Source organism: Amyelois transitella, chromosome 6 (assembly GCF_032362555.1).
Source record: "Amyelois transitella isolate CPQ chromosome 6, ilAmyTran1.1, whole genome shotgun sequence".
In the NCBI taxonomy this organism is placed as follows: domain Eukaryota; kingdom Metazoa; phylum Arthropoda; class Insecta; order Lepidoptera; family Pyralidae; genus Amyelois; species Amyelois transitella.
The window spans coordinates 4577251-4817935 of NC_083509.1; the positions used below are offsets into that span (position 1 = coordinate 4577251).

At 35.9% G+C, this 240685-nt stretch overlaps 18 protein-coding genes across 23 annotated transcripts; 8 read left to right on the plus strand and 10 right to left on the minus strand.

Moving 5' to 3' along the window:
* Positions 1-32518: 32518 nt before the first annotated feature.
* On the minus strand, positions 32519-35891 carry LOC106131162 (splicing factor YJU2). The gene is made up of 5 exons (XM_013330161.2): positions 35724-35891; positions 35421-35633; positions 34596-34770; positions 33985-34162; positions 32519-32964 (listed from the first exon to the last, which is right to left on the minus strand). The coding sequence occupies exons 1-5, from the start codon at positions 35745-35747 to the stop codon at positions 32604-32606; spliced, it is 951 nt and encodes a 316-aa protein (XP_013185615.1). The 5' UTR covers positions 35748-35891; the 3' UTR covers positions 32519-32603.
* A 516-nt stretch (positions 35892-36407) lies between these two features.
* LOC106131046 (filamin-A-interacting protein 1) lies at positions 36408-47428 on the minus strand. Its single transcript, XM_013330034.2, has 19 exons — positions 47422-47428; positions 46711-46817; positions 46296-46400; positions 45377-45457; positions 44955-45005; positions 44792-44858; positions 44601-44704; positions 43851-44028; positions 43275-43420; positions 43039-43169; positions 42527-42677; positions 40270-40452; positions 39906-40021; positions 38678-38925; positions 38199-38323; positions 37977-38098; positions 37777-37888; positions 37315-37554; positions 36408-37205 (listed from the first exon to the last, which is right to left on the minus strand). The coding sequence occupies exons 1-19, from the start codon at positions 47426-47428 to the stop codon at positions 36408-36410; spliced, it is 3072 nt and encodes a 1023-aa protein (XP_013185488.2).
* An 862-nt stretch (positions 47429-48290) lies between these two features.
* On the plus strand, positions 48291-57446 carry LOC106131047 (cingulin). 2 transcript variants are annotated; one of them, XM_060944663.1, is made up of 21 exons: positions 48291-48418; positions 51071-51207; positions 51461-51514; positions 51644-51694; positions 51783-51900; positions 51981-52010; positions 52862-53223; positions 53410-53632; positions 53895-54025; positions 54178-54308; positions 54412-54565; positions 54660-54842; positions 54914-55029; positions 55110-55345; positions 55422-55558; positions 55704-55822; positions 55908-56019; positions 56093-56224; positions 56352-56459; positions 56805-57013; positions 57343-57446. In XM_060944663.1, exons 1-21 carry the CDS (start codon positions 48382-48384, stop codon positions 57359-57361), a joined length of 2799 nt encoding a protein of 932 aa, XP_060800646.1. In that variant the 5' UTR covers positions 48291-48381; the 3' UTR covers positions 57362-57446. The 2 variants fall into 2 exon arrangements, with proteins under 2 accessions (XP_060800646.1, XP_060800647.1); XM_060944664.1 differs by lacking the exon at positions 51461-51514.
* Positions 57447-59017: 1571 nt separating this feature from the next.
* Positions 59018-70177, minus strand: LOC106131163 (myosin heavy chain, clone 203). 3 transcript variants are annotated; one of them, XM_060944896.1, is made up of 18 exons: positions 70037-70177; positions 66263-66354; positions 65808-65864; positions 65385-65487; positions 65043-65143; positions 64524-64704; positions 64021-64148; positions 63759-63868; positions 63392-63542; positions 62848-63063; positions 62347-62462; positions 62163-62271; positions 61711-61861; positions 61493-61632; positions 61292-61410; positions 60942-61059; positions 59976-60185; positions 59018-59669 (listed from the first exon to the last, which is right to left on the minus strand). In XM_060944896.1, the coding sequence occupies exons 3-18, from the start codon at positions 65808-65810 to the stop codon at positions 59418-59420; spliced, it is 2208 nt and encodes a 735-aa protein (XP_060800879.1). In that variant the 5' UTR covers positions 65811-65864; positions 66263-66354; positions 70037-70177; the 3' UTR covers positions 59018-59417. The 3 variants fall into 3 exon arrangements, with proteins under 3 accessions (XP_060800879.1, XP_060800880.1, XP_013185617.2); XM_060944897.1 differs by lacking the exon at positions 70037-70177 and adding an exon at positions 68284-68384; XM_013330163.2 differs by lacking the exon at positions 70037-70177 and adding an exon at positions 67686-67724 and having other exon boundaries at positions 62881-63063.
* LOC106131277 (proton-coupled zinc antiporter SLC30A1) lies at positions 70174-85256 on the plus strand. Of its 2 annotated transcripts, none has more exons than XM_013330314.2 (8): positions 70174-70420; positions 76686-76889; positions 77789-78041; positions 79108-79218; positions 79844-79966; positions 80176-80351; positions 80920-81019; positions 83208-85256. In XM_013330314.2, exons 2-8 carry the CDS (start codon positions 76701-76703, stop codon positions 83333-83335), a joined length of 1080 nt encoding a protein of 359 aa, XP_013185768.1. In that variant the 5' UTR covers positions 70174-70420; positions 76686-76700; the 3' UTR covers positions 83336-85256. The 2 variants fall into 2 exon arrangements, with proteins under 2 accessions (XP_013185768.1, XP_060800881.1); XM_060944898.1 differs by lacking the exon at positions 70174-70420 and adding an exon at positions 74565-74665.
* Positions 85257-85317: 61 nt separating this feature from the next.
* Positions 85318-95494, minus strand: LOC106131048 (spondin-1). Its single transcript, XM_060944724.1, has 15 exons — positions 95353-95494; positions 94000-94229; positions 93456-93647; positions 92916-93122; positions 91937-92203; positions 91410-91585; positions 90860-91063; positions 90198-90410; positions 89948-89996; positions 89365-89550; positions 88578-88722; positions 87872-88066; positions 87076-87183; positions 86477-86571; positions 85318-85724 (listed from the first exon to the last, which is right to left on the minus strand). Exons 1-15 carry the CDS (start codon positions 95492-95494, stop codon positions 85590-85592), a joined length of 2544 nt encoding a protein of 847 aa, XP_060800707.1. The 3' UTR covers positions 85318-85589.
* Positions 95495-97198: 1704 nt separating this feature from the next.
* Positions 97199-102087, minus strand: LOC106131338 (synembryn-A). Its single transcript, XM_013330418.2, has 8 exons — positions 101901-102087; positions 101656-101795; positions 100993-101467; positions 100618-100823; positions 100365-100503; positions 99836-100079; positions 99232-99446; positions 97199-98482 (listed from the first exon to the last, which is right to left on the minus strand). The coding sequence occupies exons 1-8, from the start codon at positions 101982-101984 to the stop codon at positions 98327-98329; spliced, it is 1659 nt and encodes a 552-aa protein (XP_013185872.2). The 5' UTR covers positions 101985-102087; the 3' UTR covers positions 97199-98326.
* A 176-nt stretch (positions 102088-102263) lies between these two features.
* On the plus strand, positions 102264-110196 carry LOC106131339 (NADH dehydrogenase [ubiquinone] 1 alpha subcomplex subunit 9, mitochondrial). The gene is made up of 7 exons (XM_013330420.2): positions 102264-102422; positions 102570-102763; positions 102866-103089; positions 105101-105304; positions 105661-105822; positions 108903-109092; positions 109912-110196. The coding sequence occupies exons 1-7, from the start codon at positions 102377-102379 to the stop codon at positions 110089-110091; spliced, it is 1200 nt and encodes a 399-aa protein (XP_013185874.1). The 5' UTR covers positions 102264-102376; the 3' UTR covers positions 110092-110196.
* A 444-nt stretch (positions 110197-110640) lies between these two features.
* On the minus strand, positions 110641-112266 carry LOC106131147 (small ribosomal subunit protein eS10). Its single transcript, XM_013330144.2, has 4 exons — positions 112150-112266; positions 111760-111975; positions 111221-111467; positions 110641-110706 (listed from the first exon to the last, which is right to left on the minus strand). The coding sequence occupies exons 2-4, from the start codon at positions 111957-111959 to the stop codon at positions 110665-110667; spliced, it is 489 nt and encodes a 162-aa protein (XP_013185598.1). The 5' UTR covers positions 111960-111975; positions 112150-112266; the 3' UTR covers positions 110641-110664.
* A 3208-nt stretch (positions 112267-115474) lies between these two features.
* LOC106131167 (splicing factor 3A subunit 2) lies at positions 115475-117318 on the plus strand. The gene is made up of 3 exons (XM_013330168.2): positions 115475-115774; positions 116310-116573; positions 116910-117318. Exons 1-3 carry the CDS (start codon positions 115621-115623, stop codon positions 117275-117277), a joined length of 786 nt encoding a protein of 261 aa, XP_013185622.1. The 5' UTR covers positions 115475-115620; the 3' UTR covers positions 117278-117318.
* Positions 117319-117981: 663 nt separating this feature from the next.
* On the plus strand, positions 117982-123269 carry LOC106131148 (interaptin). Its single transcript, XM_013330145.2, has 6 exons — positions 117982-118571; positions 119089-119261; positions 119982-120124; positions 120321-121746; positions 121929-122075; positions 122840-123269. The coding sequence occupies exons 1-6, from the start codon at positions 118538-118540 to the stop codon at positions 123065-123067; spliced, it is 2151 nt and encodes a 716-aa protein (XP_013185599.2). The 5' UTR covers positions 117982-118537; the 3' UTR covers positions 123068-123269.
* Positions 123270-123972: 703 nt separating this feature from the next.
* On the minus strand, positions 123973-128924 carry LOC106131121 (neurotactin). The gene is made up of 7 exons (XM_013330111.2): positions 128501-128924; positions 128147-128425; positions 127754-127892; positions 127452-127624; positions 127260-127332; positions 126696-126846; positions 123973-126451 (listed from the first exon to the last, which is right to left on the minus strand). The coding sequence occupies exons 2-7, from the start codon at positions 128420-128422 to the stop codon at positions 125014-125016; spliced, it is 2250 nt and encodes a 749-aa protein (XP_013185565.2). The 5' UTR covers positions 128423-128425; positions 128501-128924; the 3' UTR covers positions 123973-125013.
* Positions 128925-129764: 840 nt separating this feature from the next.
* LOC106131113 (heat shock protein 75 kDa, mitochondrial) lies at positions 129765-136925 on the minus strand. Its single transcript, XM_013330103.2, has 13 exons — positions 136602-136925; positions 134855-135006; positions 134020-134181; positions 133250-133485; positions 132835-132944; positions 132662-132735; positions 132302-132578; positions 132077-132146; positions 131648-131795; positions 131257-131384; positions 130770-130957; positions 130386-130617; positions 129765-130002 (listed from the first exon to the last, which is right to left on the minus strand). The coding sequence occupies exons 1-13, from the start codon at positions 136714-136716 to the stop codon at positions 129828-129830; spliced, it is 2067 nt and encodes a 688-aa protein (XP_013185557.2). The 5' UTR covers positions 136717-136925; the 3' UTR covers positions 129765-129827.
* A 6467-nt stretch (positions 136926-143392) lies between these two features.
* LOC106131251 (neurogenic protein mastermind) lies at positions 143393-170387 on the plus strand. Of its 2 annotated transcripts, XM_060944594.1 has the most exons (10): positions 143393-143669; positions 143916-144091; positions 151312-151519; positions 157279-158028; positions 163217-163346; positions 165895-166029; positions 166325-166642; positions 166814-166916; positions 167838-167913; positions 168501-170387. In XM_060944594.1, exons 2-10 carry the CDS (start codon positions 144027-144029, stop codon positions 168798-168800), a joined length of 2085 nt encoding a protein of 694 aa, XP_060800577.1. In that variant the 5' UTR covers positions 143393-143669; positions 143916-144026; the 3' UTR covers positions 168801-170387. The 2 variants fall into 2 exon arrangements, with proteins under 2 accessions (XP_060800577.1, XP_013185727.2); XM_013330273.2 differs by having other exon boundaries at positions 143393-144091.
* LOC106131253 (tetraspanin-33) lies at positions 170019-174877 on the minus strand. The gene is made up of 5 exons (XM_060944595.1): positions 174815-174877; positions 174166-174384; positions 173129-173311; positions 171553-171747; positions 170019-171234 (listed from the first exon to the last, which is right to left on the minus strand). Exons 1-5 carry the CDS (start codon positions 174875-174877, stop codon positions 170914-170916), a joined length of 981 nt encoding a protein of 326 aa, XP_060800578.1. The 3' UTR covers positions 170019-170913.
* Positions 174878-175241: 364 nt separating this feature from the next.
* LOC106131252 (elongator complex protein 4) lies at positions 175242-178781 on the minus strand. Its single transcript, XM_013330274.2, has 7 exons — positions 178489-178781; positions 178323-178358; positions 178055-178170; positions 177562-177808; positions 176823-177097; positions 176310-176544; positions 175242-175370 (listed from the first exon to the last, which is right to left on the minus strand). The coding sequence occupies exons 1-7, from the start codon at positions 178595-178597 to the stop codon at positions 175279-175281; spliced, it is 1110 nt and encodes a 369-aa protein (XP_013185728.1). The 5' UTR covers positions 178598-178781; the 3' UTR covers positions 175242-175278.
* Positions 178782-180216: 1435 nt separating this feature from the next.
* Positions 180217-184215, plus strand: LOC106131125 (eukaryotic translation initiation factor 3 subunit M). The gene is made up of 7 exons (XM_013330116.2): positions 180217-180429; positions 180534-180713; positions 181085-181179; positions 181643-181858; positions 182777-183042; positions 183343-183486; positions 183765-184215. The coding sequence occupies exons 1-7, from the start codon at positions 180385-180387 to the stop codon at positions 183977-183979; spliced, it is 1161 nt and encodes a 386-aa protein (XP_013185570.1). The 5' UTR covers positions 180217-180384; the 3' UTR covers positions 183980-184215.
* A 430-nt stretch (positions 184216-184645) lies between these two features.
* LOC106131049 (SUN domain-containing protein 2) lies at positions 184646-188964 on the plus strand. The gene is made up of 4 exons (XM_013330038.2): positions 184646-185576; positions 187290-187445; positions 188092-188378; positions 188668-188964. Exons 1-4 carry the CDS (start codon positions 185358-185360, stop codon positions 188954-188956), a joined length of 951 nt encoding a protein of 316 aa, XP_013185492.2. The 5' UTR covers positions 184646-185357; the 3' UTR covers positions 188957-188964.
* The last annotated feature ends 51721 nt before the right edge of the window (positions 188965-240685 follow it).

Consider the following 240685-nt stretch of genomic DNA (forward strand, 5'->3'; position numbering starts at 1 on the left):
GTAGGGCCGCTGTTATAGTCATGGCCGAATTAAAGTAGCGACAGATGATAATGACAGAAGCGAGCGTTGACCTGCAAAATGTTTACTGTCCTTGATCGGCGATGCGGGCGGCGGCCGGTGACGTCAGCGCAGAGGAGCCGATGGGTTTCAGCGGAGGCCCCAGTTTATAATACTTCTTCTCTGAGTATCTGTGTTTTAAAATTTAAAAAAGCAATGATATAAGAGTCTTCTTAAAAGCCAAATCTCCTTTCTTATCAATTTAAGAAGTCTTGTGTAAACATATGAACCATAATCTTCAGATAACATTCTTCTGCATGAGCTTCGTGAAAGATTGCCAACCAAATTACGTCATGATTTGTTTTGCACTATTCGCACGCTGAATCGCATCCATTCAGCTTATGCGTGTGTAGAAACTACCTGTAGGTACAATGCGGAGTAAAACTTTAATTGTCCTTATTCCAAAAGTCCGTTACATTCAAACTTTTTGTCAATAATCACCGAATACTGAGTTCGTTCTCGCAAACATTAGGAAGTTTGTAAATCAGGATCAGATTAGTAAATCAACATTGACGAAAAAGCTGTTATACCACAGCTACTTGATTATCAATACCTCCTTCTGCTCGATTAACATGAAGAATTGAAGATATTTCACAGCCTTTCTATTTTTAATATAGAGAGGCTCACAGAGTAAACGTCCTGCTCTGGCTAACCCAGCCAGTACTGGTATCTGGGAACAGCTAGGCAGCCCCGCGTCAGCTCACACTTTTTGCGAGTCCTTTGCGAAGGTCGGTTGGATCTCTGATCCACAAGTCTAGCCATACGACCGCTATGAATGAATAGTCGCTCAACAGGTCTGGGCATACTAAATAACTTCAGATTAATTTGACAACAAACATTTAAGTTGGCAAAAACCGGAATGTTGCCGGCACCCGCCCCGTGGGAAATGCGAACGGCCGAATCGTTTGTCTCCATCGATCCATGTACGATCGGTACCTGCTGCCCATTATGGTTTCTTGTATTTTACGCTTTTTGTAGCGTGATGAGTGTGTGCGGCCAATTGCTTTGTAATTATTTGGCACGGCATCGTTTTTGGACACGCGATCCCGTCAATATTAAAGGCCAATAAGCCATCGTCAAAAACGTCGTCGAAGTTTAGATGCGAGTAGGTACCTACTGAAAAGCTGTACCTACCTACGTAGGGCAGCTTTAGCTTCGATTGACAATCTAAGGTAATAAAAACTTGAACTGAAAACTTGCTAAAACATTCTAACATGCTACATTCACCTATCTCACCGGTGTCACTTGAAACATGTATTATCTTTGGGAATTATTAGCCCAAATTACACTTAAAACTGCATTAAAATCTGGGCGACTTATGTCACTTTACCTTTTACTATGTAATCTGGGGGCACGGCAGTCGATCTTTTTGTTAAAAATGTAAGATATTTTTAATATTGGCATGATAATAACTTATGTAATAACTTAAGACAGAAGGTCCTTTAAGTAGAGACTTACTATAGTTGATAAATGAGTTACTTACCTAAAGGACTTACTTACCTTAATATAAAACGTATCTTTTATCGCGTCTTAAAAATATTTCAATACTATCAGCTATCTTATAATTATTTCATAACACCTTTTTTCATATGTATCATACCTATGTATAACACTGGCAGACTTACGATTTGTGATTAATGGTCATAGAGCAGAGTTTCATCAATAAGCCACGAATGAATAATATATTCCGGGCCAAGAATATTTGTCTTCATCGAATCAGAATATTTTTATCGTTACTTGATGATCTTTAGCGATTACTCCAAATGGTGATTATCTTTAAATGTGAACTTCGGATTAGGTACCTATCCCATTTAGGTTATTCAATTCATATCCATCCACTATGAATCTACATTTAGCTTAAAAAGTTATCGGACAATTTATTGTCTGTAGTCTGTACACAAACTTTTGTGTCACATATCATTTTTTACGTGTGGATATTTTCATTAGCAACTGAAATTATTAAATATACAAAAACAAATAGTTAAATACAGTTCACTAAAGAATGTCTCATTTCTTAAGATTTCACAGGAGTGATGTGCTTCTAAAAATTCCACGATCCTCCGGGAAAAGCTATAAAATGTGTCGATAAAAACAGAAGCGCTCAATATGGACGTGGCTTCATCTCATGCATGTATAATATGAGTGAGATCAATTAACTTCCAATTTTTTCCCATTAAAGGTGTTTAATCTTTCGGCATATTTATTTCATGGTTTTTAATTGAGTAATTTTTAACTTAATTTGGTCTCAGAATAAAAATTTTTTTGTAATTAGATTCGATTTAATTATTGTAATTAAATACAATACAAATATTTTTAATGCCCATTGCTTAGTTCCTACATGTTACAAACACACTTAGAAATACAAGTCATGAATTTGTTTAAATTATAAATGCCCAACATAATTTTTTTCAAGCAACTTTTTGTTACTTATTGCAGCTTATAAGAGTAGAATTACTTAAAAGTGTTAAAAGTTAAGACAAGGCAACTTTGAATATTTCAGCAGTTAATAAAAAGTGTTTTTATTGTTTCTAGGTCCACATTAACATCCTATTCTTATAAATCAGTCTTTGTACTAACATAATATAGATAAGTATTCTTAGAACAAACAGAAAGAATTAATGTGGCTTCTTGAAATAATGCTACTTTATTATATATACGAAGTACCGGAAACGAAGCCATAAATTTTTGAGGTGTGGTAATGGTGTTGGCCTTGTGTTATTGGCTTGAAACCAATTTTTGAAATTACAAGGTCAAATGAAGTAAGTACCATAGCTTAAGAGGGAAAGTATTCAGTTAAATAAAGTATATATCAGCAAAAATTATCTCAGCCTTTCATATTTAAATCAATAGAATATTTGATTTCGTAAAAAGCAAGAATAAAACTGGGCTGATATAATATAAAGGATTTATATACATTTATTTATCCTTATCATTCATTAAATTCATAGATGCAAGTAAATTATGTAACAGTCATATGGACGATTATTGGGAAAAGATTTTAATTAACTACATATTTTAAATATGTATCAATAATATTTACGCTCTTTTAACGATATTGTCTCCATGTTACGATCCAAAACAAACGAAACATTGTGAACTGTAAATTTTATTACCTTCAAGTTTATAGGTATACAAAGCCTATGTTTTTAAATTTCCTCTCGACAAAACTATGTTTGGAGTTTTTGATCATAAGCATAAAATTTAACAAAAATCTGCTACAGCTTTTGCAAAAATGATGTTAGTTGAATTCATATTTAGACTGCTTAAAATATGGATTTCAGCATACAAGTCGGACAAGCTGTTCGTCCATTTGAGATTTGAAAACTTCCGTCTACTAAAATCCGGGACCACTCTATGATATGATATACATTGACATAGTATTCAAAGGGGCCGGCTATGCCATGTGAACTGAGTATACTATGTGGTCGGCCTTGCTAACGATTGATGAGTATGAAATAGAAAAACAAGTCATAAAAATAGGTTTGACTTATAAATAAAAGGAACTAGTGAACCAGCCACCTCGGCATAAAAAAACAAACATGAAAAGGTATAGTAATGTAAATTTTGGAAAAGTTTTTATTCTTTGGGACTCGTAATTAGGCTAGGTAGTCAAAATGTGCAATTTTTTTTCAATGTAAGAAAATCCCAACTTATAGGTTACTATTCCGTCTCTGGCGCACGTCAATTGCAAGAATGAATAAATATCATCAAATCAGCAATCATACGAAAGACAATCTCAAAAACTTGCGATGTGATGCTGTTTCTTGTAGAAAAGGTATTATCAAAATGATACTCAATTGGGCTGTTCATTGATGCGGCGTCGGCTGCAGACAGAGTCACAGCCGGATGACTAGACTGTAGTTGTTATAACGAGCGGCCCCATCTCATCTCGTCCCGTGAGAAAAAATTAACACTTCATAATGATTGGTTCAATTCTGACGTAAAATTTACTACCCATACCTTTTTGGAGTCACGACCGAAATAGAATTATTGAACGATTGTGATGCAATCTCTCATTGTTGCGTACTTACCTCATCTTAGCATAGCCTGTAGCTTTTATATTTAAAGCTAAGTTCGGAGTCGGCAAAAACATTACCGAAAATTGTTAGAGAATATATATGTAATTTAGGTCCTTACATGTGAAATTGGCGTATTCTTGTACTGGCCACTTTAATCAAAAATTTCTCCCCTTTAATTGGGAATTCCAAATTCAAATTCATACAGCTATTTACACATGTATTTGTATTACATTAACTGTCATTAATTTGTTTTTTTTCTTCTGATATTTCTGTTTGGGTCACTCAGTTTACAAAATGGAAAACAAAAAGTGATATGTTACCAGTGGTAAAAGCCAGACTTAACATAGTTAAATTCAGTTTTGGAGTTTATGAATGAGATATAAAATATTTTAAAACATGAATGACGAAACGACAACGACGTTGTTAAAAGTCTGATAAACAAAGGTCAATATTAAGTCAAATGAAACAAAACCACAAATTTTTCCGAAACCGGGAATGAGCACACGTGGTTTTTAGGCAGCAGGAAGTACAAATTGGGCAAGATGACAGGCCAGCATTCGAAAACAGATTTTTACAAGTCGCGCACTAGCCTCCACTTCCAACCAACATAAGTAATATCCTTCTTGACATACTGGCCTCAGCACTAGGCCAGCGGTTTGGCCATTGTGTAAAGAAATCTAAAAAACCAATGTTTGAGCAGATGATCAGTATTATTTTTGCCCCCCAAGCGTGACCGTGAACCCAAAGGATATCTGTGGTTAGGTATCTGAGGCCAGTTTCGGCAGATGGTCGCCAAAACGCCGTTGATAACTAAGTACACACACATAAATATAATCTTGCCGACCTCCATAGAGGCGGTTTTCCATGGTACATTGAGTTATGGTATGAATAACATAAAAACTCATATACGTACTTGATCTTTTTGACTTAGTGTACTCATTTTATGCATCCACTTTTGATTTCTAACATCTCTACTAATCTGTTTTTTTTTTTTTGTAAAAATATTACTACTCTCACAAACTATTGGTTGCTAGCTGATTTGGATGGACATTTGGCTCAGTGACCGACAGAAACATATTCATATGAATAACATATTAAATGAATGAGATTCATTTAAAACCTTTGAAACCTTTAAATGAACAAACTATACTAAAAAATCGAAATAATTACGAAACAATATAACAAAACCAGAAACAATTAGCTAAACAACATAGCTGGCAGGTTGTATTCAAATTAAAAATGCTAAGAATGCTGCAAAAACGAAACGAGTCGTTAATTACGTCCGACTATTTTCTCTGCAACGGTTATTTCTGGAGAAATATTAACGCCTTATTTCAGATTAGGCGCCTCGCCGCCGTAAACCAGTTCTGACGGCGAACAATAAAAACCTTTATTTCGGGATGCCTTATCAGGCCTCTAGTCTGCGGCGCTCTCCCTGGCGTACCCCAGCGGCGAGACGATCCCGTCTAGGTTTAAATTTTCTATTCGGGTAATCGGAATTACAAAAGCTAACCTAACCTACCTGTCTGTATATAAGCGATTCAAGTAGCGCACATCTCCATCTAATCAACTAGACAATGTCTTCACTGTTGCTATTTGCTAATTTGCTGGCTAAGTTGTTACCAATGACCAAATGGTCTAAGAAGTTTAGCCTAGCGTACCTAAAAAGTAAATTTCTTTTTTTTTATTCTTCTGTTGTGGATTTCAGAAAGAATTATCCGCTTAAAATTTTTATTTAAAACCTGTATGATATATACAAAGTACCTACTTGGTCAGCACAGGACGCTCTTCCTGTCAATAAACTGTTATTAGAACCCATAAAATAACACCTTCACTTATCAAAATTTTATTCTATAACATCTAACCATTATAATGTAATATTAATAACCACATAACTTCCAATTGTGTCCTTTTCTTGGAATGTAGACATCGATTATTTTTTATTGGTACCTACCGAAGATTGGTACAATTGTTTTTAAAGGTTTAAAATAGTTTTTCAATTAAAAGTAGGAATATGTAAGAATCTTTCATAGTGTATGACTAATCTATACGTTGATTGCTGTTTGATATTATTTCTATAAAATATTAATTCTAATTTACCCAATAGTCTATATAATACCATAACCAATTAACTAACTTTCTAGCTGTGGCTTTTAATTTTTATTTTAAGAACAAGCTTATATTCAACTGGTCCCATTTTTAGTGATTTAGAAAGTTTTTCAATTATTTACAAATAACAAGGTTCGCGATTGTGACGTAATTTATTGTGCATATTTTCTGCGTTATTCTATGGTATAGCTACTGATTAATTCAAGAAATCAGAAGGACATATAATAATATGGATCATAAATAGTAAGAAGTTGATGAGTAGAAGAACAGTGATAAAACACCACAAGATTTTATCAAAACACCATGATCATGTCCAATGTGTTTAGGCCTGCACGAGCCCTATAAAGGTGTCATTTGGCGGTCGTCGCGCGGGGCGGGCGTGGCAATGACTCGCGGGCCTTGAAGACTGCCCGCAGACAGAATTCGCGGGCCCCTGATCGTGCTCGCAATACTCCATGACGAAAATAAGGTCACGTCATCCTGTTGCTTATGAAAGATAACTTATACGAAGCCACATAATTCGAACGATGTACCTACTGATGCAATGTCAAGACAATGTCTGGTGTTCCGTCTTTATTTGAGAGGACAAGAAAGAGAAAAGAAAATTGGTAAAGGTAAAACATTCAAGAAAATCAATTTGATTAGTAAAGTATTTGTTGTGACTCCGATAGTGCCCCCATCGAGCATGAGGGCATTATCTCTGCGCGACATTCCAAACTATATTCGAAACCCACTCATAATTTGCAAATTAATAGGCCATATATTTACTTGAATTACCATTTTTTAGTAATTGAAGCTGTGCAACTACAATGCGAATGCGTCACTTAACAATGAGCTGCAAACGAGATACGCTATATTTAGGATCGTTTTCTTCTCGATAGGGCAGTGGAAGTATGCAAAAAATAGTAATAAAGGTAATTCGTTCAAGGCAATTAAACAACTATTAATCGATGATTCTCCTTAAACATTCTGCGTATATGTGGCACCCTTGGAGGTAATTTTTCTCATGGCTGTGCTATTGGATGTATTTGGAAGTAAGTAGATAATTATCACAATGTTATTCGGTATGAAACAATATAAAATTTAATGTTATAATTGTGACTATTTTCCCAGCAACAACTCTTCCTTGAAGTGGACAATTGCAGGACTTATCAATTTCCTTTAAAAAATAAGTAGGGTAACTAAATTGGTCAAAGACTATTGTAAATGTAATGGATTCGTTTGCCCGGTAGACCCTGCAGCTCTCCTTGTTTCCAAATATGCCCCTAATTAGCGGCAGGAATAAATAAAATACAGAAGATTGCAAAATACGGTCTTTACTTCCACTGACAAACGAGAACACCAAAAAACACTACTCAAAAAAAGACATTAAAATAAAGCAATACCTATTTCGAAACAACCTTCTTGGTCATCCCCAACAGTAAATTCAAACCACCAGATTCTTCAGATTTCTGAATAAACCGCAATAATAGTACATTACCACCTCTTGCGAAACTACTTTTGTTTATCAAAATAAAATGGTAGCCAATTCATTTGTTTTTAATATTATGCAGTTGTCCAAGGTGAAGTGTAGGTTATGTTCGACAACAGCACTAAAATTCAGTTTCTATTATCAGTTAAATAATGTCTCACACTTTAGATCCAGAGAAAAAAAATTGGCAAAGTTTATTTTTAGGAATCCGTCGCAAAATTCCGTCCTCCCTAAGGCGTAAATTTTAAAATATAGAAAATGTATGAAATATTCACTTATTACATAATTCATTCACAGTATATAGAATTCAATGGTAGGTTAGTAGAAATGAAAATTTGTTTGAAATAAGTACAGTTTAATAATCATAATCTCGATCATGGTACGGAACCCTTCGTGTGCGAGTTCGACTCGCATTTAGTTGGTTTTTTTATTGGCAATGACGGCTGGCTCCTTGTGAAGTTAATGCGTCGGAAAAACCATGCGACATACTTACATTTTGTAGTAATTTTATCAGAGCGATGAAGATGCGACATAGGATGCTGCGAATATATTGAAGAGTTTATTGACCCAAAATGCGGAGACGAATTAGACGAGCACTATTTCCTGTGGGGTAGGGGATCTGCGGCCGGCGCCGGCGCAAGCGGTCGGTTCGCACGCCCCCGCAATAAGTTTTAATTGAGTCCAGCCGTCCGGCTGCCGGTCAGGTCAGAATACGATGACCATGGCTATGAAGAAGGTCACCGTTGCCTTTCTCATATACTTTTCATACCGACTAAAAGCGATTATAGCGATAAAGTCACTGCTGCTTCTCTACCATTTTTTTTTGGACAGATGACGTTACTCAACTAAGAGTTTATCTGACTGCGATGATGATACATATTAGCTATTTATTTGACGTGGTATTTGTTATTATTAGCGCGGGTTCATATATCAATCAGAGAGAATCCTTGAAACTTTCAGAATTAGTATTCGATTCAGTTGTAACCCAATATTCTTAAATGCGAAAATTAGAACTGTATCAATAATATTAGGTCCTTAGATATTAAATTGGCGTTTGGTATAGGAGGAACACAAAGTTGATAGATATTTTTAATATATTATATTTATTTATTAAAAGTAAGAACCAATATTATCTGTGCACTTTTGCTATCACATAGATAGTTAATTGATCCATTTACTAAAAAAAACAAATATATATCGGAGTTGAACTTTTCTATTCGAACAAGTTAACCAAATTTCGAAAAAAATTTGGATAACTTCTTCTAAAAATGTAATCTTTTGAAGCAGTAATATCTGGGGAGTACGGTGGATGTCTTAGACATTCCTATTGAAGCTTCTCTAATTTGGTAGCCGTCTGTTGTGCTTCGTGAAGCAGCAGTGGCGTGGAGCGATAGACCAGCCTGGGTTTTTTAGCAGCTAGCTTTGCCATCATAGTTTGAATTTGCTGACAATAGACGTCTGCCGTAATCGTCAGGCCAAACTATAATGAACGACACCGGCACTAGTCCACCAAACGCTTAAGAGTAACTTTTTTTGGGTCAATTTTCGCTTGGGACAAGATTCGGCAGGGTGCATCCATTGCTATTACCGTTTTCAATTATCGTAGAGAACCCACTTTTCATCACAGGAAACACATTTGGAATTCATAATCAAAGAGGAGAAATTTGCGATTAAAGTGGCCAGTACAACGTTACACCAATTTCATATCAAAGGACATGTTTCTTTGCATCATCTTAAATTTTGTTCATTTTCTAAGGCCATTTCATAGAGTTGAGCAAACTTAAATGAAAATAATTATTATCGACGACACTTGAGTTAGCACCACCATCTAAATACCGGTGATTTGCTTTACGTCAGCGACTAACGATCCAGTCGAATGACTTTATACGTTTTCATAATTGAACTATTTCAATTAGGCAAAGCCAATCAATTAATCTGTGTTATTTCGACTTTTAAAGTGAATGATGATCACAGGTATCATATACCACCTTCGATATTATAACGTTACGTATGGAGATACTTAATAGTAAAAAATAAATTAATGGCTACTTTTACGTAAGTACGTCCTGGTGACAATTTTACCTATCCACTTAAACCAGAATAGAGTATTCATTTACAATATTAAATGAACATTGTTATTGTTGTTTTAATACTACAAGGACTTCTTTGCGTCGGATGAGCCTATTCGGATTCCTTTGCTCTATGCCTAAATATACATATACTGAAAATAAGTGAATTAGCAACAGGGAGCTTTATCAGGGCATTGACTCTATTATAGGAGACACATGGCCACCAAAGCACACACACAATTTACTTAAAATATTTACGAGTACCTACATAATAATATTACAACAGCTAGAAAGAGAAGTAACAATGTTCTCTTTCAATATAAAACACTGGCAACTGTTTTCTAGGGGTTCCAATCCCAATTACATCCTCGCCTCTCGGGAGAGGAGTCCGTTGGGCGCCTTTTGACTATGATCCTCCTCTACAGTTGGGTTTTAAGCTCGTGGGCCATTGATACTTTTCATGCTGGGAAAACATTTTATTTTCATCATAAAGAAAACTGAATATAAATAAATAAATATATACAGGACAAATTACACAGATTGAGTTAGCCTCGAAGTAAGATCGAGACTTGTGTTACGAGATACTAACTCAACGATACTATATTTTCTAATAAATTCTTAGATAGATAAACATCCAAGACCCAGACCAATCAGAGAAAGTTCCTTTCTCATCATGCCCTGATCGTGATTCGAACCCGGGACCTCCGATATCACAGACAAGCGAATCACCGCTACGCCACAGAGGCTGTCAAGTCAGTCAATATGAATTCTAATGTTGTGGTAGAGTCATTAGGCTTATGACACATCCAAACCTCTTTCTCTCTAAGATCTGCTTTCCTTTACTGGACAGAGATAATTTAAGTCCGAACTGAAATAATCACTTAAAATTAGGTTAGAGTGTAGGATATTATATTGGATAAATGCTAGCCGTCGTTATGTTGTGCGAGTCTGTCGGCCGTCCGACCGGGCCTCAAGTCGTGACAGCCGTTTGTTAAACTAATGGCCAGCAAAAAGAAAACGCTCGTCTATTCTCACATTAACTTTGTCCAAGTGTGCGACTGTTGACTCGAGCAATTTGCACGCGCGAATAGAATTTGTCTTAAGTACTTCTATTGTAACAGTTTTTATTTCCGTCTGGATACAGCATCGTCACTGGCCGAATGGTTTTTCAATACCGTCCATTCGTTTTATTTAGTCTCGCGTAATGCTCGGTCTAGCAAGTGTTATTATTTCAAGATTAGATACGTCTGTTCAAGGACTTTGGTCAGGTTAAAGAGGTGATTGCTCCACGATGAAGTAATTAGCGGGGTCGGCGCCATATGCTCCATCGTGGGGGTCTGCGGATCTGCACATGTAGTCCACGCGACACGTCGCTTCGACAAAAAGCAGGCGTTGTCGACTTGACGACCCGGCGCAGGCGCGGGCGTGAGAACGTCGACACGTGGCCTGCTCTGCCAGACGACAGCTCATTCATGCATTTGATTCATATAAACTACACATAGGAACAACAATAAAGTTGAGGTATTCGAAGGGTTCCGTAGTCAATGAGGAACTCAAATAGTTTTGTCCGTCTGAAGCCTGGCTTAGAGATTTGTAACTATAAAAAATCTGTTATAATTAAGAATGAAAATCTTTAATAATATTTTAAGCATACAAAAATAATACTTTTTTTCAAATTTAGGAATAGCTTTGATCTTCTTTGGCAAGTAAGTAGAGAGGCCAAACGAAACATGTGTTGCTATTTCAGATAAAAATATTGATATAATTAATATATAATTAAGCTTATTAATTTTGTCCTTAGAAAATTTTGCCAAGTTTTTAAAGGAGACTACGGTTATAATAGGAACCATAAACTTCTTTTGTATTTTCATTGTTTAAATATTATATAACGACAAAGTATTGTAAATAAAGTAAAAAATCAATTTAACATTCTGAAACAAATGAAAATATGGGTAACATTGTTTTATGTTCTGTGGACTGTTCATGTATAGTTTTAGTTTGTGTGGAGAATGCAATCTTTTGCGGGGAATCGGCATCGGCAGCGGCGCCCGCTATAAATCAAAACGATAGAGGTCGGCCCGGACGATGCATTATTTTTTTAAATTGCGTGCACAATATTATGTGTTTAGGGGAATATGATAATTGCGGTGAGAGGCGCCGTAAGCCGACACCGACTATGGGATAACAGAGCTGGCCGCACGCCGCTTGCTTCGCCTCATCACGCCTCGTTACATTTTGTTCAGTTTGCCTCGTCCAATCACGGCCCGTCGGATTGATGATCTGAAATCGCAGGCCACACCGCAAGCCATTTCTTGTTACAGTGTAAAATAAAAGCAGGTCGTACTTACCCATCTATAGGCGCATGTGTACTCAACAATTATGGGACATAGGTCAAAATATAAAAAAAAATCTATACTTGTGGTGAAATTTTTACTAAAGAATTCTGTTCCTATCTTATCTAATTATGACTACGAATGTTTCAAAGTTTGGCTTTATAATTCCTTAAAGCCTTACCGACTTCAATTAGTTGAGAATGTATGGAATAATGATAACAATGCTATTGTGGCAACTATGAATTATGCCCCAATATTAGAAATTAACATAATATTTTTTGTCACCTTCTTTGGAGGTGGCCGCCGACAGGTACACGCTGAGGATGCAGAATTCCTTGAATGGGTATTCTATTTATAACGATGTTGCTCAAAAACGTATCTATTACCGAAAAGAAGAAGATTCAAAGTTGTTTGGGGATGGTTAATCTTTCCTGGAAGATGCATTTTAATTCTGATAGCGGAAAATGAACGTTCCATAAGAGCCATCAAAGAACAAAGTGCAGTGTGGTATAGAGGAGGTGCGAAGGTCGGCTTAGCTACTATCAATCAGCAAGGCGCCATTGAGGGTTGGCCGGGGCTCGTGAGAAACCGTAAACACTTACCCGCTTTATCAGATAGAGTTTTTTTTCGCTCAGCAGCGGGTCCAGTCAATTAATGGATTGCGCCGTTACCTAGTTTATTTTTAAGACGATGCTGCTTAGCATTAGAAGCGACTAATTTATTTGGATGGGTTTGACAGGTAAGGTATTAGGACGATGCAGATCGCCACACAAAGGTATGCGCCGAATCTTATCATTGGATTGTATTATAAATGGATGCCGCGCCGCGGCTTATGGGGGGTTGTTATTGCTCGTAAGTTGTCCATTTAAATGAGTCAATATAAATTCCAAATATTAATTGTATCTGAACAAACTTAAGTAAAAGTAGATTGACCTGTTAGGTATTTGTAGAGCTGTGATTGTGAGGTTCTAAGCGTTTTGAATTGAAGACAAATATTTGTTAGGGGTTGTGGTTTGGGCGGTCTGTCGACGCACATGTGCGCATAAAAAATGTGTGTAGTGTGCGCAGACGCAGTGTTGACAATGCACATAGCTGCGGTAGAGCGGGCGGCGGCGCGGGACATATCGCTACATGTTTCAATAAACTTTCCTACCTGTTGTAAAACGAGATAAATACACTTAAATTCCTCGTTGTAAAATTTACTTTATTGTCTAACCACGCTATCATTTAAATCCCACCTTAAATACAATTTCATTAAATCTATACTAAGCTACGAGCAATTTTGGTCTTTATTATTAGGTTAGTCAATGCTAGAATAGCATGAAGGACAAACAACCGCAACCCTCAGAGCAACGTGCAATGCGCGGGAGTATGCGGACGCAGCTCGTGAGAAGTGTCTTATCTGAAGGAAGCCGCCTCCTATTTTAATAAATATTTAATTTAGTCGGAAAGCGCGTGAGAGACGCCCTATTCCAGGGTATTAAGCCACAATCGTAATGACGTGTAAATCTCACTGATTAGATACCAGTCCTGGGAACTGACAACAATATTAAATAATGTCCCGTATTTTGCTGGTGCTCTAAATTCCTTCGACACCCGTATCTCTGTGGGACGCATGTAGTTTCACTGTGATTCCATTAGAATATGAAAGTACAGCAAATGTGTAAATGGTTAACAGATTTGTGTATTAACACCCTCCGCGGTGAGCGACTCTGTTATTAGTTAGATGGTATTGGTGGCGGCAGACAAACACACCCTAATTCTGTTTACCTAATGAGATGTGTCGACTGCACGCGATCCATTCTCACGACCCAAACGCGAGAAAAAAAGAGATTCCCAAAATTTTAACGCAATAGATACATTGTCTCTACATAAACAGCGGTTAAATTTCATCGAAACAAAAAACAAAGCTCACATTGTATGGAAATAGACTAAAGGGTCAACAGGACTGACAGGCAATTTTTGTAGTGAATTATTTTTTTATAATATGTGGGTGTGGTAAAGTGATACTATTGAGAGGCCATAATATTCTTACAGAGTTCCGGGGCCTTTTTCTGCAGAGCTTCAGAAGAATTTATTTAAAATGTATTAATAATATATTCAAACAATTATGGCTATGCATACGATTTGTCAATATGTATTGCAGTAATAGACCCAACGGCCATAAAATGATGGAAAAGTCGCCTCCATAGCAGTACTGCCACCGTAGTAGGATGAGGCGGCGCAGGCGGCTGTATACTTTGCGCCTCCTTTAAAAATTGATCGGCAGTTTTACTTCAATCTTATAACAAGTGCAAGCAAGTAAATTGTTGTACCGTTTTAATAAAGCAGAAAAGGAAAACTGACGCTCTCTTCGCATGTACAAAAAAGTTTTAATAAAGGCTTTTGTGCGAATCAATTTAATGGATGATCTTATTACCCCTTACGAGTTGTCCACAAAATAATGCCATCTGCTGTTTCTGAGCGGAATTGCGATGACTCAATGTTTGGCACAAATTAGTCGGGCCTTCGAGGATTGACCCTACAAGTTGGATGGCTACAAATTCATCAGACAGGCCCGTTTTATTTTACACATAATATGTAGTACTTACAGGCAAAATGTATAAGTTGTAAAGTTATAAGTATTTGCCTTTTTGACAATATGACATTTTCCTGACAATATGCGCGTTTTCTCTTACTTTTAGCAATTTTTTTTCATATTGTGATCAATTGGAAACGTCTTAGCAAAAGGTCAGTCGCAAAAACTATAAATAAATTTTAGAGGTTAATAAATATTCAATTTCAGTTGTACATTACATAACCAAATAAAAAAAAAAGTTTTTTAATAATATTGCAATATTAAAATATTTTATATATTCCATGCAAAAAGAAATTGTTTTGGTTATGTCGCACATAACAAACAATGTTGTAAGTATTACATGCTCAAAAGAAAAGGACTATGTGACAAAAAAAGACGCGCGGTATCCTTGACTTGTGTTGTATTAATATTTATCAGAGGCAAACGGCGATCGATTCCTTGTAGAATGTATTCTATTAACTTGATACTAGGGTTTAATTTTAGTCAGTATGGTGAATAGTGAAATTGATCGCATACTGTACGATGGATACAAATTCGCTTAGCATTGTCGCGTCGTGCGTAATGCCGCAGACTGGTAATTAGCACTAGGCTCCCAAGACATTCCACAAATAGAATTGCTCTCTTTATGTTTCTCACTAATAAAGTGCCGTGTGGTTGATAGTAATAACGTGTCTACGCGAGGCGTATTATCAGCGCTCCCTAGAATACGGGTTGAAAAATACAGAACTAAAGGAACACTAAGGAGATGTTGTATGGAGTCAACATAGACTGTTAGAGAGAGCAATCGCGAGATCGCCGCACGTCCCCAATAATTCGGCTCGTATAACCAGAAGGTAGGTAGAGGTGTGGTTTTTGGCACTTAAGAATAGGACACTTCATCTCTTTTCCATGGATGTCAAAAAATACGTGTATTTCAGCTTTTCAAAAAACATTTGTATTTCCCCTTTTTCTGTGCAGATTTCAAAACTCAATAATGGGAAAGGCTAAATTAACTAGCACTAAGCTTTCAATGTTTTGTCTAGAATTGTGGCTCTAGTGACGTGATATACGTATTTCAGTACTCGCGACTAAGGGCAATGTTCCGAAGCCGATACTAACCGGATGTATAACAAAGTGGCACAGTCGTAACTCTTCATTGTGTGGACGTCATTTCATACTCATCAACTAGTTACGAAAAAAATATCCATTCAACAAAAAGACTATTGTTGCTGAAATTCACTTTGAAAAGGGGTATTCTTTGCATAGATAGACATTGATCTTATTGAATAAAAACTATTAGTTTTTTTAATTTACTATGAACAAAACACATATAAAATGTATAAATATATCGAGGTAGACACAACCAAAAAATTGGATTTTGATGTTTGGTATCTAAGCAGCCGTAAATATTTCAAAAACCATTTAGGTTATCGCTGTAATATCTAATGACGATACTTATCGTTTGGCAATGATACTTATACAAAGTAGTCTATATTGATCTTAAGAAATAAATAAAGAGCTGATATTAATAAAATTGGGACAGGTAGCAAATAACGGTTATCAAACTTGACGAAAAGAAATCAGTAGGACGAACGTTGTATGGGATAACTGTCACCGCGGATGTGTCAGTTTAACACTGACTTTGTGACATTGTTCCCAGATCAAACATCCTCAGTGTGGCGATAACGCTGCATCTATTTATTTACTTGCACAGTCTCATAATAACGGAACAACAAAGATCAATAAATAAATCCATTCCTTGTAATTCTCACAGTTCGGGCCGAGGCCGGCGCGGCGACTGCGCTGAACCTCATTCCATTCAGCACACCTCTCGCTTACACATACCCACCACCCCATAAAGTCGTCCCTGTCTTTGACTTTGAATAGAACCGCCCTCGGTACAAGATTCTGAGAATTGAGCTCGTGGCATTTTTTAGAACGCATAATAATTTGATCGGGAAATATTTATGGAAGGGGTGGCCGGACGCGGACTAGTCGGACGAGTCAATTATCAGTGGAGTGGCACTCTCTCCGCTGAAACAGCGCTATGGGTGGCTGGCTCACCGGCCGCCAACCACAATTTATGGCGTCGGTGCACCGACCGAGGAATTTCACATGATTTCGATCTTTTTACACCATAATATTATCGTTTCTTCAAATTCTTTACCCTAATCAGCGTCACTACGGTAATTTTTTTTGGTAACTATCCTATTACATTTTTTCACTTAATTATTTGTTTCCTTAACGTAAAGGTAATTAAATCACGAACCAAGTTACGTGTAAGTCGATATTTTATTACATTAATCAAATATAACTCGAATTTCTATTGGTGCAGGTGAAGCGGAAATGAAAGTCGCAAGCACTGGCGTCGTAGCACCGGTGCTACGAAGTCCTACGTCCCTCGTAGCCGTCGTAGTTGTAGCCCTACGAGAGTTATTGTTATTCATTGTTGGATATATTTAATTATGTAATATTCAATCAACTAAGTTTAACATACATATATTTTCCATGTTTAATTTTGAACCTAAATAATCGGAATAATATAGGACTAATTATAATCTGATTTTTATGGGAAAAACCTTCCTTATTCTAAAGAATATTATTAGAAATATATCAAAAGAACGTTATCAAAGATTTAAAACTCTAAAGAAGTCGCGTGTACGAGTACAACCAAATGAAAGAAGATTACGGCCTCATGCTTCGACCAAGTTTAAGGAGCGCCGCAAATTGCTTGAAAATAAACCTCGAATAACATATTTACCAATTATTCAGAAGTAAAGTGGTGTTTAATAAGTATTGCAGCTTGCCCACCATACAATGTTGCTGATGAAGAAAAGAAAATACATGATAATACGAATTAAAAGAGGATGTAAAAATTATACTCGTTTGAATATTTGTTTTTGTGATAACTAGTTAATACTCGTGGTAATGCTGTTGCGTGGATACCAGAGGCGAATATTTTAACTATAAAACCAAGACATTAATACATATAATGAGACAGTAAAATCGAGTTGAATTTGGTTTATATTAACGTATTTAATTTAGACAAAGTTAAAATATCTACTTTGTTTTATCAATATCTATTCTATTCTAATAAAGACAAAAACACATTGTCTCTATTGAATTTTTAAAAATAACATATGTTGTGGGCCTATAATTAAATTACATAAAATGTAAATAGATGCCGCCGTATTATTTTAAAAGTAAATTGAAATTTTTCCAAAGTGCAATTCAAATAATTAAAAAAATAAGTTGGTTGTTAATGTGGTTTCATTGGTTTGGTTTCTATTATTTGGTTTGGTTATATCGGTCGTATGTTGTGTTGAATTGAAAGCTGTTTGAATTGATTGGTTGATATGGCTTTGGTCTGTTATAATTGATTCAACAGGTTACGCGAAAGTGATAAACAGTTAGTGTTTCATAACCTGACAAAAATAATATTAGATACTAAAAAATCAATGAAATATATATAAATGACCGTGATGCATTGATTGTGCGATGTCGATGCATTATCGAAATAGTTGGTTTTTTTAATAGTTATTACAGACATGGTTATTAATCGACATCAAAACATATGGTAAATTGAAGACATTTTATCACCGGAGGAAGATTACCGCAAATTGTTGAACTGCAAAATGCCTTGCCTGACCGTTAAGTATTGCTCAATTATATGTTTGGTGCCTACACAGTATAAGGATCATTTATTCGCAAAGTTTTGTTTTTGCCATGGCGTAAAATTATAGTTTGGTAGCAATGAAACTACAAAAGTGCTACTCGATCATTCGCTTCCTGCGTAATTAAGGGAAAGGCTTATATAAAATCGGGATGCTTCTCTAAGGCGATGGGCTGTCACTATCTCTGAGTCTTTATTTCATCACTTACCCATATCTACATAATCATAGCCTTCGAGTCTTGTGCCTTTTGGCTTTGGTCTCCGAATGGGGGTGAGGAATCGACGTTATCTATATCTGTGTAAAACATTTGTAGTTCTTGTGGATAAAAATGCATAAAACTAGGTTCCTTGTAGATAACTGAGCAGTAAAAATGTTTTATTGTAAACACAGATTTTATGATGGGTCCCAGTAACCGGAAGAAAAATTGAGAAGATTAACGATGAAACAGGATTCGGTGAGTCAGGTTTTTACAAGAAGCGTCTCCTATCTGACCTTCGGTCTCTGCAGGCAACTTTAGCCGCACTGGATCATGATTACACATTCGATTGCCTGAATGTACTGGTTTCCCTTCCCGTAAGAGTATCGGTTAGCATTCAAACTAAAGTAACTATATAATTCGGAAAAAGAGTCATTTATGACATGGCCGAAGCGCTATTTAAACCTGTGCCTCAATATTTTTAAATCGTGCATCTTGTCGATTTGGCGAACATACTTAATCGATTAGCTGAGAGACTTGACATGATGTGATCGAGTAATTAATCGTGACCCATACATTGCAATAATTTCATCTTATTATTGTGATGGCAATTCAGTACGGAGGCGGGACTGAGGCGATTTCCGGTGCATGTGCAAGACAATGCTGCTGAATGGACCCATTAATAGCACAAGTGAATGAGTGCGTAAAGACACATGTGCCGAACTCGAATCCGCTACCCCACGATTGGCGGCTGGCCATATGGCGACCCATACATTGTCTTATGCAAAAGGACGGGGCGGCTTTTCGTTCATTCATTAATTTGTGCAGGACTTCGAGGAATCCCCTTTTTATAAACCGAAACGTTTCTTCGAAACGAAATATTTTTATTTCCCCGGACGGAAGTACGAACCGCAAGGGCCACAAGTTCAAAGATATGAAAGAAAACATACAAGTTGAGTCCTGTATTACAGTTGCTAAAAACAATATCGGATTTTAAACCAGTTGAATTGTATGAGGTCTGCAAAACACAGAGATGATGTCATGATTGATTAATACAACTGTGCTGTTAGGCGATATTTCAAAATAATTTCGATTTCAGTTACGTCCCCGTTTTAGCTGGTAGACTTCGAAACACGCGGTTTGGTTTTATAAAGAACGTGTTAGTGACTAAAGTTATTGGGATTATAGACATCTATAGTTGTTCTCTATTTTAGTTACAAATGACGTAAATGAGTGGCTATGTCTTAAATTGTTTTACGTATTTCAAAACATTATATGCTTATATCTCGATAAAAAGTATAACAAATTATTACTGCCAAATTACCACAACTAGCATGTTGACGTTATTAAGTGATATAATACAATACAAATTTAACTCTATTGCCCAAAAAAATACATATGTAGTAGAAACATACATTATATGTTGAGCAAAGGCTACAAGTGATAACTTGTATCCCATTTTGTTTGATAATAGATCTATATCTATAGCACATTAAGAAAACCCTTCACATAGACACATATCATACCTTTATGTCTTACACGGAAGAAAGAGCCAATGGTCACAAGACTTTAAAACCCTTCAGAATATATTGTGTAATCGTTTCAAGTATACAGTGGAAGCACTGAGTAGCGACATTGGCAATACGTGAAATTAAGTGTTATTCCTGGATTACCGACAATTTGGATGGAAAGTATCGCTTCCTGTACGTTTCTTTCTTTGTTTAGAGCAAAATAAACGGTCTGTGAAAAGTACCTGCGGCACAATAGTCTGGTACCTCGACAATTGTTGCTCGCCGTGACCCGTTATACGCTTGTGTTGCAGCGACGCATTGGCGCCAGGTACCTATCTACCTTTTGTATTTTTCCTATTAATCGTGCTAGGTAAAATGGACAGCAATTGTCCTTACATGCTGGGAGGCACTTTGTTCAGTCTCGCAAACAAGCGATTTACTCGGTGGCGCTTCCCGGGAGTTCCCCGGTACCTGTTATATGGAACTAAAATCATTGAATTAGTTACGTAATTCATTTTTTTTTTTTTGTCACAAAATATCTGTTTACATATAGTTTACGAAGAAACGTTTAATGTTTTCTCAAAGCTGATTTGTACGATAACACTTCTATTACTGTTTGTTTGCCGTTTTGTAGTGAGTTTATCACGATATCAGCGGCCGGATATGAACCGTCTCGCCGCCTTCCCGACTGTTATCGACGAAAACTCAATAAAGTCTATTCATATGAACGATTTCTATGTAAGCTGGTCCATTTAATTTTGCCAAAAGTTAGGCACAGTGACGTATTGCTAATGGAGCACCGCCCGCATGGGGTTGCAGTGAGATGGCTTAATTGAGGGCATAAATAAACTGGCTGTAATGAGAGATGGTGATACTTTTACGCCGTCAAATAGTGGTCACGTGTCGGGAATTCGCCACAATTGCCTCGTCATGCGAAATTAGGGGTACCCTAATCAGCTCAATGGGATACTATATGATGTGATTATGATGTTACATTTAATATGTGACTGTTTTTAAATTATTCCAATTATGATCAATTTAAATGTACTATAAGTATATAAGCGAAAAGATTTTTATTTTACCTTTTTAACAAAACTTGTAAGTAAACAAATACAGATGCGTCGCGACTCACAAATAAACTCCCTTCCGTGAAGGTCCGCATAAACTAAAAAAGTCATGCGCAATTCAAATTTATATATCGTGAGAACAGACGCAACATATTGACAGTGATTAAATGAAAACACGTCGGCAGACACCTACAAAAGCGCGGTGTAAGTCTATATATATTGTGAAAAAAATAATTCGATCACGCTGAGTGTAACCAAACTGAGGGAATCGGGTATAGGCAGTTCACATCACCTAGTTCCCGGGACAATCCGTTGCATTTCCCATGCAGTCGCTATCGTTCTCGTCATAGTGGTGTCAGTCCAGAGGTCAGCGAGTCGTGATAAACCATCGGTGTCAATCTCAGAGCGGGCTTGTGCCATTACTGTGCCATCGCACAGTGAGGGCGCTGACGTAATTATACACCAGTTAAACAGCAAACAAGTACCGCAAAAATTGTAGAAAAACTGTATACTAACGTTATTGTCACAAGAAAATCGAAAACACCTTTTAATTCATATCCTACTGAAATTACAAAAACCAATTGATCAATCCAATCGAGGTTAATATTCCGTTCGAGTTTTAATTCTGGTCACATCAACATGTCTGTCGATGTCTTTGATATATTGTCAAAAATATATCAAAGACATCGAGATATTGCCCATAAGAAATTTAAAGAAAATACACTTATTTCGTAATACACAAAGAAACATATTGAGACACGATATAAAAGCATTTCATAACTTTTTATATACTTGTTGTCAGGCAGGTCAATAGATAATTGAAAGAGATTTCATAGATTACTTCATTCACAGTTGTTAAAATAGATATCGGTCACCAAGACGCCATTTATAAACCTATGGGTTATCAATAAATGTGAACTACTATTAACCTACTTTACATAAAGGGTTAATTGCTTGAATAAAAATAATTTTAAGTTAGTACTTGATAGTGATTTTTGCGAGTTCGTTATTTAGTGTCAAAGAAAAAATATCGAGGAAACTTTCCTTGGACTAGTAACTTTGAACTGTGGAAATGAATTTTCATTAATTGCTTTTAATCGACTTCAAAAAAAGGAGGAAATTCTCAATTCGACCGTTCTTTTTTATATAAGTAAGTATGTTACCGCATATCCAGGGAACACTTCAAAAATCGTCGGAATTAGCTCTACAGTTCAGTTAATTTTTAAATAATGGTCCTTATGGCAAGACCTCTTCTGACAAAGAGAAGGGATGACCACGCATTAATCTATATAAGTGACTACGAATGGTAAAACTAGTACAGTCAGTAAACTGACTTAAAATATAGCTAATAGAGACAGAGAACAGATGTTCAGCACTAATCACGTAAATGTACCTACTCACACCAAAACAGAAGAAATAAAAAAAAATTGTGCAGAAAAAATAAAAACAAACTTCAAAAGCTAAAAAAAAAATTAAATATTAAATTTCAATTCGTCGTACCTAGGCGATTCGTGGATTGGTACCTAATAACGTACCTACGTAAATTTTTGGAGTCGGTGCTGAGTAGATTAATTGATTAATTAAGGACCCAATGTCTTTTAAGCGAAAGGCAGATTCTTTAAATAGTCATAGATGTATGTAACATAGTAAATAAAAACACTGCTTGCAAAGGCTCCAGACTAAGTTGGTGTCTTTATGTGGTCACATATAAGTACGCCTAAATAAGGAATCCATAGCTTGCGGTCAACGTTATTTTACGTGATTCGGTTTAAATTGCCCCATTGTGCTAAATAAAGTGCAATATTGCGAATACTAAAGGCCACAAAAACAAATGATGAGCAATTAGAAATATAACAGCCTTCAATGAAAACAAAGAGGTAGGGACCAGGAATCGGGCTTTCTTATGTGCGTGCAACACACGATATCTAAGGTGTAGAAACGACATACCGTGTGTGTACTTACCTGTGTTGATTAAATCCAAGTTTACTTTTTCTTGCAGGTTTTAATTCATACATATACATTAGTACAATGTAATTTATTTATTATTTTTTCTCAGAATCAATACCAATACACAGTCCGGTATTTGCACTCTACAAAAACGCTTTTCATAAAATGCTTTGCAATTTGGTCAGATGCATAGAAGAATTACTTCATTAATCTCTCTCCTGCTCCGTCATTTGATTATTTTGTTCAACGTGTGGAAAGTCCTGTCCAGTCACAGGAAATAGTACGGTTATGTGGAACTCGAATGCACTAAAACTACACGATGCCAACCTCCATTTGTGCATTTCTCCTTTTTTACCCAACATAACATCGTCGATGTCGGCTACCATAGAATTATAAACATACAAGCTTTGATTATCATTATAAACATATAATCAAAGCTTGCCGACACTTGTCAGTTTTGATATTTTTAGATACAGATTTAATTTAATCTGTATCTGAAAATCATAGATAAAATAATATCCAAAAATCGACATGCCTGTATAAAAAAATGAATGTGGATGAACCGAAACAAGTAGCAAGGATCGTGGCAAGTGGAAATCTGTGTAGTTTTTGCCTAATCCTCCAGAAAAAGAAATGATTTTATGAATGTACCGTTGCCACGAGAAACAAAATATATGTACAAAAGGCGCATTTGTTGATCTCCATTATTTGTAACAGCGCCGGCGCAGCCAAGCCAGGCGAGACACGTAACAAAATAAAACGTTGAATGCAACATTCCCGAGCCGGCTCATATAATACCTATATTTGTGTTATAAATTTTACGCGCCACGACCAGACAAGTGTTTGCGTAGTCAGAGGAATTTTGTCAGCACGTTTGACTTATCTACTCATAATGTTAGATATGCATTCTTCCAGACAGTCCATTCTAACAGCGTTGTAATTTCAAAAATTTGTGTATGTTCAGGACATTTGCAATATTCATGTTGCATGAATTTCGTTATTTAATGTATATTTATTAAAATAAGATAATAATATAGAAGATGCTTACATGGAATTTATTACTAATGAAATGAATGTCAAAACTGCAGGTGGTCCAATGGTAGGGATCGTCCGTGTAAATCGAATATCATCGGGATAAGCGATCTGGAATTTTAGAACTTCCAACATTACAGCGCTCATTCGTGAAAGTAATTAATATTTGTCCTTTAAAAGAACATGTAGGTGGTCATCATGTTTACCTATTCTGGTAAAGTATTCTGTTACATATTATCCTCAAGGAATTATTATCTGATCTCTGTCTCTTCCTTATCAATAGAACGACGAAGGATATTGAAGTATCAACCTATAGTAAACATACGCAGGACAATTGAGCGTGGGAGCATACGCGGTGGCATTCACTAATGGACGTCCCAAATCATCTTATTACGATTGTATTATTGTTGACGGCCTTTTTGCATTCCACACAATGACACTAACCGCGTTGCATAATGGTGTGCGAGACAGTTTCGATGTAACACAATACATTATTGCACATTTTCAGATGTCGAACTTGTTTATATTTTTATCGGGCGCAATACTATCAAATTACACTTGAACTATTTCTGAAAAGTAAGTATTATTTTAAAACAATTTTTGTGTATTTTGCTTATTTTGTTTGAAGTAGTAAACTAACAAATTCTACTTAGAAGAAAAATATTGTGATATTTATGATTATGTATGTATTTGTTTTTATAATGCTGTCATATCAAAAAACAAACAACCTTTTTTACATATAAACTTAGGACTAGTACTCAGTCAAACGCTAGGTTTCAGCAAACTGCGATACTCTGAGTGGAGGTGGTATCGCAGAGGCGTCGACATGGCGCCCAAGAAGAACTCCAACCGAGGGCGCAACGGGTCTGCTGCAGGAATGTGAGTTCGCCAAGTATCACACGCCCAAGATGAGTTTGATATTTTTTAAGGGCGCGATTCTTGGAAGTATCTGTCGAGCGGTCGGAGGCTGGCGCTCAAGACCATTGTGGCGCGCGGCTAGTTTTGATCTTATTGTTAATGGGACGCCAAGTTTTTTTTCAACGGTGCTCGGAAAAAAGGCATCATCGGACCCCAGCGGAAACGTTACGGACCCTTCTGAAGTAAAATGGATATACGTTCTACGAAAGAGGTGTTATTTTAATCGTAGGTCGCCTTTGTTGTTCAGGAATGTAGATGGCCTGTCATAATTTTAATGGCCAGTTTCTCAGGCGTTCTTGAACCTGATGGTGCACACGTCCTGAATATTCAACGGGTTTCATCGTGGGAGCACAAAGGAGACCACTTTGAAATTATTTCGCAAACGCAAAGCCAACTATGTAAGTTTTCAAGTTTCAAATAAATTGTTGCAGAAAACTGATCATAAGCAATTTATTCCATTACTCTAATCAGGCGAGGTAATGGTGAATACAATTCTGAGATATTGACAATTTTGCACCACATCTAAAGACAGAATACTATTTTATTAACAAAAAGGGGCTTCATTAGTTACCACTTCAAAAGATGAAGAAGATTTACTTCTATATTACTTATCGTTACAACTTCGTTTCGCATTTCATTTAATATTTCCATATTAGCGCTTAGAAAACTTCTTACGGAGATCATCTTATAAAACAGATACTTATACAAGAAAATGTATTAATTTAACTCATGCTATCAAAAGCTTCTTTGAAATCAACAAATAAGGCTCCATTATAGTAATAACTCAATAACGCTGCATTCTTTATTATAATACACTATACAGCTTGAATCTCTCAACCCGAAACTGCAGGTATTATGAGGGTACATTGTATGTTTACCTATAATAAATAAATTGCTGCTCGAGCTCCCATTATTTCTTTCATTAACAACGTAATACCGACGTGAGACAGCCCGATAATGAATAAACCACACACGAAGATCTTATAGAGAGTAATGGGTTGATAACTCATTAATAACCTCAGTTCAATGCAAAAATCCACGCACATTTTGAATTATGTCAAAATTATGAAGTGTGCACTTTGATACAAAAACAAAGAAAGATACGACTCGAATATGATAATGTTATAAAGTTGATATCACTTTAATCACAAAGAAGCCGCAAATTGTGAGGTCTAAAAGCTTTTTTACCAGCGAGTCCCTCAGGGCCTCCTCTCCTCGCTCTCTGCAGAGCATAATGAGAGGTTGTTAAAATTATGAATGGAACATCTTCTGAGGCAGCTGTGTGTGCGTTAAAGTAAGTGTATTGACGTGTAAAACAGTTGCACACATAGTTCTCGTGATTACACACCGGCACGCAGCGCACAGCGGCTGGCGGCGGCGTGTTTTGGTGAATGGTGCATGTGTGCTCTCGGGACCGTTGGTGCACTTGTTCGCTGATAAATTTTCTGTTATTTTTTTTTTTTCATTTTGAAGTGATTTCAAACTTCATCTCATATAATTATCTACTTAACGTGATTTAGAGATTTAAACCATTTTAATTTGACACAGTTAGATTTCTACAGCATCCGTTTTATACGTAAGGCCGTACAATGAACTAGCTTGAATAAACAATTATTTTGCCCTAAATCCTGCACTTCCTCTATGGAGAAAATGTGAAAGCTATAATAACGTTATCTAACATTGTTTTTTATTATGTAGTCCTTAAATTTGGTGGTGGTACTGAGATTGTGCACATTTGTAATCAATGAGAAGAATAATAATGATTTATAAGCGCGCTGTCCACTATTTATGAGTGTATGAATTCACTCAATAATAGTAAATAAAGAATCTAAATCGCACTGCAGGGCAGGAATTGGAAAGGCTAACCTTATACTACTACAACTGATGATTACTCACAGCAACGCAACAATGACAAAAGTTAAATTTATGTCATCATCGTTTAGTTACATAAGTATTTTATAGGTGATTTATAAATTTTAATGAACGGAGTCCGGCGGTTTCCTCTTAAACCAAGAATTAAGAAAGATTAGAGGATTACACGAGATACCATTCCGGGCAAACAAAGGTCCGCGCACACGTCTGTGGACGCGTCCAAGGACACGGAGCTTGTGTGAGTATGATGAAAAAAATTAAAGGTCCAATTACTAGTGAGCCGTCTTCCATTATTAACAACTTTATTTATGGTGAGATGAATAACTTGCGGCTTTTAATCAATCATGTGAGTGGAGCGACGTCCGGTGGCCGCGACAATTGCCCAATGAGTGTAGATCTTTCTGCTAGGAACAACATTGCCCGAGTCTTGGTCACCACAAAATAACTATACTCGTATTTTAGTGGCCACATAACATAGTTGGGCGATTGGAACGTGGTTTCTGATAGGTATAACAATATAAATATGTTAAACGATATTTATGCACACGCCATACCGCTCCAAAATTCATCTCTCCTCTCATGGGTCTACTGGAAGAGATTTCTTTTGAAATAAGCAGCACCTTTGTATTAGAATTGCTGTAATAAATGCTCCTCTATATAATTTTGTGTACATAGATAAATAAAATCAGTTTTAGTGTAAAGCTATAATAATGCCATTTTGAAGTAGGATATAGGTATATCTGTATTGAGGGTGGCAACTTATTTTAATTGAACCATGGATCCTGATGTAATTATTAGTAAATCAGCATTATTAGGTAAGTAGTCTGGGATTCAATATGATTAGGTGATTCAGGGAAAACTGAAAACACAAATCTCTCTCGAATATATTTCTTTTTAAAAAAGAAAGAAAAATAGCTAGATTCTGTTTTTCATTGATAACAGTGCAAGCTTATCGTGATAAGTAAGTGATTGCTTTATTGTTCACTTAAGGTAACGTACTACAAATATAAAACAGTAGTACAATACAAAGGCGGGCTTATCCCTAAGTAGGATCTCTTCCAGCCAACTCTTGGTCTTGATTTTAAAGGAGAAATTATAGAAAGAAAATGCGTCAGTGAAGAAGATCCTTCAAAAAGTTCTCTGGTATACTTAGAACTGAGACCTTGGCAAAACAAGCAGTTACGGGACATGTTTCTTAATTCCTTCATCCATTAAACTACTCTTCAACCACCTGTTGTCGATGGGCCAGAATCTACAGGATACCGAGAATTCCCAAATTAACAAAGCAAGCGTACATTCACAGGCCATTAAGCGAGCGACTATCTGCTTTCACATGGAGCTGGCGAAATCCGCCCCATTTCGGGCTCGAGTGGGCAAAGGCGGCCGACCACCGCCGCTGCACGCACTCGCCCAAAAAACACCCCGAGACGTAACATAATATTTCCCAAGCAGCCTTTTATTTATTGGCCGGGCAGCAGCGGCGCCGCGACATCTCTACTTCCCAGAAGCGAGACGACTCGCCAGCTCGAAGCCGTTACATGTTTGAAAAAACAATATTTATGTTGATGAAAAAATCGGGATGCGATCCGTATTTATCTGAACACGGTGAGCTATGCGCTTTTTGTTTAGACCCGATTTGCAGGAATCCGCAGGTACCACCAATCACGTTTAAAAATATTAATTTGTTAATTTAGCAGGGCGTGGCGCGCGCTGTTTAGCGCGGCTCACCATATCAAATTAAAGGGATTGTAGATAGGCAGCAAGAATAGGCAGACTAGAATAGAAGACAGGGTAGGCAGAGAATACAAAAAGTACAGACACTAAATAAAAAAGAATACGAAGAAAACTTCGGGTACCTACCTACTTTTCGATGTAATGGCCATACGAATTTGTAAATTTTAAGAGGACTGAAATAAATTATGCTTCGTTAAAATACCTATAATTCTACACTCAATATTTTATGCCTGTCCTTATTATACCACAAATTACATCCGCAGCCTCGTAAGTACGTTATGTAACAATGGTCCTGCTGGGAAGCCCTATTCACCACAATTACTATTCTTGAAGAGTCTGTCCCAGCCTTTTGGTAAAAAGTAAAATATAACAAAGGACTACTAGAAAACGATGTTACACACTTTCGCCATTCATTGAGCTTAAACAAAAGCTATTTGAGATTTCTTAGGCAAGTAAAGCGTCAGCTGACTGAATCAGTGTCATCACAAAAATGTTTCGCTTTTTATTAATTATATAAAACATGAGTAAAAATATACATAAAAACATACATATAAAAAGTAATAGCTTTGACAAAATATCGGTTTTATTTTAAATTAAAAACGATCATAATATCATGAAAGTGTGGAAAGCTGCCATTAATCTGCCTAATAAATAAATAAATAATTTGTCGAAATACGGCATACGTTATGAAAATTACAGCATGATTTCCAAATGTGCCGTGTGGTTCCCGGCACCAATACAAAAAAGAATAGGACCACTCCATCCCTTTCCCATGGATGTCGTAAAATGCGACTAAGGGATAGGCTTACAAACTTGGGATTCTTTTTTAGGCGATGGGCTAGCAACCTATCACTAGTTGAATCTCAATTCTATCGTTAAGCCAAATAGCTGAACGTGGTCATTCAGTATTTTCAAGACTTTTGGCTCTGTCTACCCCGCAAGGGATATAGACGTGACCATATGTATGTATTTCCAAATCATTTTGTTTGTACCCTGGTGAACATTTGTAAGAAACACGAACAGCTGATTTACTGCGTATAAGTATCTAATCAAGCATAATGCTGACGAATTAATTTATTAAATAAAAATCGCCGCTGGAGCTGATCTCCACTCTTTTAATGGATTTTCATTTAATGGATTTTTCCAATCAATTGAATTCAGTTCCATAAAAAGAGCAGGTAGGCGCTTGACAAGATATATAGGCTGCTCTAGAAGAGTTTAAAAAAGGTAACTTTTTAAACTAAGGTGTAGTAAGGTGAATTAAAATATAATTTTAGAATAAATGTTAGATTTGTAAAAAATGAAAGAAGTACATATTAAGGAACAAAACTGATTAAGTACAATATTATTCTTGATATCCCATTAGTAAACTAACACCGCAGATTTCACTCCTTAACTAAACTGTAATCTACATAAAAAATTATGGAATCCCATTTGGGCTCCAAAGGAGTAAAAATAATTTTAATTTATTAAGATTATTAGACACTAGCTGTTATCCGCAATTCCGTTTGCGTGTTATTGGAAATACGAAGGTTAAGGTTATAAAATTTACTCAAATAAATTTTTTAAAATGAAATTTGGCATAAGGTCCATAGGGTATAATTTGTATTAACAAAATATACTTCATATCCCTAAATTCTCATGGCAACGGAGCCCCAGAGCACATACAGTTGACAGCAAATATTTAATAATCCGTACTTATATTTTATAGAGAAATAAGATTCGTATTTTTGTTTGTAACGAATAAACTCAATCAATATAATGTTGGCCAGGCATAAGATCTATTCAACAAAATAAAGTTTCATTCAAATCCGTTCGGTAGTTTCGGAGATTAGCGTGTACAAACAAAAAAACAAACAGACAGACTTTTTCTAAAATTCATGCTCGGGTACTATTCTTCATTGTAATAAATCATTTTATTGCAAAATATACTTACTCAATGTAGACATAATTTTTTTCCGGTTTCATTATATTTATTGATTGATTTTATTAAGTATGTAATACCTACTTAATTTGCTTACGTTGTGATGAAGCTTTATTTTGCTATCAGGAAATTTACAAACGAAGCTACAGACCTTAAATTCTGAATAAAAACTAGTACAATCCACCTGTATAAAAATAGATAAGCGATGGTAACAAGAAAGCGCCGCGTAGGCCCGCTGCGTGAATGCACTTGACACCATAATAAATGGAAGTGGTCGCACGACAAAGGCTGGATCGGCGCGGAACCGTGGAATTTCGGCGCTTCCACCGCGTCCGTTAAGCCGATTGTCGCAAGTCTCACGGCCTATTATGTTTTTGTTACCAATACTGAAAACGCATCAACTATTTATAAAACGAAAAAGGTACTCTGTTGTTATCGACATCAACCTTTAGCTTTCAATAAATGTAGATCTCGATACACCTGTGGAATTTTGAGCGCAATGCTGTAATCTATTGATTACATTGATCTATTGATTTCGTGTAACTTGTAGAAAAAGTAATTTATCAGGTTTTTGAACTGATTAAGCAGTATATTCTACTTACTAAATATGGTTAGGGTAAGTTTTGCTATCCTGTGGTTTCCAGAGATCAGTTATTTTTAGTTTGGAAACCAGGATTATAATTGAACAAAACTTGTTATTATTAACAATGTTATATGAATAATAAATAATAAAGATTTTATTATTATTTACGCGCATAACCATTTCGGATGAAGTCAATCTATCTACATGATTCTGTCATGGTGAACTTTTGGAAATCTATTCCTGGAAATAGGTATTTTCCCTCGTCATCACTCTTGGTGCTCATACACCTAACTCATCCAATCTCGACCTGCGTTCCATACCGATACCATCAACCCAGCAGCGCTGCGTTAATCTGCTGCTGCCTACTACCCCTGCTCTTCGTTCTAGGATTTGACCAACGACTCTCAAGAATTCTCATATTACGCCCTGCTTTTTCTTTCCTACGACTATGTCAATGTCTCAAGTTTAATTTTGCTTCGAATGCAATCATTTTCAAGCTGGCGTTGCTATAGCAACCTCCGATAATTTATAGGTTATGTTTACGCTTGCGAATGTTACTTTTCCCTGACAGTTGACAGATAAAGTTGCACTACAGTTGATGATTTGAAGCTAGCAGCAGAAGATTACGATTCGTATCTAACTTCTCCTCGTAACAGAGATGACGTCACAGCTCTGTTATCGGATTTTATTAATTTTCTCTTAATTATTTAGAAGAACAAAATCATTTGATATTTTTAGAATCTAGATATATAAAATAAAAAAAAAATGAAATGTCAAATTTTAAATACGCTTAAATACTGTTTTACATAATATTGCATCAATTTCATTTCAAAACCACAATTTGCCAATTTCACCTTGCCTATATATCAATGACTTTTTTCGAAGTAATGTATTTACATTAGTTTGAATACTAACGGATGTTCTTTAACCGATTATCGTGAGTAAACCTGTATATTAAATACCTGTATAGTAAATTCAGGCAACTGGATATGTAACCATGATTGGTCCAATACAGGTTAGGTTCTCCTGCAAAAGTTGCGGAGGTCAGATGGGAGTCGCTTTGTGTAAAAATCTGACTAACCCAATCCAGGGTCCATGGTCAAAGGCATATCCCAGGCTCCTCACCAGAGTGGTGATGGGATGGATCGGATGCAACTGGGACTAAATCGAGGACAAAGAAGAACAACGGCCGGGTTATAATATACAGGTATTATAATATTATAGTGGTAGTATTATTAAATCAATTCAGGATTTCCGGACGATATAATCGCCCCACAGAAGTTTTACATCACTATACCAGCAGCGAAAAGCGCAGTCAGCAAAAGATACTATGTCGAAATATTCATATGAACTGTTAAATAGCATAATGTACTCCTAAATAGCATTGAAAATATGTTTAAGGCATTTCCATTGAAAATAAATTAATCAGAGACATTAAATACTCATTAAGTTTCTAGAATAAAAATATAAAATACCTAACTTTATTATTTTACTTATTTTAAACTTAATTAACAAAATAAATACCACTCACTATGAATCACTGTCACTTCCAGAATAGTCTGCCAACAATGATAGTCCAGAAGGCTTTGGAATTTCTATACTGGGCTTTACATTCTCTGTTGTGGACGCATCTGATTTTGAGGTAGCTGCAATTTTCCCTATTTCAGGTGGTGACTCTTTCTTCTTACTTCTGACCAAATTAGCCATTGCAGATTTCTTTGATAAAACTCCAATACTTTTGTTCCATGCTTCTACCTTCTTTATTCCACTACTCTTTGGCACTACTTCTATTTTCGACGATTTCGCTGGTGGCTCATCTTTATCAACAACTTCTTCTATTATTTCTTCAGCAACCACTTTGTTTGTTGATGGTTTGTTAAATTTTACTGACCTGTAAAAGGATAAATTTAAAAATAATTAACTTCAAAATTAAGACTTGCAATCAGCAAAGAGAAAATATTTGTATTTTTGTAACGAATATACTCAAAAGCTACTGGACTTATTTTCACGAAATTTGGCGCATATATAGAATAAGACCTTCGGAAGTGACATAGGCATTTTTCATAGAATTTTACGGAAATGAAGCCGCCCGCCCGAAAGCAAGTTCTATACGCAAAATTTCAAGAATATTGCTTCAGTAGATAACGCGTGACGAGACAACAAACAAACAAACTTTTGCATTTATTATATTAGTTGGGATCCACAAAACAAATAAAAAAGTAGAATAACCATATCGGAAAATAAAAAATATCTGTGCTGCGCGGCGTGGTAGGTACCCCGCAAGCCATGCCTCTCTTCCTTGCAGCGTCGTAATTGCAGCGTCATCACGCGCCGCGGCGCGACAATTTTATATCGGTGTTATTTTTAAATTGTTATATCTTCTAAGATGTTCATTGAAATTAAGTGATGAAAATTTTTTTTAGATTATTTCAAGAGGAATAATTCTTTCATACATATATTTTTGGTATTGTGAACCGTATTTGCAGCGCACGCAACGGAAGCCCTCAAGGATGAATGACTTTCCCCGTTTTTTTCACATTTTCTTTTATTTATACTAATATTATAAAGCTGCAGAGTTTCGAATTGAAAAAATCTTTTTGCGTTGAATAGACCATTTATCGAGAAAGGCTTTAGGCCGTGTAACATCACGCTGCAAATATAAGGAGCAAAGAAATAATGGAATATGTGAAAAAAACGGCGAAAATTATTCATCCATGAGGACTTCAATGATGCCCAAAATAACTATTCCACGCGGACGAAGTCGCGGGTACAGCTAGTTAAATATAAACTTTTGGCTAATTCTAAACTGGATGGTTCAGAAATTAGAGAACTAAAAAACATAAACAGATCCATGTCTATGTTTATTATAAATAAAATCATTGTGAAGTGTAAACAGCTAAGGAATTGTTACTTGATGAACTCATCATCTTCTTTCTCCTCCCGTGCTCTCCTTTCATCGGCCGTCTCAGGTTGGTACTGTTTAAGCATTCCCTCGTAGTCAACAGCGCGTTGGCGACGGTTCAACTCCTTTAATTCTTCTAGACTTTCTAAGAGCTCTATCTCTTGTCGTGACTGCTCTGTTCTGTATTCTGGAAATATAGTTCATAAGATTGATTAGGTTTGTTTGTAGCTCTTACTATATTTATTTATTGTGATATTTCTTATCACTCATTGAAGAGGGTATTGGAATAGTATTGTAACATTTTTTCAATTAGTCATTTTTAGCTTCTTAGGAAAATATAGACTACTATATAGACTGTTATTGATGGAAATAGAATGTGCAAATTTAATTCTTAAAAAAAAATATTTATTTCTCTTTAGGAAATAAGGTAAGGAACTGCTTTTTTTTACTGTTTAGTAATTCAGTAGCTATTCGCTTTTTTTTTTTTGGAGTTTTGACTGGCAAGCCATTGCTCCATTTACCAAGTATAATGATTAATCTTCCACAGACTATCAAAATTTTGATTTGATTCTTACATGTCAGATTGATGAAAGCATATAAAAAATGGGCAATGTGTATACCTAACAACTTCATAGGGTTGTTAGCCTCTTCTTCCTTCTGTTCCTCTTCCTCCCGCTTCGCCTGCTCCTCAGCCAACTTAAGTGCCATAAAATTTCGTGTAGCCCCTGCCTCTATTTCATAGTCTGTGTTCTTGGGATCTGTCTTAAATGATATCTCCTGCAGACATCTTGTACACTAAAATAATTATCAACAATACTGATAAATTGTAATTTGGAATATGATAACAAACACTGTATATTTTTGTATGCCACAATCAATCATAACCAAAATTGTGTAACAAGATGATGATGATATAAGGTTCATCAGAATTATACATACATACAAATAATCATAGCTGTATGGCTTAAAGATGGAATTGAGATTCAAATAGTGACAGGTTGTAAGACTATCACCTACAAGAACCTCAATTTTATTTATATAATATATACAATTTATAAGAATAATATTTGTGTAAATTTAACAGATCAGCCTACAAGCAGTATAATTTGTATTATATTATTTTATCAAATTATTCAACATTCTAAACTAGATGTGGCCCACTACTTCATATCCCGTAAGTGTGTCTAAGCCAAATACATCAGCAAAAACCTCATCGAAATCAGATTCATTTTTAATTAAAGAGAGAACAAACATACTCTCTTTAAATTGAACTCACGTTCTCAAAATCATATATTTGGCTTGTTTTGGTCATACACAGATTGGTAAAGGATATTTTTACATGGTTATGTGGTCTTAAAGACGTATAGGTATCTTGTAATTTTCGCTACCAAGAATTCAAACTAAGTAATTTCTAGCTTATTTTTAATTCAATAAAAACTAATTACCTTTATATAAAACCTATAAATTCTTATACCAAGATAGTCTTCATTTTCCACATCTTCCTTCCTAGCATTAAATTTCTTCCCTTTGTATATATATTCGCCACAAGTAGCACAACGCATGTTGAAAGGAGCCATAAGACGTACTGTATATTGGCGATTTTTCGCCAGTTTCATGCGAGGGATTTTGGACGGATCGAAGTCCGGTGGATAGTATTTCTGGAATGCGAAACAATGATATTAAAATAATTAAAATGCTGAAGTACATTTTTGTAATTTGACAAACATGTTTAAGGTTATGATACTTACGTTTAACACTTTTCTCTCCGACATTGTGGATTATATTAACAGTTAAATAATTATAATAACAAATAAATATTAGAACAATACAATAATTTCTGGTAATATTAACTGGTTAATTCGATTTTTCAACTGTGTTCTTTTGGGTAGGTATTTTGCTTTGTTAGTTGGTCGTCTCATGACTTTGACATACATGACTTTTTTTTTCAATATCTTGTGGACAGGCAATGGGATCTGCGCGTACAGCCATTATCTGCCGTTTAATTTTCGAATTGATCAACAAATTTGATATTTTTCGCACACCGTGATGCGTAATAGCTGTGGGTGCTTTGTGCTGTGCAGAATAGGAACCTAAGTATTGTGTAGACTAAACTACACTTCAGATAAATATTTCACAAAGTTACTTAACTTCTTCAAACATTTATCTGAAGTTAAAGCTGTTCTAGTAGTAGTAATAGCTAGTTGACTAGTTCACAATAATCTTTGTGATTTTTATTAGTTAAGGAAATACGAATTTCACGACATATTTAGTTTCGGTATTGATGTCCATTACGAATAAAAATATACACACAATACACCTATGAGTCAAAACTAGAATATAAGGCAGCTTTTTTATTATATTTTTCATAACAACTAGGCAACTGACACAAACGACACTCGAAACATGAACTTTTCGAACAAAAGCGAGACAATTCAAAGTCTATGTCCAGCTAATTTGAACATTTTATATTTCTTGTCTTCTTGGAGTTTATCATGGGAAAATAATCCTAAGTTTCTAGATAAAATATTTACTTTAGGAGATATTTCTGGCATAGCACCCTTGAAAGGTTTAAAATCCTTATCTACAGGCGACTTTCCATAAACTTTCACACCAATTTCTTTTTGTGTTTCTATACTGGTGATGGCTTTTTTACGATCAAGGTTGTCGCCAACGTATTCATCTGCATTTGAGGCTAAATGTGGGGCGTGTTTACCAAAATGTCGAATAACTGTGTTTGTAGGTACAGATATATTTTCTGTATAAAGTGGAGGTTCTCCATCAACTCTTTCGTATGTGTTTCGATTTTTACGGTCAATGCAATTATTTATGTTTCGCATATATTCCCTGTCTTGTAAATTTGAATGTGTTTCTATAGGCATGCCGAGTTCATTCTCAAGAATTTTTATTAAATTATCTAAGTTGTCTGAGGGGGCATCTATGTCCTGCTGACGTTTTTTGCTGATATAAAATGATTCATATTCTTGAATTTTACTTTCCAATACAGCAATTTTTTCCTGATCTTTTCTTTTTTGTGCATTGACTTTTTGTGACTGATCTTCTAAAGATAAAATAATAGTTTCCAGTTGTGATATTTGAACATTAGCTTTGTGTCTTTGGTCTTCTAGAGTAACTATTATTTTTTCGAATTCTGTTATTTGTTGTTTTCTTGTTTCTAATGAAGTTATAAGCTTGTCTATTTCTGTATTCTTTTTTACAAGTTGTTGCTTGAGCTACAAATACAAATAAATTAAATAATATTTATTAAGCGCATTAGGTTCGCTCCGAATCTTTATAGCAAATTTTGTAAAAAAAAATTAAGAAGTACTTAGTAGAACTTACTTCAGAATCGGCGTGAGTTCTTAATTCAAGATTATTTCGTAACATATTAATGATTTTCGCCTGTTCATCATCTTGACCCGACAGCATCTTTATTATATCATTCTTCTTCTCCAATAGCAAATCTTTTTGCGCAAGGTTTTCCGTTTGGCGTTCCAATTCCAAATCTTTATTTTGCAAAAGTTGTACCAATTCCTCTTTTTGGCGACTTGCTTCTAGCAATTTTTCCTTTTGTTGATTGACCTGTATGTAGTAGGTGATTTATTAAATTTGAGCAGCTATAATACTTACAAATATACTATCACGTCTTTATTCCTGACGGGGTAGACAAATTCAACAGTCTCGAAATTACTAAAAGGATTCAAATAGTGGCAGGTTGCTATCTAAAACACAGCTACCTAACATTCGTTTTTTAAAATTAGCATCAGATCAAAATATAAAAAATTAAGGGCCAACAAATATTACCATTTCACATAAATCACTAATATTTTCAAAATCGCCAAAATCTTCTTGTAAACGACTAAGCTGATTTCTTAAAGCTGCAAGTTGTTCTTCATACGAATTCAGTTTATACTGCCTAATAATGAAAAAAGGGTCATTAATAAATTTAAGAAACAATAAACTGATCTATCTTCTACAACTTGATAAAGCACTTATTAACTTACTTGTCACTTATCTGTTGTTCCAATTGTATTTTATTTTGTTGTAATTCCTTAATACATTCTTCTTTGGAGATTAAATCACTTTTCAAACTCTCTTGCAAAAGTTGTGATTCGTTATTCATTTGCTAAAAAATATTAAAAAGACCATAGTTACTTTGTTGCACGCAAAAAAATAGTATTATCTAGCGAGTTAAATATGTCTTGCGTCAATAAATGCAGAAATACCTCTAATTCCTTTATCCTTTCGTTATATGTCTCAAGCTTGTTATGGTAATCTTCAATTTCATGTTTCGCAATATGGAGAGCGACTTGTGTAGATTCTAATTCTTCCTGCCAGTTATGAGCATTACCTAAAACATGTAAAGTTTTATTATAAGTTACAAATTTAATACAAAATAATATGGTGTGGTTCCAGAACTTTAGAATAGGACCACTCTTACTCACTCTCTTAACTAACTACGGCGCTTAGGGAATAGCCTCATTGATCTGGAACATCTTTTACCAGGATTCACTTTGGGTTTGGTTTCCCTGAAAAGGTCTAAGAGAGAAAAGAACACAGAACCTGAATTTGGAGCAAATTCAAAACGCAACCTAGGCTCCCTTACAGAGATGTGAGGATGTAACCGGAATTTACGCAAGGAGTAAGAAGAAGTCATATAAAACCGAGATCTGGTTAAACTTATAATTATGTCATTGATACTTACTTGACATTTCTTCATTATCTTGTATCTTTTTCTGTAAGTCTTTGCATTTCAATTCAGATTCAAGCAGCTGAGCACATAATGATGATATCTTGTCTTCTAACTTTTTCTTTTCATTAATCTCCAGCTGGTATCTTTCATTCGTCTCAATCAATTTAATCACATTGGTATTCATTTCACTTTTCAAATTTTCTAGCGATTCATTATAATAAGCGGACAATTCTTCAATACGCTTTTCTAATTGTTCTTTTCTAAAATACAATTATTATCAAGTAATGTAAATATTGAACGTATAATTATTTTAGGCTTCTATGATTACCTATAATAATTTAGAAAGGTTAACGATTAACCTCGTGCTGCTTCAGAGAGATGAGGACGAATGCCAGGGGGAAATATTATTATATAATTTAGAGGTACATAATTAAATCCATCATTAACCCATACATATGCATTATGACAAAGGAACAGTCGATGGCCTCACTAACCAAATTTGTCGAATACATTTACACCAATTTAAAAGATCTCAATGGGGACATCGTACCACAATAATATAATATAATAATAAATAATGATAATATATATATACACATAAAATAATATATATTAAAAAAAATCATATCTATAAATATACAAACTCATATATAAATATCATAAACCATTTGCGTCATCACATCACAAAAATATTGGCAACCTGGCTTGTAGATGCATCAAATAGCACACAAACCAGCAAGCTAAAGAAAAATCCATTTTACTCAAAGGAAAAAACAAACCCAACGTGAAACAAATAAAATAAATAAAAAAAAAAACCATATATATGAACATTTCAGTCTTTTTAAGAATGTACCTGTCTACCTCGTACCTAATGGATAAAGACGTGATTCTATCTTCTTCGTCTTCCGGCTATACTTCCGGTAGTATCCTCTGGAGTGGAGCCCAGGGTTAGCTCTTCACCATAGATTCTGCATTGGATGCGTCAGGTTTTTACACGAAGAGACTCCCATCTCACCTCCGTTATCTTTGCAGAGGTTATCTTTTTACCTAACTCGTATTCTCTACTCTCTGAACGTGCAGGTTTCTTCACGATATTTTCCCTCACCGTTAGAGCATCGGTTAGTAATTAAACTAATGTACATAACTCCTTACTGATTCGACCACCGACGCTCTTAAAGATGTGATTCTATGTATGTATTTAATTAAAAGCAAATAAAGATATAATGATAAATGCACTTACTCCGCCTGAAGCTTTCCACGAGCGTCTGCTATATCCTCTAAATGGGCAGTGTTCTCTTTAATCGATTCTGTCAATTTGCTTAATTCTTTATCAAAATCAGCTTGTACCTTTTGGTTCTGTAGTTAATTGGAATATTTTATGTTTAACTGTTTTTGGAAAGTATTTCTAAAGATTTTAAATACAGATTTTACTCTGAATAAATGTGATGTTAATCACAGCAAGACTGTTGAATGAAAACAATAATATTCCAAAATATTCACAAAGGTGGCGAAAGTTGAAATCACTTTAAGACATTTTTGAATCTTTGAAAATGGGGTTATTCACTTATTGTTTTTGAGTAATTACCTACATATAAATTATGTACCTGCTCGTGCAAGTGCTGTACTTTCCTCTCGAGTGTTCTATTTTGCGCCCGGGATTGCTCTAACGTGGCCTCTAGTTGGGACGCCCTTTCTATGTTAATCTTCACCTGGCCCTCCGCTCTTAACAATCTTTCTCTCATCACCATCTTCTTACATTTTTCCTCTTTCAATTCCTTCTCTAACTCCTAATAATAAAAAATAAAAAGTTTGTTTCCGAGAACTTTGATACCGAAAATCATGCTTTTATTGTCTGTGAAGATTTCTTATAAAATTTGGAATGGAGAGCTATTAATTATAATATACTATAACAGAAACATGGCATTTTCGGGGGCAACAGCCTGCCTCTAGCTTTAGCTATTTGCCTAGTAACCAACTTATCTGTGCAGAATTTTTAGTAGATATGTACCTAGTGATTACGCCAGGTTCATATACGCTGCTCTTAAAATAACTAAATTATTTATTCCATAGATTCTGAATGAGAAATAAGTACGGTCGCGTTCATAATTGCAGTCATAGTTCGCAAAACTTTATAGCTTGCACCGCTGCTATCACTCACACATTCATACAAATAACACAATAAACAACAAGCGGTGAACCGTTGGGTAACGCGCCATCAAGAAGAGGGTAGTGTAAAAAGTCGACCGCGCAGCGACCGTCGTCCGCTAATCAACACAGCGACACGCCACACAGCGGAGATCCATGGTGGAACAGTACGAAAATAATGGTTTCATACCGACCAGAATATTTGCGGAACAATTCGACACATCAGTGGTTACTGCTCGTCGAGTTTGCATCGTGAGGGCTACACCACAGACAGCCAGCAAGAAAGCCGTATTTATCCGAAATAAATAAGCAAAGACGTTTAGAATTTGCTCGGCAGTATTTGGATTTTGACTGGAAAAAAGCGATATTTACGGACGAAAAGTTCGTTTATGTCATCACAACACGGTAGGCTTCATTTATGGCGAAGAAATGCAACTCGGTATGAAGAAAAAATATTGTGCCAAATATGGAGTCTGGACACATATCTGTAAATATGTGGGGCTGGATGAGTGCTGCTGGACCTGGGGAACAGGTGTGGAAAGCAAGACGCGCTACAGCTGCTCATTATGTGCAAGTGCTGCAAGAAACCATGTTACCAACTGTGCGGTGTATTTATCCGATTGATGATATGCCAACAATATCATTTGTGCAAGACAATTGCCCTGTGCATCGAGTCCATATAGTGCGTGAAAGGTTCTGCCAATTTATATTAAAAGTACTAATTACTTGGATAGTATTTTAAGGACAGCTTCAATATCTTTTCTTTATGAAAACGAATAATTAAGCTGTAACCTTAATAACAGGAGATAAGTGGATAATACAATTAGTGTAATATATCAAATATGTATAGCTTTATATAATCATCAATATCTATATGTAATTAAACTATAGGTAGGTAAACTGTTTCAATAAAATTTACTAATTTTAATTATTGAATGTTTTATTTTGCTCCCTCTTCTTTAATATTTCTTGCTGATTTCCGTGTTTGAAGACACGGGTATTGTAATTCTTAGATATCAGTTAGTTAGTTAGTCAGTCAGTTACTTAGTTCAAATGGCATCTTGAAACATTAAAAATTGTCAGTAAAAAAACAAAAAATAATCCTTGAATAACTTCGGAATCCAAGTAACGCTAGTAACTAGTAACAAGCGAGTGTGAGCAAGCGAGATTATCAAATATATCTTAGATCTCACTTGCTCACACGAAGTAATAAAATTGCTACCCAATAACTTTCAAAGGAACCACTACCTATGTAAGGGTCGTGTGCAGACAAACTTTCAACCTTATTGAAATGACATAAGTCTTGCAGTCGCAGGCTTCCCTCTATAGGCAAATCTTATGCAAATAATGAGAGACGACGATATCTCGATCGACAATTATCGGGGCCAGTTCGGCCATCGTTGATTACCATCTCTTTCTGTTTTGTTATGTTATATGTCATAGAATAATAAACTGTTTTCCTTAGTAATCATTAGTATTAAAGACCGTATTCATTTGAAGGAATATTTATTCTTTTTAAATATGCATGTGTGTGTGTATCTAGTGGAACCACAGTGCACGCTATTTTAACCCGTAAGAATTTTAAAACTATGACTGCAGATATGAACGCGATCGTACCTACATATAGTTGAGACAAAAATATCGCCATCATTTTCGTTAGGGTTATCTTAGGTTAGACTACTAAAAATGATCTTAATATTTATGTCCACGACTTACTTCGACTCTATATTTATTGTGCTGAGACTTGAGATGATCGGCAGTTTGTAATTGTTTCCTCAGTTCCTCGTTCTTCGCATTCATCTCCGACAGTGCACAGATCCATTCCTCTGCCCGAAGTTGCAAAGCTATTGTCTCATTCATGCTTTTCCTGGTATGTAAAAAAAACTTTTTGTTTGTGAAAGTTAAGTATGTAGGTGCGAATATTGATGGTATAGGTACGTTTTGCCCGCAGCATCATTCTCGCTCACTTTGGCTCGCTAATATTGTCATTTATCGCAATTCCTACGAGAACAATGATTTTCTCGGAATGAGAGGTCACAAATAAAAAAAATAATTTCCCATCTAGATAAGATTCGTACTGCTTGCCTAAATACATATATGATTTGGTTTAATGTTTATTATAATGTTTAATTACTTCTTGTATTTATGAAAATTATGAGTATCTAATGAATACGAATAATAACTAGAACTACTGGTTACGGTAAGTATTTTTCATAAATAATTTATACCTTATGATATCCACAATTTCATTGAGTTCATTATAGAACTCAGTTTTTATTTGATTTAAGTTGCAAGAAAGCATCTCATTTTCTGCATTAAACTCGTTCAATTTCTTTGAAAGTTTGCTCATACTTATACACTGAAAATAATTAAAAATTGTCACCCAAGTCAATGCAGATGTAAAAGTAACTATAATGTTAAGGTGAGTAACGTTACGTTGAAATATTGTTAAAAATAAACTCACCTTTTCTTGTCTTCTGAGAGTCTCGAACCAATCAATAATTTCTTTTCTCTTTGTCAAAGTCTGTTCACAATTTGTCACTAGTTTAGAGGGCAAATTGTATAATTTATTTACATTTAGTAGTGGGGTTTGAGCTAATCGTTGTACGTCTGAAAATATTTAGTAAGATAAAAGTAGAAGAAATTATTTAGTAGAAATAATTATATTTAAATATCATAATATAATTTTCGCGATCAATTTAGTGCTATTAAGCACTAAATTGATCGCGAAAATGATACGTTTTTGATTTTTTAAATCTTTCTGTGACGTAGTCGTACACTGTTGCGCGATTAAATAATATACAGTCATATTCGTCAACTCGTTTATCTTTATTTTTAAAATTTTAAAATAACACCTAGCTGAATCCTCAGTGGTTGAAGAACATAAACACTATGATAGCGTATTCCTGATTACATTTTCTGCTCCGATATTTCACCTAATTTAGATCCCCCAAAGATAATCTATAGTGATTGAACTTGAAAAATCCATTCCAAATAATAGGATTTTAGGAGGGCATTTGAATTGGCTTAATTCACTTGCCTTGCTCTTGGACCTGTCCATCAGAATTAGCACATAGCTGCAGCAGCTGTCCCGGAGACAAATTGGACACGTTCATGATTCGCAGGTCGTCAGCTGGAGGCAGTATTGCTTTTTGACCAAACACTGACATCTTTTGGTGGATGTCTCTCAGACATGCGTACACTTCCAAAAGATATCTCTGTTTATGAAAAAAATATACTTATAATAGGTATTCGGTTCAGTCTATATTAAACCAGCTTACCCGTAGCTTCGCCCGCGCGACCACCTACAAAAAATCGCAAATCACGCGTATTTTTTTTCTTGGGATGAAAAATACCCTATGTCCTTCTCATAATTACCTTTATATACTTACGCAAAATTTCAAGAATATCGGTTCCGCTGATTGTTTCAATAGTTAACGCGGGAAGGGACAACAAACATTACTTTCACATTAATATTAATGTAATATTAAATAGTTGAGATTGTCTGTTCAAATTTCATTTATTTTTTAACGGGAACTCAACTCGAATAGAAACCTAATCCATGGACTAAAATAATTTAAATGATGACTTTCGTATTAGCGACGTAGTAGGTTGTCCTATGTTGAGTTGTAGTTATACGATTTAACACTTATTATTCTAAATTTAGATCTATTACTTTGCGTATGAATCAATAACAATCTAGTCTCACTAGATTAATTAGATTGTTATTTATTCATTTGATTCACTTAAAATCTAATCTGATTTAAAGTGAATTTTTGTAAAGATTTACCTGTCGTCCCACTAGTTCAGATTTTAACTTCTCAAAATGAATAAGTTTTTCTTCCCATTTTATTTTTAATTGCATGGCCCTGTCGCTGGGAGATGTTATTGATTCTGAAAATATTTTCATTCTTGGTAACAAATAATAATTTTAAGAAACAAACAATATCAATTACAAGCTTATGAATAATATTCAAATACCTAAGTCATCCCCATAACCGAATTCACTTTGACGTACTTCTAACTCTTCACATTTTTTTATTGTTTCCTGAAAATCGCATTCTTTAAGTGTCTTCATAAAATAACGAATATATAGATAGTACTGTTATACAGAAATGGGTGATGCTATTATTAATTTATATACCTGGTCTGGAAGGTCATGGGCGTTCTTATTACTTGTCCTTCCATGTGCCTTCTGTAAATATAAATTATTATTACATACATACACGTCACATTATTACATACATACAATCACGTCTATATCCCTCGCGGGGTAGACAGAGCCAACAGTCTTGAAAAGACTGAATGGCCACGTTCAGCTGTTTGGCTTTATGATAGAATTGACATTCAAATAGTGACAGGTTGTTAGCCTGTCGCCTAAAAGAAGAACCCCAAGTTTATAAGCCTATCCCTTAGTCGCCTTTTACGACATCCACGGGAACGAGATGGAGTGGTCTAATTATTTTTTTCTTGGTGCCGGGAACCAAAGCAATTAATAAATTATTATTTATGAATCATAATATCAATATTGAAAATACGTTTTAATAAAAGTAAAATAAATCGAACCGCAGCAACGGGAACTGTAATAATTTGTCTGGTCTTGTTTATAACAGTCTCGTTTACTCTTTTTGGTATAGTTGACGGTCTCTGAAAGTAACATATTAAAAATGAAACAAAAAAAGCAAAAAAATATGAGCGTTCCCCCGACAAGAAGTCTACGACGATACGAGATTTCTAAAAAATATTACTTAATACATACTACGGTAGCAAGATTGAGTTTCTTTTATTATTTCTTACTTTTTTAAGGGAACTTTTTGGTCAGTGGTTTTCTTATTTATATTTAATTTAATTTTTATTTCATTCTTTTTATAGATATATATTATTCTGTATGTTCTTGAAGCGACTCCTGATATATTTATAGATATTTATAAATATTCATGCAATAAAACCACAGGATTGCTTGGACACGAATGCCATGTAGGTATTTTCAAGATGCGCGCGCATGGGACGCCGCACCACAGATAAACAAGAAAGAGTTTGTATAACATTTCATACTTCTTTGAACATATATATCACTCTCGTCTGATCTCTCGTCAAACTTTGCCTGGGAACCTAACTCATGTTGGATCATGATGACAAATCCAGCGCGTCAATATGCAGGTTTCCTCACGATGTTTTCCCTCACCATAAGGGCATTGGTTATCACTCAAACAGAAAAGAGTCATTAGCCGAGGTGGGATTTGAAGCTGTGGGGGCAAATCAAAAAACACGCATTGCGTGTGTGCGCTTACATTTTAGCTGTGGCATCTTATAACCATTCGATCACCGACGCTCCTAGGAAAACCTTGATAACATACTTTAATGAAATTGGCCCAATTTCGATGAAATATTAGATCAAGAGATCAGAATTATCACTGGTCGTGGCAGGTGAAATGTTGCCGGTTTCTAAGTAGGTATGTATGTTTGTAGTATAATAATTGCTTACTTGTAACCTATCCTTTTCGAACCGCATTGTACGATGTGTAACGGCGAGAGGTTGCCTGCTGACAGTATCATCTTTTGCTCTATTGGCGGACTTCGGGCGTGGAAGCTAAAATAAAAAGCTATATAAATGTTTCATTCTGAAGTTAAATGAAAAAAACTGAAAACAATTCAAAGGAAAATATTGAGATAGCATTTCAGATTTTATTGTGGGCGAAATGCTTTATTTATTCAGCCTAAAGTGTCTGCATTTTACACACCTTTGCATTTAAGGGCTAACTTTTATCGAACGTAAATTACCTAGGTATCCAGTCTTTCCTTACTTTTATATGGTAGTAATTTTGAAGTCCTAATTTTCCGCAATAATTTAAGTATCTCTGCGTTGATTTATGAGTACGAGTATGAATTTAGAAACATACCGTATCATTGTTCTGAGTTTTTGTTCTGATGAGCGCTGTTTTTGTCCTATTCGGTGGAAGCCTTTGTGGTATGCGACATTTGACACCGCCTCTAGACTCTACACTATCTAAACAATATAAAATTATGTTATAATGTAAAGCTACCCACTTTGGGGTATTTAAAACTAGCTTTTGCGCGGGACTTCTCTATCGTGGGAAATTTCAGAAAAAAAGAGAGGCATTTTACTTCCGATCTTTGCTAAATTTCGTGAAAACCAGTCCAGTAGTTTTTAAGTTTATTTGTTAAGTTCTAAACATACAAAAATACATTTTTTTTCTCTTTGATTAGTGATTAGGACAGAGCTACTATTGCAATGTTAAGGTTTGAGCCTAAAGTACACGTGTACACAATTATCACAGATATAAAATAAGATCAGTATAGGTAAGTACCTAATTGAATTTTAAGAATTCGTATATTTTAAAAATTATAAATTCTATATTTTTTTTTAAATCATCATTATCCTTTTGATGTGAACCTATGTTAATGAGCCTGTATTAGCGTCTGTTGTGATAAGAGTCTTAAGAGTGTGGGGGTCAGTCGGGACACGGGAATCGCTTAACATTAACATAACAACGAAAACCGTATTTGACAAAAAATATCCAATATAATTAGGTTTTATTTGTCTTATATCACTTCAAGATAACGTACAATTTGAGCAATGCTGATGTTACCTTGCATCCTTCTTTTCTCCTGGTTCTTTTTGCGACTTTAGTTAGCAGAACTTATAATTTGTCTATTTGCAAATTTAGACTGCATTAATCGTTAAAATCCATACCGATATATAGGCGATGCGATAATTTTACAATTTACTTCATTTAAAGTTCCTAAAAGTGAAAAGAAGATGCCTTATAAATATTCTGTGACACAAATGTGACGCCATATATGAAAAATATTTACTTAATTACTTTTTAGTTAGTTGAAGACCAGTATTTTTATTCTATATCTACCTTTTTTTTTACTTTTCAATGAAATTTTCGAATAATATAATACGACTATGCCCGCACTTGGTCCGCGTGGAATAGTTATTTTGGGTATCATTGAAGCCTCTCGGATGAATAATTTTCCCCGTGTTTTTCACATTTTCCATTATTTCTTCGCTCCTTATAATTGCAGCGTGATGTTATATAGCCTAACTAAAGCCTTCCTCGATAAATGGTCTATTCAACACAATAATTTTTCAATTTGAACCAGTAGTTTCTGAGATTAGCGCGTTCAAACAAACAAACCCTTCAGCTTTACGAGTATAATATTAGTATCCTACTGAATAACCTGTGAAAAGGTATCGGTGTTGTTAGAATCATTTGATTTTATAATCTTATTTTGGAATGTTATAAAACTAGGTATTAAAATTTTATTTTACATAGGTATATTTTCTAAAACAAACAAATTGCATAAAAAGCCAAAAGCCACCCAAAGAATGGAATCAATGAGGTGGTATGTTTGTTTTATATTTTCATAATCCCTGTCGTTGTTGACATGGTTAAATTTTATTAATTTCAAATTAGGAATCTTGGATAAGTCAGACATGTCACTCAAATAATTTTACGGGAATATAATATCAAAATTGATTACGTTATCGGCTTAACATTTTTAGAAAACTGTAATAACTTTTCCGGCAAAAGATTTGAATAATGACGAGTACTGCCAAAACACTAAAGGAAAAGCCTAGTAAGTTATATTTTGGTAAAGGAACACTACATGTATCCCAGCATGATTTAAAAATAAATAGGTAGATAACTTGGCTACAACGAGTCTATTTATTTGCACCAGGAATACTTACAGCTTTATTCTGCAAGTTCTTCCTTTGAATCGCAAATGACTACGTTATTTCTGTAAATTCGTATTGATCAAAAGGAAGCCACGGCAATCATGCGATCGTTAACCGCATTCAGATCCTATTCAGCAAGATACTAAACAATTTAGAAAATTAGGTGGGACATCATTCGTTCAGCACCACAGTCACACTTGTTGGTTTTAGAAAAGCCCCAAGTAACTTAGATTCTCATAGTAATGAAACCACACAAAACCCTTTCCTATTTACTTCGATAATGCCTGTAGATTTTTTTGTGTCAATATAAATATCTATCTATACTTATAATAAATCTGTAGAGAGGTCAATTCTGTACATGGAATATTTTTTCCAGGGGGTGATTAGTGATCGATACTGATGCCAAAAATGCAATCAGTAAAATTTTTGTCTGTCTGTCTGTCTGTATGTTCTTTATAGAAACAAAAACTACTTGACAGATTTTAACGAAACTTGGTACAGTTATACTTCATACTCCTGAGCAGGTTATAGTATACTTTTCATTACGCTATAATAAATAGGAGCAGAGCAGTGAAAGGAAATGTTGGGAAAACGGGAGAAGTTACTTGATTTTTTAAGCTTCCGTCGCGTGTGCAGCTTAGTGGTTAAAGATACAGCAAAACCATGTACAACGGAAATATTCTACATAAAATTATTAAAAAAATATCCCAAGACAGCATAAGTCTATCTTTTATGGTTGACTCACAATAACACGTGTAATTCCTAATAGTAAAAAATTCAAAAAAAAATCCTAAAAGTAGTAATTAATAATAGCAGTTCGGAGATTTCTGATTATATTTCTTTACTCTGATGTTTATAATACCAATAACACTCACACTCATTCGTAATTCTTATAAATTAATATTACTTTTCAATAAAAAAAGAATCATCGAAATCTGTATAGAAACACCAAACTTACACGTGAAATAAAATACCCTAACAAGCCATCGCGCGTAACTACTGAATCATGATATAAGGATTATTTTTGCGTAACGGTTGCCGCCCTCGACGCGGCTAGCGGCGGCAGGGTATAAAAGGGGCAGGAGGCGAGCGCAAGCTTCATGACCAAGGCAGCCAGGGGGAGACTTCACACAGTTCTCTCCTCCAGCCTCGCCCTGAGGACGAAGCTCGGGATCTACCAAACGTACGTCTGACCCCGCCTCACGTACACGGCCCCGGCGTGGTACGCATTCTGCTCTGAGACCAACAGGAGAAGACTCAGAAGCCCAAGAGAACCAAAGTCTCAGAGCAGTCGTCGGAGCCCCTCGCTACGTGAGGAACACGACGATTCTCAGGGACCTGAAGTGGGAGATCCTAGATATTCGAGAGGGCGGATGCGTCATCACACAGCCACCTGCGTGGCATCGCGCCGCTCTACGCCCGCACTCCGGGTCGTCGGGTGAAACCCTCCCCTCGCTGCCTTGCGGCAGATGTCGTCGACCAGTGACGACGCCGCCGCCGATGGGAACTCCCAGTAAATGAAGACGTGAAAACCCAGGCCGTCACGGCCGCCCCATCGACCTGCCTACAGTCGTAGGCAGCGACGATGATGCCATTAAAGAGGGCCAAAAGCCCTGACCAATCTACTCCGACTCCCTAAGGGAGTATGGGAAGACCCGACGACGGCAAGATAGTATTGCACAGGCGTTTCAACTTTATTTTCATTTCTTTTTCTTTTGTAAGTTGTAGGTACATATTTCTGGTTATAATTCTATTAGAATATTTTTTTTTAGTTTAAATAGGCACTTAGATTTATCTATACTAATATTATAAAACTGAAGAGTTTGTTTGAATGTGCTAATCTTAAGAACTACTGGTTCGATTTGAAAGATTATTTTTGTGTTGAATAGACCATTTATCGAGGAAGGCTTTAGGCTATATAACGTCTAGCTGCAACTATTAGGAGCGAAGAAATAATGGAAAATGTGAAAAAAATCGGGGCTTCCTTAAGGGCTTCAATGATGCCCAAAATAACTATTCCACGCGGACGAAGTCGCAGGCACAGCTAGTATTTATTAAGTTTGACTCCACTTAAAGTTCTCCGTAAGACCCAATGATTGACTGGTAGATAATGCTGCTATGTATTTTGTACAACAAAGTTTAAGTGAATGAATATATATATATAAATGATTTATGATGATTTATTATATATATATATATATATATATATATATATATATATATATATATATATATATATATATATATATATATATATATATATATTATTATATAATAAATCATCATAAATCATTTATATATATATATAATATAATAAATCATAAGCTCAGCCCTGTTTTTCTAAACTGCCATGGAAGAAGTGAAAATCTCATGTTCAATTAAGCTTATACCAGATTAAGAAATTTGCATGGAGATCTATTCCTCCACTGGCCCATGGCTAAACCAGATATGCGAGTTGAATAACTGGAGGGTTGGTTTAGCCATGAGTGAGAGATAATATGATGTATCAATACATACCTTGTATGATGCTTAATGTAATTGCCTCACTCTAGGTATCGGAGCCCCTCGCCTGCAACCTCGGCCCACCGCAGCGTCGGCCGCGCGCGCTGCTCGCAATGCCACCAACCGCAACCTCACACAACAACCCTCCCAGAGGCAATCTCCGGCTAGAAATACTACCTACCCTAAGGTCTGTTGATCCTAATCTATGTACATAAACAAATTGTTTGAAGCCAAAAGTCAACCAAATGGAAATAATTTTTAAAGCATCTGATATCAAAATTCTTGATATTGGAAATATTAAGAGAACATTAATAAGATGTTTACTTTTACGAATTCATAAAGCCAATAAAAAAATCAAATTGTGACAATAATACATTGACCAGAACAAAAAAATAAGTTTGTTATATATACGAGTATTAATAGTCGGGTTTTCTCAACAGACTAAAATTCCTACTCAGCGCCCTTTGAAATCTGATTCAAAGACTGATGTAAAGGTAACTCATATATTTTTTGTCTTATGACTTATTCTATATACTTACAGTAGGTATAAAGGTATATACAGTAGATAATGATAATGTTACAAACTCTTCTTCAGGTATACAATTATTTTTTATTAATTTCAGATAAATCCGAGTGCAGAAAGTGTGGTTGCTCCTACTTCAGATGTCTTTTCTGTAATTAAAATCCAATCATTTATTTGGCGATACTACCTTATTGCTATTCTTCAATAGCAAACGAATAATCTATTATCTGTAATTTTAGAATTCACCATCGTTTCAAGACAATACGTATCAAAATGGCCCTGAAACTATAACTGAAAATTCAAGCGATATTGACTGTAAAAATATAAATTTGCAGAATTACGACCCTGCTACATTAGGTAAATCACACAATAAGGCAATACTATAATTAGGTACTAGGTGAATTTTTTCCTCACGTTTTTATTTCTTGTTTTTACAGAGTACTCCCATCATGAAAAAGAGACATTCGGTAAGTAAATTTTAGCTTCAGGCATCTGGTTAGGAATTAAAGGCATCAAATATATCTACACTAATATTATAAAGAGGAAAACTTTGTTTGTAATGAATAGGCTGAAAAACTACTGGACCGATTTTAAAAATTCTTTCACCATTCGAAAGCTACATTATCCACAAGTAACATAGACTATATTTTATTTTGGAAAAAAATAGAGTTCCGTAATATATTTGGATTTTTCGGACACAAACTGAAAAAAATCAACCAAAAAGTTACTTATTTTGCGTACGCTGCCTAAACTACAAAAGATAGAACCATAAAATGTTTTAATTAATTGTAGATCTTATAAATATCTACAAAAAAGTCCGCGACACACTATACCTATCTATGTCGAGTGAGGCACAACAACCACATTTTTATTTAAAAATCTTGAATTTTTTTTGGTCTACATTTAAACGCGTTTTTTTTCTCATGCTATTAATCCTTATCAAAATAAATAATTTCATCAATAAGTACAGTTTATGTAGATAATATTTGGTCTTTGAATGATTAAAATTGGGCGTTTGGTTTTGAAGTTGTGGTGAAATTAAAATATTACGATTTCTGCTGCACGGCCCGGGACTGCAGGCAGAAGTGACACTTTTGCCGGGAGTAAGACTTAGTTAGCCGCTTTGCGGGCGGTCCTTTAGTTAGTTCTAATAGAGATATATTTAGTATCGGCTGTGCATCCGTGCGAAGCTGGGGCGGGTCGCTAGTTTAATAATAAATAGATTAGATACGTAATTTGGGGAGTCTTAGAATTACCTATGTTTATATCACCGTTGAGAATAGCGTCTAGCTTTGCTAACTTTCTTGTACTATTTTAGGGCCTAGCACGATAAGTCGTCCGCAAACTCCAGTGAAATCTTCTAGCAGACCACAAACTCCAAAGAGCCGGCCCCAAACGCCACGGCCTTTCAGTCGCCCCACTACGCCGAAACCACAAGCTGGAAGTCGCCCCACCACACCCGCACCACGAACCAATAGCCGCCCTACTACCCCGCGTCTGAATGCTCCGAGTAACACCAAAACACCCTCAACCACCCTAGCTTCTAATACAAGGGGTTTAACAACATTTACGAATAACCAGACAGCACTTGTAGCAAAAGAGGATGATGATATAAAATCGCTATACAATACCAAGCAGAGGCAATTTCATCGCATGAAAAAGGAATTGGACCTTAAGCAGGTAAGTAATGTACATTTTGTGAAATTTTCCGATGTGCCGAGCAACCGAATTATATTGCTAACTAACGTCTATGAAAGACTTAAGATTGCAATACAATATCTGTCTTAAAGCCACACAAGTTAACAGAGCTATTAAAAACAATCATAATAAAGCGAAATGCTACAGTAATTCAATTGTAATTTTCAGCAAGCAGTACTAGAATTATTTGAATGTCTTCGTGGTTTGCGAGAGCGCATGTCGCGCGAGGGTATTGTGTCCGGTGGCGGCGAGAGTTGTCAGCATCAGGAGCTGGTTGTGTTCAACGTGGCTGACTGGGCAGCCGACGAAGTTGCGCAACTGTGTCGCGACGCTACTGCCTCTTCCATGACCGACGGTGCTCTCGAAATGATCAACACTATTGCACCTATAGGTAAATGAGAAAAGAAGCATTTAAGAAATAATTGGCAGGTTAATTTGTTGTTCTGGTTGTGTTGTTGCTTCATTGCATTAACCAAATTGCTTTTGGTGATAAAACAACAAATACGTAGATAACTTATTAAGAAACTACTGCTATTGAATTGATATGGGATTACACCTTCCTAATCCAAAATTGATATTTTCTTTAAGTACTCGTTTTGTTTTCATTTTCATTTTACTACTTTACAAGCCGTGTTTTAAAATTCATTTTTCAGATGAAACCTCTCTAGAAGATTTGGAGGTTAAAGTGTCTAAGGTGCCTGCTCAATTAGCTGATCTATGTCTTCAGTCATTTACAGCACGTCAAGAACTAATTGACTGGGTTAAAGAACTCATCGACCGAAATGTAAGCAAATTCATCGTAACTTCATTTATGAAATAATTTGATCTGTGATAGAGTTAATGTCTGCTTTTAAATACTTACTAAGACTTAAAATTCAAAGTGATTCAATCGAAAATATTTATCAAAATTATTTTAACTCTATTGAAACCCAACAGGATATCGGAAGTAGCGAGGGTATTGAACGAATTGCTCAGTATAATGCTCAGGGGCTTGAGCTATGCGAGGCACTACGCGAATATAAGGGCAGAGCAGACATTGCTTTGGACACACTCACACAACTTTCTAAGTACATACTTCATTATTTTCAGTATTCTATTATTTCAATTTGTAATGTTTCCTTATTTTTGCTTATCTCTCTATCATCTTATTCTCAAATTTATTTTTAATAGGCGGGCAAGTAGAGAGCGGAATATGTTGATTGCAATAGGTGAGTCCCTGGTTCGCGAGATTGCACGTTTGCGTCAAGATCTAGAATCTCGTGCAATTATTGTCAGTGAAATGCGTGAAATTAGAGCTGAAACTGATACTGCCAAATCTTTAGAGGTAAGTTGCGATGAATTTTGTATTTCTTTTTAGTACTTAATACCTATTTCTTTTTTTGTCAGTACTTTCTACATCGCAATTTTAATGTCATCAGGAAGTACGTCGCGAGTTGGATGAAGAACGAGCTGCGAAGCAAGTAATGAAAGAAAAGCTTGCAAACTCCGAGTCACAACTCCGTCAACTTCGCATTCGTGTCACCAAAATGGACCGCCAATTACGTGAATCGGAGGCCAGCATCTCTAGCCTTACCGGGACTGTTAAAACTTTGGAAGATCAGGTAAGGAATAATTTTTTTTATTAAATTTACTATGAAATATGATTTTAATTTAAAACGAAACTTTATTTTAGAGTCGGCAACGTGAGGTTCAACTTGAGGCTCGTGCAAGAAAACTTAAAGAATCGCTGAAGACAGGTGAACTAGCTAGTAGTCAAATAGCGCATCAACGAGATTCACTTCAAACAGAGTGCGTATATTTTTTATTTTAAGAAATGTTTTTTTTTTATAATATCGTAGAACACTAATCAATTCAGTTTTATTTTTCAGGATAGCGGAACTTAAAGAACAAATTGAAAATATGACGGCTCAACACAAATCGGCTGTACAAGAATTAAAGGAACAACTCAAAGCTATGAAACAAGCTTTAGAGGAACAGAAAAGCTTAACGCAAGCTGAAGTAGAGCAAAAAGAAGCTATTCATAGAGCTCTTGAAGAAAAAGATAGTGCTATAGAAGAATTAAAAGCTAAAATAACTGAACTAGAGGAAAAAATACCTCATCCAGGCACGAGTGTAGATGGTTTATATCTGTTTTATTCCTAATTGTTAGAACTGACACTCACATTATTTGAATGTTTTAGATTTACCAACTGAAAGAGAAATGGACTTATGGGCGGAACTTCAAGCTACCAAAGACACGTTGAGAATCGCAGAAGAGGAAGTGGCTGCTTGTAAACGCGAAAAAGTAAAATTTTTGGAAACTCTTACGAAAATAACGGTAATGTCATTCTTATTTTTATATAAGTATTTTTAGATCTCTCATTTTTGTACTTTTTTTTTCCTTTCAGTCTCACATACCTGATGTATTTTTTACTTCGTCGGAAAGGTAATAGTAACTGACACTAGTAAACCCTGTTTCGCAGGAGTCCGAGAACAAAGTTGGCATGCAACAAAAATTGGCTGCTGAGTTATTGAGTAAAGAAGAAATAATAGCTAAGATGCAGATTCAGACACGGGAACTGACAAAAAATATAAAACTGAAGTAATTATAGCTGATGCTTATTTAATTATAATTCTATTGCTATTGATTATGGATAACACTAAAGAAATAAAACTATTTTTTGTAGTGAACAAAAGGTCATTCAATATGAACAATATGTTCATGATCTACAGGCACACAATAAATCAATGGTGAAAACTCAGGATGGTAATGCAAGCTACCAAGAATTACAACAAGAGGTATATTCACTAAAATTATAGTTTTATTTTTGGTAAAAAGAATCTTTGTAACTGAAAGCAAAACTTTTATTAGATAATGAAGCTGAGAATGGGTCTTCTAGAAGCGGTTCATCAAAAAGAGGAATTAAATGAAATGCTAATGCAAAAGGAACAACAACTAGAAGAACAAGACAAGACATCACGTGCCCAGGCAAGATTTATAAAGGTTACTTTATCCTTCATAGTATCCGATGTACTGACATTCTTTATAGTTCTTATTTTTACTTGTCCAAATTCCATTTAACTATTGCTGATAAAAGTGAACCACGACTTTAACTTGAAGGATTGTACAGGTCCGTGAAGAGCTCATCAATATGCTGAAGAATAAGGAAACTGAACAGAGTCGAGAGTTGACTGCACTCCAACAAGACCTTGAACATCGAATGAAAATTGTAGATGAAGTGAGATAGGACCCTTTTTTTTGTTCTATTATTTATTTTTTATAAATTAACAAGTACATTTATCGCTCTCAAAATGAACGAAAGACACACTGAGATGAAAATCTTATCGACATTGTATTTCTAGTTGTAATCACCGGTGTTTATCTCAGACAGCGCAGACCATACCGTGGAACGATTTCACAAGTTTGTCGGTTGGCATTTAGATGAACAAGTTTCCTGATTTTTAACAACTATAAAATCCACGAGAAATGATGGATGATCTAAATGATCTAAAAAGAAAACTTTTTCTATTTATTATAAAAAGCAGGTAAGTACTTCATGAAATTAATGAGTGAACTTTTCTAGGTCAATAAACAAATAGCCGCGAAAGCCGACGAGATACAAGAGCTGTTCACCACATTGGAGAACAAGCAGCAGCAGATTCACCGATTGGAAAAGATCGTACTGGCATTGGAGGAGCAACAGCGACGTGCGCAGGCGCAACGGACGAGGCACGAGGAGAAAATTGCCGCACTCGAACACGAACTCGCAGCGGGTGGGAATCGACGAGAACGGTAAAAAGTTTAAGAACAAAAAGAATATTTATTTGAAAGAATGCATGACAACATACAAATTACTCGTACCTAATTATTTGTTCAAAGTTCTACAAGTATGATGTCTGTCAAAATATTATATAGTAGGACACTTATGAGAACTCCTTAGTAATTATTGGAATAAAAGCACGAAAACCACGAGAGAGCCCCGAATTCTTTTCACAGCAACTAAGGCTGTTACTGTCTTTCAGACTCCAAGCTTTGCTTGTGACCTGTGACAAAAAGCAAAGTCTATTTCTAAAGATTTATCATTCTCAATAAATTGACTCAATATTTATCTTTTGTTGCAGGAAATTTCTATTCTTCTGAAAGAAATTAGCTACGAACAATAAATTTTAAATTTGCCAGTGTAGTCTGTGTATGTAAGTGCTGTTTCTTATAACTTTTTGTGTTGGTTTTGATAAAAAGTATATACCTACACAAAAATGTACTGTACTTTCCTTTTTTCATTAATCCTATCTGGAGTGAGTGAGCTTTCTTACATCTTGGGTAGATATGATTTCCAACCCATTGCAAAATAGGGTTAGGGAAAAGTAGGATCGACCAAAAACATCAGAAGAGAGTATGAACGTATAACAGAGGCTTAAAAAATTAAAAAATATTAAAATGTAGGTACTGAGAACGCTACTGGGAAAATCGCCAGGGTGGACAATTGTGACAACTAGTTATAATTGTCCATCCTGTAGTAATAAAGTAATAATGATAAATATATAAATTTGGGAATCTCCTTTTCCTAACAGCTGAACGTGGCCTGTCAGTCTTTCAAGATTACTGGCTCTGTCTACCCCGCAAGGGGTAATATAGATGTGATTATATGAATGAATGAACAATTTTTTATTAGTATTTTCTTAAATTCTTAAAAATTTTAAATTCTTAAATATTTATATATAAAATAGAAATATTATATACTAGCTGTTGCCCACGACTTCGTCCGCGTAAATTTCGAGTTGAATCTAAAAATAAAATAATTTTAATACAAAAAAAATATCTTGTTTTTGTTTGGGCTCGAACTTGGACCGCCAAAGACGCACCAACCACTGGACCATTGAGGCCGCTGCGGTGGTGTCGAAATTAAAGTAAACAAATAAACCAAAAATCTTTTTACGTGAGAATCACGCATGTTATATGCGGCAAAATCAGGATATTATCAAACTGATTTTCACTTATATTTATTTATGTTATAGTTATAATGCTGTCGTACAATGATAAATAACTTTGAATTTTAAATTTCCTTACTTATTTGCAGGCAACCTCATGCATTGAGTTCATTGAAATGACGATAACTTTTTTTTTAGTGAACCGATTTTGGTGAAACAAACTTTAAATGTTTTTCTGAGTTAAAAAAAGCAATTGGTGAAAGTTTGAAGTAAATCGGTTCAGTACTTTCGGAAATAAGCGTGATCATATCAGACAGAAAGACAGAGACAAAAAATTAAAAAAAAAAATTTGCTTTCTATTATTCATTCTAAGTGTATCCTCTATCCATTTCAGTCAAAAATAATAAATGTACAGACAAAATATTTTTACTGTATAATTACTGCTTTTTGCATGAGAATGAAGGTGAGTGGGTGTATATCCAGCGTTTTTAAGCTGGTGTGTAAAGATTCAGGTATGATTTCTGTAGAAGATATCACGATAGGGACTATTTTTACTGTATCTACACGCCACTGACTTTTAAGTTCTATAGCAAGGTCTGTATATTTTTTCTGTTTGAGTAGATGAGAGATTGTGTGTGTTTGGGATTGCTACATCCATTAAATATACTTTATAAAGTGTAATGTCCGGTATATTATAATGTCTGTTAGTATGGTCCTGTTTCCAATACCTACAGCTACAGCACTCAGGGGAATCCAGAATTACTTGAGGTTTGTATTTATGGTAAGCAATTTGTGTAATCAGGGATAATGATTGATGAATGGCTGCAACCTTATTAATATTAAAACGTGATCATTAAAACGATAGAAGGAGAAAAATAAACATGGACTTATTTTCACATTTTTAACCTACAAAATTTAACAAAACTTAATCAGTGTAAAGAAGTAATTGTTTAGCCGCTTATTAACATTACACGATTTTGTCTTATTACCGATGATTAGCTGAAAAAAACGATTTTAAAAATTAACTGTTTTAAAAATAAACTATCAAAACGCTCGCCATTTGATAGCAGAGACTTTTCGACCGACCATGAATAAGTACTCGTTTCTTGTGTCTTTAGTGTATTAGTGACTGAACGAAAAGTTGAAAAACATTTAAGTATGTAAACCATGTTACGTTAACAGGCGGCTAAAGGGGCATCTTGTTCGTAAATGCAGCTTCGTAGAAATTGTAAACAATTTAAGTTCTTCGTATTTGATTTGAATATTTTTTAGAAAGGCCAACTCAAATTTTTCTTCGATGAGCAATGCTCTGCTGATGATGTGTGGTGCGTTCTCAAGACCTCCCTCTCTAAGATTGCTCTGCGGCGTTCCAGTTGCGTGCGCACGCGGTCTTCTCTTTCTAGCTGGAGACTCTGTGCGAGCACAGCGCTCTCTAGGCGGAGCACCCGGGTTCGCTCGGCCTGCAGAGCTGTCCAAGTCTCCGCAGCGTTTGCACACATTGATGACAACGATCGAGACACCTGCATAAGAAAATAACCAGTTTAAGAAAATATCAGTAACATTTAGAAATACCTAATCACATTTTCTAAAAATCGATTAGCGCATCTTGGATCTAATCTAGCTAAAGCTCCGAACTCTGAATGATTACTATACGATAAAACTGAACATAGAATCCCAACATGCGAGAATATTTTTTGTCAACCCTATTCTGTAAAAAATAAATAAATACCAAATTATGTACAAAAATTAATATATATATATATTAAAGTATATCAATTTATATAAATATGTATGTCGGTCACTAGGTCGATGGCAATAAAGCCTACCTCTGCATGACAACTGCCATCTAACGACGATGGTTCGGAGGCGTTTCCCTCGACCAGCGAGCTGAGGTCCCGCCTAGCCTTTAGGATTCTGGCGAACAGCGAGGCAGCCCGCTCGTGTCTCTCCAACATCAGCGCTCTTGAAGCTGCCGCCGTCACTAGTGCGTTACGCTCGCGCGATAGAGAGTCCACTTGCATGTGTAAGTCCAATAGCTGTCACACAAAAACTATTATTGACACTAGTGTACACCCGCAGCTCCGCCCGCGTTATCTCCCCCTAGAATACACAATCCAAATTCCAAGTCTCTAAACCCAGCGGTTTAGGCGGTGCGTGCGGTAATTTATCTGAATAGTCTTCAAACAGTCTATAATATAGTATAATATAGTAGATGATGAAGATGTACAAAATTAGATTAATTTAATTTAAGTTATTTTAAACTATAACGTTTACTACTTACATTTAAAATTTGTAACATTTGGGCAATTCGATGGACTGCGAAAATTAAACCAATCCACAAATCAGAAAGATTAATTGAACAATCATGCAAGTCGGCGCTTGCCTGCGACAACGTCTGACCGCTAGACAAACAAGGTACCAAACAAAAAAGGTTGTACCTATGTTCCGCTAATATCAAATGCAAATCGTTAAAAAATATATGTCATAGGAATAACAATTTTAAAGTACCTATCAGTGATTTAAATTTTGCTACTAAAATGTTAGTAACCTATACACGAAAATTTTAATTAATTTAAAACTATTATATTATTAACACTTAAGATTTTAATTTAGCAACATTTTCTACGAAAAAATAATAAGCAGTTAAAAAAAGCTTATTTTAAAAAAATTACTAAAAGATTATGTCTGTTATTTTTTTATGCCGCTAAGCCCACCTCTATCTGTTGTTGTCCTTTATATTAAGAAACAACATTTCCCAACTAAACAAACAATAAATAATATTTATGTCTTACTTCTGTCTGCAATTCTTGGAAGGGAATTTCTTTTGAATAACAATTATAATTTCTTAAGCGTTTGACCTCGAGCCGAAGAGATGTCAGTTGTTTTTCATAATGAGATGCATTTTGTTGCCTGAAATGAAAATATTAAAATAAATTAAATTAACGAAATGGTTCAATGATTTTTAAAGTTAAAGGGATTTTATGACTGCCATTCCGAATTACGACAGTCATCTATTCAGAAAGAGTCCTTTTTTTTCAATTTAATTCTCCTTTTATATATAATAGTTTAGTTTAACTCAAAAATTTTCGTTTATTTTCCTTTTCTAACTCAAATCAGTAATCATTTAACTGAAAAAACTTACATTACTTGTTCATTTTCCTTCAGCTGTTGAATTATATTCTGTAATTTAGAAATTTTCTTTTCTCGCTCTAAAAGCTCCGCAGCCATTTTATCCTGAAGTGAGTCGTCCACTTCCCCTTGCTAAAATAATAAGCAGTTTTAAAAAAAAGTAGGAAGTAACAATCTTAAGAAGACTTATATAAGTTTTAGAATTTATACATACCGCAATTTTATTTAACGAATTGAAAAAGTTATCTTTGTCAGCTCTACATTGCTTAAGCTCATCTTCAGTGCGCGCTAAAGCTTGTCTAGTATATTGGAGTTCAGTCCAAATTTCTGTTTCTCTATCAGTGGGCTCCGACTCTTTAAAATAATTGTAGAACAGTTAATTGTTTTCTGAAAGACTAAAATAAAAAACAATGACTTCTAATATATATTTACCTATAGACGGCAGAAACTCTACACAACGATTCCGTTCAATGTCAACTAGTTTAGCTGATCGTTCACGATATATTTGTAACTGATTTTCTAATTCCTTTATACGAGTTTCATATTGTGGCATTCGACTCTCCGCTGCTAACCTGTTTCTTTCCTAGAAAAGTCATATTCAATACTAAGTATTATCAAATAACCGTGAATATACTCGTATTTGGTTTATTTAAATACCGCAATTTCATACTACCTCTGACTACATAAACACAAGTAGTACCAATAATAGTACTACTAATACATTACCTTAAATTATTTAAAATCACCAACACCTGAGATACACCTGAGAGACCCATAAAAAAAGATGATCCAGACTTAAAAGTGTATCTATTTACATAAATCTATATAGAAATGAGAACATCGCATTATTAGCGTTGTATGGTTGTTTGAGATCGCATTCGCACCTGCTCAGCCACCTTGGCCGCCAGAGAGTCGATCCGCGCCCGCTGTTCCGCCTCCCGCGTCGCCGCCGCCTTCTCCGCCAGGTCCCCTTGCTCGCGCAGTTCCTTCACCCTTAAAAGGTTTCGGATGTCTTTTAACTTCCAGAACTCTTGGTATAAAAATGAAACAAAAATAAATTTAAAAAACCTAAGCTCGAGAGCGTCACGCTGGCGAGACAAAGCCTCGATCGTCATTTCCCCAGTTTTCGACATCTCGATCAACTTCCTTGACCGGGCGTCGTAACTGGTCTCTCGATGGCGGTACTGCAAAAAAATTGTAAAGGACTTTAAATAATTATTTACATTAAATATATTAACACATCTTTTTAAGAACTATTCACGCATTTGAGTTTCTTAAAAACCTGCTCACAAAAATAATAATTCAATCCATAATTTTTTTGTTTCTATCCAGCCAAGTTACTTAACCTTCATTATATACGAAACTTTGAGAACAGACTTAAATTGACCATGATTTCTATTATCTCCAAATGTCTTTTGGAATAAACTCTTACTCAACAATAGAGTCATGTTAGAAATGCGAGACTACCACTTTTTCTCTAAACAAAATGGAACAAGCAACGAAATACAGTAATGCGATTTCAGAATTCGATTGATCGGATTCAGATCGCAATGAAGATTGTCACTTCACTGCCTTCTGGGATTGATGTGCGTGACTGTTTACGAGTTGCTCGAGGTCTTTGTGCTTGCGGCGCGCTGCCTCCAAGTCTGCGCGCGTCTCTTTCAGCTGCCGCTCCAACGTGGCAATGCGCCCGCGCGCCACACGCAGCATGCTTTCGGCGGCCGCGACCACCTCCTTCAGTGACTCCCGCGCATTGCGCTCCTTTGTCAACTCGTCGTTCAGTTTCTGATCCAACGAAACAAAATTGCAAATAATTTTTATTTTTAAACTAACCAATTTATTTAAGCAAGCCCAAATCGAAAGATTATTTACAGTATGATAGGTAAATGTATTAACAGTAACTAATTTTGGAAATATTACCCAAAGATTTGAACTTATTACTTTCTCCATTTTTGTTGACAACCGTGAAAACGCCAACAAGGTTTTCTATTATTCTTCCACTTTAGAGTAATCTAATAGGTTAAATATCTACAATTATATATATATATATCATTATCTATAAGTATAAACATATATATCCAACAGTGGCAAATATGGTTAATAATATAATTACTTGATAACTAAGTCCTTCAGAAAGATGATCTTTAGTCCCATCAGTGGTCTCTTTTCTGTTGACGTCTTCCAGTCTATGCTGTAGCACTAAATTCTCTTTTTGCAGTCGATCTATTTTCTTTATCATCGTCTCGCGATCTAACCAAGGGATCCTTAATAAAAATAAAAGTAAAAGATATAAATATATTTAACAATAAGTCATGCTCTACTTTTTCCTGGTTTGGCTAGCAGTTTATGTTAGTGATGTGAAAGGCACATTTTCTTTGTAATTTAAGATTAGATTCCACCGTGAACCAACATATTAATTACTCGTCACTGAAAAACAGTTACATATATATAAAATACAAAAAAAAAAACATAATACTTACTTAGCCAAGTCTATACAGTAATTAACTTTTGACTTCAAATTTTCAGCGATTCCTGCCAGTAATCTGTGAAGTTTTTCGGTTTCAGCATCCCATTCAGCATTTTTTGCATTCTGCAAGGCAATCAATTTCTGTTTGTGTTTTTTAATACTATCAATTTTAATAATAGCTTAGCTTCTTAATAAAAGTGTAGCTACTACTGCTGAAGAAGAAGAAGAAGAGAACGTCAGAAAGCTTGATCTTACGAGTACAATTATATACGAACATTACGGTACTTGGCTCGTATAACATTGAGAAGCTCAATTCGTCGCGCCATCAACTCTGCACCCACTCCTAACACCTCTTCAGGAATTTGATTCAATTGTGCATTCAACTGCTGTAAAATCTGTAGACCTGCAACAGAACATACATTTTAAACCGTTTAAAATCTATAGCATAAAGTTTAGCATAAGATCCAAAAAAGGGAACATTTCTACTTTTTAAACTCAAAGTCTGTTACAGTTCCATCGTATCATTTATAACATCGTTCATCTTTGCAGTTGTTCTTCCGGGAGAGAATCTCGTTTATCTTGTCCTTATTTCTTATGATAAAAAAGGTGTAGGCAACCTTCTTACCAAGGCCTCCATGCGCCTCCATTGTTTGGGAATTATTTTACCAAAAACAGTTGTTAGATAGTTTTTTTCTTCTCGTCACGCTTTTTTACTACACATGAGAAAAATTTACTAAATAAGTTTTACTTTCAGAATCCAAAAATCAAAGCTACGTACTAAAAAGGCCGTTGATATCCGGATTAAGTGGAAGGTCCAAGTCTTCTCGTATCAACAGCAGCAGGTCATGCGGAGGCCAACCCGTCACCGACACCACCCGGACTTCACCCAGAGTCTCATCTTTAGTCCCCAGACGCATCTCCATCTCCCTCAACGAAGCATAGAGTTCTAGCACAACGTTCTGGAATGCAATATACTCGTAGCTTAAATATCTAAGGGATGTGGTATATTTTATAATTACGTGTTATTTTTTACTTCTTGATAAAGCAATGTAATAAGTTTTACGAAAAATAATTTACAGAGGCGTTCTGCTTCCCCGGGAAAGAGACGTGATAATATGGATACATATTTTTTCCTCGGTGACGTAACTAATTGCAACTATTGTTACTGAGATATTTGTATCTTTCCTTCAAATACAAATCAGAAAGGGCCGACATGTCAACATCATAAAAGCCCTCCTAAAAATAAGAATTAAACAAAACTTTTGTTATAATATATAAAATATTTATGTGTACATACTTGCTGTGGAATTAACATTTTCTTTTGCTTAAGAAACTCTCGTTTCTTTGTAGCTACCGATCTCATCAGTTTTCCTGCCATTGCATGTATTGACGCCTTTTCTGCAAAATTCCAAAATTATATTTGAAAATTACTTTCAACTGATTGTCATCTAGATATAACACGAAGATATTCTATTATTACCCACACCAAGGTTCTCCGCTTAACCCAATGGTAGACTGTTAGATAATGCTATTAGCATTAAGTCCGCCTATTGTACTTTACAAATTGTAATTGTTACAATAAAGAATAAATAAATAAATAAAATATTCTCACCGGCACTATACAATATTTTGCACAAACCTTGGTCGAGACAAGATGCGTCGCTCATTATGCTATGAGTTTCTGGTGCAGATACACTCGATTCAGCCAACGCCATCTTATCTATTGATTTTCTTGGTGTTTCCTAAATTTGAAGAAAGTTTAATACACTGGCACTGAATGATGGTTTTGAGAGTTAAAATTAGTCAGTAAAAGAACAACTTAACAATCAACCTATAATAAGGAGAAAAGAGAAAAAATAAAAAGGCCCTATTATCTTCATTTTGGTTTGGGTTTAGTATGATAACCCAATTAACCTCCACAAATGCTTTGACCGTTATATCAACAACCTCAGAATATTGATAACAAATACTGTCCTCGAATGAAGGTTTTCATTGTCGCCAGATACGTGCATTTCATAGAGACCTTCCTGAATTATTCAAAAAATGTAGTAAAAAAATTTACCATTGATGGAGATAAGCTTTGACATCTTCTATCGCCAATAGTCCTTCCGCCAGGGCTCTAGAATGATAATGGTGAGCTTAAATACGTATATTTATTTAACCGGTTCCCAAATACATCTTTTGTATCAGTTAAGGCAGTACGTAACACATGTCAAAAAAAAACAAAATGAATCATGATTTAAGATGCAGTTCTTAGAACACTGCGGGCGTGCGGAATGATTCTGGATGGTTATCTGAATGCAATCAAAATACCATGTAATGTATACATATTACATGCGAAACAAAATAGCCGCATCTTAATTTCCACCAGATATATTATTTAATAAGATATACTTATAAAATAATATATACTTCCTGGACTATAATTTTCCTAGTTCTAGTAGATCTAGATAGAGACTATCTAATGCACTTTATAGATTTTAAGTATTTAAAATCAGTATATCTTAGAATACATACCGGTGTTCTATTGATTGGGGGGTTCACTGAATGAGCCCTCTTGTTTAAGTTTGGCCGAACTCGCTTTTTCAATGGGGGTGCAGTGTCCGGTCCTAGACATCAGTTTTAAAGTTATATTATTCGGCATTTTTTGTTCAGTATATAATAGATATAATAAAAACGTTAATCTCTAAACCCAAATAACATTTTACTGTCGTCCTCGTTTTTATAATTTTCGGTTTCATTCATCTAACTGTCGACGAACTTATATTAAAATAGTGCGTGGAGGACGTGGATAAAGCAAAAAAAAATATGTAGAGATCCCGAAAAGTGGAAAGATTAAGACTCTGCCTGCCTGCCCGAGAGACGTGATCATGATCATAAGTGTTTATGTATTTTAAGTTATTTTCTTTGTATTCGTCGTTCTTCTGCTTGACCACAGCTCAAGTTAGGATGTTGTTCCGGTGCTCTAGGCTAGTGCTTACATTACGACATTTTAATACGATATAGAGGACTATTAGTGCAACTAGCTATATTTAATAAAATTACATACATACATACATATGATCACGTCTATATCCCTTGCGGGGTAGACAGAGCCAACAGTCTTGAAAAGACTGAATGGCCACGTTCAGCTATTTGGCTTAATGATAGAACCGAGATTCAAATAGTGACAGGTTGCTAGCCCATCGCCTAAAGGAGGAATCCTAAGTTTATAAGCCTATCCCTTAGTCGCCTTTTACGACATCCATGGGAAAGAGATGGAGTGGTCCTATTCTTTTTTGTAATAGTGCCGGGAACCACACGGCACTAATAAAATTAGATTTAGGTATATCAAGAGCATGAACACCGTTGCGTCCGGACAAAGTAAAGTGTTTTTCCACTTGGATTATTGGTTATCATGGCCCCGCTCCCTTTATTGGCTGATATGATAAAAATAAGATTACCGCTAAACAGGTCACTATTATTACCACAGTAAAATTCTTCTTACTTACACACATCACCGACCACATACTGTTTCACTTTAAAGATGACAAACATTACAAAGCCTTAAATAAAGAATTACATATCATCCATCAACATCCACCTCAGTTTGGTCGACTCGAAAGGTTCGACTGACAGGGAATGCCTTTTGGCATTAAGTCCACTTGTACATTTTACGTGCATAAAGTGTAAATTAATAAATAAATAAAATATCAGCTTTTGCTTGCGAAATTTCGAGGTACTCTTGACAATAAGTAGAGTTCTTAGTGACATGAAAGTGAAACATATAACAGTTTTTCTATAATAAAAACCGCATCATATGAAAATAAGTCTTTTATAATAGTTTATTTACATTTTACATTTTGATATCTATGTGGCGCTCAAAAAGCCTCGATCCCAGATAATTATAAGAATACCTATCCTTTAAGAACGTGTAATGTACAGACAAACTTAGGCTTACCAGAACGACCAGTAGGCTGCCGTGTGGCAGGCATCAGCCCAGATCTCAACATTGTAAATTTAATTTCCCCTTTTTTTAAATAATTTTGTAATAAAGGACAAATATTTAACTTAAAATTTCTTAAATATCAATTATGTTGACATATTGACAAAAATATATAGAAGAATGAGAAAAATGTCAATCTAATAAAAGATAAAAAATATTTTTGTTAAATGCTGAAATAAATACTTTTTTAATTTAGAAAGAAAGAAACCAAGAAATAGATTATTTAATATTTACAATATCAAAAAGTGATAATTGTTTTTAGGGAGAGCTCCCTCTCCAGAGAGATGAAGACGCGACTGAGACTTACACGGATGACGTGATAACTTTTCGTACCAACCTTCAGTAAGCACGAAAATGTTTACATATTATACTGATGGTTTATGTCTAATAGTACCTTGGTATTTTTTTGCCAAGAACCGTACAAATATTAGCCAAAAAGATAGATATTGCAGACGTATTTACATGACCTCGGTTTTCGATGGCCGCCAAATCCCGGCAAAATAATCACAAGTACGTATCGATAACAGTTTTCAGTAATATTTGCAAAACAAACCTTAAATATAAACTCGATAATGTGTGCTATTTATATGATAGTATTCTAACCGATAAGAACACCACCTAACTCCTGCGTTGCTATATAAAATCTGGCAAATGTCACTGAATTTCTACTTTACTTTGGAAACAGTACCTTATTTTGTGTTAGGTACGCTGCTAAATATGTCAATAAAGAACTTCCTTTTTTATTAAGTGGCCTTTAGCCGAAGTAGTAAAAGCCCAATATAAAATCAAACTTTCATCTAATAGAAAAGATAATACAACCACAACGTACGATTCCAAGATGATTTTAAGACTAAAAGTATATTGATACTTCAACTTAACTCTAAACGAAAACGTTTATGGTGGTGGACTGGTAGATTATAAGATTTGATCATATGTTGATGTCATTTGTTGCAGTGCAGATCACGCCAGAAATCAGCACATATCTCTTTCATTTCACAAAAAAACATCGAATATTGCCATAATGCATTATGAATGTTTACGATATTTGCGATGTTACTCTTTAAAATTTTGCATATTTAGAAGGACATGAGTAACTTTTTATACTATGCCATCCTTGAAAAATGGCCCATTTACTACGCTAGATATCATGACTAATGCATATTTTAGATTGATCACAAGGGAGAACTGCCGCTAAGTAATATAATTTCTATGACTTTTCGCGGCTATTTTTCCATGAGAAGGCGTGCTAAATTATTTGTGAAACGAAATTATTTTCCGTTTGTTCCAGTAGCGTTGCCAATTAGTTGCCAATTGGAAAATATAAGAATGTCTTACATCTTCAGCTGAAATAATAAACTTGCGTAAAAACCCCGTTGTTGTTATTGTGACAAATACTAAAGTCCCCGATTGACATGATAATTTAATTCTTATAATCACTTTTCATGGGGTATTTAACATCATTTGTCATGTTTTAGTTGTAATTGTAATAATTTAAATTAGATATTTTTATACTATATAAAATCTATATAATTAATAAATTTAAAACTATTGAAAGCCACTTCTTTAAAAATAAAAGAAAATATTTATCGCGCGACATAAAATATCAGCGATAACTAAGTCACATGCGATACGAAAGAAGATTATTTTCAGAAATATGTTTTGTGAAAATAAACTTCTTTTTTAAGTTTGTACATTTAATTCGGCTTTTATGAACTTGAAGATTCTAGTTTTTTAAAGAAATTTGTCCTTTACAAATTAAAATACATACATGCCTACTAATCATAAATTCTTGCAAATCGAGAATAGAAGAATTTCAAAGACCGAGACCAAACACAGAATAAAAAATCCTGTACACGTTGACAAATACCAGAAAGTAACTAACAAAGATTTTATTCTGAGATTTCGTAGTCACTCCACCCGAAATAAAGCGAAGAAAGTATGTATTAAAAAGTGATTTTATCTCCACGTCTCTATCTCTGTATAGTAACGTCACTCATAAACGAGTCGTATATTGAACAGAGATATTTCGGAACTTGAGCCTACGCACATAACGCCGTTCGGCCGTGACCTTAATGAACTAGCGCCCGTTATTGGCAAAAGATTCGGAATAAAGAACAAGATTTGGTTAAATTAATAAAAATTTATGAACTAAAAATATATAAAAGGTGTATTTTGGATAGTTTTATTTTCTAGGTAATTATATCAGCTGAGCAGTTTTTGTATATTTTCTAAATAACTATTTGGTTTGAAAGCAAAAGTGGACTTATTTTACTGATTAAAATCATAAAAAATGGGCGATAAAATACCTATTCGTTATTAGTAATTTTCCAATAAAACCAGCAGAAGAGACTTATTGTAAGCAATGCGAGTGAAGAATGGCTGCTGTGAGAACAACCGACAACCCAGCACTCACATGCTCGTCGCCTAACAATTGAGCCGCTCGCTTATCGGCGGAGACTCCGTCGATAAGCCCGAGAGTGCGCGCGCGCAGCCAGTGCCGCGACGCCCGCCGCATTAGCCCACCGCACACACTGCGCCGCTCAACAGTGCACGTTTCAACACTAAATAATATTATACAACGGCTATGAGCCTGAACCGTTGCCGGCAAGTGTTTACAAAACTTTGGTGTTGTGACCCGTTGCTTTATTTTAACCTGTGCGCTTGAACAGAAGCAAGACACTGCACATCGGGTAAGTCAATTTCAATTGAATCATTTTCAGAATGGTAACATCATTTTCAACAATAGCTAGACGAGATATAATTTGTAGGAGTTCGCACCGTTTTCGTGAGGCTATTAACCGAATTAGCGGGGCCGATGAAACAAAACAAAAATAAACCGGCATAGCGCTGGTAGAGGCGCAGTCGTCACGAGTTCACGCGCTGCCGCCGGCATGTTTATTTGTTTATTTGCAATCGTGGACATAGGTACTTATTTATTCTTCAGCTCTTCAGGTGCGATTGTAAAAATGTTAAAAAAAATTGCACCTTTATCTCTCCGCAGCGATTTATATGTATATGATAGCGCTCTAGATTTTGTACTTGCATTTATTATTTACCAGCGATTAGTTACCTGGCTTCGTACAGGTAACATTTTTACATACTTATATATTCCTCTTCAATCACTTTTTCTATTAGGAAAAACTGCATCGAAATCCGTTATGTAGTTTTAAAGACATAGGAAAGGACTCGGGCAGCGACTGTGTTTTATAATATGAGTGATTAAAAATAGTCATAAAATCGTAGTCAAAAATACATGGACAAAATCAATAAAGTGCATATCCCAACTGAACTTCAGAGCCTGAGGATGCTATTATATAAGATTATACAAAAATATAAGAGTGTCAAATACATAAATGAGTCACTTGTGTTGTCTCCCCAACCACAAAGAAAACGTATGGAGTAACGTAAAAGGTCTAGCTGTTGTCCACTCCGCACCACTTGTTACATGAAACTCCACAAATATACAAGTATTTGACACATGGTTACCTTTTACCATGTGTTATGTGTTTGTGTTTGGCTGCGTTGGTTTGTGACATGCGTCAACCGCGCGTGCCTACCCACAGAGGCTACCCAACCAGAAAGCATTGCACGTTTATTTTCTCTGACCTTTCTATTTTCACTCATCTCTGTTACAATGAAAATGATATTTGTGAAATCTATGTCACAATGAACAAAATAACTTTGTAACATTTTCACCATTACAACAAATGCACCGAACGAATCGTGGCCTAATGGGCAGACCAGGCCTAATAAAAAGAAATAAGTAGGTAACTAAGTACCTGCTTTAGATTGATTTTGTTATGGTAGAAAAGCCAATTGTATTATTTTCACATTAATGTATATTTACAGTTATTAATAAGGTAGATAATTAAGGGTATAATTTTTTAGTTTTTCAAAATGCATAGTACTTACCTATAGGTCAGTGAACTGTGTGTCAACAACTTTCTAGTTTCCGCGGTCTCTACACTAACTTCCGACCACTAGGTGGCTTTATTATTATTTGTTTGTTACTAATTTATATAATAACCCTTATTAAGGAAACACACAACATCATCTTACTGGCGTTAGACTCAGTTGTGTCCTCAGCTCTCCGGAGAGGACCTCGAGGTGCAGCGCCTATGACGGTTTACATGAAGTAATTTACGTCTGACATCTGCAAACTTTGCAAAGCTTATACGCTATAAGTATACATAAACATATCGATGAATATAATAAATTGAAATAATTTACTCTCTAGGAATATCTAGGTAGACACACTACCAAATTTATGATGCTCAATGGATTCTAAACATATGTATGCATTCGTACATTCTAAAATCGAATCACTTAAATATTGTATCATAATGGGAAGTGATAAACCATTTAATGAGTTTTAGTGTTACTAACTTACCATGTCATAACACTTTCGTCAAGCATTAGAAACTTATTATATGGTAGAAAAGTTTACTTTGAACGAAGGCCATGCGTAATATTACAATAGTAAACTAGTAGTACTTACATAAGTTAATAAATACTTCGACTGTATGTACGAAATTGGATTCTTTCTTTCATACATATGTATAGAGAGTGACATTTAGATATTCTGTTCTAGATCTTTTACCCTATTCACGAGAAGGTATATGAATATAATTGTATAGTATATATATAGTAGATTACTTATACTCGTACGCAGATTTCAATTGTATGTCATTAGATAAAAAAAATATTATTTTTATTTTGTTCCAACCTAATATACCTTTTATTATGACAACAAAAGACAGCTGAGATTACCGGTAGAGCAACGTAATCAATTCCCATAGCAAACGTTTACTTGAAGAACAGATTTTGTAATGATAATAGTAATTATTTAGACATGTAAAATATCATACAGTTCTATTCATTCTGTTAGGACCTTTAGGACCTGTTTAGTTACCTGCGTTTTGGAACAAAAAGCTCAGAATACTATCGGATATTCGCTATCATTAATTTAACATCTCACACAAATGTTTGCATGAAGAGAGGTTTTTTATTTCAAGCACTCGTTTACATTTCTTGTTAGAAGAAGCGCGGCGTAGTTAATCAAAACAAATAAAAAAATGAGGTCAATGCTGCCTACAGATAGAATAGTGTCTTCCTCTTCTCCTGTCTGTATTTCTAGTCGATTTGGGTCATTAACAAATTCCAACAAAGTGAGGTTATTCTTTTTAGATATTTTTATTTGTTAAACATTATTACTTTATATTTAATTAAGCCTCAAGTTAAACATTTTAGTGACCTTGTCTTGGGATATTTGTTATTTTATTTAGTAATAGACTTTTCGTTTATTTATACATATTTATAAAATTTCAGGACAGGGTCGTTTAATGAACAATTTAATCTTCAATCTCAACCAACATCCTAACCATTAAATATTAGCCACAAAATATAAGCCCCTATTAAAAATAACTCCCCTTGGTTATTGCCCAGCAGACTAAACAACATGGCCAGCTTAACTTCTAAAGTCAAAACAATAATAGCTGTTCTGAGTCTTCGATACTGGATGATAAAAGATGACATTAGAAATCTAGAGCTTAGCAGTGTGATGGTATTCAGTTACCAATACAATTGTATCGTTGAACCGAGCCGAGCAGTCACAAAAACAGCAAGTCAGATAAATAGAGCGCGAAGTTTCACTTGTAAAGAACCTACACCGTTACCTGTTTTAAGGTATATTCGTCGTTAACCGTTATAAATACAGAAGACTAAACATAAATAAAATATTATTTTGTGAAATGAATATAAATTGCCTTGGCATACCACACAGTTACCTATATCTGAGGTTACCTAAGCTAACGCACAGAATTCTAGCGTGCTTGAGCGTTATATATAATTATATAGCTATTAACTAAATGTTTATAATATTTTTGCATATTAAAATTAAAACCTTCTGAAAAGTGTCCAATGTAGGAATATAAATTACAATTTGAATTTTATTTTATAACATTAAAGCGGTTCCCCAATCTTCATTAAGTCTACTTGTAGACTATCTAAGTACTTGTACTTACATATGTAGTTACATGAAAACAGGTGAAGTCGTGGGCCAAATTTGAAATCTGTGCAGACGGTATTAGGTACTTAATGTAAAAATGCATCTATGTCCAAATACACCATTGGCTCTTGGGCCCGCCTCAATTGGCGGAGATCACCCATTAATTTCTAAGTGCTATTTTCCTCTACTGAACTCAGTACAATCATTCATCTACAATGTATCAGACAGTTTGTAATCTCATAAATCGCCACCTTGATTCAAATTTATGCTACATATTTAGTTAATTAATATGTTAATCCAAATTTATTTATAGTGTGGCATCTTATTGACGTAAAAAGCCTTGTTTTTCCTCACAATCCCCATATAAAGCGGATTTTGATAGAAATACGCCATAGTGTCTAATTAACGAGATTCATAGCGGAGGTGTAAATAACGTAAATAACGCGATAAATTAAGGTGATTTTTGAATAGCAGAGATGAACAGTTCATGAAGTGTAATTAGCCTTTTCTTGAGTTTCTAGTGGTGGGATTAATAATAATATACATAGTAAATAAGAAAACAGTAATTAAACTTTCAATACAATTTTAAAAACTGAAATAACACTAAGTAGTATTTACAGTTTATTTTGTTTTTTTAAGATATCTTAATGCATAGTAATAGAAAAAAATCTTCAAATTTCGATAAAGCAATAAAAACTGTAAAGTCTGAAATTTTTCAAGGAATAGCCGCTAGTGTAATCGCATACGTGATAGCACACATTTTGCAATAGCTATCAAAATAGCAGTTGTGATAACATTTAGCATAGTGAGAGATAAGATATTGACGAATCTCTTTTCATCAGTTTATATTCTACAGTGTGTTCATGAAGTGGTTCAGTTTCCTAAATAGTTACGTTGAAAACTAAAAATTATTACAGTCTCGATAACGGTAATACACTTTTAGAGGAATAAAAGTTTAAAGTATTTGATAACTTTATAACTTTAATATCAAACCAGACACATTTTGTCATCTAATCATCATCATCATCTCACAATGCAGCTATGCCTACGTTTGAAGATCACGACATTACTTTTTCCCGGCCAATCGAATCTAATAAGATGGCTATATAGTAAAGACCAGACAGTTTAAATCCAAATAGAGAATAAACCAGTTGCGACTCCTACACGCCGCCACCGTTAGACACCATTCAATGGATACTGTGCGACTAACAACTTTCCTAAAAAGCCATAGTAAACATGCTACTTTAGTAGTAGTAACTCTTTTCGAAAGCAGAGCTAGTTATACCGTCGTTGAAATACAAAGCTGCAAAGTCAATCACTAGATCGTGACAAGCTTCTTTCTAAGGAAAAAAAATTGCGGCTGCTTACTCGTTACCACCATACTTTTTTACAAACAGCGCAAACAAAATAGTAGAGGTTAATTTTAAATTTAGAGTCACAAATTACTGTCTGTTATTATTTATATGTTACCGTGTTTAGCTGTGATATTCCACAAAAACTTTTTTAAAAAGTATCGCGTGTATTCGGCCCTTTCTCTTGAACTTGATAATAACCGTCTTATAATATTATGACTCATTTTTCATAGCACAGCGAAACCGGTTCTTACAAAAAATCTATGTCATATGCGCGGTTTTAGACATACATACATTTATTTGATGCGGGTGAAGTGTGACTTGCGATTACAACCCGAAACTATGATACATTTCTCCAGCGTATTATAATTACTTGTGAACGAGTTACATTATAAAAAGCCCTCTTGCCCATTTTATTCAGACTAGGACAAATTAAAAAGAAATATTTATAACACTAGAATAAGAACATACTAATATAGCACCGGACTTCAGTCTTTGATCAATTCATTTGAAGTACAGCTATTGTTTGGTAGTCATATCTTATATTATCGTCACTTAAACAATATCGATAGCTCCCTACTTAAGACTACTAATTATTAAATAACACATAATAAATAAAAAATATAACGACACACTGGCATACTTTCAAAGATCATACAGAATTCAGAACAGGTAAAGTTTGTTCACATAATTTTTTCAACTTATAATGAACAATGTGTTTTTAAAATTTTTTTTTATTATTTACCTACATATTCATTCTATATTATATATATTTTTATTATATATATACATATTTATATTCCTTCATAACCCTATCTTAAGCAATACTGTAAACAAAATTTATAAGGTTTTTTAAGAGTTAAATTATTTATTAAATTAAGCTTACTTTTATTAACAAGATTTTGCCCGCGACATTCTCAGAATATTTTTACGAAAATCCTGTATCAAATTTCAGCTTTCTTCGACTAATGGTTTGGGCACTACGTTGGTCAAACTGTTAGTAAATATATATCAGCAGCTCCTTTTGCGAGTTAACACTCGTATTCAGGGTTATTCTTTATCATCTTCGTTAAACGAAATCCCGAAAAAAATATCAGCTTCTTCATGCAAAAAGTGCACGCACAAGCAAACAAAACAGCAGATTTTTTCCCAGACCCACGGTAGTTCCATAGTAAAAGTTGTTCAGTGAGATTTACTGATTCACCAAGATTTTAGTAAGGTTTAATTTAAAAGGTTTCCAATTAATTAAAAATAACCCTCTAAGTTAATAAATCTAGAGGTAAAGTAAAGACAAGACAGTTTAAATCCATAGTTATCTTATTCTAGTGTTATAAATATTTCTTTTTAATTTGTCCTAGTCTGAATAAAATGGCAAGAGGGCTTTTTATACTGTAACTCATTCACAAGTAATTATAATACGCCGGAGAAATGTATCTTAGTTTAGGGTATATATATATATATATATATAATTAGTTGATGCGGGTGAAGTGTGACTTGCGATTACAACATGTATGTATATATATATATATATATATATAGAGTTAAATAAATATATATATATATATGTATTTATTTAACTCTCATCATGTTTACCAGGCATAACAAGCAAGGATGGCGATGAAAGAATGGTTGCAATGGCTGCCGCCGCCGCGGTCTCTACTCGCCCTGCTGCTAGCGGTAGCCGGCTTCAGCGGGCGGCTGTTCGCGTCGCACTTCACACACTCGCCAACCCTACTCGTTGATGCTTGCCATTCCCTGTGCAGGCTCGTTGGCTTGGTCACAACCCTAATAGCTTATAAGGTATGGTTAAATTTAAACAAAGAATTTTTAAATATATCAAACAAAGATATATAGGTATGATCTTTATGATAAAGTGATTCCGAAGATTCCGGAAACTAAAAGATTAAATGAGTAGCATTAGTAACTACTTCATTCGTTTTGATGGTCTCATTTAATACACTCGATAACCTAATGAATAAAAAAAACAGGTTTATACGAATATTATAATTTTATGTTGTTATTTGGTGGACGATTTAAATATCGTGTTCTCGTAACTTCAAAACGCGTAATCTGGATAAAAAATATTTTTACGTGAACATTTTCAAATGTTGCCGAAAATGGAATGTTTATAAAAGAAATTAATTCTTTTATGGTAATAAAGTTCTTTCACGTACAATAATGGAATTACAAACTAGCAACTTGTCACGTGACTATATGTATGTATATATTATAGTTTGTTTGTATTCACACAAATATATAATCACTTCTTTATCCCTTACGGGGTAGACAGAGCTGACAGTCTTGAAAAAGCTGAGAGGCCACATTCAGTTGTTTAGCCTAATGCGAGAATTGAAATTACAATAGAGTCAGGTTACTAGCTCATCGCCTATAAAACTAATCCCAAGTTTAGAAGCCTATCCCTTAGTCGTCTTTTACGACATCCATGGGAAATATATGGAATTGTTTTATTCTAAAGTGCCGAAAGCCACAAGGCACTATAGTCCTGGGCGATCTCGATATGAGCTAAAAAGGCAACCAAAGAAAAAAATCAGGTTCTATTCTAATCAGATCTAAAATACCCAACACGCATTTAAATAAACTACTTTTTCTACACAAATTGTTTTTTTTTTCCATTATAAAAATCAATTATAAAAATTCCCGTCGACTGGAATCATTAAACTTAGGTTTTTTATTCCCAGTACGAAAGAGCCGACGAAGGCGCCGGTAGAGAAGGCAAGCTTCGCAATACATTCGGCTGGGCGCGTATCGAGGTGGTGGGCCGTCTTTCAGTGCACGTACTGTTCGCATCATTCGCGCTAGCGCTGGTGGTGAATGCTCTGCAGCTTGGAGTCCACTCCTCACACGGCCAACCCCCAAGATACCCGAAGGTCATCGTTGGAAGCGCCGTCATTGGCCTACTACTGTACATTATTAATTACATGCTTTTGGCTGGTAAGTGTTGTGACTGGAGGCTATTTAATCACATTATTTACTGATAAGAATCGTCGTTAATATGTATCCTTTATATAAATTATTAAGCCATCTAGCTGACTGTGACCTGAAGTCTTCTCTGGACTGTTGACTTTGTATGCCCCGGACTGTTGACTTTATACAGGGGATAAATACGTGATATATGAAGGTATGAACTGCTGAAAACACAACAATATGAAGGACAGAAAGAGAATTATCGTTATTTACATTACGACCCAGTTGATACTTATCAACACCATAATCTTCTTAAAAACAGACCGTGACCTTTGCGTTAGCTAGATTTTGATGCGGAAATTGATATACATTTCAGAATAAATCAAAGCGAATTAATGAATTAGTGACAAAATAATAAATTAAAAATGTACATAAAATTAGTATTTAAAAAACGTGCATGAGATAAATCTTGATTACTTGAATATTTATCTGGAAAACCTCTGGTTTTACCTTTAAAAGTTTAAAAAAGCTGATGATAGTATCTATAATGTAATTTGTAAACATACAAGAATAGGTAAACCACCTACCCTTAGAATAATTTATCTGAATATTCTTGAGAAGAGAGAGCAATTCCGAACAAAAACCAATAACAAAATATTGAATAATATATTTCTAATGACGATATTTTCCAACAAAAGATTGTTTAAGTAAGCATCATACTGAATTCCTATAAAGTATGGAATTTGATACCAAGCAGGCGATTGTTTTGATATCCTATATGGATTGCGTATAGCTGGGTACCGACGGTAGCTTTCAAACAACTGGTGTTTAAAGTACATACGAGTATAATCAGTATGCTTAACAATAATACTGCATTTCTAGGTAATCTATCATTATCTGTAAGTGTATATACAAGTACTAAAACGCACAGTGGATAGTACTCATGTATTTTATAAAACAAGATACTTAAATTAATGAACAATAATAAGATAATAAGTACACCTACTGCAAATTGCCATTAGCCCCAAAAAAATGTAAAATTATGTGCACGCCGAAACGAACGAAATGGATATAATAGCGAGTATATTTTCAGGTCGAGAACTTAGCTACAGCCGTCGCCTCAGCATGACGGAGGGCGGGGGGGTGGTGCTGAAGACGGGCGCCGGGGAGCCTATCCTGACGCATGCTCCTACAGACATCGCTAGTAAGTACCATTCCATTAGATAAATACCAATAAAGCCTAAGAAGTTTATTGGAAACTGGAAAGACAGGCAGGGACTACCAGCCAAAGAGGCATAACATTCAGAATTTAAGAATTACGGAAGGCAAAAGGTACATCTGTAGGAAATAATGTTCGTCGATCACACATTCCCTGTAATATTGTTTGCAACCCATTGTTCACTTGAATCAATAGCATATTGTGAGAAAAATATAATGAGGTACACACAATATTATCATAATGAGAGAGGATGATAACGAATATGTATTACACTTAAGTAGCAATCATATGTCAGATAATGAAAAAAAAACGCAATATACGGCGTACGGGTACAATAATCTAAGGGTACAGTACTTATCCTTATCTATGATTGCCATAGACTATGATACCTTGAAACTTATTTTAATTACCTATCTGTAAGTTGTTATTTAATGCACTCTTAGTTGTTAGCAGGGTCTTTTTATCTTTATTTACATACTATTTTGTGCCAGAAATCTGTGAGATCTTAGATAAAATAATGCTTTTAAAGCCTCCCCAAAAAAGACGGAACGGGAGAAATTCTGAAGTCGCTGTGCAGGATAATTATATAATGTTCCGTTTTGTTTCTCAGGCAGCCTATTCGTAATTGGCGCTGGGCTGACGCTGGAGTGGGAGCCCGAGGCTGCAAAGATTGCTGACCCAGCACTGTCCGCCGTTGCTGCCATCGTCCTGGTCATCTTTAATTACCCCTTCTGTATGTCATTTGTAATCAAACCTAAAAATAACTTTTCATTTTAATAACGTTAGAGTAACATTAGAGTTAATACCAACTAACTGGGTATTTGAATTAGTTTCATATATTTTCGTAGCGTATTTATAAAACATTCAGGAACGAAATATGTACAGCACTATAAATGAATCGCGACTCTGTGCAAGTCTTTATAACGATAAACTTTTATACAGTGCGTTCAGCGGGATTGGTGCTTCTGCAAACGGTGCCTGAAGGCCTGGGCGCGTGCGAGTTGCGCGCGGCTGCGCTGCGTCTTCCCGGCGTGCTGGCCATCCACGAGCTGCACGTGTGGCAGCTACACAGAGACAGGGTCGTCGCCACGGCACATGTCGCCTACGCCTCACATAAGGTACTTTACTACCACAACTAGCCTTTAGCACGGTTGATGCTTCTACCGGAAGGTCTGGCGCTTGCGAGATGCGGGTGTGACCGCTAGGTACACCGGGACAGGGAAGACACTTGCTCCGCCTCGCATATGGCGAATCATTTCTACAACTAGCTTTTAGCGAAGTGGGTGCTACTGAAAACGGCGCCTTAGGATCTTAGCGCATGTTAGCTGCGTTTTTCAATTCGAATTCATTCTGAGAATATAGAAGATTGCTTTGATGCGAATATAGAACCGACCGGAAATAAAGCCAGATGGATTGTGAGTATTATTTAGAAGTTATTGCGGGTATTTTAGGTATATGTACTCCAAAAGGATAGTCTGAGTAACATTGAAGTATTTCGTAATCTTATCGAAGGTACTGGTCTATAAAATTGATAACTTATAATACACGGGTTTCATTTAATTTAGGTAAATTTGGTTCTAGATATGTTATCTTGAGATATAGGTATAATTGTGAAACATTGTTGCGGTAATCTTTAATTAATATGCTACTGTTATTGTTTTTAATATGTCCTAATTTTGTTCTAAGGATTACCTGAAAAGTTCAAGCCTCGTTTGCGACCTGTTCAAACGCCACGGAATCGGTCTAGTCACTCTGCAGCCAGAGTTTAACCTTGCTTCATTTGCTGGTAAGAATAATTTAAACGCGTTAGCGAGCTTTATATTCTTATCAAAATGGTCACAAAGTAGTACTTATTGCCCGTATTACAGGTATTACTTTAATGCAAAGCAATAATCACAAACGTCGCAGCTATATGATTAGTAGAGGAAAAGGTGCAATTGTGGCCCCCTACTTTGCTTTTGAGGCTTTATAAAAAAAGTAAAGTACCTAAAAACTTGAAACACACTTTATAGGGTTCTTTAATCATTTGTTTATGCATATTTAACTATGGAATAAATAAAACTCGTACCGGATAATCAGAAATAATATTTATTGTTAAGTAATCAAATTTGGCATAATGAGATCAAGTGATGGTTATGTGGCACCCTGGGGGGTCATATTAAATGTATTGCACAATTGAAACCTAACGGCAAAAATCACAAATATAATAGTCGCCTTCTGGACCTGCACAGGCTGTATGAGCCCATAATTCGCAACTCTGACACTGTATCCATTGCTCTCCAGGTCTGTCATTTGAATAGTTGGTTTCGCAGAACACGCAGAGAACATCTGTATTTTCAGGAACTCTATTCAAATCTGAGCTGTCATCACCGGAATCGGTATTTTTTGCTCCACTGTCAGAGCTACTGCTGGATGTAACATCTCTCTGGCGCCGACCAGCTTGGCTAGTGCCTCCTCCACCGCGATCACGCTGACACCATCTCCACGAGGACGTCGTCGTCCTCGTCCACGCGCTCGTCCTCGAGTCTCTGCTAAGCGCAAAGATTCAGTCAGTTGATTTTTGTAAGGCGATGATGTAATTACTTTTGCTGTTGTCGTCTTTCTACCACGATTAGAAGTCCTAGTCTTGGCCTGAGGTATTGGCTGAATGTCCTCTGGAAGAATCAAACTATTCTGCGGTTCTTGTGGCTCTGTATTTATGCTTGGTGGACATTGGCCAGCATCAAGACTTGTATCATCATTATCAGGCATAGAAGATGTTTGACCACTTCTAGATGCTTCCTCTATAAAATCGACGTCTGTGAATACTTGAGGATTGAAAGGATAGATGCCAGTTGCACGAAAACCATTAACTGCAATTTCTCCCGTCGTGCTCCTAATATATGCTCGGCCAAGAAGCTCAGCAATGTCGAATGGTTTCAGCAATCTTTCAGAATGCAAATGAAACTTCCGAATCTCCTCACTGTAATAGCATTTTACGGCGCCCATGAAAGTTTTGTCCAAAGGTTGGACCTTGTGCGTTGTATGAGGTGGGAAACTGATAATAGTGACATGGTTCTCGTGAGCTAACTCTATTATTTTTACGTTCCGAGAATGGCTGTAATGGCCGTCAAAGATAAGTAATATAGGAGATTCCACATTTGGGTTTGTTTTATCAATGATATGCCTGAACCATTCAGTGAACAAATTCGATTGGATCCAACCAGATGGATGGACTTTACCAATCGATCCAGGTGGAGCACCTTTCTTGGTCTTACATGTAATGTGACCCCCGGGACCACAATACAACCAGTGTGAGGGGGTCGCATTATAAATATTGATATTATCAAAACAAACATACATAACATATTTATAAAATGCTTAAATTTCATAATTACCTTTGAAATCCCGCAGAAGAATGTTCAATGAATATAACGTGCAAACACAAAAATACAAAATCGATAGTTTTCAATTTTTACGCAATTAAAATCACAGCAGTTAAAAACTTTTCTCACAAACGTGTTTCGACTGATTCAAATGACGGATAAACGAAGCTACTTCTGACGGATTTGATGGGTGCTAAATATTGCTGTCACAACCAGCATTTAGTTCCACCAAAAATATGCGATATGGCGTTATTAGAAAGTATTAATATCAATGGGGGCCAAAATACATGCGGGGGCCACAATTGCACCTTTTCCTCTACAAGTCGAAGGTGCAAATAAAAAGCGACCATACTTGTCAAGTAATAAGGTAGGGTTTAAGTGAAAAGATCTGACTTTACTATCTATGTTACAGCTCTATGAATGGCATCTGTTTTAAAAATCTCAACTATGAGTATTTAACGCGAAAAATGTTCTTCTTTACAATCCAATAGATTACAGCGTTGTAAATATATTGGCTAAATCTAAATTAGATCTAGATGTATTCGAACCTAAATTAAACTAATCACAGTGACGTGGATGTCAACTTATCAAAATTATCTCTTACAACAGGTACAGATGAGGAGAAAAAGGCTAGCATAGAGTTCGCAAATATAGCCTGCTCCAGGCCTTGTGCCAAGGAGTGCACGGCGCGCCGCTGTTGCGAGCCCCCGAGGAAACCCTGTATCACGCAAGCCTAGCTCATATTGGGAAGCATGACGTCACTAGTTTCCCGGATATTTCAATACCACATGTGTTCCCTTACACGAAGTACTAAAAAAAGTACTTTTTTTATAAATAATATCGTAAAAATTTGTATTCAAATTAAATTTCAGGCATTTTGCTACGTGAATGTACATAGTACGACGTTCAGATGTGTGACATCGAAGCCAGGGTGCATTTTGTAAATATTATCGTATAAGTGTATTAGCCCATCCGATTATTCATCTATTTAAGCTAGGCCTAAGATAGAAACAACCAAAGAAGCAATATCCGATCGCTGCCGTTTTTCTAATCGGGTTTAATAATGACAGCGCGTTGAACTGCAAGTGAAAGTGGATTTGTGAAGACATGGTTCGACTCACCTCGTTATGTCACTTACTGCATCGTATGGTGGTTACCTAGTTACAGAATGACGTTGAAGAGGCAAGGAACTATTGTTGTAAATGATACTTTTGCAATGCGACTATTCAGTGTGAGATCCATTGAATCCCAACCAATATTATAAATGCGAACGTTTATTTGTTCATTTGTTGTCTCTTCACACGTTATCTTTTGAACTATCTGCTTGAAATTTGCGTATATATGTCTGGAGAAGGACAAAGGGTACTTTTTATCCTGGTAAAAATTACCGTACCCGGGGGATTTGCGAAAAATCTGTATTTTTTAAAGGGTAACGCTAAATTCACGCGCGCGTAGCTTCGGGTAAATACTAGGTGTTGAAAATATCTGTAGACACATTACCTAAGTGAGCTTTATCAATATCTTACATCGAGTTAATTGCCCTTTACCTGTAAAGAATATAAAGCATAAAAATAAATAGTAATTAATTATATTTAAAAAAATATTGTACATACGACTAATACGCGTAAGTGAGAATTATATCATCCTTTGTAAATATTTTGTGAAGTAAATCTTACGCAACCTTAAGATGATACATATATATCATCACGTCTTTATCCCTTGCGGGGAAGACGGAGCCTTCTGTCTTGAAAAGACTGATAGACCTTGTCCAAGTGTTTAGTTAAATGATAGAATCAATTTTATTCAAATAGTGACAGGTTGTTAGCCCATCGCCTAAAAGAAGATTCCCAAGTTTATTTAGTTGTACTAACATTTGATATGGATTTTATCTGAAATAAACGATTATTATTATTATTATTATACCTAAGCCTATCCCTTAGTCGCCTTTTAGACATCCATGGGAACGAGATGGAATGGTCCTATTCTTTTTTTTATTGGTGCCGTGAGCCACACGGTAATTTAAGATGATAGTCTACACAATAGCCTGTAATCGTAAAATAATTGTATGGTAAACTATATCTTACCAACAACTACATATCATGCTCTCACAATTAAAACAGTCACAATCTTCTCGAAAGGAAGATCCGAACAGGGTATTTAAAATATATAGGTTGTCCAATGATTTGCTCAAAATATTGGTAGTTTCTTATAGAAGTTACAGAAGAGTTATGCCTGCTATTTTTTAAAATAAAATTACAAATGTTTTCATCGATATACCTACTCCATGACATAAATTTCATATTTTTCGGACGTTAAATCCGTCTAAAAAGCATTTCGGATTTTTTTGTATAAAAGTGCAATATATAAGACGTATCGTGACAACGCAATTTCAGTAGGTACAATAATTAGTAAAAAGATGAGCTGCATTTGGTTTTGATAATAACGACGAGTGGTGTACAAAGAGACTGTGATGTTCTTAGACAGTATTATCTTAGGGCAGCTAATTAGCCAGGGTCAATGTTTGTAAATTTAATATACCATTACGACAACACATAATGTCATTTACATTTTAAGTGTTCCTGTACAAAGTTTTGTTGACAACCAATAAGTAGTTAGGTATAGAAAAATAAATATATTTTGACAATTATAATATCATAACGAGGTTTTTTATTTAAACTCTATCAAAAGACAAATTGTGTCTAAGACTTTATTTCCAATTCACTACCTACAAGAACATCGTCACCGAGTATACAACAGTACCTATAGTGTTGTGATTGTGTCACATATAAAGGTAAATATTAAAAAATTAATTGTATAACTTACATCTAATTATTGAGAGAATTTCCAAAAACTTTTTAAATCGCTACTGAACCTGTAATATAACATCTACTGATTGAAAGTCTTCTTACGTTTGAATTCTCATAAATATCACACGAAAAGCACTCGTCTAGAGTGCGTAGAGAATTCTAATGCTAAACTTCTTATTATTATCTAATCTTCATCATAATTCGGCTGGTCAGTGCTAGAAAGGTCCATAGTACCAGTGGGTAGGCGGCAGTGGGCGGGGCGACAGGCGCGCGTCTTCATCAGCTTACGACAGGCTTTTCCAACCCCAGATGCCGGGCGCTGAAAAAAATCAGTCTCTTTATAGTAGTCCTTAAAATCTTCCATTCTGTTATCGACTACAGACTATTTAGCTTATTGAATGGTATTAAAAATTCCAGGGTGTAAACGAAGACGCGACTAAATCACCTAAACAAGAACAGTGACAACTTTAAATACCTTACCTAAGATGGTTGGCAATATAACTTTGTTTGCGAATTATATACAATTTTTCACAGAAGTCCATCTATCAACCAGCAGATAGGAATTATTAAACCCATAGGCCATATATTGATGCCACTGTAAGGGTTTGAAGACAAAAAGTAATTATGTTATAGTGACAGATTATGCATACCAGTAACAATCACAGACATTTAAACCTGCATGTTTTACCTTTCACTGCCAGGTTTACCACGAAAATAGAATCTTTGGGGATATGTAATGCCTCTCCTAATTGATAGGTACTAATCAGTGAACTAAATGTTAGTAGGTATTATATGACTGGTTTGGATCTAACAAATCAATGCACTAAAATACTGATAATATACCAAGCTTAATGAAAATCACCTTTTATTTTAAAAGAAAAAAATAAAACACAAAGACAACATTTCCGTATTGCTACCACGAGTTTTCATCACTATAAATAAATGTTCTACGGAGACGCTAGAAATCAAATCAAAACTCATGGTAACCGCCAATATATCTAAAACAGTAATTTCAAACTTACTATGATAACGGACCCTGTACCAGACACCTCTATTAGCTACTGGACTCACCAAGACCAAACGATAGTTGAGTTTGAAAGCGTAGTCGCATTCCCCCACACAGTCGCTCCACCCGAGCCACGGGCCCGTCTCGCAATTCACGTCCTCTACTCTCAGTGAATAATTGAAAATAAACACATGTCATCAAAATAATCAATAATTTGAAATTAATACATTCAAGTCATGCACAAATAAGAGAGCGTAAATTATATAATTGTATCGTACGAGATGTAAGGTCAAAGCCTAATAAACATTAAGATGCAAACTTTTTGTTTCTCAACTTAATCATGAGTTGATAAGTTTAACAAAAGTAAAGGTCTCATCACACATCAGGGCTGTACCCAGGATATATTTTGTTCGGAAAAAAATATTGGTAGATTCATTATCTATCGATTGCCTCTGGCCACTGAAGCCTCGGTACGTGTGTATTTAAATCCATAGATAATGTGCGCTACGTTATTTTTTTAACTTTAGACGAAACTAATCCCGGATTCTGTTCTTTATGTGTGGGGATATACCTTAAGCGTTTCCCTTACACTCGTTAGGCAATAAACGGCCATTTAAAAGATTACGAAGAAAATTGACAGTCGAAGTTCTGAACTCTGGGTTACCTTGTACGGTCGGTATGTCATTCTGAATGACCTCGTTATTGCTCATATCAGTTGGCTTCACCGGCTTCATCTTTTTAGTTGTGGTCTCGGTTGCTGGTGTTGTCGTGCCTTGTAATATAAGATTTAGTCTTAAATTATTATTTTTTTGTATTTTGACAATGTTGCTGGTTTTACATAAAGTTATTGTCGTCTACTCTCCACAACCCAAAGGCTTTATAAACCAGGGGCTTATTAAATTGATATTAATTAAGTATTGTGAATTTCTTCCGTAAATTGCTGAATTAATAAAATACACCTTAAAAACTACTTCGGCTTTCTAGTAGTACTAATTGTCAAAGGACAAACTGGGGTAGATATAGTTCAATGACACTCTTTAAGCCGATAGCAGACGTTATTATAGCAATATTGATAAATGTTATCATCTGTGATATGAAGTCCATTCTAAATAATCGCTTTAAAATTTATCACTCCTACAATGTAATGAGATGGATATTTGGACATTAATCCGTGGTAATAATGTATGTTCTGAAAATATACCTGTCATTTGTCTATAGTCTCACGAGTGCATACATTTAAGTTCTCCTATAATTCAGGTTTCGAGAAACATATACATATAATATATATAAAGTTAAATAACATCTATAGTACTTCTTTTTACAAAGGTATCTATAATAAAACAATTTTAAGTGAAATTCAATAAGATTATTATTGTTTGTAGCAAAAAATCATCACATCTCCATACATCGAATTAGAAAATGACTTAAAATTTGCGAAAATATCATTTTTTTTTACTTACTCGGCGTAGCAGTAGTAGTGATGTTGTGATTATTCTTGCATGCTTCGATACAAGACTCTCTGTCGCGGAAGTTGTTAGCGTTTCCCCCGCAGCCGGTGTAGCCGAACGGCTCGCAAGTGTTCGTGGCGGCGTCGTAGAACCAGCGCTCGCTGTAGCTGCGACACGGACCTACCATCAGCGGCAACTTGCATACCTCTGAAAATAGCACCAGCAGTGAAATGAATCAAACTAAACTGTGTACGTACTATTGATGCTCTCACGGTGATTGAAAACGTCGCGAGGAAACCTGCGCACTTGATGTGTAACCAGGATCCGTAGTTGCAAAGATCAAAGGAAACTGGCTTTGCGTAAAACCTGTCTAACCCGCTCCAGGATCTTGGCCAAAGGCGGATCCCAAGCTCCTTTCCAGGGAGGTGCAGGCGCAATCAGGTCTGTATAGCAAGTGCACAAAACAAGAGGAATTTTAAAAAAATTATGCTATAAACAAACAGCATATGAGGGTGCAGCTAAGGTAAAAACATCAGAATGAAAACGAAATATACCCCTTTTCGAAGTCAAAACCATATGAACATATCTTTCTTTAACTTTTCTTCACCAGTAATATCTTATCCGTCTTATTATTTTGAGTCTGGGAATTTAGTTGCGAAAATACTGACTTACGGTAACATCTGGCTGAAACTAAAGTTCTTTTGATTAACTGACTGACCTGGTGATACGCGACCGCAACTGCCATTTTCAGAGTCACACAAAGCCTCCTGCTGGTTCAGCGTGTATTGACAACGAGTGATGTGCTCCTGTGCTAGCCGGGTCACTTCTGGATTCTTGACAGTTTCGTTGTCCGGAAACTCAGTCTAAAATATGAATTGGAAAAACCTGATTAATAATTATAAAACAGTAATCTACACTTTAAGATCAAAATATTTTTACTGCATTCGGAAAGTCAAACGACTTTCCTGCCCTAAGCCGCAGCGCGCGGTACAAGGCAACCGATCAAAATATTCATTCATTCAGTATATTTTGTCGATTTAGGTTTGCAAATACATTGTGAAAAAGATTTTTTCTATGCTGGTCTATTAGTTAATGAAGAAAAAACATAGTATTTAACAGCTGCTTTCCCTCCCGCAACGATTGGGTTCCACTTATGGAGGATACGCTTGTATCCTGTAACTATCATAAATTTATCTAACTATAACTTTTGATGGTCTCGATAGTGCATCGGTATAACGCTTGCCTGGGACACCGAAGGTTTCGGGTTCGAATCCCAGCCAGGGCAAGATGAGAAATTAACTATATCTGATTGGTCTGAGTCTTGGATGTTTATCTATATAAGTATTTATTATAAATATCGTCGAGTTTTATCTAGTAACACAAGTTTACTTCGAGTTGTACTTATTTGTACTGTATATATTTATTTATAACTAAACTAACATGTTTAGTTAAACATGGTCTTCGAGCGCTGTCTACAATGTAAGAAATATAGACAAGACAGTTACAATATTCTGCAATTCATTAAACCGTCGCTGCCACGTGTTGAAGAGCAGGCGCACGATCTCCTGCTGCACGGGGAAGTCGCGCACGAGGTAGAGGCGCGTGCGCAGCCGTCGGCCGCGGCCGCAGCGCGCGGTGCACGGCGACCAATCACTCCATTGGGACACACGGCACGGGCCATGAGTTTCGTCCTATTCAACACATTATTGAATTAATGATAGAGTGATATATATCCTTCCTACTACTATTATAAAGGCGAAAGTTTGTATGGATGTTTGTTACTCTTTCACGCAAAAACTACTGAACCGATTACCATGAAATTTGGTATGTAGGTAGCTGAAGACCCAGAATAACACATAGGCTACTTTTTATCCCAGAGTTCCCGCGGGATTGATAGGGTTTCCATGCGGACGAAGTCGCGGGCGGCCTCTAGTAATAATAAATGTATTAAAAAGCACCTAGAAATGTCAAAATGGTATCGATTGCGTTTTAATTGAATAATTGGTTTTTGATTATTGGAGTAGGTATATAAGTGATAAAATACTTAAAATAAAAAGATTTACAAAAGTGTAACAATAATTGACTTACTCTATAAAACCAGTCTAGAATCGCAGAGGTGGTGTTAACACGAGCCGGCCTGCAACCAAAAATTTAAGGCTGTGTAAAATAAAAATAAATTCGACCATTGTTTTTGATATGCACTTTAACAAATAAGTTTAAATATCAATCTGAAATGGCATTATTCAGCCAGCTGATCAAATCAAATACAAATTTGGGTTGACTTCCTCGATCCTCCTTCCTTCCTTGATCAACTCGCACTTAGCCGAACATAGATTACTTGTCACAAGGTCCGGCCTCGCACGGCATGGCCTGGCTGAGCACGGTCGAGGCCCGGAAGCCGATGTGGCACCGCTTGAAGGCGCGCGGCACCACGTAATGTCTGGTGCGGGCCCGCACGCCGCAGCCCTCACACGGCGACCACTCGGACCACGTCGTCACCGCGCAAGGACCAGATGACTCTGCTGGGTCCGGCTCGTACTCCGATACGGCTCTGCAATGTAATTAAAATAATCAATCCTCTTAAATAGCTCATAGGATTGACAGAAAGAACGTGAGTAGCAAGTAATCGAACATAGAATTGTGTTAGAATTGTGAATTAGCAAGTAATCAAACATGGAAGAAAATTTGAGATACCTTTACTTATGTCGTCAATTTTTGTTACCAACTAATAGAAATCGGGACAAAAACTAGGAGAATGATGATTTAGTTATATCCGCCTTTACTGCGATCGTTGCGTGATCATATTGAATATTGATGACGAGTTCGCAATAACAGCAAAACTGTAATGCATCCAAACTGCAACCTTAGGCTTCGAAGTAAGCGATAGTCACACCTAGTGCCGCTGGACGCGCACCCGGGCCGCAAGTCACACTACAAGGACGGCTCCAAACGTGAATTAAACAAGCCTATTAATATCAGTTCTCTTTGACGGCAGCTTACCTACAGTGCAGTCTCGGGCCGTTGCAGCGGCGGTAGTCGGTGAGGCGTACACGGCAGGCCTCGGCGTAGGCCCGCGCCGGCCACACGTAGTGCCGCTGTCTCAGGGCGCGCCCGGGGCCACAAGTTACGCTGCAAGGACCCCACGGACCCCACGCGTAGGTAGCGCAAGCCCCAGCACTACCGCTTGCTTCTTTTGAGTGTTCGCTTTCTGTGTGTTGTTGTAAAATATATAATGTGTTACGAAACGAAAATACGGTGATACACGAACTTTCCACTACAAATATTTTATGTTAAATATAGCCTAGAATGTAGAACATAGCAAGTAGATAGCATTATTTAAAAAAAAAAACAAATCTTACAGCTAAGCTAAGAGTTAGAAAACACGACATCTTAACTTCACAAGGTTAACATTTAAGTGAAGATTTATTACTTGGCCCTTCCATTACACGAATAAAGGTGAAAATTAATTCATTTTTTTTTTGTTAGACAAGACTACTTGTTCTTATTTCTTGTAACATTTTTCGGAGTTGTTCTTAAAACACACCCAAACTTACACCTACCGGTAGCATCGCAACTTTTCTCATATAGGCGAAGTCTGGTTAGCCGCAGCCGAGCGTACGGTCGCATTTCATTATTGGTGTTGAAGAAAGGAGACCTCACATCTTTCGGCCAGTCGGGACGGAGGGCGCGCACCGGAGCTGCGGGAACAGTGGGCTGACGACGAGCCTAAAATATAGGAATGTCTAAAAAAAAGAAAATTGAACAAAAATACAAAGTAAATTCCACCAATAAATAAAACAAAAGTGATACAAGACAAGAACCCCAAAAATTCATGAAAAGAATCAAGATTCTGTATTATAAGCTATTGAATAAATATAATAGAACGAAAGTTACTGATGACTCAGCGGATTACACTCTTCGCTCAAAGTAAAGAACTGTGAAGGAGGCCATTGTACAACAGTACCTATTGAATAGTCATTTATTCCGTAGAAAAAGTTGATGACATAAGATTAAATATAAACAAAAAATTATAAACTTCACGTGGCTGAAATTATATAATGATGACATATCACTCACCGTATAAGTAAGGCCACTGTCTGTACCAGCATCGTACGGGTAAAGAGGTAGCGTAGCAGAATTACTCCACGTGCAGTTAGCATTGCACAGTTCCAAAGCCGACACTCCGACGAACCAATCAGGCGACGGCGCCAGTTTCGACGCCAACGACACCAAGTGGTTCTTGGCGTCCACTCGGAACACGGCGAAGGTATTCGGGATTCCGGAGCCAGCAACTTGTTGCCAGGATATGCCACGCGCTTTGATTATGGTTCGAATGTGATCACTCTGCAAATTCCGAAATAAGAATTGTTCTCGCTTTAATAACTTATTATGATGTAATGATTTCTTAACAAGTGAAAGATACAATACATATCTATACTAATATAATAAAGCTGAATAGTTTGTTTGTTTATTTGTTTGAACGCGCTAATCTCAGGAACTACTGGTTCGAATTGAAAAATTATTTTTGTGTTGAATAGACCATTTATCGAGGAAGGCTTTAGGCTATATAACATGACGCTGCAACTATAAGGTGAGCGAAGAAATACCTAATGGAAAATGTGAAAAAAACGAGGAAATTTATTCGTCCTTGAGGGCTTCAATGATGCCCAAAATAACTATTCTACGCGGACGAAGTCGCGGGCACAGCTAGTCTTCAATAAAATCTGTAATAAAATATAAGCTATATGCATGTATACATACCTACATACATACAAACATATACTCAATAACCCTTGCGGGGTAAACAGAACCATGAGATAATTCAGCTCAAATTAGCATTTTAAATGCCGGTGTAACCGTTATGGTTTAAGTTCCATCTAGGTATTAAGTATAATCAAGTCACTGATAAAATTATGAAGCAAATATACCTAATCTGCCGTCATCAAAACCTGATTCATAAGCGGTTACGAAAGAGAACAAAAATCCTACGTTCGAAACCAATTTTGTACCAACATTCTTTTCATAAACCTACGATTACGTACGAAAGACTTCGTACCTCAGCTTTGAGTTCTTTTTCCAGCGCAGTTGTGGCGCCATCATCAGCCAGCCTCCGCAGTCCGCTGCTGGCAACTCTGCCTTCCTGCCAAACCCTGTACTGCGCCGTGTGAGAGGCGCCGATCACGTCACCGAAATGCGCGCGAATGTTCTCGGGCGGAAACTCTCGAGGATGCGTATTCCTTGACCACAGGCCTTCGAATACGACCTAAAATAAGCATACAACTGAAAAACTGCCAACGTCTATGAACGAAATCTTGAACTTTTTAAAATCTAAAACATCCAATCCGTTACTTAAACATATTACACGCAGATATATTTTTTTACTTACAGACAAATTGACATGCTTTTAATAAATGTTTATTCCGACTTTTAGGGTAGGCTCAAAAATCGGATTAATAAAAATTATTCAGATTTTGGTGGGCCCACACTAACCAAACTTGATACTTATGCTAAAACAAAATGCATCACTGAAGTCGAAGAACACGAAGAACTTTTTACTTACTTGAACTGTAACAATATTTAATACTTCTGATCGCACCTCGTATTTAGCTTCATCGCAGGCGCAGCAGGGCTCCACAATGGGCGGCTGCCGCCCGAAGGAGGCGGGCGCGATGGGAGCGGGGCAGATCTTGCGCGCCAGCACCGACACCGCGCCAGAAGCGGCAGGGCCGGCACGCGCGCACAGTCGGATGCAACTCTCAGTTGCGTTGGATGGAGCACTCCAGATCACCTACATTAGTTGTTAGTGTTTGACAATAGTACCTGTACGACGCCTAGGGTATCACGAAAAGACCCGTTAATCAGAACTATAACGCCACGTCGTGAAATTATTTGATTAATAGAAATATATTTAAACCGACCTGTACAATACTTTTTCTTTTAATTTCTTTGTTGAATACAGATTTTTCGCAAATCCTACGGGAATTATATCCTAGTCTTTGACGGGATTAAAGATAACCATGTCCTTCTCCGTGTTCCACACTATTACTTATGTAAAATTTCATGCAAACCGGTTCAGTGGTTTAACTTTGAAGAATCGCGAATGAAGACTAGTACAAGAATAATTATATGTAGAGATTTACCTGAATCTCGGTCTTAGGATGGGCAGTAGCATTGCTGACGGCAGGTTGGCAGCCTTCAAACTGCATAGTCTGAGCATCGTAAGCCTGGAAACCGCCCAGCGCCTGCGGCACTGGTGTCTTGGCGGTCGATACGTTACTCTCCGGAGTTAGTTCCTCGTCAGGTTCCGCCCATATCGTAAACCCAACGAAAGGTGTCGGCCCGTGACCCACATCTACGCCTTGTAGAGACACTATAAAATTGAGGGCGTTAATTTGTATTTTATTAATAAGAAAATGACGGTTCATGAAAGAAAATTACTTTCTCAGAATACCTCAATTTACCAATTAATAAGTAAAAATGTACCGTAAAAAAATCCCACAATAAACAAACAATATACAAGCTATGAGGTGCTATGAAGAGGAAATTTTGATTACTACTCATAGCCGTAGCTAACCGTAGACAATGATCTGCGATGAGCTACGAATAATCGTAGGCGCTGTAAATTCGTAGCATAACGCATGATCCGTATTTAACCTAGTTTTCTACGACCGTTGCACTGTTTTCTATCAGTCAATATCAGCTTATAAAGCTTATTCCTTAAATTATAACTTTTTACCTTGTCACTTGTAAAGTTCGGGTGTATTTCTTTATTTGTAATTTCTTCTTCTTAAATTTAAACTCTTGTCGATGAAATTAAGCGAATCGTTCTCCATTTACCTCTTCTATTTACAATTACATTTAAATTAAATTAAGGACAGTACAACAGATAAAGGTAAAAACGTTCAAACAATTCTAATCGCAAAGTACGGAAGTCGTGGATTAGTATTAGTGTCTCGAAAAGTTAAAATGGTGCACGTTACACCTGTTGCCTATATAAACAGCCGGCCAAAGCTTTTTACCCACTAAGTAAACAACGCCCGCAAATGCACCCGCGTGAAACGAAAAATCCTGTCAGATTCCATTCCTATGGGAATTTTGGGAAATCGTCTGTTAGTGCACCCTTACATCACGTGAGGAACCCACAAACCTAGCAATGGGAACTATGCGTTGATAAATAAAATAATATATATTTTTCTATTCTTTAACAAATTTTGTTCAATATTACAAGGAATTTGCAACCTGGATATTTTTAGTTTAGAAAACAAAGAAGCTCTTCATTAACCATCATATGAATGGTCGGTATATTTTTAATTTTTAATTTGAGACAAAGAATAAAACAATAGTATAGCAAAGGAGAAGAAAACCCTGTTATATTCCAAAAATATTTTATTTGTTAATAACATGAGTGATGTTATTAACAAATAAAATATTTTTGGTATATGTTTAATATTATCTAGTTTAATTATATTCATAGTATGTAATTCATAAATTACCGGTATACAGTTCTCCAGGTAGAAACAAGTCCGGTTCCCCGGCCACGGTAAGGCGGTAAGCGGTGTCGGTCGGCTGCGCGTGCGCCGGCGCCCTCTCGCACAGGGGCGTCGCAGCAGTCACTAGCGTCGACAGAACTAGCATCGTGCCTAAATTGAACGATGTCGTTAAAACGTCAAATTATCGTTTATTAAGGAATTCTTAAAAATGACACTTTACCAATGAACTAAAACAACTTATATTATCCCAATTTTTGAAAGCAACAGGGTGTGAAAAAAAATATTAATTTGAAATAGTACTTATTGTAGAAGAGAATACTTAAAATTTCTTATAACGCATAAAACGTACTAAAGGTATTTTTAAACGTTCATAAAACTGCAATTAATTAAAAACCGTTCTCTACCCTTGCACAAAGTCTCATCAGTCAAAACTAGGTCACCCGGTCAATTTGCTCTCAAATACAAGTGGCAATTTATTAGCGTAGGCTTGCAGTTCAGGTAATCAGGTTCAGGAAATCTCAATTATTCTAACATACAATCTGTGCCAATTGAGCCAATTGTTCTTATTTAAAATTACTGATGAATTATAATGAGAATATATTTTTTATTATTGTAGTTTAGTAAGATTTTTTTTTCAATTTGGATAATATCATAATTAGGTACTTGTTTTCAAAATTGCTTATCAATAATTAAAAAAACAATCATATTATAATAACTTTAAATTAAAAAAATATGTAACATTAAACCTTGTCATGTAAATATCTTCTACCTATAGTTAAATTTGAATTTGCGCATCGATACCCGTACCATAACTTGCAAATCTTTCAGTCAAAAGTAAACAAAGAAAGGTCACTAACCTAAACGGCGCATATTCATTTTGCTGTTATTCATTAAACCAAACAACTCAATCCGTGTTAAACACGGTATTTAATTATTGTCATATAGTTTGAAATTAAATATGATATTATTAAAATTATTTAGGGCGGTGGGTGAGACGGCCGCCCGCCCTGCGCGCCCTAGCAGACTAGCTAGGTAATAACAGGGCATGCAGGACACGGGGCTCCGATTTCCCCGCGACCCCTGCAAATACTGGAGACTGGACACGCTCAATACTCGAGTATGCACGGTGCATCAGATGCAATCGTTATTTCACACCACTTATGAATGTAGACATATTGCACCGACACGTATGTGAGTTAGCTTTGCATGTAGGGGTGTGATCATTATCCAATCTTAGCGTGTAGAGTGAGGTATCTAATATCACTGAAATGTTTATATAAACTTTAAAGCGATGATGCATGTTGATATGAAATTAGCCCTTTACATAACGACCTACATACATGATGTAGTGGTTGCGCCGTGCGCTTGTGAGAAGAGTTAGTCTTGACTTGAATCATCTGGATAATAAGTAAAAAAGATGATTGCGTGTTTGGGAAACGCCCCTAGATTTAAACGTCGCCGTTGAAACCGTCCACCCAACTAACAACATATGCCACTATTGTGCGAAAACTTTGATAAGAAATTCTAACATTATGGTTTGGTTATCTTATGCTCCCGCGTGTTAGAGAATGCGCCCGCTCGGTAATTGAAGAAGTAAAATTGAATGGAAAATGGTGTAGTGATCAGTCCGCCTTCGTATACTAATAGCTTATTTTATTAAATAGTATTATCTATATCTTTATATGTTGGTTTAATCTGCCGCGCTGATGGTAAGTTGACCAACAAAACGAATATTTGTTTGCTTGAGCACGACAACATACATATAATTATGTATTTACCACCTTACGGGGAAGCACGCGACACCAATGATAATGAATAGGAAATGAGTAATTTAATAAAAACCGAAGAATATTCATAAGAATAATTTATTGTAAGGATCCAGTATATATAATAAAGTACTTACAAAAATTAATAACTAGATCAAAGATTGAAAATAAATATGGCAGCGATCATTTATAGATTATTATAAACAATAGTACTTCCATTTTTTATATGATTTTATAATAAAATGTCACTCAAGTTTTTTTATTTGACAAAACAGAAAATAATTTTTAATTCGGAATCTAAATGCCTACAGACATTAAATATAGATTTTAATTAGGTACTGACATATGACTAGGATTTTGATATCTTTTTCTACACTAGCGCCCAAACATTTTAAGTAAAGTTTAACATTTACTAAAAGGCTCTTTGTTTAGAGAAAACAGGTCAAATACATCTATTAGATAATATCGATAGAATCTAATTAAATAAATAATATTATACATTACCTCGTAATCTCACTAGCATTGTACAAAATAATATAAAAGCTTATTCTTTGAAGGGCTATAAAAAACGATTCATAAAAATAAATGAATATTTTATAAATGTTTGAAGTTTATTTTGTCGTGAATTAATTATTGCAGTGTCTTGTGGTAAATACTTAGCGAATAATACATGTTTTGATAAAATAAATTTACCTACTACATTTACTCATGATAAAATATAAAATTAAGTTATCTGTTCTGATCTACACTTTTTACCTTACACAAATGCACACGTGTTAAATATCTTAACATTTTAGTATAATGTCTTTATAATTATGTTAATACAAAAATTATAATAAAATCTGATTTTATAATTGAAATAAAAAATTACCACAAGAATGACTAAGATGGAAGAAAATTTATGAAACATCCAAAATTAAATTGCCTACATCAAAGTCTAGTGTTCACACTATTCATATAACTACAATAAGAAGATGAACTACATTAAAAATTAATTCAAATTTTGTCTACTACATTTGGCTTTTACTCACTAATATATTATCATATAACACGGCCGAATAATTTATCTTCTTTTCAGAATCGATCTTTCGAATTTCAAACATAAGTTTCTCGTCGCCAGTGTTGTTTTAACATTACTGGACAGTGCGAATTTTTTATTCTGTTTTTTTTTTTAAAGAGGCGCAGTTGTTTACTCAGAATAACATCACAACCTAGGACTGCGATCTATTCGGCTGGTGTTCAAGCAATTCCATGACGTGATCGACGGCCTGCGGTCGCCCGTCGGGACCCACTCGCGCCGGCTTCACCACGCCCTCTGACACCATTTTGTCGAACAAATTCACCAGCTTCATGGCCTCGTATTCTTTCTGCAAAATATACATACATTCCATTCATATGGTCATGACTATTTCCCTTGCACGGTAGACAGTGCCAACAGTCTTCAAAAGACTGATCCACATTCAGCTTTTTGGCTTGATAATAGAATTGAGATAGAAATGAGCTTACCCCTTAGTCGCCTTTTACGACATCCATGGGAAAATCAAAGAGTGGTCCTATCCTTTTTTATTGGAACTGGGAACCACACGACACTCTCTGCAAAATATAATCTAATTTCTCCTAACTTAGCCTTTATATCACGGATTCCATTTGATCTCCTAACAGCCCTAACTATAATCAACATAATTGATATGCGCAAACCACAACTTGCCCTTCCTTTGATGATAATATTACTACCCAAGTGGTTTGTGGTCACATACAATGATATTTACTTATATGTATGTTTTTTTTCTAAACCTCTAACTACAAAATCGCGGATTATATTAATCGTACTTTTATTTCTGGAGTAGCCTACCCTTGTTTGTTTAGTCTTGTCGTTCGCATCTGTTGCAAACGCTATGGCGTATATAAAGAAGGTTGCCTATACCTATCAGAACACGCCAATTGAACTGTCTGCTATTATGAGAAAGGAGATAAGAGGGGACATTTTGTTATTGAATTATAAGTTAAATCTGCTTGCAATAAGGTTGTTACTTCATTAAGTTTCATTCAGTTTGATTCGGCGGTAGGTTGTGCTATTCTGGTAGTTTTATACTGGTAGTACTGTCCTGTAATATACCTGTTCTTCTGTCATGCCTTGGAAAGGGTTGGCCCTTGGCGGCCTTGTGCAGCCCACCACAGGGTCGATGTGCGGCTGCGCCTGCAGGTACTCCTCGGTGTCGGAGTCGTCGCTGCTGGACGAGTACGGGGCGCCGCGCGCGCCGCCCAGCAGGCCCTTCTGCGCTAGGTGACCGGCGGCGTTGCCGAAACCAGTGTACTTTACCATGCGACTCACTGGCACCAAATATTATTTTATTTATCAATAATATGCCCCGAAAACAAAAGAAAAAAAATATTATGAAAACATTTATTGTCATACAAACTGCAAAAGAAATAACCATTTTGTGTGAAGAACCAAGAGAGAAGAAAGCATCAATGTCAGAATATCAATCTTTAACAGTATTGATGATAAACAGTAGGAATAAGTGGTGGGTCTGTGTGTTATGGTCATATTGATTAAATAAAATTATTGGACTAGATTAGTCCTTACCATTGGCTTAAGCAATAGTGGTAAGATAAACGTATAGCGTGTCGCAAACAAAAAAATATGTTTATTTGTCATATGCTTATATCTGAAAATATTGGATGGATGTTGTCAAAACTTTCAAATTGTGAGAACTCACCTTTCTCTTTGCACAAGACGAACAAGAACTCCGCAACCAGATCCCTGACAGACGTGACAGGCGTGGTCAACAGTCTGCACAGCTGGTTACGAAGCGTGCTCCCCATCTCCGGCGGGCGGGAAACGTCGCGGAGAGGCGGGAGGACCACCTGCCTCAGGTACTTGCGTTGTGAACGCGACCCACGAGCACTCTTCACTAACACTGTTAGTATGGGAGACAGATTCTCATACTGGTTTTTGGTGTTCTGAAATAGTAAATAAAACCCAGTTGTCTTTAATTAGTTTATTGCTTCTGTTTGCTTTAATAATCACTTCTAGGTGAAAAAATTACATTCAGTGATGTCTTGACTGAATATTAAGTCAAAAGTCAAGGCACAAAATAAGGATTGTGGTAAAAGGAAATATTAATCACATCTCTTTCCAGAAAGGGATAGGCAGAAACCTATCCCTTGCTGGAAAGAGATGTGATTTAATGTACCTATATACTTAACTTTTTTATTTTATATTTATAATAAGATGATTATAATTACCGTGGTGTTTGATAATTTATAATGTAGAAATTGCACAAGTGATTGTAGGGCATCCATGTTCCTTTCATCATAGACATTTGCTGCAGTTTCATTCTTATTCATCTCTGGTGTTAGATATGGATAAAATATTGAAGGTACACTGAAAATAAAAGTAAAAACATTAACTTAAGTTTGCTTGTATGTAAAGTCTTTATTGCTTATAAAGAAGTATTAATAATAAACTTTTTATGAGATAAATAAAAAACAAACAAACCTTGTCAATAAATTAGCAATGTTACTATGCAATTCAACAAGTTTTTCCTCATTAGAAGTGCGGGTGTTAAGCAGAGTGGTGAGAACAGGCATCAGCTTCAGGAACATGGCTTCCTCTGTCTCGTCAAGGGGTTCCTCGGGGCCACACTGGATTATCAAATTAAACTGTGTCTTCAGTATCTCACAAGCAATGGCTTGCTGGTGATCCTGGAATGTGTTAATGGTTATCCACTAGATTTTTAGTAGCAGAACATTACATAGTTATTTATAGCTAACTCTATGGGATTAAATATACTTCAATACTTATATATATTCAATAATAATATTTCTAAATATAGACCAAAAATTTCCTATAGGAAGTTAAAAAATATCTTACTTGCAGCAAGCAGAAATCAGTTTCCGGTCCACCACTTGCTGAAGCATCAAAGTCCTTATTTTGCTCTGAAGCTTCCAAAACAAGTTCATTCAAGCAACTGATCAAGTAGTCCATACCATGCAACTCGTCTTTTATTTTGGATCTGATGTCATGTCTTAGAGCAGTCAGTATAAAGAGCAACTTCATATCAAATAGCATGATTTCTTCTTTAAATGGGATGTCTTTATAGACTCTTAGGCGTGCCACCAAACCTTGAGCAATGCTTGTGTGTGCACAAAGTGCACGCGCAACTTCACTGTTGAAGGCCAAGTTGCACAAACACTTCAAAGCCTCCACAGCTACATCTTTTGGAGGCAACTCTAAAGGAACCATAGCCTCGTTTTCCAAACCCACTAAGCTGTACAAACCTGCCTTTTCAATGAGAACCGTTATCCATTTCTCACATAGTAAATTTTCTAAATCAGATTTGTCACGGCTGAAAGAGATTTAAAATCTTTATCTGATAATTTATTTAACTTAAAAATTGTGCTTTACACACTAAAAATACCAACAAAATAAATATATTTAGATTCGAGAAAAAGAAACAAGTGATTTAATTAACTATCAATTGTTCTGAATGAATTTATAAAGTTAAGGTTTAATACTTATAAACAAAATATCGACCTGAGCACTCTAATAGTAGCCAAACATATAGCGTGGACAGCTGCTGATGTTGGTTTTTGAAGATGTTGAAACAATGCAGTCCACAGTATCACACGTCTATTGTTCTCACATAGATGCGGAAAAGAAAAATCATTTCCATTCTGAAACAATCTCAACATTATTCCTGAATTCATCAAAGATGAATCAATCTTGCAAAAAACATTTCTAAATAAATAACAAAAAGATTATATGCAGAAATTACTTACACATGTAAGAAATTCACTCAATATTTGTGATAACTCTTCAATGTTTTCGCTGTTAGTCAAAATTGTAATTTTAGATTCATCCATGTCGTGGCGCAATTTTAAAATAAAGAAATAAAATAAGTCAACAAACGAACGCGAATATAACCATTAATAATTAAATAAATAAATTTGTTTGATTGGTTTTTTTTTTGTTACAGTGTGAAATGACAAACAATGTCATGGCATCTAATATTGACAATGACAACTACCGGACTTTTTTTGCCAAAGCTTTTATTGGGCTCAAAATTAGGCTTTATGGATGGCCATTTATATTATTTTTTTTGTTCTCCAGAAGAAAACAAAAAAATTTTCTGTCATTGTCATTAGTGTCAGTCAGCCAAACTAACCAAGTTTAAGTGTCAACCCAACAGCCAGATTAATATTTTGGCTTTCAAAATAATTAAATCGATTTAATTTCTATTGATATTTACCGAAAAATGGCTACAGCGGCTTTAACTGGCCACTACGCCTCGAAAATAATACGTAAGTTTATTCAAACGTTCATAAAGTATATAGAAAAACCACAAAATAGAAGTACACTTACCATCAACAATTACATAATTCGATAGATTTCTTAAAGACATATTAGCTACTATATAATAAAACTACTACATAATTGTTGATTTACAGCCAAACATGGGTCTATGGGTATTGTCTATATCAAGTCTGCTCAATACAGCTCTGATGGAAAACCCAACTTGGCGGCGTACAAACGCGGTACCGGTGGACGTAGCAGCTTCAATGGAATCGTAGCTACTGTGTTTGGCTGCACTGGATTTGTCGGTCGTTATGTCTGCAATAAACTGGGCAAGATCGGCACTCAGGTATGGTATTGAATGTCCCCTGTGTTATTAAATTAATCCAGTGTTAAATATATAAATAAATTATTATTTATCCATATTATAATTGACAGTTCTTACTTACAGATGATTCTGCCATACAGATGTGATTTCTATGATGCCCAGAGGCTCAAAGTTTGCGGAGATTTGGGACAAGTACTCTTTACACCTTTTGATTTGCGAGATGAGGAGTCTATTGCAAAAGCTGTCCGCTACTCTAATGTTGTCATCAATCTAATTGGAAGGGATTATGAAACTAAAAACTTCAAGTACATGGATGTGCATGTAGAAGGGCCCCGGAGGATCGCAAGGTATTTTTGTTTTTGCTGCTTTGTAATTGTAAGTGTCCTGCCCACATAACTTGGCACTCATGAAGCTGTTTTTGTCACATGAAAAACTATTGTTTTCCTGTTTCACTTTGTAATATAAAAAAGAAACAGCAAGTTTATCAAGTGATAAAAAGGGTGAAGCATGTGCTATGCAATAGAACCAGCTCCTAAAGTCTTTTCTGAAGTTCTAGTCCTAAGTCCTCCAACCGGTACTAAAGTATTGATTGAATCCTCATCAACAGTCTTGAAAAGACTGATAGGCCATGTTCAGCTGTTTGGCTTTATGATGGAATTGAGATTCAAATAGTGCCAGGTTACTAGCCCATTGCCTAAAAGAAGAATCCAAAGTTCTTAAGCCTATCCCTTAGTCGCCCTTTACGATATCCATGGGGACAAGATGGAGTGGTCCTATTCCTTTTTTTATTTGTGCCGGGAACCACACCTTTACATACATACATATGATCACGTCTATATCCCTAGCAGGGTTAAATAGAGCCACCAGTCTTGAAAAGACTGATAACCCACACTCAGCTGTTTGGCTTAGTTATAGAATTGAGATTTAAATAGTGACAGGTTGCTAGCCCATTGCTTAAAAGAAGAATCCCAAGTTTATAAGCACGTCACTTAGTCGCCTTTTACGAAATCCGTGGGAAAGAGATGGAGTGGTCCTATTCTTTTTTCTAATGGTGCCGGGAACCACACAGCACATCTGACCTTTACAGATAAACCTAACCCAGATTGGATCAATCATGGTAACACATCGAGTTTCCTGAACATGTAGGTTTTCCCTCACAGTAAGAGCATTGGTTAGTATTCAAACTTATGTACAAAACTTCTAAAATATTCATTGGTACATGGCCGAGGTGGGATTTAAACCTGTGCCTTTATGAGCATCACACATTTCCACCGGGCACCTCACCAATGCAGCCACCAACCTTTATATAAAAGGGGACAAGTGCGAGTTGAACTCGCGTGAAGAGGGTTCCGTACGATGTTACCTATATGCACAATATTGAGTGATTTACCATGTTATTTTAATATCATGGACTTCTTATAGGTTTTCCTATAATCTATAAGGAGAAAACTAATTACTGTATTTTTTTCAAAATTTTTGGTTCTGTAGTTTCGGAGATAAGGGGTGGGAATGGTCAATTTTCGTCTATTTTCATGAATAACTTGGAAACTATTTATTTTAAAATTACAAAAAATACATTTAAGATCTTCTCAATAAGACCTTTCATTTGATATGCCACACGATGCAATTTTCAGAATTTTTTTTTTATTTTCCCCTAAAATGACCCCCCATATACAGATTTCATCTGCTCACGTCACACCTCTGTGTTTGGGTCACAGGAATTGATATGTGTACCAAATTTCAACTTAATCGGTCTAATAGATTCAGAGATAATTGACTGTAAGCGACGGACGGACAGACACACAAGTGATCCTATAAGGGTTCCGTTTTTGTATTCAGACGTACGGAACCCTAAAAACTAGCTGATGCCCACAACTTGATTCATGAAGTTTAACAAATCTTGATAGGTGCTGCATCAGGTTTTCCAGAACTTTGATTTTATACATTTGATATATACATATAACATTTGATAAAGGGTTATTTTCATACATTTATTACAATAGCTAGACCATTATGTTTCTCTGACCAGAGTTCTAGTTTTCAAAAAAATTATCTCTTCTTCTTTAGCATTTATTTGCCTACTGCTGGGCATTCATACGTCTCCAATCTTTCTTCCTCTTTCTTCTTTCTTTCTCTTTCCACCTAGCTTGATCGAACGTCTCCACGTCTGCACAAATGGCTGGCCCACGCCCACTTAAGCAAAGCAGATATGTATATTCCAAGCTTTACATGTTCCATGGCTCATTGGTTAGTCTTTAATTAGTGTGCCAGTTTTGCTGTTAGTGACCAGGATTTGCAGGCGTAGTCATTACGAAAAAGAATTATTTGTATTGATGAATACAATTTTATTATCTTCAGAATTTGCCGGGAAATGGGAGTAGAAAGATTAATTCATGTCTCCTACTTGAATGCATCAGCAAACCCTAAGCCACTTCTGCTGAAGAAACCATCCATGTACAAAATCAGCAAGTACCTTGGAGAATGTGCTGTGAAAGAAGAGTTTCCTACTGCCACAGTTCTTCGGGCTTCTGACATATATGGTTCTGAAGATAGATTCCTCAGGTAAAATTACTTGTTAGTGTTCTGCTCTGGGGTCTACCAAGTGCTACCTTAAGTAGTTTTAGTGAACTATATTGAAAACTAGTAGCATAGAAATTATGGTTCCAATTTCCAATGAAACTCAATCATCTTCAAAGAGGTAAGGATGAAAAGATGAAACCAGGACTAATTTCAAGAGGAAGAAGAAGAATGAAGCGTTAAAAGTGCAGCACCTACTTTAATAACATTTAGTTGACAGATTCATGGAAAGCATGAATGTCTTGGCATTATGACATACTCTGATTGTATTGTCATTATAATTTCAGGACTGGCTGGATCCCACTTGTCAAATTGTAATAAATACCTTTTTGTTCTTTTAGAGTTTTCGGCCAGATTTTGCGAATCAATGGCCAATTTCTACCATTATACAAAAATGGCTTGGAGACTGTAAAACAACCAGTTTTTGTGTCTGATGTGGCCCAGGGAATTGTAAATGCAATGCGTGACCCAGATACAAGATGTCAGATCTACCAAGCTGTTGGGTAAGAAACACATTATTTTTGGTGAGATGTATCATCTTCCTTTCGTTTCTTTCCTTTTATAAAGAAGTACTAAAGTTTAAAATATCGATGGTGGAAATGTCAAAGGGCTTAAAGGACAAATTGGCTAAAATCACTTTTTGATGCGGTTTTATAGTACAGTTTAAGCGCTGTCGATTGGTATTATTAACTTTTCTCTAAGTCAAAAAATGAGAGAGATATTAGACAAGTAAAATTTGCGTTTTTTTCATTTTTTGCATTAAAGGTCGACATAACAAACAAATTGAACATAACGTTTCGATTTTAATGTGTTCAATGCTTAAAGGACATCACGTAAGTTGTGATTATATTTAAAACACAAATAACCATATTTTAATTATTAATTATTTACTTAAAGGACACATTTTAATTTACATTAAACTTACGACCCACGGATTTTTTAACAATAAAAAATCTTATAATAACAATTAAACTCTTGTATGCCTGTGGACTCCATGCACGCAGTCATCGAGAGGGGAGTGAAGAGACTAATTGTATGGAGTCCATCACAATGGCCAACCTATATTGAAGCAGCACGCAAAAAGCCTTTTCCTTGTAAAGTAGAAACTCTAGAGTATTCAGACATATTGGATTGGAATGAACTGTCTGTCAAAGCATTATTAGGTGATCCTATCAAAGATTTTGGAAAAATGAGAGTGGTTACTATGAAAAAAAATAATTTGAACAGCATTGACATTAAATATTCTATGAAAGATGACGCTAAAACAACGGTAGTAGAAATTTTCAAGGTCCCAACTTTGAAGACTAAACGAAGAGGAAAAAAGCTACCGAAGGCTACCAACAATATTTTAGCTCAGAGTGAGCCTTATGAAAACATCAATTTGTTGCCGCTTTATATAAAGCAGCAAACAATTTCTCGGGCAAAATATAATGCATACATACATACATAAAATCACGCCTCTTTCCCGGAGGGGTAGGCAGAGACTACCTCTTTCCACTTGCCACGATCTCTGCATATTTCCTTCGCTTCATCCACATTCATAACTCTCTTCATGCAAGCTCGGCGGTTTCGGGTACTTTTGACCTGACCCTTTACCAGGACGTCCTTAATTTGATCAAGATACGTTCGTCTAGGTCTTTCCACTCCGACCTTTCCCTCCACACCCTCCATGTATATCTGCTTAGTCAACCTGTTTTCATTCATCCTCTCCACATGACCGAACCATCTCAACATACCCTTTTCTATTCCTGTAACTACATCTTCTTTCACATCACAACATTCCCTTATCACGCTGTTCCTTATCCGGTCACTCAATTTCACACCCAACATACTCCTTAACGCTCTCATTTCCACTGCATTTATTCTGCTTTCGTGCTTCTTTTGCCATACCCAACTTTCACTCCCATACATTAATGTCGGGACCAACACGCCCCTGTGCACAGCCAGTCGAGCCTTTTTGGATAGTTTCTGACTGCTCGTAAAGGCATGAAAAGCTCCATTCACCATGTTCCCCGCGTTCACTCTCCTTTCAATATCACTATCACACTTGCCATCTGATGTAAACTTTGATCCTAGATATACAAACTCTTTCACTTGCTCAACTTTTTCTCCTCCAATCAAAATATTACATGCTGTCATTTCTTTCTCCATTTCAAAAACCAGTGTTTTAGTTTTACTTACGTTCACTTTCATTCCTTTCTCTTTTAAAGCTTCATGCATACACTTTACCATCTCCTGTAACTCCTCCGCTGATGACGCCAGTATAACCTGATCGTCGGCATAGAGCAGACATTTGACGAGTAACTCATTCATCCTTAATCCACTTTCAGACTCTTTCAATTCTGTCAAACAACTATCCATAAATAGGTTGAACAGCCACGGTGACGCAATACATCCTTGCCTAACGCCTTTCTTAATCTTAAACCACTCAGCGTGCGCTCCGTTTATCCTGACACAAGCACTCGAATCCTCATATAAGGATTTCAGTGCTCGTATTAAAAGACTGCTCACCCCATGCATAGAAAGTGCTGACCACAATTCATTCCTCTCAACTCTGTCATAGGCCTTTTCCAAATCCACGAATGTGCAATAGACTTTTTGACTCTTGGCCAAAAACTTTTTGGCTATGCACCGCAAAGAAAAGACCTGATCAGTACATCCCATTCCCTTTCGAAATCCCGCTTGAGCATCCCATATTTTGTCATCAGTTTCATTCCTGACTCTATTAATCAATACCTTAGCATACAATTTGCCAAAATACAATGACCTAAGCAAATTATGCAACAACGGGACCATACCAAGAATAATACTATTAATACCATACTATTAATGAAAATAATAAAAATATTGAAGCTTATTTACAGCCTAAGGGATGTTTTTTTGCTAATGTTAAGAATGTATTTATCTTTTAAGAGCTATAGAAACAATATTGCCGTCTTTTAAGCCTCAAACATTTGTTAATTGCTTTTCTAATTATGATTTAAAGGACAATGTCACCAAACCACAAAACTTAAAGGACATCTATCTCTTAAAATACGATAGATGGAGTAAATTAAACAATTTGAAACGGCTCAGCTCAAAAAGTTAATATAAATGGTCTTTTACATCAAACAGATTGATTAAGAAACAAAAAAGTTATGCCTATAAATCTGTAAAAAAAGTTTTTCGGCTCTCCTGAAAAACGGTGATTTGTCCTTTAAGCCCTTTGACATTTCCACCATCGATATATATTTTTTCAAAAGTATAATTTTTTCCAGTCCAGTTCCAGAGTACACTCCTATTAAGCTATACCTTAGTGTACTATATTCTTATAATTTGAGTGTTTCTTATCTGTTATGTGTATCTTCCATATAACAGGAAATCTGCACATTCAGGCAACGTAATGTGTAACCATGATTGATCCAATGTGGGTTAGGTTTACCTGCAATGTTTGTGGAGATCAAATGGGAGTTGCTTCATGTAAAGCTTGGCGGTTTTAGGCACTCTTGACCTGACCTTTCGCCAGAACATCCATAATTAAGATGATCAATGTCGAAGGTATATACAGAAAGAAGTAAAAATAAGAGCAAACTCTTTTTTTCAGGCCAAAGAGGTACCTTCTAGCTGATTTAGTGGATTGGTTTTTCAAGCTCATGCGCAAGGACGAGAACTGGGGCTACAAGCGCTATGACATGAAGTATGACCCGATATTCTTCCCACTAAAGGTGGCAATGGTCAACATGCTTTCGCCAGCCTATCCTTTCGGAGGCTTACATTGGGAAGGACTGGAAAAGGTATTATATTTAGTACACATCAGACAGCTTCAAACTACTTATACCCGGAATAATCCTACTGTTATAAATGTGAAAGTATAAGGAAGTGGAGATGTGTATATATCACCGGAAAATAACAAGACTCGTATGTTGATCAATTTTCTAGGTAGTTCATCAATCAACTCTCGAAAAATAATAAACGACAATTGAAATGTATTATTTAACATATTTATTTTAGTAAATTGATTTATTTACTGTCTTGCCGTCAAAACATAAGGAAGCGGCTTACGTTGATTGGTTGAAAGAATCACGTGCTTTAACACTGCCAATGTTTAGAAATCGGAAATTGTCATTCAAAAGTATCTACCCGAACCGGCAATTTGTATGAAAACGTCAGAAAAGAATAAGATTTCAGCATTGGTGTCATAGGAAAAGTTGTTTATTTTGACCGTCTCGAATGGTGGTTTGAGGGTTATGGATACTTAAAAATTAACTCTGTTTGAAATACATTAACTTTCACATCTCTATCTCCAAAGTATTAATATTAAATTACTATTAAAGTAACATATAACGTTTATTGTTATTTTCCGGTGGCATATCCATAATATTCTCAACAATGTTCCTTTTTCACGCAAAAATAGCGAAACAGAAATATAGATATTTGGACGTTGACCAAAATATTAGGTCTGTGCAACTATTACTGTAAAGTAAGTCAGTTAAAAATCCTATTTCACGCATATTTTCGCGTTACAGCTCTTTTATAGTAATATTAATCTTAATCAGGATGTCTAGTGTTTGTTAATGTTTCATGCAATTAAATGTATTATTTTACATTTTCAGGAATCTACAACAGATGTGGTCACCACGAAACTGCCGACGCTAGAAGATTTGGGCGTGAACCTCACGCACATTGAAGACCAGGCGCCGTGGGAGCTGAAACCATTCCGGGCCTATCAGTACTACATGGATCAAGTGGGAGAGTTCCCCAAGCCTGATCCTCCGCGAGTCTACTGCGGCTAATCAAAAGAATTTGTTTAATGTCTATATTAAATTCTTTTATCTGAAGAACATCTTGACAATGTATCAAATTGTAGAAAGTTTTTAATAAATTATTTTGTTTGTTAATTTTTTTATAATTCCTTACCCTTCTTCTGATTTGTGATTACACCCAGTTTTCCTATTGTCCCAGTTTTCCTAAATTAGATCGCGTCTTTCGAATACACAAACTTTACCAAAACGCTCTATGTACTGTAGATAGTACTTATATTGAATGAAGTCTTTTCCCTGTTAAAACTGTACCCCTCTAAATCAATTCCAGGGCAGCTCTCAGAAGTCCATTGTCAAGGGCAGATAATAACTGTTGCCTTTAAGTGATTTACAACACATCTTGATAACAACAACATCATCCCAAGTGCAATATCCCAAACACAGTGATTTTTGTACATTATAATTAATTGCAATATACTACTTCTTGTGACAAAGACTAGTAAGTTGTATGCAAATATAAAGTATATTACACATTAAAAAAATCCTACAAGCCAGAGGTATAGGTAAATAAATATAAAACAGTTTAGTTACTTATTTAAAGTTTATTTATGCTTGGTCAGGTCTGTTACCTCGTCCAAAACCTCCTCTCTGTAACAAAAAAAAATATGTTAAAGCACTCAACAGAAAATATATTTATACATGGCTGTTCCCTAAGACTTCATTCCCTGTAAAAGTTCATTGGCAAACTGTATAAAAGACCAGCTAAATGAAGTTATATACATTTTTGTCCAAGTTTAGTTGGTGTGGTTCATGAACGATAAACACCTCTTTATCGCTGATGGGGTAAACAGCGGCGACAGTCTCACAAAGACTGAAAAGCCACAATTAAAGATGGAATTGAGACTCAAATAACTGTACAGTACATACTATACAATTTATCATAACCATGCATCTTTCTGTCTGAATGAACATAAGCAAATAAAAAAAATTGTCAGTATATTTTAATTGAAAGACAATATTTTTTTCATGTATCACAAACACCAAATGACAAACAAAGAAGCCTATTTAAATGCATTACTTTTATCATCAAAGCTATCAATATTGAAGACAAAGCATTGATTGAAGTAAAACTGTGGTTAAATTAAAAGAGGACAATACTTACAAATTCAACACCAGCAGAGCCAGGACCAACATCTGCTTTTTTGTCGTGAGGCGCGCCGCCAGGAGCCGTGGGTGCACGGCGGTACGCAGAGCGGTCTTCGGCTGAGCGCGCAGGCGCGTCTGGTCTGCCAACTGCACCACGTCTGACTGTCTCTGTCCTCACAGAACGCTTCAGAGTTGCGGGTACAATCTCAGGAGGCAAGTGGAGGAAGATTCGGAGGTACTCAATACCCTCATTTGTTAGGTACCTAAAAAGTAAACAGAACCAATTTTAACTTTAATAATTTCTTTTTTATTAATTATTTACTTAATTCGATAATTGATCACAAGTCCCGCAGATAGTTAAATGCAGTTGAAATTTGAATAGTTGACGGAAATGAAGCAAAAGCAAATATTTAATCTATGCCTACTCACATTATATAGGTAAAGTAAAACTATGATTGTTTGTTGTTTCTTACATACATTTTTAGGCTTGACTTGCGTTTTATATTTAATATATTAATTACACAAACACACGTAAGAATATTTTACAATATTTACCAGTAGAAATGCCTCCATGCAAACTGTTCCTTGACATAACCTCTTGATTTTAGGGATTGCATTGCTTTGATAACTTGTAAGTTAGGTATCTTCTCAAGATCAGGGTGCTTGGGTGCGTGGTAGTCTTTCTTTGCTACCATGACTCCCTCTTTGAAGAGGTACTCATAAATAGCGACACGATTCTGTTTTGGCATCAACATCTTGAGCCTTTTTTAGCTGTAGAACAAAACTTCAGATTAGCAAAGTTTTATAACGTAAACTTCACAGAATTAATAAAATAATTAAATCACAGAATGCACTAAAAGATAATAATTGGCCGAAAATAACAGAATATTGTTACTTAATAAGGATTATTATAATAAAAATGGATTTTTGTTGAAGAATAAATACCTTAGCGCTACTTTGACAATAGAAAAGACTTCTCCGTGTTTGACAAGATGTGACAAAGAATCTGTCAATCACAAGCTAAATTGAGAACTACGCTGTCAATGTCAATGTTATAGGTTAGATCGAAGCAAAGAAATTAAACTTTAGAGATTTCTCTTTCTCTTGTCCAAAGGAGAAAAAATCAATTCATTGTGCATCTCGTTCTTGTAACCCATTTTCATTGTTTGGCAAGAATTATTCTTATCCAATCTCAGAAGAACAATCCTATGGAAGTGCCCTATGCATGTACTTTTCCTGCATACCTAAATAAACAAACCCGGATATAAACATGGCGGACTAGAGATGTTCATTTAGTCGATAATATTTTATCGATGGACGAGTGAGTTAAGATGTTTATTTCCGAATTAAATTTATTAAAAAAAAAAAAAATTACATCGGGAATCCTTACTATCTTGGCTATAATCTAAGGTCCAACAATATTGTATCTATTACCTATGTCATTCTGATAAAGTGTTTGGAAATCAAATATAATTACATACATAAATAAAATCACGCCTCTTTTCCGGAGGGGTAGGCAGAGACTACCTCTTTCCACTTGCCACGATCTCTGCGTACTTCTTTCGCTTCATCCACATTCATAACTCTCTTCATGCAAGTTCGGCGGTTTCGGGTACTTTTGACCTGACCCTTTACCAGGACGTCCTTAATTTGATCAAGATACGTTCGTCTAGGTCTTCCCACTCCGACCTTTCCCTCCACACTCTCCTTGTATATCTGCTTAGTCATCCCGCTTTCATTCATCCTCTCCACTTGACCGAACCATCTCAACATACCCTTTTCTATTCCTGTAACTACATCTTCTTTCACATCACAACATTTCCTTATCACGATGTTCCTTATCCGGTCACTCAATTTCACACCCATCATACTCCTTAACGCTCTCTTTTCCACTGCATTTGTTCTGTTTTCGTGCTTCTTTTGCCATACCCAACTTTCACTCCCATACATTAATGTCGGGACCAACACGCCCCTATACTGGCTGTGGCCAGTCGAGCCTTTTTGGATAGTTTCTGACTGCTCATAAAGGCATGCAAAGCTCCATTCACCATGTTCCCCGCGTTCACTCTCCTTTCAATATCACTATCACACTTGCCATCTGATGTAAACTTTGATCCTAGATATACAAACTCTTTCACTTGCTCAACTTTTTCTCCTCCAATCAAAATATTACATGCTGTCATTTCTTTCTCCATTTCAAAAACCAGTGTTTTAGTTTTACTTACGTTAACTTTCATTCCTTTCTCTTTTAAAGCTTCACGCATACAGTTTACCATCTCCTGTAATTCTTCCGCTGATGACGCCAATATAACCTGATCGTCGGCATAGCTAGTTGGCGGACGAAGTCGCGGGCACAGCTAGTTTATCGATAAGATTCTATGTTCGATGATGTTCAACACTAGCACACGTGTTTATGTTTTCGATGTGAATGAAATATTGAGAATATTACAATTTTTTAAAGCTCACAACAAAGAAGATTAAAAGTAATAAGGTTTTTAAACACATTTCATTAAATACACTGTATGATAGACCATAATTTAACCAAATATTAACCACTTACCGGTGAAAGGTTAAATTCGGCCTATTTTTGCTTTGGCATAAGCCACAATATGCTATTGAACACTTCATTTGTTGTTTATTAACGATTAATATAAGGACAACTTGGTAAACAGCAGAAAAACACGGGATTTCCTCGGAAAAACGTAAAATCCTCACGGTGATAACTTCCACGAGTAAGCTAAGCGGGCTACTTAAGATGGCGGTGCTCCAGCACAAACACATCGAAGCCAATGAAGAGGGTGCTGATAAAAGAGTGTAAACGTTTTTTCTCCCGTTAAACCACTGTTGTGAGAAAGAGACAGATATATCAGTTTTTATTTCTGAGTCAAGTTAAACAATTAGGGCACCTCCATAGAATATTATTTCATTGTATCCAATGGGTACATCAGTTGTCAACTTTTGTCGTCGTTTGTTTTTTTTTTGGTTATTTAATTGTGCATTCAAATTCAAAATCTTTATAGTATTGCATATCATGACGTACATCGGTTGAATTACAGTTTCTGCTTATAAATAGGTACAATATGAACCCTGTTGGGCATCGCAATTTTAAAATAATATGGAACGGCGGGCAGTTTTATGTCGGCTATTAAGTTGAATATAACAATAAAAAAATGACGTAGTATATTTGGAGAGAATATTAATAAGTAATTTGAAATGAATATAAGTTATAACATGTTTTTAATTGATGAAATGATAAATAATAATAATAATAAAAAATAATTTTAGGTACAATATTTCTATCGTTTAAGAACTCGTCCAGTGTATAGCAATTAATGCATAATAATTACACAAAGAATAAAAAGGCTGTGAAGGCATATCAATAAACGTAATAAATTACTGAAAAGAAGAGATTTTTGAATGTATAACCTAGACGATAAGACGACAGCAAAACCTACGGTTGCCATGAAAAGATTTATACAACTATACATACGTATAACATAGACAGAACCAACTGTCTTGAAAAGACCGATAGGCCACGCTCAGCTATTTGGCTTTAAGATAGAATTGAGATTTACTTAAATAGTGACAGGTGGCTAGCCCATCGCCTAAAAGAAGTCAAAATTTATAAGCCTATCCCTTATTCGCCTTTTACGAAATCCATGGGAAAGAGTTGGAGTGGTCCTATTCTTTTTTCTATTGGTGCCGGGAACCACACGGCAAACACCTAAGGGGGGTTTCCTTCGCTTCATCGACATTCATAACTCTCTTCATGCAAGCTCGGCAGTTTCGGGTACTTTTGACCTGACCCTTTACCAGGACGTCCTTAATTTGATCAAGATACGTTCGTCTAGGCCTTCCCACTTCGACCTTTCTCTCCACACTCTCCTTGTAAATCTGCGTAGTCAACCTGCTTGCATTCATCCTCTCCACTTAGATATGTATCTGCGACTCGGGTCCCATAGCCCATGACGAATGCTGCTCAATAATTGAGGTCCAAAAGGACTTTGAGGCAAAGACAATCAACTGCAGAATGAAGACAAAATATGAATCATATTTTTATTTTGTTGTACATGTATGTATGATGCAATGGATGCAACATAATGATGTATGTGGCGTTATTGTGTGTCCGGTGACAGAGATAAATAAACACATATTTGGACAGTTTTCTTGGCACGCATTAAAAAAAAAAGAAAACACGATGTCCTGTAAACTTCAAATTCAATGAAATCATTTGATGACACTTCATTGAAATGTCATCAATTAGATTGATGATAGATGTATTTTTAAAAAACGTGAGGATTTTGTTTGGTTTTATGTTTTATTGATTAAAATTATGCGTATTGCCTTGATTTAAATACGTTGCATTAAAGTGAATGATATTGCATTCAACTCTTAGATAGTAAGTCCAAAGTAGCAATGGATTTCCAAAATAGACCCGGTGGAAAAACCGGAGGAGGTGGAGTAGCATCATGGTCGGAAAGCAACAGAGATCGTCGCGAGAGGCTTCGCCAACTCGCATTGGAGACGATCGACTTGAACAAAGATCCTTATTTTATGAAAAACCATTTGGGTTCGTATTATTTTATATTTCTTAATTTCTTAAAATTCCCTCATTTCGTAAGTCGCCAATACACATTCTTACACTGTTCGTTAAAAATACCAAATAGAATAAAATCACTTTTCGTTAGCCATCTATACAAACGATAGGTTTATGAAGACGGCCTCTGTGGCACAGCGGTAGTGCGCTTGTTGAGGTCCCGAGTTCGAATCCGGATCAGGGCATGATGAGAAACGAACTTTCTCTGTTTGGCCTGGGCCTTGGATTTTAATCTATATAAGTATTTATTATAAAATATAGTTTTGTTGGGTGAGTATCTCGTAACACAAGTTTTGAACTTACATAGAGGCTAACTCAATCTGTGTAATTTGTACATATTTTTATTTATAATTATTATTACATATAATCATGTTTATAACCCTTGCAGGGTAGACAGTGCCATCAATTAGCAATTTATTTATTTATAATTTTTTGCTTATGCTATTCCATTCTATATTTATGATGAAAACTTTTATTATTTTTATAACATCTTAAATTAATTTTGCAGGTTCTTATGAATGTAAGTTATGTTTAACCTTACATAACAATGAAGGAAGCTACCTAGCCCACACTCAAGGTAAAAAGCATCAAGCTAATTTGGCCCGAAGAGCTGCCAAGGAAGCCAAGGAAGCTCCTCAGCTGCTTGCTCCAGAAAAACCCAGGATTGAACCAAAGAAATTTGTTAAAATTGGGCGACCTGGTTACAGAGTCACTAAACAAAAGGATCCTGAAAATGGACAGCAAAGCTTGCTGTTCCAGGTAGATTATCCAGGTAATTGCAATAGTTTATCTTATTATATCTTAACCAAATAAAATATTATTTAAAAACAAGAATACCACCCAAATATAGATTAAAATTAAAAATGTTGTAGTTAACACTGACTAAATCAACAAGAGAAAATCAATGGAGATGTTTATAAATCCATCTATTTCATTTTCTTATCTAGGTTTAATTTCATTAAAATCTATTAACATTAATTTTTTTCCATATTGGGTGAACTACTTACCTATTCTTTATTTTGACCATCCTCTCAAATGGAAGAATAGTTTTATTACTAAGATTTTCAGTTGAAGGTATGCATAAAAAGCTGTAAATTTCTTTTCCCAGAAATTGCTGAGGGTGTACAACCAAGACATCGTTTTATGTCAGCTTATGAGCAGAAAATAGAGCCCCCAGACCGCCGTTGGCAATATCTACTTTTTGCAGCTGAACCCTACGAGACAATAGCATTCAAAGTACCCAGTAGGGAAGTGGAAAAACATGATTCTAAGTTCTGGACCCACTGGAATAAAGATACAAAACAATTCTTTTTGCAATTTGCATTTAAAATGGAAGCTTTAAGAATGCCTCCACCTCCTCCTAAGATTTGGGAGAGCCACGGGATGCGCCTGCCGCCGCCGCCGGGAGCACCCATGCTGGGTGTGCCACCCCCACCACCATTGCTCCCAGTGCCGCCGCCGCCTCCTTCTATGTAATTGCACTATTTTCAAGGAAATAAAATTGTCTTTTACTTTAATTTTTATTGACCATCTATTCCCCAGTCCTATCTGTCTGGTCACACAGACTGTGACCCAGTCAAGTATTTTAATAAACAACAAAATTTATAGAAGACAACATAGCATTTTCTAAATTAACATCTTGAGAATTTAATCGTACTGAAGAGGATACCAATCACAGAGTGTTGATGGTCGAATCACTAAGGTGATGCGCCGAGTGGCATAGGTTCAAATTCCACCTCGGCCATGTACCAATGACTATTTTGGAAGTTATGTACATAAGTTGGAAACTAAGCGATGCTCTAACAGTGAGGAAACCTGCACATTCAGGCTGGATGTGTAACCATGATCCTTACAATATGGGCTGCTGAGGATAGATGGAAGTTGCTTCGTGTAAAAAACCTGACTTACCCAATCTAGGATCTATGATCAAAAGCATACCCCAGGCTCCTCTCCAGAGTAGTGAGGATGCAACTGGGACAAATGGCAGGAGGAAGAGGATACCAGTCACACACCTTACGGTAATGCCATCTTAAAGGAGTAAACCAACCAACTAGAAAAATACAAGAGCATTTATCTTATAGTTACTAAATTCTAGTACATAACTACGTATTTATGTTGTTGAGACAATTTGTTTTCTAATTACTACCGAACAACCTCTCAAGCTCAACTAGAATGGTAGAGCTACTAGCTAAAAAGTCCGAGCACCCCAAAAGCAGGTGAGAAGCAGCGCAGTTTTAAAACGAAGTCCGCCCGACGAATTCAACAATCAATTAACTATATCCATCTCTTTCACCCTTCATAACAAATCACCCGTTCCGTTCATCCCATCCCTATCACAGAGTACTTTGTACTTACACACGCCAAATAAACACTAGAACGTAGGTATATGTTTATGCTGTTCGTGAAGTCCTTTAAATTATCAAAATTTACTTTATTGTATATTTGGGTTAATTGATAAAACATGAGGCTTTTAGAAAATATAAACACAAAATTATATAATCTTCAAAAATACATCTTTGCGTTGAACTAAACGGAATAACGGTCGCGCGGCGGTTAACTCAATCATCCATTCAGAAAAAAAATTATTCATTCACTTCACATCACAACAATAATACATACTTACTCCATCAGACCAGTGATACGAGCTATTGTTAACGTATTTTCGCGCGCGATTTACAGAGATATTAATTTTTGTTAAATTCTGTTACCATAATCTGAAATTTCAGATAATATACGATGTTTTCAAAGGCTAAACGTTTTGAAATGCAAGGTAAATTATTTTATATATATAATTACACAGAGTTGTGTACTGACTGAATATCAAACTTAAATAGGCATGCATTTGTAAAAATTATGTATTCGTGCACTTTAACTTTTTTTTTATTGTTTCTTCCTCCTGGCTTCAGTCCCGATTGCATCTGTCCTCATCCTCACCACTCTGGAGAGGAGCCCGAGGTATGCCTTTGACCATGGAACCTGTATAGGGTGAGTCAGATTATTACACGAAGCGACTTCCATCTGACCTTCGCAACCTTCACAGGTGATCATCCGTATTGGATCCATCGTGTGGTGACACATCCAGTTGCCTTAATGTGCAGGTTTCCTTACTATATTTTTACACACCGTAAAATCATCGGTTGATATTCAAACTAATGTACATAACTTCGAAAATAGTCATTGGTACATGGCCGAGGTGGATTCTGAACCTTCGCCTTTTATGCGCATCACGCATTTTACCCGAGAACCTTACCGATTCGATCACCGACACTCGTAATTTTATTTTGCAGTTCCTATAAAACCTCCATGTACCAAAGAAGTGAAGAAATTAGAAAATGAGAAACAGAAGGCGACCAAAACGCCACTACCATTACAGAAGACGCACCGACATTTGACAAGCTCAAAAGCTGCGGATACCCTATCCCAATGCAGTTCAGTGCCTAGCGTCAGATCATTGGCTACGGTTAGTAACACATACATTGGGCCTGCTGGAAGAAATTTCTCTAGAAATATATATTCTATAGAAATAAGTTGTGCCCTTGTACTGAATTTCTCATTATTATAAGTTTTATTCTTATTTTCCTTGATGTACATAATAAATAAATAAATACATATTGTCATGCCTCTTTCCCATAGAGGTAGGCAGAGACTATGGATTTCCACCACAATTCTCACAAGACCCCTCTTAGTTACTTCCTCGACACTCTGGTCCTCACAAGTTCACTCTCTCTTTGGTCATCGAGTTCACAAGTTTGATGAGGCTGGCTTTGTCCCACTTTTGCAGTCAGTTCTGCCTTATTAATTCCTTTCTTAACATGATTGTGTTAAACATTTTAAATATAATTGGGTTACATGGAACAATGTTCCATTCCTCAAACATCTTGAATTGACTAATAAAATTATGGAAATGGTATGTACTAGTACCAGTGAATGTTAGTTGACACAGATGCTTATAATTCCACAGCATTTTTCTAATTATATTGCAATTCTAGGACTAATTTACGAACTGGAGGAGTGTGCAGAAAATTGCATACAGTGATCATTCCTATAATTTTTAAAACAATATGACATTTCTTTTGTATGTATATTATGTATTCTGATTTCTATATAATAATACCATGCTCCATTCTAATAGGTGTAGGTTCTTATATTTACTTTTTCATAGCCAATTTTATTATTACAGCCGAGAGCCCCAAGACCATTGAAACCACCAGTCATAACAAGCTCTACAAAGAAGGCACTATGTTCTGCTACAAAAACATGTAACAAGATGAAAGATGAAAAAACGCAAGCTGAAATTATTAAATCCCAAGAGGTGGAGATAAGGTAATTCATAGCTTTGAATTATGTATTCTACATGATTTAACAAGGAGTTCGTATTTTATAACTATATTTCACACAAAATATTTTTTATAAAGAAAGATTTCGAAGATAAATATACATACTTTTTAAAAAGAATAAAAAAAAATTTACTTAATATTGGTGTGCAAGTTTATATTCTGATGCTGAATTTTTGTTTCAGAAATAAAGACCATACAATAACAGAACATAACAAACAAATTGAAGAATTAAAAAATGAGATTGCTTCTCTACAAAAACAAATGCAAGAAACTTTAACACAAAAAAAGGAATTTGAAGAACTGCACAAACAATTTTCACAAATTACACTGACAGGTATAACAAAGTTAAATGATGATCAAAATAATGTTAACAATAACAAAACTGATGATATGAAGAGCAAAATATTTGAATTAGAACTTCAATGTGACCGATTGGAACAGGAAGTTAGCAACAAACAACTTGAGCTGTCATCTCTTGAAGAAGTCATTGCAATTAGAGATAGTTTATGTCAAGATCTACAAGCTAAATTGACTACTGTCGAAAGAAATCTTGAAGAAACTCGCCAACGGCTTGAAATGGTTAAAGGACATCATGCACTTGCACTGGAAGCTAATGAGAGTATCAGACGAGAGTACAAAGTAGAACTGGAGGCACTGAAAACTAAATTAGAAGAAGAAAAACAAATTATAATGAATAAGAGTAAAGTAGAAGAGGATAATATGAAATCTAAATACAACGAGCTTATTGATTCCATTAAGAGCCAGTTGATCAAAGAGAGAGATGAGACTGTCAGCGAATTAAAGCATGAAATTGAAGTGAAAGAAATTGAAATGAAAGCAAAACTAGAACAAATAAATGAATCCACTCATGAAAAGTTGAGGATTTGTGAAATACAATTTGAGGAACGCTCTAGGAGTATGCAGGAGCATTGTGAAAAACTTCAAAACAAAGCTAAATATTTAGAACAAGAAGAGAAAGAGTTGAAGTATAGTCTTGCTTTGGCTGAGGAGCAAAACATGACATTACAAAGGGAGTTTAAAAAGTTGCAAAATGATAATGAATTACTTAGGAATGAGAAAAATGCCATGTCTAAGGAAATAGAAGATTTGAAAGAGGATTCCAAAAAGAAGCTCATTGATTATGAAAATGAAATTAATAAACTTACTGTGGAGATTGATAAAAGTACAAAAGAAAAGACTAAGTTTCAAATGTCCTTGAATGTTACTATGGACATAGTTCAAGTGCTGACCAGGCGACTGAGGGACTCCGACAATGAACTGGAACTTCTAGAGGATAAAGTTAAAGTATTAACTAACTCAAAAGAACAGCTGGAAAATGAACTTGAGTCATATAAAAGTACTCTGAATAATACACTTATGGAATGTAATGAATTTAAAGAGGCACTTGTCGCTATCTTGAAATCAAAAGCAGCCCTGGCTAAAGAACATAATAGAATTATGGAACATAATGTAACTTTGATTGAAAGTCTACAAGTTGTTGAGAAGGAAGCGTACAGAGAATTAGGTTCCATTAAAAATGAGCTTATAGAGGATGTGGAGCTGATCAAAAAGGAATCCCAATCCCAAATTCAAATGCTACGTGAGGAGGTAATTATTTTGTACCGTTCAGCAATATTTAATCTTTTTTTCTATGTCATTTATTGGATACATATGATATCTATATTAATATTGTAAGAATAGTTATAAACCTAGTATAAGCTACAGTTAAACTACAAAAAAAATGGATTATTTTTGTTTTTCTTTTTTGTAAATCTTTTTATAATGTGTAGGTGGAAAAGAAGCGAGTGCTATGCGAGCTGGCGACGGAGCAGGCGGGCGCGGCGGCGCGCGCGGGCGAGCAGGCGCGCGCGCTGCTGGCGCGGGCCGCCGCCGACGTGGCGCGCCTCGAGGCCGACTGCCAGCGCTACCAGCTGCAGGTCAGCCATCTAGCCCCACCTTAACAACTTCTTAGGGGTAATTCGTGACCAGGAGGGAGTTCTTCCTTGTGGCTCTGAGATGTTATGAGGAACCCAACAATCTCATGGGACAAGTTTGTAGGGATGTGTGGATGTGTATGGGCTATAGCCGATATATTAGTTCAAAAAACAAGGTGCCCGCTTAAAAGACGTGTCGACTTATGTATTTTACGAGTTATGTACATTAGTCATTGTTAGTAACTGTTACGACGCGAGAAAACGTTATATTACTTTAGACCACTTAATGTATGTATGAACCAATATGACTTTGGCTCCCTACAAAGTTTGGACGGAACGAAAAAAACCTGACTAACCTAATCCAGAACCAATGGTCATAGGCAGCCCCGGGGATTTTCTTCTGAGAGTAAAAGGGCCGCAACTGAGGGCGCACAGGAACTGGCAAAGTATAGAGCAGAAAGTATATTTGCAGCTTTAAATGAGAGCTGAAAAGCCTATTTTACAATTGGGGTATACTGCCCTATCCCGATTGCGTGCTCAGCTCGCCTCTCTGGTGAAGAGCTAGTGGTCTCACTTTAATCACGATCCTGATTAATTTTACGATTTACATACTGCCTTTTTCTGCTCGTTGCCTGAATATGCAGGTTCTTTTATTTTCCCTCGCCGTAAGAGCATCAGTATTAGCAATCAAATTTATGTAATAACTCAAAAAAAGTTACTTGTAACACATGATTGCATTTCCATGACCAATTAGCATTTAATTGCAGATGGAGGATCAACAATCCCTTGTGGTGGAGTTGTCTCTGCTTCGTCAGGAAAACGAGGAACTGTCCATGACCGTCGCAAAACAGTCGTCGCTCATCGACAAAATGACGAAAGAAGCGGAACAAATTCAGACCATACCAAAATCACCATCCGTCGCGAAGAAATCCCTCAAGATTGGGAAGGAAAATCTACAGAATGTTATTTCGCCGTTACGGGAACGAAATCATTGATTATTTTGACAGTTTTACGGGTTTACAAAAATAATCTTAAAAATTGTTTCGTTTTCAGTTAAAATCCATTTAATATTGTTTCCAAGTAACTAACTTAAATCATGTTTTACAAAGTAGCCAGTTTTTTTATTTAAAGTTGATTAAAACTACTTACTCAAATTTTGTTTGAAGATTCTAGTTTATATTTTGCTTGTTTATTTATTTTCAGGATTGTTATAACCTAATTTTATTGGTTTGTGTATTTTGATAATATAAAAAATATTTTGAAAACTTTGTTTTTTAGCTTTACACCTGTTTTTAAATACGTAGCCTTAAAATATTAGGTACATATAAAATTGGCATACATACGTATAATCACGTCTATATATATACCTTGCGGGATAAACATATCTTCTAGTCTTAAAGACTCATAGGACACGTTCAGCTGCTTGGCTTAATGATAGAGTTAAGATATAAATAGTGGCGGGTTGCTAGCCCATCGCCTAAAAGAATCTCAAGTTTATAAGCCTATCCCTTAGTCGCCTTTTACGACATCCGTGGGAAAGAGTTGGAGTGGTCCTATTATTTTTTCTATTGGTGTCGGGAACCACACGACACTATGAAATTGGCGTTTTGTTATATTGGCCACTTTAACGTATGATAAGAGCTGTTTGCGTTAAAGACACGCGCTATAAACAATTTTTTTTTTAAATTCTAATGACAGTAACTTTATACTTGGATATGAATAAATTATATATATACATATTTATGTCTTTTCCTAGGTTCAAATACAGATTTTTTAGTAACAAGTACTAAAGAGAAGCAAGGAGTAAGTTTTCACCTGCTAGACAAATTAATTGTCAATTTCTCATAACATTTTTCACATAATAAAACAATATTTTCAGTCTTACATTTATTATGACCATTTACAAAACGATGCAAAGCTATATCTAATAGTGCAATAACTTAAGAGTAAAGCATTTTTGGCAAGACCACGTGAGATAGCTGAAGTAGGAACTTCCAGATCAGACAGTTTGAATATTTATTCAATTTAATTAAAAAATAAACTTTCTCAATTTCAGAAATAGCTTAGGCGATGCAAATACTAGATAATTATCCAACCAATAAGGTACAAATATTGTGCAAATTTCATATTAAATTAAAATTTATAATAAAATGACCGTTTATAAAATTTATGAAACCTACACAGACTATCTCATACCTATAATTAAACAAGCGCAACACCTCCTACATAGAAATCTTAAAAGTTAGAAATACAAAGGGGTTTTACAAAATCACTCTTTTTTTTTAGTAGATCAGACTTAAAAAAAAATCACAATAAATTGGAGATTCGGACATCAACTTACATCTACGACTTAAAAGATTAGATTTCGAAAAATTTAATCCGAGAACTAAGTTCCAAAATACAAACGAAGGTAACTAAAATTACTTTACTACAATTTGGTAAATGTTTTATTATTATTTTATTATTCAGATACTAAATTCAGTCTTTGGATAAATAAAAAACAGTGATTAATGCGAAAACGTAATCCACTGTCATAATTCAGTCTTCTTGTAAAAAGAAATGCATTAATAATCGGTTGGTTTGACAAAAGCTAATGTTTTTCCTGAAAAAAACATTTTAGCTGTTTTATGCGATACAACAATAATTAAAATTAATATTACTAACTATAATGTTTTCTTAGCAGTAATACAACCTATACTAATACATACAGGTTTGAATGAGTATCATTGGTTCACATGATATGTATGACACGTTGAAAATAATATAAAAGTGGACGCAATTGCCTAAATGATCTAAAAGAAATCACAAAAACGTGCAAAAGTAAAATTTGGGGCAAAATACACTGGAATATTCTTACCTTTTCTATACTCTAGTAAGTTGTTGCTGCACAAACTTTCAAGGATATTTCTTACTAGCATACAACAATATTCCTAAATTTACATTAGTCAATGTGAGCGTATCTGGGGACGATGTCCTCTAGAATGAGCAAATCACAAGCAGGCAGACCGGGGAGCGGCAGTGCATCTTGGCCAACACCAATCAAAGCATTTTCTGAGCCAGGTAAGCGACCATGCCATACATAGTAATAAAACATTTGTTGCATCGCTGCCATGAATCTACGTTGCTCAGGCCCTTCAGAGTCGAAAGTGCCCAAGATGGCTTCTATGTCTGCATTGATTCCTGCAATTCCAGAACCAATTTTGCCTCCACCTGCACCTGATCCCAGAACCACATACATGGGAGCCGCGAGACGCAGTCTAGCAAGGCTAACTAATGGGCAGATAGTTCTAATTGATGATATCAGACCTACCAAGCCTTCATATGTTTTATTAAAATGTTTAAAAATAGCTTGAGTCAAATTTTTGTTGCCTATTATACTGTCATTCGCCATTTTCTCAACTATATCCGAAGTCCAATTCAATGTTTTCATCTGTAGTAGATCTGAATGTCCTGAATGTTCTGTTGTACCAAATACCATTGGTTTGAAAACTTTTTCTTTACCTGAATCTTTAGCTTCTTTCTGGGCATCCCAACTTTCATAAGCATGTTGCCTCAACAGATCACCATCTAATACCAACCAGGAATACTTAAATTCACCAGCTACTGGTAACACTCCTATGTTATTACCCAACCATATATCAGGAGTGGCTGTAAGAATTTCCAATGCCGAAATATTTCTCAAACAGTTGACATCAGCACAGTTAATTCTTTGTTTAAATTGCTCATTGTTTTTTTGGGCCTGTTCTAAAGGTTCACCAGGAAATATGACAGATGGTGATGATAACCACACTCGCGAGTACAGCTTGCGGGCTTTGGGGACCGTGGTTAATGCTGCAGTCAGCGTCGCTCCAGCTCTGTGGCCCAGTAATGTTACAGATTCTGGATCTCCACCAAAATGTTTTATGTTATACTTGACCCACTGAAGGGTAACCAAGAGGTCACTGAGACCATAATTTCCGGACGTTTCAGGATATTTTGACTTTGATAACATATCGAGAGCAAGGAAACCAATAGGACCAAGCCTGAAATTAGGTCTGACGAAAACTACTTCCTTGGTACGAGCGTATAATGCCGAAGGCTGCGCAGGGCTTATTCCTCCAGCTAAGGAGTTGGCGCCGATCAGGATCACAACCGGTAATGGAGAGTCGTATCTTACGTGAGGTGTCACGACATCTAGAGTCAAGCAGTCTTCTTCACCAATTATAGTACCATTCTCCACAAACTGTATACAAAGTGGACCCCGTTCGTAAGCAGTTCTGGTTCCATTCCAACAGAGTGAGATGTTGTTCAGTGGCTGAGCATAAGTATACCTTCTTTCACGAACTGGAGGAACTGCATATGGTATATTGAAGAACTTATAAACACCTTCATCAAGGATCCTGTAATTAAACCAAATACTTGTTAATATTTTACATATTGCTAGTTGCATTCATAAATAATCTCACTTCAGCCTATCCCTACACCATCCATGGAAAATATATGGAAACCACACAACACTGTTTGTTTCCTGGTTGTATTCTCTGTGAAACTGAAGCTGACAACCCGTAATAAAATTTTTTGGTCTGACTTCCCACAACTCACTTCACACAACACATTAACTTTTCAATAAAAAAAAATTCTAACCCTTCAATAGGCCCACAAGAAGTAATGGTGGTCATGTATTTTCCAAGCCGCAGAGGTCGCTCGGCGGGAGGTCCGGCTTGCGCTCCGATGACGATACCGATGATCACGACCAGCAGAACTAGTAAAATAACTGCACAAACCACTATGTCATCTGCGAACGAAACGAAATATTATGTTAATTGTAAACCTGAAAACACATTTTTAAATATTATTTACAGTAATCCTGTTGACACTTAAGGTATGTTTTATATATAACTCTTTCCAGGCACTAATAGAAAAGGACCACTCCATTCCTTTTCCATGGATGTCGTAAAAGGCAACTAAGGGATATGCTTATAAACATGGGAATCTTCTTTTAGGCGATGGGCTATCATTAAACCAAAAACTAGTTCTAGATATTTGATATTGTTGCATGTAGTAAGTTACATATTATGCCTAAGAAAGTATTTCCCGAAACTCTCGCGGAAAAGGAAATGACAGAGATTTTTGTTTTATGCAGGTAGAACTGGGGACGAACTGGTATTGAATATATATGTATTTTTTTTACACTTAATGAAAACTTACCAATGATAAATTTCTTTTGCCTTATTCTCTCTTTAAGTGGAAGTTTTGTTGCCACTTTGCCATCTTCTCCATCCTGTTGACAATAAAAAAATTTATTGATTATAAGAACTAACTTGGATATCCTCACTTTCAAATTCATTTGGCAACATATCTTTAAAAATGCCAAACCAATGTAATTTAACAGATACTCACGGCAACATCCAACTTAACATTTTCCATCCCATCATTTGGAGTGTCCAGCTTGTCCTCCAGGGTTTCCATCGAAGCAAGAGTGGCTTCATTATTGGCAGTGCGTCTTTGGAAGACCTTTGGATATTTGATGTTAGAGAAAATACCCATACGTTTTCTACCTTCTGCACCTTCATCTGAAAGAAAAGTAATGAACCACATATTATTTAAAAGAGGCAGATAGATTCTTAAGTAAAAGTAACCACAAATGACTCTATTTAAAGTGTTACACATTTAACTATCTGTATTTAAAAAGATATAATTACCATTTTCTTGCTGTGGTCGATGATGCAAAAATTGGGTGAAGGGGCATGTATGTAAGAATTGTAGACGGTTGTGTTTAATCTTTGGGCCCTCATCAGTCTTTTCATTGTCAGGATCTTTTTCAATAGCCCCATCATCATCCTGAAAGCAATATAACTATTAATTTCTGATAAAAGATTTAAGTTTCAGTACAAAAGACCACAGCATGATTTACTTTCTTAGACAAAAAAAATCCACATGGCCAACAAACAAATTCTGAACAAACACTTGTTGCAATTGAATTTGTATCAATAACGAAGAACAATAATTAACAAAGGATACATAATACATAGGTAAATTGAACAAAGGAACCCAAAGTCAAGAGAATTTGATACATAAAAAATATTGAGTTTTACCTTTGGTTTATCAGAGTTCCTAGTAAAAAATCCAGGCATTTTAATCGCGCCTATGGGAATGAACTTTGGCTTTACTTCTCGTCCTTGCTCAGTAACTTCACCAGAAAGAGCCGCTTTCACAGGACCTTCGGGATCGGTCTTCATATCAACACTTACTTCCATGTTTTCTGTTTCGGCTTTTAACATCACCTCTTTCTCTTCGGCTTCTATTTGCTTTTTATCTGGTGTTTTGTTCTCCTCCTCATTTTCAAGTTTGTTTATATCAATAGAACTCATGGCCTGAACAAAAAACAATACAATCAAGATATATTTAAATTCGCAACCCACGTTTCACTTATTGCTAGAAACACTTACTTTATTTATTATGCTCGCAGAACATATAATTGATTATGCGTATCTCTTTAGTCGCCAACTGTGTATCACTCTCGTAATTCAAGTATTTATTGCGCGAAAATACCGGGAACGCCAATCACCGCCATTCCCCCTCGCTTCGGTCGATGATTTTTTTAAGTGTTGCCAGTATTAATAACGTTTGAACCAACGGAATTCGGGGTCAATCGGTACAGCAGGCTAATGCAAGGTAATATTGAAGACCCAAAAACAAAAATTAATTTAAAAACGTGAGGATGAGGCTCTTCTATATTCTTCTGGAATACTTAACAAACAATGTTATAGAAATGTTAGAGCCTGTGGTTTCTGGAACTTTATCTATACATATAATAAATCTGTAGAAGGGTCAATTCTGTACATTGAAAATATTGAAAAAATAAATAGATATATATCGATACCAAACCCAAAAATGTGATTAAATTTTTTTTTTGTCTGTCTGTATGTTCAGGCATCACGTGAAAACTAACGGTTCGATTTCGATGAAACTTGGTATAATTATACCTTATTATCCTGGGCATAAAATGGGATACTTTTTATCCTGGAAAAAGAAGTAGAAAAATAAAATCTTAATTTTTCAGTTTTATCCATACACATTGTTCATTTGAACCGCGAACACACGTTGCGTTACCCGCAGTGGATTCAGCACCGTAACCTGTAGCGCCGAAAGTCGGATTTGGCTTGAACCGTTTGCGATTGATGTAATTTCTATACCGTTCAGTTCATCAGTTATTTGTAAATATTATAGTACGTACGTAGTTTAAGTTTTCACCGTAAATTGGTTTATTTAGGTTGGTATTTTATTTTATTTTTGTTTATTTTTGGAAACATAGGTATAGTAATTAGGTTATAAGGTAAAGTAGGTTAGTTAGAAAAAACCATCCACGCGAAGACCGACATCCGCGCGGACGAAGTCGCGGGCGGAAGCTAGTATGTAAAAAGACAACTCAATCTTCCCTATGGATATCGTAAAAGGCAATTAAGAGAAAATAGACTTAGAATTTATCTAGTGCAGATTTTACCATAATTTAATATGGGTTAATTCCCCTTTAGGCTAGAGAGGAGTAGCTTCGTGTATAAACCCCTACTACTAAAGACTACCCAATCTGGGATCATGGACATAGGGCGCACCCCGGGTTCCTCTCCGGAGAGGCGAGGATGTAACCATGACTACCGCCAGGACGAAGAAGAAGGCAAAGTGCTTTGGTATATTATTAAAGAAAGTCAAATAAACATTACAACAGATTTTATTTAAGTATATGAACCAAAAGTAATAAAATAACCATTAAGAAAATTAATGCTTTTCTAGGGCTTTGACTAGTAAATCATTGATGTGAGTTATCAGGTTTCGTGGGTCCACGACGAGACCGGCGGTGACCATTGCATTTGAGAATAACTGTTGAGTCACCATGTTGGCAAGTTCCTTATCAGTGGAGAGTAGTTTGTGAAGCTTCTTTATGATAGGGTGTCTGAAAAAAATACGATCCATATTAAAATTATCTTCAAGGCATATGTGTTTGTTTGTCCGCCTTTTAAGTCAAAACTAAGTTATATTTGTACAATAAAGTTTATTTGTTTGTTTTATTTGTACAATGCTTGTACTTCAAATGTATTGCCAATAAATCAATATAAGGAATCTATTTCGGATGCCAAAAAATATTATTTTTTTATTACCTCTGTCTGTATGTTGTCTGTTGGTTGTTGTGTTAGGCTTAGTTCAACTTAAAAACTGGTGTACAAAAATATATAAATCCGCCCTCTAGGAAGGCAGGGCCGAGAACTTTATCTTTTTTGAGTCTGGCAGTGAACGAAGTCGCGTGCACCAGCTTGTAATATATAAGGGGATACTCACTTGGTGTTAATTTCTAAATGTGGCCTCAATAGTGCAAATCTGTTTTCTTCACTGAGATTCTGAGCTTGCGTCCTGATGAAATGCCGCGCTGCGGCCATCTCTTGTACGGTGATTACGCACGGGTGGGTGTCCAACTTCTGAGTCGTGCGAACTTCAAACACTTTACCGACTAAGTTCGATTTTAAATAGGCAATTAATTCGTCTACTTGTGCCTGCTGAAGACCGTCACTTCCTGTAATAAGCAGTAAAATTTGTAGAACTTTTTATGGAACACTTTGTAATAAAACCTTGAAAATAAACTTGAATGAAATCGAAAGAGATTAAACGACAGTTTAGATGCATTAATGTACCTACTCTTGGTTTCACTATACATATTAAACTTACCAATAACTGCATCATTAGAATCCGAAGAATCTTTTTGCATATCATTTTCAACAGAAACTAGTGTTTTTCCACCAAATTCTTTTAATTCCAATAGTACTAATTCATCATACATTTCGTAACAGAATAAAACTTCAAGATCCCGCTTTTTAAGTGATTCGAAGTATGGTGAAGTCTGTGCTAATTCTCGGCTGAAATGCAAAATAACTATTGACTTTGAGCGTGCCTCTGGGTTAGTTTTACAGTTATTCCCAAAATTTTATCCAAATAAGTTCAAAAGTTTTTAAGCAAACATACATTCATTCATTTTTACAAACTAACATTAAATAATAAATGGTCCCAGGGACCATTTGGCACCTTTTAAATAAATTTAGTGTTGATTTGGGTCTAACTTAACACTTTTATTACCATAAAAATTATTGAGTCTAAATATTTTTATAAAAAGTTGTTTATTTAATTTGTATAATTATATTATTTTCGTAATAATTACCTTGGAGCAGCTAAGTAGTAAATACACTTCTGGTCGTCTTTTTGTCTCTTGCTGTATTCGGATAGAGATGTGCGCACCCCGCTTCCCAGTTTTGATGATTCGAATCGCAACAATTTTGCAATTTCCTCCTAAAATTTAAGAGAGAAGTTTTTCCAACTAAACAATTTACTGGCATTTCTTTTTTGCTTTAAAGTATTGAAATTACCTTTTCTTTGAGAAGAGAAGGAAATAATATAAAAACCCACGTAATTAGAAAATGAGTGTGCCGATAAATTTTATAAAGATTATTGAAGACAGATATTTTGTCAATCTTTATAAAATGAACACATTATTGGTTTTTGCATATTTTTTATCATGTTACGGGAATTTTTACATCATTAAAAACAATTACCTTTTCCGTAGGGCTTTGGCTCGTAACAATGCCCTCTTTCAGGAATATGGAGTAATCCTTATAAAAGGTATCATAACCAACCGGGTCCTTCTGTGACATTTCTACCATGAACTTTAAGAAACGGTTTGTGAGTACTGTCCGTAGTTTACTGCAAAATATTAGGCCAATAATATTAATAAATTATACCACCTAAATCAGTGTTAGGTTAACGAAAGTAAATGCGATACAGGGATGTCAATATCTACATCATGATTCATTTTGTGTAATTTGTCCCATATATATTTATAATTTATTTATTTATTTTCATTCCTGATATTGATTCGACGATAATTTGATAAAATTTCAGATCAAATAGGTACTCTTAGATTCACATGAAAATAAAAATAAAAACTAGAATTAATTAAATGAAAGATAACTGATCTTACTCACGTGATTAAAGCACTATTCTGCAATAATTCTCGACTTAGATTAAGTGGAATGTCTTCAGAGTCAACTACGCCTGGAAAAATAAACACCTAGTTTCAGTATTACGTTAATGTATTACAGAGTTATTAATTAACACTAGCGTGGCAAATAAGTGCATATTCTTAAACGATAATTAAATCAAGTGCTTAAATTTTTTATTCTATAGAAGTTGCATAAAATTAACGTTACCTTTAACAAAACGCAGCCACTTAGGCAAAATATTTTCAGCTTTGCTCTTAATCAATATTTTCCTGGAATACAGAGCAACCCCAACATCTGAATCCCGGGACATTTCAAACAGTCCAGGCTTGCCTTCGGGGACATACAATATAGATCTGATGCTTAGAGGCGCGTCCGCTTTGTAGTGAAGAGTGAAGCGGGGTTTGTCGTAAGAATTGCTAATAAACTTATAGAATTCTGTGTGTTGCTCAAGCGTCACTTCTTTGATATCCATTAGCCAAATGGGCTGAAAGGTAAATAACAACAATAAATTTAGATACTTATTTGAGACAGTACATTATTTTAATACGGTTGAGCCGCCGACATTACCTTTATAGAATTGACTTGTTCTCCATTCAGCATAATTGGACTGCTAATGAAATTACTGTATTTTTTTATAATATCTGGAAAATAAATAATTTAGATTTTTATAATCTTGTTATTTATTATCTATGGATAAATAAATAAATAAGTTGTAACACATAAGTTTTTGGGTAACCTACTTTTCACGACGTCATCATCTGCAAATTCCCTGCAGTCTGTTTTCAGGTGAACTACAATTTTGGTTCCAATAGGCACGTCATCTACCTCTTGAATTTCATAAGTTCCAGAGCTGAAACAATTAAATTTTCTATAAAATCATAAATTATAATTGAACATCCCATTTAACAAATCTTTTGCCACCAAGCAAGTACCTATATGGGGCGATATCATATGTTCGCCAACTTAATCCAGCTTCAAACAAGGTTTCAAATCCATTTCCTACATGTGCAGGATATTTTCCTCCTCAAAGATAATTAATTCGTAATAAAAATAACGAGTTTAAAAACTTTAATATCATATTAATTTTTTTTTGATAACAAATCAAACACTGATATTAATTCAATAACATCGCTAAATACAGAAACGCCTTCATACCCGTCAGATGTCCATTTATATCCTGGTGAGCCGGCCTTGCTGCTTCGGGTTAGGACTTCAAGTTTATCAGCGACCATAAAGGCAGAATAAAAGCCCACACCAAACTGACCAATGATTGAACTTGCTTCATCTGCACCTTTCTTTTTTATTTCCTCGATAAATGATTTTGAGCCCGACCGAGCTATGGTCCCTAAATTTTCAGTTAATTCCTCTTTTGTCATACCAATACCAGAATCCTAAAAAGAAAAATATCATTAGGGCTGAATTTTTTGGTTCACTTTCCTAGTGAAGGAAAAACATAGTTGGTGCCAGCTGGTTCTCTTCCCATGCAGATCGTAAAAGTGAATCAAGGTAAAAGGCTTATATACTTGGGATTCTTATATCATCTGAATATTTATTTCATCATTAACCCATACATCGTAACATGGCCTTCCAGTCATTTCGAGGTTGTGGGATCTCTCTTCTACTTTAGTAGTGATAAAAACGATTACCTGTATTCATGTTATTATTTTAAGTAGATTTAATTGTAATGGTACCAACATTATGTACATTCTATTTTGTGACTAAGGCATAGTCTTATAAACTTGGGATTCCTTTAGTAGGCGATAGGCTAGCAACCTGTCACTATTTGAATCTCAATTCCATCATAAAGCCATACAGTTGAATGCCTACCCTGCAAGTAGTATAGTTGTGACTATATGTATGTACTTACAAACCAATAAATTCATTAAAAAAAAATTAAAATTTTCATTATTATTTATTTTACATACCTGTATTGTAATGGTTCTATTTTGTTTATCAGTTGTAAGTTTTATCTCCAATGGTCTGTCTGTTTGCTCCAGCTTGGGAGACTCTGGGCCTGCACTCACACTCAAGTAACGGAATTTCTCCAATGCATCACTGGCATTTGAGATTAACTCTCTAATGAATACCTGGCATAAAATATAGTATGTTCACATGTCATTTTTTACAATCAAATTATACTTAAATGATAAAAAGATAAAGCTAGAATTTCTTCTAGTACAACCCAAGAGCACATATGGAACATGCCAAATTTCAATTCTTTTGACTCATCAGTTCGGGATGTGCATTTATATTTTATATTAATATCAGTCAATCTGTGTTCAAAACCTGACATACTCCAGGATAAATCCAGGATCCACGATAAAAGGTATACCCCGGTCTCCTCTCCAGAATGATGCAGATGCAACCGGAATTACCAGGAGCCACTAGCCAGGAGTAGTCAATTGGTGTCTACTTTTATATTGAGATAGATATGACAAATGATAAAAATTCATAGATGTTCCCGCACATAAGAATGACCAAACTGTGTTAAAGGCAACTAAGAGAATGGCTAATAAACTTGGGACTCTTCTTGTAGGTGATGGGCTAGCAACCTGTCACTATTTGAATTTCAATTTCATCATTTAGCTAAAGAGTTGAGTGTGGCCTTACAGTATTTTCAAAACTTTCTGGCTCAATCTACTCTGCAAGGGATTTAGACGTGAGTATATGTATGTAAGCCTCAGGCAAAATTAGTAGAAAAACCATAGACAAATCTTGGATTTTCATAATCCTATCAACAGTCTGAAACATGAACCAAACCTCTTTATCAGAGTACAGGGATCTTGCAACAATATCCAATAACATCCGGGTTTCAGCTTGGAACTCCCGTTTTTCGGATTGTCCTTTTATGGTCTCCTTTTGTTCTGTCACAGTACTGTAATGTACGCATCTTGGTAAAAGGATATTTCCATCTGTAAATATTTTTAATTGAGAATATGTAATGTGAAAATAAGGGTTGTATAGTATGTTTATAATCAGTAAAAGCTAGTCTTAAAATTAAATATATTTTCAAAAAACTGATAGCGGCCATTAAAGAAAAGCAACAGAATTTATGAACTTATAATTTTGGGATTCTTAGGTAATGGGCAACCGCTGTCACAATATGAATCTCTATTCTATCATTAAGATATGACATTTAAAGAATCACTGAAAGTCCAGTGGAAACCATAATATATAAAAGGAAGAAAGTAGAGGCGAACACCTAAACATGGTCAATCAGTCTTAAAGAGGCGAGAGAGTAGACTGTTGGCTCTGCCCGCAAGGGATAAAGACGTATTTTTGAATATATACCTGTATTTATGTAAAAAATTAAATTTGTCTGTCTGGTAGGTACATTATAACTTCTAAACAAATTTAAATGGGTCTTCACAGGTGGATGACATAGATGACCTATAGGGTTGCCATCCGTCCGGGATTCCCCGGATTTATCCTAGTTTAGAGGGCATCCGGGGAGCGTCCAGGGAAGGTTTCATTCATAGACCGGGTTTTTAAAAATTAATAAATAAAAAAAAAATATTATTTTGTTTTAAAATTTTAATACCCAATGTAACTTACAAAGCTGTAACAGAATTAAAAAAGCTGATTTATATAAACAATTAGTAACAAACTTAGAGGCTTTCGGACTCTAAAATCCGGGTTTTTACGAGTCTTGTCCGGTTTTCTGAATTTAAGAGATGGCAACCCTAATGACATATAATATGGAAAAACGTAAATTGAAAACTAACTTTAAGCACTGCTTCAAAATTCTCAAATAGTGTTGAACATGGTTTACATTTTTTTTTGGTATTAATAAAGACATGGGAACATTTAAATAATGCCATGGGAACTATAGTTTTTGCTAGATTGAAAGGTACCATATGTACTTCTCCAGACTCTTAAGATTAATAAACCCATGAAGAGGTAACAAACAAACAAATAAATTCACATTTTCATTAACAATTAAAGTTTGGATTATGGGAATAGAATACTATAAAATCAACAATAATATAAGTCTGGATTAGTTTCCACAGACTATGCGAAAGCTAGTCACACATCAAGAAATGGGAGATAGGAGTATATGCACACAAACACACATAATGACACACAGTGTGGGTATACATATGGCAAAAAAAATGTTGTGTAATTCCTATTGAAACATTACAATACATGTAGTTTAGGTTGAAACTATGTAGGGATGGTACAATTTTTTTTATTAGTCCTAGTTTTAGTTTGTATACATATTTCAGTACCATATTTACAATAAAAAATCAGTTTGTGTGTTCTGTTCCCACGTCGATTTGCTTAGTTAGAGTGATTTCTAAATGGGCTACGGCGTCGACGCAGCGATCGGCACATAACAGTCTTCTCTCTAGCGTGTAAGCAATAGGTTTAGCATACAGCGTATAGTAAGAATTTATTGTTAGAGAACAAATAAATCGGTGCAGTTACTGATTGTAAAAGTGATTTATTCATCATCCCCAAGTTACCACCCTACACATTTATAGAAGTCACTCTACAATATACTTACTGTTAAGTATCTGAGGCTTAAAGGAGTTGCAGGTTTTGGAGTTATTATATACTGTAATTGGTAATCTTCTTGCAGAAATCACAGAAGATCGAAGTTTGAGTCTCAAAGCTAACATTTTAAGATAACTATTATGCACACGAAAAATATATAGCCAACCTAACTGTTAGAATATCCAATACTTTTTATTCAAATAAATCAAATGTAACAAAAATATATTTATTTTGTAAGAAATCAATTGTTTTTCATGAAATTATAACCTCTTGTAGAATAAATCATCCAACGCTCAATGATTGGTGATTGGAGTCAGAGTCTCTGACTCAGAGATTGAAGTGGAGTATCTATCAATGTCAAAACAAAAATTGCCATGCAAAATTCAAATCCACAAAAATAGGTAGCTACCTTAGATTATACAAAAAAATAATTGTACATTATAAATACAGATACAGATACAGATTAAAAAACATTCCATATATTTTTAAGTATGTGGATAGCCAAATTTTAATCCAGCGTACTTATAAATCACGACAGTTCAGTGACGAATCGTCATTTTACGTAATATGATATTGCCAAACTATGAAAATTTCCTGAAATGTGGGAAAGACATAAATTTTGGAAAAAATGAATAAAATTATGTATTGACGATTTAAATATTATTGATATAGGCTTTTGTTTAGATTTCATAAATGATGTGACGTAATTTAAGTTGTTATGCCGTGTGGTTCTCGGCAATAATAGAAAAAGAATAGGACCACTTCATCTCTTTCCCACGGATACCGTAAAGAGCGACTAAAGGATGGGCTTATAAACTTGGAATTCTTCTTTTAGGCTACGGGCTAACAACCTGTCACTATGTGAATCTTAATTCTATCACTAAGCTAGACAGCTGAACGTGGCTATCAGTCTTTTCCCGATTGTTGGCTCTGTTTATTCGTGCAGAATTAAAATTAATAATATTAAACTATAAATAAAACAAAATCATAATAAAATGGAGGCAAATTCTATTTTTTACTTACTTTAGGCGCTAAGATTAATAATTATTAGTAATTTTTAGTTTGCAGTTGTCACTATAACAAAAATTATAAGATTTATGTGTTAGTACCTGGGTAACCGAGTGGTGCTCGGTGGACGTCAGAAAAACTACAAAAAAATAGTAAAAGCAGAAAACTATAATAAGTAATTCACAAAAAGAAAAATAAGCCATTAAAAATAGTAAGTAAACACAACAAGAAACATCAATACCCACCAAAAATAGCAAATAAAATATTAATATATAAAATAAAATACTATCCGTTGAACAGGGATACAGGGATCGAGTATAGATCGTCAAGCAGTCGTGGCGCTAATTTGAAATATCTGTTAGTGCAACTGGGCGTATAAAATTATTTTAGCTAAGTGCCATATCTGGGAAAATTCGTTTTTCCATTTTTTTCATCTAAAATCATATTCCCATACTAGCTTCCGCCCACGACTCCGTCCGCGCGGATGTCGGTCTTCGCGTGGATGGTTTATTTCTCCATTTTGAGTAACTCTGCCAATGACATCTTATAAATATCTATTGGACCCAAATATGGCTAGGCTTCGCCTAGCATGTTTCGATGTTTTAGTAAGAGAAGATCGCTTAAACTGAAAAATTAAGATTTATTTTTCTACGTATTTTTCCAGGATAAAAGGTATCCCATTTTATGCACAGGATAATAAGGTATAATTATACTAAGTTTCATTGAAATCGAACGGTTAGTTTTCACGTGATGCCTGAACATACAGGCAGACAAAAAAATTTTTAATCACATATTTGTTTTTGGTATCGATCCAGTAACACCCCCTGCTATTTATTTTTTCAATATTTTCAATGTACAGAATTGACCCTTCTATAGATTTATTATATGTATAGATAATATGGTTGGTCATGCATAATTTCGGGGTGCAATAGCGCTTCACTGGTGGCTCATTGATTAGATGATTGATTCGCTATCGGTTTTCACGTCGAAGGACCCGGGTTTGATGCTCAGCAACATTTACTTTTTTTTGCTTATACTATTTTTGTTTTAGTGACTGATATGAAAACTCATTGCTCTACTCATAGAGCTCCTTAGTTACCAACTATGTTTATAACGTCACTTATTACTTGTATTTCAATACGCGCTGTTTTAAGCTGAATAAAACCAACGTTCCTTATGGTTTTGTCTTTATTCTTGTATCAATTTATTCAGCTTAAAAAAAAAAATACTTATATGTAGTTAATTCACAATGGCACTAAAAGAAGCAAACATTACTCGTTACTTACGACCCGAGAGATTCGATGTTGAACCTACGACTGCGGGCTCGGATCTACGATGGATTCACTGGCGGTATTCTTTTGAAAATTTTATTTCTGAGGAAGCGGCTTCTGCTAGCGATGCGATTAAATACAAACTTCTTGTCAACCATATTTCGCCGAACATATTCAATTTTATACGAGATTGTGACAAATACACTGATGCCATCACAGCTTTAGATAATGTCTATGAAAAACGACGCAATATAATTTTGGCCCGACATATTTTAACATCAAGACAACAAAAATCTGGAGAATCAATAGCCGAATATTCCAGATCTCTTACTCTTCTTGCACACGACTGTCATTTCAAAAATGTTACTGCTGAACAGCACCAAAACGAGACAATACGTGCTACTTTCATTGCGGGTCTTTCTTCAAACAAAATCAGAGAGAGATTATTAGAGAAATGTACTATGACTCTAGATGAAACTTTGAACCTTGCAATTTCTCTTGAAAGCGCAGAGAATACATCAAATATAATTGAGTCGAAAGCTAGTTCAACTACGTTTTCGAATGCTGTTCCGAACTCAAAATCGCAACTTCAAGAAGACCAGCGACAAAATACAGCGGATATTCAAAATCAGAGACGAAAGTGCTTCTTTTGTGGTGGTAATGTTCATCAAAGAATAAAATGTCCTGCCTTTCACGCTGAATGTCAACTTTGCTCCAAAAAAGGACACTTTGCCAATGTCTGTAGAAATGCAAGGCAACGTAACACGAACGCCGCAATTGTTTCATCGGATGATGAGACTCCTCTTCCGAATTCTAATGTCTCGACAATTTCAGCAGCGTCTCCATCGAGTCTGCACAAAGCTTCTATCTCTATTATCGTTAATGGCTACCGTGCTGACGCTTTAATTGATACTGGCAGTTCCATTACTTTTATCGATAATGTTCTTGCGCAAACAATGAAGTTAAAGAGGAAACCATGTAAACAAGCTGTAACTCTTGCGTCGCTTAATCATGTATCTTATGTAGAAGGATTATGTCATGCAAACATACAAATTGAAAAACATGTCTATAAAAATCATCCATTACTCATCGTTAACAATCTCTGCGCTGACGTTATCATTGGACATGATATTTTGAAGCATCATTCATTATTGGAATTAAAATTCGGCGGAGATAAAGAACCGTTAAAAATTTGCAATGTCCTCGAGGCTACAGTCCCGCCAGCATCTGTTTTCACAAATTTATCACCTTGCATCAAACCAATCGCAATCCGTTCTCGACGCCACTCAGATGAAGATCAAGAATTTATATCGAACGAGATTTCAAATTTATTAAAAGATAAAGTAATTGAACCAAGCATCTCACCATGGCGAGCTCAAGTTCTGATTGCTGGTGGAGGGCATCACCGCAAACGATTGGTTATTGATTATTCTCAGACCATTAATCGCTTTACTGAATTAGATGCTTATCCTTTACCGAGCATTGACTCAATAGTTTCTCAAGTTGCGAAATACAATTATTTCAGCCAAATAGACCTCAAAAGCGCCTATCATCAGGTACCAATCCTTTCCAAAGAGAAACCTTACACGGCGTTTGAAGCCTGTGGAAATTTATACCAGTTTACCCGTATTCCGTTTGGGGTAACAAATGGAGTCGCAGCCTTCCAAAGGACCCTTCACTATATTATAAATACTGAAAAGTTAAAGGGAACCTTTGCTTATCTAGATGACGTAACCGTCTGCGGGGAAAATAAGCAAGATCACGATGAAAACTTACGCAAATTTATGGGAGCAGCTGAGAAATATCATCTCACTCTGAACAAAAATAAATGTACCTTTGGTGCGGAATCGATCAATCTCTTAGGCTATACTATTGAACAAAATATTATTAAACCTGATAAGTCACGTCTTGAACCACTTTTAAACTTACCTATTCCAACAGACGCAGCTTCTCTTAAAAGAACTCTTGGTCTATTTGCACATTACTCGAAATGGATTGACAACTTTTCTTCCAAAATAAGACCATTGGTGCAAACAACGTTTCCTCTCTCTGAAACTGCAATCAACTGTTTCAATAATCTTAAGAAAGATATTGCTAAATCTGCATTAGCAATTATTGACGACAAAGAAACATTAACTGTCGAAACTGATGCTTCAGATTTTGCTATCGCTGCTACTCTATCACAGAAAGGACGACCAATAGCATTTTTTTCGCGCACTCTTACTAACTGTGAACGTCGACAACCTTCGATAGAAAAAGAGGCAAGCGCTATAGTAGAAGCGCTTCGTAAATGGCGACACTATCTAATTGCGAGACATTTTTTACTAGTTACTGACCAACAATCTGTAGCATTCATGTTCAATCAGACGCACAGTAGCAAAATTAAAAATGAGAAGATAGAAAGATGGCGTCTTGAGCTATCTTGCTACCGTTATGACATCGTTTACAGACCAGGAAAACAGAATCTTGCGGCTGATGCACTATCACGCATATGTGCCAATGTTAATAGTTCCACTAATAAACTACTAGAGTTACACAAGTCTTTATGTCATCCGGGAATTACGAGAATGATGCATTTCATTCGCACCAAAAACCTGCCTTACTCAGTAGAAGATGTCAAGAGGATGACCGCGGCTTGTGGTGTTTGTGCAGAAATCAAACCACGTTATGTAAAGAATGAAGGAACTTTGATTAAAGCAACCACACCCTTTGAGAGACTTAATCTTGATTTCAAAGGACCCTTACCTTCAGATTCGGCAAATAAGTACATTTTAACAATAATCGATGAGTACAGCCGTTTTCCATTCGCTTATGCCTGCAAAGATATGTCTGCTGCCACAATAACAAAATGTTTGAAGGATTTATTCTTTATGTTTGGAACGCCACTTTACATACATTCCGATCGAGGATCATCATTTTTATCTGAAGAACTACGAAGTTTTCTAATTAATTTGAATATAGCTTGCAGCCGAACTACACCCTATAACCCGCAGGGTAATGGCTTAGTGGAAAAACTTAATGGTACGCTGTGGAGAGCTATTCAGTTATATTTGAAGACTTATAATCAACCCATTTCTAAATGGGAAGTGGCGATGCCTGTTGCACTACATTCAATAAGAACTTTACTTTCGACAGGAATAAATATGACTCCACATGAAAGGATGTTTGTTCATCCGAGGCGATCAATGAATGGTCAATCTATCCCTACGTGGCTCCTCACACCTGGTCCCGTATTTATGAAAAAAAATGTAAGGAATTCTAAATACGATCCAGCAATTGAAGAAGTAGAGCTGCTACAAAGTAATCCTGATTATTCTTTTGTAAGACTACCCGATGGACGTGAAGCTACGGTCTCGAATAGATCATTAGCGCCTCTACCAGATGCTGAAATCGATGACGATGTACCAGACACTGGAGAAGCCCCTGTTGTTACTGATAATGAAGAAACTCCTGCAGCAATAGAAGGTACATCTTCGAGTCCGTCAGCAATTGCTGATAATAGTCACCTGCGTCGTTCTCAACGTGAGCGTAGGCCTCCCTCGCATCTCCAGGATTATGAAATGTTTTAACAGGGGGAGAATGATATGAAAACTCATTGCTCTACTCATAGAGCTCCTTAGTTACCAACTATGTTTATAACGTCACTTATTACTTGTATTTCAATACGCGCTGTTTTAAGCTGAATAAAACCAACGTTCCTTATGGTTTTGTCTTTATTCTTGTATCAGTGACTTCAACCGATTTCTTGGTTTACTATTTTTTATGGTTGTTCAGAGTTTTTCATAAGTAATTTTCAATTTAAAATTCAGTTAATTCATAAGTATTAACTGAATTGTGCGTAAAAATTTAAGTTTGACATTATATAGAGAATTAACTCTTAAATTTAAGAAGATAGTGTGTCTTGTGGTTTCTAGCACCACTAAAAAAGAAATAGGACCACTCCATATCTTTCTAATGGATGTCGTAAAAGGGGACTAAGGGATAAACTTATAAACCTGGCATTCTTCTTTAGGCGACAGACTAGCAACCTGTCACTATTTGAATCTCAATTCTATCATTACGTAAAACAGTTAAACGTGGCCTATCAGTCTACGAACGTGGCCTATTAGAAGATTTCTATTGGTGTTTTTTGTTTTTTTTTATATATATATATATTTTTTTTATTACTTTTTATGGTATTTCTTACCTCCACCGAGTACTTAATCAAGAAGATTATGTAAGTTATTTAATGTGGAACGCAAATGTATTGGAGAGACAAACCACTTCAGAGTTTTAGAGGGTTTTTTTAAGGTCATCTTTGAATTGATTTAATATGTTGATGTTATATAAATTTGTTCCCGCGGGATTGATAGGGTTTCCATGCGGACGAAGTCGCGGGCGGCCTCTAGTTATATATATATATCTTAGTTTTCATTAGGGTTCTATAATATCAATCGTATTTTATTTATTACTACAATTATTGGTAATAAAAAAAATATATGGTAACTTTGACGCCAGTGTCATCTTGATTGTCAAACAAGTCAAACCGTCCCATACGTCAAACCAAACCACACCAAGCGAGCAAGAAGAAAGCGTCCGTCAGTTGCTGTTTGAGTAGGGTTTGTTGTTTACTTGTTTGATTTGAAATATGAAAATGCAAATATACGAATTTATCAAACGTTTGTTAAAACTTTAATATCTACATCAAAAGACTTTACATGTAGTTTGTGATGTGAGTGTTGTTTTCTGTTTGTGGCGAATTAAACTGAATTCGTAACTGGCTTAAAACATGACGTGCTTCTTAATATTGCAAAGTTATAGTAAGTTTCAATACTGTCTTATTGCTCTACATTCGAAAGGCTTATGTAATTTGTTATTATAAACAAACGAAGCCACTGTTTACAAAAAATTTAAATTCAAGTGGTGTAGTGACTCAGTTGGGAACAGTCAGTGACAACATGAATATTGTGCTCAAAGTGTTCAGGACGAGTTGTGGTTATTTGTTGATAGTGTTCCTAAATAATTTGCGTTTTAGTACTTGAACGTTGATCTTAATTTTTGGTTAGAATGAGGGAGGACAGGAAGACTATAAAATAACCATCGTGGAGCACTTGGTGGGAGGCGGTGGTGCGGGCGGCTTGCTGCCCGGCGCTTCGCCTGTGCAGCACCCGCCCAGCATGCTGCAACCCATGGAGGAGATGATCCTCCCACCCAAACGACAAGCTGTTGTGGACCGGCTGAGGTAAGTCACTTATCACAAACTAACCTTTTTTGTTATCATCCCTAATAAATCTTATTGACAGCCATCTCTCTTCCTCTTTCTCATTGTTGCACATTCACAATTCCACCAAAGTACTTTGTGGGCCTAGTGTCTACTTTCCTAAATATAATCTATCTACTTGAGACCCATATTATGTTTAGTTATTGAGTAAAAGTTAGTTCTGTTACATTTTGGCATTGTTCTGGGTTATGTCTCCTTGGGGAGGAATTTGCGGTCTGCCTTTGACCACAATCCTAGAGGCTGTAATTTCAAATTCAAAGCCTTAACTTTCTAGAATGTAATTAAAATTTCAAAATTTGTTGAATTATTAAAGATATTTTCATGATTTTCAGTCTATTGCCATGCAGCATGTCTTTTGTTTTCTGTTAATCTCTGTCTCACTGTTCTGGATTGGTTAAGATAGACTTAAATCTTTTCTGTTTTAAATTCTGCAATATTTATTATGCACAAAAGGAATTCACTACACATATTGACTAGATATTCTGATAGTTCCAAACACATCCTCACCTCTTTGGAGTGGAGCCCCGGGTGTGTTTTTGACCATGATCCTGGAATGGGTAAGTCAGGTTCTTACAAGCAGCGACTCCAATGTGGTCTCTGCAACCAGGAACTAGTCCATATCTGATCATGGTTACATATTCAGTTGTTGCCCCAAATATGCAGGTTGCTACCAGATTTTGCCCTCACTTTAAGGGCATTGGTCAGCACTCAAAGTAACATGCACAAGTCAGAAAAAAATCATTGCCGAAGTAGGATTTGAACATGTGCCCTCCTGATTGTATCTTAATTTTATATACTTATGCTTTTTGTTTGTGCACCTTAAGGCTTATTTTAGTATCATGCATTAGAACTGAGCAGTCCAGATGAGCAGACACATGGGCTCATTATATATACATTATAATAGTAACCTGATTTGAATCTAAATTCTATCATTAAGACAAAAAGCTGAGCATGGCCCTTCAGTCTTTTGATGACTGTTGGCTCTGTCTACCTTGTAAGGGATATTGACCTGATTACATGACCTCGTTTCACAGTAACAATACATATCAGTTCTGTTCTATCTACTGAACTTAACTAGTTCTGACAAAACATGAACACATTTTCCATTTTAAAGTAGTTGACAAGTACAAGAAAATAAAACAGAAATTACTTGACCAATCAAAGAAGATACTGAACCATCTTAAAAATGCTAAGGTGTCCTGGAGACCAGGTATAACGTCTTTACAAAAGTTGCAAAAAATATGACTTCAAGGTCGGTAATACACTTTATTTTGCCCTTGGTGTTGCGCACGTCTATAGACAACGGTAAACGCTTACCATTTATGTAGGCCATTATATACAATGTAACAAGTAAATAGATTTGTTTTAGCTACAGTCCCCTCTAAAGTGTAAAATAGTGTAAATCCTTAAATCATTTTTCGTCCCTTATTTTAGGGTTTTCCTGGTGCCTTTTGACTTGATTTGTTTTACCTAGATACATTATATAGTTAGATACATTTTAATACCCTTGGTATTAAGTAATAATAAAGTAAATGCGTTGGGGTAAAAATACGTGTAGCATTTGTATTATTACCGCAGCGTAAAATAGAATGCAGCGAGTGAAATTATGCCGATGCTAGCTTAGCAACAGTAGGTACCTATGTAATGTAGAATAGGTAAGTACTATATCGGCGCTAAGGCTAACGGTACTGAAAGGCCAGTTGGCGGTGCATAAACGCCGTCTCCGTTTGTATTGCACCTTCTACGCTTCTCACCCTGTTTTATGCCTGTTTTCGGTTTACCTGGATACTTTATTATGAGGACCCAAGACTTTCTCACTAATGATAAAAAACTATTTCTGTATGCGAGACAGAATACGAATTTCGTATGCACCTACGCTTCTTACCCTGTTTTATGACCGATTTTGGTTTACCTGCGTAAATTAGTATGAGGCTCGCAAAGGGCTAATGCTAAAATTTTTTTTCTGTGTGCGAGACAGAGAACCCTATATTTTAGAGTTGATAGTTTGATTTCGAAAGCAAAAGTTCTTAGCGAAAGCCCACGTACCTATCTAATCTTTCCAAGGAATGTATCCTTTGACGATCCCGCTGTAGAATTCTCGGTTTTTTCTTCCAATTATTTTGAAATGCCGTCCGCCTTTTCTGCCTATATCTACCTACGCTTTAGAAACGGCGATCAATACAGGGCATGGACAAAGGGAGCAAAGCTATTTCTTGTTCTAATAGGTTCATTACAGGACATCCCTTGACCAGAGGTTGCGACCCCTATAAGCACCTATTTAACTTGCATGAGATCGAGTATTAAGTACCTTACGTTGTAACTATTATGTAATGTTTGTGCTACTACTAGCTACATACATGGCCTTCGTCTCGTCTCTTTGCTCTTTTAGGAAAGTCGGATTGTTGGTTAATACAATGATCTCTGATCAGTTACTTTTTAAGTTTAGTTTCATCTACATGCACGATTTTGGAGCACTATATAATATTAAAGTACATATTAGCAACTTAATTACAAGCGTTACAATTAACTAAATGTATCTACACCTACGCTGTTGCACCCATTCGCCCTGTAGTTTTCGTAATTTCATTCAAACTATCGTTTCTACAACGTCGTAAAATATTGGATTTAACAGAGTTTTTTTAGAGAGTAATTACACTTCCTATTGATATATGTTTTTTGTCAATTTTGCGGAGAGTATGCCATTTATTAACCCATTTCACGCAAACTAAACAAGTCTCTAAAGTGAAATTAAAGGACCCAATATTAATTAGGCGCAGACGGTGTAACCGTTTAGGAGCGAGGTGTAAGAGGCGAGAGGGTGCGAGACCATATTGTCTCGACTTGAGCAAACATGAGACAGGTTTTTGGTGAATGACCGTTGTGCGAGGGACAGACGTGCGCCAAGGGCATTCAGAACGAATAACCAGAGGCGTTACATCGGAACCTTTCTAAGTTGCCATAAAATTATATGATATCTCGGTGCTTTTATAAATGCAAAATAGAAGAAATTTAAAATTTCATGCATTGTGTTGTTACAGTTTCGAAGTTACCATTTAAATTGAGACGGATGCACAAAATATTCCGTTAGTTTCATCGGTGCATCTGTTATAACTGTAACTTATCTGAGATAACTCAACTCAAATAGTTCGTTACCATTTCGTGTGCAATGTATGTTGTGGAGAAAGCTGAAAATAGTGGTATTGAGATAAGATCTAATGTCGTCTCCTCACGTGAAAATGGTGCACAACAGTAAATGGAATGTCGCCCGTTTTAATGTTGCGGCCAAAGCAGCGATCAAATGTATGTTATTTAATATTTCCGCAATTTCTCTTCTCGACACCCAGTTAAGGCCACAATTTCTTGAGGGAGAATACAGAATGTATGTAAAAAAAATGAATTTCGATCGCTACTTGCTTCATAATACATAATATACATGTAATTGCAACATGTTTCATTTAATCATCCAGGTGATCGTAACTATCTAGTTAGCTAAATTTAATCGAACGTTAAATTAGGTATTATTTAGGTGAAGTTAACTTGATGGTGACAAAAATTATTGAGAATACACCTGATAGTTTATATAATTCATGTTCCATTGTGTATTTACTCCGGAATAGTTATCGTGAGGAATCATCTGGAGGGGGTACAGCGGTGTCAGTGACATAGCGTGACATACAATCGGGACTTATCGAAGGCGTTGTTTGCGTAGCGCGACAACCGTCGGCTGGTCAATGAACTAAACAAAAACACCTACGAGTTTACACGGAGCGTGGTCTGGATGGTACTGTGCCGCCTGATTCCCTCGTTGCGGGGTTGCCATGCCACCTGTCAAAGCCGAGGTCGGGAACTCTTGGTAGCTGCTCGACGCTCGATGAACGCTTGCCTACTTCTTTCTTTCTCTGAACGAACTTCTTCCTAGTCCAGCCCTACCTACCTGAATATGTGTATGTTTGTTAGTTGTAAATTTTCAATTTCTTTGTTTTGTCACACAATTAGTAGGCATACTGATGATATGACTAATTAATGTTTTCGTTTATCTTTTCAAGAAGCAACAACAGCAACTTCGGTATTTCGATAGCGCGCAAGAACGTGCACACTTTAGTCAGCAATTGGTGATTACGAATGATTAAATTACGTTTCGATTTCAAATAAAACATAAATAGAAGGAAAATCATTTTGATGTAACATACTTACTATGAAAACGATAATGTTTATCACCAGCTACCTTATCTGTAGCGTGACGTAGTCACGCAGTTATTTTCTTTGGCTAACATACGTATAGTACAGTGTACATGTTTGATGTGTGTTGTACACTAAATCGATGGATGTACTTGTATTTCATTCTAGACATGTATTTATTCACAGTCCTATAAATGCAACTCATTTGACGCCTTAACATGAATAACTATTACTTCCTAACTAGTTTCTACGTAATCTCTCATAAAATTTTGTTGAACATTCTGTGAAGTAATAATTCCATTTTTTTTTGCTGTAGTAAGGTTTGCCCGTGGTGTCTGGTACAGAGAAAGCGCGTGGAATGGAGCATTGGTTAGGTACTGTGCACGTAATTAGCCTCGGATGGTGGAGGCGGGGGATTGAGTGCAGCTCTTGTACTAATGCACTCGTCAACTAGGGAAAGTGCACTGTAGGTACGGTTACCGACAAAATTTCCTATCATTTTACGAAAATAATACGAATGTAGTAGAAAGCAACTTTTGAGGACTTTAAGAATTACCCCTTTTTACTGCTATAAAGATTTAAAAGTTCAATGTGCAAATGAAATTCTAGCATAAATATATGTAGGTATGCTGATCATTATTCATTGACTAGTTACCATGAAATCTGTAGGTGATAATATTCTGCTTCGATATCGTCATTCAAAAGATTTACATTAACAAGTTCTCGAACTGTTCCGTGGTTCCGTGAATCTCTACGTATTAACTTATTTACAAGTAAATAATGTGATGGGTTTTTCTGTTTGTCTGTACCTAATTACAACGGCAATGGCATGTTCCACCCGGCGCTCGATGGAAGGGACGGGTCATAGTCGTAGGTACGTACTTGACTTGCTACTTCTATATGACTAATTAGAAGCTAACAGTAGCGTAATCAGTGTTTGTGTGTTGAAACATATGGCGATTTAATATTCGATCAATATCAAAACAGAATTACGCGTACGATTGCTTAGCTAGGTAGTTATGTAACAATTGGAATGGAAAGACAGTTACAACTCGCTTTGATTATCTAACTTTACTAAAGATAGTAACTGATCAAATTTGCAAAAATATTTACTTTTAGTGATCCTTCAAATATCTTTGTCAAAATAAACATAAACAATAAAACTAATTCTTTTACTTACGATTAGGTATACTTCCAAAGGTTAACATCCTGTTTTACTTACGTATGTTACATAATATACTCGTACATGTTACAAATAAAATCTTTCACTTGTTCTCCCAGAACAGTAAAAAACCGGCCAAGTGCGAGTCACAATAGCGCACGAAGGGTTCACCATCTACACGTATGTTACTTAAATATTTATTTTAATACACGTTTTTATCTGTTTATTAAAATTCACCAAAAATTGCTTAAAAATTGTTACGGGTTTCCCCCAAAAAATATATATTTTTTAAACTTTTGTACAGACAATGTCGATACAATGGGCGGACTTAGTCCAAATGCATTTTCTAACAGTCAACCTTTGGATTGAACTGGGTTTGGGTTAAATTTGTTGTTAATAACGGCAATGCGGCAATGGAAATACATTATTTGTGAAAACTTAGCATTCTAGCTATCACGGTTGATGATACAGCCTGGTGACAGACGTACAGACAGACTGACAGCGAAGGTTTAGTAATAGGGCCCCTTAGTAATAATTTTTACCATTTAGTTACGGAAGCCTTAAAAACCTTTTCCTGGCAAGTGAAAGCTTTATTTAAAATATATATCCTGCACTTAAAACAAGTGAAAGTTTCAATAAAATCCTTCAAAATTAATTTGGCAAACAGGTGAACGAAACTGGTCTGGTCCATCTGAAGATTTTAGACGGAAGCACAAAATTGATAAAATTACATACATACATATGGTCACGTCTATATCCCTTGCGGGGTAGACAGAGCCAATAGTCTTGAAAAGACTGAATGGCCACGTTCAGCTATTTGGCTTAATGACAGAATTGAGATTCAAATAGTGACAGGTTGCTAGCCCATCGCCTAAAAAAAATCCCAAGTTTGTAAGCCTATCCCTTAGTCGCCTCTTACGACATGTACATAAAATTTCTATTTTATCAATTACCCTTTGACTGCCAGAATGAGTCTGGTTACTCGAATAAATATTTTTTCATTCATTCATTCACTGTATTGATGTATGAGTACTTGTAATATTGACCTCTAGGTATTTTGAAAGTGGGATGAACCTAAACTAAACACATCACTTTTACAGATGATGTTTTGTCTTGCAGACACTATGCCATTCGTCAGCTACATCAACTATTGATGACGTGACGAATCGTAATGGATTAGGAATTGATAATGAAATAACCTTGACAGTTCCATAGTAAGATAATTATATTGTTGAATAAATGAAAAGCAGCAGTAATGATTTTTTTATATACCTAGCAGACGGTGTCCGCATTAACATTTGCTCAAGGTGACCGCGCTCGGGAGTTGCGGCTGACTGAGCATTGGTTGAAACAGTTGTTTGTTACCTGCGTACTTTTGTAGTACTTCAGCTTGTTAGATTAAGTAATTGTCTTTCACAAAATTATCTTCAGGACATTCTATTTGTAGTATGATAACTTCCATGACGTCATGCTAAAGCCTTACTTTGATTAATGAAATCTGATTTTATACCTTTGTTGGCAAAAGCAATTTAGATTTTATACCCTCTAGGGCGGAGCCCGACATATACTTGACCGTTTTTAAATATTATCGCGTAAAGAGCTTTCACAGTGTCCCCTGCCTAATATACTTTAGGATAACATGACGGTTGGCTACGTACGATTATAAAGAACTCTTGTCTTAGTGATGCGTCAATCTTAAAAAAATATTTATTTATTTAAACTTTATGTACGTAAAATGTACAATAGGTGGCCTTAATGCCACAAGGAATTCTCTGCAAGTCGAACTGTAATATAGTAATTAAACTAAAATTACTATTTTAACCTAAATATTTTGTTACAGACGAAGAATCGAAACTTATCGTCGTCGTCAGTCAGAGTGCGTCCCGAGGTTCGACCAGTCTTTCACCGGCGCATGTGAGCAGCAGAACTTGGAGACCAGTGCACTGCAAAAACGATTTTTGGAAGGGAAAGCTAAGAGGCACGCTAAGAAGAGCGAGCGAAAACCCGACCTGCCGGCCATTAGTGGCGTCCATAGCAGTGTTCACGTGGTACGTATCTATATTTTGTACACTAAGAAATAACTATGTTAGTAGTCCAAATTTTAAGATAAACCAGAATGCGATCTCTCATGTCATGAAGTTTAATTATTATCGTTATAAAAATTTACTTACACAAGGGATTATTTTCAAAAGCTACGTTAAACAGCAGCCGTGAAATTATATATAAGAAATTTTTCTCATCATTGTTACCCACCCAAGCAAAACTGAAACTGAAGATATTTCCCTTCCCCTTTTCCTAAGAGCTATTAGTTATTATAACAGTAACTTTTTTTCTTAAATCTTAGATCCGTCTTGATTAAATACGAATAAACTATCTGTTGCCCGCAGCATCACTCACGTACATTGTTATTTAACGCAAATGCTACCTACCGAAACAGTATTTTTCCTGGATCAAAGGTATAAATACATTCTCAGTACTCCTATAGGCTTAGGCGCGCTTTGGATAACTTTTAGCCGCGAATACGTACGCACATGACCTGTTTTTCTGCTCCCGTGGGAATTTCGCCAAATCATAGAAACAAATATGCCAAATTAAAGATATTTATAATTTAATAGCATTTTCTGCGGTATTGCTTGGCCAGAACATACGTTGTCGTTCATAGACAATCCTGCGGTGACATAGGTACATTCCTTTTTTTTCGGAAGAAAAGATACCCTAAAAGTGTTCTTATCAGTTCCTTAGTTTATTTGTTACCTCTTTATGCTTTTTCCACTCAACCAATATTGAATCTTTGCATGTAAGTACTAGGTACTAACTACTAGGAATTATTTCCTAATGCGTAACTTTTTAGGAATCTGTTAATACTGCAAAAATTCAATACATGGGACATAATTCAAAGTCATTCAATTCATATACTTTGATATGTACTGTTACGATATTTTTGCGTAAAGAATACAAAAATGAACCCTTATATAGGTTACCGGCACTATTTAAATTCTGTAATTGGGATAATGTTCCAAAATCTGTCGGTGCATTTTTGTGAAAGCGTGATTTTAACCAATTTGTGATGAGAAAAATACGAAACGCGCTATACGCTATTAGCTGTTGTATAATATAATTGCCAATTGTCAGTAACATGTACTCATATCTATAGAAAGTGTCTTACGAATGTATAAGCGCTGCGATTGATGTGCAAGTAGCAAAGTTCCGTTTACCAACAAACACATGCCGTTCTTACGTATTATATTTTACATAACCACCAGTAGCAGATTTGTTGTGGCCCAGTTTAAAACTGTCCAATACCCGTATGCCAATAATACCATTCACTATATAACTAGGTACTCTTTTGTGTGGGCTTGGAATATTAGCACTTCTATTTGTTTGGACATGAATTGATCCTGCAACTGACGAAAGATGTTTGATTTGACATCAAATAAATAATTATTGTTAAATATTTGTTCTGCTGTAATCTGCACAAAACATAGTAGGTAATTCGTGATCAGCAATCAGCATGATCTTTTTAAATCTGACATTTAGTTGTTTGTTTATTTATAACAGTATCTATTTCTCCCAAATATTATATCTACGTAGAATTATATTTCTAATTCAAGAATATATGCAGCTCAGTGGGCGGAAGCTTGTCTTTCGAGTAATTATTGCAACAATCACAAGTTGTAAGAAAACATCCATTTGTTGAACATCACGTGTGTGCATTGCAGTGTTGCACGTGTTGTACTTACACTGTACTTCGGTTCACTTCACCTGTTGACTTGATGTTCATATATGTATGTAAATCAATTATAATTATGTTGTATATGATGATGTTTTGCTAACATTCAAAAGTGTGTGCCATTTATAGTTGTAGGTGGCACTGACGATATGATACTTCCTGCTTTACATTTAGTACAGCTATCATTGGTTATCATGACACAGAATTATTAATAGTACTACGTAATCATAATTTGATGTTTTAACCAACTGCGAAAAATAATTTTCTCCCTCAGTTCTCAATTCGAGCGTAATTTTCAAAATTTGGGATGAACTATGTAAATGAATGACTCCAAATTTTTACTTACATAACTAGTATAGCATATAACTGTATCTGCGCTTTCAGATTTAAATACATACATTGTATCTCTCTATCTTTGATATACAATATATATCTCTATCTTTTATGGGGTAGACAAAGCCAGCAGTCTCGAAAAGACTTGAATGCCACTTCCACTTGGATTAATGATAATGCGTTTATGATGAAGGCTTAATGCTGTCGAATTCAGTGAAAAAATTCATAAAAAGTCATAAAGCTCTACTAATTAAATGTTCTAAGTGGGAGTCGTATTAATTACAAATGTATTGTCTTGGTACACGTGTGCCGGTTGGTCCGCCCGCGCCGCACCGGATGCGCCGACGTCAATTGAGTTGACCCTCTGCTCGTCTCCCGTGCCTCACGCCTGCTCGGGTTCCGCAGCTCGATACAGATTACAGCCAGCACGCGACGACGTTTCAATTATTCATCTATTATTATTTGAGGGGAAATGTACAACAGATGCAGGTGTGGCTCTTGTCACTCATATTCTCAATGCATGGGAAGACTCACAGGATGCCATCGGAGTGTTTTGCGATCTGACCAAAGCATTTGATTGCGTAGATCATAGAACTCTTCTGCTCAAGCTCGCTCATTACGGGTTCGATACTGCTGCCGTTGAACTAATTAAATCATATCTTAGTAATAGATTACAGACGGTAGATTTAAATAATACAAAATCGAAAGGAGCGACGGTAAAAATTGGGGTACCGCAAGGTTCCATTTTGGGACCTTTTCTCTTTCTGATATATATCAACGACCTGCCTTGCATGATTGAGAAACAGACTGGCATCGTGTTGTTTGCAGATGATACGTCACTAATTTTTAAAATGAACCGCCGTAGCGAAATCTGTGATGATGTGAATAGCACTTTAGCCGCCATCTCTAACTGGTTTACAATCAACAACTTACTGTTAAATGCAAATAAGACCCAATGCATTAAGTTTACACTTCCCAATGTGCGGCAGGCAAATGTGGATATTAGTATAAGTAGTAAAAGATTAGATTTTGTTGATAGTACTACTTTCTTAGGAATAACATTAGATTCAAATTTGAAATGGCATGCTCACATTTTAAAACTTTCTAAAAGGCTTAGTTCTGCAGCATACGCTATTCGTCGTATTAGGCATTTGACGGATGTGGCAACTGCTAAGCTAGTATATTTTAGTTATTTTCATAGTTTAATGTCATATGGTCTACTGCTTTGGGGATCAGCAGCAGACATACAAACTATTTTCATTTTACAAAAAAGGGCAATTCGATATATCTACGGTCTTAAACAAAGAGATTCCCTTAGAGATTTTTTCAAAAACCTAAATATTTTAACTTTGCCCTCCCAATACATATTCGATAACATCATGCATGTTAGGAAAAACTTAGACTCTTTCAAAAAAGTAGGTGAATGTACTAGTAGATCACTGCGGAACAATTACAAGTTGTCGATCCCAGCACATCGGCTGGCTAAGGTAGGGAAATCATTTCTGATTAATTGTATAAGATTTTATAATAAATTACCAAAAAGTGTTCTTGAAATGAATGACAGAAAATTCAAACAGTATATTAAAGTTGAGCTTTGTAGGAAAGCCTACTACAGCACGGATGATTATATTAATGATAAACATGTGTGGCCCGAGCTGGACATAATGGCCTCTTAAATGCTTGTGTATTTTTGACATGATCTTGACATAATTTGTACAGTATGTACATATTTTATTTTATATTTATTTTATTTGACGAAATATTCATATTGACATAATCAGTTCTACATTCATACATGTTTTTTAATGTAGACAATGTGCATTCGTCCACGATTTAGATTTAAGAGATCTATATTTGTAAATTGACGTCCTATGAAAATGCTGCAGTGTAGTTTGTTCCGCCGCTTCTTCTACACATGCGCTTTGGAAGCGGTAGTAGTTATAATTAGATTTAAGTTATGTGACGTCAATAAGTGATACCTTGTATCCAATTTTGAAAATAAATCTATTCTATTCTATTCTATTCTATTTATTGTTTCATTATGAGCACAGATTATGCCATACACATTTCAGCATGTAACTTTATCAATGAATTCTTGGACGTAAAATCTGATAACAATAAAACAATTTGTTTTTTATGAATTTATTCACTGAATTCGACAGCATTAAGCCATCATCATTAACGCATTATCATTAATCCAAGTGGAAGTGGCATTCAAGTCTTTTCGAGACTGCTGGCTTTGTCAACCCCATTAAAGGTAGAGAGATACATAATGTCATTATGTATACTGAACCAATCTTGAAATTTTGCGTATACATATATGAGTCTTAGAAGGACAAAGGGTAGTTTTCATGACGATAAAAACGGAAGATCGCGTGGAATTTGTGAAAAACCTATTTTCTTTTGCAGGAGGCATTAAGGTGCGAGTAAAAGCTAGTTTTTAATAATTCTTTTACTATTTGCTTGGCAAGCTTGTATATGCGGGCACAGCAGCTGGTGTAGTCTATTTTTCCACGACAATACATATTTTGATTGTCCATCAAGTTTGATGGCTTCATGATCTATTATTTTTGTAGAACTTCGTACAAGCATGCCGAATTGTTGTGATAGCAATAGAGGGCGAGCTGAGATTGTGTAAACTGCAAGTTTGGTTTCACAATGAACTCGCATTGTCTCGTGCAGCAGCCGCGCCGCGCCGCTCACTGCGGCGACCTCCGACTGCGCTGTTTTCATTTTATAATTATATGTATCTACATTTTGTATTTTATAAAAACCTTTTGCACATTGTCAGAATCAAAAGTCCAGTTAGAAAAATTGTAAATCCCCAAGAGTATCTCTCTAAATAGAACCAATATATAATATCTTATAGGTTTCGTAATAGTGTTAATTTAGGCCTCTAACTGAGTAGGACTATCATGTGGAATGCTTCATATCCATAGTAGTTCAGGTCTAATTTCACAGAGTAATGGAAATTTCGCGCTAGAGCGGCACGCAGCAATAAAACTTCTTAACCCTTTTCTTACTTCGCCCATTGGCAGCGACTTTTGGGCGCTTCAAAGATATTTGTTTGTTTTCCTGTTTATAATTCATCAAGTTCTTGACAATCAGCGGCAGTGGTAACACCGCACGTGATGATTGAGATATTACGCTGTACGCGACACGTGATTCAATCATTAAATCATTTTCTTACTTAGTTGCATGGTGATGATGGTATGATACAATAGAATCTATACACTACACACTTATAATTACTTGCTTTAATACCGGATTCCATTTAAGTACAGTTATTTTGTTTGATATTTTTCTATGAAGGTGTTATTTTGAAGAATATTTGTTTCTGTATTTGGTTATTTTCTCCTCAAGATATAAAATGCCAATCCTTCCAAAAACGTCATGCCTCTGATTGTTACATCATAGACGCTTATAGTTGTTTTGCATTTAAAGACAGAGGTCTAGCTAGCATACATGGTTATAACTGACTTAATTCCCAAACGGAAGAGCACCTCGCACTGTCCGGATATTAACCGTTGACGTGATTTTCACTGAACTACCGCGGCACTAATTTTCATTTTGACGCTGTTATGTAGAATTTCGTTTATTCTGAATCTATTCATAAATGTATAAAATTAATAGATAGATAGAATACCCTTTATTGCCCATTAATTTTAAATAATAATAATCTCTTCCAGGCAACCACTTAAGAAAGGCTAAGGGTAAGAATTCTAATGTAAGTTTTTGTTTCAGCAACAAAAATTCGGTTGCGGTGACTATGAGCCTCCAGCTAAAATACAATGCACTGGAGGAGCAGGTGGGGGCGGCGCTGGAGAAGCTCTCACCAAATTCTCAGTGGAGATCGTCCAGCAGTTGGAATTTACCACGTCTGCCGCCGACTCCCATCCTCAGCAAATTTCCACCAACGTTACTGTGAAAGCCCTAGCGAATGCAGTGAAAACTTCCAGCTCTCCACCGCCGCAACAACCACCGCCCAGAGCACCTTCTCCCTTGGATTGTGAAAGAGAATGCAAAGCCGAATGCAAATCAGAAGTAGCCGATGACGAATTCGTCGGCCTTGACGAGTGTGCCGCCGCCCTCGAGAGGGACGCAGCATCCGCTTTTTCGAGCCTTGCCGATTTGATCGGCGAAGATGAAGGTGATGATGCCTTCGAGCACTTGATCACTGAGATATCGGGCTACTCGGAGTTTATGAAGGACTTTGACCTGGATGGGAGTAAATTGAACGGCAGTGGCGGGTTGGGGTTGGAGCCTTCAGAGGGTGAGCCGGCACCGAGACCGTACGGAGGCGGAGAGATGTCCCCGGCGGCGCAGACCCTGAAGCATATGGCGGAGCAGCACCAGCAGGCGGCGGGCGGCGACTGGGCGCGCTACCGCGGCTACGCCGGCTACCGCCCGCGGCCCGCGCCGCCGTCCATCGACCACTTACACATGTCGCAGCAGCAGCAGTTGCATTTATCGCAACCCCACCACAACCTACAGGTAAAGTATCATTTAATATTTAGTGCCATCTTAAAAGTTTAAGTGTTTCGTGAATACTTCTTACGCATTATAAGCAGGCCGTACGCGATTAGCGATAAGTAATATAACAAAGCAAGACATCAACACTGTTATAAAAATAGTGATACCGTAATTTGAAATTTCAATTTTAGCTATGCGAGGAATTATTAATTTAAGAATTAACTAAAATCATTATACCGCATTATGCACTGATAGCAATTTTAACACATCAAATATTTATGTTGTCCCAAATTCGTCATCCGCAAAGGTGAATGAATTCAGTTAGAATTAATCAACTTAAAGTTTTCGCATCTCCACCTGTCCGCACGAAGTTTTTTATTGTTCCAAACTAGTTGCGTTTTCATGTAAAGTTTTCAATGAGTTCGCAGTGGTTCATAATTGCAAAATCTGGGACTTAGAAATCTTTAAATTTTGACAAGGTATTATAAAATAGTTAGGAAATTGAGATTAGCAATTGGAATATTCTTTATTGGGCTATTCATGACGCGAAAGGACATAAAAAACATGGGAGTCTGGGATAGTATCGACCGGAGCGGGAGTGCGCGCGCTGCCCGCCCACTGAGGGTCTCGCGAAGGGCTCCGGCGTACGGCGATGTCTCCGCATGTTGTCTCCTTCTATGGTAAACTGCTTATTCGATGTAAACATAACGGGTTAAATATTTTAGATTTTCAAAAACAATTTTGATAAAAGTGCATGCAAGAAATGTATTAATACCTACGTCATACGTTCATACGCCCTATTAAATTAATTTTCCCGCTTATTTAAAATTCATTTAGTCTTTCAATGCCTTTAGTTGAAAACTTATGTCTACTGTAGAAGGAGATAAACTTTCGTTTAAACATTGATTCCTATAGACACATTTTCGTTGTATCCGTTTCGCGTTGATATCACTGAATAGCTTTACAAAAAGCTATCTTATACCTAGTTAATAAAACACGTGCTGACAGTATCGAGGTCTGCGATCGTACAGATGTGCGATCTGCCAGACCACATGTTCGAATTTATTAAAACTACGACGCGACAAGGGCAGGGCAAAAATACAATAATATGAACGGACATGGAACATTATTGTACTTGTAATTATTCAAGGTTAACGCTATATGTGGAGTCCGTACTCCGTAGCCAAATTATCATCAGATAAGATTATTTCAATTAATTCGTTTCATGACGTGTTTGCCCTGCTCGAACATGGGCTTCTTGATCTTCCTTACTTTTGAAGTTATTTCGAAACAGTTATATACAATACAGATTTTTGGAATTGCATAATCATCAACGCTAAATTTTGCTAAAATACTTATTAGCGCCTATTTTGAAAATTTTGGCATTCAAACAAGTTATTTAGCCGAAACAATTTTTAAATGTGTAAGCGACAATGTTAATCATACGGAGTGTTCTAATCTTGGTGTTGGAACAGTCGAAGGCAGGGGCAGGGTGACACGGCCGATGACATCAGAAGTATCTGAATAGAATAAAAAGAGTGCTCTCGCCTGATTGCTTCCTGTACACCACGTGTCCCTTTCACCCGCTCATTTGCCATCGCGCCTATCTCCACGATGCAGTAATTAAAAAGGTTCTACTATACATATGATGTAACGGTTATGTTGCATTGCACGACACAATGTACCGTTTTAGGTAGTAAATGAAATCTCTTACACGCTCATTGATATCGATTTTGACGATGAGCTAACAGGTTATCTTCCGCATAATTAGTGGCACTTTAAGTAAGCGTCTGGCTTTTTATACGTAATTCATATTGATATTATTAAAAATTCGTTATTTTTTTTTAAACAAATTAACTAAACACTGTTGAACCTTCGGGAGTTACATAAACTACTATTTTTGTTTTAAATAGGTATGTATGATAGAAACCAGCTTTTTTCATTACAGCGGCTCTGAATAAAACCTTCACCGCTCTTTTCCTTGACATATTCCCCTATAGAAAAATGGTTCTCATTTAAGTATGCCCAGAAACAAGTTAAAGTTACTGTTAGTAAGTTGGAATCTTTATTTTTGCTCCGTTACCTTTAACACCGGCAGCTTTCGTGACGTGGAAGTAGGCGGCATTGACGCCGGTACGTGGGACGATGTGCTATTTTTGTATGTTCACAGGGGACTGAAGTAATGCCAGGACCCGTGTACGTCACGATTTTGATTACGGGCAACGTATTGGGAAATTTAATCAATATTGTAGATCGGGGGTGGATCCATTGATTTTTTTAACCTTATAATATAAAATTTAGAGGCAGCATTTTTTTAGGATTCCTTGGGTGCTGCTGTCAATAAAAGTATAACACTCAAAGAGTCATGGTTTAATTTGTGCTGTGCGCGTGATGGATAAACATAATATAAACTTAAGCGCAGTACCACTAGAATCGCAGACTTACAAAATTGCGGGTTTAAATCGAATTCTAAACCGTTGTTGGTAGGATTAATTACGAGCTACTAACGAATTAGAGATAAGGATAAGCACCATGGTGGTGCCGTGTGGTTCCCGGCACTAATACAAAGAAGAATGAGATCACTCCATCTCTTTCCCATGGAAGTCGTAAATGGCGGCTAAGGGATAGGCTTATAAACTTGGGATACTACTTTTAGGCGATGGGCTAGCAACCTGTCACTATTTGAATCTCAATTCTATCATTAAACCTAACAGCCGAACGTGGCCTGTCAGTCTTTCAAGACTGCTGGCTCTGTCCACCCCGCAAGGGATAAAGACGTGAATATATGAATGAAGGAATGAACCACGGTGGTTTGACAGCAAAGTTTTAAGTCGCTTTCGTCAGGTTTCCTACTTGTTTGTTTGTCAATGGATGCGGAAATGAAAATGTTTCATTAACAGGAATCTTGTAGGCGTCTGTCCAGGCGTTCGTACTCAAATGGCACCGGGGGCGGTTGGGGTGGCACGGCTACGGTCGATTCCTTTTACCCCTGTACCGCAATATACGCTTTTCAACGTTGTATCGTCTTAGTCTGGTGGCAATCCATGTATAACTAAATAAAACTCAAGAAGTGAAAGAGTCCAATACTGAGTAACTTTGTGGTATTTTAACATCATTTGCTCTTGGTTGATGCCAATTTATCTCGCAGTGATTTTTGGTTGTAAAATGTGCAATAGTGCCCATCTCATAATCTAAAGCACACATGGTTTTCTTTAAATTTCACGCTTATGTTTCATACATCAGATATGTTTCCCGTTTCGAAAAACACCTTACAAAAGTTACACAATGACATTAATGTACCATTACTCCTTTCCCAAAGTCGGATATTATACATTGAAAATGAATACTTAGTGTTGTTTTCTTCATAATAACGAAACATCATTCAACCACTTATATCTCGTTGTCATATTTGCTATTTATTTGTAATTCAAGTTAACCGTGTCGATTGTATTCTCGGGAACTTCTTACCTGCGCTGCCAATCCCCGGATCATTTGAAAAAGTGATGCGCGACCAGATAACAGAGGTGCCGTTAGCCCGTCTGGCTTTACAATACGGTTTAGCGGCCGAGCACGCATATTCCACTTGTTTGACGTAGAACAACAAAAATCGCGGCTGAACCGGACGGCGGACGGGAGGCGCGCGGTGCGCCTGTTCCTCGAACAGGTTTTAGGCACGTCGTCTATAAAGGCCTAGACTCATGAGTTCGTGTTGCACATTTCAGTATTTGTTTAAGCATGAGTTATGAATTTTATTAGATTTATAATGGACATCTCATTAGTTCGGTCTATTTTAAATGCAACTACCTGTTTACCTGTAAAAAAACCAAACTATATAAAGATGTTATCCAAATGTTGTAAAGTTGTAATGGTAGGTAATTGACATTCGATTCGATTTTAAATATTGTAAGGCTTCTTAATAAAATACAAACAAATCCTGGCACTGGTTTACACCGTGCTGTTAGTAAGGATTTGTCCGTGCTCTAGTGTTTCCATATGAAGCAGATGTCATGCAATATGTCAGCAGTGTACAGACAGGCGTGGCTTTGAGCAGCCTTTGTCTCTGCAACAAACTTGCTTATCTTTGTTAATTAGAGCACCTTGGCTATGTATGTTCAACTTGCAGGTATACATAGTTTAAACTGATATTCCCCGGACTTAAATTTTTTTATAGTTAATAGTTTGGAGTTTTGATTAATTTTAAGTCATTGCATAACGGAGATTACAGTCAGTTTAGATTTTGTAGTGCTGTACTGAAATGAATCTCATACAACTATATTCGCCTTGGATGAAACCTACTTATAAACTATCTTTTAATAAAAATCTAATACTAAGTATGTTTATTTCTGTTCCATGTTATTATATACTTACGTGCGAAAGACCACAAATATATACATTATCTAACTACGTTTTAATTATTCGGTTCGCAATAACAGGTTTTGTACGTAACAAGTATTTCGTATGTTGGAAAAACAAAAGATTCCGCTACTTAATAAAACAGTCGAATAATTTATCGAAAACAGGCAAGCAGATATTAAGTGTTTTATTTTAACATTGCTTTTATATTTAGCTGTTCACGAATGTTAACGCTACAATGTACTTATGTATAAAACTGATTTATTACAAGGTTATGCAGCAGTCTGATAAATGTCATATGAAACCATAGAAAAACTGCATGCAAAATATGTAGGAACGAGATTGTCTCAGACCAGTTTCGTTGTATGTACATTTTACATTGTGCGGATTGATGTGTCAGTTCGTAGCTTACTACACACAGTTTAAGATACTAACACATTTATTTATAAGTATAATGACTATAGTTATCTGCGCCTTCGCTTGGGAAAAATGAATCCTATGTTTGAGAGTTTGAGCTCGGGTCGAGAGCTACTTATCGCCAAAATTCATAAAAATCTGCCCAACGTTTTACCCATGAAAGCAAAACACACAATGGAACATAGTATCAGGCTTCCATTTCGTCTTAACGCAAAGTCAGATCGTGGGGTAACTCCCGTCTGCGTACTGGCGTAGGTAGGTAAGTTAGATTTTTCTAACCTTTGCAACCTTGCTAAGGAACTTGCCCCATATTGAATTATGATTACATATCCACTATAAAAGTATTAAGTATGTACTATGTATTGCTAAAGAAATAATACTGGCATCATGTTAATTTTTTACAAAATATTTGACATACCTAAATTTGTTTCGTGTACAGGTGTCAGCGGCTCAACACATGGCGGTGAGCGGAGCGGCGGGCGGCGGCGGGCACGTGTCAGTGGCGGCGCACCAGGGCATGTACGCCAGCTTCCAGCACCAGGGCACGCCCTCACCGCAGCATCATCAAGGTATCTACCGCCTCTTGACACAGACATAATAACTTGTTCCCACTAGTTCTGCTTTACTGACTTTTGTAAGGGTTAGTCATGTGGACAGGATGAATGAAAGAAGGTTGACTAAGCAAATATACAAAGAGGGCGTGAATGCAAAGATTTAGACGGACGTTAAACAAATCGGGCTCGTCCTGGGGAAAGGTCAAGATTATATGAAAACTACGAGCTTGCATAAACAGAGTTTTGAATGTGGATAATCGAGAAAAGTATGCATGGATTATGGCAAGTGGAACGATGTAGTCTCTGCCTACCTCTCTGGAAAAGAGGTGTGATCTTATGTATCTTTGTAGTTCTACTTTACCGTAGTTACCATAGCATCAGTTGCGTTTGCGTCACACCGCGCTGTGTAACAAACTTATGCAATCGCCCCGCTCGTTGTAACCATCGGGCTCCAGTTTACTTGTTGTTTGTATGTTTTCTACGATTCGCAGTTACAAAATTATACCTCTCTTCATAACTTGCGATTCCACATTTTATTTACAATTGTGAAAATGTTACATTTTCGTCTAAATTGAATTTAGCCTCTGTTACTTTGTGTACTTAGATTACGGTTTTATCAGATTTGTAACTTTAGTAGGTACATAAAATAAAATGGCCAAAGATTAGTGAAACAGTGACCTTAATAAAATAAAGAGTAAAATGGAGACTTTCAGTAGAGAAAAAAACATCTTACATTACTTTAAAAAAGGAGGATATCGATTAAAAAGCAGGAGCCAGATGATAATGTTTTGGTTTAATACAATGTCTTATTTATAACAGCCAACGCAATGTGAATCAAACACCGGCAAACAAGGTTGCCGAGAATAATTGAGGTGCGATTGCGAGAGAGAACGGCAAGGATCGATATAATGGAATTATAACGCGTACGAATTTACACAAGTAGATTATTTACTCAGCAAACATGAATTTGCTGTGTGATAGATTTTTTGCTAAAAGGGCGAGTTATGATGACTAATCGGGGAATAGGTATTAATAAGCAAGACCATAAATAAGCCTTTTAAAAGCAAAATTATCTTTTCCGGCGTCCAAAACTAACTACAGGTAGGTAGCACAAAACAAAAAAAAAACAAGCTGAAACTATCACAGAAAATATTTGGCAATAACGGCATTAAGTTTAGGTATATCGGTTTGCTCTACACAACTAACACAAACGATGATCACATTACTCGCATCTTACTTGTGTGAATGTGTACATGTGAAAGTATATCAACTTTGCATATACCTCGACGTAGTCATTCCAATGAAATGCTGATGATTCAATTCCGGTGCGGAAATATTTTTGTGTCGTCGTTTGTCGCTAGTATACATCGCTCACCGTGTTTTGACCTAGCGATAATGTTATTTTGGCAGTTTAATTTTTATTGTAAATTTATTTCAAAGTGATTATCTATATATATATATAATATAACTAATAATGGACTATGAATTAATATATTAGCATCACAAATTGCATGAAAATTAAGCTTATCAGCGCAATGTTGAACCGTTAAATTGTAACTGCGAAACTGATTTATGGATTTTTGTACGGTTTTCATTAACAGAAATGAAACTATTTATGAGAGTCAATCTACTATGCTCTGGCTTTCAGAAGCTCTGTTTTCATTCAGATGTAGTTAGAAAAGTGTAAGAATAGAATTTGAAACATTATTTGAAACGTTAGAACCACTAGAATTTGAAAGTAAAAAGTCAGGACGGGACCTCAGTTATAAATATGTAAACAATGCTGGCCAACAAGCATACTGATATGTGCACTATGGTTGAATAAAAATAATATTACATATCGCGTGCAGATTTTATATTTTTTCTTCACCGTTTCGTTACAGTGTTCTCGTATACTAAACCCTAGAATGTTGAATTGCAATTGTTTTTGGAATAAGATCTCTATGTTGTTATGTTAAGAGGCATGCGGAGTGCAATATAATTGTAGCGGTGTGTGGCATGAGCGAGCGTGAGGGGAGGGTGCCACTAGAGGTTGACGATCGGCGAGAATGCGCCAAGTCGCGCGCCTCAGGGATGGATGACATAGATTGACGTGCTCCATAGTTTATACATTCCATTGTATCTTACGTATTATACATACCACTTTTAAGATAAACCGATAGAGTTAAAGCTACGGTGTGCTATTTAAACACTGTACCCATGCTCTAACATAAATGTGATTGTGATAATAGGTACCATCGATATGGGAAAAGGTTAATAGATAAGATTAAAAGATACAAAGTTTATTTGCATTAATGACAAGTAACATGCGATAATAAACACGCACAATATATGCACTCTTATATAACTGATGTCAACCAGTTCTTCGTTTCTTTAGCCTAATTTAATCTCTTTCTAGGTCTTCGCTTCAATCAAAATTTTCTGCATAAAAAGTAAAAGTAGTCTTATGTTATACCTAAAAGTTCAAGTCTATGTATGTGCTCAAATTCATCAAAGTCGTTTATATTTTTCTTTAGTCAAATATAAATAGAATTAAAATTTGATTTCTTTTTTATTTGAATAGGAAACGGTTGCGATAGTTACTCGATGTCGCAGTCGCAGAGCATTAACTTCTCTCAGGGCATGCGGCCGCGACCGCAGGCCCCGGGCTCCGCCCCGCAGGCGCCGGCCCCTGGCCCCGGTCCCCAGCAGCCGCTCGGTGAGTCATCATATTACCACAAATACACTGTTCATGCTTTTCAATGATTGCTTATCAATGCTTTTAGGATGAGGAAATAATGATTGGGTTTACTGGGCACATCATGCAAAAAACCTTTATCATATAGTGATTTCGTCAGGAAAATCATGATCAGCCCTGATATACATATTTGTAATGGAAGTTGCAATATCGTAGAAAATATACTGAATTTCAGATGCGTTGACATCGAATTTTTAATATTCTGAATGATGTATCTAATAATCTTCAAGCATGAACTAATTCTCAACATTTACAGGCGTCGCAGCAGCGGGCCTTTCGAGGGAGCAGCAAGCGAAAATGTTGCAACAACAACAACAGCAAATGTTGCGCGCTCAACAACAACAGATGCGGCCGCCGCCTCCAGAGTACAAGGCGCGATTCGTAGGAGGTCCGGGGGGAGTGGTGGGGGGTCCGGGCGGAGTGGTGGGGCCGGGAGTGACGGGGCCTCGTCGCGCTGCACCAGCCCCACCGCGGCCCTTCCCGCCGCACGCGAGGCCGTACTCGCCCGAGTGGCGACATGTTCTCATGCAGCAGCAGGCGGCGGCTAGGCAGCAGTTCCCGCATCATCACCAAGGTGAATATAACTGCTTTCTAGCACACATATCCTATCACATCTAAGAGTAGAGGTGGCGCCAATAGACACAAAATCCTTAAAAGAATAATTCCAAGTTTATAACCCATTTCTACATTATAACACAAATAAGCATTTATAAACTTAAATAGACCTTAACATTACTTTTGTCAGGTTTCAACATGGGTTCAATGAGCGGGGGCATGACTCAGCAGATGCAGTTGCAACAGGCGCGGTTACAGCAACAACAACTCATGCAACATCAGCAACAACAGAGGTATGTTATTGTTTATCCTTTTTTTTGCCACGGTTGCTATAATGACATAATGTCAAGAAAAGGTTATTTGAGTGTAATAAAAATATACATTTCTTTTATGTCATCAGGCTTTATATTATTTTTTTGGAGCGATTTGTAATAACGCGAGATAAAAATATTGCATTATTTTAACAAAATCCGTCTCCGAAAATTAGGATTTTTTATGCAGCTGTCACGTGGCTAAAAACGACCGTGATTGGCTATTTCTATTATGACGTAGATTACGCATAAACAGACTGTTGATCGATACGTTCCTTGATGTTCGCTATTATTTTTCAAGATTTTATCGCTCAGTATTGCTCAGATAACATAGTTATTTAATAACGGAAACCAATTTCGAGAAAGCTGACAGTCGAAACCTACCAAAAGTGGACGCAATAATGGTTGGCGTCTTCTTCAAAGACAATCCAATTTTTATTGTTGTATTAGTGCATTGAGGTACTGCACAACATTTATAGGAACTCATTTTAATAATTTTCATACATTTTAGATAACACAAGTTAAATAAAATATAGGAAAATCAAAACTATTCGAAACACCAACAAGCTCTGTATGATTATTTATGCGAAATCTACGTCACTGCATGCCATGGCCGCCATATTGCTAAAAGTCGCGTTGTGGCGACATATTTCAATATTGCATTTTCTTTTTCGATTTTTTAATAAAATAGCTAAAATAAAGACAGAAAAGTATTTTTTAGGGCTCCTTATAAACAAATAAATACCCAAGATAGTTATTAGAATTGTTATAGTAAATCAGCCTTAAAAATGCATACGGTGTAAAAGTTGACCTGCTCTTGACCTCTACATATAGCTACGTCTTAAAATGAAGTATTATGAATATCCATTACTTAATTAAAATATTATTGTTTTTTTTTTGCAGAACATCTAATCAGCAACAGTCTCCGATGTCACATCTAATTATGCAACAGAATCAAATGATGAATGTGCAAGGACAGGTAAGTGGTTGCATAATATTAGTTTACAACATACATATAATCACGTCTATATCCCTTGCGGCGTAAACATAGCTAACGGTCTTGAAAATACTATATATTCAGCTGTTTAAAATTAATAATACCAAATGAGATTCAAAAAGTGATAGGTTGCTAGTCCATCGCCTAAAAGAAATATCCCAAGTTTGTAACCCTATCCCTTAGTCGCTTTTTACGGCATCCACGACATCCATGGGAAAGCGATGAGTGGTCCAATTCTTTTTCTATTGGTACTTACCGGGAACCACACGGTATTATTATTATTTATATTATGTTATATATGTGTATTGTTATTATGAATATTACTTGATATAGATATTTAACTGTTTATAAATAGAACTTCTGGTACAATTAAAACATATATATTCAATAGCGTTTGCATACACATTTTGCTCAAAAATGTGTAAGGTTTAGATAAAAATCTTTAAAAAAATATTTGCTGTGCTTGCAAAAAGATGCCTTTTTATATAACTTGGTTATAATACTTAACTACTTGGGCGGAATTTGTTTATAAAGAATATGTAATAGTTATAATTTGACATTAATTTCAGATGCCAAATATACACATGAGTCAGTCGCAAAGCATGTCCATGCAGCAAGGCGGCATGTCGAGCATGGGCGGCGGCATGCACTCGCAGGGCAGCGCCATGCCGCAGAGCATGATGCCGCAGAACGGCATGCAGTCCAACCATAGTTTCCCTTCGCTACACAATTCGTCTTCCTTCACGGGACAAACTGCAGAGTTCAACCTGGACTTCCTCGACAATATGCCTTCCACGGACGCAAGCAACCTTACCGCACAGGAACTCCTCAACTCTTTAGACAATTCCTTTTTGAATGATATACTCTAAAATGACCAATCAAATAATTTTATTTGAAGTCGAGAAACTCTCTTTTGAATGGATTGGAGGACATTGAAACTGAAGTGCGACCAATTCATGTAACGACCAAAGTTATCAAAGGAATTTAACATCAGAATTTAATGTGCTTAAAAGACATTTATAGTGTACCTATCGTAAATTTTTCCGAAGTTCTTTTGTAAATATTTTATTGTAATTTTAAGATGTTTGTTCAATATTATGATATCAGTGAGTGATACGGTCTGTTCAAACCACAGACTGCGAGACTATCAAGAAGCGAGTAGACTAATGTATATTTATTGCTGATATGATAAGTTATGGGAAGGAATAAGAAAGCACAAAAGACAATGATCAACTATTTTAATTATTTAATAATATATTCAAAGAATTTGGCCAATAAGTTATTTTTTACTATTTTATGACTTAATCTTCCAACTCAATAGTTTGAATGTATTAATTTTGTCTGGCCGTCCACTACAGCTCTGCGGGCAACCATTTGGGACTTGTTAACTTTGTACTGTGACACGTTTTTGGTTTCAATTTACTTTATAGCAACAAAAAAAAATATAGTGAAATCTTAAAAGCAAACCAAAATTCTCTTTTTAGTATCCGATAGGCTGGTGACATACATACGTTGGAACTCTGATTCAAATTATTTTGTAAGGCAGGAAACTTATCCGATATCCATAGATTTGTATGAATTTAACTATTTATTGCGATTTCGTATGTATAATTCCGGTCTAAAAAGGTTGCTCGTAAGGTGAACTTCCGCCTGGGAATGGCCATTAACCAATTTAGTTTCCTTTTATTATAGTTCAAATGTTATATGTTTTATAGTAACATCATTCCTGTACCTAAGATAAAGTAGATAATACTGTGATGTCGGTCTCAATGGTCAATAGGTAATATAGAATCAATTATTATAAATAGAAAATAAATAGACTATTGTTATTGTTAAGGATCTCATGTATCATATAGATGGGTTCAGGGATTCTGGATATGTAGAATTGGTTTTGCTTCCAATATGGAAAATGATTAGTAATATTCCCGAATGTATTATTCCCCCACCCATAGTTTCCCTTATGATAATGGGCTTCTATTTACAACAAAATTATTGAAATACAAATTGGTTGTCAAACAACTGAAAAAAGCTTACTTTACGACATTAATTCTGATGCAAAACAAAAATTTAAATTTTTATCACCTAAATTTGTGATACGTGACTAACAAGAACAAATTAACTGTAGCAAACAATTTTTCTTAAAATTTACTACGATTGTGGATAGCAGAGTACTTACAGTAAAGTGCGATTTATTATATTTAGTTGGGATCATGTAAGAGATTTTATAAAAATAATGTTCAGAAATGCCAGATCTTGTAAAGCAAGCTTTTTAAAGATTTTGTATTAAAATTTATTGAAAATATATATGTATATAGTAACAAAAGTATACATTACCAGCTCTCTGTTAAAATAATAGCTGTAAAACCAATTGTGAATGATAGCGACATTCCAGAGCCATTGTTAACAATGTTTTTAACTTTAGGACCAATTTTTGATCATTCTTTTGAAATAATATTGCATATTACACAGAATATTACAAAAGTATTTTTATTTTCATACCTATGAACTAAAATTAACATAATTTATGAAATACAAAATGAGCATTATGATACGTATGTGTATGGAATGCGTACGAAGTTAAATACTTCAGAGAAAGAATTATAGCAATGTTGTTACATGACGTGAAATTATGGCACATTATTTTAAAGGGTTAAGTATTGAAAATAAATAATAAGTTAAGGAATAGTCAATGCGATCTCTTCATCGTAAAGCATATAGTGATTGCGTTCCTCTAGTTTGCCACTACACTTGATGCACCTACTCGTTCTTGTTGCCAATTTGAGACGAAAAATGAACACATAATAAAAACATTACAACACAACAGATCCATATTCAAAATGAGTAAAAGACGTATGATCTAGCCGATTCAGTGATGTTATAATAAAATAATCACCACATAATTGAATCGGCTTGATGTTTGTACAAATAATCTGAAAACTTCTCTAATTTTCTCTCTAAAGCATTTATCTCCGAAGCTAATTCTCATACCATTTCGTTGGGCTTACTATGGAAAATTCGGGGGTTTCGCACTCGCGGGCTGTAGAAGTTGTTAGGTTGTATGTACTTAGCCGTTATTGGTTCATCGTGCATTGCCATCTTGCTTTCATAGATGTTCTCATTAGTATTATTGTCGATGGATTTCATAACAAAAGAGCGGATCTCTTGTCTTCGTCGCTTAAGGCGGATGCAGGAGAAGACGGTACTTAAGAGAATGCCAAGTTTAAATACAGCCGTAACGAATAAGCCCAGCATGAAGATCAAATATTGCTGCTGATACCATTCATCTAGTCTATCAAGGCAGCCCTGTAAGAGAAACAAAATAAGAGCTTGAAAATGGTACTTTAATAAAGTAAAATCAGAATTTGATGTATATTTTAAGATTCAACTAATTAACAGTCTCGGATCGTATTTATCTGTAGGTAGCGACCAATTTCCAAATTCATTGCATGGGCATGAAAGTCTTTGGACTTTTTCAGATCAAAGGACTATGTACTGCAAAACAATCGCGCGGGGTCTTTGTTCATAAGAATGTTAGAAACTTCTTGAGAAAGGTGAGGATTCAACAGGGATTAAAACCAAGAGGAAGGAGTCTTTATAGACTTATACTGTAGGCGTAATTACTGGCACATGTCGGAACTTCGGATCGGCCGTGACCTCCTGGCAGCGCGTGGTATTCCGCGGCACTGGGTTGAGGTAAGACCGGTGGGACTGCACGCAGCAGCTCAGCGGCACGGACAACCCGCGCGGGCCCAGGCGTCGCAGCTGCCAAGCCGACATGTCGTAGTTCCGGCTGCTCGTCATACCGCAACATTCCAACTGGAAATTAGTACATACACCTTAGATACAGTCAAGCCCCATATCAAGTAACCTTTAATGTAACTCTATGAGGCGGTCATAGAGGCGAATTTGTATTGTACTTATTTAGGAGGTTGACATGCTGTTGACAGTACATAAAAGACAAAACCAGGGGGACATGTTCATCCTTGTAGTCATACTTTTATGACAAACTAGTATGACCACAAGGAAAAAGCAACTAAAAGTTTCACTAACATCAGCGCACAGCTCTAATTTATATCAGACCCAGGTTTATAAACCTGGGCCTTTTACTTGAGATGTAAAATTTTGCAAGAAGGTTCCTCATGTGGGTTAGATGTGCTCTAAGGGACTTTTTCGAAGGGCTGTAGGCAGTATCCATCGTTACCAACTCTCAAAAATATTTATCCTTTTACTAAGTCAAAACCCCCTAAAATTGCTTCAATTATTTGAAAATCCCCCTAAAAATATATCTTATTAAAATAATATGTATTAATAAAAGTAATAATATATACAATAAATATGTAGTAATATGTATTGATTTTCTTTATTCATAAATTATCTAATACATTATAAATTATATCAATTTCTTCTGAAGAGTCCGCATTTTTTTAATCATATAGGTATATTGCCATTACATAAACTTAACATTTTTGAAGATGAATTAGATCATTCCGTTAGGAAGCAATACTGCCGATACTAGTCATAAGAGAGTACTTAAATATAGGACATAATTACACTAGATGTCATCCATTTCGTAGAAGTGGTTAAAATATAATAAATATATTTGAATGACTATTATTGGATTGGATTGAATAGTTTTATTATATTCAGAATAACAGAATATTATATATTCAGAGCACCCCTAAAAAATCCCATCCTACTTATTTACTACATAAATTTGGGGGATCATCACTAGGTTGGGAACCGTGACAGTAACAAAAAAACTTGATAATTATATAGTCATGAAATTCCTACTTTCTATAACAAGTATAGTGTAGAAATACAAAAATCTATCTCTATGCCAAATTTCAGCTGTAGGCTGTCAGTCAATGTAACGTTGCGGACTTCGTAATTTAACTAGTTTCGTTACAACAAACCATATCGAGTTTTAAAATGAGACAGCGCCATCTAGTAACAAGTGTTGATAATATTGTCTCGTGTAGAGTTGAGACTCAACAAAGGCGATGATGTAGTGTAGCGCGAACTTTGCGAAACAACATGCGGGCGGAGCGTGTGACCCACTCACTAATACTATTTTTTCCCACATGAATGAATTTATTTTTAAAAGGTAGCCTTGTCTTTTCTCAAAGAGGTGTTTGATTAGAGGTATCTCTACGAATTTAGGCGTAAAACCATTTGATTTTTTTATATCTTCACTCACCTCAGTCTGTGCAAGATCTACCGCGGCAGTAAAGTATTCGTAGTCTGGCAAAGCGTAGTAGGTCTGTAGGGCTCCAACTGCGCCACCGTGCGCGTTCTGAAGCCCGAGACAGCGCGGCCATATCGACGCCAGCACGCCGCCCGCACATTCGCACATCAGAAGGGATAGCACGACCAGGAAATACTGGAAGGAACAATCTATCCAGTTAAGATACAGCCAAAGACACAGTATTTCTCAGTAGAACCATTATAAATTAAAAAAAAACGTAATATCTACGTAGGTGGTAGGTATGTATATAAGTTATCCGTCCATCATCCAGGGCTGCACATATTGATATTTTTGTCGTACAGCCGCGACCCTGGTGCATTAAGGGAAACCTAATCTTGGCTAATGCATAGTTATTGCACTAAGAACGCTATTATAGGACTGATGATTACCTGAACGATAAAAACATCTGGCTTGAGCTTGGCACAGGAACCTCGTAAAGAATTGTAGTTTGATTTGAATCTAACCTAAATCAAAATTCAATACACTCTGTACATAAATCTATTTAAAATTGCCCATCCATAAAAAAAAATCATATAAGTCAATTAACCTGAACAATGTATTCTCTTGTCCACATTTCTATTCTAAGTTCGGATATCAGTGAGGTGACGTTGTTGGGGAAAATGCTGCAGTGCAGTGTGTTATCGCTTCTTCTGCACTGACGCTTTGGAAGCGGCAGTAAACGTAGTTTTAAATAAATTCAACCAATGTTGTGAAGCCAAAAGATATGACAATTATTTAGTGATATGAAGTATCCCATAATAATGAATAAAATTTTTGAATTTTAATGTGACTAGGGTAAGTGCTTATTCCCTTAGTCGCCTTTAACAATGTCCAAGATCCTATTCCAAAGCACCGGGCACACGTTGCTGTTCCTGGCACTTTATTCCAAAGATTTTTTTTTAATTTATCAGTTGCATTTATCTAATAATTATATCGATACAGGCCGAAGATATAACACATGTACCCGTATTATAGGTACATTCACTTACAAAAGTCAAGATAAAATATCCTGGCAGATACGTAGCCCAGCAGCCGAGAGCGGCGGTCGCGCACATGAGCAGCCCGGCGGCGAGCAAGGCCAGGGCTAGGAAGTAGAACGGCGGCTGGTCCAGCCCCGCCTCGGGAGACGCCAGCAATCGCGACAGGAGCACCCGCTGGGTGTCGCACAGCAGTAGGAAACCGCACACCACTTCAAAGAAACCGCAAGCCTGTTGATATAATTCCGCGATGTTGAATTCTAAGAATTCTTTGCGATATCCTTTAAACTATATAAGAATTCTTTGCGAAATCCTTTTAGAGTTGCACGCTTTTTATACTTGATCCAAGACTTGACTTGTAGAACCGTTGTCTTATTAGCATAAACAAATAAATAAATAATTGAAATTATTTTCTGTTCTACTCAAAATGATACTAACTTCAATGTAGCTAGAAGGAACACCTCTCCCAGCTTGCAATAATATAATCTTTTTAAATTAATTTGACTTGATCCTATGAATAATTAAAAGTTTGTTGGCGTTAACTAAACATTACCTATGGTAATAAATCTTTTTTGGTGTAATTCACACAAACACTAACAAGTATTAGGTATTTCCTAGCTTTTAATATTAAACTTAAAAATAATGATAAATAGGTACTTACAAAGAAAATAGTATTGAAACATCCATATAAAACTTTAGCACTTCCCATTTTATTAAACCTCATACTCAAAGTCTCATCTCATCAGAATTATTTTATTTCACTGCTATGAGTTAATTTTTACGAAAAAAATTAGATGTGGTCACTTCAAATATTGCGAGCATGTGAACAAACAATAACACAGTGAATAGATTCGCCGGTTTTAGGGAGATGCGCTCTGCTGAGCAGGTGGGGTGACTAATAATTAAGGCAGTTTTGTTTAAAATTAATGCATGAGTTACTTCAACATAAAAATGTGTGAATGCAAGAGAGCAGTGTTCTATTTTAACGATGCATGGCGCAATAGGGACAGGTGAATTAAACGTGCCCACTTTGTTTAAAATCATTTTAACGACATTATAACTCACATGTAGTTAAAAATATATTTCATTTTTTAAATATTAATTTTATTTCTTAATAGTATTTATTTAAAAATCAATATCTTTCTTCTTAAATCCACCACAGGTAGGAGGAATAGCGGTTATGTCATCTTGTTCTCTCTCACTGGTCTCTTGAAGTTCTGAAACAAAAGGCAAATGCAAACCTTAACTAATGATATTCCCATGTTGTACCTTAATATTCACCATTTGTCTAAACTGTCATCACCACCATCTATCCGATCGTACCATACAATTTATTCAAGGTTAGATGGCAAAAGAAGCATATTTGTGGTTAAATCTTAAGACGCATTTGTAACCGCTACATCTGCGTCAAATACAGACGAGCTTCCGAGAGATACCTTACCAACATGTTGTCCTATACAAGTGATAGATTATTGTTCCAAGAAATAAAATACTTAATATAATATTACTAATTATAGTTTTAAGAATTAATTCTTTACATATTTAATTTTTAATTTTATTTGTGCCGTTTAGTTTCTAGCATTTTAATAGCATCTTTTTTCCACCACTATCATAAAAGTGGACTAACGGAAAAATTATCTAGTGCACGCCTCCATGCAGGTCTAGTATTGAAGAAAAAACATAGTGTGTGCCAAGTGCAGATACTCTCTTCCGTGCAGATAGTAAAAGCCAATAAAGAGAAAGTCTAATAAATTTAGGATTCTTCCTTTAGACTATGGGCTAGCAACCAGTCACTCTTTGAATCCTAATTTCCCATAATTAACCACTCAGGCCTTTCAGTCTTTTAGATTTGGCTATCGTCTACCCCGTAAGCGATAAAAACGTAATTATATGTATGTGTACTGTGGCGATATCAATAAGCTACAAGTCTCAAAAATAAAAAAGTAAAATCCCGCGACGCTATAAGGCAAAAAGAGCGAAAAACCTGAATCGCGCAAGCAAAGATTTCACGGATTGGAGCAATATTATACAACCTCCGACACAACATCGTCGGAGCCGCGGTCCCCCAGGCATAACACATAGCCTGCCGGAAGATCTTCCCTTTGGTGGAGGTTGAGCTTAACTATCGCTCCCGCTATAAGGCATAAAAAATTTACCTGGAGGTAAGTGCAATTTTTCTATCAAGAACTTCTTTCTCTTGAGTTTAAAAGCCAAATCCAAACTTGGAGGAACAAAAGGAACTAGTGAGAATGGTGTTGACAATTTTGTTATATGAAATAGACCATGATAGTCTTTATAAACTGGATTTGTTTCTTTACTTGATCCTGTAAATGACTCTATTCTCACTGCATTGTCTATTGAATAAAGGAGCCGCTTCATAACATGGTCATCCTGAAAAACAGTATCAAATATTAGGATAAAGTAAGAGTAAGATTGCTAGTAACTGAAATACTACTGGTACATGTGTCATATAACTATAAAAGTTTTTACAAGTAAAATTTTGCTGAGTAAATATTTCAACTTATATTAATAGGGATGTAAGGTTCCCAGCACTTGAGAATAGGACCACTCCATCTCTTTTTCAAGGATGTCGGCTTACTAAGGGAAAAGGTACATGCACCTAGTGCAGGCTTCTATGCTGGTCTGGTAGTAAAAAAACATAAACTTACATCAAACAGATGGGACGGTATACTGATAAATGCAACTGCATTTGTGTCTCTTAGCATCACTCGGAGACAGTACATGAACTTTATCAAGTCTTTACCATAATGATTCCTCTCAGAAGTTTCATCACAGTCTAAGGCCATCCAGATAGGGGATCCTATACTTTGGATGCTTATCCTTAGAAAATTTTTGTTATTTTTCTTGCTACTTTTATATTCTTTCTTTGATAAAACCTTTTGTATAGTTGTTAACAGTGTGCTGTAAAGGCTGTTTTTAAAACCTGAAAATTTTCAAACATTAGGTATGTGCATGTGGTTCCCGGCACCAATATAAAAAAGAATAGGACCACTCCATCTCATTTCCCGTGGATGTCGTAAGAGGCGACTAAGGGGTAGGCTTATAAAATTGGGATTCATATTTTAGGCGATGGGCTAGCAACCTGTCACTATTTGAATCTCAATTATATCATAAAGCCAAACAGCTAAACATGGCCTGTCAGTCTCTTCAGGACTGTTGGCTCTGTCTACCCCGCAAGGGACATAGACGTGAGTATATGTTTGTATTAAGTAGAAATAAGGTAAGGCATTATGAAATCTAGGTTTATTATTTGGTAATTGCAAGTAATTTTAAACAGTTGTCAATTCTGTAGTAGTAGATGAGGATTAAAGGAATATCAGTTGCGGGTTTAATTATAATCATGTAAAGATAAGAGTTTTGAAAAGGTATAATTTCATTCATACATACCTTTTACTGTTGACTGATTTATATTTGGATCACAATAAGTTATATTTCGCCTATTTACAGTTTTACTGTCAATGTGTTTGCTCAAGTCGAAATGATGACCAAAATTAGTGTTACTGCCAAAAGAAGACTCAACCCGACTCAATCCTTCATATCTCCAGGCTATCTTCATTTTATCAATACCTTCACCAACAGAAGAAACATCATCATCTTCTAAAGGTTCTGTAGTGGGTTGCGGCAATTCATTTACCTGATTTAAAAAATCATATTTATACATGTGTATTAAATAATGATCCATCTACTTCCTGGCTTTAGTCTCTTAACTCCCATCTTAATGGTTACACATCCAGCAGCATGAATGTGCAGGTTTCCTCATTGATTAGTATTCAATTCTGTGCATAATATAATGTGTTTTATATTGTGCTAATTTTAAAAATTTGTTGTTTAAACACAAAAACATGAAGGTGAATAGAATAAAAATGAAATAAGTGTTTACGATTATTGCTGGGTCCTCGTCAGCAGATGCTATAAACAAGTCATGTTTACAAACAATGCCTTCAGCCAGAAAATACTTTGTGAGCACTCTGCTGTAGTTCCCCAGCACATCTTCCTCTAAAACAAAAAACAAAAATAATAAGATAAATGGGGTGAGTTTAATAGGCTTAACCAAATTTTATACATTTTGTTAATCAAATATGTTGTGGGTTTCCAAAAAGTTAACCTAAAAGCTTTCCCACAATAAGTTAAAAAAAATTGTTACTTACCTATGGCAAAAATACTCGAAGCTGGTAAACCACCACCTGCAAAAAAATGGAATACAGTCATATTAATAACAGCTTGTTTACAGTCAATAAGAAGCCTGTGTCCGATTTTCATTTTACAAGTCGGACGACGAAGTTTATAAGTAAAAGAGAATTAAAATTATTTCACCTGTAACGTGGTCCAAGGATGGTATTCCTGATGATGTAAAAGGTAAGTTATTCTTCAGTTTTGTACCTGGTAGGCCACTCTCAGAGACATTATTTTTATGAAAACTCATGATATCTTTTATATTTCACAAGACGCCAAGCGTTTTAGACAGAAATTAAGTTATATAAATAAATGTAATAGAAAACTTAATGGAGACTTAGATTAGAAAGTAAATTTAAATATGACTGCGAATAAAATAAATATCACAGAGAATATAACCAAACCAATCCGAGAAATAATGTACAGTACACTAGTGTTGGCGATCGATAGTCCACTATTGAATCGATAATCTATCAATAGTTGAGTTAAAGCAATAGTATCGATAGACTGTCCATAGTATCGAATAACTATCGATAGTAACGTAGCGGGAGCAATGATTTGGTTCGACCGCCACCATGCCTGGGGAACCGCGGCTCCTACGATGTTGTGTCGGAGGTGGAGGTTGTATATATGCTCCAATCCGTGAAATCTTTGCTTGCGCGATTTAGGTTTTTCGTTGTTTTTGACTGATAGCGCCGCGTCATTTTATTTTTTATTGTTGTGACTTGTGGCGTATAGATTTTTCCACAGCATCAATGTTGATACTATTGTACCAAAGTGAGCTATTATGAGTGAGCTATCGACTGCATCGAACGGTAGATGATTTTCGATATTATAAACGCAGACTATGTTTTCACTTAGTTTTAAGCGAAATAACTATTCTGGGGTTCTAAGAGATGGGAGTTCCAAAAAAAAGGAAATTAATTTAACCGGGCCTGCTTTACAATTAGAGTTTTATCGATTTCCTTCCTTTTAGTTTTTATTTGCTTTTTAGGTTTTAAACATACATACATACATACATATGATCACGTCTTTATCCCTTACGGGGTAGACAGAGCCAACAGTCTTGAAAAGACTGATAGGCCACGTTCAGCTGTTTGGCTTAATGATAGAATTGAGATCCAAATAGTGACGGGTTGCTAGCCCATCGCCTAAAAGAAGAATCCCAAGTTCATAAGCCTGTCCCTTAGTCGCCTTTTACGACATCCATGGGATGGAGATGGAGTGGTCCTATTCTTTTTTTTTTTTATTGGTGCCGGGAACCACACGGCCCTAGGTTTTAAAAGCTCTTGTTTTTTTGTTTGTTGTAAATTGAAGTGAAGTTGACGCTTGTAAAAAAGCAATTTGTCTGACGTTTTAGACAATTTAAATTATTATCTGTGATTTGACCAGTGTTGCTACCTTGGTGGTTTTTTCCACCAGAACTGGAGCTTTTTTAAAGCCTTTAGAGGATTTTTTAGATACATTGCTTTTTTTATTTTTTTAGTGGTTTTTAGCTGTTTTTTCAGTATTTCTACAGAGGCTGCATCATTTTGTCTACAGTGTCTGTGTCACTGTCAACTGTTATATTGATAGTGACTGATTATTTTCAAATTTCTAACTAATGAACACAGTTAAGTTGTTTTATTTAATTGCCTATACTTTAGGTACTAAACAATTATTAAGTTGAAAAGAATATATTTATCAAATTTTTGCACCACGTACAACATATTTGTTCGTTTTATATTTAAATAAGGTACTCTTAAATGTGATATTTCAATAAATAATTTCATTATTTGGTTTTTTGTGATCCAAAGTGAAATCTGGCGACATTTTACTTTTTACCCAGCGCTTTATAAAAATCCAAGGTGGCAACACTGGATTTGACATCTTGTCTCTCGTTCGTCTCGTATCTATCGTGCGTGCGTGCCGAGTTGGATTTTTGTTGAAGTGGAGAACTCGTAACTTCGTGTTTACCTAATTACACTTAATATTGCACATGTCTAAATTTTTCTTAAACATTCTGTTGTGACTGTGTTAACATAATAATCGATCAAGATGCAAGGTCCTGCAGTTTTTATGGATATATCACTTGAGGATCAAGTAAGTTGTAGAATCACACATAACCTGTAAATTTTGTTTCTACTACTACTACTACTGTAATTAAGTATAACAAATAAATAAGTAGTTGTATTATTGTACCTTAGGCTCAAGAACTAAGAAAATATTTCAAAAGCCTTGGTGCTGAAATATCAGAAGAGAAATCACCGAAAGGCATTGAAGATGATTTGCACAAGATAGTCGGCGTCTGCGATATTTGCTTCAAAGAACCAAGTGAAACTGAAATTGAAGCCATATTAAACAGCATTGTTTCTATTATGGTATCGGTGAGTATATTAATAGAGTTGCTTGACTTCTTTTACACTTAATTTTTTTTCACCTCTATTGGACTACTTTTGGTGGTTTCGGCGGCGCATCGATACATAGGTATCTAAATGAAATGTGTGGGTATCTTGGCATATATAAACATGTATACTCAGCCCACCACTATTATGTGATGTGTCCAGAATCTGTATGTTAACACACTTAAGTAACAATCTTTCACCTGTTCTGCCCAAGTAAAAGGTTCTCTATACTCCACACTATATGTATGTAAATTTCTTCTTCTTCTTCGTTTATTAGTTTTGATGGTCAGAAAACATTCACATTTATAGTATGGCAAATGGTATGGATAATAATAAAAAAAAAATTATTTCAGATACCCTTAGAGAGAGGAGAAAATCTGATTTTGGCTTTTAGTCAAAGACTCACTAAAGCACCTGGACCTAAATTAGGTTTAGTTGCACTGCAATCGTAAGTTTAAATATAATTATATTTGAGCATAGGGCTTAGGTTTCTTTTTTAACTTTCTTTCATAAATTTTCCTTTGTCCTTCTTTTATATACAGTCTCTATCCATCTTTCCATGTACTCAATATGAATCCCAAAAGGCAGTGTCAGATAAAGTTTTAGAATTTTAATGAGGCATGGTGGATGTAGACCCTTCTTATGTTGAAGGAAGTAACTGTAGGATAGATGTAGAAAAGCACTATCAACTGGTGCATTTGTCAATGAATCTATCAACTGGGAATGTTATTGGGAATTCTTAATTTCTTTAGTGCCCTTGTACAAAGTTATTCTTTAGTGTAATTTTTACAAAACAAACAAATTGAATAGAGAAGTTAAATTTACTAAGTTTTATTGCTATTTTTATAATCTGAAGGATTTGTATTCAAGGTGAGTCCATATTTTGATTACAAATCTTCCTTAATTTTCAGGCTATGGCGATTGTACAACAACTTAGAGCCAAATTCACCTTTGAGATATCATGTGTATTATCATGTGATAGAGCTTGCTGCTCGCGTGGGGTCGGTACGAGAGGTGTTCTCGGGTGTGGACCAGTTGAGGAAAGAGTTTGCTACCTGCCCACCTTCTAATGAACAAATGCAAAAGCTTTACAGATTACTACATCAAGTATTAAAAGATCACAACAGGTAATTTTTCAACATATATACATACACCAAATCACACCTTTTCCTGGAGGGGTAGGCAGAGACTATCTTAAATTTTTCAATTTTTCAACATTAAAACATTTATCTTTTACATTTGGTCAGGATGGGCTTGAAAAGTTTGAAATATAGGAAAGGATATATAGATGAAATCCATGGTCTGTTCATTTTAAAATAGCAAGTACCTAACAAATGTCCAACCATTTTGTTTCCATGTACAATTCAAAAAAATTTGCACTACCAAACATAATGAATAGACTTATTTGCTTGCTACTTGTTTGCTGAGATTATAAATTTGTACATATTGTTATGATCTCCAGATGAGTTCTGACACCAAATTTTTTTTTTAATGTAAATATATTTTGTATTCTTATAAGAATGTTTCAAGTATGAAATCTTATAAGTTTTCTCCTGCGAATTATTTAATATACTTATATAATATTCTTAATGACATATTAAAAAATATATTGTAAAAAACAAATATCCAGACTTTGTAACAACAAATAAAAACTAAAAAGAAAAAAAGCGCTCTGTAGTTTGGTATGTATATTAAGTGGTACTAAATAATTGGACCATTGAAATAGTAATTTATACACACTTAAACAAATCATAATTCAAAATCAGAATATTTGTTATTTATATTTTTTTCTCTAGCTGTTATTTATATATTTAGTTCTCGATGACTCATTAAATAATAAGTTAAGCATTACTCCAGCATTTCCAGGTGGAGGGGAGAGGTGGTTTTTGTGACACTCACAACTTTAAGACAAATCTATTGACATATGTCATCTATAATCATCAAAATTGACCAAGCCTCTAACATAGACTTATAAACACATTACCCTTCTTTGCACATTCATGTTAAAAGTGAAAATTCAAATAAGTTTGGTTTTACAATTTCAGTGAACTAGCAGCCAAAGTGATGATAGAGTTGCTTGGTACCTACACAGATGAGAACGCCTCGTATGCAAGAGAGGATGCTATCAAGTGCATAGTGACGGCCCTGGCGGATCCCAATACTTTCCTGCTGGACCCTCTGCTGGCCCTTAAACCCGTTAGGTTCTTGGAAGGAGAACTCATCCATGACCTCCTCAACATCTTTGTATCAGAGAAATTATCCAGTTATCTAACCTTTTATAACAGCCACAAGGAATTTGTACATTCTCAAGGTATTGTTGTAATTTGTGGTTTATTGTACTTTATTTTTGAGTTCCAAGCTTCTAAGAAAATGGTCAATTCGGAATTGGTCTAAGGCGCAATTGTGGATCACAAAGAAAGTGATTGGACCTATCACACCTAATTGTAAGTGTGTATTCTGCACATACATTAAGTCCGCCGTTTGTACATTTGTTTTTTGTCCTTTTTTATTTAATTTAAATAAATACCGAGTAATGCTAAGCAGATAAAAGTAGGAATTAAAGTACTTGGTCTTTTTTTAGCTAAATTAATAGATTTCATATGTTTTACAGGGCTCAATCATGAACAGAACATCAAAAAGATGAGAATACTATCATTCATGCAAATGGCTGAGGCAAATCCTGAAATCACTTTTGATGAAATGATTTCCGAACTTCAAATTGAAGAAAAAGATGTTGAAGCATTCATTATTGAAGGTAATTATCATTATGATTTATTACTATCTTATTTATTTGGAGGAATCTTATCTGACAACATAATGACATCAGTTGAAATAATAATTATATCGAGAGAATGAGATTTTTTGGAACAATTATTATTATTGAAGTCGATTACTTGTTTATATTTCCGAAGAATTGCTCCCGGGGGAATAAACTGAAAAAAATATTTTAACGAAATAGTCTGATGGTCAAGTCATAGAACATGCAAACAGTGTAAGATATCAGTAATGAACATAGATGTACGTATGCCGCAGTTCTGAAGACGCGGCTGGTGCGCGCGCGCATGGACCAGGCGCAGCGCAGCGTGCGCGTGTCCAGCACCATGCACCGCACGTTCGCGCGCGCGCAGTGGCGGGCGCTGCGCGGCGTGCTGCTGGCGTGGCGCGCCAACGTGTCCGCCGCGCACGACGCCATGAAGTCCGTGGCGGCCGCGCAGATCGAGTACGCCACGCAGCAGCAGAAGGCTTAGGCGGCGCGCTGCGGTTGTCGTGTCAGCGGTCCAATCTGTTATGGCCGCGTGTGCCAGACCTTTACCTTTTTTAATAATAAAGTATTATGATTCATTCAGAAATGAGCGTGTCGTTGACAGTTTCATCTGTCAGCAATCCGTAGTAATTGACTTTTTGCTAGGGGCGCTTTATGGATTTCAAATTCAAACAAACCTACTGTCGCCGAACACCAGTGAACAAACAATTTTATTTTACAGAACAGCATGTCAATTCTGCTATTTTATTTTAATCCGAAACGGATCTGAAACGCATTGATGACAACTTTTGGTATTCTACTAACAATTTGTCAAAACGAAGCCGTAAGGCATTGGTTACGCAGTCGAAACGGTTCGTTTGTCGTATTCTGCTAAAGGACACATAACCTTCCGTTTGCCGTTCGGCTATTATTTCGTATTCTGATAAGTTTTTGACAGTTGGTCCGGCCGAAACGCAACGGTTCTGCATTGGTTGAATTGTCCAAAGTTACGGTTTTGCATCGGCAGCAAATAACCAACCGCTTCCGTTTCATTTGCGTTTCAGCTATCAACGTAAAGTTACTGGTATACCGTTTGACAATATAAACGCAACTGTAACCAAGCTGAAACGCATCCGAACTGTTTCGGTTAACAAATAGCAGAATTGGCCTGCTGATCCAAAACAAAGCGCTTCATTCAGCTTATTAATTTGTCACGAACACCGTAGATAGACAACCGCAGATGCTAATAACTAATTCTTATTTATATAATAAATGTATGTACTATATATCTTTTGTGTTTATTTATCGTAAATTGCATGTAAGCTATTATATACTGATTTTCCAAAAACCTTGCCGAGAAAGTAGCGTAAAACTTAGCTGACTGTTGTGAGGTATATTGATTACCTTTGTTATAATATTAATAATAAGTATTATTCATAGCAAAGGTGACATCTTCCTGAGGAAAGTCACGAATGTATTACTGGGTACAACAAATTATTCAGGTTCAGGGCTTGTTTTATAGAAACGAGATCAGCCATCAAAATAGTACTGTTAGTTATGCGAAAAGGTAGAGGAGTGAATAAGCTATCTTGAACAACAGGAACCTGACACTGTATAACAAGAAGGTTAGTAGAGAGAGGATTTATGAATAGGGGATTTTAAGGTGTTTATTCATAAAAATTATATTTTGCTTTGCACATGACAGTAAAACAGTGATTTTATCTTAGGGTATTTAGTTATAAGATTAAATGCTCTTTGCCTGACAGGCAATTTTTTTTGATGTGAAACTGTCATCTCTGAACATTCAAGAGCATTGCAAGTAGGCAGGCATTTCTTGTATTTATCGCCATAAATCCGTCGTTATATTTTCTTAGAAGCTAAGAATGCGTCGCTCCACTCCATCTCGCCTCTGTGTACGCGATCCTTTTGAACAAAATGGGTTTATCCGAAACCTTTTTTGCTCCTTCGTGTGTGTGACCCTGACCTTGATCCTAGGGCTCCAAATGTATGCGTATGTCTGGGGACCTGCCCAAGTCGCGCTGGATGGAGATTTGTCAGATATAAGTCACGTAGTTTTGCAACTTACGCATGGACTAACAGAGGTACTAACTTACCTGTATTTTTCTTAGGGATTGGGGATTGATCAAATCGGAGAAGTTCGGGCTAAAGGTCTTGCATGAAGAGAGTTTTGAATGTGGATGAAGCGAAAGAAGTATGCAGGGATCGTGGCAAGTGGAAATGTGCAGAGTGCCTACCTCTCCGAGAAAGTGACGTGATTTATGTACGAGGGGTGATCCAAAAGTAATGATAATCAGTTATTTCTAGTGCACAAAGAAATAAAAAAAATATGTCAGCCACTTGCTCAGTTATCCACTAGTTCAGGTAAAAAAAATCATATAAATAGGTCACGATTCCCGGGAGCTACATTCATTTGAATACGAACAGTCAAGGAGTGAACATCAAAATGGACAAAAACGAAATCAGAGCCGTGATTAAATACCTCTGCTTGAAAAAAATGTCTACCAAAGACATACACAGCGACCTGGTGGAAACATTAGGGGACTCTGCTCCTCCATATTCTACAGTTGCACGCTGGGTTAAGGAGTTTAAGCTGGGAAGAACATCGACGGAAGACGAACACCGCGAAGGACGCCCATCGACCTCTCTCACTGAAGAAAATGTGAAAAAAGTTGAAGAAGTTATATTGGCAGATCGAAGAGTGACTATTAGGCATGTAGCTGAGGTCACAGGGATCTCATATGGCAGCATTCAAAGAATCCTTACGAACGAATTGCATATGAGAAAGGTCTCCGCGCGTTGGGTACCGAAAATGTTAAACGACGAGCAAAAGAAGAAACGAATCGACATGTCAAGAGCAAATCTCGAAAAGTTCCAGGCAGACAAGGAAAATTTTTTGTCACGTTTTGTGACCATGGACGAGACCTGGATCCATCACTTTGATCCTGAAACAAAACAGCAATCGATGACATGGAAACGAGCCGATGAACCGACGCCGAAGAAATTCAAAATGTCAAGCTCAGCGTGGAAGGTTATGGCGTCTGTTTTTTGGGATGCTGAAGGAATAATCATGGTGGACTACTTGGAGAAGGGGGCCACTATTACAGGCTCTTACTATGCAGAACAAATAAGAAGATTGCGGGAGGCTATTAAGGAGAAAAGGCGAGGCAAACTGCGGGCTGGAGTGCTGTTCCATCAAGACAACGCACCGGCTCACAAAGCTGCAGTTGCCATGGCTGCCATTCAAGAAGCGGGCTTTGAGCTGGTGGAACACCCACCTTATTCACCAGATCTAGCCCCCAGTGACTTCTATCTCTTTCCTCGACTCAAGGAACACCTCCGGGGCAAGAAATTTGACGATGATAGCGATGTGATGGCCGCGGTTGACGAGTTTTTTGAGAGTCAGGATAAAGAATTTTTTTCTAAAGGTATTTTAGGTTTAGAAAAAAGATGGACTAAATGTATAGACTTGCTAGGAGACTATGTTGAGAAATAAATTTATTTATATAATATATTCATTGTATTTATTATTGATTATCATTACTTTTGGATCACCCCTCGTATGTATGTAAGCATGGGATTTCCCTTACTACTTATGAACTACCGAATATCTATCTCAAAGTGTTATGAATGGCCTATCTATATAAAAATACAAAATCACGCCTTCATCCCTTACGGTACGCAGACATCCAGTACGGTAGACAGAGCCAACGGTCTTGAAAAGATTGAAATTTACTAAGCCTGAGAGCCTACTTATAACAAAACTATTACCTACTGACAAGAATTTAACATTCGAGGTGAATCGCAAGCACGAGCGATTACAGAACGAGATGCAGCGCATATCGTCGTCGCTGCCGGCCATGGCGGCGGCTGCGGACCGCGCGCGGGACGCGCTCGAGCCCGCTATGCGGCGAAGCAGCGGCGCTCTTGGTACCGTCGATTATGACAGGCAGGTACTTACATACATCCATAAACTCATGCCTCCTTTCCTAAGGGGAAGGCAGAGACATCTTTCCACTTGCCATGATCCCTGCTTACTTGTTTGGCTTCTTTCACATTCATAACTCTCTTCATGCAAGCTCGTACTGTCAGGTACCTTAAGCTATATCGCAATATAGATATATTGAGAATGTGGAATAGAATTCAATATGGGTTGTGCCGTGGGGTTCCCCGCACTTTAGAATAGGACAGTTCCATGTCTTTCCCATCAATGTCATAAAAGGTGACTAAGGGAAAGGCTAACTTGGGATTCTTGTAGGCGATAGGCTAGCAACCTGTCACTTTGTGTACCCCGTAAGGGATTTAGACGTGATTATATAAACTTATGTATGTAGAATTCATTGACAAACTTATGTCTATTTAGAGATTCGTCTCTACCATTCGATCGATGATGAAGAGAAAATAAATTAACACATGCATAGTGGTCGAACGGTTGTGCCTGACTAAAAAGCGATGCTTAAGGAAAGGTCCACCGCAAAGGTTGCGGTGGCTTTAAGAACCATAGTCCATAGAAAAAACTGCATCTGTAGAATTATGAAAGTCGATGATAAAATATTGAAAACATGGCAATATAGTTTTTGACTGAAGTGGTATTCTTAGATGACTGACTATGCACTGGAGTCGGCTGGCGCCAAGATTCTCGACACCGGCAACACAGTCGAACACGTCATAAACGAGTCCCCGGTAACCTGGGTGCTTCATCTGCTGACCTCCATGATGTGCAGCGAATGCCTAGGCGCCAGGGCTATTATTAGGCCAGAGTCCTTGCCCGGAGAGTGCTGGGCTTTCAAGGGCTCTAGAGGAGAGGTAACCATACGCTTGTTGGGCACTGTTCGCGTGACTGGCGTCAGTATGGAACATATACCACGCCAGATAGCGCCAACGAGGTGAGTGAGTGTTTAAAGTAAATTTCTTAGCCGTTTGATTTTTACATTCCACAACCTTTCTTTTTAACTAAAAACTTTTCAATGTTGTAGTGTTCTTCAGTGTATCAGCTGCATTATTCAATGCAATAAAATGTGAGGTTACTTCATTTATTAATTTTAAATTTTAGTGAGTTTTATATTGTTTTTTTTTCCAGCTTTTAGCTGCAACACGTTTACTTTGCAAAACCTGTAGAAAATGGCAAATAAATAAGAAATGTAACAATGCGTAATAATGTTTTGCCATTTACAGGGAAATATCTTCAGCTCCACGGTTATTCCAACTCGAGGGTCTAGAATACAAAAGGGACCCGTATCCTCATGACTTAGGCACGTTCGAGTACGACCGAGAGGGCAAGCCAATCCAGTACTTCGAAGTGAAGAACGCCAACGTCAAGGGGTTCAACGTGATCAGGTTGCGTGTGCACTCCAATTGGGGACACCCTGTGTACACCTGTGTGTATAGGGTGCGTATACACGGCGAACTTGCAGCGCGCTCTACGGCCAATGATGACTCTGATTCACGTGTTGAAAACGAGTGAACGCTAAATAGGAGGTTAGGAAATAATTCTCAACGAATAAGTCATTCGTTAAGAATTACTTACTGATAAATAACTTTAAATCAAAATAAAATATTCTCGAATTTCTGAAACCGTTGGTTTTTTTTTATTTCCTTGGAACTGTTAACAGTAATAGTCATCGAAGTGAAAGTAACTTTCCATCAATAAATCAAAAGCAATAATTTTGCTGAATCACTGTTAATATTTACCTAAGCATACGTCGATACGTTATTCAGACATTCCTACCAACCCCTTTTGCACAAATAATACTAGTAGCTTTAACGTTTTTTTCCGAAATATCCATTACTTATAGCCATTAATGCCAGGTGCCTGCCGGCCTTTGTACTGGCACAAAACGAGAGAAAGCCAAAACCAACTGATGTTAATCTGGGTGTCCGGCAGCCGAATGCTATAAAAATGCATTCATTGTGCAGTGGACAAAGCGACAAAGCACATAAATTAACATGAGCAAAGTGATCATGAGCCCCCGCGGAGCAAGCTAATGGGTTGACCGGGCCGGCTCTGCTCTTTGTCACATGATCAACCCGCCAGAGTTAGGCACATAAATTTATTTAAGTTTTTTTTAAATACATCCTAGCATTGGTATAAAGATATATGATAGTGCTATTCGATCAATGAAATTTTCATAACACGCATCTGCAACTAGAACGTTGGTGGGTGTTGGAGTTGGTTCCTTACCATAAACGAGTTAAAACTTTATGACTTCGCATTTAAAAAAATATCATGTTGCACATACATGAAAATATTTAATTTTCCATAATTATCACGTTCTTTTGTTCCCCAAGAATACCTTTTCGCACAGTAGACAAGTAATGTATAGGGACCAGTCCTGCCAAATACTATCGGCTGACGGTTATTTGTGGATTGTAACGTTCCATGGAATGCCAATATTTGGCTATAAATCTTTTAATGTCTTATAGGAAAATAAAGGAAAGTACCTTGTAGGAACAGACATAGTAGAGAAGGATCAGTTCGTATTCCCTTGGTTGTGGAAGAAGACTGTCGAACTGAAAGATAAAAGCACTAGTGCATCAAAATATGCTCCTTGATCCTTGACACCAAACATTTTTGATGCAGTATATGCTTATGTTTTTATGTATGTATGTATGCTTCCTGGGGACAGGCAGTTACAGTTACAGTAGTTCATTGGCATTTTTTCACGAGATATATTATATCGCTTATATGCTCTCTGGTGAACTCCTACCTATCCAATCAATCACCGACCGAAAAAAAATATTTTAATAGTTCAGCGAGAAACGACGTGCTCCAATTAAATAGATTTCGTTTAGATCAAAATTGTAAAATAAAGATATTTTTATTATGAGCTGTTGCAGTAGATGTGAATATACCTATTGCAGATATTATGACCCTACGATTTAAGGAAAATCAGACAGGCGTAGAATCGTCATCAATAAACATCATAACGTACCACAATATCATCATTAAGTTGCTTGAATGTAGTAGCTACAATTAGAATAAGTATGGTGTTTTTTTCCTGAATTAATTCAGCAAGGGCCTCTTTGACAAATAGATGGAAGTCGTAAAGGGTGAAAGCATTCCTCCATGAAAGCATCCTTTTGTGCCGGCACCGCCTACGTGTACCACTCAATATTAATGATGTGATCTTAGTTCAAACGTCTCTAGCAGTCTTTGCTCGACATGTATTAATGACGGGTATTTGTGACAGACTTTGTTTGGTCACTCTGTATTTGTAAAAACCTCGTGAATACGTTAAATAAGCAAGCAGGTAAGGCTCGCGCAAAATCACATCGTCAATTATCAATGTAGTCTGGATAGACAGAGATTTTTTTCTAGCTTTACAGAAGTAACTAGAATATTTTAATTTTACAGAGAATTTTTATAACAATTGTATACTTATTTTTATAAAAATTGACGTTATTTAAGATTTCCACAAGATTGAATTTTAAGTGAAAATTGTTACCACTGAATATTAAGAGTGATCGTAGAAAGATCTGTAAGATACTTTCCCCTCAGGAAACTGATACTTCGTAGTACAAGTCTCTCATTTAGATCTTGAATCGCTCGCGAATCGCGCGTGTCCTTTAAAGTTTCTACATGGACAATTAAATTATAGTTATAGTTATTCTCGTTGAATATAGATATCTATACAAAGTTCTTTACTTATTAGATTTGTATATTATGGGACGATTATTCTCGATTATCATATCGAGATATTATGTGTAACTTCTGTGAAAGTTTGGACGGAGTAGAAAAAATTAAAAGATATAGAGCTAGAAGAAAGTATATTAAAAAAAATATTTTTCTACCAATAAGTAGCGGTTTATATAAAAAGCTCACATTCAGTCTGCCTTCATTTGTGACAAAATCACAATGAACCACCCGCCAAAATATTTGACAATATTAATATAATAAATGTTTCTGGTCTGTCGCTCGCGAAAGGCTTGGGCTGAGAAAGGATTAGGGCAATAGTTGGATGGGTGCTGTGCCGCGAGCCGCGGTGCCGGCGGGGTTCGGCAGCCGAGCGGAGTACGACACTTTTGGTGTATGGTACAAATGATCAACGATGCCGTGTGGCGGTGATTGTTAATGAAATATTTTTGTCCATTACCTAGGTTGTAGATGTATGCTGTAGTTCTTATACATATGTGTAATAATAAAATGTATTGTAGTAAAAAAAATAATATACCTAATAATTATTCACATCTCTACTTACATATATATTAAAGTGCTATAAGTTGTCGCTGTTTAGAATTCCTTGTAAGTAAAAAAGAGACTGTTCAAACAGGTTAGTAAAAACTGTTTTCCAAAAACTAACGTTGCCCGCGGCTACGCCTGCGAGTAGGTCACTTTTCGCCTTCGCGAAGAAATTGTGGTAGAAATTGTAGCTTTCTCTAAATTAAATACGTTTATGTAAACCGCATTCAACTCTGGTTAAAAGTTTTGAAGCAGTGTTTGAAGTTAATTTTGAAATCGTATGAAAACTATCTAATACAAAATTTAATTTTTCTTACAATGCTGTTTAATCTGATCGTTCAATTTTTATCGATATATCTTATTTTCTCTTTCCTATTTGGATGGAGCAAGTATAACGGTCAAAAATTTTGATTGAATTGCGTCTTTATAGTATTAAACGCGCACGTAACGTGTTACAATGATGTTTCGAATCATAAATTGAATACATTAATGAATGAACGTCCGACATAAAATAAAGGTAGGTAGGTATGTAATGTTTGTATGTGTTTAATACCTGTATTATTTATTAATAGTATAATGCAACGCATAAGTTTGAAAACAGTTTTAGAATAATATTGTCAATCGCGTGTGACTTGTACTACACTTCGCTATGCACTTACTAAGAGCGTAGGTGTCGTTAAGGGATTCGTTTTAAATAGTCTCCGAATGTATTGTCCGGGAGACGAGTTTTGTCCCCGGCGGGCTCTCGTGCGCGCTCCGGTGATTTCGCTAAATGTTCAGGAAATGCGATTTTAACAGCGAAAACATCAGAATTACAAGTCATCGTAGTACACTCCATTGCCTCCAGGCAAAAGGGTGTTGTCATCCGTTACCCTTTCATGTTGTATGTTTTTATATAAACATCCAAATACAAGGATAAAGACTTCTTAAAAATGGTTTTTGTTCGCGTTACGTATTTTTTCCATTCAATATTTCTGAGTAAAATTTTTCAGATATTCTCTCTTACTTCCTTGGTGCTACATTTAATGCATACTTAACTTAATTAAAACTAGTAGGTATAGTATAAAAGGCATACTATTGTTCGTATTTTTTTATTTTTAGAATTTGTTTTATTGCCTATAAGTGAAAATCCTATTTGAGATTGTGTATGTCCCGTTCGAAAAAATAACGGGTTAATAAGTTGTATTCGTAGGTAGTATTACTATTGACTTATATTTTTGTATGGTTAATGTATGAGCATTACTGAGTAAACAACGAAACTTTCTAAGGATTCACTACGAGCGTGCTACAAAAAAGCTACGGAAAAACAGTTCATTTAATATTATTTCATTTTAAACTCGCTTATGTGATTATTTATTTGTTTATTTTGTATAAAAATAAAATAGCTATATATGCAAAAAAAATATATATTGATTGATATAGCACACACTTTATAAAAATAAATTTGCAATGTAAAAGAGTTCAACGCATGGTATGAAACCGAGGCCCAAGTAGAAAAGTTAACAAGTGATTAATTCACTTAAATAAATTACACATATGTAGGTACACAATGTATGTGTATTTTTTATATTAGTGTGTGTATTGGAATATCTCCATGTAACAGTATCCGATTTAAAATTGATTGAATTCCAAAATTTATAGCTGCAAATATGTCGAGTGTAAGTCATTATGCGGTGAGTGGCGAAGGGTTCGGCAGGTACGTCCGTATGGCGCGAGCGGCCCTTCATAATTTAGAAAAACAGCCATTTATTAAAGTAGAGCCCTTAGTAATTATTGGACTCCATTCCATATTCGCTACCTGCCGACAATTTGCCATTCGGCTCTTTGTCTGTCGGCGTGGCGCCCTAAAGGGTTCTAATTTTAAATGCAGCGTGTAACGATTCCACCCTTTATTCGTAAATTTCTCTTTCGCGGTGGTTAATTCGCTGGACGCAATATGGCGTACTTTTTGTGATGGCGAGGGTAAGCAATTAACTGCTTACAACACTGCTGTTGTTCCGCTTTTGCGGTTAATCACAATTAAAATTTGGACTTTGTGTTAAACAAAGATGATTTTAATGAGTTACAATTTATTAAGCTTGTTCTTACGCGTTATTATCACAGAATATGAACATCACTCAGGTTCTTATGGTTAGTAACGTCCCAGTATATAAGAAGGTTACTTTCCTACTAAAAGTTCTTACATTTAAAGCGAGTAAATGTGTTTTGATGATTTGTATAAGTTTAAAACTAAGCTACTATATACTAACTTTTCATTCGGTTTGGTCAATTTATATAAAAAGTCGATAATATTGAGCGAGCGAAGCGAATGAGTTTAGCAACCAACTTAGGGTATAAAATCATTTTTGATTGTAGGTATGTATGTTTGTAACGCGATTATGTATTGACGGCCTCTGTGGCGTAGCGGTAGTGCGCTTGTCTGTGTCAACGGAGGTCCCGGGTTCGAATCTCAGCCAGGGCATGATAAGAAACGAACTTTCTCTGATTAGCCTGGGTCTTGGATGTTTATCTATATAAGTATTTATTATAAAATATAGTATCGTTGAGTTAGTATCTCGTAACACAAGTCTCGAACTTACTTCGAGGCAAACTCAATCTGTGTAATTTGTCCCGTATATATTTATATTTTTTTATTACTTTCCAAGCGTTGTCGTTGGTCTGATTGCGAACAACTAGTTTGAATTGTTCAAACATATTTAGGCAGACCACTGTAATATAACCCGGAGAATTACACGGGTGAGTCCGTCGGCGGGCGGGCAGCGAGCAAACAGCGACGCGGCGTCCATCTCGCAGTTTGTCCGCAAACAAACAGCGAATGAATACTACTGTGTTTGCACCCGCGGATCGCGTTACAATAACAAATATTCTTATTTTATTTATATAACATCGACAACCAGTCGCCCCCGCAGCTAATGCGATGCAGTTGCTATGGCGACGCTGCAGCCGCCCTACGCACGATACATGTCGGATACCATAAAGAACAAAAAAAGAAACCTCACTCCGCTCACCCCGGTTCCTGTCGACTTGAACGTCCGAGAGTTCCCTTCTTTCAAACATAATTTATGGTCTCGGGGAAATAAACATAAAAAATAGAAAAGGAAAAACGACAGCACGCACGATAAAAAAGCTCGTCGTAAAAGTGCGGAGCGGGCAGGGCTCCCCGCGCCCCGCGCTCCCCCGCGGGCGGTAACCCTTCCGCTGCCCGCCTTCTCCGCCCTGCCCCCATACCACCGCAGTAAAGGGTTAGGGCGACTATAACTAACCCTCACGAATCTCCTCGCCATCAGACTATGTAAGCATGTATAAGTTGTATAATATTGAACAAAAACGAACAAATCTTTGTCCCGAGACTTCTAGAAATAAATACTTATTTAGTGTTATTTAGTAAGAAAACATTCTTAAGTAAATATAAGTTATTTTAGCTTCAGAAAAGCTTTGTTTAAATAACATATAATATCTCCACGTTTCTGTTTTAATCTTTGTTCGGTAACGCAATAAAAGTGATAATACAGTCAAATACATAGGTACGTATGTATGTACTTATGTGTCAAATACATAAAGTCTTTATCCCTGGTGGCTACGCTTGGTGTCGATAGCGGAGGTCCACGTAACGAGAGTTTGATGTAAATGCGCCCCCGCATAAACAAGGGAGTCGAAACTGCAGTAAACGATGAAGTTAAAAATGTGTTTTAACTCTGCACTGCCAGTGATCGTAGGAATTGTGATGTAGTTTACCATGGCTACTTCTAAAGCAGAATCTTCCTCCTCGCTTTGTTATGCCACTTCCAAGTTGGGGCCGGTACAGAAAGTTATGCTTATGGGTAGTTTTATTTTCATTTTAAATACTTATCTACTACTCTTCTTCTTCCACCTGGCTTTAATCTCAGTTGCACATGGGATGACCCAGGGTATGCCTTTGACCTTGGACCTTGGATTGGGTGAGTCGGGTTTTACATGAAGCGACTCCAAACTGACCTCCGCAATCTTTGCTGAGAAACCTTTGCAGAAAAAACTTATAATCACGCCGCTTTTCCGGACGGGTACCCACTACTAGGTTACAACTTTTCATTTACTGTGTTCCTTGCTTTTTTTTCTTTTCATCAACATTCAATTGCTTCATGAAAGTCCGTCGGTTTAGGAAAAAATTAAATTCCACTCCATTTCTTCCCCATGGATATATAGATGTCTAATAAACTTGTGATTTTTCTTATAGGCGATAATTGACTCTCAATTTTACCATCAAGAATCACGTGAACGTGGCTTTTTATTCTTTATGAGATTTTCGGCTCTGTCTACTCCGTAAGGGATGAAGATGTGATGATGTTTATATGAACCCATATAAAATTCACCATTTTTTCATAATTTTGTTTGCTTGTTATATGTTTATTTGACCAACTTCATTTGTTGACATTGACGCGGATCGAAGTGGAGAAGCGAAGAAATCTCTGCTCCACAATCTATTTGGTTAATATTTCCTGATTTCTCTGCTCCGCTATCTCGCTCTGCGCCAATAGACAGTCAGCCTTATCTTTGTAAAATCTAAACTTGTATAAAGAAGAAGCAGTAGTTCTGTCCACTACATGTGTTGTGTGCGGCGGCGCGCCGTCCTCCGGCGACCATCCGTCTCCGCCGGCCGGCGCCCCTGCCGCCTGCATCACCCCCACGCACTAAAGAACCACATACAAATACCTAGTTAAGTTTGGGCTCCTCTCTAGAGACTACAGTTGTCGATATTAACAAAATTGTCCCGTAATCCATTTCATTTATTTGCCAACTGTGCTTGAATCATGTATACAATTTTCATAAATTTTAATTTGTCTTCTAGCTTAGATTTCTTAAAAATGCTTTTTATTTATTGTTTGTCTTGATCTTGAGCAAACGCCTAATGAATGGTATAAAACAAATTATAGGATTCATAAGTGGCGTTATTCTCTGCTCTCACATATTTCCAAAAATTACACAAGTGGTTTTGACTGTTGTTAATAATAGTTCATAATTTTTTTTCTTTTTAGTAAAGTTAACCTACCTCTTAAATCAATTGTAAATTATTTTTATAAGTTACTTAATTTATGAAATACAAGGTATTTCATAAATTATCCTCCCTTCAATCATTAATGATAAAACAAAGACATCGATTAATTTGAAAGGTTTTCTCGATATCGATAAATGGAAGTGTGTTCACTTGCTAGATGATTTCTCTGCCCCGTCCGTTGCGCTTTTTTACCAATCTTATTTATTGCCGAAATCTAACTGCCCGAAGGAAAACTCGCATCATGTTAATTTCCTGTGTGAGCTCCATCACACTATATTTTTTGGGGAGGCTGTGAGAGGGTCAACATTATATGTCCTATCCTAAGTGTATTTGTAAATATGGACCAGCGCTAAATAAATAACTATTGGCGTAGGAGCGATGGTTCAAGTTTCTCAAGATTGTTCGTATTTAACTTTCTTAACCTAACTCATAGTAAATCATTATTTTGAGTAAGACTAAAACAGTCGTTCGATGGGTATCTCGTATGTTTTTGTCGTTGCAGGGCCGGTATTATTAACGACTGTTTTTATGCGAAGGGCTCTTTTCACAGGCGCTTCACTTATTTAAATTCCCGTTTTTGTAGCAAATTTACATCAAATTCCACACAAGGGAGATATCAGGATACTATACGGGGAGAAGACATCATGTCCCTTCTTGAGTTGTAAATTGGGGGTCACACAAAAACCGTTGCGCCCTTACCGGACCCATAACGTCCAGCCGCTCGACCATGATGACGACGAAAAAGTAGGCCTTTGCCTACGTTTTTTTTATTCTTTTGATGACTGCTGATCCGCTTCGCCTGAATAATAATTCGCAATTTTTTTACTGTATCGATCGCCAGTAACCGGTGTACTGGATGGTTTAAATTTGTTAAAAAAAGTAAAATTACGAGGGGACGATTATAAACACATGCGCCGGCGCATCAAATCTTCAGCCGGCGCGCGCGACGTATTGGGACACATTATGGGTTTTTTTAAACCTACAGTAGCACGTAGGATTTTTTAAAAATAAAATCCACTTTTTAAACCAAAATCATGTCCCCACATTCGAGTTCAATTGTTGCGTGTCGGATGGGCACGAGCGTTTTATGTTTAGGAGGGATTTTTTATCGCGTGGTGTGTGCCATGCGCAGGCTGGGTTCAAAGATAGAATCGTCTTTGGCGAACCCTTTGCTTGTGTTTCATATTTGTTGTCACGTAAAGTGCCGCAGGCGTGACAAACTTGTACTTACAATTACACGAAAAAGTTCTTTAGACTCGACATGTTTGATCATTGTATTTTCTATTTTTGCAGTGACTTAGTGTCAGCATAAATTGCTAGAGTATTTGAGGTGGGTCGCATAAGACGCTGTGTTTTCTAACAAATGACATGAATTGTATTGTCTATTGTAATGTATTTATTTTCATATATGACTGATCATTGAAACAGATATTATCTAACATCCATAACATAATCTGTAAGTTATTCCATTAGAAATTTAGTAAAAATATACTCGTTTATTTTGTGCAATCAATTTGTTAAATTTACATATTTTTTAGTCAAATAAGTAGGGAAGTAAGTACTACGTGAATACGAGCGAATCATAACCATACGTCGTCACGTAACATAAAGTATTTTATTATATCTAATATGTCACACATGTATGTAGTATATATAAGAGAGCACACGAGGCTACGGAGGGCGACACCGAAAGAGGTGAGCAAGTCACAACTAGTTTTTACTCCCTTCACAGGGAGGGCGGCCCTCCCCCTCTCGCAGAACCCTCCCGAGATGAAAGTTTGTGGGGTCGCGAACAACACACACGCGCGTGACAACAAACCCAGTAGTTACCTAACTCTAACTTTAATTGTGTCTTTTCAATCGATACTTTGTACGCGGAGCACATCCTTCATTTATCCTCAATGTGTAATCTGAAATTCTTTGTAATATACTTAGACGAAATTACGCTGAAGTAAAGTTTTGAAATATACCTGTACCTAAATAAAGTTGACTAAAAACTTTACTTATGCAGGTGTGCTTTTCGTAAGTACTGGTTAAATTAAATATAAGAATAGCAAGTAACGTGGTAAATTAGTGTTATTTACATTCTCATTGGAATATATTGGAAACTTAGCCCTTTTCTGCCTTGGACATCTTCATAAACTGATTTAGGTATTAGTTCCTGCAGGAACTTAACCTTCGAAAGCAGGCATTGTAAAACGATAGAAGGACAAATGACTTAGATTGAGCTAGCCTTAAGTAAGTTTCGTAGTGTATTTTAAGTAGGATCGTATAAAAATGGTTCCGGCCAGCGGCTCAGGGTGAAGGGCTAATAAATAAAAATAAAAGCTCACACATACAGCGGAGGCTGCGCATGTATGCTGTCTCCACGCACTGGGCACATGAATGCGGCCCCTGCGACCAGCGGCCACCCTTCGCCGTCCCTTCTGCAAAAAGCGGACAATTGCATCCTCTACGCTTTGCATAATCAATAGCACCAGCACTATTATAGCTGAGGGTGAATTATATAAAAAGACTCATCCGTATTTAGGTATTTTAAATTATATAATGTGTGCTAAGATAGAACTGCTTTTCTTTCCGCGAATCCAGTCCAGCTATAGTTCAAAAGGGTGATTTTACGTGGCCTTTCAGTCTTCGAGCTTGTGGGCTCTGTCAACCCCGTAAGTGATAAAGACGTGACAATATTATGTTTGTCTAATACAAACAACTGTGGATTTTACTATAATTAAAGAGAACTTGTACGCAACTGTAAATGTGGTAATTAGTCACCTTGTTAAATGAGCTTTAGTGTTGCAAAACTTGATTACAATTGTCGAGTACATTATTCAAATGATGTTGAACAGTACGGTGGTTTAAATAATTTGGATAATAAAAACACTTTTAATTTAGAAACTAATTAGTTGGTTATAATGATTTATTACTTGTTTATGTAGACATTATTTTCGTATCCATTATAAAATAGAAATTACACAGAATTAAGCATTTAAAAACTGGTTTACATTGTTTATCCTCATTAAATAAGATGCTCGTATAGTAAGCGTGACAGGTTTCACGTTTCTTAGATTTACGTTTTGAAAGGCTAAAATTATATTAAACTTGTAAAGAAAAAAAAATGTGCTAAAAGAAAATTAAAGAAAGAACCGTTTTCATGTTCTGAAGCTTATAAAAGATAAACATATCACACCCTCTTCTTTATACCGGGGGTTAAAACGACCCTGAATATTTTACATTTTATTTGTATTTTGAATATCTACCTCCTCGTTCTTACGCAATATTGAAATAAGATTTCTCCGAAAGATCGGATGTCACGATATTACCTATCGGACGAAAAATTTCCACGCATTGCTACTCGTATACGACTGAACATTGTCTTTTTTGATCACTTGATTTATTTCTCTCGGCTAAGGTTGTGTTTTTTAACTTTGATATACACGAACTTTGCAGGATCTGTATATTTTTATTTAAACAATACCTTATTAAGACGACTTTCTGACGACGTGTCGTTTATAAATTGTTGCATTATTTTTTATTGCTTTGATGTCAAACGATTTGTTATGAATCAGTCGACCAAACCATGTTTAGTATTTTAAAACAGTTTACACTGCATACATGTTGGTTACATCTTGGCTATTCTGGGAATAATATTCACAGGGAAGGGATTCTATCATAAACAGTAAAACCACAATGTCACGGCAAAACTCTTTTATTTTTGAAATACAACAGATTTCTGGTTCTCCAAAAATACGGAAATCATCGGGCGGAATATTTAGTTTTGTCATCGATTACGCAAACTGTTTCAAGGGTGCGCTGCGTCGTTCATTGTGAAAAAATATGAGAGCGTATATAAAAACAGATGCAGCTGTCGAGCACACATGCGAATTGTAGCGAGAGGATGTCGACAAACGGCGTATGTGCCGCTCGGGAGCTCGGACTAGGTGTCCTTATAGAGCTAGCGAGCCGCGTGTGTAGCGTGACCCTCGTGCACATAGCCGCCGAGAGGGAAGGGTTCCCAGTTCAATCCGAGTGCCGGGAAGGGTTCGCACGGTCGCCCGCCGACGCGCAAGCGCACGCGAACTTGCAAAAAAATTTAACAAAGGCACACAACATCGCTGTTTTTGTTGTTAATACAGCAGATTGTTCGTAAATTTCCTTTCTTTCCAAAAAAATGTAATATCATCAACTCGTTCACGCCCGGGCTTTCAAAGGGATCTTTTTGAAGAGGGAACAAAAATTGTTAAAAACTGGTAAAAAGTGGGTCAGAAAGGGGTTCTTTTGAAACTAGTAATCACTACCTCGCGTCTATCGATTGCCGTTATTATGTGAAAAAATCCTTTTTTGAAATCGACAGTTGTGAATTAGGATCTTTTATTATAACGGATAAAATAATAAGCGAAACTATTCACAAGGAAATCATGAAAGGGTCTGGTGGCTTTGAATGACTATAGATTTGCCCATATAATTCTTATATCGACATTTCTCTAATTACTAGTTTTGCTTGTTCAGAAAATAAATGTCCACTAAGGTCTTTTTAGATTCGCGAGACATAATTGCCAATTGGTAGTTATGTTTAAAAGGGTAAATATCTCAAAAAGGGTTAAGTAAAAACACAGACTAATATCCATAACACACTTTATAAAAATTAAAATTAAAAATTATTTGTAAAAGGAAAAAATTAAAATCCTTCTTTTACCATCAATATCTCTAGTACGAGTATCAAATATTAAAGACTACTGGCGCCCTGAACAGCCACCATTCCGCACTGATAAAAACTTACCATCAATGATAGCGATCGCTTTTTTACTGAAATCCTACAAAAAAAATGCAGTCTCAATTATTTATAAATTAGTTCCGCGGACAGCTACGCTGTTCATCCCTTTATCGGCGTACAATCGGCCGCAATAAAAGGGTACGTGTGGATTGTTAGTTGGTAGCTTTTTATACGTTTTTATACATTGTCACTGGAACAATTTATGATCTATTCTGAAAGCAGCTATAGACACACCGTATTATGATAATGGCCCTTGAAACCACTAATAAAAGTAATTTAATAATGATTGAACGCTACACGATTACTTTGCAGGTAAGAAAATTAAAATAGGAAGATTTAATTCAAAAAGGTTAAAACAAGTAGTCAAAATACTATACTATAGCAAGTTTATTAATGTAGGAATGGTTTCACAAAACTTAGAATATTTTTTAGGAAACGTATTTAAATCATAACTATAAAAATAAAGGTAGTTTTTATCAAATAAGTGCATATAATGTAATAATATATTCCAAGTGAAATTAATAAATAAATACAAAACAAGTGTTAAACATTAACAAGTGGAATATTGAATTAATTAAATTACAATGAAAGTTGTTCAGCAATCGAAAACATTTTTGTAGTTCGAGGCAACCCTTTACCTGTCTGCAATTACACGATGTTTACACGGGCATTATTCTCCGATAACTATAACCCTTCCCCACCATTTCATTGTGAGTTTTTTGCTGCTCGCTGCACTTGTTCCTCTAATGGGATAAAATATGAGATATTTTCAATTATTGATAAACAATATAGGAAGGTCCACCGTTATATGTATTTTTATGTAGTAATCTTTCTTAGTAATTACTTAGGTAGGTAGTACTTTGTTTTGCCTGCGGTTATATATATATGTTATCTAGGTACATTTTATTAAATTTAAAAGAGTTTACAAAAATATATGAGTTTTCAATAAGAATATAGTAATCTTTAATTTCGGAGCATTTATTAATGGTCAAATCATTAGATTGATAAGTTATTAAAAAATTAAAATTGTGTGGGATTTATAAAGATGTAAAAGAAAGTGTTGAATTAGCTATTTATTCACAAACATTTTTTTTTAATTATTTTTTATGCCCAGACGCGTCAGGCGAGGGTAAAGTTTCACTTTCCAACTATTCTATTAACAACCCTTTTTTACCTGAGACACGCGCAGCCAAAAAGGATTATAGTGTAAGAATAGATATTAATAACGTTTATGAATATCGTAAGGGGTGAGTTTTTTGTTACGCATAAAAAATATCTGATAATGACTGTGACAGTTGAGGCTCCAAAACAACTTTCAGTGGACACGGTTAGTTTTTATGCAGTCACCTGTCGTATGAGGAGCCTGGATTATTCAATTTATAAACGCAACGTGATGCATTTGTTATTATTAGGGAATATAATCGTTAGGTGTTTTAGAGAAATGCATGTGTAAATGATTATTATTGTAGTATGAAGCCTGGGGAAAAACTACAACCAGACAGCTGACCGCAGGCAGGATCAAAAGTCATCAGGATGGTAACTCTTGTGAAAGTTTGAAAAAAGGAAGAAGGAATGCAAGGTTTCGTTCTTCCCGGAGGAAATGAGAGTGAGATGAAAAGCGAAATTCAAATGTACTAAATTGTGGAAGCACGAGCATGAAAGTGGTAAGCCTACTGGTTATGATAGAGTGTCGGTTGAGATGTTAAAAGTAGGAAAAGGCCTAATAGTCAGTAGTACCTACCGCCTTTTTAATATGCACTGGAGAAGTGGCAGAGTACTAAAAGATTACCTAGTGTAAGGCTGTTATCGTATCACTTTACAAAGGAAAAGGGTCACAGCTATATTTACTTAAATAAATATCGCGGTATTAGCCTGCTAAGCATCGTCGGTTTATGCAAAGGTATTGATTAATAGAGTGATGAATGCAACTGATGACAAAATATGGGATGCTCAAGCAGGATTTTGAAAGGGAATGAAATGACGGATCAGGCCTTTAATTGCGATGCATGGCTCAAAAGTTTAAGTAAGATTTTGATGACGTAAAATTTTCCGATAAAAAAATTTAAGGAACGACTTTATAGTTACCCAGTTATTATTAAAAAAAACATTTAACCATAATATTACCTACGAAACGGCAGATGGAACGGCACATTGCGTTAGAGGTTATCGATTATCGCATGATCCAATTAATCGATACGGAAACAATCGACCACTTCGCCCTAACGGGGCACAAATAGCTCTATCAGTATCCCTTCGAATTAGGGTTATACGATATCTAACGTTTTTTCTCAAGACGCGCGTCTACGTCTACCCCTTTTTTAATCGGATTGTGTAGGAGCGTGTGCCGCGCTTTTTGTGCTCCTCAATAAAAAGTCAAATCCACCTTATTGCAGCCGTTGGGGTCAGTTTTTTAGAGTTTCCGTCTAACCGTGGTAGGTGAATGTTTTAATTAGATACGTAGTCCTCCCGATGCTCTAGGGCGTTATAATTGTGAATGTTCATTTATAACTTTGTTAGCATAATTTAACAGCGGCCGGTGTAGATAGATAGTATCATTGCCCGATGCATTTGTGTTGTAAGGGTTTTACATTTATTATTTTTAGAGTGATCGTTCACCGAACCTTAACTAATTATGATTCATCAAAGTTATAACCTTTCCAAGTATTGTTTTTACGAAAGCCGTACCTGAACGGCGTGGTTGAACTTTAAGCATGTAGCAATATTTTCAAAGTTTAATTAATGGTTTCGTGAAATGTTTTGGAATAGGTAGATACTTAGTACTTTGTGATACGTATTAAAAACTATTTGCTAATTTACCTACTCATGAAAAGTATAACTCATATATGTAATGGAACCACTTCGAAATATGACAGTGTGACGGAAATTCATTTCATGAAATGGATCGCCGGCAAGAAAACGCCGAGGAATGTCATTAATATTCAAAACGTAACGAGGAGGGATTATAAAATAATAGCAGTAATTTGGGCCGGCACGCGTCCCCCCCGCTCGCCGTCGGCCGCTTTTCTCTCAGGAATTTCTTGATAAGATATGCATGGAAATATGTCTCTTTTATTACATTTTTTAGATAAATAAGTTTATTTTTAGATATTTTAAAATCAAACCTGATTAGACTTTTTTTTATTTATGAGATAATAATATTAAACAGATCCGATTGCATATTCTCAAGAAAGAATAAAAGGAACTACCTACCTTATATTCATTTTTGGCATAGCTGTAAGTATATTAAAAATTCAGTCGAAAAAATGATTTAAGAATTTAGGAACTTAATTACCTTTCAGTAGTCACTTAGTGTATTTTTTGTGTAATGGTAACCCTACCATTAAAAACAATTAAAGAAGTCTTTATACGGAAAAGGATATCAAATGCCGTAGTTAGGCCGTTGTAATTACAGCTTTTTAGTTTCCCTCCTTTTAGGCAATTAACTAAGAAATGTAATTTAATTTTATTTCTTTTCCCTAATTCTTCTGTTAGGAAACGTTACTTAGTATAATTATCAGCCACATGGGTAGAGAAATACATGGGAGTATTTCTCGTATATGCGTTTTTTAAATACTTCGACCTGAATAATTTACCATGAAATTCCAAGTAGCCTTGCTTGACAAAAGCGTAAAAATCGTTACGTAAATTAGGGACGGTGATTGCAAAACTCCTGCGCAATATTTAATTATATTGGTATTATAAAAAGTTGACTGAATTTTACAATGCTCGCACTGCAGAAAGAAGAGCAATATTCAAATTGTCTCTGGAACTATGCTTAACAAAACTCTATATTTTAGCAAAAAAACAGACAGCTTTATTGCGTATGGCATTTACATATTTTTTAGTTCCTGCGTGACAATGTTGTCATTTTTCGTTGTAAAATAATGTTTTGTCATAAAAAAATCTATGTTTTTAGATAGACAATTGATCATGTTGCAAGCAGAGAGAGAGAGAGGCAGGAGGAGATACAACGTAGGTATTAAAGAAATGTCGTGCGTGATGTGTAAAAACATATACTTACTTAGTGTAGTAAATGCTCATGGTTATGCGGAGAGGATAAATGCGAAAGCAGTTCTTAGTATGTGTAACATTTGCTTATCGAAAGTAAACAGAAACATGACCATTGATAACGGGATATCATAGGTTTAAAGTAGGTACGTCGAACTGAAGAGCTTAACTTCTTGCTGTCAATTCATCAATTATATTTGTCACTTTAATGAAACATGTTAGATTTCTGTTGACTGTCCTACTTCCTAAAATGGCGTGATTGAGGAAATTACATAAGTAGGTATGTATGGCATATAAAAGTAGTAAAAACTTCGGCAAAAAAAATATAACTGGAGTTGGTGTGCTGGCACAAATGCAATTTTCTTACAAGAAAATTACATCAATAATACTGGAAAATAAATATAAGCGTAAAGTGTGTGAATGATGTGCAACATAAGTGATTGTTTCGGAATGATAAATTATTTCAATGAAATTTAAATTATTATATCCACATCCACACTAATAATAAAGAGGAAAGATTTGTATTTTTGTATGTTTGTGTGGAATAAACTCAAAAACTACTGGTCCGATTTTGATAAAATTTGGCACAGATATAGAATAGACCTTCAAAAGTGACATAGGCATAAATTTGTTTTGAAATAAATTAGTTTTCAGGTAGATTATTCATAAAGTAATCCGGGAAAAAAAGCGCTACCGAAAATCTTTCCGTGCGTGCGCTGGATCCACTGTTGATTATACAGACATACAATGTATTACAAAAATAAAGGTTTTTTGCAGATCTATAAAAAAGTCCGCGACACGATATATCTAACTTCTATAATTTAGTAACTACAAGGTATTTTGTGCGTAAAAAAATAATGTAAATTCAAAGGAGCGTTTTGAGAATTATTATTACACAAGCATATTAATCCTTATGATTGAAAGTTGTTTTATCATCAAGATAATTTTACGGAGATAAACTGTGATTGGATAAATAGATTCTGAAATATCGTGAAATTAAAAACACGCACTCCAAATTATTTTAAGTACCTTTTGTTTATTTCAAAATATAAAACACAAAAATATGTGCACCCGTGCGAAGCCGGGGCGGGCCGCTAGTATTATAATATTTCGCTAAAGCCATAAAAAAATTTAAATGCTGATTTAGCAAAAAATATGTATTCGCAAACCAATTATAAGAACACTATAGAAATGGCTTGCCTGACCATAAAATTTTGACAATAATATTGTGGTCCAAAATTGGTTGAAACCGAGCCGTTCGCCGACAATTTTTTTAAACTATGGTAACGGCAAAGTTTTACATGCAAAGCGTTCAAAAATTTACTAGAAAAGCTTAAAAAATAGATATAATAGAGGACGCCCGCGGCTTCGCCCGCGTAAAATGACCCGTTTTTCCATTCCCGTGGGAACTAAGTGCTTCCTTCATGAAGCAACATCTACGTTATAGCAAATTCGTCAAGTAGTAATTAATATTAAGTAGGTAAGTAAGGTATGTACCTTTATCGCGAACAGGTAAACATACATTGTTTTATATAATATAGTGATGATTTACCTTTAGCTTTCAGAATAAGGTACGTACTTTCCACATTGAACCTGCATAAAGAGTTTACAAAACTTGAAATGTAAAATTAGGTAAGTAAGTAACTATCTATTTGAATTAATATTTATAATATCATGCTTTTATAATAGTTACCTATTTTTTGCAATTTCGCTTTTGTCTTGGCGGACATTATTTGAAATACTAAGTTTATATTGAAATATTTCGTATAAAGTTAAACACACAAGCTTGTTATCTGAAAGGAGCCCTTTAGCTGTAGGCATTCGGTGGCGGGATAGGCTGATCAATCATGGAGCCTACCCCTTCTATCCCGCCCAGCGGGTCGGCGCGCGAAAACAAACGGTTGCCAGGCGACGGGGCGGGGGCGCCCACACGCGGCCCGCATCGCATCACTGAACCTCACATATGACACACAGCTTTGTGCACAAACCTTGTTTCTTTATCTGTGATACATACATACATATATATGTTCACGTCTATATCCCTTGCGGGGTAGACAGAGCCAACAGTCTTGAAAGGACTGAATGGCCACGTTCAGCTATTTGGCTTAATGATAGAATTGAGATTCAAATAGTGACAGGTTGCTAGCCCACCGCCTAGAAAAGAATCCCAAGTTTGTAAGCCTATCCCTTAGTCGCCTTTTACGACATCCATGGGAAGAGATGGAGTGGTCCTATTCTTTTTTGTATTGGTGCCGGGAACCACACGGCACATTTTATCTGTGATGTTTGTAAATAATGTAATTTTATAAGTAAGCCTGAGAAGTTCAGATTTTGATCATTTATCAATATATCTAAATAAAATAACAATATTCAAATCACGATATAAATAACTTGGTCGAGGAATTTGCACAAAAATTGCAAGCCCTTATTCATGTCATCCGTTACCTCTATAAAATAAGAAATACGTGAAATTTACAAAAATAGGATTTAAATTCTCCTTGATGTGTCATAAGTAGATAAGTAGAGCAGTAGTAATATATATATATAAAATATTTGAAAATATTTTACACATTTACATATTAGAAAAGTGAGACTATTTCATCAACGTAGTATTGATTTAATTCAGTAATTGAGTTCAGTTTACACATCTGAAATGATCAGTAGTATTTGTAGATATAAAAGTGTGAGAAGAAAGGCGAAGTCTTGGGAGCGCGGTGATCCATCATCCCTCCGCTGACCGCTGCCCCCACGTTCCCCCTCTCTTACTTTTCACTTTCTCTACATATTTTAAGGAGGAATAAAACTTTCCCTTTGCCCCATCGCTTTTATTTTCTCTAGAGTTGTAATAGAGTCGCGGTCACAGAATCCGATTCTGGAGTTTTTCGACACTTTTCGAATATTACTTGTCTTGTTACCGCGCAGTGACGACCGCCATCGACTGTCCGGTGTCACTAATGCAAATTTCCTTTAACTTTGCGATATTCATTCAACTGGGATTTAACTTTTTCGATGTTCGACCAAACTCTTGTTTTATCTGAGAGTGTATCTAAATGGAATCCAACTTAGTTAAATTGTAGAGATCGGGTTTTGTCAGTATTAGATTCTTAGACTTATGAATTTAGATAACATACTTAGGCAGGTATTAGCTGTAAAGTAAATGCTTGTTTTAAAGTTATCAAATTTAAATTGAATACTATTATGATTTTGTTAACAATTAAAAACCAAAACACTAGCTTTAGATGTTTAAAAAATAGCGTCAACTTGTATTAGTAGAGCACAAATAATATCGTAATCGTAGGTTATAGTAATATACGGATTGCTTTCCTTATACGATGTCAGTTTAATTGTAATCGGTTTATTTTGACCATGAAATTGTATTTCAGGATAATTCTGCTATGTTCACTTAATTTTTTTGGAAAATCGAAAGTAATAAGGCCGTAAGCAAATGTGAACGTTGCATTATTATGACTAGTGAGAATAGGAATGTTAAAACCGAGATCGGATAGTGAAGCAGCATCGCTGTGTCTATAATAAATGAACGGGCGCGGGGACGCTGACCAATGGCAGCCCCTCCCTCAATCAATATGATGGACTCGCCGCGAGGGGACGATCGCTCACTGATTTTTTCCCTCGCTGACAGGACTCCGGAGGACGCGTTTTTGCGCCCTCCGTGCTCATACGAGTAGGGGCCGGCAATTAATAAGTTCGGTGACCAGTCTCGCGACGTCCTTCTTTTACTTTACAATCCTAGTTGCCATTTGGTCATTAGGAATAAGCTTTGCTTTTGTAATTCATAACTCTATTTAGCCGATCATGTTGTAAAAATACTATTCATTTACACACGGTTTACATTAGGTACTTTTTTAGATAGCTGTGTTTAAGTCTATTTTTGTTAATAGGTAGCTTTACCATCATCTGAATTAATATCATTAGCATTCATAAATCTTGCGATATTTTTTAATCATCATATTCATGAAGAGTAATTAAAAAGCAATTAGCTTTGATTACTTAAAATTCATACTTACTTTGAATAGATGTAAAGCGGGTCTCGAAAACATCTCACAGTTTCGAACGTCGAAATCTTAATCTAAGTTTAAAATTTCTTCGAGAATCGGCAAATTTTGCACTAAGTCATTAAAGTATAAAACTTCGGTCATTTCGCTGGTGTTGCTTAAAAGCCTTTTTAGGCGAGGAAAAGTAATCTTTCATTAGGGGGAGGGGAGGAGCTAAAACGGAAGTTCTCTTTAAAAGGAAAATTACACGTCGGATGTGCCGGCACCGTTGAGCTCTGGGAGATGGATTTTAATTACGTCGAACAAAGTTGTGAGAAGAAAGCCGCCGTGCCGGCCGCTACGCAGCGCCGCCATCACAGGGCGCATAGTTCTCTACACAAATTGCGGCCTAATCAATAACACTTGGTATGCTTAACGGCTATAATAGCATAGTTATAATAACTACACTATAGCTTATTTAGAGGGAATCTTGTATCAACTTGTCGAAATTTTTGTAGACGTCTGACAGTCTGAGCGGCGTACAGGCGGGAGCCCGTTACAACTCGCTAATGATCGCCCACGCTCGCTGTTCCGATGTTTCATTTACCAACTCATGCTCGTTACCAACTTATACATTAACGCTTTCATGATGAAAACTCATCTCCATCAGATCCAACAAACTTCAAAGTCCATTAAAGCAGTCTTAACTGTTCGCCCATCTTTGAAAGTTAATCATTGAAAAACAAATACTTAGGTATTATATATTTTATCGTGAATTATATTACAACGGATTCGTCATACATAAGTTGTAATGTGGGCTTGATTTTGACAAAGAGGCTTCTTACTTCCTGAAAATGCAGGACAGGAGCCAACATAAATTTAATTAAGCTATTGGATATATATAAACATCAGTGGTCGCGGAGTGGCTCTTACCATAAACGATGGCAAGAATGGGCTAAAAGGTGCGATAAATCGGGCGCGCCCGCGACGCCGCGCTATGGAAATGTATCGCGCCCACCGGCGTTAATCAGAGTCCAGTCGCCATTAATTTGATTAGGGTTAGTGGGCGCGGGCCTATCAATCCACCACATTACCATGTTCACTTTGCAACCACGGCCGCAGGGCTACCCTACAAGGACACCCCTAAACTGCTCACTGATAAGATAAGTTTTATGGAATAACATGCATTTTAAATGTTCTTGTCAAATATTTCTATTTTATTTCTTGTGGGTAAAGATGTAGTTTATTGGACCTGTAAGTAAAGTGGTGCCAAACTGAATTGGATACTTATTAAACTCTGAGTTATAAAAGTTGGTAGTTTGAGTTACTACTGACAAGTTTTTGGCAGCCCTTGAGCCTTGTAAAACATAATTTGTACCGATTCGTGTTGAGCACTTTTAGGTCAATTAGGCAGAGTCGCGCCCGCGCCACTGTCGACCACTAATCAGAGGCCACGCCAAACTTTATGCCGTGTTAATTTGACTAATGCGTCTCGGATTACACCGTGATAAACTGCCTGACACGGGCATAAACCGGTATATATCCATCATTCATTTATGCGTAATTTGCTTTGTTTACGAGGTATCTACGAAGTTGACATGAATTTTGTATAAACATAGTAACCGACTTAGGTATACTCGTTATTCAACCTTTTTTCTTAGTTTATACTTACCGCATGATTAAAAAGAAGTTCTGCTACACCTTCGTGTTTATTTCTATTACAGAAATTATACTCATTTTACCAATTCGTAACGGAGGAAGATTTAAAAATACATGAAATTATGAAATACTTATCTTAGTGTTAGAGCATTTCGAACGAGTAGCAGAAATATCGTGTCCGAGAGCAATTAGGTCGCACTACTTAACCAATTAGGAGTGAAACAATCGCCCTCATCGTGTCGTGATCAGCGCGTGAATACGCCCCTATCATAGAACAACTCGCGCTTTTTGTACACCACTCAATGATATTTTAAAAGGCACCTCATTACCGGCTCGATTATTTACAAAAAAAGGAAAACTGTCACAATTTTATTCGTTCACTCATAGGGGACAATTTGATATTTCCCACAGCCGCATTATTGTTGTTTCGGGAACTGCATGACGTGTCGCCGAGGCATTACTTATTTAATATAATACGAGTTTGATGTTAGACCTTCGATCAGTTTGGGACGTGAAACAAATTAAAGTAATTTATGACAGTGTATGATATGGTTAATAGCCGTTACTTATATAAGTAACCACTTTTATCAATAATTACAAGTATTTTTTTCAATAATACCTTTATGAAGTTAACATTCTTAGAAATATTTCGTTAAAATGATAATCATTACATAGTCATAGAACAGAGTTGCTTTCGCCTCTGTCTGTTTCTGAAATTCTTTTGATTTGATTTTAATATATTTTTTAACAATTTATTCCCGAAGGCAAGGAATCTAGTCAACAAAAGTCTTTAAAAGCTTACTGAAATAACCAGACTGAATATGATATTCTATGTAGTTTCACTTAACGTAATTGTAAAATTTATAGTTTGAGTACATAATAACGGGTATATTTTGTCAATAACTGCTGCGTAAAGTGATAATTTGTAAATGGATGTTCACAAATTGTAAGTACACTCAGGCACGCAAGTTTTATTGCGCAAGTAAATAAAAAGAATGATCAAATATGTAAATTTCATCACTTAAAAAATACAACTCTACGTATATATAAAATTTTACGATTATCAATTTTTGCTGTATTTTTTGTAAAATACAATCGGCGGCCGTATAACCGGCGAAGACAATGAAAATATATTGGAATTTCGTTCCAATTTATAGAACTCGCTTACGGTCTAATATTGAATTGGATACTTGATTTGACGTAACTAGTGCAGATCCTTACTTAGAATTTATTAATTAGAAAATTATTGATATATCGTAATTTGCAAACCTAACTATTCACCCGTACTGTATTTTCATATAAATGTTCGCTAGACATATACCTAAGTATAATAAAAGAAAGAAGCTTCAACTATTTCTTAAATAAACAAATCAAAACAACTATCAAATAATGCTTAATTCGGCTTACACTGATCCAAAGCTTTGACCAATAAAGAGACGGAATTTTTAATATAAAAAAAATATATTAAACTTCAAAGACATTCTTGTAGGCGATGGGTTAGCAACCTGACACTATGTGTGAGTGATTATATGTATATATGTAGGTATGTATTTGTTCAAAGAAATCATTTACATTTGTCTACATGATGGTACACACAAAATATAGGCAGTTGTCTTCAATTGAGCCGAGAGAGGGTGATATACTTAATTCGTTTGTGGCCGCGGTGTATGCGGGAACATTTTGTCTGACCGGCCATTAAAAGCCGTGCATCCTCTGCTTCCTGCATTAAAGTTAACATCGGTTTTGCGTGGCTTGGTACCAGCCTGTGGGTGTGGTTGAACGTCAGGCCAAATGGTGCCTCTTTGCGATGAGAATCTTTATAGCCTTCAAGTTGCTAACAATTGATTGTTTGATTATAGAATTGCAGCTAACACCATGTCCTTTGAAGTAAATATCGACTTCACTAATCACATGCAAGAAATTTCCAAAATGTTAAAATCAATCAATTTAATAACGCGTCTAGTTATGCCTACATCAGAAAGCCTTGCCTGAGTTTCAAGAAAACTAAGATATGACTGTAAACCTGAAATACTTAGACAAGCGTTCTTTAATATTCGGTCTTTTGTACACGAGATGTTTAGTATGTTAACAGCGACCGATGATTGTGTTTGGTTACACAGGTTTGTAATAATTAAGTTGTTTAATGAGGAAATCATGCGTCACCGAAATAGCCTAACGCTATATTTATGAATAATGGATGTTCAAACTAATAATGATTCAAAAAGAATAAGATGTATATTAATTACGGATGGGCCCCGCCTCGCGTTTCATTGGCTGAAGTAACCCTTCCTTTCTAAAGGGTTATTATTAGTTCCCTACCGAACCCGCGCTCGCGCCGCCTCGCTTCTCTTCTTGTTCGTTTTTTACTGCAGCTGTTTATTTATTTTTTTTGGTCTATACCACGCGTTTTGATTGGAGAAAGGGTTAACTTATAAATAAAATCTACGGATCATCAGGACTCTACATAGGCGTTACCCTTTTGAAAGTGAAAGGGTTATATACAGGGGTCATGGTTAGGGTTAAATAGAAAGGGTTTATTTTTAACACTGATATATGGTGCATGAACTTTCAATCAAATTTTACTGAGATATGGATATGGAGATTAGTTATAAGTTGGTACTTATTCCTTTTTGTTAGCACAAAAACGATTTGACTAAATTTACGGCGAAAATAATGAGAAATAACTACAATTGAGTGTCTGTGGATAGGTTACGTTTACTACACAGCAATGTCTTCGAATACCTATTTCAAATGTTGCTTTAATCTGGTAAACAAATAATCGGTCTGCACTTACATTTCCAAATATTCATCGTTCCCAACAAAGTTATTGAGCAATCATTCACAGGATTAAGTCATATCCGTTGAAAATTTTGCGAGTTAGCACAACAGGGGTGTGACAGTTACATCACCCATAATCTGATGAGTTTTAAAATTAACTTTTGTTGCTTTAGGCGTGTAGGATGGCCGGCCGTGAAGCGCGGCACGCGTGCACTCCGCTGGCGTGCCGGCCGCGCCGCGCCGCGGATTACCATCGCTACACCTTGCCATTCATGGTGTTAATGTCGACTGCAGTTATAATACCACTACACGTCTATCTCCGATTAATGGTGACGTTAACGCTTTAGTTAAATTGTTTATAAAGTCTTGTAACCTGATATTTATTGTTATAAATTTTTATATTTCAACAATTTATAATCAAAAGGTTTTGATGAAAATACGAAATTATGCTTACAAGGGTTTCTGGACAAAAAATAACCTTGAAATAGTTTCGCATTTGTAACTTCAAAACAGATAAAATACAAAAGGCGCCGCAGCAAATTATCTTGCCAAAATCTTTAAAATTTAATATGTCTGATGCATTCTGGGACCCTAATATTTTAAAATTCTGTCCCATCGAAAGGCTGCCATGTCTTGCGGCAGCTTCATAAATTATCTATTAGCTGAACATCACTTGACGTTTCCACAAAAGTGTAATGTTAACTTTTGTGCAAACGAGCGAGTCGAACAAAGCCCGGCCCGAGGTAGAATGTAGGTAGAACCCTTCCCCACCTGCATTCCCACGATGCCCGGCTCATGTAGAAAGTGCATCCACGCATCGATCGTATATATGCAAAAAATTGCGCAAATATAATTTGCTGTCAAACATTTAAATTTTCACCATAAAGGGTCTGTTCTGAATGACGATTTGAATAAAGAAGTAGAATTGCGTGGGAACCGACTTGTGTGAACAATTTAGAAACTTCAGTGTAGTTACTTGCACGCTTACTCAATTATGTTAATACAATATTACAATTAACAATAGTGCCGTGTGGCTCCCGGCACTAATAGAAACAATATAAGGACTATTCCATCTCTTTCCCTATTAATTAATTATTATTTTTTGCATTCCTAATCGTATTTTTTACAGTAGTATGAAGCATCTGATACATACAAGTTTATTAAATTCGTAAAAGGCGAGTAATGGATAGACTTATAAACTTGAGATTCTTCTTTTAGGCGATGGGCTAGCCTTTCACTATTTAAATCTCAATTCTTTCATTAAGCCAAACAGCTGAACGTTGCCTATCAGTCTTTTCAAGACTGCTGGCTCTGTCTATCCCGCAAGGGATATATGTAGACGTGATGTTATGTATGTACGTATATCAAAATTTTAATAAATTGGTTAATTATGTTTTGATCAGTGGATAACTCGATTAACGATATATCCTGATATCTCACGGAAACGATACACGAGTGTTTAAATGAGTGATCATCATGAAATTTATTTCAATACAATCTTCATTTGTATAAGTAAACAATGTATTTACCAAAAGTTGATGAGTAATCAACTTTTGGTAAATACATTGTTTAACAATACTCAAATATATGAAAATATCATCATAACAGCCCCCATCGAAATGGTTACAAAGCGGGCATTTTGTTAAAAAATAATGAGAGTAAAGGATTCAATAACAAGTTACAAATCAATCTTTGAGATCAGTAGAGTAGAGGTAATCTCCCAAACGTGGGTTCTCCGAAACGAGTCCAGATAAGCATCAGCGTTGCTGCCTGATTGACGCCGATCAACTGCGAAATACGAGCAGAATGCTTTTACTCACGGAAAGAAACGCTTCAGTTCATGTCTTTAAATGCTTTGAAATGTCAAATCCTTCTTAACTAGTTTTTGTAGGACTACACGCTTTAATTACCCATATATCGCATTTGATTCATGATAACATTAAAGGTCCTGAACAACAAGAGGAGAAATGGAGTCCATACCGATCACTTTAAGTCAATAACTAGTGCAGAAAAATCACAAGAAGGATTGAATCAAACAAACATGTAAGTATTTCTGATAAAAGATTTGGACTTTGCTTGGTCAGCTTTATTGTACTCGAGTCAAAGTAATTTTGTTGTAAATTTCTTTTAAATTAACAAAAAATAAATAACAACCACACATATTATCACGTCTATATCCCTTGCGAGGTAGACAGAACTAACAGTCTTAAAGAGCAGCTGTATATTGCGATTCAAATAGGGACAGTTTCTTAGTCTAAAATAAATAAATGAAGACGTACTTACCTAATAAATAGTAAGTTGTATTACAAAGTAAACTTAATATTTGTTACTAGATTTACCAAATTAATCTGCTGTTTTACATATATGTTAGTAATAGGTGCAGGTCAATCAAATACGTCATGCGTCTACTTATATATTTTTTTTAATTCAAAATGAGTGGTCAATCAATCATAATCAAACCCAAGTGTAAGTTCAATCAACGTATTGTGCCCATGTAATTTCATATCTTTGCAGAATTATTCAAACTTCAAAGAGATCTTTTATTAAGTCTATTGACTATTGCTGAGAAAATCGAACAATGAGACAACGATTTCTAATCCTTAATGCAAATAATGCAGTATCGGGACATCCATCGAATCTCGGATTCCCACGTGTTTCGGTTGCACCCGCAATAGGATCGGTGCGGCAATCAGAGGCGCATCTGATATGCACAAAAACGCAACGAAGGTCAGCAACTGCACCGAAACTGGGCTAGTTCTCGAATGGCACCGACCCTTTCACTCTCGTTCGATGTATACCTGCGCTTTTTCTTAGTTCCCGGAATCAGCATCCGTCACGGGACCATATGGGACTGGCGCTCAAACTTTCATTTGACGTAGCTTTATTTAAATAATTTGCATTCGCATAAAAAAAAAACAGGAATCAATTATTTCTGTTTTTTTTATCAGTGTTTCTGCTACACATTGATAAAAGTATCAGTATATATCAGTATAAATAATTAAGCATGTATGTATCAGAATACATACATACATGCTTAATTATTTAATTTAAATTTTTAAAGGATTGTATAATGTGGTGAACTAATTTTTGTGCCTTAGTCTTATAAAATTATTGTTAACAAAATAAATTCTCCAATTTTATTAATTGATCACGTGATACACGTGTCAATCAATTTATTTATTTGAACTGTGTAGTTTGATTTTGTAATAAACAAACATACATACTTACATAAGTCAAACATACATACCAAAAGTCTTGAAAAGGCTGATAGGTTCAGCTGTTTAGCTTAATATTAGAATTGAGGTTCAAATAAAGACAGGTTGCTAGCCCAACGCCTAAAAAAAGAATCCCAAGTTATATAGTCGCCTTGTACGATATCCATGGGAAGGAGATATAACAGGGCTCACCCAGTTCAGTAGCTTGCTATCCTTTGGGAGCTACTTAACCCACGCCCTCTTAATATTATAAAACTAGTCCGCTCATAAAGGAATGTAGTTATTCTATGGATCTTAAAATTATCTCTTATCTCTCTTACCTGCGACGTTTCATTTCAAACTTTGCGTGACGATTAACGACACGCAAAGTTTGAAAACCATTGCCTATGCCCGAATAGGCTGCAATATTTCGCAAATTCTTCTTTTACTAAAGGATCTAAAATAAATCAAATGTATATGGGATGGCCACAAAAAGCGGGTTAATTACTCTTTGGAAGGTTTCCATGAAAGGATGGATATTTGGTAATTTTAATGTGTTACCGCTGAGTGGTTCTTTAGGAGAAGCGTGTGTTATTCGATACGCGAAATTATTACAAAGATGCAATCTATAAAAAACTATTTATCTGTAATGTAGATGAAATAAGTGAATGAAAAATGATTCCATGAATTGGCATTTTGTAATTAAGGAAATACCCCCTCTCTCTCTCGTCTTTGCGCACTTCCAGGTACTACACCCTCCACCACAGTGCTTCGGGCCCTGGGGTCAGCATTCCTACATTCATCTTTCCACTTTGTCCGGTATGCGGCAACTTCAGTTTTCAAAAATACATACTAAACCCCGTGCGGCGGAGACAGAGCCAAAAGTCTTGAAAAGACTGAAAGGCTACATTCCGTTGTATGGCTTTATGATGGAATTGAGATTGAAATAGTGCCAGGTTGCTAGCCTATCTTTAATTCTTTAACCACACGACACAGTTTTCAGGTTAATAATAAGCAAACTTTATGCTGAATACCTATTTAAGTAAAAATCAACTTTGTACTTAATCAAGTTTTGATATAATTTAATGTAATAATAATATAATAACTATGAAAAGCAGTGATATAATCTTACAATACCTTTGCAACCATTTCTTAGGGGAATAAAAAATTGCTTGAAACAACTAAGTAAGTAGGTATTGAACAATTTATTTGTAGCAGCAAAGTGACGATAGGCATTTATACTTATGCGGATAGATAAAAAAAAAATTAAATCTCGCTTTTACAATCAGGTAAACTTTTTTGTAATATTTGACGAATACTTTACTAAATAATGATTGTGACATACAGCTCAGAAAATAGAGTTCATATTAGCTTGATTTTGCTTAAAAAGATTGGCGATTTTGTAATGAAAATCGATATCTGAGTTTCGATCATTTATAACTTGCATGTGACGGCCGAACAAAACGCGCGGGTAGAAAAAATAAAAAAAACTTCGGAATGCGAAACGGGAAGAGTGGAAATGAAGTATTATTGCCACACTTGCACTTTCAGAGAGACGTGGATCCAATTGCAGAATGGCTCCGATTTCTGCCATATCATACTTTGCACATATGTGGTTGCGTTCAGAATAAAACTTAAACCAGAAGAATGCCAAAAATACCATTCATTGAGAATCCTCCCCCGTTTTGAAGTCGGATGATAAGAAGGTTTTAGTGGATATTATGAATCAGGTGTCACATCTACTTCATACATACTTACATATAATCATATCTATATCTCTTGTGGGGTTGACAGAGCCAACAGTGTCGAAAAGATTGAAAGGCTACGTTCAGCTGAATGGCTTCAATATGGAATTGAGATTCAAGTAGTGACAGGTTGCTTATCCAATCCCAAGTTAATATTAGCTTATCCCTTAGCCGCCTTTTTCGACATCCACGGAAAAGATATGGAGTTATTCTATTCTAAAGTGCCGTGAACCACACAGCAAAATCATAATAATTTATTTGAAAATTATCACATATGCCCAAGTAATTTACCGTAGTGCTTTAGCTAGTTTTATCTATCTATCTAGTGCACGAGTACGATAACTATTTAAGGAGGGTATAATAATTTATACTTTGAAGTAGGTTGTCATCACAGTTTACTACTGAAAGTTGACATGTTTTATAGCATCAGACGCAGCTGTAAGACACGTTAGTACCAGGTTACAAGGTCATGACAGTGCAAGTTTTGCCAAGTATGAATTTCTATTATTTTTTCTATGCAACACAAATACCTAATTGCAAAAAGCTTATTGAAAAAATAGGGTTAGAATGTATTCTATAGGTATGTATACCTACCCAAATAAGTAAAACTAAATATGAATTTTGAAAATGGACGAAATGAAATTACTCTTTAGGTATTCAAATGTTTCAATAATGTTGTTTCCGCAAACGTTAACCTTTTTTTCTTTTCCGCTGTTCATCTTTAATGTAACCAAAATAGTTGTACGCATTGATATTCAATTTGGAGTGGATAAATGGAGAATTATCTTCGTATTTACGTTTTCGCGGCTGTTCTATGTGGTGAGGTGCGCTTCAGAGATCACGTTTGTCGGAATTCAAGAGTGCATTGTGATGAACGGGTGATTTCCCGCTCGAGTGGTTGCAAGTAACGTATAACCATGATATCGCATCGCTGCACCGGGGACCGCAGCTAATTACTATAACTTTTACCATGTTTATTTTTCGATATACTTAGATGGTGCAGAATGATGAATATCTATGTCTTGTTTTGAATAAAATTTTCGTTAACGTGGAATGAAAAGATTGAAAATCGATATTATTTTATGGTGTAGGTAGCTAAACAGTTTAAAATCCATATTATTAAGAATTGGCTTGTAGTACGATTTTATTGCACCAATATGTCATACAAATTTCGAAGTATCCAGTCTGTAGGTATGGGCCATACAGCCCATGTTCTTTTTGCGAACCCTTTTCGCCTAAGTTTCTTTGGATATTGCCAGTTTACCTTATTTTATTAATTCTCCTCCAGAAGTCAAAGTACATACATATGTATATACGTACAGAAGACGTATGTATGTAGTACATGGAACAAATTACACAGATTGAGTTTGCCTTGAAGTAAGTTCGAAACTTGTGTTACGAGATATTAACTGAACGATACTATAAAAAAAATACTTTTAACGATACTTTTAAAAAAATACTTATATAGATAAAAATTCAAGACCCAGGCCAATCAGAGAAAGTTCGTTCCTCATTATGCCCTAGCCGGGCTTTGAACCGGAGGTCCCGCCTCCGGTGTCTCAGAAAAGCGTACTACCGCTGCGCCACAGCAAATTTTAGCTGATTCTCATTTTATATCAAAATTAAGGGAATTTTCTCGTTCAAGCAAATTTAAAGTTAATTCCCCTGTTGGGATTGATTTTATTTTAAATAATCATGTGTGTCTCCTCTTATACTTACTACTTTTAAAGAAAAAGTTTTTTTATTTTATTAAAGTAAGTAATCTCTTAAATTTAGTTGCATTTTCATCAACACCAAAAATTTTCGATTATTCCCATGGAGCAGTGGCCCTAGAAACAACTTGAATATATTAAAAATTCGCCAAGTGCGAGTTGTACTTGCGCACGAATGGTTCCGTACCATTTTCTATAAAAATGCGTTTGTTGTATGGGAGCCCCTCGATAATAATTACTTTATTTTTAGTCAATTATTTATTTTAAAAGGTAACAAACAACTACATATTCTGTGTAAATTTAAGGCGTCCATCCGTTTCAGTTATAAAGATTGAGTAATTGTATGGATAGCGGTAACGGTAATAAAATTTCAGCATTCTAGCTGTCACGGTTTATGAGATACAGCCTGGTGGACGGACGAACAGCCAGACAGACAGCGAAAGATTAGTTAAAGAGTCCCGGTTTCACCTTTTAGGTACGGAACCCTAATAAACCATCAACCGTCTTGGTGCAGTGCAGTCGACGCGTCTGCGCCGCACGCGAAGACTTTCGCTCGCATGCACTTGAGCTGCACACGTGCAGATTATGCCTTTCAAAGGATTTTTTACAAGTAAAACATATGCCGCTTTTTGCTTAACCCACTTTCGGCTCGATTATAACCTTCTTACCTACATTTGCTCCGCTCTTTGTGCAAATGAAGCCGCCGGAATGGTTTACAAGTATTTCGGTACATTTTTTCGTAGTCATAAATAAATAACAATAAGAGTAGATACACAACACTCGCCACCTTTTTTTTTTATTTATATTTTTCTACAATATTTATGTAATACCTAACCTTTAATCATTACAACTACTTATATGATAATAATCTTACAAATGTTTCGAATTAGATCTTTTGCTGTACATATGAATAAAATAGAAAAGACTTTAAGCTTAACGAACATATAAGTATTATAAACGATTTGGAGAGACTACACTATTCATAAATTTGTACGAGTTTTCTTTTTTATTAGGTATAATTGGTAATAATTAATTGATATCTAAAATGATGTTTTAGACTACATAAAATACTAATATAATTATGAAATGCTAATTCTGTCTGTCAAATATAAAACTGAATTTCATTTTATGGATGTCGTAATATCCAGCTGAAGTTGGCCTTTCAGTCTCATGATTATTGAAACTACTTATTTACCGTAAGGGATAAAGACGTCATATACCTATGTATTATACATACATATAATCATGGCTTTTTTCCTTACGGGGTAGACAGAGTCAACAGTCTTAAAACTGAATATTATCTGCTGGATGCCTATGTATTTATATAAGAAATATATTGACAAGAAACGCCTCCTATCAGACATTATTAGATCCGAATTCCCGAAAAATAATTCAGTATTTCTTGAGGCATTTTTCTTTAGGTAGCTAGCAAAGTTTTTATATCGTATAGTTCTTGTAATATCTTATAGCACCGAAGCTATATATGCAGTAGGATTTTATAAGTCCCAAAGTTCGCATAATGTGAATACTTTCGTCCAGAAATAATTGAATCGGCAGACCGAACGGAATCAAGGATCGCGCAAAAAATTGTTAGTCGTGTGAATGGTTTTTGTTTATGATTACACATCCATCTATGGATGAGATGGCTCGCATATGGACGACAGGAAGGCCTCGCGGAATATGGCACCCACTCTTGTGCAATAATAACAGGGCTGATACTTTAGTTTTTATTGTGATTAATATACAACAACAAACAGATACAGTATTTAAGCATCAGAAAGTTTCTTCTTTAACATCAATGTCTAAAGTAAATAAATTTTTAAACATTAAAGTTTCTACGGATAAGTCAAACTACCTTTATTGTTATTATAATGGAGAATAATTGTATTTATTTTATTTATAGTTCAGTTTTAGTTTATTATTACTGTGCTTGCTGGCACAATATATATCTTTTTCAGGTTCTGCACCTAAAAGGTAAAGACTGGACCCTATTACTGAGCCCCCGCTGTCTGTCCGGCCGCCTGTCTGTCACCAAGCTGTATCCCATAAACCGTGATAGCTAGAAAGCTGTCATTTGTACAAATAATGAATTTCCAAAAAATTAAAAAAAAATAAACAACCAGATTTTTTGTTTTTTTTTTGGTCAATTTTAATAACGTTAACAGGTAGACGGTAAAAAATTTCTCAGAATATTTACTTCTATATTACCTTTTATAATAAATAATTAAATAACAATTAAGTAATTATTAAGGGGTTTCCATACAATAAATGTAATTTTAAGCAAATTTTTTGTTCAATTTATAATATAAATCGGTGAATCAAGTTTATCAAAACCGGCTTAGAATAATACGGCTCATGTATACATGGAATATGAACATAACGATGTTTACACAGTATTTGGTAGCCCTGAGTGTGTTTGCAGCAGATCCCACGGTTGCTGTAACCCGAGTCGGGAGTCCGCGGCTTCCGTCCGGCTTTTAGCGCCGTCTCATCGGTCACCGGCTCCTGCCGCCCCACACCCGCCCACATATCTATCCTCGTCCACCATGTGTATATTATACACATTTCCCTATATATGTAGTATCGACAATAGCGAAAAATAAACCTCTGAGCCTGGAACTATAGAACAAAACACGTGTAAAACCATCAGAGAGATATTAACGCCTCCGTTAGGTGTCGGATAAAGGCTGTATGGGCGAGGCGGCCGGAGCGGGCTGCGGGCGCCTCCCGCGGTCATTAATATTAATTAGGCTCGGCGGTGGTGCCACCGCTCAGGCTCAATGCGCGGCTCTTTGCTTCTGACTCGCTGCGAAAATTAATTACTCGCAATCTTTATGTTCCAATTATAAAGGCCTTCGCAACAAATTAAATCTGTCCGGAGCAGGCATCTTTTGAGAGAGGTTTCACTCTCTTTGTGGACTTGATAAATGTTCCCTTGCGAAAATTCTCTGAATTCAGCGAAAATGTAGATATTTAAGTTAATACGTTAAATTATGAGCGAATATCTGAGTTTCTAAAGTCTTTAATAAAACCAGGGCGTCGAGAAGTTTCAACAATGAGGCGCAATTACAGCTGACGATCGTTTCGATTGTAATTGTATGTTATTTGCGAGTCGCGAGCATAAAAGCGAAACCGATTCCGAATTTCAGATTCTGCATAAAAATACACGACTTCCGCATCAAGAGTGCAAAAACGAAATCTCACAGAAAAAATACAAGTTTCCCTTTCATCGAGAGGCAAAATATTTAACGGCCGTAACCGGATATCTTAGCGTTGCTCTTGGAAACAAAGAAAAAACCACCAACGTGTTATTACACGAAACCAACATTTAATAAGCCCGTTTTTTATTTTGCATTGGTTTTGGTTATCCATTAATTCGTTCGATGTGCAAAAAACTTCTTTGGGTTCGCCAACGCCTATACGCTATTTGAATAGTTGGATGGCGCACTCATTGTTGTGGGAAGATGCGGAAATGGGATATTTTCTTTCGAGAAATATAATATTCGGTCTTATTTTGACCCAATGAAAAAAGATTCCATGAAATTTAATGTTAGTACAATTTTGATACTTATGATTTAAGCATAGTAATGCAGAAATAAGTTTAAACTTATGTTTTCAAGTCTAATTTTGCTTAAAGTAGATATTTTGGGTTTATGATGTAACTTGGATACTTATGTAAACTGACAATACCCTAGTAAGAAATAAGTTATTTGAGGCCTTCACTATTTGAGCTTGGAAATCTAAGCTTAAAAATAATTTGGGTAACATTTTTTTTAATATTTAGGCGCTGTGGCAAAGAGTGCAAACAAAATTTGCTAGTTTAAATTTTATTGTATAGGTATTTTGAATATAATGCAATAAGCAATGGGGAACTTCAAACATTTGTTATATTTCATCAATAGTGGATATCCACTATTGATATAATTTTTGAGTGACGGCCGCCTACACAATACCAAATCTGTATTAAATGCTCTTTTTGCCATCAATGTTTTCTATAAGTTTCGGTTTAGTGTCATATTGGACAGGACACGCTGTTATTAAAAACCTCAAAGGATGAAAAAGTACAATTTTACGGTTGCATGTACCTACGTTAATTTTTTAATCGCATTTTTAATTCACACTTAAAAGTAAAAAATAATACCTGCATAAGGAGTTTTATTAGTAATATTATATTATTATAAATATAGAAAATAATATGGTCTGACTTATCTATTATCATTTTATCTTTGAATATTATTATTTTAACTTTTCTTTCAGATAAATATACGAGGTAAGAAAAAAATAAACCTTACCGATGCTAATAGTTGTTTTTTCAGTTCAAAAATCAATAGCAAAAATATAATTAATTTCCTGTCAACAACTGACCATGCACAAGTGGCTGCGGACTGCTCTCCTGCGGCGGAGATTAATGAATGTTGAATTAGATACGTCCCAATTGAAATGAAATTAGACTGAGCTGTCGGAAGTGTGGACCATCCCTCAATGGTGCAATTTGAAATTGATTGTTGCGATTTGCAAAAAAGTGCATCGTCCGCACTCGTTGCCCACAGCTGGCCTTGCCTATTGTCGTTTGATATTTTTGCTAATCCGATGAAGTATTTTTTTAAAGTGATTTTTATATTTTTTTGTACCAAGCAATTACATTTCCATCGTATTCTAAATTGCAATAGTATTTTTTTTAAATTGGATCCTTTTAGATTTCTTACGAAATGTACCTACTTATATGAATATCTTATATCCGCGTAAAACTTTGTTGTTAACTTCTTCCTTCTGGCTTTAGTCCCAGTTGCATCTACCCCACACATAGATTCTGGATTGGGTGAGACAGGTTTTTACACTAAGCGACTCTCATCTGACCTCCGCAACCAACCAACCAAACCTAACCTAACCCATATTGGATCGATCACGGTGACACATCCAGTTACCTGAATGTGCAGGTTTCCTCACGATAAGAAGAGAATCGGTAAGAGCATTGGTTAGTATTGAAAATAATGTCGAAACTAGTCATTGGTACCAATGGACACACGGCTGGGGTGGGATTGAAACCTGTGCCTTTTTGTGCCACCCGCATTTTTACTGGGACCTTACCGATTCGTCCACCTCATAAGCTTTGTTGTTTTCGTCCCATTAAAATTTCCAAAAATCCTTAAATTTTTTTATCAAACTTAGTCATCATCATCAATGTTTTCTTTTCTTTAATACCCTACCTACAAAAAAAAAGTTACTATCGTCATCTTTAGAAACCTTAAAATGACGATATTAATTTTTTTGTTACAAAAATGCTACGATATCGAAATTCGTCCAAATAAATATAAATAATAAATCTTTATTTCTGTACCATAGTTTACATGAGCATATTTGTGACCGGGATCTCCTTTTATGTAAGTAATTACCTGTGTCAGAAGATCCCGCTCTTCAATAACAATTAGTGTAGATAAGTACATTTAACATTTATGTATTTTATCTTATCTATACATATAATAAAACAGTAAAAATATTTTGTCTGTACATTTAGTATTTTTGACTGAAATGGATAGAGGTACACTTAGAATGAATAAAAGAAAGCAAAAAATTTTTTTTTATTTCTTGTTTGTCTGTCTGTCTGTCTGTCTATATGTATGATCACGATTATCTCCGAAAGTACTGAACCGATTTACTTTAAACTTTCACCAAGTGCTTTGTTTTAACTCAGAAGAACATTTAAAGTTTGTTTCAACACAATCGGTTCACTAATAAAAAAGTTATTGCCATTTGATTGAACTCAAGGCATGAGTTTGCCTGCAAATAAGTTACGAAATTTAAAATCCAAAGTCATTTATCATTATACGACAGCATTATACCTATAACATATAAATATACGTGAAAGGCGACTAAGGGATAAGCTTTCAAACTTGGGATTCTTTTTTAGGCGATGGTCGAGCAACCTATCACTATTTGAATCTCAATTCTATCATTAAGCCAAATAGCTGAACGTGGCCATTCAGTCTTTTCAAGCCTGTTGGCACTGTCTATCCCGCAAGGGATATAGACGTGACCATATGTATGTATGTAGTCTACTTTAATTTCGACACCACCGCAACGGCCTCGATAGTCCAGTGGTTAGCCCGTAAGACTGTGAAGTTGGCGGTCCAAGTTCGAGCCTCAACAAAAACAGGGAAATTTTTTGATATTTTTTTTTTGTGTTGTTTGAGTAGTTTATTATATAAAAACTGAAAATCAATAGACTACATATAATAAAACGGTAAAAATATTTTGTCTGTACATTAATATTTTGACTGAAACGGATAGAGTCGTTTTCGTAACACATCTGGATCAAATACAGTAAGTCCTATGAAATTTTAGAACGATATTCAAAATATTTTGCCGTGTGGTTCCCGGCACGAATAGAAAAAAGAATAGGACCACTCCATCTCTTTCCCATGGATGTCGTAAAAGGCGACTAAGGGGTAGGCTTATAAACTTGGGATTCTTCTTTTAGGCGATGGGCTAGCAACCTGTCACTATTTGAATCTCAATTCCATCTTAAAGCCAAACAGCTGAACGTGGCCTATTAGTCTTTACAAGACTGTTGGCTCTGTCTACCCCGCAAGGGATATAGATGTGATTATATGTATGTATGTATGTATATTCAAAATATACAACCCTCGAACGGTAAGGAGATCACAGATCTCGTAAAGACAGGATGTAGAAAAGGTATACGGCTTAAAGCGCATAACTTTCAACAACGCTCTCTGGGACCTTTCCAACTCGAGCATTTTCATTTTGGTGGCACCACCCCATACTATAATGGATTGGGCAAGTGATAGATATATTTATTTCAATAATTTATAGCCTGCGACATGTCTTAATGACTTAAAAATCCATATCATCTTGCGAATTCTATTCATAATGAGGTTCTAGATGGTCTTGCCAGGTAAGACGCTGGTCAATAATGACTCCTAAATATTTTATCTTATCAGTCTTTTTTATAGTTTCACAATTACAGCCATCTTTCATAGAATTACAAATATGTATTTTTATTTCAAAAGGAGCACCAAATAAAAAGAAAAATTGGAAATAGAAGCTTTCTATAACAGTTGATTGTACGGTGATTTGTGTACGAAATTCAACGTCAGGTCAGAAGAGGGTTTGTTGGAGTAAGAGGTTACGCAAGGGCTGTTCTGTAAATTGCGTCAAAGGTGTTGTCAGCGGCAGGAGGCGCACAAAGGTCGGGCGCCACTCCGCCGCGTCAACATATCCGAAGCTACAGAAAGGATTTGCTGTCCAGCGTGCAGCCCGCGTTCATACTGTTATCATAAATATTTCCGAATTAAAAGATTGTAAAAAATATACCGACGTTATTAAAAGAGCATGCGTTATGCGAAATTATTAAGTTAAAATTAAAAAATATTAGAACGTTTATCATAATTAGAAAGAAAATATCAGTGGATTAGTCAACAATATAGGAGATTGTGTGAAGAACCAAGTGCACGCAAAAATCATAATAGAAATATATATACAACATACATACATACATACATAAAATCACGCCTCTTTCCCGGAGGGGTAGGCAGAGACTACCTCTTTCCACTTGCCACGATCTCTGCATACTTCTTTCGCTTCGTCCACATTCATAACTCTCTTCATACAAGATCGGCGGTTTCGGGTACTTTTGACCTGACCCTTTATATATACAATGTGTCCATTAATGACGACATAGCGCAAGTGAAGAAGAAGCAGCGGAACAAACTACATTGTAGAATTTTCACCAAAACGTTTCGTTTAACAACGTTACTTATTTGCTGGTTGCTAAAACTACATTAAAAATAAAATTTTTAATCACTTTAATAATCAAGCTAAGAACTGTTATTGGTATAAATATTTACAATCAAATTCAATAAGGTAGGACAAAACTAAATCTCTGTTCTATGTGGTCGCGTCTTAATCTCCACAGGGTGTAAATTGCTTCCTTTAGGGAAGTGCGGAAAAATTTCGAACATTTATTTGTCAAAACTATAGGCACCTTGAAAATTTTCAAATAATCATGCATTCTCTGTGGTCAATTACGTTAAATTTTTACAACAAAGAGCACGCGCTTTTTACTAGCATCTAATCTTATTAACAATGCTTTTATTATATTAAATAATATCTATTATGCGACGACACACCTGGATGTTATTTGTCCTTGGGCGTCCACGGGTCAAAAAACATTCAATAGATAGCTTCCTATGGATTCCCGTTACATAATCGATGCGTAGGTCACTTTTTACTAACATATTTTTTTTAGTAAAAAATAGGCATGTGCTCGACAAATTATGCATTTCGTTGCATCACAATGGAATCTGCCGCAGCACGAGTGCACATTATATTTTTTAAAAATTGCGAATAGATGTCAAGCCGAGCGTTCTTTGTGATATTGTGACGTGTGGCGTCTCCTCACCACATTAGAGCTCTTCAAATTATTCGTCATTTATTATTAGAAGAGAATTTAAACATATGTATGAAGGTCCATATACAGATCGGGAATTTCGTATGTTTGATGATGTGTTTAAATTTGAATTAATTATTTTAAAATTTCGTGTTAACGTCAAGAATCAGTAAATACCTACTTACTAACTTTTAAATTGGGAGTTCGATAATGAACAAGATAGACTAGAAAAAAATTAGGTACTTAGTGGCCAGAGGCTCGAAGTTTCTTAAGGATTTACGTTTTTATGAAATACTATATATAATCACATCTATATCCCTTGCGGGGTAGACAGAGCCAATAGTCTCGAAAAGACTGATAGACACGATTTGCTGTTTGGTTTAACGAAAGAATAGGGATTCAAATATTGACAGGTTGCTAGCCCATCGCCTGATAAATTAATCCCAAGTGTATAAGGCTAACCCCTTGTTGCCTTCAGTACATTGTCCCTTTTAGGACATCCATGGGAAAGGGATGGAGTCCTTTTCTTTTTTTTTTTTTGTGGCTGGAACTATACGGCAATGAATAAGTCTATTTATTTTCATTTGTGAAAACGGGTTTTAGGTTTCAATAATGTAATGATTATAATTTAGAGCTCTGCTTCCTGTTTAAATGCGCACAAATATAAAAAAAAAATATAGACGGGACAAATTACACAGATTGTATGATTGTATTGCCTCGAAGAAAGTTTGAAACTTGTGTATCGAGGCACTAACTGAACGATACTATATTTTTTAATATGAAACAGTATTCTCATCATGCCTTGGCCGGAATTCGAACCCGAGATCGTCAAGTCGCTGCGCCACAGAGGCCGTCTTTGAAAATGCAACTTTTAAAAGAGTATCTTAATTATAAGAGGCAGATGATCACTTCCACGTATTACAAAACATTCAAAATAGGTAAGACAATTATAATATATGTAAAGTTCAATAAATATTATTCTTGATATATGTAGAGGATACTCCCTGTTCTGTTTGCATAAAACAAAAAAATACGTCCTCCTATCTTACGTTTGCATAGGGAGTTAGGGACCAATACAAAAAATGTATGTCGGGTATTTTATATTTTGTGCAAGCCGTTTGACGTTAGAGATGAGACGCGGGACGGACATTACAAAAGGTGACAGATCCAGCGAGTTTGGAAGGAGTGACACAAAGACCGCGAGACGTTTGAAAGACGTTATGAATGGGGATAGAAAGAAGGAGTGATCGAGCCGCGCCCGTTGCTGCCCGCGTCCGCTGGCTACAGTACAGCGACATATTAATCCATTGTGGAGAAAACGCTGAAAATATATTACATACACATCCCACATGACCCCGAAAGACACCTTTTATGATAAGTAAATTACCTAAGGCCGCCACATATTTTACGTTCGTCCGTGTCCCAACATTATTCAAAATTGTCAATAGATAAGACTTACAAGACACATGAAAAATCGTAGTTATTGAAATTCCAACAATGGTTACTATGACAAGCCCTTACGCGTGGTTTCTCTTGCGTGGATTTTGTTTTCTTACAATTTGATTTATCAAAATCTGTCTTGCGAAACTTGTATAACCTGCTTAAAAAGTTGCGCCGTTAAAAAATAATATAAAAAAAAACTAACTTTTATACCATACCTTTTAAACCAATTACGTTTAATTCACGTTACGTTTGATTGGTACAGGTTTGACAAATCATTTTATAATTTTTGTTATTTCTGCCTTGCTAAGTAACACTGATTCAATGAATGACGGTTGAGGTTAAAAAGTAGAGTTATTAGTAAAGTATTTTCTCAACGTCAATTTCGATTGTACAAACATTTAACTACCTATTGAAGATATTTTTTTAAACACCAAAACTAAACTCGGGGAAACCATAAGTACAGCTCTAGCGTTGAAATAAAAAGTACTGAAGTCGGATAGTGTAGGATACCTACTATAATAATTCACATTTTAGGGAGCGTCCAGCAGTGCGTATCGAGTCGCTGGGATAGTTCGTAAGAACAATTCTTCCCCGAAGAAAAAGGGAATTATTCATCACACCCGGAAGGGGAGAGTCCGTGACGCAAGCATAGAATGGCCACTAGCAAAATAATAAACGGAGTATCCGCCATTGATTGGTTATACGATAAACAGCTGTAAAGACTTAGTATTAAGACTGATTTTTTTCTACATCTAAATAAAATTTGAGCATTTCAATCGATTCGTGGGGTCCAGTTGACTGTTGCCAGTTGCAGAATCAAAAGTTTAAACGGCCGTCGAGAACAAAGGGCGCTCGGACAGGGATAAATATTCAATGCGAATCCTTTGGAAGCAATATTTTATATTTTATTTTGTAAGATTGTAACTGCTCTCACCTGCGCGATCTAGTGGAACGTTATACACATGAAAGAAAAGGTCTTTTTTCCTTACATAAATGTTAAAATACCGTTATTCGGTTTCTACTTCCACGACCTGACAATTTATAGAGTATTGTTAATTTCGTATAGCATTGTTACTCGTAATGAGGGGACGAAAATTTTATCTGACAAAAATTTACACAATTCATTTAGACGTCAGGAACTTCGATGTAATTAAAAATATTGCACATTCCTTACACATAAACGTTATAATTATAACAACCGTCATTTTAAGCGAGTCGTCATAGAGACGTCAAACTACGCAAACTAGTTTGTAATCAATCACAAGATTGTTACACACGTTATTATTGATTCTTGATCAACCGCTCTTACAATAGAGTCAAACCAGATTTGTGCAAAGTTTACCCAAAATTTACATTAAAATCACACACAAATACAAAAAAACTGGCTGAAACTCGAGTTCATTGTGTGCGATTGATTCGTAACGGCCGAGTAAGCAATTATTTGAATGAAATATTCACATTTTTGTAATTTTGTTACCGCACATCTGTCGTTCACACGGAAGGGACGCCATCTCTATTGTGCAAAAATAAGCAGCATAGGTATTGCATATTTTACTTCTGGAACAAAAATTTTACAACCTTAGTCTTTGATCTTTAAGCTATCTCTCCCGACTGTAACTTAAAAATAAGGTGGTTATAATTTTTCTTATATTCAACACTAATGGCTATGTGGCCTCGCGGCCACAGTTAATTTTTTGGGCGTTCGCTACCTATTGTGATTGCTATAGCAAAAAAAAATTGCAAGGCTTTATCTTTTGTCTGGCAATACGTCCGATACTATCATAAAATCAGGTTGCTCCAATTCGCAAAAATGTTGAACATTGTTTTGTTTATGATTTTAGCGCAACTGACAAAAACTGTTGCTTGGTCGGCCCTCTTTGTTTTTTTTGCGAACTTTCGCTTTCAATGTTTTATTTTTCACAGACTCCATTTTCAAACAAAGACTTTAAAAAATTTCTTTGACTATACTCATAGAAATTTTATGCAAATAGTTTTGTTAGTGTGCTAACAAGCAATTTCGAGAATTGTACTAAAAAAAATTAAATTTTTACCGACTTTGATTTTTTTTGTCCACATCCATATTATTAATAAACAGATACGATTTGTATTGTTGTAAGTTTGTAACAAACACATTAAAAAACTACTGAACCAATTTCAAAAATCCTTTTACCATTATATGAGGTATCTTTCATCCCGAAAATAGAAATGTATGTTCCCGTGGGATTGTGTTTGCACGACAATGTGCCGAGACCGGCGGGAAATGTTATTTATAAATATCTTTAATTTGGCATGTTTATTCCTTAGATGGTGTATTGAACATTAAGGATTATAGGATTTTCAGGAATTTCCACGGGAGTGGAATATCGGGTCATTATCCGTACGAATTCGCGGGCGAATGTTATCTCAAGCACCACATTGGTGCCGGTAACCACATTGAGAAGAACAGAGTATCTTTCATTCAAATATTGTTTACGAAGGATTTGTGTACCTAATACAGCAAGGTCCGTGAGAGAAGCCGCAGGCAATAGACAGACTGTCATTGATATAGGTAATAGAATAAGTAAGTACTGTGATAGTTTGGTTACCTTCAACCTAGTTGTGTGTCGTTATTTATTCTTGAATTATGTAGTGAGTGCAGTATTTTGCTGTTGTTGGAGATACAAATTTGAGGTTCCTGTTGTGGTGGAAATACCAGATTACGAGAATATTTTTTTCCAAACATATGTATGTATCATATAATAATGTGCTCATATTTTTCTGAGCATTTCAAGCGAATTTCAATGCATACTTATATATTTTATAATTTATAGAAGGGACAGACTTTTTACAACTTTAAAAGAAAATATTTTACATAATATATAATCAAAAACTGATTTAGTAGCCTTTTATTATTTACAACCCATCCAACGTATTGTTCCTGCAAGACAATTTCATCCAAAAAGTTACATGTATTGGAGTGCTAGACTTAAAAACATACATATAGTCACGTATATATCCCTTGCGGGGTAGACAGAGCCAACAGTCTTGAAAAGACTGATAGACCACGTGCTGCTGTAAGCTAAGACTTACCTATTAGGTACTACTGAATTATTATTAAAATCATATGTTTATTATTACTTAAGTACTTACATACTTACAAATTTTAACGCATCAGCATAGTCTCCGCAAAAAAGGCTATGCACATACGAACGGTCAGACGGATATGACGAAATTTTGAGATTCGTTTTCATTTTTGGCTGTGGTCGAACCTGGTCTAAGTAGGTAGTAAATCGTTTTTGCATTCTAAGAAAGAATTGTTATGATTTTACCAAAAAATTTCCCTTTTTGCAGTCGACTAGAAAGGATGAAAGGGTTCTTTATTGCGCTGTAAAACAATTAGTCTAAAGCGTGAAAAGGGGTTTTGCTTTGTGCGACGAACAATGCAAAGCAACATTTGCGAATACCTCACGCAAAATAATGAAAGTTTGTTGTTACTACTACGAAAGCCCCTCATTGACAAATCCTTTATGTTGGGAATGCTTAATTGCGGTTTCGTCTTCAAAGAGTTCGGGTTCGGGGACACGAAACAAAGACACACCCAGCCTTCACTTTCATTAGACAGAAGCTCAATTTCTTATTGTGATTTGCTCGCCCTAAGAGGCGGGATCATTTCAAACTTGAATAATAAATTCTTTGAATGAAAAAATGCAATTATTTCGTGGAAAGAAACTCAAATTAAATTTACAACTTTCGACGAAGGATTAATGTAATTTTGCCCTTTGAACGTAAATCAACAATATGGCCGCGATAGCGTCCTGGGACCAGCAGATTGTCGCTAATTAATGGCACAACGTTGATTTAAGATAAACTTCAAGAGGCACCTGCTCCGCTAACAAACTGATGTTAGCCTGCGAATATGTGCATTGTCGCGACAAGATCTCCTTGTTATTTAATTTATAGATATGACCCTAAAACACCGAGGGCTGCTTCCGAAATCGAGGCAAGGTGCGACCCGTGCGCGAGATAACAGACTAAACATCCTGCTGAACAGAGATGATGCACTACGACCGAATGAGACGATGAATGACTTTTTTATTTAAAAACTCCTTGCAGTTATTTACATTCCAATGCATTTTGAACTTTATGAAAATGGATTAAGGACTAGAGTTCAACGTTATTAACGGGCACGCGACAACAGCAGGTGGGAGCAATGTTCTTTAAAAAACTAACAATCTTTTTTCCTAGCATTGTGAAAAGAACAGCGTTGTTTTCGTCTTTAATAGGCTCTTGTTTGATTTATCGTTTAGGAGAAGCTCCACTATCTTAAAGAAACAGACTTTGTTCTAATTTTAATTTTTCAAAAATGTATTCTTTAGTTTTGTTGGCTATTTACCCTTAATCAGTTTAAATAAAAAAAGTATAAGGAAACATAATTTTTTTCCAGTTTTAATATTCATAATTTTTATTGAAGGGTCAATCAAAAGAAATTAAACGCTAATAAATTTCTGATTCATCTTTCAGACGATGGGAAATAGCAACTGTCACTATTTTAATTTCAATTTCATCATTAAAACATAGAGCTAACCGTGGTTAAGCAGTCTTTTCACTATTGTTGGCTCTGTCTACCCCGTCAGGAATAAAGACGTGATTATGAGTATATACATAAAATCACGCCTCTTTCCCGGAGGGGTAGGCAGAGACTACCTCTTTCCACTTGCCACGATCCCTGCATACTTCCTTTGCTTCATCCACATTCATAACTCTCTTCATGCAAGCTCGGCGGTTTCGGGTACTTTTGATCTGACCCTTTACCAGGACGTCCTTAATTTGATCAAGATATGTTCGTCTAGGTCTTCCCACCCCGACCTTTCCCTCCACACTCTCCATGTATATCTGCTTAGTCAACCTGTTTTCATTCATCCTCTCCACATGACCGAACCATCTCAACATACCCTTTTCTATTCCTGTAACATACATACATACATACATAAAATCACGCCTCTTTCCCGGAGGGGTAGGCAGAGACTACCTCTTTCCACTTGCCACGATCTCTGCATACTTCTTTCGCTTCGTCCACATTCATAACTCTCTTCATACAAGCTCGGCGGTTTCGGGTACTTTTGACCTGACCCTTTACCAGGACGTCCTTAATTTGATCAAGATACGTTCGTCTAAGTCTTCCCACTCCGACCTTTCCCTCCACACTCTCCTTGTATATCTGCTTAGTCAACCTGCTTTCATTCATCCTCTCCACATGACCGAACCATCTTAACATACCCTTTTCTATTCCTGTAACTACATCTTCTTTCACATCACAACATTCCCTTATCACGCTGTTCCTTATCCTGACACTCAATTTCACACCCATCATAATCCTTAACGCTCTCATTTCCACTGCATTTATTCTGCTTTCATGCTTCTTTTGCCATACCCAACTTTCACTCCCATACATTAATGTCGGGACCAACACGCCCCTGTGCACAGCCAGTCGAGCCTTTTTGGATAGTTTCTGACTGCTCATAAAGGCATGCAAAGCTCCATTCACCATGTTCCCCGCGTTCACTCTCCTTTCAATATCACTATCATACTTGCCATCTGATGTAAACTTTGATCCTAGATATACAAACTCTTTCACTTGCTCCACTTTTTCTCCTCCAATCAAAATATTACATGCTGTCATTTCTTTCTCCATTTCAAAAACCAGTGTTTTAGTTTTACTTACGTTCACTTTCATTCCTTTCTCTTTTAAAGCTTCATGCATACAGTTTACCATCTCCTGTAACTCCTCCGTTGATGACGCCAGTATAACCTGATCGTCGGCATAGAGCAGACATTTGACGAGTAACTCATTCATCCTTAATCCACTTTTAGACTCTTTCAAATCTGTCAAACAGCTATCCATAAATAGGTTGAACAGCCACGGTGACGCAACACATCCTTGCCTAACGCCTTTCTCAATCTTAAACCACTCAGTGTGCGCTCCGTTTATCCTGACACAAGCACTCGAATCCTCATATAAGGATTTCAGTGCTCGTATTAAGAGACTGCTCACCCCATGCATAGAAAGTGCTGACCACAATTCATTCCTCTCAACTCTGTCATAGGCCTTTTCCAGATCTACGAATGTGCAATAGACTTTTTGACTCTTGGCCAAAAACTTTTCGGCTATGCACCGCAAGGAAAAGACCTGATCAGTACATCCCATTCCCTTTCGAAATCCCGCTTGAGCATCCCATATTTTGTCATCAGTTTCATTCCTGACTCTATTAATCAATACCTTAGCATACAATTTGCCGACGACGCTAAGCAGGCTTATACCACGATAATTTTTGCAGTCCAGCTGTGACCCTTTTCCTTTGTAAAGTGGCACGATAACAGCCTTACACCAATCTTTTGGTACTCGGCCGCTTCTCCAACACAAATTGAAAAGGCAGTACAACTGACTAGCTACTACGCCTTTTCCTGCTTTAAGCATCTCAACCGACACTCTATCACACCCAGCAGCCTTTCCCGCTTTCATACTCTTAAGTGCTTCCACAATTTCGAACATTTCAATTTCGCCTTCCATCTCATTCTCTTTTTCTTCGCTATAGCAGAAATCTTTCTTGTTTCCTTCCTTTTTTTCCAATAAACTTTCAAAATAGTCCTTCCATATCTTTAGTACACATTCTTCTCCTTTCACAACGCTACCATCCTGGCATCTGATCCTAGTCAGCTCTCTGGTTATAGTATTTCCTCGGGCTGACCTTACGGATTTCCAGAATACTTTCAGATTTGACTGAAAGTCTTCTGATAGCCTTTTATCAAAATCCTCTTTATACTCTTCTTTCTTTCTAATCACAGCTTTCTTAACCAAATCTTTCATTTTCTTATATTCCTTACGTGCTTCATTCACATCTTCATCTATAACCTCTTGCATTCTTAAGTTAGCTTTTGCTGCTAACAAATCCAGCCATGCTTTCTTCTTTAATCGCACAAGTTCTTGCACATCTTTACTCATCCACGCATTTTTGTGATTTTTTCCTTTCCTTCTTCTACTTACACCACACACTTCAACAGCTACTTTCACAATTCTTTCTTTAAATTCCTTCCATCCATCTTCAATATCGCTCATTTCCTCTAAATCTTCAAATTCATCCTTCAGTCTATTAATATACTTCTTACCTACATCCATATCTTGCAAATTTTCTACTTTTACTCTTTCCAAAGCGCTGGTTTGCTCCCTTACCCTGTGCCGCCAGCGATTGAAGATACCCCTTATCCGGGATATCACCAGTAAATGGTCCAATTCCTGTAACTACATCTTCTTTCACATCACAACATTCCCTTATCAAATTAGAGCAATATTTATTTTTTATTTAAAAAATAAACAGAATAATAAGCAGATGACTATTTAAAGACGAACTTTATCGTAATGTAGGGTAGTTGAAAAATACACCAACTAGAGGTTAGGTGATATGTAAACATCATTATTATTTTCTTCTATATTACCTGAATTTGATTTGACTACCTGAGTCCTGAATGTTATGCTCAATAAGTATTTGAGAATGTTTTTGCTTTAGTTTCTACTTTTAATGTAAATAATCGCTAATGTTGAAGGCAAGAGAAAGTATACCTAATTAGTTTTAGGCTTTAGAGAAGGTATATCGACTGCTTAAGCCGCTTCGCCGCTTAATCTATAATTTTTTTTTGTATTTCACTAAAAAGATGTGTCGCCTACAAGAAAGAAAACAATACTACAAAATTATTCTTTAATTAATGGCATTAAGTTCGCCTTTTGTACTTTCATTGTGCTTTGTGCAATATATTTCTAAATAAATAAATAAGTTTGAGAATAGGGATAAAATGCACTTCGCCTAGGGCGGCGCGTGCCCACTAAAAACGGTAAAAATAGGAAACGCGGTAAAAATAGCTGCACGACGCACAATAAAAACGTTTAATTTACCGCGGCCGTCGTCTTTTTATGCGTGTTGTCTTTGAACCAATAATTGCCTCCAGCCCGCGCTTGAAGGCCGGCCAGTCGGTTGGTCTACTGTTACGGTTCACGATCACTCGTCAATATGAATTTAATGACCCTTTGTATTACGGATACACTCACCTAATTAAAATATTATTATGCTATTTAATGAACAGCCATTATTTTTTTTTACCTTTTCCTCATTGACAGTGCATCTCAATTGGTTTCTGTTCTGATTCCTGAAATGATAGTTTAAAGTAAATCTGTCTTTAAGAAATTCGCTGAAGCACTTACATTTGTATACATTTATTAAAAAACTAGAATATGCTTACGAATTTCAATAAAATTCAATACATTCAATTTGTAGTTTTTAGCTTATATATTTTATTTTTAGTGCAGTACTTAGTTAAGTACGGTCGCGTTCATAATTGCAGTCATAGTTCGCAAAACTTTATAGCTTGCACCGCTGCTATCACTCACACATTCACACAAATAATACAATAAACAACAAGCGGTGAAACGTTGGGTAACGCGCCATCAAGAAGAGGGTAGTGTAAAAAGTCGACCGCGCAGCGACCGTCGTCCGCTAATAATCAACACAGCGACAGCCACACAGCGGAGATCCATGGTGGAACAGTACGAAAATAATGGTTTCATACCGACCAGAATATTTGCGGAACAGTTCGACACATTAGTGGTTACTGTTCGTCGAGTTTGCATCGTGAGGGACTACACCACAGACAGCCAGCAAGAAAGCCGTATTTATCCGAAATAAATAAGCAAAGATGTTTAGAATTTGCTGGGCAGTATTTGGATTTTGCCTGGAAAGAAGCGATATTTACGGACGAAAAGTTCATTTATGTCATCACTACACGGTAGGCTTCATTTACGGCGAAGAAATTCAACTCGGTATGAAGAAAAAAATATTGTGCCAAATATGGAGTCTGGACGCATATCTGTAAATATGTGGGGCTGGATGAGTGCTGCTGGACCTGGGGAACAGGTGTGGATAGCAGGACGCGCTACAGCTGCTCATTGTGTGCAAGTGCTGGAAGAAATCATGTTACCAACTGTGCGGTATATTTATCCGATTGATGATATGCCAACAATATCATTTGTGCCCTGTGCATCGAGTCCATATAGTGCGTGAAAGGTTCTGCCAGTTTATATTAAAACTACTAATTACTTAGATAGTATTTAAGGACAGCTTCAATATCTTTTCTTTATGAAAACGAATAATTAAGCTGTAACCTTAATAACAGGAGATAAGTAGATGATACAATTAGTGTAATATGCTGTATGTATAGCTTTATATAATCATCAATATGTAAACAAAACTATAGGTAAACTGTTTCAATAAAATTTACTAATTTTAATTATTGAATGTTTTATTTTCTCCCTCTTGTTTAATATTTCTTGCTGATATCCGTGTTTGAAGACAACTTTCCGTGTTTGTAATTCTTAGATATCAGTTAGTTAGTCAGTCAGTTACTTAGTTCAAATGGCACCTTGAAACATTAAAAATTATCAGTAACACAATTTTTTTTTAATAGGCAAAAAAAATCCTTGAATAACTTCGAAATCCAAGTAACGCTAGTAACTAGAACAAGCGAGTGTGAGCAAGCGAGATTATCTAATATATCTTAGATCTCACTTGCTCACACAAGTAATAAAATTGCTACCCAATAACTTTCAAAGGAACCACTACCTATGTTAGGGTCGTGTGCAGATAAACTTTCAACCTTATTGAAATGTCATAAGTCTGGCAGTCGCAGGCTTCCCTCTATAGGCAAATCTTATGCAAATAATGAGAGACGACGATATCTCGATCGACAATTATCGGGCCCAGTTCGGCCATCGTTGATTACCGTCTCTTTCTGTTTTGTTATGTTATATGTCATAGAATAATAAACTGTTTTACTTAGTAATCATTGGTATTAAAGACCGTATTCATTTGATGGAATATTTATTCTTTTTAAATATGCATGTGTGTGTGTGTCTAGTGGAACCACAGTGCACGCTATTTTAACCCGTAAGAATTTTAAAACTATGACTGCAGATATGAACGCGATCGTACATACCTAAATTAACTACAAACCTAATTCTGGTCGATCATAATAGGCTACATAGGCCACTGGTTTGTGTGCTGCAGTTGTTCTAGCCGCTGTGATGTCGGCTAAATCAAAGGTGGCGATAAGTCGACTAGGTACACCTAGGTGTGTTACAGGCTACACAAGAATTAACACAATCAATACAAGAAATCAGTAATAATAAACGCGCGTCATATACTATAATTACAATTACGTACCTAATAAATATAATTCACATAACTAACTTAGG

Coding starts and splice junctions, on each gene's coding strand:
- LOC106131162 (XM_013330161.2), bottom strand. CDS start 35,747: ATGTCGGAGAGAAAAGTGTTAAAC. Junction 34,163..34,595: donor CAACCCTATGAAGTTGTTAG/GTATACACATTG, acceptor CTATATTTCCAG/AATACAGAACAGAGCAGTCA. Junction 32,965..33,984: donor GAAGATGATGAGTTCATCAA/GTAACAATTCCT, acceptor ATCCTTTTACAG/GTCAGTAAAATTTAACAAAC.
- LOC106131046 (XM_013330034.2), bottom strand. Junction 45,006..45,376: donor TTACAGTTCCCGTTGCTGCG/GTTCGATTTATT, acceptor TTATATTTACAG/AAGGCACATGGAAGGACAAG. Junction 44,859..44,954: donor CCCATGACCTTCCAGACCAG/GTATATAAATTA, acceptor TGCGATTTTCAG/GAAACAATAAAAAAATGTGA.
- LOC106131047 (XM_060944663.1), top strand. CDS start 48,382: ATGACGAGTACTGCCAAAACACTAAAGGAAAAGCCTA. Junction 48,419..51,070: donor AACACTAAAGGAAAAGCCTA/GTAAGTTATATT, acceptor GCCTCACTCTAG/GTATCGGAGCCCCTCGCCTG. Junction 55,559..55,703: donor AAACTCTTACGAAAATAACG/GTAATGTCATTC, acceptor CCTGTTTCGCAG/GAGTCCGAGAACAAAGTTGG.
- LOC106131163 (XM_013330163.2), bottom strand. CDS start 67,719: ATGCCTGCCACACGGCAGCCTACTGGTCGTTCTG. Junction 63,543..63,758: donor TACTGTATAGACTTGGCTAA/GTAAGTATTATG, acceptor ATTTTTATTAAG/GATCCCTTGGTTAGATCGCG. Junction 63,064..63,391: donor CTGAAGGACTTAGTTATCAA/GTAATTATATTA, acceptor TCGTTGGATCAG/AAACTGAACGACGAGTTGAC.
- LOC106131277 (XM_013330314.2), top strand. CDS start 76,701: ATGGCGATGAAAGAATGGTTGCAATGGCTGCCGCCGCCGCGGTCTCTA. Junction 76,890..77,788: donor CAACCCTAATAGCTTATAAG/GTATGGTTAAAT, acceptor TTTTATTCCCAG/TACGAAAGAGCCGACGAAGG. Junction 79,219..79,843: donor TGCTCCTACAGACATCGCTA/GTAAGTACCATT, acceptor TTTGTTTCTCAG/GCAGCCTATTCGTAATTGGC.
- LOC106131048 (XM_060944724.1), bottom strand. CDS start 95,494: ATGCTAGTTCTGTCGACGCTAGTGACTGCTGCGACGCCCCTGTGCGAG. Junction 93,123..93,455: donor GCGATGAAGCTAAATACGAG/GTGCGATCAGAA, acceptor TGCTTATTTTAG/GTCGTATTCGAAGGCCTGTG. Junction 91,586..91,936: donor ACAGTGGCCTTACTTATACG/GTGAGTGATATG, acceptor CCTATATTTTAG/GCTCGTCGTCAGCCCACTGT.
- LOC106131338 (XM_013330418.2), bottom strand. CDS start 101,984: ATGGATGAATCTAAAATTACAATTTTGACTAACAGCGAAAACATTGAA. Junction 99,447..99,835: donor CGTCTTGTGCAAAGAGAAAG/GTGAGTTCTCAC, acceptor ATTTGGTGCCAG/TGAGTCGCATGGTAAAGTAC. Junction 98,483..99,231: donor AAGGCATGACAGAAGAACAG/GTATATTACAGG, acceptor TATATTTTGCAG/AAAGAATACGAGGCCATGAA.
- LOC106131339 (XM_013330420.2), top strand. CDS start 102,377: ATGGCTACAGCGGCTTTAACTGGCCACTACGCCTCGAAAATAATAC. Junction 102,423..102,569: donor CTACGCCTCGAAAATAATAC/GTAAGTTTATTC, acceptor GTTGATTTACAG/CCAAACATGGGTCTATGGGT. Junction 109,093..109,911: donor ATTGGGAAGGACTGGAAAAG/GTATTATATTTA, acceptor TTACATTTTCAG/GAATCTACAACAGATGTGGT.
- LOC106131147 (XM_013330144.2), bottom strand. CDS start 111,959: ATGTTGATGCCAAAACAGAATCGTGTCGCTATTTATGAGTACCTCTTC. Junction 111,468..111,759: donor GCATGGAGGCATTTCTACTG/GTAAATATTGTA, acceptor TTTACTTTTTAG/GTACCTAACAAATGAGGGTA. Junction 110,707..111,220: donor GCTCTGCTGGTGTTGAATTT/GTAAGTATTGTC, acceptor TTTTTGTTACAG/AGAGGAGGTTTTGGACGAGG.
- LOC106131167 (XM_013330168.2), top strand. CDS start 115,621: ATGGATTTCCAAAATAGACCCGGTGGAAAAACCGGAGGAGGTGGAGTA. Junction 115,775..116,309: donor TTTTATGAAAAACCATTTGG/GTTCGTATTATT, acceptor TTAATTTTGCAG/GTTCTTATGAATGTAAGTTA. Junction 116,574..116,909: donor GTTCCAGGTAGATTATCCAG/GTAATTGCAATA, acceptor TTCTTTTCCCAG/AAATTGCTGAGGGTGTACAA.
- LOC106131148 (XM_013330145.2), top strand. CDS start 118,538: ATGTTTTCAAAGGCTAAACGTTTTGAAATGCAAG. Junction 118,572..119,088: donor TAAACGTTTTGAAATGCAAG/GTAAATTATTTT, acceptor TTTATTTTGCAG/TTCCTATAAAACCTCCATGT. Junction 122,076..122,839: donor GCCAGCGCTACCAGCTGCAG/GTCAGCCATCTA, acceptor ATTTAATTGCAG/ATGGAGGATCAACAATCCCT.
- LOC106131121 (XM_013330111.2), bottom strand. CDS start 128,422: ATGAGTTCTATTGATATAAACAAACTTGAAAATGAGGAGGAGAACAAA. Junction 127,333..127,451: donor ATGTTAAGTTGGATGTTGCC/GTGAGTATCTGT, acceptor TATTGTCAACAG/GATGGAGAAGATGGCAAAGT. Junction 126,452..126,695: donor TCTTGTGGGCCTATTGAAGG/GTTAGAATTTTT, acceptor GTTTAATTACAG/GATCCTTGATGAAGGTGTTT.
- LOC106131113 (XM_013330103.2), bottom strand. CDS start 136,716: ATGTTAGCTTTGAGACTCAAACTTCGATCTTCTGTGATTTCTGCAAGA. Junction 134,182..134,854: donor CCCTGTACTCTGATAAAGAG/GTTTGGTTCATG, acceptor ATTTTATGCCAG/GTATTCATTAGAGAGTTAAT. Junction 132,579..132,661: donor AACAAGTCAATTCTATAAAG/GTAATGTCGGCG, acceptor TTTACCTTTCAG/CCCATTTGGCTAATGGATAT.
- LOC106131251 (XM_013330273.2), top strand. CDS start 144,027: ATGCTGCAACCCATGGAGGAGATGATCCTCCCACCCAAACGACAAGCT. Junction 151,520..157,278: donor TCCATAGCAGTGTTCACGTG/GTACGTATCTAT, acceptor TTTTTGTTTCAG/CAACAAAAATTCGGTTGCGG. Junction 166,917..167,837: donor CAACATCAGCAACAACAGAG/GTATGTTATTGT, acceptor TTTTTTTTGCAG/AACATCTAATCAGCAACAGT.
- LOC106131253 (XM_060944595.1), bottom strand. CDS start 174,877: ATGAGGTTTAATAAAATGGGAAGTGCTAAAGTTTTATATGGATGTTTC. Junction 174,385..174,814: donor GTTTCAATACTATTTTCTTT/GTAAGTACCTAT, acceptor TTATATCAACAG/GCTTGCGGTTTCTTTGAAGT. Junction 171,748..173,128: donor TAGATCTTGCACAGACTGAG/GTGAGTGAAGAT, acceptor ACTAATTTCCAG/TTGGAATGTTGCGGTATGAC.
- LOC106131252 (XM_013330274.2), bottom strand. CDS start 178,597: ATGAGTTTTCATAAAAATAATGTCTCTGAGAGTGGCCTACCAGGTACA. Junction 177,098..177,561: donor AAATCAGTCAACAGTAAAAG/GTATGTATGAAT, acceptor GAAAATTTTCAG/GTTTTAAAAACAGCCTTTAC. Junction 176,545..176,822: donor TACCGTCCCATCTGTTTGAT/GTAAGTTTATGT, acceptor ACTGTTTTTCAG/GATGACCATGTTATGAAGCG.
- LOC106131125 (XM_013330116.2), top strand. CDS start 180,385: ATGCAAGGTCCTGCAGTTTTTATGGATATATCACTTGAGGATCAA. Junction 180,714..181,084: donor TTGTTTCTATTATGGTATCG/GTGAGTATATTA, acceptor AAATTATTTCAG/ATACCCTTAGAGAGAGGAGA. Junction 181,180..181,642: donor GGTTTAGTTGCACTGCAATC/GTAAGTTTAAAT, acceptor CTTAATTTTCAG/GCTATGGCGATTGTACAACA.
- LOC106131049 (XM_013330038.2), top strand. CDS start 185,358: ATGCGTCGCTCCACTCCATCTCGCCTCTGTGTACGCGATCCTTTTGAA. Junction 187,446..188,091: donor CCGTCGATTATGACAGGCAG/GTACTTACATAC, acceptor TGGTATTCTTAG/ATGACTGACTATGCACTGGA. Junction 188,379..188,667: donor CGCCAGATAGCGCCAACGAG/GTGAGTGAGTGT, acceptor TGCCATTTACAG/GGAAATATCTTCAGCTCCAC.